Genomic DNA, 205,991 nt, shown 5'->3' with positions numbered 1-205,991 from the left:
GTCGAATTTAGCGCAACGCACTATAGAAATTGCGAAGAAAATTAATGAAAACTATGCGAGTCGACTAAATATTCTACTAATTAATTTGGTCGTTAAGTTGTTTACCGATTTGAAAAATAGACTCAGTTGTTAATATTTATTTTGTCTCAAAAAATTGGATATTGTTGAGAACTAGAAATGTTAGTGATATTTAGTAGTCGCATATAATACATATATGTCGTTAAAGTTTGTCTAGGTTAAAACAAACAATTACTTGAAACAAATTTATTGTCCTCAAAACTATAAGTTTGATCACTGTTTCTAATAAGATGTGATAAACTCAATTGTGTTAGCCAGACAGTTCTGGTTATTTTTACATTCAAATATGTTTTTAAATTATTTGATATTAACATAATGCATCGTTATACTTATTTTACATTTTCATGACCTCTTGGCCTGCTTTTTATTAAGCTCTTCAATTGTACGCAAATTTTGTTTCAAAGTGCGATTCTTTACAAGAGCGTGAAAGGTTCTACCAATTCGTGATAGTCAGCCCGTGATATTGCGTGAGCAACGCATACATACATACGAGGTTTTGTTATCGCGAACCGCAGATTTTTTTGGGTTGAAAGGGGATAGTAGTGTGCACAGGATGGGCTTTGTCATATAATTAGTTCGCATACCAGAATCGGACAATTCCTAGTTTAATTTAGGAAGGTGAAGAATCCTGTATGTTTATGTCAGGCTCAGAGTTGATCGCCAATCTATAAGTTTACCTACAGAATACAATTTTGCATACTTTCGCTATATTTTGGTAACGCCCTTATGACAACCTTGCTTGTCACAGCACAGTGATACAAGTTCTTTGTATGCCCTGTTAATGCAGGTCATTTGCATGCGTGTTTGTTGTGGCGGAATACAAATACCGGCTACTGATACCTTTATTACAATAAGCACAATATCAAGGGGTTGTAGTAGGTGACAGAGGCAATCTACAGTACAAAACATATGATTTAGAAATACAACCTATGAATTGTCACGAGTAAAGGTGCTGTATTAGTTGCAGTGGTTCTGAAGCCGAAGACAGATGCTTAGACAAATGAGAGAAGATAATTATATAAATTGAACGTAGCTGAACTTTGTAATTTATTTAATTTAATTTAAAACACTAATTTTTTGGTGTGTATATGAATCGTGAACTAAATAGATCGAAAACTCATTTTGGTATTGTTTGACTCTTTCCCTGATAGCAATGTAACAAGGCGAGGTAATTACCAAACACCGTTTATATCGCTGATACAACTGTTGTGCAAATATGAGATAATCGGAAAGATATTTACGCACCGTGCTCCAAAAGCTCTCGTGAAAAATATTAATTAATTATTATTTTTAGTAACCGCATTACCAAATTCATAAAGAAAGCATCTATTACCGAAATGACGCTAATTAAAAATTTAATTAGCGTCGCGGTGATGTGGGCCTGTTTGGCGGTCACCTCGATCAATTTTACTGTTTTGGAAATAAAAAAAACCGTAAGTTAGAGAGAAATTTTTGAGCGTTTTGTTTACTGGAGTTGTTTTTACTGTGTTGTCATGTTTTACCCGAACTGGTTAATTAATGACCTGACCAAATCTAAAGCTCGAATGCAGTTAGATTTCTATCGATATTTTTCAGTACCTAGTACCTAGTTAATAGGAAATTGAGCTATAAATTGTCAAAAAATGCCAATGAAGCTGACATATTAAAGTTACACTTTGGGCATGTTCGTTAATTTGTAGGTATTTTAAAGTAGGGAGTAAAAAAACTCTTTATAATTTAAACCCAATAGTACAACTAACAATAAGTTAGCTTAGAAAATTTTGGATTATGCCATACTCATCAAACTGATATAATAATAAGTTTTTCGACGCCCTACTAAAAAATATAAAGTGTTACTTTAAGACGTTAACTTAAATAACCACGCTCGCCGACCACTTCGGGCGTATCCAGTACTTCAGGCACGGGTTTGGGAGCCATAGATATAAAAGAGTACACATAACTCGTTTTAACGAGGTCTGACCATATTTTGAGGAAGTACTGTCTGTCTGTTGTTGTTTTCAACATTTTTTTCATCGCTACTTTAAAAGTCCCTGTATTATCAGTATGGGCACCGCTTTTACATATAGCTTTATGAGTAAATCATGTTACTATTAAGATAGGCAATGTAATAAATATTATTTAGGCTTTTTATGTGTAAGAATTGATTTATTTGGTTCCGTGGCATTCAATTCATGAGAGAAACGTTTTTGGCTCTTGCCTGGGGGAATAATGCACAGCAACTGACGGTCAATAATAATAATAGTTTTTGTTCTCCTCTGATTCGAATTCATCGCTGACATGATGCAGTTTATCAGAATTCTGTGCAACCATTATTATGTTAAATAATAAATCATATTTCTATTCGTAAATCCTAAAATACCATAATACATTTTATCATCAACATGAAATCTGTTATAGCTGCCTATCGTTGAAATGGTAAGCAAAGTGAAACAAGCATTGGAGTGTATTAAAGCAGAAGGTTTGATTCACGTATAAAACTAATCCCTTCCAGGGTTCTGTTAAACCCAAGTATTTACCTTTATTTGTGTACTTCTTTCTTTCACAAAAATATTTATTATGATGTAATTTGAGTCTTCGATATTATTGTTATAGTTGGATTGAATGGTTTAGTTTCCATATTTTTTCGCGAGAGAAAGATTTACCTTTTAGATAATCATGTTGTAATTCACCAAAGATGGATAATTTAGTCAAACAGGGATAAGAACCAAACCGTAATAATTTTCATGGAAGGCAGTATGATCCCATACCATTTATCGAAAACCATTTTAGATTGTATCGATGGTGTAGCTTGTAGCTATTTTAGTCTGTTATGGCGATTTCGCTTCAGAGAAGGAAGAGATAGCATAAGAAATATGCTCCAAATTAATAACTTTGTGCTAAAAAGAAAAAAGAAATGCAACTCCCATATTATCAGGATAGACGAAAGAACACTAGTCAGAGATAACTCACGTCCACGAAAAAGGTGACCTAAAATAAAGAGAAGAAGAAATCCCAAAATTCCTATTAACAATGATAAAAATATAGAGATATTTTTAAAATATTCAAAATTTTTGATATTTTAACATTAAGGAATGTAAATGCCGCATCAACACGTAGCCATAACTAATAATAATTTTTATTCACGTATTGATATACAATGAAAAGGACACGGTTCGGATGAACAAAATAAGATATTTTGTGAGTCCGTTTTTAAACCTATCCTAAGATGAGGGTAGCAGCGCTAGGCAGGAAAAATACACATATAAAAAATAAATAAATAAATGCCTAGTACGATCTGTGCAAATAGAGGCACTTAAACTTTGGAAATAGTATACAGTAGAGACTGATCCAATGCAGTATATGTTTTGGGAATGTTATATATAAAGGATCTTTTAAAAATTCCAGAGGTGTGACGTGGAGGGGTGAGCAGGCGTTTAAATCCTAAATTTAAATTGTGAACGTCAGCGCGAAAGCTGATTTTTTTGAAAAGATAGCGTGGAGACTTCAATCTTATAATTTTGTGATAAAGATTACATTTATGGAGATATCGTCGATTTTTCATATTAAGCCATCGAAATTCAGTTTATGACTAATAGGCCTACCGCGTTTAATCCCAAAAATGAATCTTAGGCGGTATATACTTTTACAGTATATAAGACTTTGGTTAACACCAAAACGTCTAAAAAAAAAATCATTTTCATTTTTTTAACCAACCCATTTACGTTTAGGACTATGTGAGAAGCATCAGAAAAAGATTTATTACTTCTTATCATTTCCGAATAGAGCCTGATTTGAAAACGTTGGAAATAAAATTTCCATACACAACACGATGACTACACCACTGACTCTTCTAATGTCTTTACACACAGAGACCAGTTATAATTAAATAAAAACATAATCGCCCGATAATTCGCGATATATTTTGTATAAGTTGGGATTATCTGATATCGATTCAACGAGGGTGTATCTATCGTACTCTGTTAGTGGTCGGGTTTCAAGCAAAATAATGCGAGCTGTAGAATTTATATTTTGCGTCACAGCTCTGTTTATTCTATTCGTTTGTTGCGACGTCGATTGTCAAGGATGTTTCCAAGCAATATGCGATAAACCGGATGTCTTACGGACCCGGTCTTCGCTAGCGGTTAAATTGACTAGAAGGGATGGGAGAAGCCGAAAAAGTACCACTTCTTATTACCAGCCATCTTCAATATCCTCAACTTCGGCTACTGTAGCGACTTCACAATCTACATTGAACCTGGAACTCAGCAGCAGTACAGCAATCGCTGAATATAATCCTCTTATACAGAATACGTCGCCTGAGCAAGGAGTAAGTTTAAGTGTTTTTGAACTCAAGAGTTAGTACAAAAGGATGAAGAAGCTGTACCCTGAGAACGCGAAAGGAACGGTTTAACTTTTTGCGAAATGACAATCAACAATTTTGTACTGAATTGTTCGTCTGTTTTCTTATACATGGAATATCTATTTTCGGTATCTAACGACCACGTTATCAAAACATTGTTGTCATAGAAAAGCATGAGTTTAAAATGTTACACCCACTCCGCAAATTACAGAAGCATAAAAAATTGTGATTTTCTAAGAAAAGCATAATTTTCAATATTTTATTCAGTTACCAATAATACCAAAAATGACCAAAAATTAATTTTAAATAAATTAATATTCCCGGAACTACTTTTTGGAGAGAATTTTTTTAACTTTCTTATATACATCGTGTCTGGTAAAAATTGTGTAGGTCAAAGCAATTCGATACAATCCTACAATATTTTAGCACAACAGTATAAAAGATACAGTCCAAGTTCAACAACATTCTAGAAAGTATTTTGGGGATTGGTATGATCATTTTCTTCTAAAATAACTTTTTTTTTTAATTTGACAGCGTTGTTTCTATTAATAAGGATTTGGCTCTAGTGCCATTAAGGGGGCTGGGTAACTTCATTATAGACAAAAAATTGTGCGCCACTGACTTAATTTAATTTTGATATTTCTTTGCATTAAAACAATTTTTTTGCTGCCTCTTGAACTCTCGTTTCTTCGTTTACGAGAAAGAAAAAATTTTGTTGCACTTGCATTTATCATAAAATTCAAATAAAAAAAAACGATAAGAGAGAGTATTTCAATTATATTTTAAAAAAACTTTTTTATGGAAAGTTTTTTCATAAAATGACTTGCGATATCTTTTTTAAACACCTTGTATAATATTTATGTTTCTATAAATTATCCGTTCTGCTGCTTTTATCGCTAGTAATTGGCAAGAAATTCAAGGCGGTTGTGTCAATGCTTATCATAAAATACGAATGATTTAAACTATTGCGGTGTGTCACAATTTGCTATATTTGTAAAGGAAAATGGTATCTTCCATTACGATGCGAAGAAGTAATTTATTCTCCAATAGTGAAATTAGTGCCCATGAAAATGAAAACAGGCAATTTTAATTTTTGACACACTTATTTTTTTAACAAATTAAAGTATGACATGTTATTTACCAGGCACCCTGTACAGGACCGAGGTTCTGATCTCAAATTAAAAATACATAATGTGGGAATTTTTTATCTCTATCACATTTTTTTTCGTAGATATGCGACGAGGAAAATGTTAATGGTGTCCTGTGGCATCAAGTCGTCATCAATTCCGTCGCCACCTCCACTCCATTGTGCATTAACGATGATATGGAGATTGTCAGTAGGCCTTGCACTGAAGAAGGTAATCAAAAATTCGAATCGCGCATATTACATGGTTTTTCTTGGCGAATAACAACATACACATTTCATAAGAAAGTTACTAATGTTAAAGAACTTGGTTGCTATATTAAGTACTTTCCTGACATTTTTCTTCGACTCAAAAGAAAACATCTTTTCAATTCAATTAATTTCTAAAAGGAAATAGATTAATTAAACATTTACAAGAACCAATATGTATCGTGAAGAATTTTCTAAATTTTTTGGAGCTAAAATTGTTTCGAACCAGATACTTTAATTGAATTTTTAATTACAATTATCGAGAAAGTTACTTTCTTTCACTAAATGCACAAACGGAAGTCGGAACTGTTGCATATTTTTTTATTATCAAACCTACTAGAGATCTTTATCATTCCTATTTTTAAAAGAACAGAAATAGAAAAACAATTGAATGTCACGTTTTCGAAAGTGTACGTACCTTTTTCAATTGGACAGGTTGTATAGTTATCACTCGATCGAATAAGAGGCTTTTCACTTTGGTGTAGTATTTATTGTTCAATTTATTGTTAAGATTTCCATTAAATGGTCAAAGATTATCTTATTCGATGCCATATAAATGATTTTTATATTTTCTTCAAAAATCCCCAACAAAAAAAATGCATTCTCTCCTAGTTACTTTAAATTTCATAGAAAATTCGAAATAAAGAACACTGGAATTGATTATTTATTTATTGATTATTATAAATACTTAATTTGTATTCATTGGTCCAAGGGGAGGAGGAAATAAATACAGTCGACGTTGTGGTGGTTATGGCGTGAAACTATGAGATTTTGGTTGGTAAATTTTTCTTTATATTTTCTCCTTTTCACGGCCACATCAAGTCATTAAATTGTCAGGTTGGGGTCCCGCACCAGCGTGCTCTGCACTTCAGGATATCATAACGAACCCGTGTCCAATCGAATGGGACTGGGTGAACAACATGTGTGTTACGATAATTAAGAATACTACGTTTCCTCCAAAATGTCCGTACGAAGAGCAGGTCGATTTCGAAGATTATGTTAATCTAAATCTAACAGAAGATTCTATTTGGATGCCTCTACGGAGATACGACGAGTCCGGAGGGATAGGTCTAGAAATTAGTCGGAAACAAAATTGATAATACTGAATTCGATTTTATATTGCAGGATTGATAAGGTGGTCGGAGCTAAACTCGAATTATAAAACATCGTACACGATTTGCACTACGACGTGCCGAAAATATTTCTTTACTGGATCGCTTCTAGACAAAAACTGTCTACTGTATCACAACGTCACCCACACAGAAGCGGTACGATGCGATTCTCAGCATACAGCCGTTTGCGCTTATCACTCTCTGGATAAGAAGACAAACAGTTACTGTTCGCAATCTTTCAAGAAAAACGTGTGCGTGCAAAGTGATTATTCTACAAGATCCCGTTGTTTTTGTCGCAGTAAGTGTTTTCGATTTTCATTTTTTATCTCGTGGAGAGTTTTATAAACGTTTAAAGAGACCATACGTCAAGCACTTCCAAAAAAGTTGGGTTCTATGCTCAAGTGCGGACAAAAATTGATCGAAATAGTTTTAAAAATACCATGAAATTCCCCTCTAAGTATCGTATTCGGGTATTTCTTGAAGAGAGTAAATCACAAACGCATAACAATTTATTATAAAATACACATTATTATTAAATAATAGTAGATAACACTCTATAATTGCAAGATGTAATTTAAAACATTTTTTGACTAGTCAATTAAGAAGAGGTCAATTGGCCGTGGTCAATTGACCAGTCCCAACATTAGCAATACATGACACTTTTGATATCAAAATGTTATCATTTACCACATTGCAAAGACAAAAACTTCTTATACAGTTTACTACAGTACACTACAGTGACTTAGTTAGAACTAGGAGCAGTCAATTTTGAGATATATACATATGGTACCTTTAACGGGACACAATGTACATTATTCTTTCGCTTGATTGGAAAACAAAACTTAGATTTTGGGATTTTCAATATTTTGGTTCTGTCAGTCATGTTCTATGATTGAAAATTTGAACGATTTCTGTTTATCCCGTGCGATGTCACCATAGGTGTGGCTTGCTCATGAAAACTGAACTTAACATCAAGGTAACTGGTTATTGCACACACTAAACAGCTCAATAGTATATTATGCAACAAGTGCGGTAAAGGGCATTTGACTTATCTGGCACGAGCGGAGCGAGTGCTTAAACGAGTGAGATAAAGAGTTTACAGAACGTGGTGCACTTTTTCTATGACCATTAGTTTTTGGGTACATTTTCGCAAAACAACACAAATACATTCACTGACATGACCGTTAGAATTGACAAACGTCAAAATTCAAAGCGTGGGAAATATCTCCGAAAACATCCGATCGCTCCCAAATCCGTGCGGTATAATCCCGGAAATGTCCGAAATGGCTCGGATTCGTGGGAAACGAAACTAACGTGGTAAAGTGACGCTTCCCGCACGCTAGATGGGTGGGTAATCAGGTATTTTACAGACGGAAGTAGAAAAAAACTGTTTTATTAATATTTCAAATCGCAAAATCACCAACAGTCAATAACCGAATTCGGCTTCCTATTTTAAAATATTAAAAATTCCAAAGCACTTGGCGTCTCCTAGTCAAAACACGCATATTTGATAAAATTTCCAAATGCTTGTGATGTACATTCAGCGAACTCCAACAGATAACGAGAATACCAGCATTCACACTTCTTGAAAAATTTTGGCTGCGCGGTCATTTCATATATCGTTTGTAAGTAATAATTTCTAATAGCATTCAACAATCGTTGACAGTTCCTCCATTCAGAAGTTTTCAATTTTGACGTATTTTTTGCATTTTTACACTATTTTCTCAAAATATGACCGGGTTCCGTTAAACGTTCAGGAGAGAATGACGCAAGTCAATGAGGGGCTCATTAATTTTTACCCTCCTTAGGGCCACTATATTATCTGACAGCTATATGGTTCGAAAATATCACGTATGGGCCTTTTGTATTTATTGATCCTGCAATCAGTACACTTACATTTTTCTGTTATTTCCTTAATATAGTGTCTTTCTCGCTAATGTTCACAATACACATATATTGTAAGATTGAAGACTTGACTTTAACACTCATAGATTTAAGATATCGGATCATATTTAACAAGTAAGTGTGTGTTATGGTGTTATGGAAACGATGATACAATCGAGCATGTTAAATATAATATTGAATACTCTCTTGGCCAAGTTTGCTATCGCCACGTTCTCCATAATTTGACTAAGGACAGAAACTAAAACTTCTAAACTCAATGTTTAAAAAACTAAAAAGTACAAATTTCCTCTTACTTAAATTTTAGATTCGTAGAATACAATCGTTATTAAAATGTTATCTTTCCAGGCGGTAAAAATTCACCCTCCGGAAGTACCGGGGCCAAACTTTTTCAACCTTACCAGAACCTACTTTCTGTAATTTCGAGCGAAACGTGTAACTTTGGTCTAGAGAAGGTAGACAATCATTTTGCCTGGTCGGCAAACACGCCCATCAATTATACCAACTGGAACGGTGAAGATAAAATTGATTTTTCATATACGTACGGCGTCATAAATGAAGCTGGGTGGAATTTGGCCGCGACATCATCTGAACATCAGTGCGAAGTATACGAAATTGACGTTCCCTATAAAATCGCGAGCCTGAGCCTGACTTATCACACTGACATAAAACTCTTTCAACTGGGGATCACTAATCTTTCTAGCTGGTACCTCGGCCCTGATGGCACGCCACTAATTTTCTGCTTCACTAACGCCGATGCCACTAGTATAAGCTATAGAATCGCTGACTTCAACAAAAGCATCGACAAAGAGCTTGAAGAGTACGCCGTTTACACTTTCCCGTCTTTGGATATATCCGAGTCCGGGCCAGGAATGTATTGGTGCGAAGGATTTCTGTATCCCGATTTGGAAGTTACGGCTACAGAAAAATATCTTCTGAAGAATAAATCCTTCAGTGGAGAGTACGTGGCACTGTTACAGTTGGAGAACTACGCAGACACCTTGGGAGTGAATCCGTTGACCGAGAGCAATTTGGTACTTCTGCAGACCTTGCTGAAGAATGAACTCCTTCAAAGTACCTATTTTTATCCGAGGATATTCAAAATTGTAGATATAGATGAAGATCAAGGACGGATCACGGTAAACTTTCACTTATCTTCTTCGGAATCTTTAAATAGCCGAGACGAATACAACGAATTAAAGTCGATAGTTCGATCTCAGAAGGCTTTTCAGTTTGGAGAGTTCTTCAGCACCGATTATTGTTATGAGCACTGGGTCGTCGTAGGTGAGATGAACCTGACTTGGCCAACTACTCCACTAGGAGAAAGCAATCATCCGAAAAATGCTTATTGCGTAAAAGCCGAAGGGATTCTCAGCAAAAGGAGTTGCTTCGGCGGTTTCGTGGACGGCGCAATGTGGTCCAAACTTGATCCCGAATGTGTATTTTACCCGGCTAGTAATATGACGAACGCGCTTGTGAACATATCAAACCAACAGCAGGATTTTTCTCAATATTTACAACAGGTGATGATAATTACCGAAGATTACTTACATTTATCTTCGCTAGACGTTTTGCTAGTTGCTGAGTATTTGGGAAAATTTGGCAAAATCGAGCCAGATCTCGAGATGTTCGCTAAAATTGTAAGCAACTTGTTAAAAGTGCCGCGAGAAGTTTTGGCGAGCGCCCAATTTAGATTTAAAGCTACCGACAAAGTACTGCAGCATATAGATAATATTTTGACGAGTTATGAAGCAACGAACTGGTTCATATCATACGAAAACTTCGCTATTAAATCGGTAAGCCTGAAAGACGTCGACTTCTTTGGGGTTCTGGTGCACGACTGCGACGGCTCTTCGGATTGTAGTGTTAAGGACCTGACCGAAGCTTCCAGTGATTTTAATAACACCGTATATGCATCCGTTACTATGTCTGATGAACTACTGGCGCAATTAACTGATCGAGATGACTCGAAGGTAACCCATTGTTTTACTTTACACTGCTTTTTTGAATGTTTATCTTTCGTTCAATGTGATAGGCCATTTTTTCGGCGATTGCAACACAAAATATCCACAACATTCATTATACAAATATAAACCATGTATTTGTCTAAACTTACATAAACAGGCAACGGGTCACTTTTACTAGAATCTTTGATATCATTGAACCAAAGTTTACCGAACAAGCTGCCTCATTCTTCGTAAAAACACCGCCTCCTTTTATATAGCCTCAGACGTTTTTAGTAAAGGTGCGGGGGAAACATACTCAGCAGTAGTTCTTTCATATTTAAATTATAAGGATAAATAATGTAAGTGTTCTAATAGAGCAATTGAGTTCCGCATTTCTTTGCTTTGCGAGGTTTTATATTTTGAACGAGCCACTATATCGTTTTGTAACACATCTATCAGCGCCGCAATAAAGCGATGGCATGAAGACACTTTAATTTATTCACTTTTGCATACATTCATCGCCCCGACCGATAGACAAGAAATAAAATCCACCGCACGGATTCCGCTTCTCAACAGCATCAAAATCGGTGCGGCAAGGAGGTAGGTGCGCGCCGGCGTGGCCTTGAGTGAGGCAACTTACATATTATTCTGTAGACTTTGGCTTGATGATTTAATATTAATTTTAGTTTTCTAACAGGGACTTTATTGAATTTTGCATTTTGTTGGGCGATATAATTGTTGCTATAAAGCTCTGCATGATGCATGTTAATAATTTTTCAAATAATTTAAATTATCAAAATTATGCATTCAAGCATGTTTCACAATATAAATTAAGTCAACGTTTATATATGATACAAGAAAAAACTTATTTAAGATAGAAATTGTTTGTTTGCGAATTCATATATTCTATTGACTCAATTGGTAACAATAAGGTTCATCGAAAATTAAATTACACGTACTTGGATAGCAATTTCGGAGACAGTACTGTGAGCTATTAAAAAAGTTCCAATTATATCGAACTTCTAATCATCATCGTGTGAAAATCACTAAAAATAATTATCTGAAAAATTTTTGATAATTAAAAGATCAAAATTTGGCAAGACATACATGGCGTTTCATTAAAGAAAGCACACTTAAAATTTTGTGGGAGACATCAATCTTAATATTCTTTTAATAGTTAAGAGGTTTTAATTGCTATTTAATTTTCGTTTTGGATAATTTAGTAATTTAAAAACCAACAAAAAACGAGCTAAACGAGAAACGATTGGTTGTCATTTTGTTTGAATATTTAAAATGTTTGTTACAGATAGTGATGGCATTTTATTACACTTCGGCGTTTTTCAACGAGCCGATAAACATTAAAAATTCGAGTGTTATATTTGGAATACTTCTTCCTGGGTTTTCAGACCCTTTCGACGGCCCACTGACCATCAATTTTAACGTCGATCGATCCACAAATCAACACAACTGTTCTTACTGGAAATTTGGCTTCTCCAACTTCAGCGGATGGGAGTTGGACAATACCCTTTCCGAAAACGGCATCACTTCGTGCCACTTTTGGCATCTTACTAACTTGGCCGTTATAACAGGCGCAAGTATGAATAAATTGTCATCAACCCCCTCTTGGGCAGAAAATCAGGATTTAGTTCCGTTCTTGTCGATCGTTGAGAAAGTGTTGCAAGTGCCCAATGCTTCGATGGTTGAATTCCGAAGCAACAACAGCTTCGATGGTTTATTAGGAAACAAATACTTTCTTTTTAACCACGACAGTGAACCGATAGGACAGTTTGAGTACATAATTTTTCAAGGCACGATGCCCACGCTTTTGTTAAATCAGGACTCGTTATTTTACTTCCCTAGTGACAATAAAGACGATAACATGCTGATTATAAAGTACGACGATGATTTGCTCACCGGAGTGCTTAAAAACTCCTCCCATTATAACTCAACCTCGTGTCGAAAACGTGAAGAATTCGTGAAGTCTATTTCTTGTCTTTACAACCAAATCACCGGGTATCATCCGCAACAATTGCGCACTTCTTACACGGAAGTAAAGGAAATTAATGCCACTCAGCTCTTCCCTGCTATGACTGCAACTACATCAATTACTTCCCAATTGGAAGGCATCCTCAGCACCGATAACAACGACCTCAAACTGCAACAACTCGATACCCTCATGGCGACTTACGTTACTATTATCCAGCCATATGACGTGGAAGTGATCGCCAAAATATTTCAAACTTTAAGCATCGAGGATGGTCCTAGCTTAGAGAAGATGGCTCACATCTTGAACAAGCTCATGTACTTGCCCGTGGAACCATTTGCAGAAGCACAGCGCGTAAACCGATCAACAGATAAAATACTTAAAAGTATCGCGGACACTTTAAAGGGTTTCAATGGAACCATCAACATTGAACAGGAGAATTTTGGTCTTATAATATCGTCACTCAAAGAGAACGCGAACTTTCATGGTGTCTGCGTAAAAAATTTCGACGGCCGGAATATGGCGATGTCCTTGGATAACGCTGAAAATTATTGCTCGGACGAAGAGCATTTCGTTCTGAGCATTGTCTTAAGTGACGAACTCCTAGAAGACATCGGAACCTATAATATTGTAGTCATGGTTTACTACGACAATCACTTTTTCCAGACGGCAGATACCGAGATGGTAGCAAAAGAAATCGTGGAAGTATTGCTTCCCAGTTTAGACCATGATTTCAAAGGGAATTTTTCGCTTATATTTAACCACCCGGGTAGTGCCAGCTGTTCCTCTTGGAACTACTCGACTGAACTTAGTTTGCCTGGGTATTGGAACAGAGAATTTTCTTCCGTGATAGATGGCAATGTCACCGCATGCACTTTTAACCACACGACGCATTTTGCGTTGGTTAAAATGATCACTAACATCACCACCAATCTGGAGAACATTCTGAATTCGGACATGTGGGCGGAGCAAAAGCTTCAACTGGTCTATAATATGAGCAAAGTCAAATTTAATGATTTCGTTCCGGTGGATATTTATTTGATATCGAAGATATTGCTGGACGCTCTGTATAACAACTACGTTAACTCGGATTTGATGTCGGGGATTATCAGTAGCATTTCTGATACTCCGAGGTAAGCAGTCTTTATCACAGCATGAGATTTTCAATAATTACACAGGTCTACAAAGTTAAATCTTTTGACAAATGTTTCTAATTTGAAGACATTTATTTATATCATGTAAGGTTTTTTAGAAAATATTAAAGGAAAAGGAAACGATATTTCTAAAATAATTTATTTGTTTATTGAGTAAAAAAGTGGAATCTTAGTTAAAAAAAGTAAAAAAAAAAACTAAAATATTCGTATTTTTGCATGAAAGCTGCGTTGTACGGATATTCAGAGCATATCCCGTTTTAAGATCCAGCAGTAGTCCGCCATCATCGCAATGCTCCATCTGCCTGGTGAAACCTCTCTCTCTCTCTGTTCTTTGCTACCTGTTCCGAGATTTCAGGAAAATGTGCGAAAACAGAAAATGTACTTTCAAACTCATATTACAACCTAGAGAATGAAAGTGTTACAATATTTTCAACAATACTTTCGTAGTTTTCGTCCTTAGAGTTCCCAAGAAACTTATCAATTACTTCTTTAAATTAAACCCACACGTTTTTCGCGACATTGGTCATTATGTTTTGAAAATCCTTGTCTTTGCATAATGCTGCCCAACAAAAATATCTTCTTTTAATTCGACTAAAAATGTCTCGCACAAATATTTGAAACACTGTCAATTTTTGTCTAGGGTCTTAACAAACTGCTTCATCAAGCCAGTAAAACTTTTTTGGGGCCAACTAACCTATCTCTTAATACATTTTTGCTACCAGGTGTAAGGCTTGTTCTAGATGCTATTCTATATATATATATATATATATATATATATATATATATATATATATATATATATATATATATATATATATATATATATATATATATATATATATATATATATATATATATATATATATATATATAGTTTATTTTCTTCAAAAGAAGTCCCAAATTTTCGTTTACGTTTCTTTTAAATGTACCGAATGTGCAACGGGAACCGAGACCAGTTCGTTACTATTGTGCAATAACTACGCATTCTTGAGTCAATAAACAGGCGCCATTCTTCTTTTATATACGACACTAGCGGTCCTTCCTGCGCAAAATATTGACAAAACTCTTTTTCGCGATCCAGCTATCGGTAACATCTGGTCCATGGCGAACTGGTCGAATAGCAGAGTCAAGACTAGGATACACAATTTGATTACACCAAAATAAGGGTGGAATACAAATTCTCACCTAATTTTGAGACAAAAATTTTCTATATATTGGAAATGAAAAAAAAATTGATTCGTCTTTTTTTATTGTTAATTAGTGTTAAATAATATTTGAGTGATATTCGTGTCCTGTATCCATGTTAAACTTTTCAATTATCTCACTGACGGAGATCTGAATCATTGATCTGATCTGAAGCATTGAATATGTTTTATTATTTAACGCAAAAAAATATATTAAGCAAATCTCTCTTGCCTTGTACTCGTATTTTTCGTATACCTACTAGATATATATAGCACCGCCGCCTATATTTGAAGAAAAAAATGTTTAATCAATCAGACCTGTTATTTAAAATCTCGCTTTCAACCAATAAGACCTCGAGACGATAACTATTTCGAGTTTTCGAAATAGAAAAGATACATATAACATTCATATGCATATATATCAAAAAATATAATATAACATCAAAAAAGCCCCCAGTGTCAAAAATGCGATGTGTTTTCAAATTTCATAGCCAACAAAAAGTATCAAGAATTTTTTTAGCAGATTTGGCCCATGAAATTAAAACCTGTTTTCCGAGAAGCAATCCGTTTAAGTAGAAAAAAGAAAAATAAATAAATTTTGAAAATGTAGTCACTCCTAATATCTCTAATTCACGTATGTCCCATTGCCAATAAAATATCCTGTTTAGAACTGTGTTGGAGAACTCGCAAAACGAATTCAATGCTACGGACCTGCTCCTGCATGCCATAGAAGAGATCGCCAAGCAACTCGATGAAACCTGGGTCACCGACGAAGATAACTTCGCCATAATCGTCACCGATCTGAACCGATCCGATTTAACAGGAATCTACCTCGAAGACTGCGAAACGTCAATATGCACAGTCAAACCGATAACTCAGCAAAACGACTTAAACTACACCGCAAATGATTCCGTCGCAGCTGCGGTCATATTCGGTGCGCCTCTGATCGAGCAAATTCGACTGATGGAGAATAACAAAGTGATCATTTCGATTTTCTACAGCGACGCTTTATTCAATGAGATCGACTCCAGCAGGACAACGAAGAGCATATTCGGAATCCAATTGCCCGGAGTAAACGACTCGCTTCAAGACTCGATTTCGATCATGTTTAATGTAGGTTTAGACGCCGACGACGCTGACAACTGCGCTTATTGGAACTACAACGTCGCAACATCCGAACAAGGTCGCTGGACCCAGGACGGATTACGGGAACGTCTCCATATGATGACCATATGCAAATTCTCCCACGTCACTCACTTTGCGCTGCTCTTGGCCGAGTATGAAACCGCACCTGACCACGACTCCACCCTAAGTATGATAACCAACATCAACTGCACCCTGTCCCTGCTGGGTATCATAGGGATCCTATTGACGGGTCTGTTTTTTAAAAAGTGGCGTCAAAATACCGGCAACAAAATCCTCGTCAACTTTTCGTTCGCCACGGCCTTGAAAATTTTGATGCTTTACATAAGTGACGCAGTTTACGATTCCAACCCTTCCGGGACACCGTGTACTATCACGGGGATGGTTTTACACTACGCGCTTTTATCCGAATGTTGCTGGATGATGACGATCGCTATATTGCAGTTTAAGAGATTCGTCGAAGTGCTGGGTGGTCCCCCGAAGTATGTCCTGCTTAAGGCTTTGATTTGTGGCTGGGTGTTCCCCTGCATACCCATTCTCTGCGTGTTCCTTATAGATCCGAATAATTACGAAGACGGAGGCGCGGGTCTGTGTTACCCGTCAAAGTTGGGACTTTATTTGGGCGTGTGGTTACCGGTTTCAATAATCCTCGCCCTAAACAGTATCATTTTCGTGTTTATAATGTATAACGTATTCCACAAGAAGTCCGAATACGTGGAAACGTCCAACAACGATATACTGTTTCAGTTGCGTTTGGCTCTGCTCCTGTTTTTCATTTTGGGATTAACCTGGATATTCGGGTTCGTTTCCCAAATTAAGGGCGACATTGTGTTCGTCTATCTGTTCTGTTTCACCGCGACTCTGCAAGGGTTTATCATGTTTGTGTTTTTCATCGTGTTCAATAAGACGACGCGGTTTATGTATTCGCAAGCAGTCAGGCAATGGTTCTACGACAAAGGCATATTTAAAGTTAAGCACAAGCGTTCCAAGCACTGATACGTAGATATGCCTTATTCTAATAAATAGTGCACTCTGATATATTTTTTTTTTACCTCAACGTTTATCGGCAAGGAATACTTAGCTGTAATCGTATATTTCCTAACAAGTGCGAAAAGTGAACTTAAAGGAAAGGAAAGGAAATTTAAAGATCATAATGAACTCGTAAGATGAACTATAAATTTTGGGAACTTTCGGTTACGTCTTTTTCTTTCTAGAAATTGATAGTTTTCAAAATAAACCGGAAAATGCATTAAGAAATATAGAGCGATTCACAATTTAAAGCATATTAAAAGTTTATTTATAGAAAACGAAACAGTATATGATCGTTCTGAAAACTACATAAACCTCTGGTTATTTCTGTGTCATATTTTCTTAATATTATTTTCAGTGATTTTATAGGAATTAGTAATTTTCAAAATTTGTTTTCAAAACACCCTTACAATAAAATGCAAAGGTTGAGCTACATCATGCCGGCGCTGTTGCCACTGCCAACGCAAACTGCCTTTACATCATAGGGTAGTGCTCAAAATGAAGAGGAACATGATTTTAAATCCGGGATCATCTACACCATTAAAGTGGGTTCCCAGTTTCAGGACTATTAAAGCTGGTAGCAATCTCAACAGGTCACTGAAAACACTCAGAGGACAACTCCAGAAGAAGTGGGAGCGAAGTTTTGCCTGGTATTGTGGATAAGAATGTCTGAATGCAGCACCCTCTCAACCAAGGCCAGGGATACTGCTAATAGAATAAGAATAGAAATAGTTTGGTTAGTTTTGCCACCATCGTCCTTAAATATAAATTGTATAGACATAGACATAGATATGTATTAAAGTAAAGGAGTTGTGGCTCCGGTTCTCGTGCATTTTTTTATTGAAGAGGCCGTTCCGCCATAACCTTTGCCACTATTGAGCAATAACCTTTGCGACTATTGAGCAGTGCATCAGTGATGTTTTGACGGATAAGTGACAGACGCCAGTGTCATAATATCATAACCATAAAGTGATGTGAGTACAAGTTCTCTTGTTGGCTATATTTATTTACTAAAATTGGCTACTGTAAATTTATATTGTCTTTCAGTTTTGTGTATTAAATATTCTTAATTAAAATTTAGTACCGAAGCGATATACAATGGACCAAGGAGACGGCCCGTCTGAATCTATTAAGTCGGAACAGCCCCAACATCCACCACAAGCAGATAAAAAAATGGAAGAAGACGGAAGCCGACTCAACAATCTGCAGAAAATAAAACAAAAGAAACAAATTTTATTACAGTTACCCCTCAATAGGAAGTTACAAAAACTCTCTGTTTATTCCAAGTGCCAGGTAGCAAAAACACCTTGATTGTTTTTCAAGTTAAGTTAACATTTAATGTAGCAAGCAGGATGTGAATGTACCGGTTGGAAAAGGCCTGAGAAAACGGATCTGCCGATGCCCAGTCCAACTTTCGAAGATCCTTGTAAATGTGAACACAGTCTTGGTAAGATTCTCTACATTGCTTCTTATTCAGTAAAAAACTGATTCACTTCTGCTTTGTTTTTCCTATAATTTGTAAAAATTAAATTTATGACAATATATTTTTACCAAACACAGAGCTTCATATTTCACATTTGAGACACCAACCAGATGAAATAATAAACAAATTGTTGAGAATGGTAATTGATGTGGATAATATGTATACAGCAATGACTAGAGAAGAAAACCCTAAGACTAAGAAAGTGTACCTTTATTTATTTAAGGTAAATATATATTAATATTATTTTATGTCTCTAATAAACTCTGTGTTTATATAGTAGAATCAAATATGTTATTTGCTTTTGCTTATGGTATTATTTTATTAGCTTTTAAGAAATAGTGTATTAACTTTGGAAACTCCAGTGGTGGAGGGTCCTTTGGGTCAACCACCTTTTGAAAGACCAAGTATTGAAAAAGCTGTCTCAAATCTTCTGGTCTATAAGTACTCACATATTGGTCAAGAGTTGAAGACAATGTATGAACTGGCAAGAATACTCTTTAATAGCTTGAATACCTGGGAACTACCCAGACCAAGCAGTCAGCAGCATATAATCAGTCAGGAGGAAGCAACTATATATTGGATAGAGTATACAAGGTTTGTAAAGAATTTAATAATTTTCTGTTTGAAAGGATGCTAGGGATGCTTAGTATTCTATTACTACTACCATGTCTTCATTCTTTCGTTTATTACTAACAATTTTGCAATATTTATTTTAATTTAATTCAAATTTTTTGGATGCAGGTGGTTAGTATTTTGTTACATCCCTACTTTTTGTGATTCACTGCAACATTATGACACCACACAAGTTTTTGGTCGGACATTACTAAGAGCTGTGTTTAAATACTTTAAGAAACAGATTATGGATCAGTTCCACAAGGACCGGGATACAATACCCTCTGAGCAGAAAGTAATGCTTCTTAATAATTTTCCCCCCTTTTTAAATCAACTAGATGAGGAAATATATGCGCAGAATTCTCCAATTTGGGATGTTGAGTTCAAAGCTCACTCTATACCATATTTGCTGGTGGACCCAAGCAAAGGAAAAGGTGAGTAGTTGTTTTTGATTTATTATATTTCTATATTTATATTTATTATATTTCATTTTTATTTTGTCTTATTGATCTGTTTAAGCATGGTGTTATTTTATTTTTTGGAAGTTTGTCAGAATCCAGATATTTAAATTTTTAGTATGTTTTGCCATTAATCTAAAAAATTTCAAAATAATTTTTAAGAACATTTATTTATTAAGTTTATATTTTTAAGGCACTTCAAAACAAAGTGAATTTGAAAAGTTTACAGGAGGAGCTGAAGAAAAAGACATAACTGGTGTTTCAGGTAAGTTGAAAAATGGTTTCTATGAATTTGTTGTTTTTTGTTTTGTTGATAGGCAAAGCCATTAGATCAAGTATTGAACAACCCAGAGAAGCTAAACGGAGAAAAATGACTAGTGAAGAAGCTTTTGAAGATCTACCACAAGAAACTGTTGGTCAAGTGATTGCTACCATTGATAGTTTAAATTATCTCACAGGCCCAGATGTAAGTTGATACTGCTGTTGTTTTTGATATTTTCTTTAAAGTTAAGTTTCTTATAATTTCTCTATTATTTTAATTATTTTATCAACTTGGTCCCCAAGATTGATTTATTCCAAAGCAGAGTGGTTTTACTGACATGAAAATACCTGTTTCTCTCATTGGTTGTCCTAAGAAAATGGAAGTTAGAATCTTGAAAATAGTTTTTGTTGTTCCCTGTTTTAGTTGGTGTTCTCAGATTACACACCTCCAACAGACGCAGGGCCAAAAATGGAAGAGAAAAACGGTATAATACAAATGCATTTGATCGCTAACAGTCTGACAGAACCTGTCTCGAAACAAGTCATGCTCTGGCTGATTGGACTCAAGAATGTCTTTTCTCAGCAACTGCCCAGCATGCCAGTGGAATACATTACTCTGCTGCTTTTTGATCCGTGAGTAGAACTCCTTTTCATCAGTAATCTACTCATTTCATAAGAAAATTTATTTTTAGGAAGCATCGGACCATAGCATTAATTAAGGATAACAAACCAATGGGGGGTATTTGTTTTCGGCCATTCTTCACTCAGGGTTTTACAGAAATCGTTTTTTGTGTGGTGACTGATAGGGAGCAGATCAAAGGTTATGGCACTCATTTGATGAACCATCTGAAAGATTACCATATTTCTAAAGGTATCCTGCATTGTCTGACATTTGCTGACGAAAATGCCATTGGTAAGTTAGTTGACCAGACATAAAATGACTAAAATCCAGCGTATCTTTCCTTGGACATTTCTGTAGGTGGCGAATAAAAGTTGGACCAACAAATGTATTTGTGTATAATAAATAAATATAATTTTGCTAGAAAGTATGATGATAACAAAATTTAGGCTAGTGAATAACCAGTTAGTGCGTCTTGAATTAGGTAACTAATGCAGAGTTGTAGGTTATTTTGAGCGGCAAGGGTTTTCGAAGGATATTAGGCTAAGCAAAGTGGTATATCAAGGCTATATAAAAGATTATGAAGGCGCAACTTTGATGCACTGCGAGCTGAATCCCAAGATCGTCTATACGGAATTCACGAATATTGTTAGGAGGCAGCAGAAGTTTATTAAGCAGCTGATTTATCAGCAGCAGCGAAGTGTCTCCAAAGTGCATCCAGGAATTACATTTTTTAAGGATGGTAAAAAATTTTGTTGCTTAAATCTTTTTACTTGTTGCTGTATAACACTTCACACTTTTGTTTTGTACAATTGTGGCATCTGTATAATATAAAACAATTGAGAATTTTTTAAGATTAAACAATTATTCCTAGGAGAAATTAATAGAGCTTATAAATATTTGTAGGAGTTAAAAGTATACCTGTGGAATCCATTCCGGGACTGGAGGAAACAGGTTACAAACCTTCTACGAGAACCACTAGGGGCCAACAACTCGAAGAGTCTCAGGACATTGACACCTTGGCTGGAATGTTTAAGACTGTTTTAAATGCGGTAAGTGTTAAGAAAATCATAGAAAGGGTTGGGTCATTTGGTGTTTTAGGTGAAGAACCACGCCTCTTCGTGGCCTTTTAGGGAACCAGTCAACAAAGATATTGTTAAAGATTATTATGAACACATTAAATATCCCATGGGTGAGGATTTTGAAAGTTTATTTAGGGTTTTCAAAACTAGTAAATGCATAGGTTTAATTTGTTTCTCTGGTTAATTTAAAGTTATTTTTGGGTATATTTCTTTTCTCTGTTCAATCGCCTATTCAAATTAGGTTTCAACACCATTTTGTATCTCAAAGAGGAATGTGTGTTTTAGATTTGAAAACAATGACAGAGAGGCTTAAGGCAAGATATTATGTATCAAGAAGATTGTTCATCGCTGACATGATGAGAATATTTACCAATTGCAAAGTATACAATTTACCAGAAACTGAGTATTACCAGTGTGCTGTCAATCTACAGCAATACTTCCAAACGAAAATGAAGGAGATTGGCCTCTGGGATAAGTAATAAATAAACGAGTTCCAGTTGGTGTAAATATATTTTTCTACTCTCTGAGTTGGCCCCTTTTCATGGTTTTTTTTCAATGTGGTTACTGAAACTGAAAATTTTGAAAATAAAATCAATAAAACGCTCTTAAAAGAAAACTGCAATATAATAATAAACTTTAATACAGAGTTATGTAATAAAGTAAGACAGTAAAAATGACTAGTAAATTTTATATTCTAATTTAATAGTAATAGTTAAAAATAAATGTGTAAATTATGTTAAATAAACTATACTATACAATTCCAACAATTAGCTCGTGTGATGTTAAAATCACGGAAGGTATACATAACAGTAGTACTAAGTAAATTCGATATAATAGTATTACAATTAGGACAAACTCACATAAAAAGCACACCGTTTCTTCAATAAATAACGAAAAAAAATTAACGGTAACAAAATATTTATCTTTCAAACCTTATTTTAATTTTATGAGTATAATAATAAAAAGCTTGACATTTGTTCAACTATGGTTTTGCTTTGATAGGTGGAAATTTGTTCCAGAAAAAATTGAAGTCAGGTACAATCAAGCAAAACTGAAACATACAATATATTCGTCAGATATGCCACTAGTATTTGAGTCAAACGTAATCTAGAAAAACAAGATAATTAAGACAGGAGAAAATATGCTAAAACAAAAAAGTCAACAACACACACATTTATCTATCAAACTTAGGAGACTAGATCTATGAATAATTCTTACTACATACTATGCAAAAGGACACGTTTCCGCTATACTTTATCTAAATAATATCTAAATATTTCATGAATCACAATTCTTGCTTTGTGCTTGGGATTTGTAAAAACTGTTTTGTCATTTGTCATACCCATTTGTTGACGTGCTCGAGGGCAGATCCGTCTCCCGCAAAAAGTGGTTGTTTATTAAATTTATTTCATAAAATCTCTTATTTTGATTTTATAGTTTAAACTACAACAAATGGATATCCCACCTGACTATATAAAGGGTGTTTCGAAAGAACTGTTTCAATCGTTGGATGGTTTTGCATGTGGTTTAGGTGGCCTTTTCGTGCTTTATAAAATTCAACTGTACTTTGGAATATATCCCTTATATCCCATATGTTCATATGGACATAATCTTAAAAATCCTTCTTTACAACCTAGTTTTAATTGCCAAAATCGGCCCATTCATGAAGTATCACTATAAAAGCATATAATGGGCTAAGGTTACTGTGATGTTGATGTATGCTGATGTTGAAATGTACTGTAATATTATTCCGCTATAGAAATTAAAAAAGGAATGGATTGGTTATCTGATTAAACAGAAAATTTTCAAATTGATTCATTTCCATTCGATCTATGGAAACACCCTCTATACAAGAGTATCAGTTACATACTAACATCAAGGGTCTGTAAGCTGCACTTGCTGAGTTTTGCTACGTAGAGTGTCGTGAAAAACTATATTTGTCCTTTAATGTATTCTAACAATACAAAAAGTTCACATTCGTACGCCAAAATATATCGATTTTGCCCTGGTTACGTTAAACATTTGAAACTCATCGAAACGTTCAAATATCCTTATACTAAATACTGCAGTCGCTCTCATCTTCCGACAGCTCAAGAGCGTCATCGACATGTTGCGACAACAAGTCTTCATTTCCCTCATCGGACGAGCTACAAATATTGATAAATATTCGAAAACACATTCTCAATTATAAAGTTCTTAAATCGCTGTTCCTCAAAACATCATAGCATTGGAGTTGTTAAAATTCCAAACAAACATTTCGTTATGCAATCAAATTTAAATGTTGGCAATAATTTTGAAACCATAAGAATTTTGACAAAAAGTGTACAAATTTATCTTAGATTAGTTAATTTGAAGCTTATATTCGAAAAGGTACTAAGTACTTAAGTCATTTACATGAAGAACGAATTAAAGTTGAGTTGCGTGCAGAGTCTAAGTTATAAATAAAGGAGTTTGTACCAAAGTGATTAATGCTAATAAACCGGCAAACCAGGTGATTCATTAAGTCAGTGACAATATATCCAAAAGGGACGACCTGACAGTTATCAAAAACACAAAGTTTTTTTTGTGGGTTGAGTGTGTAAGGAACTGTTTTTTGCGCTACAATAAACTGAAACAATCATCGTAACGGTGAAAATATAACGGAATTGGTTAGAACCACTTTATCCTTGAACATGTAAAACAGATTTCAATGCCACTGCGCCACTCACCCGCCATACATTATTTTTTCTTTATTTAGGCTGACCATTTCTAAACTTTCTATCAAAGAATTATCGGACCCCTTTTGGCAAATAATGTCAATGGATGGTTGCAGTTAGTTTCAGGGCAAAGATGTTAGTCAACTCGATTTCAATTCAATGTTAGAATATTAGTAAATTGAAAACATGCCACAGTATGTTTAGCTTACCCTATCATAGCCACATTCGTACTCCCTTAAACACAACCGACAATATAAATTAGTCAAAAAGTTATCCCTACTCTAAAAGGTTTACCCGCATACCTTAAGGATCACAGTTATCCCACCAGTTTAAAACATTTTAATTGTGAATCATTTAACCCAAGTCAAAAATAAATAAATGGTTTTCATGGAGTTCAAGAGATAAAAAAAATGAAAATTTTCAAATCACACTTACAGGCTCTCCTGCACGTCATTCCCACCCTCTTCAGCAACGAGAAGTTCATATTCCTCTGCGGCATATCGATCCCAATCGGACATCTGAAAATGCAATTGTTTAAAAAATTCATTTAATTTCTTTGGAAATAGATGTTAACTGCTTAGCGGCCCATACCTCTAACCCGTCTATATCGTGATCCCTCTGGGAAGCAAATGGATCTCTCTGCTCGTGATCCAAATACTTTTCCAGATTGAAGAATGTGTCGAAGAAAATAGGGGTCATTTTGCACTTCTTCAAATCGCTGAGGGCCACTTTGCCAGCCATCTTGGGCTTGACCATGTCCAGCATTTGACAAAGACAGTCCTGAAAAAGAAAAATCAAATTAGTAAGGCGTCATGGCTCGACGAAAACGTACTTGAAAGGGTAGAGTTTCGATTCCGATACTCTCCATCCTCTGCATTTGTTCTTCATAAAAATACTCGAGCTCGTACATTGAAAGGTAGCCGTCGCCATCGAGATCCATGCAGCGGAACCAGTATTCGATCGCTGTGGGGTGCAGTTTGTCCTCTTCGCTAAGCAGAAACCAAACGAAATCGGTGTAGGACATACGTTCTTCGTGGTGTTTTTTGTTGCCACGAGTCACGCAGCCGCTGAATATGCGGTCGATAATGCGAGAAGATAGAGCTGAAATAATAAATTATAACAACTTTTAAGTAGCAAAAATTTCTAAATGTATTTTACTAAAGTCGACCATCCCGGATATTTTTAAGATATAAAAAATAATTGAACCTGAACGTCTTGCGGAATTGAAGGCAAAGAAGCAACGATCCTTGTACAAAAACGATCGAACGCACTGGCGAATAATCCTGGAGGGCTGAAACTTTGCTTTATCATGTTTCAGTTGATTACGTAATTTTAAATTTCTGCCCTCCATATCTCTTTGAAAAAATGATTTACCGAACCTATGTCCGCACTTTCACTCTTCGATATAGGGGTCTTATTTCTCCTGTCCCGCATCGTAAAGCATTGTTTGAAAGATCGTTTTCTTACTGTGCCTACAAATGGTTTAATGCTGTTCCCATTCCCCACTTCCTTTAGAAAAAACCTTTTATAATCATTTTGCATTTGAAATTCGAATTATTTTGTTTTTGTGTGCATACAAAACCGATGACTTCATCGTCATTTTTGAAAATTTTGATAAATAAAAAATTTGGCAGGCTAGGTGATATTCAAAGTCTCAAGTGGTAATAACCCGTCTGTGTATCATAAATTATTTGAATGTATTCAAGAAAAGTTATCGCCCTTTCTTTTAGATGAAACCAGAATAATCAAATCAAATTCCGGTTCTTTTAGTGATTAGTTATTTGGCGTTGTAGCCGAGGACAGTATTTATTGAATGCAACTACCAAAACGTCATTTAAATCTCGGCATTTCCGGACTTACTTTTGACGCATGTTTTTTAAAACGCCCTGTATGCACAAAATGATAGGTATTTTTACTGTTCTTAACATAGTGTAATTACATAGTGGGTAATTGATTGACTGATATCACACCTATGATAAAAAAAATGAACAAAAATATCACCAATAACAAAAATATAATGTTAATGAAGCTACAGCATATTCGAGACACCCTGTATACATAAAACTATTATATTTTTATCTAAATCTAGATTTTGAGATAATATATGGAACATGGAACACAAGGTGTAAATTTATAAAAAATTCATAATAAAAAGCATTGCAATGACAGGGAGCAGAGATAAATTGGAAATTTTTAGTTAAGATAGTCTAGAATGAAAAAAATAAAATCTACTTAATTTTTTCACGGTTTATTATTGATCCCAAAACAAAAAACTTTTGTGTTAAAATCTTTTTAAACAAAAGTAGAGTGGATATTATTCGGATTCCCCGACTTATTATAAAAAATATATAATTAAATAATGATAGATAACACTCTACAATTGCAAAAAGTGGTCAATTCACCAGCTCCAACACTAACAAAAACTGACTGCAGTTAAATTTCGGTTTGGTGACTTTGGTAAAATAAAATATGTATAGTACCCTACCGTGATCGTTGTGCCTGGTGAGATCTTGTTTATCAATAAACAAGTCATGATCTCTGTCAAGTTCCCAAAACTTGCAGTAAATAACGTAAAAGTGCTCGTAACTGAAGTATTGTGTAATCTGATTAATATCCTCTTCTTCCTCGAGTAATTGAATCACATTTAGCAAATTCGATCTTCTCAGCTCCGGTATGGTTATTTTGGCTGACCACGAACGATTCACGCAATAATAAATTCTGGAAAACCACATCCGCTGAAGGAATTTTCATTTTAAATGGTACCCTGGGCACCCTTATACCTGGCGATAACTGTGTGTACGTATCGCGAGTGAAATTCGGTTGCCTCCTTCAGGAACGTCAGCCCCGGATGGGTTTCGACCACATCCTGGACCATGGGAATGAAATCCTCGGGAACCAAGTAGTTACGTTTGCCCCTGGTCAAAATATATACGAAACGAGAAGGCGCATCGTTGCAATTCGAGGCCATCCTGAAAAAGTAATATTGAAATTTTTGATACAACCTGCATGTTCTAAATTTTCTTTTTTTATATTTTATTGGAGAGGAAGTAATTACTTACCCTTGCCAAAAAGTTATAAACTGATCAAAAGTGCAACTGCCCTTATCAGCGCATGCAGCCAGATACAACGGGGTCTTCCAATACAGAGGCAGTTGGCACGCCTGAGTGACAGCTGCAAAGTGTTCCCTGCAAGAAATATATTTACACAATTAGCGGAGAATTGCATAAAAATATTTCTTTGAAACAGTTGTTTTTATGCTTTGCTAATTTCCCCCTTGTGTTCCCATTTTTTGAACACTGAATCGTATATTATTATAATTTTTTGGTTTTTAACTAACAATCTTATTGTGATTGACATATTCGGCAACGGCATAAAAAAGGAATTAATTAAATATATCATGAATCCATTCTATTAAAATTTGAGTTTACATTTCTTTCTGGACGACGCTGATAGAAAAAAAAAGTCAAATACCTGGAAGCTCTTTCGCCGACACCGGCGAATGCGGCTTTGACTTTGGCCCGGACGACTTCCAAGTGACCGGGCGGCCCCGGTTTACCCGTGGGGTAGTGAAACCTGGGGATGTTGACGTTCCGATTAGCTCGGACGTGTCTCTGAAGGGTGGTGTGTTGCAGGACCGGCTGCCTCGGTAACGGCTTAAAAAGTTTTCATACATTTCATTTTAGGTGGTATCCGTAAATTAATTTACACATTAAAGACGAAGAAGGAGGCTCGCAAGATCAGACAATGTGCGAGATGGTGGAGAGGTAATCATGAAATTCGTGTGACGTAATTTATCGATGACCCCTTGCTATGTTGACGGTTTAAACATTAAAGTAGATGAATATTAATATTACAGCTACGAATTTCTCGCGGTGTGGTCGCTAATTATAAAGCCCAATAAATACGTAGGCAGTTATATTAAAACATGATCGACAACGATCAATTGCATAACAAAGTGTAGGCCTGCGACTCCTTCGCGATATACACGCCTTCGTAGGTGTCAGAATTCACATAAATAAACACTATGCAGGTAGTACCGAGTCAAGGTTAACCGCTGCTGTCCGACGGCTGCTTTGGGACTTTATTGGTCAAATAATTTATATCCTACTGCAAGTATTAACTAATTCATAACTATCCTGACACATCGGCAGGTTATAATGTTCTCATGGGAGTTCTACAAAGCAGTGCTTTAAATAAATTTTCTATTTCTATATGCTATTTTTTTATAGATATTCTATTTTACACATTATTTACCTATTAGTTAACACTTAGCTATAGCGAATTTAAAAACACACATACCGTCAGTTTTCGAAAATAGGTATCATTATATTGTCTATAGAAGTCAAATTACAATAGAACACCTAGGATATGAATTATATCAGGATAAACATTACATTAGCTTTTCAAGAAAAACCAAACTAAAAAAAATTAAACAAAACAGAGATAGCTAATTGAACTATAATTATTTGAACTCAACAGTGGGAAATTGTTTTAAAGTTCTTACAATATACTGATCTAAATAAGTGTTAATTATTGGTAAATAACTTTGATTTGAATAGAGATACAAATTCGGTTAAATTAGCACACTAGTAGAATTTTTTCCACTGATTCAGACGGTGAAAACAGAAAAACAACTGAATGTAAGGTTTAGGAAGGAATTAGGAAAATGTCCTCTTTTTAAATGAAACACCCTGTATATTTTTCATTCTAACGTTCGTAAATCGCTAACAGAACAAATGTATATGCAATATTAGCCTAAAATTGAAAATAACCGAAATTATTTTATATTTTATTTTTCTTGTTTTATTTCAACTTAAGAAACATGGAAATAAGAAAATAGAAAACCTAATTAATTTATGATTAATTATTGATGTTATATTAAGAGGTGTTCGAAAACAGCACCTCATAATTCAATACACTTTTGAGCACGTTTTGAGCGAATAGCCTTTAGTATGGTTCTACCATCTATCTAGTTTATTTTCTCACAATCATTCTCGAGCGGTTAGTGTTGTCTAAAAGGAACAGACGGTAATCACAACTTGAATTATTTATTGCAACTTCAATATTGGGTTTTGAGTTTTGTTATTTGGTATGCGTTATTTCTGGACATAAACGAATGTATTTAAGAAATAAAAAAAATGTTCAAGTTCCCTATTCCGACAAAAATAAATTGTTTTAATTAAAAGTCCAATAGGTTACAGAGAAAATTACTAATTAAGAAAAATGTACTCCCTTAATCATTTCAAACCAAATCAATCATCAAATCATTTCATAGCATAATAATTTTGACAAATAGGTTCAGGTTGATATTTTTAAAATTTTAATGGGTCAAGTAATCTGGGATCATAATGAGAAGTGACTTACTTGGGTTTTGACAACTTGAGACACAGGCGCTCGCGCCCTTTTATCCAACAACAGATCGCTGGGGCACCTTTCGAAAATTAGTACTCTCTCGGCCACGGAGCCCCTCGTTAAGAAGGGCCGAACGGGGTTGGAGGCGGTCTGTCTTAAGTGCAGTCTTTGGCTCGAAGTCAATTCCGGGTGAGGAACCTGGAAGACGCATTTGTTGCACTGAATCTGCGTATATCACGCCAAATTTTCTTTTTATTTCAAGCCCGAACCATACAAAGATATAATACGGCTTCGTTGAATTTTTTTTTCAAAACACTATAAAACACAAGTCATTATATATATATATATATATATATATATATATATATATATATATATATATATATATATATATATATATATATATATATATATATATATATATATATATATATATATATATATATATATATATATATATATATATATATATATATATATATATATATATATATATATATATATGATGACACTATACTCCGGGATATCATCCGTTCGCTCGTTGAACTCCGACTGGAATCCTGCATCCGACTGGAATCCTGCAAATCCTGCATCCGACTGGAATCCTGCAGACGTTTCGCCAAAATCTCACTTGGCATCTTCAATGCTCGCGCTCCGAAAACACTTCGAACATATATATATATATATATATATATATATATATATATATATATATATATATATATATATATATATATATATATATATATATATATATATATATATATATATATATATATATATATATATATATATATATATATATATATATATATATTCTCTTAAATACTCCATTGCGAGGAAATAAATACGTCTTAAATTTTTTTCAAAGCTATCTTAATTACACTAACGATAACGTTGCGTGTCTTGACTGTGTAACTTTTTCAAGGTTAACATAAAAATAAACAATCTAAAGGAAGCGTCACTGAAATCGCAAAAATCGTTTTTTTTTCACATTTACAAATATATATGAATTTTTAATCACCAGTTGCTACTTAAAAAAGGCGCTGATGTCAAAGGACTGCTTCGTTTTTTTTTAATTTTATAAGAAAGTTACTTACCTGTTGCTCGGGTCTTTTGGGGGTTGTCCTCAAGGCCCATTTGGTTGTACCTTCTGTGGATTTTTCGGGTTCCCGCAGTATATGTTTGGTGGGCACCTTCGACACTGCAGCGTTGTGCGGAAACCCGTCCGTGACCAGATCGCCATTTTTCAAAGCATTTATCAGTCGCTTCTCTTCAAGGGCTACCTTTAAAAAACAAAACGGGAGATGCAGCAAAAAATACTGATTGACAATTAATTACAGACAATAAAAGACAGGATTTGACAAAATGAAGCTTTTAAACTGACTGATTCTGGACACCCTGTACAATTTCGAAAGGATGATTCTTGCGTTTCTCCGTTTATCATACCACCTGCAATATTGCAATTATGTATAGGAAAATCCAAGGAAACCCAGTATGAAATTTTTTAAGAAATCAACAAATGAAATAATATACCTGGCGTTCCATTTAAAATAAGGAAGTTATGTGCTACTCTGCATAACGGTAACTATTTTCATTGCATGCAGCATACAAACATCTTTTGGAGATATAAAAGAATAACGCAGTTATATAAGCAAAACTAAAAAAGTTATTTAGACAGTAACTTCTTTGTAAAGAGGCTGTTAGAAGTTTATTAAATTTTATACCTTTTGTTATAGAGAATTAGACATCCAGAAAAATAGTGATTTTCTAGAAAATAATAATAATATATATTTTTTTCAAAAACCTTAAAAAAACTTATTTAATTTTTTATAGTGCTTGAACTTGAAATAACATAGAACTTCTATATGAACATAATAATTTGGCTAGTGCTTGCTCATCATACAGTTTTGTGACTTCTCTCACACAATGTGTAATATGCTTCATTAAAAAATGTAAAAAGTTTAGTATAGATAGATACCTAATCCAATGTTAAGACAAATATGTAAATAATAATATTAATTATTTAGTTTTGGTTAGCAACGGAAATGAGTAAGAGTGCGTTTGGTTGCATATTATTGTAATGAATAATGCTGCAGTATTGTTTTGTATAAGAATGAAATGATATTCAAAAGTTGGAGATCCGTACCTGTACCATTTAACGAACTTACTAAAAAATCTCGTAATGTACGTAATATATTTTTTTAGGGCTACGAGTGTTTTCCAATTTTATGACGTCAGCAAAAATCTTTGTAACAATTATTTTCTGTTTTTGTTATAGATTTCTATAGGATGGGTTTTTCGTTTACACTTAGTAAAAGTACCACACCCATGAACTTTACTTTTGTGCAACTTAAATCGTTATAAAAAAAACCTGGGAATTTGAGATGCACTCTACAGGAAAACTACAATTTCTGAAGTAGATAGGCGAAAACTAATGCCGGTATCTAAGGTTCGAAGAAGAGGAGGCTCGAGTTCACTTCCATGATTATAAAATATATAAGGTTATATAAAAAAATCTGTAGATAAATATTAAATTAGATTTTAAAAAAGCGCTTTAGAAATATTTTCACCAAATTATCGACAGCAAAAAAAAATTAAGCGTTATTTTATTCGAAAAACATCCTATAACTCCGAAATGCTTCAGACACCGACTTCAGTTTTGGTCCAAGCATTTTACAAAGCGTTCTCTTCAGAAGTGTAAAATTACGACGACCTTGTACACCTGTTCAAAATATTTTTGGTTTAGAGAGATCGCAAACTACTCATAACTGAAAATGTTAATTTCCCCATAAAGAACACTGTCTCACCTCGTCGACGATTGTTTTCGACACTTTAACCGGTAAAGTATTGTAAGTTCGGGTGTTCTGTGGCGATTGTTGTTGATGGTGGGCCGATGGTCCGACTTGGGACGAATGTCGAATATCGTGGGGTTGCCGTTGGTGTATATCTGTCGGCGTGGTGATGCCCGACGTTTTTTTGACCGTTTCGGTCGAGATCACGCGATTCTTTAGGGGCCACGTTTGCAATCCGGAGACAGGATTGAGGTCGGGTGGCAATATCATCTCGATTGTCTCGCCCCCGAGTCGAGCGGGTTTTGGCGACACTTGGGGTTTTTGTCCGATTACCGGTTTGGCGGTGTGTGTCGTCTGAAATTAACGCAAGTGTGTTATTAGTGACTAAACAGTGTAAGCCGTTGGTATCTGAATGAATTAATCTTATTACTCGACCTATTGTGGGAAAATTGTAGTCAGCAAAAATTTGATATTAATATATGTAGCGGGCATCCAGGAAAATGTGGGAAGTCTTATTGAGATAGGAAAAACGAACATGACAAATTCCTATAATCTTTTCCCTACAGGTCCTCCTTACAAAGCTACGAGCCTTTACAGGAAGTCGGTGGACATTGTTTTTTATTTATTTTTTTTAATTAACCCATTTAAGCTCGCATCGATTATATAATTTAAAGGGTTCATCAAGCTAAACAATACTACTAAAATACTATTTTAGTGGGGCTCATATATCCATAAAAAGATTCTGCAGCAATCAAATTAGAAATTGGTACAGTATGACCCCTATAATGTCGGGCCGGTTTAACTTTGATATGTTCAAAAAAATTAAAAGTACATTTATACATGGACTGTTTGTAAACAAAATTACAAAAATGATCAGTGGAAAGGGAAAAACAATTTTTTTTTCAAGAATCACAGTACACCGTGTGGCCCCGGTACAACATATGAGATTTCTCTATATTAATTCCTTCATCAAATTACAATTGCCGTCGTTCGTTCGTTCGTCCAACGGTATGCAAGGTAAGTCATAAAATATAAAATTTGAACAAAAGTAAAGTACCTTTAGTAAAAAAAAATCGAAAAATGCTATTAGGAAAAGTAGTTGATAAAAATGATGCTTTTGGTCTTTTTTAGTTAGCAATTTGCAAATTTTGTAATTTAACCTAAACATGTTTATTAAATGAAATCAATGTAGCACATTTGCATATCTGAAAAGTTAATTTAGATTTTTAATATTTTACTCACGGAGCTTTTTGTGGTTGCGTTTGTTTGTTGCAACGCTATTGAGCACTACCATTTTTTATAAAATCTCAAAACTACTCTTCTTAATCAGACAAATATCAATAATAATAATAATAGTAATAGAATTTAAAAAAATGTTGCAAACTTAAGTGATCACACTGTATAAATTCATTTAACATATACCTAAATTCAGGCTCAATTATTTTATTAAACAAATCAAGAAGTCTTAGACTGACAAAGTGTTCGAGTGCGTCATTAAGGCTTTCTTAACAAGACAATAATAAAAATTCAACAACTACAATCATTTATTGACAATAAACTCTTTGTTATCCTGAAGCTTCTTAATTTGTAATAGTCGTTTAATAAAATATTTAAACATTTCAAGTGCGAACAACCAACTAAAAAAAATTTAAAAAAATCAGTTTTATTTTTTAATTTAATTTTCATTGGAATTTCTTGAGTATAATCTTTCGATGAAGTCAAAAATCTCTTGCTGCTTTTAATTTTTCTTAAACCATCATCAACTATTTGAAATTTTTTAACATTTTGTTTTCGTTCATATATTAATAGCATTTGGTCAATTCATAATGCAAAATATTTAGGATTCAACTGTGCAATCCAAGAAATAGTTAAAGCTCCTACAAACGTGTTGCAAACGTGACTCGAGACGGAATCGTCGCGCTATACAACCTTAGCGAAAGTGCCACGTGCACTTTGGGGGACAGGGTACCGTACGCAAACGCATTGGGTTTAATTACAGACAAACGCTTGATCACGTGTACGGAGTATCTAGGTGAAAAAATAAGACATTATCACTGCCGAGATTGTAGGTATTACCGAATAACTAATTGTTCTATCGACGTGGGTACATTATCTGCAAAATTAAAACAGACTCTCTATCGCCGACTTTTTGCAGAGGTTTTTTAAATTCAAATGATTTTAAAAATATCTTGACCTAGGCTGCAATTTTGAACTTTCAATACTTTTAATTTCTAATGGGATATCATTCAACAAGTTTGATAAACGCCACTATAGTCCCGAGTTTGATTTAGCACTATTGGACTGTAGAGGCGAGTGTTTCATAAAAGAGGAACTGAAAAATGTTCTGAACGTTTTTTTATTTCGACGACTATTTTTCGAAGGTATTTTTGAGTAGGAAGTAGAAAAACTTCATTTGGAGGACCGTCGTTTCACCACGTTTTGAATGAACATATATTATAGTTGAGCTAAAATTAGTTAAGTTTTGAAGAAATGTTAAATTAATACGCGCCAAGTGCAAAATTTTAGACAAAGACAACTTTGGCAATGTAGTTAACCTACGAAAAAAAATTTTTTTTGGAAAAGCGTAATTTAGTTAAAAATTATGAAATAACCCATGTTGAAATATACTTATTTTTAAGTATAACAGGTATTAACCATATATTTTTTTATCCCTTTCGTATCCAGCAGTATATCGAAAACTAAATTGGTTAAAGAAAACCAATTTCCAACTACTTCACTCGACTCGTATTTTTGAAAGGAAAAAGTGTACTTATATGCCCTTTTTATGTTTTCGACGACTGATTTCGCTCATTCAAAATATACCCAATAGATTTGGCAAAAAATCTTAAATAACGTCTAACAAAAATGCAAAACTTTGCAACTAAATAGAGAAAAATAATTAGCAAAGTAATGAACTAAATAAATTTTATACTAAACAGTTCTTTTTAACTTGGTAAATAACAAAGCCAATATTTTTACACTTGATCACGAGGACAATGAGATGAGGTCGACTCCAACAATCAAAAACGACCGTTCAAATTCTTACATGCACTATAAGTGGGACGCAATGCGAGAATCGTAAAATATAAAAATCCATTAATTTAAATTTGTCTCGGGTGAATTATTCGAATATAAATACAGAAACTGAATAGTTCTAAATAACTATAAGCTTTAACTAATCAAAACTAACAGTGTAATAATTAATTTTACTAATTATGACAAAACCAACTGGTTAAAATAACGTTTTATGAAACAATTACGATGAATAAAATCAGAGAAGATTGCTTTTCAGTCGGGCTGTTTTAAAAAAAGCTCAATGTTGAAACAGTCAGTCAGATTTGGAGTTATTTCATTGAATTTATAGTCACAATTCAGTTTACAAGATTAAAAATTAAAATCAAAATTTTCCAAATATGTTTAATTAAATGTAATCCAGGCCTATTAAGTTCTCCTATTTTTACAACAAAATCGAAAACTTTTAACTGGCTCCAATTTCGCAATGGATCAAAGAAATATTTAACTGATTAAATGGAAAATTGAACCATCGAACGAATCTATCTACGGGGAAGACAGAAATCACGCGAAACGCCGATTTTCGCGAAATCCGTAGCCACGATTCGTCCTTCATCGCATCAATAATGACCCAAAATTATATCCCGTGCCAGAATCGTTTGCGCAAAATATAATTACGTTAATTAATATTTAAAAAGACCGGGATTGTCATTTAAAAGCGGAATTTACGGATTGTCGATCACTATCAGCTAACATTGCGGACTAATAAGCGCAGTTACACTTATTTATTTATTTATATATAATGGTTGTGCACTTAGGACACACCTAAGGCATAAAGAAGTGAATATTCAAATTTGTTATTTCGACGTCACTAGTAAAATCGAGTTCAAGGAGAGAAAACTAATTATATTATATTATGCAACAAGTTTCGTAAACACTGTTTTAATTAAGAGTTTGATTGTCCATCACTATAACATTTTGTTTACTTTGACACCACAACATACGAAAAGCAAGCAGTCTGGTCATTCCACATTTCGTATACCCAAACAGAAAACTGCAATGTTTGAAAAAAGCTTCTTTCTAAAAATGTTCCCAATGAGGAAGCAAAATTTCATCTTTTGGTCAATTTATTATACTAAAATAAACATTTCAAGATGCACTTTTTTTACCAATAAAGAGGGTTTATCGCTGTTATTTGGCACAAGGGGAACACAGCGGATCGAGTTCTTAATAAATGAGTGACAGAAGAAGTTTATCAACGTGTTGCAGACTATACATAGTTTACGGCCATTAATTAATGTTTGGGTACAAAACGACCACATTTACTGAAGATTCTGTCGTGAGCATTGCACCTCCGGTCGCTTCCGACAGAATCCTTTGTAATTGTCTCAAAAAGTTTTGATATCGGTTTCAATTGTGAGGTTTATATTCCCCAAGTGTTTTTTGAAGTTTTTAAAGTGTTAAATCGTTGTCGGCTCCGCTGTTTTTGCCATCCACGCCGGTTAAAGGCCGGATGGTCCGTGGGGGAAGCGAGGGAGGTCGTTTTTTATTATCGATCAGTCCTTTTTTGAAGGCTGAGAAGAAATGTTGCTTATAGTTGTTTTACATGTCGGTCTGTGACCAAAAGAAAAATTCCTCGACGAATGCCGGTACTGGGAGAATAGCCATTATAGTCGTGCCTGTTTGTGAAAAGGATATCTCTCTCTCTACCACATTCACTGAGTGACGTGTGACGTGTCAACGGCACTGACAAACGTGAGAATACCATCCGTGGCTAAATTCTACCGAAAACATCCGGTCGCTTCCAAGGTACCGGAAATCTTCGAAGTGGCTCGCAACCGTAGGCAACGAACTGGTGTTTTTAAATGAAACTTAACGCACGTTGCATCAGTGCATTGTTGGGTATTTTAGAGAAAGGAGTAGAAAAAATAAATTTCAAAGTTAAATAAAGTGACGATTTTCAGGAAATTATTTATAGATTACGGTGAGGCTCAGATTACAGAAACAGGTCACCGGTTACAAAGAGACCAGTGATTTTGGTAGAAAAAGGGAAACCGAATCTCCACCAGTGATTTATTCCAATTTGCTAAAGACGTATTATTTTTATCTCTTCATTCATCAAAGTGCAACCATTTTAATTGGCCCATTTTCGGCGAGTGAAAAAAAATTGAGGCGGATTCATCAATTTGCACCGTGAATCAGATACGAGCGAGTGAAAGGAAATTGGGGCGCCATTATGCTAGAGCCTATTTTCAGACAATCAAACAACAAATTAGATTAAAGAAAAGCCGGATGACCGTTTGACCTTTAACGATATCAAATTTAAATTTATTGTTCCGTAATTAAGCATCCCGGCTTGGTCGATTAAAAGGAAAATGATGATGACCTCCCACTTTCTCAACATTCATATACATAACGCTTATCGAGGGCAATAAATAAAGGCAGTGCGACAAGAGCAGATCGAATGGTTCTACGATTCGAAGCTCTTACTTTCTTTATACAAAATTTCTAAAAAAAAATAGGTATATGACAATATCATTTTACCTTTCGGAACTCGGACGTCCAGTTTGTGCTGAGGAGATTTTATGAATTTATCCAATTTTAACAGCTTTATGATCGAATCACGTTTCGTTCGATTTGGTAATGGGCAATGTGTGACAAACATTCCAGGCTCAATTGTGTCAGACTTTCCGTTTTCATAATAGATTGGCGCTTATCAATTATTTTCAATGAACGGGTTTCCACTCCGAACCCGATAATTTTGTAAACAAACATATACATATAGTTTCAGTTAAGCTCTGAAGAAGCGACCAGGATGATTGGTGAAACGTTAGTAAGTTTCACTTAACAAAAACCGGCGCAGGAGGAATCCAAGAGTTTTGTGAAAAGTATTACAGTAGCCTGTGGAAGTTTCTTTGAAAATAAACTATACTCTGCACATATGTCACCTCGCACGTAATGTATACAGCTCTAGTTAAAGTCTAGCTTTAACGCAATAAATCATACTATTCTGGGAATACCATATTCTTGCAGTAATCGTGTAAAGTTCGCCGTACGATATACCGTCTTTATCGAATTCATCATTGGCTAAAGAAGACATTCAAAAATTTTTGATTGATAATGATATAATGATGAAACGCAAATTCGTCAGCTTTGTATGCACGAAGTACCTAAGTATGGTTTTGGAACGTCAAGCGAGGTAAGCCTGCAGTTTTGATTAGTTAAAAATTTACCAAAGTTAAATACCGGATTATGTCGTAAAAACGGTATATCGTTCGGGGAACTCTAAAAGGATTCTGCAGATTTCCCAAAACTCTGCATTGAGAGTTCGATATTTTTGACCCAATGTTGGCGGCACACACACACATCCATTATTATGGTTATTTTTGTCAGCATGCTCATAACTATTATTTCTAAAATGTTAACCACATCAAAAAACTACTGATATAATCGAATAAGTCCATTTAAAATGTTTTCCAATCTGGTATTGAAATAACATTATTTTATGCAGTTAATTCTTTTTTACCGTTAGTTGGGGAGTTAATTTTGGAGAAAAAAATAAGTAATATTAAAAGATCCACATTTCGGCATATGACGTTGTCTGTTGCAATTGAGGAAACGACAACTTACCTGATCTGCCGAAACACCGCCATATTTTTTAACCGCCGGCGTCACCGTGGTGCTTGGAGCGTGTTTCCTAATCCCAACCTGCGCGCCGAAGCCGTTCTCCAAGTCAACACCGGCACCCTTCTCGAACTTCTGCAACGCGTACTGTATACTAGAAGGCATTGGTTTGGGGTGAGTTTTCGCGGCGGCCTCCGCAGCCAGCCTCGCCTTGTCCTCGTGCACGAAATTTTTGACTAGTTTTTCGAGACGGTTATTGTCCATCGTCGGTGCTTGGGCCAGCAGGTCGATGGACGGTTTGACCGGCGTCGAAGGCTTCAACATTGACCTGCAAGAAAAGATCCAACTATTGGATCCAACGTTGAACATGGTTCTCTCTCTTTCTCTCTCACTCTTTCATTTTGAGATCTCATACCTGCACTACATTTCCGATTTTAGTCGCAACAGTTTATTCCGATAACATTTTTTTGAATTTTTTTTTTAATAAATTTCAAAGGTTTGGTCAGTATTCACAATATTCAAGTAAAATGTCACGGACTACGACCATATCCGAATACATTTTTCAGCACACGAAAGTCAAAAGGGGAGGTGCTTTATGCTTAAAATGACAATATGTTCGCGTTATCTCAGCAAATCGCTATTAAATTCACGAACGTGATTCTTAGTCAAGCTATGGTATCCAATCGTAATGCAGCCATAGAAATGGCGCAATCGAAGAGTGGATAAAGTTTATAACTGTCATCCATGAATGTACAGTTGGTCAAAAAAGTCTCTGTATACATAGTACTTTTTCAGTTTTCTTTTAGTTTCTTCTTTCACTTACATTTAATGAGAAATATAATTCAAGTAAATATCGGCAATCTCAATGAGAGTAATAAAAATAAAATAAAAATCATTTGAGACAATTTATTTGAACAATAAAAAATAAGGCAGTTTTACATAGAAACTATGTCAAATAAGTCTCCATATACTTTACTAAATCACTATACAGAACTGCAAGTAGAACCGATAATTATCAATATTTTATCATTTTTATCAATTTCGCTTAAACAAATGAGTTATACTTGTTTATTTTTGACGTCACGTTTAAGTCAGTGGTTTTGAAGTAAAAGCAAAATGCGCTTCGAAAAATCGTAGTAGATTTATGGAAAGAGAAAAAAATCCTTTAGAGATTTTGGTAAAAAAAATAAAAAATCACATTCAGCCGTACAGTAATAAATTAATACAAATCCACCGGATCTTATAAAGTGTGGCCGCGCTCTAGTCGTCCCAGAAAGTTAACTGCACGAGAAGTCTTCTGTTGTGAAAAAAATTAGAATTAATTCTAAAACAAGCGCTCCAAAACTTGCAGAGGAAATCAGGGAAGAGTTCTCAAAAAATGTTAACTCTCAAACGGCTTGCATCGTCCGCGTTGCCATTAATTTTGGAAAAAATGTTTGGAATTTGCCCAAGAACACATTAACAAAACCAGGGAGTTTCGCGAAAACGTTATCTTAAGTGACGAAACAAAAATTAATCCTTTTGGGTCAGACGGTCGGGCTAAAGTTTAGAGGAAAAAAAATACAGCTCTGAAAATCGAAAATGTCTGTCCTACGGTGAAGCATGGTGTAGGAAATGTTTTATTGTGGGGGGTGCATGTCAGCTAATGGGACAGGTAATTTAGCTTATAAAAGGAATTACGGTGTAAAGTCTGTTCATAGATATAAGACGGTGACTAACTGATACGAATTTAGGACAGACGCGGGCAAGCTGTAAGAATGAAATATGGCCGAACAGGTCCGTACTTTGCTTAGAATTTAATTATTTGGGGTTTTGTTAGGAAATATACTAAACAATATTTATTCATGTTTAAATCTAAAATAAAATTACAAATTATTTTTATTACCCACTTAAATTACTTAAAATTATTCACATAATATATCATTATCGCTATCATCGCCTGTTCTAATTATTATTTGTTCTATATTATTTGCAATATGGATATACGATTGTTCTGCCTTTTCTATATGTTTAACAGAATTTGCCCAACTTTGTGGAGGGATGTTAAAAACTTCGGTTTCTATAAGTTTGAGGACATTGGAGTTAACACGGGGAAAAATATTGTTACGACGAATGGCAGATTTCAGTTGGTGCCAAACATGTTCAATGGGATTAAATATACAGTGGTAAGGTGGAAGCCTTAAAACTGTATGCCCCAGATTTTTTGCATAATTATCACAGACGTATTCCTTTTGTAGGTTCAAGCTTTGTAGAACCTCATTTAATTGCTTTTTATTATAATCTTCGTGAAAATAAATGTCATTATTATTAGGGGTTTTAATCAACTGTCTACTGTGATAACTTGAATTGTCCACTACAATTGCGCTATTAGGAGGAATCTTTGGAACTAATTTGTTTTTAAAATAAATCAGCGGGGGTGTCTTCATGGTAATCCAGAAAAGAATCTGAATGTTTTTCACAGACAGAGAAAGTCCATTTGGAATCCAACGATCTTTGGAGCCAGCATGCAAAATAGTTCTTCTTTTACCTCTTTGTGATGGCGCGTTTGTTTTACACGTATCAGTTGAGTCAACCCAACCCTTTTCCGGGGTATCATAAGTGTCGAACCAGGTTTCATCCAAGTAAATAACTGGCCTTTGTTGTTCTCTGTAAATCTTAATTTTTTCTAGATGTTCCAGTCGCCATTTCCGAATTCTAAAAGATTCCATTAAAACTTGCCTTTTGTCAATTTTTTACATCTAAAACCATGTGTTGAATACACTTCCATAAGGTAGTTCTGCCTAATTTAACACCGGTTTCAACTTTTTCAAGCCTCCTAATTAAGATATCTAATGTAGGCACACTTTGTTCCTCGTATAACTGGTAAATTTTACGCCGTATTATATCTTGATCACTTTCATCTACACTCGAGAAAATATCAGCATCGCTTCTTGTTTTCCTCGCTAAAATGGGATTATTCACAATTTTCCATACAGTTGATGTACGAATTTTCGTCAATGTGGCCGTTTCTTCTAAATATGCTTGCTTGCTGGCACCACGTTCAATGAAAATCAAGTAAACATTGTTTATAGCTTCCTTAGTCTCAATAGAATAGTGTTTTCTACATTTGGGCGGGAGCATCTCCTGAGATACACTAGACTCGCACATATTTTGCATAATTCGCACACGATTCAACACACCAACAACATTCAACAAACCAAAGAATATTAAACACAGGTAGGTATAAAATTATTTTCTATTACGGACCACAATTATACCTGAATTTCAATTCCTAAACTATAGGTAATAATCTTGTTGCATTGTATGTTAATGACCACCCTTAGATAATCCCATTCAAAAGCGATTGGTCACTTTCTTATATCTATAAACAGACCATACAATCTTGCAACGAATTACTTTCTTTCGATTTAGTAGTTTAAAATATATCACCGACAACAAAAGACCATTCTTATAGACAATGAACTGTCCAATTTAATAACCGACACTGATAACAGTAGTTCAAATTCGATGTTTCTAAATGAATCTATCATTAAATTAAGTTCAACGTCGTTGGGTGCACCTTTTAGGTAAATATTTCAGAGTACTTTTCGGTATATGCTTGAAAATTTGATTCAAAAGTATATAATGTCAATAATTAAAGAGGCGATTTTTTAAAAATACACCAGTAGCAGACGTACGGAATTTCACTTGTTTAATATTGGTGGCACGCCATTGATTTCTCTTAAAATTAAAATTACTTTAGAAATGATTGCAGATGTTAAGAGTAATTTTTATGTTAATCAATGTCGGCTAAAATAGAGAGGGGAATTATGTGCGCCCGCCACTGGTGCATTAAAAAAATGTGGTGTACTAAATAATGGCTCTTGATACATAACATATGTGTGCCAAATTTCATTCAAATATCTAAGGTGGTCTTACAGATATTAAAACATATATTTTATTTTTGAAAGCTTTACCCTCCCGTATCTTAAAGGTAAGACGGACCCAAATATCGAATTCTTAATTATTGACCTTCAATTAGAAAACATCCTGTATATGGAATATGTATAATTTTTGTTTTAGAACGGTAGTTTCGAGTCGATTAATTTATTTCTCAATTTTTTTAAGTGCTTGGTGGTCGGTTTCGTGCATCAAAAAATGTTTGGGCAACTGGCTGCAATTATAATTCATAATAATTTGATTTTCGGATGAATGAAAATTTTCCACCTCTCATAAATGTCAAATTAAACTTAACTGCACAGATTTTAACGGTCATGCTTTAAAGTTTCCTATTTGTCAAATATGTGATTCCTAAAAGCACATTTTTTGATGCATTTCACTACGATGCGCTGATCATTCTTGTAAGCATATAGGCACTTCGTTTTGTTTACACGTATTTAATTAATCGGAATGATGAGTTTACTTTCCCACGGATGCAGTAAGTGTCTGTAATTTTTAACACCTACACCGAGTTACGCCTAAACATAACAGGACCAGTTTTAATATCAGTGGTCCATTCACAAAATTACTTTCGTCTTAGAATAGAAGATATATCTACATAATCCCTATCATCACTCTACTATTAACTGTTTCTATTTAACCACACATTAAGAGTGATTCCAAACAGTTCTCCGCACCGTTACACGAAAAAACTCTACGCCACTACCGCAATTTTATGATAATCGTCCATACCCAGATCTATTATAAAATATCAACATTCAACGCGAATTTACAACATAATTGTTACAAAATTCGTATGCCGCGCACGTGATAAAACCGCTTTATTTACATTTGCAAAGCCATTTGTAAATACCTTACAAATTGAGAGTCATTATAAATTCGCAATGAACAGGTGGCAGATTGCTGAATATAATATTAGACGATTTTATTTATTTACATTGTATGCGAGAAAGATTTCTGTACCGTAAAATATTTATTCATCCCCGACTTTTGGATAATTTAAGACCGCTTTCCATTTTATTTTTAGACCGATCTTTACATTCCCCATCTTTTAGGTTTTCCAGGTTAGTAGGAATTATACACAGGCTAATATACATATAAAAGATAACATTATCATTATCAAATCCTCAAATTACCATTACGGAACCTTGAAATGAGACCCCAAAACAATGGCAACATGCATTGGTAGAGTCTCCAAACGATCTACCGTTTTCACGACATAATCCGGTATTTAACTTTGGTAAATTTTTATGAAGGTTTAACCGCAGGCCTACCTCGCTTGGGTATCTCCTTGTAACCCTCAATTAATAGATTCGCAATTCCACAATGACGTTCCAGAACCGCACTTCGGTACTTCGTGCATACAAATGCTGCTGATTTGTGTAGAGTTTCATCGGTGAGAGTAAATTGGTTTGTGTTTTTAATATACGAGATGCACTAATGGGCAAATTCAACTTGAAATCGAGCTACCTTAAGGAAGATGTATAAAAAGCACACTAATATATCGGCTAACTCATGCTGAAGTCAAAATCATAAAAGGTTGTAGAAACGGTATATCGTTTGGAGAACTCTATCAGGCTAATAAATTACTGAAAATTTTCTTCATTTCATTAAGTTGCTTTTATTATATCTGATAAACATTGTTTTAATTGCGGATTATTTGGTACATTTATGTGGTTTTATAACAAAGTGTAAGCGTAAGTGTATATGTATTACGGACATTTGTTTTACCAACGTTATTTGCAAAATTGCTTCATATTGGTCTAGGCTGTAGAAAGCGTTCGAAGACGGAACATGATTGAAGGATTATTTAAATTTCTTTCAAATTACACGCGCGGACTCAGGGTTCAGAGGAGATTTTTTTTAATGAATCATTAAGTGTCAATTAAATTCATACTAATACCGCGCTTGATGTCCTCTCATAAAGGGTTGTTAATTTTTCAAAGAAACTTCCACTGTAATACTTTTTACAAAGCTTCTGGATTCCTCCTGCGTCGGTTTTTGCTGAGTCGAACTTGCTGACGTTTCGTCAATCATCCTGTTGACTTCTTCAGAGCTTGACTGAAACTGCCTCGCATTTTACTCTGTACCTGTTTATATATTGTTTGAGGGGAGCGGAGCTAAATGACGGCCCTCGTGGTCAAGAAACCCTAGTAGATTTTCTTAGACATTTAAATTCTATGCACCCTAACATACGTTTTACCATTGACTAATAATAACCTTCCATTCTTAGATATTCTTATCAATAGATCGATACCTTAATGCATGGTCACATCACCATCCGGCCCAAAAATCATCGGTTATCAACTCTCTTATTTACAGAGCCGTAAAACTATCTCAGCCCGAGCCAGTGAATCCAGAATTAAAACACCTTTCCTCTGCTCTTCTCTTTAATAATTTCCCCATTAAAGATATTAAGCGTTCCATCACAAAATACACTTCACCACAACCTTCCAATAGCAATGAGACCGAAAGCAATCACACTTTCCACTGTGATCCTTCTTTACATTCAAAAGATCACTGACCACATATCAATAGTTCTAAAGAAGTATAATGCCAAAACCAGATTTACCACTTGTCCAAAAATCTCTCAACATCTTCGGTCCGTCAAAGATAAAATTCCATTTGAGTTTGCAGCATTCCATGCATATGCGGCAAAAAATACATTGGGGAGACCGGACGAAAAATATCAACTAGGCTCAAAAACACAACTAAGACAAATAAACTCATCAGCTGTTGCCGAACACAATCACGAAACTGGACATAATATTTTATTCGATAAAACTAAAATTCTCGCATTCTTCTACCAACGAAAAATCAGAGAGTCTATAGAAATCTATAAACAACCTAACAATCTTAATTGCGATTCAGGTCTCTACCTGTCACCAATATGGGAATCAGTCATCCGAGACGGTGTTTATGCCGCTCATTTAGCTCCGCCTCCCTCAAACAATATATATGCAGGTACAGAGTAAAATACAGGTCAGTTTCAGTCAAGCTCTGAAGAAGCCAACAGGATGATCGGCGAAACGTCCGCAAGTTCGACTCAACAAAAACCGACGCAGGAGGAATCCAGAAGTTTTGTGAAAAGTATACTAATACCGCATTTGAATTGTGTAAAAATTACTGCATAATTTCTCGAAAAATCATCTGCAATTATTTTAATGACTAACACATTTTTATAACAAATCAGTTTATTTTGATTTATAGTATGACATATTGCCTTATGGGACACCGGGTATAGGATGTCACTTATAAACAAATATGAAATTCACCAAATAAATACTATTTTACACTGTGACTTTGCTTCAATTTTTTTTCCTGACTGTTACAATTTACTATTTAGCTTAGTGACCAAAATTGGAACTAATAAGAAAAAAAAGTTGAGAAACCATTCTTAATATTACTTGGTAATTTTACTGCTGCGGTTTGGGAAAAACGTTAAGCCTATTAAGAGAACTTTCGAGAACTACTCATTTCCACAATTGCTTTTAAAATTTCTAGCAAATAAAGTTACTTTTCTTTATTCTTCAACGGGCTGCATTATTTTCCGTTTTTCTATAGTTAATATATTAATTATGTAAAAAACATTATAAAAAAAAACATGAGCTTTTCAATCAGCACAGATCAGTTATCAGCGTGCGTAAATTTGGCAACACTCGCCGCATATTTTATATGCGGAGATTCCCGACGTTTTGGATCGACGCCAACGCAATAACACTGTATATGTTGCTTGCGAAAATATATCCATTATTATTTGTTTAAATCGAATAAAGAACACGCTGAAGGCCGCTTAGCGTTGCGAATCTCATATATTTTACAATATTTTCGGCAACGATTGAAATTGAACGCCGAAAGAAAAATAAACGGGACGGTGAAGATCGGTGATTAAATTTAAAGTTAATTAAGTTTACTGTCTGGATTTCCTAAACTGAAGCGACGCTTTAACGAACAAAAAAAAAACATGTATGCATCGCAACTAAGATCGCAAGAAACTGCATAGGTCCAAGATATTCAAATAAATATGTTATTTTATGCAATTCATCTTCCAAAAGGCAGGCAATACAATGCTTCTGAGAAACCTCACCCGGTTGTATGCGTATGGTGATATGGTGGTGTTCTGGTTTTAAAGCATACCCATTCGCAAAGCTATAAAAGCGCACGTCATTTTTTACATGTATAAATTCTCTCTCTTGCTCAGAATCATTCGTAAATATAATCCTCTCATCATACTTTCTAGCATTGTCTGTGAGTAACCCTATAGTAAATGTTAACGATTTTTAGAATTAGAACTTGCTCGAATCTACCCTTCGAGCCAAATTATTATCAACGCAACATGAGTCTTTCATATGACCGAAACTAATCGAAAACAAAATCCCAAACTGAGCCAGTAAATACCGGAATTCAACTGAGTAACCAACTTTGTGTAAATTGTTGCAAAAATTAACCTGTCATCAAGCTTTATGGCAGCCTCGACGGCGGACTAAGGAACTGTAACTTCATTTACGTTATGGACACTAATGGCCTTTATTTTTGTCATTAATAGCAATTAAAACGTGACACTATCTTCCTGCTGTGGTACATAGCGTTTGGAGTCAACAACTTAACGGTTACAGTTTTAATGAAAGATGGGGAATTAGTAATAATAAATAAAAAGTTATGCAGTTCAATGCCGTTCGGTTTAATTTCTATGCTAGACGCAAAGACTAAAGGGAACAAAGAAAAGCTCTACAAATAGATGAAATCATTTTTAAAAACTCACAAATGTATTCTATTTGGCATTTAATGTGAAACTACACAGACAATTGTACATATTGCGGGCACTACTTTTTGTTTCACCTTCTAGGTAATAGTTATTGGGACATATTAACACATAAAGTTATCTTTTTTTATGTAGCACTATTGAATGAACATAATGTGGTTTCAACCACAAAATTTTGTGTATGTAGTCTTGAGCAAAAGTAAGTCCGCTAGTTTTGGCAATTACATATCAAGATACTGCTGTTTCTTTATATTTTTCACATCTACTAACTGTTTTGACACTATTCAGGAGTATTAGGGTATCACCTGCGAACAAAATTGTTTGACCAATAATCTATATTATGACTAATGAAATCGAAAGCTTTGGCCGTCGCAAAAAGAAGGCTGGAAGAACAATTGTATCGCAAAAAAATTAACTAAACCTTCAAATCTCAAACTCTGCAGAGCCCTCATCTCCTTGCATACTGCAATCAGCGTATCGATAAACGGATTGTGTCCGAAAATTGAAAACGGATCGACATTTCCCTCTCACCTCCGTCTCCATCCTCATTCGGTTTTATTTTTATACGCGGTCCTTAACGCACGCGTTCAGTTTATTTTTAGCACTTTTGCGGTACACGCGTTTCACAAATTCTTACACGAAACACTATTATAACGGCTTCCCTGTACGCGATTTTAACGGCCAGGAATCTCTATTTTTCAAATAGCCAAACAAACGCGAAATGGCCGAGTGATTATCGAGAAGAAGAGGAAGGTTCGCGGATAAAGATCACGCGTGATGTCGGCAACCCAAAGACTAGACTCTGGATATAGAACGCGGTGGTGCCGTGTCTTAAAATAAACTCACGTCCAGGATGTTGTCCGACAGGAGTTTATGCGGTTGATGTTTCGATTAATCAAATCGCAGATTTAGATAGGCGACTACATTTGGATAGGCCAGAAATCGAGCCATTAAAACGTGAAAATATGAAGAAAAATGTTCGGATATTTCGGTAAAACCATTAGAAAAAAAGCGGAAGTAATCGCTGGGCAAAGGTACAATTACTCTGAGCGTGCAATGCAAGTTTTCCAAATAAACCAGTGACCCAAATATCAAGTTAATATTTTCCTGTGTTGTTTGAAATTGAAACGTTTTAAAATCACTGATATAGGTTTTCAAAAACATCATTCTTCTACTTTAATATGAATTTTCGATATTGCAAGAACATTGGTGGACATATCTTTTCTACCGACTTCTTTTTTTCTTTACGCAGATTCAAATATGCTTGCCATTCTTAATGCTCGTGTGTCTGCGTTTTATGGTGTTCATTCTTAGTGCTCGTGCGTGTACAAGTGTACAGGCAATAGTGCGATCTTAATTTGGTATACCCGGTATATATAGCCACTGTTTATAAACATCTTACATTAATTATTTTTCAATAATCATCAATTCAAGTACACAAAGTAAAAGAAATATACACCAATGAAAAGCATGGATTTCAGATAACAGACCCTCGAGATGTTTCCTGAGGTCGACTAAAAAATATCATCACGTCATCGACCCGAACATAAAAGTCTTACGGTGCGGGACGCAATGCTAGCTAGCAATCTGCAAACTAGTATACTGGCCTCACAAAATATATTAGCAAATAATAATAGTAAGGTAAATAAAAAAGTAAGGACTGGACTGGTCATACTTTCTCTTAAATAAGAATTTACGGAAACGTACCCCAACTTGGACGTGTCACCAGCACCGTGGCACGTGATCAAATCGGCAGGTGCCAAATTCCTTGACTTCCAGTTCTGGTAGATCACCTCCGCGGTGTCGGAAATTTGTTTTGCGATCGCAGCGATGTCGTCTTCAGCGGAATCGTTAGCTCCCGCGTGGCGACGCACCGTCGCCGCCATCTTGGCGGGTTGACGTTCAGAAGTGGAAGTCGAAATTCGGTAAATGGACACGACCGCCTTTGCAGTACCAGAACGTCATACTTCGTTGGCGATCGCTGTTTGCCACAGTTTTCACATCTGAAAAATCAAATTTTTAAAATTTTACTTCCATAGATTTGTTTTTAATAAATCAAAGATCGTGATGCTTCTCCTAGGTAATGTATAGATATCTCCATAGAAGGAGGGTTGACTGTTAGCATAGATATTTATCAGACCCATGCAAAATGTCATTTTCTAATAAACCAAGAAATAGCTAGAACGCAGAACATACAGACAATGATTTACCTACATATGGTGAGCTGATATGTCCCGAGAATGACAATAAAAACAACGTTGTTATTTAATTTTTGCTTTAGTTTTCAACATCGCCCCAAAAAAGAGTAATACATCTTTTCATATCGGTGGTCTTATACCTTCTCCGTTGATCTTAAGTCTTTCACCAAACCAATTTTTGAGCTTAGGGAAAAGAGCGTAGTTGCTGGAGACAAGTAAGGTGGACGAGGACGCAATTCCAACTTTAATTCGTGAATTTGAGCTGATGCAACGATTGACGAATGTGCTGGTCCACTGCCATGGTCGCCAAATGTCGTTTATTCTTTATTTGTTGGCTCAATGGATAAAACGAATATGCATAGTACTCGCCATTGACGGTTAGACGCTTAAGGTAATCAGTAAGAATTATTGCAGCTGGTTCACCGGTTACTCTCCACTGTTTTTGATTTTTAGCAGTGTTAATTAACGACCTATTTTTAGCCACTGAATATAATGGCAAGGAGTCTTTCAGTGTGTTATCTTTCTCCTCTTTTATTTGAGAAGCCATTAAACCCGTTAAATGAAAGTATTTTATAACTGCGCGTTTTTCAAGATCTTCCAGTTATCAGTCCACCTTCATAGTCACAAATATGCAAATTGTTCTGAATTACGTAGGGTATTATTCTGAGAACTAAATGGAGCGGATATTTTTATTGGGATTCCCTAAATTGCTAACTATCGTATTCGGGTAGATGATAGATAACACTCTACAATTGTTATTTAAAACATTTTGATTAAATTTAACTAGTCAAATAAGAAGTGGACAATTGACCAGCCCCAACACTAGAATTTGCGGGGTGGTACAGCCTGTTTGCCTTTTTTTATTTTCTACCTTTTTCCAAAATGCTACGTTATTGAAGTTCTTCCGGCAGTCAGCATTATTTTTTCGCCACGGATGATGTAGTCCGTATATCTCGCGTGGGCGTTGCAAATATAAACATCGAAACAAACTGTTTTCATAATCGGCGATTCAGCCTCGGAATGAGGCAACTTAGTTATAATGGTATGCGTTGCGACAAATTGAAAGCATTGTAACGTGAAAAACATAATGATGCACGCGTTCTACCTCGCCTTGATTTCGGAAGGGAGATTATTGCCCAGAGTGGCGATGACATCACGCTATGTTTTAACTTTAATTTTGTCTGTAGCAGGGAATCGATAGATGTAAACGGCATTAAAATCTCAACGATACCTCCTTCCATTCAACTAGTGGTTCGTAGCAATCGAAGTTATACACGGTAGCTCATTAATGCGGTATTCTGTTATATGTCCATATAAGAATGCAATGAAAATAGTTAACATTATACATGGTATCTCCTAAATCTCGCAACCTAACTTCCTAATTAAATGGAACGCTAAAGAGAAATTTTTATGGTGGGTTCCATTGTGTTTCCCTACACTTAATGTCAATCTTGGATATTTTGATTATTGTAAAAATGTTAAACACTGCCAAACAATTTTTACTCATGTCTGAGGTGTGTGGTAAGCGAAATACACTTCTTTCCTTTTGCTTTCGAAATTAGTAACGAATTGCATCATTTCTGAACTTCGTTTCTTTCAAATACTGTGTATTATTGTATGGTGCTACGCATAATTTAATTCTACATCGATTGGTCATGCCTTTACTATACTAACGGTTTTCTTTTTTCAATATTTTGTATTTTGTGCGTAAGCAAAAAAAATGAACTGCTTTTCAATTTAAACGTTTTATTTGCGCACTTGTACAAATGCGAACAAATTATTTGTCTTAATTCGGGAGGTTTTTTGAAAGCCGGCTGTCTTCTTTCTGGGGGGATTGAAAAGCTGTCTGCTTTTGTCCGAGCCAATTTTGAATCGCGACTTACTTCACTTTGACGCAAAGAGTGACGAACTTGTTGCGTGGCGATGTTTAATTGCATTTGCAAATACTACCGACACAATTAGCGAATGAACTGAATGGATTATCCATTAACCAGCTCGAAGGAGCAAAAATGAAATATCCGGCTCGAAGAACCAAAAAATGTCCGTTCGGGGACGCAATTGGTGGAGTCCTTTGATAAAAATGTACTGCTTTTCAATTTAAACGTTTTAGTTGCGCACTTTTTGAAAGAGCTTTTGCACGATATGATAACATGACAGCGAAGGATAGCGTTAGAGTTAGCGTCAATCGCGAATTTTTTTAAACTTAAACATATTTTTGTGATTTTTGTCAGATACTGAAACATATGTTTGTTCTTAACAATAAACATAGCAAGCGGTAAAAATTCACACTAATTAGAAAATGATATCAAAACAGGGAAATTCTGTAAACGAAAACATATAAAACTTGGATCACAAGAAACCAAAAACTCAAATTGGAAGTTACCGAAATCATTACAATAATGCTTCCACATAGTGTTGGGGCTGGTCTTCTTCATTGACTAGTAAAATTCGATCAAAATGTGTTAAATAACATCTTGCAATTGTAGAGTTTTATCTATCATTATTTAATATTAATATGTATTTTACAATAAATTATTATGCGTTTGTGACATCAAATTTACCTATAACCCTCTTCAAGGAATACCCGAATACGATACTTAGGAGATTCCGGGAATCCCAATAAAAATATCCATTCCATTTAGTTCTCAGAACGACGCGACGGCGACCTAACGCACAATATAAATAAGTATTAATAAATAAATATAAATTTCGTTGTATTTTTTTAATTATTTCAATCAATTGACTGGTCAATTGACACAAAAAAAATTGACACTTGACAACATTTTGTTTCAAATCAAGGTTTAAACACTAAATAAACTCTCTGGTAGAGGCAACGTCAACCCTTCGGTCAACAAAATTCAACAATTCATCTCTATATTGTATTGAATTGCAACACAGTTGTATGAAAGTGCGTTGTAAAATTTGTAGCACACCCACATAGGCACAACTACCCTTTGCATTTAGTCACATTTAGCGATAAAGAAAAGCTCGACAGTTTTTTTGCACTTTTCTACTGAGTGTATAGCCGCTGTTGAATTCAAAGTGACGGAATTTAAATTTTTCCAGCCCTTTTTATAGGTGCTGTTCAGATTTCAATATACTCGATGTGGAAAATAGCTTTTCTTGGGCAATAAAGTTTCACGAATTAATAGAAAACTGAGATGGATCTGCAATTCTTTTTCTTATTTTAGCCGTAGAATCGCTCCTGAAAATATGTAGTCTCAATTTTAGCACATCCTGAATAGAGCCACTATAATAATAATTATTTTCTGTTCCGACTAGTGCATGTTTGAATTATAGGAAGTTTACTATTATTTCTAAACAACTGAAAAAACTGAGTGGCGTCCAAAAGAAAAAAAATTGGAGTTGGATGGACGGGAAATGATGGAAGGTTTCCAGGATCGTTAGGTAGTATCAATGACTGGCCTATTTCGACGATTTAACAAGTGCGCGATCGTCCAACGTTGTCTTGTTGCGCATTTAAACATAAATCGCTGCACATTTTGTATCTATTTATAAGTTTCTACAATTAGACGTATGAACGAGGAAGTTGTGTGTCGCCTTACAACGAAACAGGTCCACATAAAATTTTACCCAGTCGCCTCCGTTTTTGACCCCAATTGTCACATTTTCGTAGTTCACTAAAAACATGAGCTTCATCAAGGTTAATGACCGGTAGTAAATTCTGCAAAACATGATGTATCTTAACACATCTTATCAGTGCATCAATTTTCGTCGTATTTTGAAGTAAACCTTCGATTTAGGTACAGCTGTATATTTGTATTTTTTAAAACAAAGCAATAACCATCAGCAGCACCTCAACTGTAGAATGTTCGTATTAAGGGCTTTGTGACTGGAATTGCTTTCATTGACTTAATTCACTCAATAAAAAAACAAAGAAAGTACTGGCTGGTGGTCTTGAGGGAGAAATTTCACAGGCCCAAGTTTTGCAGGCTTTGCATGCGAAAGGTCTTTCTGAATTTTACTTATTTACTATTTATTAAAAAGTTATACCGTAGACCCGAAAAGCTTACGACATTTACATGAACTGTTTTATTTTCAAAACTGCTCACCCTTGAAACTTGGCTTTTTTGAAATACGCTTTTTCGCATGTACAAGGCTGGCTATATATTTTTTTACGCTACAGACCAAGCTGTCAGATTACCACAAAATAAATTTCCCCAACGAGACATACTAGAGATCACAGGCAGGCGGTTCGGGCCCTGGACAGATCAGTTTCAAATCATAACTGGCATTAGAATGTCACAGGGTACTCGGCGAGGCTTCAGTCGACAACGTCGTTATTCTTAGTTGGATCCAGACGAAACAACGTCGCAGCGACTACGATCGAGGAATTGGGGTGCATTATAAACCGTTGTTTGGTCAGGAAACTACTAGGCTACTTTATTTATTATATCCATATATTTATTATATCTACCAACAACGGAACAAGCTAGGCGTAGTCACAACTATTCCTTACCAGTATTGCTTTACAAATACCAATTCACATGGGTTTAAAGTGTGCGCGCAGGAATGTGTGATAAATTAAAATAACTTTTCACAAATATAGATATATGGATAATTATGGATATGCGGGTATCAATTCTAAAGATTTAAGTATGACAAGTCAAGCTTTTATTCTCTGAGCCATCTGATGATTCGTGGGCGTTATTATACAACTCTCATCATTATTTAAAAACGTTTTGTGCTAACCTAACCCAACCTAACCTATACATACATTGCCTTGGTTGAGAGCCATTTTCTTCAAACTTATACAGGGTGCTATGCATATCTGAGTTACGAGTTATGAATCCAAAGAAATAAATAAACTTCATCCGACTGAACATTTACACTGTTACACGGCATAACTTCTATTATTAAAGAACGCCAGCGAGTCCGCCAGGATAATGACCAACAATAATTAAAAAGCTAAAAATATACTGATGGAGTATTGAAGAGCAGTCAAGCAAAGGTGGCCATTTGGCTTTTCGATATTATAATGGAAATACTCTTGACGAGTGATTTTGAGTTTGTTTCTTCTACAGTAAATATCCAATTAAAATCTCTATATATTTCGAAACGACAGTTGCAACATGCGTAAGTACAAGAAATGTGACGTGCTTGCATAATTTCATGCAAAAGACAGTTTCAGCATATAAAACAGCTTTAAAATAAATTAATTAATTAATCTCCCTTACTTGAGTGTGGGGAAATGATATCGATATCGCGCAGATATTCTATGGCGTGAATAGAAGGTGTTTTGTTTAATTTCTTGCATCATTAAAGAAAATTTGGGTATCCCAATTTACAAAAGATCAAAGGTGGTGGGGTTGTTCAAGACATGATAAAATACATCACTGGAAGGACTATTGTTTGACATTAAAACCCAATATAAATATATATTTGTGGAAGCTTTGTTTCTGGGAGTAGGCTTTCAAAATTTTAAGATTTTTGGTGTATTGTGATTCCATCTAAAATTTGGTGCACCTACTGCACTTTAATATCTGTTCGTAATAAAAATTTTATAGAAGCTATATTTTGATCAGAAAAATGAAGAAAATAATTACTTTCTCGAAAACCGCTGAATATAAGTATAGGAGCGTTTTATTCAAAAACAATCATAAGGCATTAGCGGATCAGGAAATGCAATAACGTAAATATCCCATTGCAGATTTCAATGTTGATGCTACTTTTTCGAAGAAGCGGCAACGCCACTTATGGAACTAACCAAATTTTCGGAACAAATAAATGTACCATTCGCCGTAAACGGTACCATCAACCGTGTAACACACCGTATATAACAAAAGTCCTTACGCTTACGGATTTATATTTAAAACCAACTTATTTTTTCAAATTGAATTTTTTATTATTAAGTTAAATTATCGGTTATAACTTTTGCTGCAAGTAGGTGAGAGCAGTAGTACTCTAAAGGCAGTTGGAAGACAATATATCATAACTGTGCATTTTGCTTTCAATGGATAGAAAAATTAAACTCACCTGATTTCTTAGCGGAGTATTCATACAGAATTATGTGTTGCAAATCATTGAAGATTCACTAACCAACCAAAAAATTATGTGTGGGATCGAATAACTCAAAACTAAAGAGATTCAGCTCTCCATTTGGTAACATTTTTTCGTTCAGAAAAAAAAGGATTATTTAATTTAAAAAATCCGTCAGTTTTTTCAATGAACTAACTTCGAACACACTGTATAATATGTGGGTAAAGTGAGAAGATCATTATGACCAAATTATATGGTACCTCAAACTAGGAAGGAAGGGCGGAAGTAGCAAAATGGAACATCAGAATAACAATAATACGCGTGCATTTTATGGTAGGTAAGCGTATTGGGGGGGCAGTGAAAAGTATATACTTAAAGTTCTTTGAAAGCACCTTTTCACCCCACTGAAATTGGAAATCGTAGCTCTTTGTATACCCAATAATACTTATAATAGCGTTTTCTTTAAAAAATACTCCTTTCGATAAAATTGATGATGGAGATAATGATGTTGATTTACTTTTCCCTATTCTTCAGAAAGTGACATAAATAATCGAAAATACCGCACCGGACCAAAGTGCGCACTGCTGCTTTATTTTCGGTCTGTTCAATGCCGCGTTTTGGTGCCAAAAATGCTGTGAGAAAAGGGTAACGACATACGCGACTTTGAATGTAATTAATTGGACGTGTTTTCCCACTCTAAGTTCAAGCTACACGAATATAACTGTTTCGGTAATATGTTTCGACATTTGCTTTGGGACAAGGCACAGCACCAAGGCGTGCGACGACGAGCTGACGATTAATTTGTACTAGATAGCTCCGACATATTCTGTAGTAAAAAATCCACCAAACACGTTTCGATTTACATCTTAATTACAATTCAACATTCCTAAAAAATATTTTATTAACTTCTTTACAAAAATGCAACTTATAGTGAAAAGCGGATAATTATTATTATAACCGATTGGCCTGATAGTATAAATCTCGATACAAATTGTCCTAAAGCAATTGATCAAAATAAATAAATTAGTTAGTTATAACCAGAGCTTGACGATAAATGAATTCGAAAGTAAAATGCATTTTAAGGTGTGAAGAAGAATAAGACTGCTTTTATTTTTTTATTTACCCGAGGCACATTAAAATTTTGCAAAAACAAAACAAAATCCTCCGAAGGAAAATAACATGAATGTATATTATGAAACAAGTGCGGTAAACGGCATTTGACTCACGAGTTTATTTGGCACGAGCGCGACGCATACTATACTTTTTCCACGAGCGTCACGAAAAAATCACAATTTAGCAAATTAAAAATAACAACAGATTATCGGATTGCTAAATTTCGTACTATCCAAATAAAATATTTGCGAGTTGCCATTAAACCTATTCGTTTATTCTTCCGACCGGTTCTGCTGTTGTTGTCTCTTTTTAACTGTGTGTGTTAGACAGAGAGAGATGTAATATTGGATATCTCTTATAAACAACGGAATAAACACAATTTTAAGACGTTATGTTGTCTATTTAAATGTTAAAATTGATCAATGAGTAGCTTATTTAAAGCAAAAGACTGTAATTTGAAGAAAAATCATCCTTAATAAGAGGGGGGGGAAATGACGGCCAAGCAATTCTTCACCGGCTGGCAATTTGGGGTCGACTTAAAGTTATTGCAATGATATTCACAAAACATTTCGACGTTGATCCCATGTGTAACGAAAAGGGTACTCCATTTTTACAAGCTGCAAAAACAGTCGCAGTATGGCAGTTCCTGAAGTCTAAAACAAAAAGCATTTAAGAGGATTACATTTTTAAGGTCATATAAGCAAGAAAAAGCAGGAGCCAACCTTTAATTTTATTTTGTTTGTACTGTTGAGACATAGATATTTGATCGTCTTGGCAAGATATTAATATAAAAACTGTAAAAACCACTAAAGTTCATGAGAACGGTATGTAAAGTTTCCGTGGGAAACTTAAATTATAAATGTCACTTTACTCACCGACTAGTCCACTAGATTTTCAATTTAGCTTATAGCACGTAGTATTTAAATTGTCTGATATATTGCACAACATTTTTCTGTGTATTAGTTTTTAGATACATTTTTGCAAAAAAATACGAATATATTCACTGACATGACCGAACGTGTTGGACACTATACCTTTTTCTACTACCGTTAGTTTTTTGGTACATTTTCGAAAAAACAACACAAATAAATTCATTGGCATGACCGTCAGAATTGACGAACATCAAAATTCAAAGCGTGGGAAATATCTCCGAAAACATCCGATTGCTCCCAAATGTACGAAGTGGCTTGGATTCATTGGAAACGAAACTGACGTGGTAAAGTGACGCTTCCCGCACACCAGACTGGTGGGTAATTAGGTATTTTACAGACGGGAGTAGAAAAATATTTTTAAAATGATAGAAGCCATCGTCAAACAAGAGCCTTTTTGCTATGCTGCTTTCGATGAGACGCCCGGTATATATATATATATATATATATATATATATATATATATATATATATATATATATATATATATATATATATATATATATATATATATATATATATATATATATATATATATATATATATATATATACCTTCGATTAATTACAACAACGGAACAAGTTTTCTATCTCGTGAACATTGGACAACTTTATAATGACATTCGGAATTATTTTAATAAACGTGCCGCGTATTAGTTTCATTTAGTTTACTCCTGGTTTAATAAATTTTAGAGTCATTTCAAGGTTTGGTTAGATTTGTTAATTTTTAAACCTTGTGGCGCCCTAACGGGAAGCAGACATTGCTTATCGACTTCCTTACCGTCAAATACATTTACTTAATTTTAAAAAATTACAAAAAAAGAAACATGCCGCCATGCAAACAGTTAACGTAAATTTTTCAGCTTCGATTTTAATACTAATCAATTTTTAAATTTTTCAGCTTCGATTTTAATACTAATATGTTGTAGAACTCCAGGTAGTCTAAAACAGGTCATCATTTTGTATATAGCATTCGTTCAAAGTGACCTTCATTTCGGTTTGGTACTTTTCATGGGACTTTTACAGTTTACTGCTCGGGAGCAGGTTTAAATTAATTTCTGACAATAATCCTTTAAAAATGGTCTTCCACTTCACATCATTATAGGAAGCGTAGGATGCCCGAAATTACGTTGGGCAATAGTTCTAAAAAATATCAGCACATTAAGCAGATGACACCCGTTGAATGCGCTCAGTGGTAATTATCTCATAATTGGCACTCGAGACTTTCGTAATGGGCGTAAATGTTGCTAAGTAAAAGCGCTTAAAAAATAAGCGTGATTATGTAGAGCCGAATATTACACCCACGCCCATTTAAATTATGCAATTTTTTGTATGCACGTGGTCTTAAAATGAAATTAACTATATCAATGGGTTATACGTGGGGAAAATAATTCAAAATAGTTATTAAATAGTAGTAATACTAGTAGTATCATATCTAGCGGTAATTATTTTTGCGGAATTGGTTTTTAGGATGTCTGCGCACAGATCTGACCAGAAGAAACTGCTAAGCGAGGTGTATTACTACTGCTGATTAGAATTGCACCTATGATTTGAAAAAAAAAACAGTAATCACTAAGCACTTTCGGATTTCATGTTCTAAAACGAGCTACTGTTTTGACCAATAACTTTCTGTTTATTATTCGTCTTCTAGATGTAGCATAATGATGCAATATGACAATTCCATTAATGATTCTACCTTCTGAAAGTAAAATAGTTGATGACTTGGTTCTGCACCCATGTCGACAAACTACAAAGTGTCGTCATTGTAATTAGTTACTGACTGATTGGAAACCACCATATGTTCATTCAATATGCGCACGCGTCAGTTTTAAAATTTCGTTTTCAACCAATGACCTTGCGGCAGTCAACAAACAACATGGCAGCTGACAGATCGTCAACCTAATAACTATATAGTAAGCACACTCCACAAACGAAGTTAATCACTAATGAACAGGTCTGTTAGTTCGCCGTCACAGATGCGGAACCAAATCAACAAATGGCGTGTTATCTTTAGCAGGCAACTAGAAGGAAAACTAACCTTAACATAGAAAATATTTCGTTTTCGAATTAAGTATTTAACCTGTAATTTAACTGTACTAACACATAGGAAAAACTGTCAATTTCTCTTAGTTTTTCTGATACAGTTTTTACGTTTTTAGTTTCTATGAAATACGTTTATTTAAATCATATTTCGAATCGAATGTCAAGATCAAATGGTTAAATTGTGTCAAAATAAAGTGTAAAATTGTGTATTGTCGTGATTGTTATACATTTCTGAATCTGTCTTGCAAGACCTTATAAAGTGGGGGAAAAATATAGTTAACAATTACTCAACCTTTTACAGAAAGAAACCGATTCTAAAGACATATTATATTCATGAACATGTATCAACAATCGGACAAAAACTCTTAAGCGCTGTAACTACAAGAATTCTTCTAATAAGGGTTAAATCTAAATTTGATTAGGTAATATTTTGTGGATTATATAGAAACTGAAACGTGAAACATACTGTCCCAATTATTACCGATCCAAATTAAATCGGTGGCTCGAAATGCCGTTTCACTTCTTTTAAGGCACGTTTGCAAGCTTAGTTGTTCTATAAACACTTAAAATAATCAGAACGACTATTAGTATTTCTAGCGGAATTTGTGGCGTCATACCCTTTGCATACGAATCAATTTAGTATTCCTTATTCAGACGTCGTAATTTTGTACTTGAACTCGGATGGTCTTAATAATTCACAAAGCGTGTACATACAGGACGAAAGCAAAGTTCCTACAGTCATAATTTAAAGAATAAAAAACCGTAATTCAATGTAAGGACAGGTTACAGGTTACCAGTGTTCTAAATTATTTTCTTTTGTTGTTCCTATTTAAGTACCTTTTCTGTTTTGTAGATCCTTTTATTCACTCAAACTCAACATTGGATTGCATTTAGTAAAAACCAAATTTAATTCGATACTCTATTAACTATTTGGCCGAAATCAGGAATTTAAAGCGGAATTTTTCTGGTCTGCCACGATACAAGAAATTCTTGGATTAACTTAATTTGTTTTATTTAATAAGAATACAAACGGTACTATTAGAATCGATCAGAATATTAGATAGATTTTTAATTTATTGAGAGTTTATCCTGGATCAGACTTGTTTGGGAAATAACTAACCCTTTGGCTCGGAATTTAATCAATTTGAGTACTATTCTGATCTCATACTTAAGCATTACTTTTAGGTAAAGTTGCTTTGCCATAATACGAACAATACACACTTTGAAGGTTGATTGACTGATTAAAATTCATTTTTTTATTGTCGACTTTATAATATATCAAAAAGTATGCAAGGCAACACAAACTTTGTGAGTTGAAAACATCGCATTTTTAAATGGTGATGGTAATGATAATTATTGATTCGTATCTTTAGTTTATATATGTTTGAGGAACCATAAACATAGGTATTGTGCACTAACACTGTTCTGTTATTTCAAATTGTTTAAAAACTTTTGATTTCTACGATTTGAATTTCACTAAAACAATTTTAGATATGACGGGGCAACATGGATTTCTAATACTGATTTGATTTAACTGTAGTCTCTGGACGGTTTTCTATTTCCTTATAAGGTACTGGGTAATTTCAAAACCTTTGATTCGAATTAGATTAAAATAACCCACAGAAAGATTTTAAATTTCTGACTGATCGTCCTGATCGAAGTGATTAAGAATTTTGACCCCTATCACTGAAATTGTTGTTTGAAAGTAGTAAAAGAATTTTCATATATTCTTGTTAGTACTGACAAATTTTTGCATCAAACTTATATTAGAAATTGGCGCGACATCAGCACTTAGAACCACAAATTTAAATGGATCCGCCACCAAATAGAACTACCGAGAAAATTACATTTCCAACACAACATACAACTTACGTTTTCCCAAGATGAAATTCCCATAATAGTGTCCTATTTAACTATAATAAAACACAACCGAATCACAGGTGTAGGAACGCTTTAAAGATTGCTACCGACCGTATCATAGCGAAAATAGTAATGTGGACGTCCCTTGAATAAATGTCAGATTTTTCAAAAATTTGAGATTTCGATTTTCACCGACAATCCCAGCCGTGCACTGTCGCACTGCGAGAAAAACAAATGCTGTTGGGCCAACGAAACGAAGGCGTGACACTGTTGCCAGACGTCTCATTCAAAAGCTGCCGTTCTGTAATAAACGCCAAAGAAAATAATACAAACCTCAGAAAAAAAACCTTTTGATATTATTTGCAAGTGCAAAAATATATTTTATAAAATCAAACAACGATTAAATTTTATTCAATTTTTTGATATGGAGCCTGATTTTGGAGCCGGGTTTTGCTCTACGTAATGACGGCGCCATCTCTGATAAAATGCTTGATTCAAAGTTAGTTTTCTGGACTGCGTTTGTGGAGCTTTCTTTGGGCTGAAAATCGAAGGCCAGTTGAAAACCTGTAATTCGGTGTGAAAGAATTTTTCAGGTTGGATAGTACACTAGCAGATGTCGCTATGTTAGAACATTAAAAATGTGGACTAATGTTGGGTTTAAATCATAAATTTTTTCGATTGTCGGTAGTCCCAGTTCATATAATAACATTCCTATATCAACCACTGAAAAAGAAAGGGGTATATCATTCAGGTAACGATATTTCAGAGCTGCCGCAGAATTAAGTGACTGTTTTTTACAGGCACATATGGGCTTCTATCTGTCACATTACTTTTTTAAAAAAATTGATAACAAATAAAAGAAAAACGTTCGGGATATTGACATTATGTAAATACCTAACACAGTAATCCAACAAGAATAATTAGATTTGATGATCCGTGAAATGATCATGTTATTTTCGAGTCTTCATGGGAAGGCAGTTTCCGCATGTTTGCTAAGCGCGACATCAGTGTTTCGTAACATTGCAGATAAATAGTTATGTTACGTCAGTCGCTTGTGACTGGTGTTCGAAGCACCATTCTGCAAATCTTTTGTAAACTTACATGAACAATATACACTGTGGGCAAAATTCATTTTGCACAAAAGAAGCGGATGAAGTTATGTTTTTGCTCAACCTATAGTAATAGTGATACACAGTGATACGCTTAAAAGATAAGAGGCATAAAAGTAGATATTCGCAAGAGGTTTTCCGAACTGTCTGTTATGTTTTTTTTTATAATTTTTAGCATGTTGGTGAACCCAGTAATTGCATTTTCTTTCACAAATTTTGTAAAAATATTGTCAATAGTGTACGGAGGCGGTTTAGATATAAAACTATGAAAGAAATATGCGTAACCTAATGAGACGCCAGTGTTACTTTAGTATACGATATTCTCACGTTAACGCCGAACCGATAACGTTGTAAGCAATACGATGAAAGATATGCTTAAGTATGTTTATGTAAGAAAGGAAGGGTCCGTGGAGAATAATAAGTGGAGGACAGTCAGCATTTTTGATTAAAAAAACAACCTACGCTTTATCAGTGAGATATTTACTTAACATGACTCTATAATAGTCAGGGAGTGAAATTGTTCCAAAGAATTAAAAGAAAGTTAAATCTGATTTTTAGGTTACGCGCATCGTGTATATTATTTGACAATCGATATTTTACATCAATTAAAAAATATCCTCCTGATGAGATTATTGGCAATTAAAATAGAGAGTGACATTGTTTGATAAACTAGTACAAATATCAGATCCAATCGACTGGGTTTGTTTAAACTTTAGTTAGAAGATTGTCGTTAAGAATTCAGTTTAAAGCCAATTTTTCAACAATGTAATATCTGACTAAGGTTACGCGCACCCTGTATTTGTGCAATGAATATTTTACACTAATTAAAAAATGTCCTCTTGATGTGGTTATTTTCAATTAAAATAGAAAGTTACATTTTTGGATAAACAAGTGAAAATCAAAATAAATAAGAACTAAAAGTTTAGATTTTCACGAAATTATATATTTTTACATCACAATTGTTTCGAAAACACCGTGTCTTTATCAAATGTGATTTGATTTGATAAAGAGACGGTGTTGTCGAAACAATTGTCATCTAAAAATATATAATTTAGTGAAAATCTGAACTTTTAGTTTTTATTTATTTTGATAAATGGATTTTCATCAAGTAATCAGTTCAACCAGTGAAAATGTCAAATCGACTGAATTTGTTTTTAAATTAGTCAGAAGATTATTGTTGAAATAATCAGTTTAAAGCCAATTTTTCTTTTACAGGAATGCTGGGAAGTGTGGAGATTATTTGAGGGCCGCACTAGAAATGCAAAATTTTTTATTGGGTGTTTTAAATACGAATTAGTATCACTCATTTTATAAAATCAAAATAGACGCACACAGTTTGTTGTTTTGTTACTTTTACACCAGACAAAAATACCCCAGCCTGCGGATTCGATTCATTCGGAGAAGACCCATTTTGAATAGATAAATAATTTTAGATTTGTACATCTCGAAAATGCCCGGCATATCAAATCGGCATTACGAGAACAATTGTTTTTCTAAATATAACTTGGCCTTGTAAATTTAAATATTTCGTCGCTATCATTTTTTAAATTTGTATGTATAGAGAGCGTTCCAAATTTAACTTTCGCCATTAGGATCTCCGAAACAGCAAGAGAAACACCGTTAATAATAATATTGTTAATGTTAACATTAAAGAATTGAACATCATCCATCGGTGGGCAGCCATATAAATAACAGCGTGTAATATTCAATACGTGCATAGAATTTGCACAATTAGCACAATTTTTTTACTGACGTACTGAGGCTATCAAAAAACTATAAATAATAACACTACACACTGACACACTATCTGAATTAAACTACACTATGATGAATTAAATATATATAAAATTTATATAAAAAGTGCAACATTAACAATTTCGGAAGATAATATCAACTACGACTGAAGCTTTTGTTTATTAAACACACGGGCACGACGCTCGGAATGACGTAAGCTAACAGTGATTAAAATAAGATAAATTCCGATCTATTATTTAACATGGCTTCTAGAGTAATAAACTGCACGTGCCAACAAAAATCCGATATACTAAAAATAAGTTTAGTACAGAACAGAACTAACAAAATTGTTTGACAATACAAAAATATAGGAATAAAACTGGCTTAAAAGCAACCAATCCAAATATATAGCGGTACACGAAAAAAGCCCATCCCTGCAACGTAGTGCAACGTAATAGATATGAATAAAATCTTGTTATCACGTCGCCTATGAAACTCAACGAAGTGATATTTTCGAAATATTTATGTTAGGCGTACCACACGGAGTCCATATTACAAAGTCCCTCAGCCATGTCTGTGCACACAATTTTGTTACAGGATTTCTAGTAAAATAAGTATAATGAACTCGAAGACCAGAAAGCTAAACAAAATTCAATCAATGATCATAAATATTAGTTTTTCTACTCCCTGCTTCAAAATACAAAATGCACCGATGAAGTGTGAGCGGGTTTGGAAGAGATTGGATGTTTTTGGGTAGTTTTTAACCACTGGTATTATTTAGGCTTTTGTCCGGGAATACCCACGTCTTCATGACACGCACTACGTTTGGCAAACTTTTTAAGTCACTCGTTTATTAAACATTTGCTCCGCCGTTTATCACACTTGTTGCATAATAATACTATGTAATGACTCGTTTATTAAATATTCGCTCCGCTCATTCGAAATCAAACTCTTGTCTAAGATTAGCGTGTGAATGTTGCATAATATTCTATTATACCGGATATCCGAATTCTTTCAAATCGCACTCTCGCGAAAACAAACATATACTTATAAATCAAATACTTTGTAACTTTGGAAATTAAAATTAAATCTTTAAATAGTTAAAATTACTTGGATGTGAAATTTTATGAGCATCACCGTGAATTGTTTATAAATGACGCCGTATTTTATTGTATGCGACTAAGGTGATATTCAATATCTTCGGTTATCTATTGTCGCTCGCTCTTTTGGTTAATGGGCTGTAAACTTATTTGTAACACCCTTAGCAGAAGGTTTGGGCTAATTACTGCAGTCTGGCTGGATTTCCGATAGCCGTTCTCTTTTCGGATTTATTTGGAGAATGATCGATGATAATCCGTTTTATAGGAAAACGTGTAACTACCAGTCCATATTAACGAGGACGTCTATCTGTTAAAAAATTCCTTATTTAACGTAATATGCAGAGGTATTTTAGTAGAGTTTAATACAATTTCGTTATAAAATTATAAAAAGCCGCTGTATGCTTCGGAGTTTGTACCTTGGGGGTAGCAAAATTATATACATAATTTTTAAAATAAAAAAATCAATATGAATATGTACAGGGTATACCAAATTAAACATTTTAAAAGTTTAACTTCGCTTTTTAAATATTACGCCACAGGTACAAAGATGCTTTGGTTAGTTTAAGTTAGTTATATTTTCATTTTAATACAAAATTTTACATGGCATAAAGCGATTTTGAAATCGCGAAAGACATCCTATGACTCTTACATGGTTACAGAGCCATGAGCGATTTTTTTACTAGCCAATTTCTTCGTTTTTACTGCTCTTCTGCAAAATGCGATTTCTGATAAAAATATAAAGGTAGTGTTGCCTGGAACATGCTCTTGGCAATCCCGATAAAGAAAAGCAGACGATTGCGCTGTCGATCAATTTCTACCGTAATCTTTTTATAGCTATATTATGGTTATGGCCTTTATGATATCACATATCGCTTATTTATTTTCTTTCCTCAAATGCAGATGGGATACGTGGTTATTTCGCACCGCAAAATATGGTTTCTAAAAATAATTACGACTAAGGAAATAAACCCGAAAGCAAGTCGTACTTCGCTCACTCGCTGCCACTTACTACTTCTTTTAATAGGCGTCCGATCGTAAACTACAATCCGCAAAGGCTATTTACCCCTACTGAAGGAAAAGAACTTCGGAAAACCGCAGCCGACTGCGTTTCGACGAGACCTATCCGTACGCCGACGCAATCAACGGAATAATAAATCCAAACGACCGTGTAAACAAACATAATTGCCAATCGACCGGCTGTTTGTTTATGCGGAATCGCGAGTGCGTCTGTCCTCCGGAAAAATATTTGTCTTTTGTCCATTTTTTTTTCGCTTTGACTCGAACTCGATGAACTGCTGAGAAGCACCCTATTATATATGGCGCCCGCAATTAATACACGCGGCAGCGTTCCTTAACTTAAAATAAAAAACGATTTCTCAAATGGCTTTTTCGTATAATTTGGCACACCAGAAAAATAAAAGATTATTGGAAACTGGAAAAAATATAAAAAAATATTATTTTTTAAATGAAGCAGGGTGTTCAAAATATATGCCACACCGCTCCGCTGGTGATTCGCCATCATATATATTATAATATGATGGGATGATAGGTCCGGAAATGCTTACGGATTATACGCAATATATGGGGTGATCAATGTTTAAAAAAAGTTGTTAATTAATTATTTTTTTGTTTATTAATTAATTATTTCTTTAGAACATACAATAAACTGTGATCAAAGCGTACAAAACAAAAGTTAATAAAAATATGTTTTGTCAATTTTCATTTTTATTTTTTTCCACGAAAACGAGGCGAGGTACGAAAAAACTCAAGAAGCAATAAAGTTCTATTTTGAGTGGTTTATTCAAAATAAAAATAGACAACAAGATTTACAAAAAAGTAAGTGGCGTACATCTCTTTGACAATACTATTCGTTGAAATACCTTCCGGGAGAGCACCAGACTTTACATTTTTTATCTAGATGAAGCAAAATTAGCCCTCTATTATTATAAATGACATTGCCAAATTTCAACAAAAAAAAAGTTAAGTTATAAAAAAAAACGCTTAAAATAAGAAAAGAATTACATATAAACATGGCTCCCAACACGATGTGTAAACAGAGATAAAACGTTTCCACAAAAATTTTACATTTTTATCTGAAAATTTGCAGTATTCTGAGCCACAATCAAGACTATCAGAAAATGAAAAAAAAAACGGCAAAATTATTATTTAATTTGAATAGTACACATATATTATTAAATTTTATGTTAAAGTTTGAGCTATTTTCTTTCGTCTAGTTGGCAGTAACGTATAGGGGGATCTATTTAAGAAAATAATATTTGCTACCGATAATTAATTTTTCCAATTTTATGTTTTTTTTGTTAATCTCAAAGGAGTTACTATTTCCAGCGACTTTGAAATCTCAGTTCCCAATTCATATCCTGAGCAAACAGTTGTACTCAGAAAATTTCAAGATGTAATAAAAATTTTATCTTTTCATTTACTCCGGTTGCTTGGGGTAAAGGGATACAAAAAATCAAAATAAGATGATAATAATAATAATCAAATTTGTGAGCGCTTGTTGCATATGTTGTTATTTCCGTTGGGGATTGATGGACCCATTTTAATTTACTTTTTTAATGTTTCCGAATTCATTCAACAAAAAGCCATCAGATTTAATGACCGCTCCGAATATATCATATTATATTCCAATTTCGTATGCAGATCAAAGGTGATACACACCCATCAGAGCGGATTTAAGATAACATGCCGACCGAATGCCTACGCATGCATTTCTAATTATTATGGGCACGTAGATTTGACGCGTATGGATATTATACACGTGTTGCGATATAGCCGATTACCAGATGCCAGAGTAAATTTGAGGTGCATGAGCAAATCAATACAAGAGATGCGTGGCACATGTTTCAAATCGGTGATGAGTACAGCATTCACAGTAGGATGTTCTACATATATTAAATTCACGGAAAACGTTCATACGATTTTTAAACAGTTAATTATTTATTAATTTTGAACGGAAATTCCATACAGCAATATAATCAGAAATGTATTAAATATCAATCAATTAAATAATCGTTACTAAACACACAAAAATACAGAGGGTTGAAAATCGTAAAAAAATTGTTTTTCAACTTTTTCAAGTGACTGATAAAAAAAATGCTGTTCTAAATATAAAAAGTGGAGACTCATCCATTTTGTAAAAATTTTAATTACTTACTTTTTTTTTAAACAATTTTGCAAAACATTATAGTGACGGGGGGTGGGGGGGAAACAAGTACCAAACAGTCAAAAGACTATCAGAAGATGAAAAAGACCGTCAAAATTATGATTTTAAGTTTGTTCATTTTATTAGTTAATTATTTTTTTAAATAAACTGTGGTCAAGGGGTAAAAATAAAAGTTCTGTTCTAAATATAAAAAGTGGAAACTCATCCATTTTGTAAAAATTTTAATTACTTCAATTTTTTTAAAAAATTTTTGCAAAATATTGGCGGGAGGGGTGGGGGTTAACAAGTACCAAACACTTGTTAAAAAAAGGTATAAACTGATTAATTTATTATATGATATTATTTTCATTGCAACGTTAACACAAATCTTAGAGAAATCTAAAAGATAATTGCAAATCTGCCTATGGGTCTGCTTGATATTTTAACATTTGCCTGCTATCAGTTAAATAATGTTCCTAGTAAAAAACAAAAGAATACGTGATGCTATATAAAGTGTCTACAATAATTTATTCTGTCGTTGGGTACAGTTTGATATGCCATTCAGCACTATTACTTATTAATTGCCGAAAAGTATGCACAGTATGAGTCTTCTCACGTACGGCATATGCAAATTGTTTCTTGGGATGGAGCTGTTACGTCAGTAATTTCAGATAAACTGATTCATTGTTTACGAATTTTCCGACGAAACAACAATATTATACACATACTAAAATGAACCTATTTCCCCGTTACCATCAGTGTGTGGATCAGAATCTCGGTGGAGATTAATAACCAACAAATACAATAAAAATTAGATTACAGTTTATCCTAAAGAAACAAGCTTATTTGTGAATGTATGTTTGTAAATATGTAAATATAGAATTATATGAAATAGAAAAATTCTCAATTCTGATATGAAGGAAAGATTTCAATCTCAAGATTGATGAGTATGAGCAAAGCATATCATTAATTAACGTGATATTAAATTTTCACCATTCATTTAATTCTTTGGTTTGGTTAAATTAAATGCCATTGCCAAAATTATAGTAAGTCGAACGAAATAGGTTATGATATACATTTTTTTATGAGGAATCGAAAAGCAATTATATAGGCAATTAAATTCAATCTTCAAAAATTTGGTCTCCACCTATGTAAAATTGGGGACCTTGTATATTAAATAAAATAAAATTAAAATATGTCGGACACCCTACATAATACAAATGATTAATAATTAATAAACTAAATATTAGCAGTGGCTTAGTTTCAATTATCCGGTTGCCTGGTGCGCGCGTTTTTTCTAATTTGTAGCCGGGTTGATGTCTTAATTATTTTGATATTCAAGATAATTACAAAATTGGAAATATATTAAAATAAAATCGTTAGTAGCAATTTTTTTAAATCTCTAATTTAGTTGTTAACATTCTTTCAAAGAAGCTTGACAATATATTTGCAGTATTTTTTTAGGCATCTTTGCGTGTCTTAAAGACCAAATAGATTAAAAAGATTCATCAAATTTCAAAGAGTGTGAGATAAAAATTTAGTTCGCTGGTAAGATCAGTGTTTTATTATAAATATTTCTTATTGCATTATTATGTACCGTGCGTTCAATTGATCAAGGCAACATTTTAATTTGCTGTAAATTTTTTGTTTTTAGAGATATCAAAGTAAACAAAAAAACAAAATGGTTAGTAGCCAAGTTTTTTTAAAAGTGACGTATAAAACAAAAGACTATCAATTTTCTGATATATAAGCATACATAATTTTTTTTTAATGGATCACTCTGTATATCATAAATGTGTTTTATAGAATATTTTATTCAGATTACAATGATGTGACACAGTTTATATTTTAGTCCACTAGTTTTTGACAAATCTGCAGAAATAGGAAATTTTTATATCATTTCAAAGAGTGCCGTGACTGACTGCAACAACAATAATTATTTACAAATTAAAGTAGAACAAAAACACTAAAAATGACATGACACACTAAGATAAAACTAAAATTCTTTAACTATTCTAAATATGTAATGTAATAAGTATGTGACCATCATTTTCCTGAACACATTTCTCATACACTTTAATCGTATGATGTCTTGCATTTAGTAACGTTTCCGGATTGTCTCTTAACTGATTTTTTGCTTCTGAAATCCTTTGCCGAAGTTCCACGACAAAGAGTTCTATACACGTAATTTTTTATGTGTCCCCACAAGAAGCAATCCATGAAAGTTAAGTCGGGGTTATTGGCTGGCCAATCCCTATCCAACCCCTGGGATATTACGTGTTAAGAAAATTTTTAACATGCACATCATTGTGAGTAGGGGCACCTTCTTGCTGTCCTATATTCAGCACTAATATATTTAAGGGTAAATCGTCTATATATTGTTCTATTTGGTCCTCTAAGAGTTAGTTAGTTAGTTAAGGATCTTTAGTTAACTTTTGATCTAAAAATATCGGTCCCAAAATAAGTCCATCTATGACTCCACACCATACATTAATTGATTTGTTGGGTTGGATTGGGTTTTTATTTAGTGTATTTGTCTAGGATTGTTTAAAGCGCAATATCGCATATTTCCTTTATTATTACTATTATTATTATTATTTTATTAGTTTTATTATTATTGTTCTCATTATGTCTATTTAAAAAATCCAAACAAAACTGCACCCTCCTTTGACATTGTTCTGCACTTAGTTTTTGAGTTTTGCAAAATTTAAATGCGTTCTATTTATATTCTTTTAAAATGGAGTGAATTGATCCTCGATAAATACCTATCTCTTTATACACTCTAGTAATAGAGAAAACTGGATGTGCTGCATAGAATCCTAATATGTTTGCTTTATTTTCTTCATTTAAAACATTATGATTTCGGCATTTCTTTTTAGCATTTAATACGTTACTGTTTTCTGCGAATTTCGTTGCGAGCTTTGGAAATATCTGTTTTGAAGGAGCACGGCGCTCTGGATAAAATCTAATATACTGACGACGAGCTGCGGTTGCATTTTTATTATCCACAAACTATACTTGAAGCATATCACTCCTTTCACTGACACTAAATTCGCGAAAAACCATTTTAACAATAATGCCTTCGACGATAATTTAACCACGTTGTTTACTAATATGTCAAACATATCCATATTTTTATTTCTGCGACAGGGCACTCCTTAAAAGTATATAAAAATATCCTATTTTTGCTGATTTGTTAAAAACGAGTGGACTAAAATATAAAGTGTGTTACAAGATATTCTATTAAGCATGTACATATAATACAGGGTGTTATATTAAAAAAAAGTGATATAGGTTTACATGTCAGAAAATTGTTTACCTTGATATCTCTAAAAATAAAACAGTTACAATCAATTAAAATGTTATCAAGATAAATTGAACGCACGGCACAAATTTTTATATTTAAACTCTATACTTTATCATAATTTTCTTCTGTTTATAATAAATGCCTCTATGGAGCCTTAATGAAAAGTTACCAACTACTTCAATAAATTTTTTTTAAAATCTTAAAAAAACGATGTGACCTTGACAAATTTAATTAATTTGCATAGTATGTATATCGCAATATCTGCATAATAATTCTATATTATAGAGAGCTCATTCAATTGGCATAAAATGATAAAGTTTTTAAATTCACAACATCAGATCATGCATTCTATGATGTATTTGAAGTGTATTTGATTATAGACGGCTCATACCTTTGGGTATAATCTTACGATCGTTATATATTCTTGAAGTGCCAAGGTATTGTTGATTAAAATTATGTTTAATCCATGTTTCTTTGATAAAGGTTTAGGATTTGGACACATTTCAGTTTGTGACCATGCTTGTGGTGTGGCCTAAATACGAGCAAACATGTTTTTCTACTCCCGTCTGTAAAATGCCTAATTACCCACCGATCTAGCGTGCGGGAAGCGTCACTTTACTACGTCAGTTTCGTTTCCCATGAATCCCAGCCCCTTCGGACATTTCCGGGATTTTACCTCGCAGATTTGAATTTTGACGTTTGTCAATTCCGACAGTGAATGTATTCGTGTTGTTTTGCGAAAATGTACCCAAAAACTAACGGTCGTAGAAAAAGTATAGTATGCAACACGTTCGGTAATAGTATATTATGCAATAAGTGCTGTAAACGGCATTTGACTCACGAGTTTATTTGACACGAGCGGAGCGAGTGTTTAATAAACGAGTGACTTAAAAAGTTTACCGAACGTGTTGCATACTATACTTTCTACGACCGCTAGTTTTTACGTACATTTTCGCCAAACACGAATACATTCACTGCCATGACTGTCAGAATTGACAAACGTCAAAATTCAAAGCATGGGAAATATCTCCGAAAACATCCGATTGCTCCCAAACCTGTGCGCTAAAATCCCGAAAATGTCCGAAGTGGCTCGGATTCGTGGGAAACGAAACTGACGTGGTAAAGCGACGCTTCCCGCACGCTAGATCGGTGAGTAATTAGGTATTTTACAGACGGGAGTAGAAAACCTTTTTAACTCACTCATTTATTAAAAACTCGCTCTGCTCGTGTCAGATAAACTCGTGAGTCAAATGCCGTTTACCGCACTTGTTGCATAATATATTAGTATATTAGTACTAACTGTTTTGAAAACTGCTTTTGTATTTCAAAATCCCAAAAAGCACCAAAAACGCCACCCATTGATGGGGTAAATCCAAAATTAAACCTACGCAAAATTCTAGTTTCCTTGTATCTTCCCTAGTCGGAAAAACGAGTCGGTGAGGGAAACAAATTTCGCACGACTATAATTCCATAACCTTTGCATTCTGTGAACATAATTCGGGACGCGACTTCATGAAGTATTTAACTACCGCGACACAATAAAATTATAGCGCACATCGACTATGTTGATACAGTTGACAAATCAAAAAATTAATTAAAATAAAATATAGCGAGTCATCATCGAGCTTTATCTTATCGTTCATATTCGCGGATCCAGAGGATATTTAATACTGTTTTTTGCGGCGACGGTGACAGTTCAATTTGAAACCGCCAAGCGCGAGACCGTACAGATTTTTGAGTGTCGGATGTGGATCAAAGCCGCCGTAGGTGGGTTGTGAATATCGCCTTTCGCGCTGTTTTGTTTATTTTATTCATGTGCACGTGTTTACGTATTTTTAAGCAACGGCGACAGATCTTTTCGTTAGGATGCATTAAATCTAGAAAATATTATAAATACGGTGCTTAGGTTTATAAACGATGTGTCGCGGGTACTTGGTTAGCACACTTGTCTATTGTTAGCGTTGCAATAAAGTTTTCAATTTACAATTGAATCTATTTTGAGAGTTACCACTAATAAAATCTAAAATTTGTTAACAAATCTTTTTGTAACGGTGCTTTTAGGTAAATATGGTTAAATGTTTGCATATTCGATTTTCAAATCTAGAGAACACTTAAAAAATTTCATATCTGTGAATCTTTTGCCGAATATTGATTTTTTATGAATATTTTGCGTTCTGAGGTTCACAAATCTCCGTTTTGTAGTGAGAGAACCCCAACTAATGTACCACACATCTCTACTTTGCAAAAACTTGCCGTATAGTTTATATATATTTTCTGTAATTCCATTATTGTCTTTTCATTTTAGAAGCATTTTAAGTTCGCATTTAACGAACTTAACGAACTGGCTAGTAAACTTCTGATGAACGGTTTGTTTAAATAATTCCGTAAAATCTTTTATTGTATATAGTATAATATTTACAAAGTAGTACCATCTAGACTACTCCATTTTTCTCCTAGTTCCTCAAATAAGTAAATAAATAAATGAATAAAAAATAAAAAACGGCGAAAAAAATAAGCAAAACAAGAATTTTTCAAGTCCAGAGTTCCTGCTACAAGAAAATTAATTATGTTCGTTGACTTGGTGATGTTTAGTTTTTGCTCCTTTAATGCTAACGGAAAAAACAATTTGCCTTAATAGAGATTTCAGAAAAAACGTGGTCTATATTTCGACTGCCCTCTACATGATATACTTTCTTAATACGAATACCACACATTAATATCCGATTTTTTGCTGACATTCGTCATGGCTGCCATCAAAAACAAGTGATGAAGATCTTGCACAATGTGAGATAGTTCAAGATGATGCAGTTAGCAGAAAAATATTTTTTACGGGAGTTTTTAGGATAACCCAGAAAGAGTCAAAAAACGACATTCAAAAAATCTGACTTTTTCGGTTAAAGTTTTTCGTAAATAAATTTTAGCTTTTTTTCTTTCTTGGTACATATTTATATTAACGTAATATATTCTTTGATGATACATTTTTTTAATTAATGAATTTTAATTTGTCAAACTCGATCCGTCCAGACTACCCAAGTTATACTCAAATTACAAATCTAATTAATCAATTGAGATAGCAAGCCATGGCTGATTTTTGATCGGTTGGGTAATATTACATCATTTTTTTTTCAATATTGTAGATAGCTTGCTTGAACCATAAATGGTAGGCATCTATGGTATGGCGAATTTGAATTCTCTGCATTTTCCTACCTGCTATTATTTTTCTAGTGAATCCACCATTAACATATTTTTTGAAGAATTTGAAAAGCTCAAATTAATTTTGAAATAACTATAACATAATAATAGTTGCAAGATGTTATTCAGTTAATAATTTGATAAGATATCGAGTTTAATATTTTGTTCATTCCGTTGTCGGATTAATCCGATTCTATTACATATTCGGAAGTTGAGAGAAAATATTTTTTATATATATTAATATAAAATAATAAAACTGTTCTTTAGCCCGCGACGATGCGTTTAACTTAAGTCAAATGTTCTTAAGTATCTTAGATGTGGCAACGCCGCTTCATACCGCGTGTTCGAAACAACGTGACTGTCCGATCCGGGCTCGCCAGTTTCAAAGCTGAAGGTGGTATGCTCAGTCGTACCACTTTTTTACAAAATTATCCAAGTGGTTCCGGAATTTACGCGCCATACGAGTTTTTATCACGACACTTCAATGCTTATTCGTGAGTTTTTTTTTAAGTTACCGATTTTAACACCAAAAACCTTTATTTACTATTAATTCAATTGTAGCTTGTAGTAATTTTGTATAAATTGTAAGGTAAAATTGGTAGGTATTCCACATTTTATTTGATGAAGTATTTCTTATCATTCGCTTGTACAGATGAATTACGCAGATGTGTTTAATGTATCAAGGTTAACAGCAATGACTTTGCATAAATATTTTCGGTTTGTTTTACGAACGATCATATTTTTCAGATCAAGGTTTATCCAAATTTCATAAGTTGTACCTGCCACCAAGGGGCATTTAAATTAACCTTGACGAGAAGATATAATTAGAAGAACCTAAATATTGGTTTAATTATTTACCGACTGCATGTTTTGCTTGTTTGGTTGAGAAACTGTTTAATTCCACAACGTTATCTAAATAGTCATTGTTTGCTTTAATGCTCCGTGCGTTCCTGTATCAAATTTTAGTGTTTATGTATTATTATTTAACTAGGAACCTTGACATCCTGTACTGCATTGACTCAACTCTTCCTCGATAGATGTAAATATTTTATGCTAGTTATAAATTTCAAATATTTTGAAAACTGCTTATGTTACAACGTGTAATTTTAAGGATTTTTCAAATGTTAAGTATAAACCATTGTTTGAAATAAACTGTCTCTATATATTTTTAAGACCAGTTTCTGATGGGATTAAAAACATGATTATTACGTTGCATTAATGAGTTAAACGTGTAAGTGCTGGACGTTCCAATATATCCGGTAAATCCCAAACTATGCCGTCACCTCCGAAGTATCAGCCCATCTTCACCCATCTGTCTCGGTGCCAAAGGCACCATACATAATAAAGTAGATCAAAAAGAGCCATATTTTTTTGGAGATATTAATAGTAGGGAAAGCTCTTAAAAGTATTTTGTTTTTTTAAAACGTCATACAGAGTTCCATTAAAAGCAAAATATGCTTAGACCCGGTGTACGTTTATTAATTGACTGTTGTCGTAATAGTTCATTAAATAAATTGTTTTGCGTGAATCGAGTCGATGGCAATTTAAGTAGCGGAACCATTTTAGATGACAAGCAATAATTCCCTTCATTCAGAAGTAAACTAGACGTTTTTTAATACAGAATGATTGGTATTTTTCTAGCTACAAGTACGGTTCCACGTTCGCGTAATTATTGGCGAGTTTTTGACATTTGTGTACCTTAAACTTTAACGACGTACCGGGCTAGCTACAACCAATTTTATTGCTCACGTAATGCTTTTGAATCACCTTCTTTTTTCTTTAAAAACTTAAAAAGCGATAAGGCTTCCATTTTTTAATCTCAATTGATGCTGATGGCACAAAGTGAGAAACGAATTACCCAATTATATTAGACACGCGTCAGTAGAAAATTTTTGTCAAACGCCAATTCTACTAAATAAACATTCTGAAAATCTTATATTTTTCTAAAGTTTTTTCTATTTCCTAAAGTGTCGTGAAAAGGGAGTCATTATTACCTAAGAAATTCGAAAAAAAATCGAAAAAACCAACCATTAATACTCTCTCTATATACGATAATCTTATAATTTTTCCATTAAACTTTTCTACATTTGGTTACATCAAGAAAAAAATGTGTAATTTTCTGAATGAATTATTATTATCATTATAAAGAGAGTTAAAAAATCTTTATCGTTGAGTGAAAAACAGATGTGAGTATCGGGTGCCAAGGGGTGAAATATCTTAAATCTTTAGAAACATAAAAAACTTTTTCTCAAAGTCGCTTAATTAAATATTGCGGTTTAGATCGTAGTGATAAAAGCAAACTGCGATTTTTGACTGACAAAGTGAATTGTTAATTGTAAATTGCCCCCTTATACAAAAAATATAACTAAATGAATATATAAGATTAACTAAAAATAATTAATACTACATTAATCAGTAGGTACTTGGTAAGTTAAATCAAGGAAGTAAATACGGTTTATCTAAAAAAATGTCTCTTTTGAATTAAATAAACAGTTAAATATTTCAAAAAGACATTTGGAACTCGAAAGAAAAACAAATGTGATGATTTTGAATAACACCTTGAAAATTTCATATGGTCACCTTGTGGTTAAACACTGGTAATATAAATGTGCTTTTTTTTACATACCCTTTGAATTTGAACTTTAATATGAACGTGAAATCCTTGTAGTTTTGATTTTGACTGGAACCTGTTCGAAGTGGATAAGAAAAACTACTATCAATTCAAGAAAGTGGGTTTTTAAGTAGCTATCTGCAGTTTTAATGTCAATATCGTTCAAATACTAGTCAAAATCGGCATCTTTAACCTTTATTGTAACAAAAACGTTAACAAATCGACGGATATCGTTGCCGATTTCGATTAGATTCCAGTCAGAATCTGCATTTTCGCCTCTTATTTTACCGAAATGTAGATATGAACTTAAAACCCCTATTTCTGGGAAAAATAATTGGTTTCCCTCTTGATTTCAAGTAGATCATAGTCAAAAACAGCATTTTCATAAATTATCGGACTGAAATCTACGCTAAAGCTGCAGATAACTACTTAAAACCCCACTTTCTTGGATTGATAGTACTTTTTTATTATTCATTTCAAACAGAATCCAGTCAAATTCGGCTCTTCAGGCACATATCGTATCTAAAACAGCATCAAAACCGCAGAGATCAGCTTAAGCTATCATTTTTTGATCCAGTTACCTTTTCATGTGAATATCGTTCAAATACTAGTCAAAATCGGCTTCAATCTTCAACCTTTATTGTAAAGAAAACGTTAAGAAACCAGCAGATATCGACGTAAAGCCGCCTTTTCTTGGTCAAATAGTTGCCGATTTGCAGTCAGTATTTGCTTTTTAGCCTTGTAGCGAAATCTACCTTAAAAATGCAGATATTAATTTAAAACCGCTTTTTCTCGGACCAATAATTGGTTTTCCCTCTTGAACATAATCAAAAACATCATATTCATAACTCACTCATTTTGTGTTAACCAATTTTTTGTGAAATTGTAGTAGTAGGATTCTTTTTATATTATATATAAAGTATAGATCTTATCCAGATAAAATTGAAGGCACACCACTGGAATGAATGTAGGTTGTCTTTAGGCTGATTGAACATAGTTGTCGTCTCCAAGGCTCGATTTAATTGTTAATAATTAAGCGGCTGTATAAATAATTACAATAGTACTATACATGTAGGATATGAAAAAGAGCGTGCCGCCGATCAATTGTCAAGGACATTAACTCAGGCCGTTATTAATCTTTTTGTTGTTTTAATTTTTTAGCTTGGTCGCTGTACTGATCGAAGTAATTTTTTACAGGGAAAACCCAGCAAAGTTTGTCGAATAGCGAACAACCTTTAACGGAAGTGACACCAAAAGACTGATGTGCAATAGCGTCTTCACTTTACTCAAAGTTTCTGTGATCTCTTAAGCAGTATTCGTAGGATTATTAAAATTAAAAGCAAGAAGGCGTTCTCCGAGATCCGTCAGTGCCGTCATGGATTTTACCAAAGAAAATGTGAACCCTAATCCTAGGGACAAAACAAATCCGTTGGGTGTTATATTCTTCACGTAAGTTCTCATACAGCTTTACTTAATAATATTACGTTTATCGTTGGCACAATTTCAGAAAGCATAGTGAGCATTTTTAACAGTAAAACAATATAGAGTGATGCAAAAGTTAACGTAAATCTCTATTGAATTCAGGAAATAAATAAAATTTTCGAAACTTTTCCGATATACTATCAAATTTTGTATAAAATTATAACTTTACCATTATGTCGCTATGATATCCGTGATAATCTTTACTTCGGATATAAGTCTAAGACATATGTTGCTAACTTGATGCGAAACATGGTAGTGGGGTATTTTTCCGCGACAATTGAATATGTTTTGTTCAAAATCGCTTTCTCTCTACGGCTTCAGATAGTCGCCGTGAACTTCGGGGAAATATGGTTCTTGTTTTATTACTCCACCATCTGTTTTTATAATAATAAATTACTAATTATTTGTAAAATTAATGAGAAAAGGTTAAAACTTGATTTTTTTTTAAATCCAACTAAAAGTTTTGAGAGAAAAGAATTTCAAAGAATCAGATCAAAGAATTTATACCTTCTTTTGAAAATTTTGTAATCAAAATGTTATAAAAGTCTATTTTCAACCTGTTGTGATAATATTGACGTTTTATTCGTCTTTCACACCAGAGATCGTTAAAAATTTAAATATTTGCTACCGAATTGAATTAAAAAATTCTCCTGCAAATTTAAAAAAACTTGGAAAAAAATTAATTAAAATTAAAACAACTCACCAAATTTATACAAATTATTTCCAAACTTTAATTGGGAAGCCCAGTTATTAAAAATGAATTTTGAAATCACAATTTGGGCGTTTTATTCTATAAAATGTTTAGCTCAGTTTAATTTTTAATTGGGTTCGCAGTACAACCAGAATTCACAGTTACTTCTGTTTTTTTGCGTTGTATTAGTCGACCAGTGAAGTATTTTTGTTAGAACATTGACTATTGGGAGGGACCGGAGGATGTTGTGTGTTTAAAGATAAAAAAATCAAACATGCATTTCGGTTTTAATGATTTAGACAGGCTCTATCCAACTTAAAAACGAACCAGCACAGTAGGCAAGGTTCACGGCCTTATATCTTCTAGCATGTTGATATAGCGTTGAAAAAGAAAGGAAAAAAGAGGCATCTCCTAAGAAGGACGCCGCCAGTGCGATGGGGTTATCCTGTACCACGCGAGATTTTTTCTTTGTGCGCTTTTCGAAATCAAGAACGGGAAGTGGGGGAGATAAAATTTAAGAGGCGGTAAAATGAATCCCGTTCTAAAATTATACTGATTTATGGACCGATGTGGTTTATTTTTGTCTTTCTCACTGGTTACTCTATTCTCAAGATGAACACGGAATGATTTATATGGTGCGGGTTAATTAATATTTAGTATTGTGAAATGAAATCTTAATGTCATTTAGATATGAAAATTATTTTTAATAATTGTATTATCGTAACCAACAACTTAATGAAACGCTTATCAAAAATTTAACTATATATTTCAAAAATCAAGGCTTCCTTTTAGTTTGTCGATATTATTCATTTGAGATTGGTAAATCCATTTAAGGGTCACTCAAATAGTCAATTATATTATACAGGGTGGTCATGATTGTAGTGTTTTAAAATTAAAAAAATTCTTCTATACCCGATGGAGATATATAGCGTTTTTCAATTAGGATCAACAACAACATTTTAGTGTAATGTCCAAAACAAGCAAAATCATAATTTTAATTAAGCAAACAATTAGGCTTTGTTTGTCCCTATCGCGCTATACTATTTAGTTATTAAATGCGAAATCGAGACTATAATGATCCTCAACAAAATGTTCTATTCTATAGAATAGGTTAAATAGAAAAATATTTAAAGTTCCGATCCTCTGACAGCCAAAATGATGAGATGTGAACATGCCAAAATGACTTCGTTTTCTAGCGAATCGGCTTAATTTACTAAAACTAAAATTTTGAAAAACTAAAAAGTTACGAACACAACACTTTTTAGTATCGCATCTCTATTTAATAGGATGTTCTAATTTTATCAGAAAACCGGATTTGTAGGAGCAACCTGTTTTCGGACATCCTCTTCGACTTGATATATTACTCCGCTTTTTAACTGCAATGTTGCTATATGTCTGATGAATACAACTTAGTGTTTCAACTTTTTGGTACAACGTCAAAACGTGAAAGTTTTTCATCGGGTTGAAACTAATCGGAAATAATAGATAATGACGTTACAAATACAGTACAATGGAAGAAGTGTGTGAATTACACTTAGTTTTACACTAACAACACCATTCGAGAAAAACAGCTCTGCATGATTTGTAAATCTTGTAAAAATAAAAAATATGATCTTGGGTGAACAGTTAAATACGTTCCAATTGCAACGGAGAACAAGGTACTTATTGCAAATACACATTGATATTAGATTTCACTTCTTGAAGGAAAGCAAAGTTTTAACGCATTAATGCAGTTGAAACTAAAAGAAAAACTAACCAAAACTAACCAATGTCCCCGTTAAAGAATTTTTAAACATTGTCGATGCTTGAGGTAAGATAATATATATAATATAATTGTTTGAAACTCATGACATAAATATTGGAAATGTCAAACCAAATCTGGCTTATATATGTTAGCGTCACTTTCATAACCTGCATTGAAATCGACAGATAGCTAGACTCCTTTCTTAATCATCTCAGTTCACGTAATTACTTACCATTTACCATTGCGTAATATCGTAATATAGCGTAATATCCCAGTTATCTGTCTAATCATTTTGGAGCAATAAAAATTGGAATAGTCGAAATATTTTATTGATTATGTTGATGCTGCATTGAATAATATTTGCTCCACCATGGTTATACTCAGAAATTTGTTAATGGAATTATAAACATTTGTATAATACACTCAGTAGTAGTAGACCTGACGAAGACACGCTCATCGCACTCCCGTGTTTAAAAGTTATATTAGAAAAGATTTCAAGTTGACTTTAAAAGTGCACTGCCGAAAAACTATAACCGAAACATCGAATCAAGGGACAGAGTAGTTGTATCAATGCATATATTGAAGAGACAAAACGTACTCTTAATATACGATTCGAAGAATTCAGAAACCACCAAGAAAACGCGATAATATTAAGCAACACAATGTAAAGTAGTCAGAGTCCCATGTAGTCCACAGGAGACCTTACTAAAAAAAGCGCGATATTAAAGAAGCAAAATTGTATTAAATATTAATCTACAGAGCGCACTGTCTTAGACAGCCATTGCGACAACAAGAAAGGTGACAGTAATATTTTTATTCAATTTAAAACAGGGTGTGGTCTGGCTAAAACAAAACGTCATTTGATGTTATTGCCTTTCGGTTTTTACCACGTGACAACTTGTAATTTTACTGTCATCCGTCCACTCAAATATCGTCTTTCGTTGACGACAACAACCCCAGAAAGGAATTTAAATTAGTTTTTGAAGTGCCCACCCGTGAGGGTCTAAACAACAGATATTTCCTCTGGTATTATTTACGATAGCTTTGGCACTTAAGCGTTAGGCTGTTTTTTTTGCAACATGTGTACCGCACCCCGGACAATAACAAAGCCCCGGGCGTGATCGGCATGACAATTTGCTGCGGTACAGCCATTAAAGTCGTACAACAATAAATCACAAAAATTGTTGGCTTTTGTGACCCTATTCTAATTTTTAAAATGATTGCATTATCATTGTTGTTAACTTTGTGGCTGCAAAATGGGTGGAGGGGAGGGGGGCGAACAAGGCACCAGTATTCACTTTATCTCTGTTCTACGGACTGTCCAAAAAATTTTTGATTTATTGCTGATCTGACAGATTTTTGAACGATTCCAAATGGAACTGGACATACTGAGTCTAATTGAGTCATAGTTGTTCTAAACAATTATTATTACTAGTTTACGAAATTCAGGACGCTCAATTAAGCAAAAAATGGGATTTCAAACCTCAAAAGAATCAATCTAAAAATATTCCAAATGTATATCACAATTTCCTTAAAAGAACGCAAAGGCATGTTGGTCATAAAAAATTTTATTTTATTGGTAATTAAATGCCAAAAAAATTGAAGAAAGTGTAAAAGTTATTACAATAGATCAGGTTTTGTTGGCATAAGGATAAGTTTTGAAAAATTTTACTCACACCAAAGCCACAAGCGAAATGTAGTAGAGGAAAGATCGCCTGTGTTTCGTAATTTAAATATCAGAATTGTAATAAAGAAAAAGGCCTACATAATATAACTTTAGTATAAATTTGAATTTTTTGATTGTTTGGGTGACGCTTAAGTGGTACTATGACGACCGTAAACTTCTTGACACAAACTCGTGACTAAAGTATGGCTTATCAAACATGTTTGTGTCTATATCTCCAAAAGTTTTCCAAAGTGTTTCAATTTACTATTTTATTTAATTTTCTTTTATATACTTTTAAGTATCGAAAATAGAATAATAAACGAAAATGTTACTTTGTGTTGCTATTTGGTACATTGCTATATTGTGTTATATTAAATTAACAACAATTCAAAAAAAATTGGCGAATTTTTGGGAAAATAATGAAAAATGTATTTGCTTAGCAGGAAATTGTTGTTGCAGGTACACTATAGGTATGTTCAAAAAAGGCTACAGCAAAAGACTGGACGTTGAAGATTTATATAACCCCACCGATAGCGATAGAAGTCAATTGCTGGGCGATCGAATGGAAAGGTACGTCTCTTTTACTCGAAACGTTTCGAGGCAAATTGGTTATTGCCGAGATAAGAAATTTTCGTCGACCCTCAATACTTGAGCTTGATTGCTTAGTTCGAATTCCCCTTTGTTAAAATCTCTAATCGATATGAAGGACAAATTGAATGATCCATTTTTAAACGTATTATGCACAAACCTTAAGCTAATTGCTTTACGCTTATTTGTACAGTGTAACCCATTTGAATTTGAAATACTCTGAGTTGGGTATTTTTCAGCTGATTTCGAAATAGGATTTTTGTTACATAAACATCAAAAAATGTACTCTGTAAAATTATTATTCCACTTTTGAATTGAAAATTATTTCATTGAGAAATATACAAAATTTCATAAGTAAATATTTATTAACATCGAAGTTGCGACGTATCAAAGGATCACTGAGTGAGCGAAATATTCAAAATAGCATAATATATTTAATGGGAAATAACGGATATTAATATAATCTTTCCGTCCAATTTACAATTATAAAGCTGAATAATTTAACGTCTTAATTATTGAATATTTGAATTTCCCAACTTAACTTTAATATAGAATCTACTTGACTAATCCTCATTCTGATTGAATGCATTTTTCCATAGCTATGAGGATGTTTCGGTGATAGAAGATAGATGTTAGTGAATTTTGCACCTATCTTTAACGATTGCGGATTGACTGATGATGTACGAAAATTGTTGGAAAAAGAATTCCTAATCCATTTTTTGTGGCTTGATAATTATAATTTTTTTCAAATTTAAATGTGTTATAATGTAGAAGAACACAATTTTGGTAATTATAATATCATTGTTATTTGTGATACTTCACTTTCAAATTTTTACTAACAAAACCCAAGCAAACAGAAAGGAGATGCAAGAAAATCTAAATTCACCATTTCATTTGTAGTCGAAAATAATTTTTAACAAAATATATAAATACAAATTAATTATAAAGATTTAAAGTTAAAGAATAAATCACGAGAGAAACGCAGCATATAATGATGACAAATAAATACAACTATAAGCTATTACCCCTTTTTGATTTTGATAAATGCTTTAATGGGTTTTCTATTTTATTCCTTTATTCGTTTTTCATATTATATTCGCCAAATAGTGAGAATCATATTGTAGCTATACATATGTGCAATATTTAGTCATGCGCAAGCAAAGGAACGACTGCTGCGGTAAAATGAATAGTACCAAATAAAACATTTTCAGGGAGTGGACCAGATCATATGAAAAGGCGAAACGCAAAAACAAAAAGGCCAGTTTATTGAAAGTCATTCTGAAGACATTTTGGCCCGAATACACCATCCTAGGTATTATTTTAGTGCTTATGCAGGCGTTCACATTAGTCCAGCCTATGATGCTGGGCAATCTGCTTAAATATTTCAGGTCAGTTTTCTTTTTAAAGGCCGCCAAACTAGTTGCTATGTTTTAACTTATTACAAATTTACAGACCTGTGCCGTTAATAGAAAAGAACGAAGCTTTAATTTATGCCGGCGCCATCGCATTGATTACATTGTTAAATGCCATACTAATGAACCAATATGTAATGTGCGCTTTTCATTATGGAATGAGGATTAGGGCTTCGTCGTGTGCCCTGATCTACAGAAAGGTTAGCCACTATTATCTCTGTAAGGCCTTATTGCTATTATCAAGTTCTTGCAGGCATTGAGACTCAGCAAGACAGCTTTGGGAGACACGGCTTCCGGAAAACTGGTGAATCTTCTTTCGAATGATGTCAGCAGATTCGATATGGTAACCATATTCATTCATCACATGTGGGTGGCACCCCTGCTTACCCTTATTATCCTCTACTTCATGTATATAGAAGCCGGTTATGCTGGCGTGATCGGGATCGCAGCAGTGTTCATAATCGTGCCTCTTCAAGGTGAGTTGGCATCGAACCATCATGCAGAAAAACAAAATTATGTATTCCAGGTTATACGGGGAAATTGTCCGCCGTTTATAGGAAAGCTACAGCGTTGAAAACCGACGAAAGAGTGCGTCTTATGGATGAAATAATATCTGGTATTCAGGTGATCAAGATGTACGCCTGGGAAAAACCGTTCGCTAAGTTAATTAGGCTCGCCAGGAAGGCTGAAATAAAAGTGATTACCAAAAGCTCCTACGTCAGGGGAATATACATGACTTTCAATTTGTTTACAACCAGGTTGTCGCTGTTTTGTACGCTATTAACATTAGCGTTGACTGATAAACCTATCACAGCTTCCACGGTAAGTTTTTTCTAGGATGGGAATTTGGGCAAGTTATTTGAGTGCCATCAATGTTTTGCGCATAGACAGCGTAAACTTTATTACCTTTTGCAGTTATAGTTGCAGAAAATGTAATTTCTGCTATTTCACGCTCTCTAATGAGCCTTTTATTAATAATAGTTACCTTTTCATTCATTGCCATCAATTATTGGAGTATGCTGTAGCTTTCTAAATTTGGACCCTGTTCGCAAAAAAGGTTAAGGTATTTCAAATCTGAGCCTTCTTCGCGCCGATTTGTGTAGTCCAAATCTAGGATTGAAGCAATAATTATCTGAGCTGTTGCAATTACAGAACTGTTCTACCAAAATGTATGTAAAAATTTGAAAAAACATTATGGATTTTCAAGGTTAGAGTTGCAGCTTAATCATTCAAGTAAAATCATTTTTGCACCTCGACCAATTGGTACCAACAACTTTTAGATACTATGATCCCTTTTTCTTGATATACAGGCTAGTTTAAATATTTTAGAACTATCGAACGGATAATTTTAATGAAGGGTATTCTCGGTGCCACCAGCTTTAATTCTAATTTGCTTTCAATTCTGATGGAATATTTAGCACCTCTAGTCACGTAAATATTTCTATGGTTCCAGGTATTCGTCGTTATGTCGTACTTGAACGTAGTTTCGCAAACCATGTCGCAAATGTTTGTCAGAGGGATATCCGAAATAGCCGAGCTCATAGTAGCGGTAAAACGACTAGAAGGCATAATGTTATCCGAAGAGTACTGCTCGCTGACAGATTCCCAGTCGAATAATAACGGAAACGTCTATCGTGCCATACAAGAAAAATACCATTTGAGTATCCAAGACTTAACGGTAAAGTGGAGCGCCAATTCTTCAGAAAACGCGTTGGAAAATATCAACATAAACGTTCCTAGGGGAGAGTTGCTGGGAGTTATCGGGCCTGTGGGAAGCGGCAAGAGTTCACTTCTACAAACCATTCTCGGTATTTTTTTCATTTAAAAAGCTTGATCGGGGTCTAAAAGGGAGAATTGTAGGTGAATTAGAGTTAGTATCAGGCAAAATCGACGTAAACGGAACCATATCTTACGCATCTCAAGAGGCATGGGTATTTGCGGCCACTGTCCGTCAGAATATACTCTTTGGTTCGGAATACGACAAAACGAGATATAACGATGTAGTAAAAGTATGCGCACTGGAAAAAGACTTCGAGCAATTCCCTCACGGAGATCTAACGTTGGTAGGGGACAGAGGTAAAATTTGACATCCGTGGTGTTAAATATTTCGCAAATCTCGTTGTTTTATGCAATTTTTAGGTGCATCGTTGAGCGGCGGTCAGAAAGCTAGGATCAATCTAGCTCGCGCTATTTACAGACAGGCGGATATTTATTTGCTGGACGACCCTCTGTCTGCAGTCGATATTCACGTTTCAAAGCACCTGTACGACCTCTGTATCAACGGATATCTTAGTAACAAAACCAGGATACTTGTTACCCATCAGGTCCATCATCTAAAAGATGCCGACAACATCATCATATTGAATAATGTGAGTGTACCTTTCCTGAAAGGCTGTAAATGGCGTTAATCATCATTAAAAATAAAGAAATATAGCACATTATCTCAAATTTTGGGTCAGAATATATACCACGTTTTAAGGCAAGATCATTGGGGTTCATATTTTTTCTTTTTGTATACTTTTACTTCACTCTGAATGTTAAACGATTTTGAGGTGGAAGGATTCCAGTTTCTTGGTGAAACTCATTTCCCGTAGGTATTTTTTAGAATTTGCTTTCCAGGGGCGGATCGAAAACGAAGGAAACTTCCAGAAACTGTCCCAGAGCGACAACCTCTATGCCAAACTTCTAACTGCTGAGCAAGAACAGCAAACGGACGAGGAAAAACAAAAGCAACAACTGACGGACAGTGGGAAACAGCGCAGCAGGAAAATGTCTGCGAGAAGCATAAAATCCTTAGCTAGCGCGATGAGTGAACTCAGCATTCCAGAAGCAGTTTTGGCCGAAGGTGAGGATGAAACCGACGACGAAGCGGAGCAGAACCAAGCAAACGCCAGGGAGATGCAAGAAGAGTCGTCAAAGGGTAAAGTCAAAGGAAACCTCCTGCTTAAGTACATGTTTGCGGGCAGCAACGGGTTCTTCATCTTGATCGTCCTTTTGCTTTACCTTCTGGCCCAGGCCGCCGCTAGCGGTGTGGACTACTTCGTCACCTTTTGGACTAAAATAGAAGAAGAAAAATTGGTTAATGTCACAGTGGAACCTTTGACAAATCCATTTAATGCTTACTACTGGGATCGCGAGTTGTTTTTAATGATCTACGGTGGTTTGATCATTTCTGTTTTCATCATTGCATTACTGAGATCACTATTGTTTTACAAGCTGTCGATGATGAGCTCTCAGAAGTTGCACGACTCTATATTTGAGAGTATGATCAGCGCGACAATGAGATTTTTCGATACGAACCCAGGAGGCAGGATTTTGAACAGGTTTTCTAAGGATATCGGGTCAGTGGACGAGTTGCTCCCCAAAGCCGTTTTAGATGCTGCGCAGGTGAGCACATGGTTAGATGTATCAATAATCACGTCTAAGTCATTTTTGGCGTAGAAACTAAAGTCTTACAGTTTAGAAGTGCTAATTTCTAAGTGTCTGTTTTTATCTATCTAAAAAAATATGATAAGATCTGACAAATTTCTGTCCTGGCACTGCGCAATAAATCTGGAGGAAGTACTGAAAGCTGCTCAAGAGGTCGTATAAGATATCAAACATGGACACCCTATTCAACTGGCTAATTTTAATAAAAGTGTAGCCACCTTTTTAGAACTTTTTTCGAATTGTAATTTCTTATTTATTTCCTAAATATTTTGTTTCATTCAGCAAAAAAAAGTTCTGCGTGAAGCCAATCTCCTGAGATATATATTACCTTTTCCAGATTATTCTCATGGGTGCTGGGTCAATCGTCTTAATCACCGTGGTCAATCCAATGTTCTTAGTAGTAGTTTTAGTGGTCGGAATCATATCCCTCGGATGGAGGCACATTTTCCTGAAGAGTTCAAAGAACATTAAACGTCTTGAAGGAATCAGTAAGTATTTCAATAAATAATTTAGCATAGAACTGTTTGTTTTCCTAGAAGTGAAACCTGTAGCGGTGGATGCGCATTTCCTTAAACCAAGCTTAAACTTAAGCCGTTGCAACAGCAGCAGTTTACATAATCACTGCCGATGAAGCTCTCTTAAATAAGAACTTTTTTTTCTAAAGCTACAGGCTTACAGTGTAGAGACAGTTTCAGAACGAGTACCGATCTTACCCTTACAAGATCTATTATTAATCATTAAATAAAATGTAGATGTTAAGGTGAGGTGTGGTTTTCAGTGCGAAGTCCGGCATTCACTCACTTGAATGCCACACTCCAGGGTCTAACTACCATCCGCGCATTCGGCGCCCAAGATATCCTTCGCGACGAATTCGACAAGCACCAGGATGGACATACCAGTGCTTGGTTCATGTACATCGCTGCCAGCTCGGCTTTCGGCTTTTACATGGACGCTCTCTGTTTCTGTTTCGTCACTATCATCACGTTTAGTTTCCTCACTTTCGGAGAAGGTATGCATTTATTATGTAATATTTTCAATGAACAATGTTAAAATTCGGGTGAGAACAAAATTTTCAACAGGGCCTGCAATTATTGGAGATAATTGGTATTTCTAAGGTATATGCATAAAAAAAACGGACCTCCTAAATTTTTACATGGATGGGGGTAATCTAACTTTTTTCTTGAAAATTGGAAGATTTTTTTTGCAGAATTTTCATTTTTTAAGAAATGCATTGCAACAATTGAATTTAACAAAAACCGTTAATCCTCAATTTTTTGTTTTGATAACTTGTACTTTGTTCATAATTAGTGAAAAACGATAATTTCTTAAAATTAACCCGCATAGGTTATATTTTTGGTTTATTTGTTATTCATATTAGGTATGGGCTTAAGTGGCGGTGAAGTCGGACTGGCCATCACCCAATCAATGGCTCTGACAGGTATGTTGCAATGGGGTCTGAGGCAATCAGCCGAAGTAGCCAATCAGCTCATGTCAGTGGAGAGGGTGCTGGAATACAAACAATTGCCTCGTGAAAAACAGCCGGAAGTGCCAAAAATACCACCGAAATCATGGCCTGACCGGGGCCAAATTGAGTTTGCGAGTATGGGACTTAAGTACGACGAGAATGGTCCTTTGGTGATCAAGATGCTGAATTTGGATATTGCTGCTAGGGAAAAGGTTCGTATTCGGCGTTTTATTCAACGACTTCGATATATATGCAGACAATGATTTACCACATATATGAATTAATTAAATAAGAATCAGAACAATAAATATTTTAAAATTTCTTTGTTAAATTCTTAATAATTTGACCTACAGCTCAAAATTAACCGAGGCTTAACTTGGTCATTGTAGAAATTATGAATTGAAATCCACTCTCTTCGCGATAAAATTACTTTCAGACAACGCGTTTTTTTTTAATTCTTGTTCTGGTATTTTAGAAAACTACCTATTTGATTACTTTCTGTTTGATACACACAAAAATTGTTTTAGACCTCTCAGTTTGCGAAATAATTGATGCACTTTACATTATAGGGATTCTATCATTTAATTTTTTGGTCTGTTTTGGATATATCTTCGGATTGTTTGGTCGTAGACGGCGATTAACGCGAGTTAAAATTTTCTAGGTCGGCATTGTAGGCAGAACGGGTGCTGGCAAATCGTCCCTAATATCCGCACTCTTTCGGTTAGCGAACATCGAAGGTCAAATTAAAATTGACGGCATCGATACCAAAGAATTGGGTTTGGAAGCGCTGCGTTCGAAAATCTCAATCATTCCTCAAGATCCGGTGCTGTTTTCGGGAACCTTGAGATACAACTTGGATCCGTTCGAAGAGTACACGGATGAGGCATTGTACAGAGCTATAGAAGAGGTGGAGTTGAAAGATCCCTCAAATATCATTAATAGATTGGAGAACAGGGTCATGGATAAGGGTACAAATTACAGCGTGGGCCAGAGACAGTTGATCTGTTTGGCACGCGCCATCCTCAGGAACAACAAAATTTTGGTGCTGGATGAGGCGACGGCGAATGTTGATCCTCAGTAAGTATAATTTAGATTTTGGTTGGTCATTATAACTTAGTTTTATACATATTTTCGTAGAGTCACATAGACACAATAATTTACTGGTTTTCGTTTGAAAGAGACAAGAGTCATTTACGTATGCTTTTATTTTTTTGATTTATACATTTTTTAATTGACATCTTGAATGTTTAATGTTTTTTTTGGGACGCCTGAAATACGACGTTACAGAGCAACAAGATTTAGCTTATCAAGGGGGTAATAACTCTAAATATAAAAATGTTTTCAATGTTTCATTTCAGCAATAAAAATCAAAATACTCTTGTCGAGTTTATTGGTATCAAATATAAGGATTAATCTAATCTCATGTTTTTTTTTACATATGTAAATATAAATGCTGTGTTTGTACAGAACGGATGCCCTAATCCAGAAAACTATACGCAAGAAATTCGCCGACTGCACAGTTATGACTGTAGCGCACAGACTGAACACCATCATGGATTCAGACAAAGTTCTGGTTATGGATGCTGGAACGCTGGCGGAATTCGACCACCCCCATGTGCTTCTCCAAAATCCAGAGAGTATATTCTCCAATATGGTGAACGGTACCGGCAAAACGCTATCTGAACAACTTCGCAAGATCGCCAAAGATAGTTTCCAGAGGCAGAACTCACTTCCCGAGTAAAATACACTTCCAAATTGGCGCGTGCTGGCTACTTACACAGGCCGAGTCAGACTTTTCGACAGGTCTGAGCAATAGTTACAGAAACATACTCCTTTATGTTGTTGTTTTATTAATTTTATTTATTGTTTTTTTTTATTCCACCAACCAGTGTTTATTTTGTCGTTTTATATTCATCCATATTTGTGTTTGTTGTCGTATTAGGCATTTGGAGCAATCCAACGTCTTTAAGCATTTCTTTACAATCAATAGAATATATCATCATAGACCTTTCACATCAATCTTAATTGAACATCTGGAAAATTATTTTAAGTACTACAAAAATGTTTTATTAAGGGCACCTAATTTTACCACCTTGTGATGTGATTATGTAATGTTTGCTTAAATAATTATTAGTAACAAATAATTTTTGGAAGGTGCTAATTAGATATTTTATATGCGTCTTGTATATATTATATTTGTATTTTTTTATAATAAATAGGAATTTACAAAAACCGTTTTTTTTTACTCAATTAGTCCTCGCACATTGGTAAATTGGACTTATTGAAGTTAAATTTCAGAATGGACAATGACTCTTTATAGCGGAAATATTTTCCACGCAGAGGTACTCCTGCCGATAAGCTTGATGCATTTTTCTGTCGCTAACTCACAGACATCTCATAAACGAGGAGATTTGCTTTAACTCTCGTTAAAATGCAAGAAGTAATGTAAAAGTAATGCAAGAAAATGTAAAAGGAAAAACTTAGCTTGTTATTTTACTGACATTCTATAATCTAATTAGTGAATACAGATCTCGCCGGATCGATATTTTGTTCGGTTGAAATCGGATAAAAAGTGCCTATCCGGCCCAACAGGATCACTGTGACCTCAATCGGACATCTCTTTGTCAGATTGATAATCGCGTTGGCTGTGAAATGTCCCATCATTTGACAACGGTCGATTACGTTGTCAAATGATCGGAACATTAATTAAATTGGCTATTTATTTGGTACGTGGTTGTGATACAAAACTAACGAAAATTGACGTCTATGTGTTATGTTGTTGGGTTTTTTTGAAAACTGTAGTTTCAGTTATTTGGTAACAAGAAATAAAAATCTTTGATGGACGATAAACAAATTAGCCTTTATAGTTCTAAGTATGACTACTCATCAAATGTAATTTTATTTCAGTAACAATATGGGACACACCAAACTACAAGAATAAAAAATAGTAAACAAACCCTTTTATGGACATGGACACACACTAGATCTAATTACATAGCTCTCGGAACAGTCATGACTTTTGGTTAGGTTAACTCTGTCTAACAAATAAAAGTAAACAATCTTGGATTACAAATATAAAATTAAAACTAACACTCTTTGTTAAGGGCGAGTGAAGATGTACAATTTATTTTTATGATTTCTGAAACGATACTCGCCGCGCCACTTATTTTCTAAAGAGCGAAACACCGTCATATGAGAGCATTGCAATAACCCTATGAACATGCCGAGATTGAGACTATAGTTATTTTGTGGGAGTAAAAGTTTTGGAGAAGAATTTTTTCTTTCGACGAAATAAACAATTTTTTTGTAAATCATAGTTTATTTTGAATTATCACCGACACTGTACTACTGCTTTTTTCGAAATTTCATACAATGTAATGTGAGTGCAGTCAATGTAAAATCATAAACTGGAAGTTTTTGTAGCTGGTTTGGTAAAGACAATTACTACTTAAGGTTAAACTGGAGATGCTGTTCGCTACTACTGCCGAATGAATAAAAAATAAAACTGTGATTTATTGAAAAACGCGTGTAGATTATGAACATAGAAAATGATGAACTTTCGAACAAGTTAGCCATTTTGTTTTGCGTTGCTTGAAGAAGTAGGTTGCACTGGTGAGTTACCTTGTTTTGTAATTTGGATTAATTAAACTATTGGTGATCAATTGGCGTTGAAATTAACAGTGTTTGTTCCAAAAATTAATCAGGAGGCTTTTGTCGTTTTAGCAGACAAATAATACTTCACATTTCATATCTGGAGGTATTAAACTAAATTTTCACAATACTAATACTGAATTAAATAATTGTTGAGGTTCCAATTCTTTGTAGTGTTAATAGATAAAATAACGAATCCATTGAAACAGTTTTTTTTCTTATTTTAATTTAATAAATGCGAGGTTGCAAGATTTGGGCAACCGGCACCATGGGAAATCTTATTTTCTTCAAGGTTTTTGGATCAATCTTTCTAGAATATTAGGCTGGGACCATTATAATGGGTATTTTTGCCATTTGTTGCCGACCTTGAGATTAATTCATTATTACTAACAGTAACAGAGTACCAAAATCGAAATAGATGAGTAGAAAGTCTAGGACAAAGGCGCGAGGAATTCCTGAAAAATCAATAGGCTAAATTTGCAGCCGGAGTGTAGTAGATTCCGAAATACGGATCACACTAGAAGTTAAGTTTAAGTTCAATTACTACGTTCAATTGATATTGTGCGAGTCCACATTTATTTACAGATCCTGAAGGATCTTTTATAGACTAACTATAACAATAATATCAAAATAAATTACAGCTTAGCTAATTCACCATTTCATCACATATAATCAGCAATTCATTCTATTTTGTTTATTTGAACTGTCGACGTGGTATTCTCGGGTAACGTAATCACCGAGTTGTTTTCAGCGTCGTCTGCTTCTTTTTCCTCCTCGTCTTCATCGAATATGCTGATGTCCCTAACGGAAGGTCGATGCGACCTCCTCCATAGATCGGGTTCGACAGCGAATTTCGTTTTTCTCAGCAGTTTAGTTCCCAAAAGAGACACCAGGGTGGCCCCGGTGGTTGTTGTGAACATGATGGACAAGATACAAATCACGATAATCTTCTTGGCCCACTTATATTCCTCCGAGGTCGTGTCCGTGATCTCGGAGAGTACAATCGGTGCGAGAGCTGCCTAAAATCACATGTCAACTACACTACCCATATTTATTAAAAATTCATATGATTCAGTACACCACATCATTAGCAATATATTCACGAAGCACATGCTGGTCTCTTCTTTTAATTTATAAAGATCTCTATGTTTTGTTACATTGGCGAAAAGAAATGGCACTGTTTCTCAGTCTCCTTTAAAACAAGCATTCTTTTTGGATATTCAACTTTAATTTGATAAATTATTGCTAATACATTGATCCAATCTAATTGATGTATGAAATTAAAAAAGGTTTTAGCAATGACCTTCAATAAAAAATTATTTTATGAGACAATTAAAATGACATATCCAAAGAAGACCCACGACTTTAACTAACTAAAAGTAAATCAGCTATCGAAAATGAAAATGTTCCAGTATACTTTTGCACCCTACCTACAGGGTACTCGTAAGTGATAATATATAACGTATGAACGTTATATATTTTGTTTTAAGTTTATAGATCTTTTATGGTTTTTCCTATTGGTTTGGTTGATATTTTCTCCAACTAATCTATACAGAGTGGTTTCAAAGTTAGAAGTCATTATTTTAAGTACTTAATCTTCTTTCTAAGGGAGCGATCAAATTTCTTCGTTTTTAACATACGGTGTGAATACAATGGTCATAAATTTGAAAAATCCGATAACTAAGTAATAAAACAAATTCGATAGGTAAAGTTGCTTTTATCAAACGATACGATACAGGGTGTGAAAAGTGAATATGGCTCAAATTTTGGTACAATTTTTAATGAACTAAAACTTATTGTATCATTTTCATGGATGGTGCAGTGTAGGCTTGGGAAAATTTCGTCTCAAACGGAGCGTAGCAGTGTAGCCTGGGATGCAAATTTAGCATATGGATTTTTAAGGAATTCCGATGCCTTTGACCTAGACTTTCTGCCCATCCATTTCCATTTTAGTACCCTGTTAGTAATAATGAATTAATCTCAAGGGCGGCTGTTTCAATGGATTTGTTGTTTTATCTCATAACGCTATAAAGAACTGGAGCCCCAACAATTATTTATTTCAGCGTTAGTGTTATGAAAATATAGTTTAATACCTCCACATAAGAAATATTAGTTTTTGCAAAATATCACGAACACATTTCCTGAGGGACGCGCGATATGATCATAACAACGGATAATCGTTAAAATACCATCATCGGAAACGTAGTTAGTGAAACTGTTTAACAAAGCTTATACTTTGAACAGGTCTGATCGGTGCTTAATTGGGTATATTGGGTGGGGACTAGAAAAATAATATTATTAATGGCATGTACACATAAACCATATGGAAAATTTGATATAATTTTCGAAAATGTTAACAGAAATGCGTTAACCGGGCGGTATTATTGGCCACCAAAAAAATCAACTTGATGTGATTAGTTCTTGTGCTAAGTTAAGAACTTTAACCTCTAATTTAGAACATGAAATTCGTAGTTAAAATATTGATGTCTAAAAAAACATTGACCAGTCAAAATTCACTAACTTTGTGACTTTGTGACTCTTTTCTATGACTTACGGCTTACTGTGGAGGTGGAGTGCGAAAACTTGTAGAAAAACCCTTTACCTCAAATGTTTGAAAAAATATTGTAAAGTTACCTGGACAGTAGCTTTGGGCATCCAAGCTAGAGCGCAAAATATCTTCTCCTTCAAGTTGAGATTGCAGCCAATTCCAATAATCATCGTGCCCACAATCCGTACCGCTACACCCAAGACCACTATTCCGAAACCGATCATAACCACAGACCCCTTCAGTTCATTAAGTCTCATTTGCGCGCCAGTGATCCCAAATAGAACAGGTTCGACTATCATCCAGAATATCTCGAAGGCCGTAGAGACTGGATTCTCCTCGATACTCCAACCTTGTACAGTCCAGAATTTCAAAGCGACGAATGCTGCCACCACGGCCCCCAGAGGACCTGCGCCGCCATATCCCAAATGGTCGCTGAAATAGATCGCGGCCATGCCGGCTGCTAAGAGCATTATTACTCTAAACGGCACCTAAAAATTTTTGCAATACGGCGGCGACGTTGTGTGGCAAAATTATGGTTAATTTAAAATTTTGTTTAATTTCTACTCTGTTTTCCGTTCAGAGCAAACTTCATGCTTTTGGTTGATTAGTCAAGTGGCTATTACAGTTGAACTATGATTTTATACATTTCTGTATGTATATACATATACATATAACAAAATAATAAGATTTGTCCAATAAATGTATATCGTACATATCGACCGTTGCAAATATTCAATGTGTTGAAAACGAATTAAATATTTTGATTCATAGTTTCACCTGCTGCTATATGGGACACTTTAATTTAAGTTAACTATGAAAATGCCTTACTTTTTCAAATCAAAGTGATAGTTGACCACTTGACAATGGTTAACAAGGTTGTAATGAGAAATGATACTTCGTTTGAAAGGTATTTCGACTCTCTATTGCTAAGTGTTGTTTTGTTTTATGAAAGTCAGCTGCGGATATTTATAAACCGCTGAAAACCTCTAAAGGGTATGAATAAATTGTGAACTGTTGTAGAAGTAAGTACATATTCCTACAACTAGGAAAAAACAATTGAGCTATGAAGAAATTGCAGCATTTATCATTACTAAAACAGAAGTTTTCATATATCGTGTTTGATTGTTATTTATTAATAAATTAATGATTTGCGTAGAAATGTTTGTCGTAGAGGATATTATTATGATAGTTAGTTATATATAGAAGTATAAATTAGAAACAGTTCTATGATGTACTGTTGAATTCTTTGCCATATCGAAACTACATAATGAAATACAAAAAATATATCTATAAACAAAATTCGATAACATAAAAAATAATCAGTTATATGATAGGATACCAAAGGATAACAAATATAGGGACAGTACCTAATGGATTGTTGTCAAGCGTCTTCATGTCTAGCAAAAAATTAAACTCAAGAGCATTTAGCAGATCAAATCATTTTTACAAGCAATGTATAAGATCATATTTTGAAAACTACATTTTATTAAAAAATATACTCTTATTCAAATTTTACTTTCTTTACTTTATTTTTTAAGCTAAAAGAGATACAATTGTAACACATGATTAGTCTCCATTTGCTTTTGGCAGTTTCAAGCTTCATTGCATTTTATTTTTTGATTATATCCGTCTTAACTGAGAAAATTAACAAAAATTTCTTTTTAGGAAAAATTGATAGTTAACTTACTTAAATTTAAAATATTTCAAAAGTCGTTAGATGTATGCAGTAATGCATAAGTACGATTTATAATAGAATTAAAAATAAATTTAGATTTTTATAAAACACTCTATATATTTGAATATTTTGAAAAAAATATGCACTTTTATAGCCATTAATTTTTATTAATCCTTTTCGGATATTCAGCGGAACCAGGCATTTGCCGTTTTCCTTTTTAATCAATAGACGATATTTCTATCAATGTCTAGCCATTTAATTACATACTGTTCAAACTTACCAAAAATTTATCGTTCCTTTCTGGTACATATTTCAATAACAAACCGAAAGCAATACCAAAACAAAATCCGCCTAAAATAGACACGGGTCCTTGGAGGACCAAAGAAGTAAGAGAACTGTTTGAAAAGGTTACGCTTTTGATTATACCGAAGCCAGCGACCGATAACGCATCGTCTATACCAGCGACTGCTATGATTAGCGTGGGTATTCCTTTAGTCACACCATAACCTTTACTTCTTAATCTGAAAAGCGACGATTGGCTTAACCATATCGATATCAATTCGATAGGAGGGTAATACCTAAAAAGGCAAGGTACGACCACTGCAGGAGCTACAGCGGCTATGATAGTACCAAGCAGAATGGTGTATCTCCACGCCATTCCCAGGAGGTATCTCGTGGCCAAGGCACATACCACAGCTTCAATCAGCCAAGGAATTAGACTCAGTCTTACTACTATGAACTTTAAACGCCAAAGGGCCTTCGGGTCTAAATCTAGCCCCGCACGTATCAGAATAATAACTAAAGCGCCGTGGCTAAGTAAAGATTAGAAAATATTAGTTGAATTAATGTTTTGTGGTGAGCTGCTTACCGAATTCGATTAGCCACTTCGAAAAAAGACTCGTCCAGATTGACGATGCCGACGTTCTGCAAAAACAGACCCGTAAATAGCATCCCTATGAGTGCAGGAAGGGTCGTCAGACTGAGAACCCATCCCACCAAATAGGACGATATACTAATCAGTATCAGCTGAAATAGTTTTCCGTTTGGCGGGGTCGCCGTGTCTCCGACCAAAGAATAAATCACGCACCAGGATAAAAATCCTATTATAATTAATGATATAACTCTGGAGAATTGTCTGTAGGTCGGACAAAACGGATAAGGGCAAAATTTTCGCCAACACATCGGTTGCCACGAAGGATGAGACTCTCGCGAGCGGCATTTTATGCAAAATACGTACCACCATGACCTAAAAAATAAAGCAATGCAACGTAAGAGGCGCTAACAGTACTTAGGATTGGCCGTTTGTAGACCGTGATCCTCTATCATTTTAACCTCCATCTTAACCTTACATGTTAACAAAATATTATTTATTTATTCATTAGGAATTTATCAACTAAATACTTAATGCTTGATTCCATATTAAATTGTTATAAATTCAATAATTTTTCTTAAACTTATACGAACCTGTCTTGACAGTCCTCGTTATTTACATGGCGCTTCCCGATGACACTCGATTTATTGGATATCATATCGGGTTCGTTTCTTATACCTGAAACATGATTAATTAATTAAATTAATTCCATGTAGAGCATAACAAAGTTTAATTAAATATTTAAATGGTTAATTAAATGATGGTGGTAGTGAAGTTTACATAAAATACTTGTTTTGTGTCAGAATCAAATATTCTTGGTGCTTTCTTAAAGTTGTATTGTTATTCCCAACATTTTAGATTAATTTTTGCTTTTCTATAATTATGTAGTGATTCTGCTTGTTTTCTTTTAATGGGAATTTAAAATGCAATTACCATATAGATTTTCTTACTCTTCGTCTGTTTCATGATGTTATTTTGTTTGAAACATTAGTTTAAATGAGAATTGATGAGAGTCGAACATACAAATACATATCTGTAATTAGTAGGTATATTAAAAGATAATTACATATTAAGGAAACAACTGAGTTCAGGGGCTACCTCCCCAATCTGCAATTTTAGATTCAGAAAAAGGTGAAAAGATGAAGCTGATAATAGAGTAACAGAGAGTGTGTACCTGCGTATCTTATGTTATAATAACAATAAAACATCCAAATAATGCATGAATAAGATAAAAAGCAACGATTTAAAGAATAAAGCGTCAAGGTTTCACAATGTATATAGTTCTGTAGGGCCAATTGTGTTGTTGTTAGATGACGCATTATTTTGAGAAAAACACAGGACCTAATTCTAGCCTATTACAGCATCTGGTACAAAATGTTTAACAAACTGTTGAGGTTAAGGGAGGGGGACGAGAACGCTGTGGACAAAATTTATTGAAAATTATATGTTTTCTTAAATGTAAGAATTGAAGAATCGAATAATAGCGTTTTAGTTCTAATTATTTTATAAATAAAGCTTAATAAATGCTCCTCTTGAATTTGTTTAGGCATTGCAGCCAGTGAGGTCAAAAAGCAATAATTTTTTCTATATTAAAAAAAATCAAAAATGGGTCATATATTTGGTTGCAATAATTAAAATATGAAAAGATCAGAAAACATTTTAGTCTGAATATTGAATTAATGTTTAAGTGGGTAAAGGGATTTTAAAATACAATAAGCAGTTTTCAAAACAGTAATATGTTAGTAAAATTCAATTTTGTATGCAAATTTTTGTGCGGAATGTTGGAAGTTTCCAAGGTGTCATAGTGACAGATAGTACAAAATAGCATCCTTTCCGATTTAGAAGGATTAATTCTCAAAAGGTGTTTGTGGAATAGCTAAAATCTCCAAGTGTCAATCTATAAGGGGTTCTGGGTAATTGTTCAATTTTTAATTTCAAATAACCTGGTACATATTGAATTCATTTCTACAGTTGAAGGTGTGTTTGTGTAAAATAACAAAAAATCGCCCAAAATACGCCTTACCGTTCTGATTCTCGTATGCCATTTTCCTTTTGTCCATATTATCGGATGTGGCGAATACGTTTTCAAAATTGTCGGTCCTATCTTCTAACATCAATATACTCATCCTTCTATAAGGTGGGGGCTTTTGAGGGCCGCATCTCTGAATCTTGTCGCCGGCTTTCGGTTCAGCAGCGGCATCTGTATCGAAAATGATTTCCTAAATTGCGAATTAAAAAAGCTTGACCCCGAATTGACGACTTCATTAAAATTTCAAGGTAGAGATCACACAATTGAGCAATTGTGTTGGGGGAAACAGTTTTTTTTAATGAACTCTATTACGGCGCGGCGCGGCTGTTTATTTATATCACAAAATGATTTCCTGTAACAACGAACTAAACAGAGTGTCCCATAAAAAAATGCCCTTTTACACTCTTTTCATTGGCACAAAATGTAAAACGTCTTTGGCAAAGTATGCATGGCACGTAAATTCCTTTTTATTATTACTTTATTACCAATAAATTTATCAATATTTTTTTTAAATGCTTCATATGTTGAGCAGTTGGAAAAAAATTATTTTTGATGCATTTTTTTAATCAATGTTTCTGGTGATATTTTTATTTATACGATTTATTGAATTCAGAAATATCATTAGCATCTTAAAGACTACTAAAAAGAACTAAATTTACAACAAGCACAAGCACAAAACTTATGCAACAGATGGCCTTTATGAAGTTAGTGGGCTATTCGGTGTAAGGCAGCTATACTCCTTTGACATCTTAAAATGTCAGGCATACTTAAATAGAAACAGAAAATTGCGACAATATCTTCAAAAACGTTTGGCCAAAAGTCATTCACTTGAAAAATAAAGAAATTTAAACAATTTATACATAAAAATCAACCTTTGATATTAGAAAGAGATAGGCAAGTTTTTAGTAACCTAAATGAGTTAGATGTCCCATGCAGTTCTCCATTGCACCTGTAAACCAATATTGGAACTTCTTAAATTGTCGCTATTTAACGAAAAAAAGGTATGATTTTGTGAACATGGCAACGCGTTTTTTTTTTCAATGCTTACTTGCTAATGACATTTGATATAAAGCGAAATGTTTTAAATAAATGTTATTATTAGACCGGGATGGAACATAGGAAATCCATATACATTTTTAGGTGCCCAAATGTTGGTCCACTGTACATTTTATAGCAAAGATGTAATATAACTTTTTGAAGGGTTCGGTATGATTAACTCATGTACCGAGTTTGAATAAATTTTAATAAGCCAATCTTCAGTTATTGAATTAAATATGATGGGAAAATTGCAAAAGGTCAATACAATAAACACCAGCGAGTATTTTTCATGACGCTATTTCCAAAACTTGATGACAATGACATAATCAAATTAAGGTTGGTTTCAAATAAAGACATGCACATTTGGATTCATTTAAATTTGAATTTGAATTTCATTTAAAGAACGATTTAAGAAACAAAGAAGCTTCAAGGAACGACTATAAATCTCAATCCTCAAGTTTTTTTATTAAAAATAATTAATAATTATAATATAAATGTTCAAACAACCCTCAATTAACAGTTAAATAAACGATCATAAAATTCATTTCTAACATTGCTTAGTTGCTTAGCTATTGTGAAATTCTGCCACATTATAAGGAAATATGTAAATGGTTAAGACTTTCAAATTTAACATTTTTATAGATAACACTTTTCAAGTGACTCCACAGAAAGAAGTCGTTTGGCGCGAGGTCAGGTGACCTGGGTGACCAAAAGATTCGACACCTTGGGCAAATAATATTACGGTTAAAAATATTTCGCAAGTACTCCCTAACTATCCGGTACCAGAACTCCTGATCTTCTCGAACAATATCTTCTTCTTTTTAAAAATACCTTTCGATACTTGCGTTTTCCATAATTTCAAAACAAAATGCTACTCTGCTTTCTTCATCGCCTTCCCGGAACTCTTGATGCTTTTCGTATTTATAGGAAAAATGTTTGTGTTTTTTAATGTGCGCAATACTGTGTTGTGATGTTTATATACAACTTGTCCAAGAATCCTCGTATTAATAATTTTGTTTTCTTCAACATGCAATAAAATGTTCAAATTTCTATTGGCTCCTTCTTCTGCTATATTATCGAGATTTTCAGCAGAACATTTGCAGTTATTTATTACGGAGCCTTTAGACTCCAATTGGATAATTAAAATATTTCAGACACTGCTCTAATACTGGTTACTGCATAATACCACTTAATTATGCTTACTTTTTCTTCAATTAAATAAAGCATATTATTTATAGCGCGTTTAATAACGTATAACAATCACAAATAAAAATATTGTTACTGTCACGAATTTTCGTGTTGTCATTATCAAACTGTGGTGTTTGATTTATTACCTAAACTATAACAATGTTTTAATTTTGCCACCATATTTAATTCAATAACTGGCTTATTAAAATTTATTCAAACTCGGCACATAAGTTAATCATACTGACTCCTTCAAAATGTTATATTACATATTTGCTATAAAATGTACAGGAGAACCAATATTTAGCCACTTAAAAATTTCTATTGGATTTCCTATGTTCCGTTCGGCAATGCATCACCCGGTATAAAATAATAATCGTCCGTATGACCTTTGAAAGGAGACGCAATCATAGAGAAATAAAAATATGTATAGATATATCTATTTTCAATTAATTTATTTTTATACTAAAACAGATTGAGAAAAATGCCACTTTTTATGTTCGTCAAAATTGGTAGAAAATTATTTAAGTTACCATTTTTATCTTTACAGCATTAGCTGCTAATTAGGAAAGTATACCTACTCAAAACAATTAGAGTATAGAATGATATAGAAAAACGGTTTTAATGAGAGAACACTTTAGATAAATTTGTTACTTTTCACTTGATGCAATTAAACTTTTTATTTATTAAAAAAATTGAAATGAGTTTTGCTCAAGTCTAAATCTTAGGAAACATAACAAGTCATTCGAGTATGGGTTTAAACCAAGACAAATATCTAATGACTCACGCAACTGCAACTGGTTCAAACTAATAATTAGTAATTCACTAATTTTGAACATGTGGTGCTTATTTTTTTTTATTTTCTTTGTTTTACGGAGAAAGCATAACAAAGCAACAATTAACTACAGATATTTTCCAACTATCCTAAAATTTATGTGGAATTTAATAAATAAATCATACATATATCCACAGCAAATAACTTTGAATGTCTTACCTTCTTGAAATGTTTGCTTGTGGATCATTTTAAAATGTCCAATATTTCTTGTAACAAAGGTAACATTCGAACTTCACTTACTTCTTTTTACTGAATGTGATAGCCTACGTATAACTGAATATTATTTATTTGGTTTTGCTGCCTTCTTTAGAATTGCCTTACGATGTTGGAATACATAATGCTCGTCATTTTATAAGGACGAGGACAAAATTTTACTGTGATGTAGCAATAGGCTCTTGAAAATGTCATACTTTTTCATAAAGACAACGTCGCAGGTTTAAAAAGTTTTTTAATAATTTTTATTGGTGTTTTTCTTATTTACCTTTTTTGGGGTGCGGCAACTAGTTGACAATATTTATTTACCGAAGAAATAATGTTGTAATGATTAAATTTGTTTAAGTCAGTGCGGAATTGTAATGGTAGTAATGGAATTTGAAAAGCTAAAACAACAAATAACCTAATAAAGATTAGAGAGTTTGCACTTGTAGTCAGTTTAATATAAATTCAAAAACCCAAAAATAAATAATGTATACAAAATTTTTGATATATTGCAGACAGAACTTTTTTTAAGTGTCTTTTCAACTGACTTCTGAATTTATAATTCCTTAAGTATAATTAAATAAAATATTATCTTTTCACTGTATTTTATCAGATTAACCCGTATACTAAACAAAACGCCTTTTGAGTGAGCTTTTTAGCTTGGTAACTAAAACTTTCCGCAACTGTAGCTAATTTCAAATGACATTAGGCATTTGTGAGGTCAGCTATAGAGTATGCTCTAAAAACCATCAATCCGCTTAGCTTACAGATTTTTGCTAATAACCGACACCCTAATATATCATTCACAGCAATAAAAAAAATTCCTAGGCTCACTTTCCGTTGCAAGAAGTTGTTAGTTGTGAGTAACTTTAATATATAAACTAACAAAAAGTTTAAAAAAGAGAAAGCCTTTTTCTTATCGAATCTTAAAACTTTAGATTTGATGATAACCTTCAGACGTCCATAGGGTGATCAAATCACTTGCTCTTAAGCCGGTTGCGTTGTCATTGATTTTATTTTCAATTGATATTTGTAAATCTTGACCTAATAATCAGAAGCGGGGATTACCGTTAATTTTGCAGAGAACATCGCGCGTACACTGTAAATCAAAGGAAAATCAAAGTCATAAACATTAATGACATGTTACCGCCGCGACAATAGTCATAATTTTTGAAAATTGTTTATCGGTGGGGGTTATATGGTTTGCATTCTTAAAGAATTCTTTAAAATTCAGTTCTTTAAAATGACGTAAACAAAACATTTATTTTATACGCTGTATACCCATATATTGCAATCAACATACATTGTACGTGCTTATCTAAATATAGTAAGCAATATTGACCTACTTGCCATTTTATCAACCACTTTGAATCGGCAAATATTGCTAACTATACTGGTAGACAGTGGAAAGAGAATATTGAGGATTGCAAATGATGGGCAATAGCTGCATTTCTGCAGAGGTTTTTAAACTGTATTATTTGGTGGTAAATCATTTTTTGCAATTTCCATCTGTTTAAAACCTATTTTTGCTAAAGATTATGTATTAGGTATTAAATTGACATTTTCAGGGAATTTAATTACAGATTAATTTACAGTCAGACTTTTGTGAAAAGTAGGTTTGAATCTCATTCTCATTAGAAACAACAAACTGCAATGGAAGTTAATACCCTAATGTTCATATACGCTGCTTTGTTTCTTCAATGTATGAGTTAATGCAGATGGGACGTCGCTGGCTAACGCGCTATTTCGAGAGAAGGGAGGATATCAAATTGAAATTTGAAGTTTCAGTTACTCATAGACTTTATTTACATCACTTAAATTTTATTTAACGTGTAACTGTCATTAACTCAATTTCTTGAAACACTTTCAGAATAGTTGATATAAAAAAACTTTTTTGAAATAAAATTTTCACCGAACGCGGTATATTATTGGCCGTGCGAACACTTTACCGTCAAATGGTGGGTGAAATTATAAGTTTCCAGTAAAAAGTGTGTTAAATTGAGACTTACCCATGTCCGACCAATCTGGTAGAATTTTAATTTGAGGCACTGGTTGTTCCATGATGGATACCGACGAAAAAACGCGACAGCGCTCGGAGGGTCAATCGAATTGAGCGGTGCCGCATTGGCATTAGAAACGCCGCGTTCTAAATGGAAGACGCCAATTTGAGATCGCGAATTGCCCAACGCTGTTTGAACATCGTCCTACACCCTATATTATTCTACAACAGCAAAATTACCTATTAAAATGCCCGTTTATAATACGATTATACTAGACGGGAAATTTATATTAATGCAATTTAAATGCCAATAGAGGAAATGGCGTACATGTTCCAGATTTTTCTGATTATTCGTCTGTCTTTTTATTTACAAGGAAACATTAAAGGAAAATGGATCATTATTATATTTCGCTATTATTTAAACCTAATTTTTGTTTTAGGTCGATTTAGATTATAATCTTGCAGGCTATATATCAGGTAATTATTAGGATATGGGTATTATTTTTTTACAAGTTGAAAAGAACTTGACTTGAGTGACCTTAAGGAACTCAAAAATCATCAGCATGTTTCAGGCATTTATCTCTATTTCGGACATTGATACTGACTTCAGTGGGTATAAGAGATCTGGATATTTCTCCATTTTTGAAGAAAACCTGCTCTTTTGTTCTCGTCAGATCAATCATAACTCTTTAAATGCGAACTTTTCGTCATTAGTGTTTTTAACAAAATTATCGAAAATCTTTTGAACAGTACCAGCATTCATCTCCAAAGTGTTTGAAATAATTCATCAAAGCATCTTATTGAACAAACTGGGTTGCTTCGGATTCACTTTTTGACAAATTGATTAGAAATTGAACATGTAATAAAATAGCAATTATTTTTGTTATATATATTCTCCTCAAGTTTTTGGTTAATTAGTTTACCTGTATTAATCGACAATTCATGCAGTCGAAGCCTAGTATGCTATCAGTCAACGAAAGGTACGATTACTAAGAAAAGAACCGGTGATAAGTGATCAAGTCATAGTCATAGCGTCATTTCATATATAATTTTTGATTGCGTACCTAATAAATTATAATTTTTCTACTCCCTACCCCAAAATACCCAATATATGGTAAAGTGTCTCTTTAAGACATCAGCTTCATTAAATGCTGCTACGAGCGTTACTTTAGTCACGAGTTTAAGAGCGATGGATGTTTTCTGTAGATTTTTAACACTGATGGCACTTTGACATTTGTCAATTCGGATAGTCACGTCACACAGCATTTAATTTCTATACGTACTGTTTTGCAAAAATATACCACAAAACTGGGAAAAGTATAACATGCAACACTTTGAAGAGCTTCTTCATACACTTTCTTACAGAAATATAGTATTAATATCCAGATCTTGCATTTATATTAAATTGTCACATTTCACACTCAGTTATTTGAATTCTAAATAGAAGAGGCTATTCAAAGCGGAAAAATTGAATGTTTAAGTAGGAGAATATAGGTAAAACTTTTTAACAAAAATCGCAACTTGCCACCAAGTTCAATTACATATTTTTATTTTTTTAACATTAATTTCTTCGTCTCCTATTTGGCAATACATTTCGTTATATTTCAAATCAAAGAAAATTTTAATTAAAAAAGGCGTCTCTAGGAACCAGTGTAAACAAATTCTATTAAAATGCAATAACACGTTGTTTATCGAGTTTCATTAAAGTCCGGGCTTTATCGTATTTAGTTAGATTCATTAGTAACTCATGGTTATATTTAACAGTGTAATAAGGACGGTGCCAGTCGGTCTTGGAACGAAAATCATGTGACCGGCGCTTTAAATTGCCGTAAAGATCATGTGCTGCCTATAACGTTAATTGTTTGATAAACACTCACCACAAATGTCAATTAAATAAATTAATATTGTGAATGGGTCGGTGAAATGTCGAATGGTTTCAAACAAAACAAATTTGGAGATTTTACGTGGTTGGTTAGAAAACTTGGGGAATAGAAACACATCATGCAATCAAAATTTTAATGATTACTCGATTAAGAACGTGCACTAGTAACTGATGAGCGAAGCGAGAGACATGAATAAAATTTTATAAAATAAAGCTGATGGTGATCACAAAATGTAGGATTACAAAGATAAGACAGTGATCTAGGTTAATGTCTTATACTAAAGTTATTATTATCAATACTAGTATCTAAAGTATGTACGAAAATTGATAAATTGTTTCTACCTAAAACCCATTTCATAAAACAATAATTGTACCTTACTGATTTCAACACAAAAAAATAATGTTTTATAATTTTAATAACGTTATTGGAAATTCTGGAAAATTCCAGCTGGTTTCAGACTTTTTTTATTGTCAAAAATTGGTTGCTTTCCTGGCCAAGTGGTAAATCATTGCGTTGTATTTGTCATTCTCTCTCTCACTCACCAAAATAAATTACTACTGAGGCAATATTAACTAACCAAAAAGTAAATCTATATTACCATGAAACTCTGTCATCCAAATCTAAATAGCTAGTTTATGAAACTGCTCTTGATGTTGAACATTTAATACAAATATCGAGAACTTTTCATTTTACAAAATGACATACATATTGAATAAAAAAGTCTTTTTCTGACGCCTGTTCATTGTTTTCTTAAGAACACTCATTCATTTCAAACAGTCTTTATTTATTTACAGTCTACTACATCGTCAAAGCCATATTTACATCATATACAATAAACATATACAACATAATATCGTAAATAAACTATAGATTGTCGTCAACGACGCTGGCGTGACACCCGCGTCGTCCGGCCGTGTTCGGGCGAGTGTTGGGGCCCTTTGGTCCGGCTTGAAGTCTTTTGGTTGACAGCGCCCTCCGGGTCCATGGCGCGTTTTGGTTACTTGTATCGAAATTCCAATTAATGCTACGACATAATATCAACGATAGTAATGCGAGGGGGGTGGGGGGTCTAGGGAAACTAGTCTTAGTAAAAACCTTTTTTAGAAGAATTGATAGTTTTATTACATTCCAAAAATCGTCGAAGGTGTTTGCGTATGTACTTAAGTAAGTTGGTGGGGATGGTATAGCGCGAAACATGCATTTTCGTTTTGGGCGTGCCGAAGGCTTAAGAACACTGCTGTTCCTATTGTTTTGTTAAGGATTGCGCTTTTAAATATTTAAACGAATATTATCTTTTATACGATTTGGACTAGTCCTAGGTTTAAAAAAATGCAGGGAGATGTAAGTCAAAGCCAATTGTTAAGAAACCCCTAGGACAAAGCTGAAAAACAATGAATATGTTTTCAGATTAAAGCGTTAAAAAAGATTATTTGATAATAACTCTGAAATGGATGAAGATATCTAATTACATCTTCCGATTATGATGTCAAAATTATACCGTAAAAAAAAAGTATTTGAATACACTTAGATTTTTCTTTTAAGCAGTCCAGAGTTTGCAGAAATCGGATAAGTGGTTTAGATGATCGGGACCTTGCCTCACCTTTTTATTTGAGAATTTTAATCTTGAATTTTCAATCAATCATCATATCAATTGAGCGCTCTTCGGTGAAATGAGAAGTTAAATAATAGTTTTCAGATTTTTCTCGTGCCCATTTTAGTACTGTTTTTCATGAGCTCTAGGTGCAGTTGTTTTTGTAGTATGCCCCGTGGTCAGTTTTAATGAAACTATGGTATGCTATGGATTAAAACGAACCCATAGTTATAGCAACTATTCAAACAAGTTGTTTGAATGAAGTTTAAAAATAATGACAACCTGTAAATGAAGTGATTTTATCCTCGTTAATTATTTTGTGTTTTATGCGTGTTATATTAGTTTTGTTATAGGTTATGGGTTTCATTATTGGTGTCGTCATAAAAGCTATCAGTCCGCCATTGCTCAAAAATGGCAGCAAAATTGGACGTGCCTACTTCTAGGTTATTTACATTTATTTTTTATTTATTTACATTTACTTATAACTGATATCAAGCGTCGATATGGGAAACCTAAATTGATCATGTAACTATGGTTTTGTTGTCTCCACTCAATAAAACAAATATACATTTATCAGTTTACTCCATTAAAGTGGTATTATAAAATATGGCTAGCGATACCGAGTGTGATATTTTCTTTTGCTCTTGGCAGTTGAGCGGTCGCGAATTTTTGTATTAGATCAAAATTAAATTTTCAATTACCAATGCCCCAATTTTAAATAAAGAGTATAATTGTGAAAATAATAATATTTATGCGACAGAATACAGAATTATGTAACTAGTGATTAAAGACTGGTTCAATGTAATGTTATAATAAGTGCACACTGCATAAATATTACTAATTTGATACACACTCAAATATACACTACAATCCCCACTAGAAAATGGAATGTGTGTTATCCCTCTCATATAATTTTTGTGAGAAAGAAACCTACATTTGTGTGGTCAATTTAAAGTTATAAAAGAATTGTATGTTAGTTTGTAGTCATAGATACTACTATAAAATACTCAATTATGTTTTGATTAGATGTGCCCTTCCGGTTCTTGCGTGATGGATTTGATAGTGATCGACTGTTTTCAGTGCATTTTAGCCATTCATTTCTGATGGTCGCGTGACCTGTCACTCAGTGAATGTATTCCTGCTGTTTTGCAAAAATGTACCCAAAAACTAATAGTCATAGAAACATATTTCAATGACGTATTTGATTTATATTTCATTTTTTTAAAGTTTGGAGTGAATATTATTATTACGCGATAATATTTGAAGAATACGTTAAGGCATTTTTTTTTAAATACGGTTGTTCGTGGTTATAGGTATGGCGCGTTTGTTTTATTTCTTCAATATTCCTATTCCATTTTGAAAAAAAATAAGCAGGGTCCAATAACTTTTTGATCTTAAAAGATTATATTTGGTTAGTTTTGGTTAGTTATACCTGTAGATGTTTAAAATAGAGAACAGTCCGATAGAAGGGTAAACGCTAGTAAGTTGTAACACCCGGTATTTAAATTCTGATTTGATTAAACGAGATTCGTTAACTTTAATTTATTATTGCGGGAACGCGTCGAAAACTTCTCGTTAGCATTGTGGAGACTTGTGCCGCAATTTAGTATTGTCTTTGTTAGTCTGTGCTTCAACAGATTCAATTTGTAGGTAAGAGCTAGTGTTATTTCCAAGCGTAATGGTGGTCCGATTTGACCCCTAATTTGCCTGGTGTAAAGTTTTGCGTTTGTGCTATATCATATATCATGGTTGAAAGTATTGAATAATTTTTGAAGGAAGGGCATTGAAATGTTTTTCGCAAGCAACTCCATTTCATCCTGTATGCGAATTAAGTGTTTCTCCAGATTGCACGACTTTTTTAGGAGCGAAACTTTTATCGTATTTCTAACCAGATATCGGAAGGACAATTTTAGGGTTCAAGATAATCTAGAACGGTGAAGTTGAAAATTGTAAGAATAATATAATTTATTTGATTTCATTTATTATTATTAATATTGTAAACCCTTATACTTATTTTGTGTTAATAGACGCTTTTTGTTTGAATATATCTAGTTTTCATACGCCTCTGTCAAAGTCATACGAACTTGTTTACCTGATATATCCGCTAATGAATTAAAATCTATGAAGCGCTTATACTATAAATTAAGTTAACACAACCTTTTATGTTATTTTTCACGTGTTTTTTCTTATTGAATGTTAATTAAATCGACTACACAAAAAGTGTTAGTCGCGGAGCTAAGCTGGGGTCTCGATCGTTTAAGTTTAAGCCCAAAAATAATACCGGTACTATACAGCCCCCGTGGCTTCAATATATGTAATACATTTTATTTTTAGTTTTAGTGGATACATCGGTTGATCAACATGACCAAATACGACTTAAAAGATGGCGATTGCAATCCTGAAATTATGAAGAACAATAGGAATGGATTAAGTGGACTTGATAATCCGGCCCTGGGTAAGCAATGAATCTATTTTGGAAATAAAACATATTTAGTTTTACTTTCACAAAAAAAAAGAAACTTGAGCATTAGGAAAAAGCAATCTAATATTAAATGCGTGAAATTAATAATATTGAGCAGAATATATCTTTGTAAAAAATCGTGATTGGCATTCATTTAGGGCAATAAAGTTTTTTTTAGACATATTGGTATGAAAACTTGCTTCGGGAATTTTTGGGGATGGAGAATACTGAGGCAGTAATTGAACACACAGTAAAATAAAATAAAATATATCTGTGAGTGGTAGCAAATGATTTTTAAAATTATAGTTATTTTTCATTATATTAATTTTTAATATTTTGCCAAACCCTTTGGATAAATTATTTATAGTGCGTTGATTTTCTGTTTTTAATTTGTCGATCCTGTTGATTTAATTGATTGATTTATTTAACTTTTTATTACCTCCCAGTACCCATATTAATAAATTTTAGTTCATGTTATTCACAAGTTACCCTTTTATTGCTTGCTTAGGGATATTTACGGTATTTAGCAACTTCTTAGTCGCTCACAGTTCATTTCAGTTTATATTTCCCAATATTAAATAAATACATTTTCTTTTGTCGGTATCCTAACTTTGTTGATAGTAAGCATAACAAATATGAGCATGAGAATTCGTCGCACATGACTATTTTTCCGTTATCCCTTTTAAACTCTCGTTGATGTTCCCTAAATGCCGCGATGGCAACGTTGCTTCGACGTATTCATCTAACGGTATGCCCCTAAGTAATATCCAGGGGGGGTCCGACCTGGCCATGATTCGTTAAAGAAATCTACCTGTTGATGCCCATTTTACAAGCAACCGTAGTAAAATTAAAAGGCAATGTTATAGTAAAATAGCACTGCACGAAAGTAGGACGAAATATTATTGTCCTTCCATTTGTTTGTGTTTTTGTCGATATGGTGTCTTCACCAATAATTGGATTCCGTTCTCCGGCGATAGCTAAGGGTAGGCCTTTTTTTAGTTTTAGAACCGTACCGTCTTGTGTTACTATTTAAAAATTATTTAAGTCACCAAACTTTATATTCAGTAGGTCTCCGTTAGTCTAAAATACTGTGAACATTTTCCAGAGTCACTAACTCAATTCAGCCGTTACTGGCTTCCATGCAGTGCTTCAAATATAAAAAAAATTAAACGGAAAAAAAAGTAACAGTCAATATATTTGTGTAGCGTCTTCAGCAATAATTTGTGATAAAAATAAAACTAAGTAGCAGCGGTTTTGTGATAGTATGTTCCCACGCCTTCATCTGATTGCGGTTAATTTCAGTTTTAGACCGAGAAATCCATGAACCAAGGACTAGAAAATTATCGAGCCAATCGACAGCATCTCGTTTTTCCAAAACACGATTTTCGGATAACGGGGATGACAATCCTAGGTAAATAGCGCGATATGCACATTTAAAGCTATTAGTGATCCTCAAATAGGCTCAAATGCTAATAAGATTGGACCGAGAAAGCTTTAGTTTTAATATGCATGGTATTTTTTTAATTACATTCAACTTTTTAACCACTTACTCTCCTCCCTTAAATAGAAATAAATGTTTCTATTAACAAAGGACATAACCTATTTCTTTTTGAGATTCTTTTTTTAAATATTTTTGAAAGATATTTGACTAAAACATACATTTGCTAAACTTTTTGAGCTCTGTTGAATAAAATAAGTTAGTATTGAATTATCTTCATGGGCAGGTAATGGTTGTCCCCAATGTTCTAGTCGTTTTGATTTGACTAAAGAATTTGAAAATATCACGTTTTGTACACAGATAAGGTACTCCTACTGGTATCTCGTTAGGACATCAAATTTTCACATTTTATACTCAAAATTACTAAAAACCATCAACTACAAATGTAAAAACTGCCCACCCACGAATATAATCTTATAATAAGAACCTGTTTGTTGAACAGGCTTAGCATATGTTGCAAATTTTGTCAAAATATCGTGGATCCTAGCTATTGGGTCTTTTATTTATATTTTAGGGCGAATTACAGCAGTATTTTTATCCTATAAAACGGTGTCTGGACGTCAAATATAAATGATTTTAAAAAATCATCTTTATTTTGTTAGCTAGGTTTTTCTAAAATTTTTGTGGACGTTGAAATTCCTCTCTTAACCAAATTCTAGTGACAGTTTTGTTCCGTGTTCATGGTATTTTCTGCTATATTTCCAATGAGTCACATGGTGTTCTAATTTTTGAATTACTTTAAAAAGCGCCGACACAAAAAAAATAGAGTCGCAAAATAACAATTTCTTATTCACAGCCTCTTAATAGGGGTGCAAATTAAAATGTTCACAAATAGATAATTTACAAATCTCTTCAGATTCAATTAAATAGTCAATAATTGCACATAAATTCCATTGACCTCTAGTAGCTTACACTTTGACTGCCATGGTAATTTTTAGGAATCTGGCGAAAAATGACACTTAGATTTTAGCATATTGTCTTATTAAAAACTAAGTCCAGTCCATAGGTATCATCAAGAATCATAAAAAATTCCCACAGATGGCGTCTTTTTGAATCGTTTTTAAGAAATTTTTTGTCCAAAGCCAACATTGATTTTTTGTTCTTTTATTGTAGTAACATTAAATCTAGGACTAGTTATTTCTCAGTTGGCAGTCAACATACTAAATTATTTCCGAAATCCCTAGAATTTACCCCATTTTGATTGTATTGATAAATTTTCAAAATTACTTTTTTATACAAAAAATTGAATGTTGTTTTTTACTACAATAAATTCATGTTCAATACCAACTCCCCTTTTCAAGAATTAACCTAATTAATCTGTTAGTATTCTAAGAGGTAAAAATAAATTTAACACCTTCCTGAACAATGTTAAAAATTGGAAAACTATTAATTTAGCATCCATTAAGCGGTTGTGCTATCTTTCCCTAGGTCTTGGTGGTATGCATTTTGCCTAAAATGTCGATCGAAAGAGTCAACATCTTCATGGGAACCACCATACTGGTCCTACTTATGCCCGTATCCCTTCTGTCCGACCTTTCGGCGATTTTCGAGAGTTGTCACCCTGATAATCCTCGGAATCGTGAGCTGGTACGTCTTTTACACCATCGTGGGGGACCCTGTGGCACCCCAGGGACCCATATTTCAGCTGATCATTCTCGTGATCATATCCAAATTGGGAGGATGGGTGATAAGCCTTGCTAATCTACCTGGATTAATTGGTATGCTGTTCACGGGACTACTGCTGCAAAATGTCGGTGTGGTGAACTTGGATTCGTCGCTATCCACGTTAACCAAAAATTTGAGGTAGGTAGTTTAATATATCAATTAAAAAATATATATCTTATCTAATTCTCCATCTAATTCAATATCATCAAGTTGAAGGTGAAGTTGAGGAAACCAGAAAATTACCTTGCAATGTAAAAAATTACTTTATTTAAACTCGTTTCTACAATGAAAATCAATCAAAATTGTAATTTTCCTTTAAAATGTGTTAACGAATATCGAAAATATTATGAAAGATTTTATATGTTGACAATTAACGGATAAATAAAAAAGCACAAGCTTTATTCACACCGCCAGAGTGTTTAAAATTTGGAGACAAAATTTACTTCTAAGCATTTTAATAGCCTTTATACGTCTTCCAGATATTTAATATTTTATGCCAAAAATGGCTAGGATAATAATGAATCAGTGATGATACTTTTAAGAGGTGATTCCATAAAATTTGGTGCTCTAAGGCTTGAAAAAATATGTCAATTGTTTTTTTTTTCCGTAATTTTGTCTCCAAAATTTGAGAATTTTAGTTTTATTTTTTCACATTTAGCGTACTCTTAGCGTATCTTGGCAGAGTGCGTGAGAAAAGTGCTTTTGATTTGAATGATTTATTTCAAATTTTCAAAATATATAAAAATCGTCATTAAATCGCGTTTGTACACCCGCATCTGTATCGTAAAATTGCTGGATCGTAGTTTATGTATAGATTGCATAGAAAACATCGTACTAGGAGGTCGAAAATTTAAGTTTTTTCAATGTTAAATTTTTGTAATTTTAAACTATTCAGGAGACAAGACGGTTTAAATTGAGAAACTTATGTTAATACCAATAATTATGTATTGTTTTTGCTGCAGGAGTACAGCCCTGGTGATAATTCTTATAAGAGCAGGGTTGGACTTGGATCCGACAGCAATTCGCAGACTGAAGTTTAGTATTTTATTGGTGGGTTTGCTGCCCTGGCTGGTCGAAGCAGGTGTCATATGCGCAGCTACTCATTTATTCCTTCATCTTCCGTGGGATTATGGGTTTGCTTTGGGGTCCGTTGTGGCGGCAGTATCACCTGCTGTGACTGTACCTTGTTTGTTAAGGTAAATGTTGGTAACAATAATTTATATATATATAATATATATATATATATATATATATATATATATATATATATATATATATATATATATATATATATATATATATATATATATATATATATATATATATATATATATATATATATATATATATATATATATTGAAACAACACAATTGTAACATGCATTTGTGGAATTTTCTGTATTATAAGGTGACAAAAAAAACGTGTAAACAAAAATTTTACGAAATCTAAATTTAGAAAATGGTTTTTGCTGTTTGCATAGGTTTATGCATAAAACCTGGAAGTTTTGATATATTGCGATTCTGTATATTTTGAGCTGCTTCTGTTTTCTATTTCTTTCCATTTCGTGTCTTTGTTGCTGAAGTAATGTATTGCGGAAAATCGGGTACTCCGGATAGATCTGCATGCTTAAGGCATGCTAAAAGTGAGAACAATTTTCTGCATCAATGATATTTCACAGCTTTGAGTAGGAATATCTTCAACTAAATATATACATTGGGCTTTCTGACATAGTCACAGAAAAAGAGCGTCAAATTAGTATGGCGTTTAACTGCCCCTTATTAATTTAATTAATTTAATTTATTTAATTCGTTTTATCTGTTTAGAATTTAATTTTACTGTGTAACTTATTTTGACACACATTCACAGTTTGATAATCACAATCAATGGCAAATTCTTTATTCCCAAATCTTTATTTACAATTGCTATCTGAACTTTTAGATATTCTTATATTAATGTTGTAAATTTAAAGTGAACTATTAATTCTACTTGCAGACTGAGATCAAAAGGCTATGGTGTTTCCAAAGGAATACCTACCCTGATCATCGCGATCGCGGGCATAGATGACGCGGCGTCTGTGGCTGTATTTCGAATAATGCAAAGTGTTATGTTTTCGGCGAGTTCCCTAACTAACATTATCGTACAGGGTCCTGTGTCGGTAATTGGCGGGATTGGATTCGGCATCTTTTGGGGAATACTCGCTTATTTCTTCCCCGAAAAAGGCGATCCTTACGTGGCAAGTACACGTTGAAGTAGTTAGTTCAGTGGACTCGATATAAACTTGAGTGGCACTGGCTGCGCAATAGAAAAGTGAGGCAAATTTTACAGTAGGCTAGTAATCGGGATTGTTGTCTTCATCCTGCCTCGTACCTTCTGTTCTCTTTTTTTTTACTTTATTTGTCGATGTATTTTTGCTAAAATTATTTCTCATTATTATTTAATGAATTTTTTTAATTTTAATTTAATTTCTTGAAAAAGGGAAAATTTTAATTTTTCTTATCAGCAATTGACCTTTAAAACGTCTAAATCGAGAGGTAAAGAATACCGAAATACCAAATATATTAATTTCACAGATGTGATAAAATCAATTTTACAATTTCCATATTTGTTACCAGTCTTACAAAATTGGCTGCATTACCAGAGTCCTTTCAGTCCGATATATGGAGTTCATTGATTTAGTTCGTGATTTCTTTCCTAGGAATGGACAACAAGTCTGTATAATCCTTTTAGGTTCCTATGAGGGTATTTTTGCTGTTTGCGGGGTGCATGTTGTCCGTTTTCGGCAGCACAGCGGTAGGTTACGGTGGGGCAGGGCCATTGGCGTGCGTCGTCGCTGCATTCACATCAATCATAGGATGGATGAAACAGGGTTGGAACAATGAGGAGAATCCTGTGGCCGTCAGTTTTGAAATTATTTGGATGTTTTTCGAACCTATCCTTTTTGGCATTACGGGTGCTCAAATTAGACTGAACGAGTTAGATGGTCAGATTGTACTTATAGGTAAGTAGGGTATCAAGTATCATTGAAGATAATTTAATTCTGTAGACGCACATACATCTAGAATCAGAGAAGTTTCTTTTGCCGCCTTGCACAGGTGCATTTAACACGACTGCTGTTTTTAAAAACGCTTTCTGGTGCATCATTTTGGTTTTTATCTTTTGAAGGTGTAATATAATAATTCATCCAGCCCACTTTCAGGGCAGTGAATTAAAACATATGAAGAATGCACATACCACTGTAGGCAGAGCAACATTCATGAAACTAAGATGCACAGAAACAATTACAATGAAGTAAAGTATATGCTAGACGACTCGGTAGAAGCACAAAATTACTTACCTCGTCGTTTTCAAAAACAGATACCCGATGTTAGCGCACAATTTAAAATGTTTACCATTACCTCTTAGGGTCGTAATTCAAGTAGTTGGTTAAATCCAATAAATCCTTCAGCCCTCTTCCCCCCATTTTATAATAATATATACTAGAGGTGTCGAGTACATAAGAACGCCTCAAGGAATGATTATAAATACAACCCTTAGCTATGATTAAGTCGTGCCTGAGAATGTAAATTTTCTTTCAGGGGTGGGAATCTTAATAGCCTCCAGTATTATTAGAATTTTGAGTACAGTATTATTCGGAATTAAGAGCGGACTAAACTTAAAGGAGAAGCTGTTTTCCGCCATAGCGCTGATGTCCAAGGCAACCGTCCAAGTAAGATGTCACTACGTTTAACATATTTTGTTGGTTTACTCAGTTTATAAAAATGGGTACAAACCAGGCTAAAAAAAAGATAAAAATGGATTCGAATTACTATTAAAAATACCCTAGAAATGTTGTTTATTCTTTAACTGTAACTTCAGTATAAAATAATTTTTGGTGACAGTAGAAAGCTTTTATCTAAGAGTTTACTACACGCCCTGTATATGTTTTAGGCGGCGTTAGCTCCAGCGTTACTCAGTCTGGTACCGGAAAAATCCGAAGAACACAGTTACGCAGAAAAGTTCTTGATGATTAGCATTTTGGCAATTATACTAACTGCCCCAACGTCTGCCATATTAATGACATTTTTGGGACCAAAAATGTTGACGAGAACGAAACCGATAAATGCAGAAGAACTGCGTAGATCATCCAGACGCTCTCTCAGGGACATAACTATTGAAGAGGATGAACAAAACCAAGACTCAATAGTCACTATTGATGCCAATACCAAAGTGTGATTATTTTAATAGAATTTTTTTTATGCGTCGATGTGAATATGATACATTTCGATGAATAATGAAAAGCTCTTATTAGAAAGAGTCAATATACTATCATTAGATAAGCAAATCCCACATCAATATAATCCTAATTCCGGCGAAATTATAAAAAAGAAAATTGAATCGTTAGATTTACAGTGCAAAACACTTCTGAAGATACAAAGTTTGTGATATTGTTCCTATTTGCGATACAACTTATTTATACGACAACGGATCCAGTAACACCGTATTAACGACTGTATTGCGAACAGTTTAAGGGTGAGATGCTACAGGCTATTAGAAAAAATATTCTAATATTATTGTATAAGTAAGCCAGAATATAATATAGATATTCTTTGGCGTATAAAATTAAGATATAATATTTAGTTTATTTTAAGCAATACGACTACGAATTTCTGCAGAGAATTTTAAACCAATGAATTGGAAACAATGTTTAAATCGATGTTTGCGTCTTAACTATTTTTCGTGAATACTATTTAGTGAAGTAAAAATGTACCTTCGTGGTATCAGTGTTTGCAAATGGTTCGTATAAAAGTTTCCTCGGCTCCACATCAAAGAGCAAACCCCCATCAACTTCATTAATATTATAGAAAAAAAAGTTTATATAATTTTTCTCTGAAATTTTGGCAGTCTCGAGATATTATTATGAAAGGGCTTTGACACGTTTTACAGTTGTTTGGAATAGGAAACTTAAGCGGCATACAAGCTTGAGTACACAAACGTGAAAGTAAGCGTCATGCCAACAGATATTTTAATGATTTTGGGAGTCTATGGAGAACGTAGATAATACCGACAACGGAATAGAGTATTTATTGCATATATAAGGTGATCCGCCACAGTATATATATTGACAATTAAAAAAAAAGAAAGCAAATTATTTCTGATTTATACTTTAAATTTACTTAAGAGCTTGCTTAAATTAAGAAATAAAAAAAAAAACAAAATAACGGTATAGAGAAAAGCTAGTGTTTCTTTTTATAACGACTAATAATATTGTTTCAAAAAATTATATGTTTTTATTCGAAATTTTTGAGACTTGCCTGTGTTTGGTTTGTTTGTTGTGGTTGTGGTCCTATAAATCAAGTGAATTTTAAAAAAATCTATAAGCGTTTCAAAGTATATTAAAACTGTCATCTTCGACTTTAAAATGCGCACATCTTAAATTTACGTATTTCTCAGTCTCATAAAATTATGAAGGAAATATATTGTAGTTGTAGATATGTTCATATGTTCTGATGGAATAAAAAACATTTCATGAAAATATTAAAAAAATTTATTAGCTCATATCGCTTCCACGATTTTTTTTGTTTATTTGCTCCATCTAGTACCAGATCTTATTCTTTTTGATTGATGACACAGAAACGATATTTCAAATATGTATTTTTAAATGTATAGGCAAAACTGTTACCACTACAAGTTTTCGGTACATTATGTAAATTCGAAAAAGAGGACTAGAGAGGCTCCCGTCTCGCTATTCAAAAATGTTGAATTTGTTCTCTGTTTATTAGATAATTTGATTCAGGACAATTTTTTAAACGATAACTTATAATATTTCTATTTTCCCCTATATCGCATATATTTTTCTGTTCGATATCGATTGCAATGAATATTTACAAGAATCATGTATAATAATTAGTGTTCCAAGTATACTAGAATTTATTATTATAAATGTTTCGTGAAAGATTTATTTTTTTACATAATAGTTAAATATTATTAAAAAAATAATAAATTATTAAAATAATAATAATCAATCGTTCCATTAAATGTAATATTTCAAACATTTTTTTGAGATTTCGCGAAATATTTATAATACGTCCTAGAGATTTTTGGAAAAAATTAATTTTGAAATCCATCCTTGGTTTCATTACTTGTTACTGAACTGACCTTGAAGATTCGTCCAAGTTTTGATTTTTTGCAATGTAATTTCGTGTTTTGTTGTTGTTTCTATGCATCGTTTTAGCTGCATTTTGATTATATTGCCATCCTTGGTCTTCTTTAATTAATTTGTGACTCAACTCGAAGCTTCTCATGAAATTCAAATAAGCTTTCATTAACATTGGGTCTGTTCTTTCAAGATTTATTGGTTTCGTTAATATAAAAATCCTGTCGCTAATAAGCTGTGCATGTGATAAGTTTACTTTGTGGAAGAAAAATACTATAAGGTGGATTTTGTTTTCAGTCGGCTAAAATATTATTCTCCCCACTCCTTTGATGATAGTAGATGGTACGATGATAGAGATGGATCCAGATTTTATTCTCCAAACTAAACTGTTCTTGTGGTTTTAAAAATGTCTGTTTAATCAACTCAATCACAATTCGTTTTTCCGGGATTGATTGTGAATCGTGAAACCAACAAGTCAGTTTCAAAACATAACGTTAAAATATCAAAATACGTTCTGAGAATGTTAAATGTGTTGAATTTTGGTACATTAGAACCTCTCAATCCCGACTGCTAAGTAAATCATTGTCCATAGCAAACGTGGATGTGGTTATGATTATTTATGATTATTCTTCGAACATTAAAACATATTTCGTTACTAAAAACTATATATTCTGAAAATAACCGATTTCGGTTTTGTTAAATGCGAATACTTTAATAGTGGTCACGGTTTTGCGAACAAAACGGAACAATAAAGTCAAATTACATACGATAATCATTAATCACCCTTAGACATTATTTACACATTTATCTAAAATAATTTTGATTTATTTATTTTGTAATAATATCTACTGGCTTAAAGTCGGTCAGTCAGATATGATTTAGTATTATTTATATATATTTATTTAAAACATTTCTTATAAAATACAAAACATATAACGTAATAGTACGAACTTTGACGCTCATCATACGGAAATCTCTTGAATTTGGACGCGTTTTTTCATCGTTCCGGGAGTGTTCGGCAGCCCGTGGTTCCTTAGTATCCCGGTCTGGTTGAAGGAGAGGGGCGGTTGACCCTTTGGGGGCGGGGGCGGTTCTGGAATCGACGGACTCACTTGTTCTTCCTTCTGGTGACAGGCGGTGGTCGCTGTTACATCTGGAGGAAATGGAGACGCATTACCTGTAAACATAATGTTACAATTTGCGTAAAGAAAGAAATTTAAGAGAACAGCTGTTGTATACACATACCTGCTCTACCTTCTGGACGCTTGATGGGTGACGGTGAAGAGCTGAAATCTTGCAGGGACAATTCGGTGAGCTGGATGTCACTCATGGAGCTTTTTCTCATGACGCAGTCTCCCGGATAAGACTGGAAGGCATTTTTGTCCAAATCGGCAGAAACATCGTGGTAAGAGCCTTTCTTGCAGTTGTACTGCATCTGTCTCTGTTCCATCGCCTTCTCGTACGCCTCGGCCGACGAACTACTGCAACTTCCTGTTACCATACAATATTTTATTGTATTTATTTATAAGTTGCCCCATAGAAAAAGGTTGGTGGCGCTTATTTGGAAAATATTTTATCTAACCCAACTAGATTCAAACTTTACTTGAAATGCAATTCCCTATTTAACAAATTTTGAAACTTTTTATTGAATAAATAATGCAATGTAATTTGTAATTACTAATTGGTTATTGTACAAACATTATAAAATTGTAGATTAAAGCTAAGACTGTATTCTAGTTTTAAATTAGTAATGTTCAGCTGTGTTTCTAGAAGGGTTTAGAGTTGCGGTAATTCAGGATGATCCATTTGAGGTAGAAATACCACTGCAAAATTTTCAACCTGATTTTATAACTTTTTTGACAATTTAATTATTTTCAAAGCACTCGCTAATTTATTTTTTATTACTTACCTGCTTCGGTGGAATCTTCTTTAAGTTTCTGTTTACTCTTCCCCTGATCTCTCTGATGGTAAATACCCACGAAAATCAGTATATTTAGCAGAAGCAGAAAACAGCCCACTGCTATTGTGACCGTTAAGGCAGTGGTGTATGATTGATAGTGACTGGAAGCCAGTTTTCTGAGTAAATTATTGGAGTTCTTGTTTTGGAAGAGTATTGTCGTGTTGGGGGGACACTCGGTGGTGGTCGCTTGGAGAGCCGTGTCGGATTTGGGGGGAGATGGTGTTGGTGCTGCGGTGGCCATCGAGGAGCGTGCGACGACCACCGAGGGTGATGGAAACGGACTGAAGTGGAACAACGGTGGTCTCTCTTTGGTCTGAGGTCTAACGAAACCTAGAAATAACAATTATAAATATCATTTATAACATATACTTAAAGTCAAACTTTCACTGTTCATGTTTGTATATACTAAAACATAAACAAAAATTTGCTAATTGCTGCTATATAAATTATATAATGCGCCCGGGTTTAATTTGAGAGAGCCATTTTGAAAACTTAAAGTCAATTTGTGCACACTATTGAAAAGGTAATATTTGCATAGTACCAACTCAAAGGATAGTTATAAGGTTAAAATGTACCATTTTTTAAAAATCGCTTTAACTTTTTTTGCTATAGATAATTTTGTGTTTTCCAGAAAATATTTTCTAATCTTCTCTTCTTTTTATTTTTATGGTGTAATAATAATAATTCTAAGGCTTATAGTTTTCATAGTTATTAATAAAAGTTTTATTGTTTGAACACGTAGGCTTTGGACTCTGCAACCCTAGTATCGAAAACAAACACATACCTACTGCTGGTTGTTAAATTACGCTTTAGCTGTTTAGAAGGTAGGTTTTAGATAAACCTTCCAATTAAAATTAACGGGAAATGGCATATTCGGTTACATTTTGAGAGGAACCACTGTGTTCGTGTTCTGTAAGTATTAAATTTATTTACTTTATTTAATTAAGTATTTAATTTATTTACCTTTTATTCTTAATTAGTTGTGTCGCAATCTTCCGAAAATATCTTGAAGTTATATTGATTGTGGTATACATTGCCTCTGAATTCTTTCAGGCTTTTATAAAATAAAATATCTAATTCAATGTATTTCACGGGTCAGTCTATAACTGAACGCATGAAGAGCCAAAATCTATATTATTATTCTTTATAATGACGACGCCGTCGAAAGTCTACTTATTAAATTATTCACTATTTAGGATAGGACTCGAGAAAAATATCAGTATCATATTATTGGAACGGTAATGTTAGTTCTTTTCAAGGATTCAAAAATATTCAGGGGATCACATATTTAAAAAAACATATAGCTAATAAACTATTAGCTTTAAAAATATTACCTTAAAATTCTAGGCAAAATTTAATGATTTTTTTTTATAAAATAAGAAAAAAAATCATATTCACTTTCAACACTCTGTCTCTTTGACATTTGATATCACATTTAATAAACAAATGTTTGCGAAATGTTTTTATGGAAATAGTATATAATGCAACAAGTGTGGTAAACGGCAGTTAACCTACAGTTTTTCTATGTCCGTTAGTTTTTGGGTACAGTATTGCAAACTAACACGAATACATTCTCTAACATTCCTATTAAAATTGACAAACGTCAAAATTCAACCTGTGAGGTAATATTTTCCATTTCCAAGATAACTAACGTTACATCTAAAACACTCTGTATATTTACCGTCATAATATTGGTCGTCTTCTTCTTGAAAATGGTGGTGTCTCATGGACACTTCATCTGCGTCGCCCGGCTGATGAAGCTGTGGTATTAAGTTCAGCCACAGTGACATCTTATGACCACGATAGTGATTTTTCATCTCCGGGCGATTACCTGAAAATTTGTCATTGAGTTTTCGAGATCACTTATGTGGATGTGCGCCCCTACCCAATTCCAAATAAAATTGGTTGATGGTATCGTACGCATCCCAATAAGGTGGATGGTCATCCACATTATTGCTGTCACCATTAACGAGTTGTGAGTTGTGCGATTTCGACGCTGGCGCATTGGGGACGCCACCGTTGGGGTCCCTATGGCGATTTTACCAAAAGATTTTATTCATTATGTACAGCAGCTCACAAACTGATAACTATCAATATGAAGCAACACCATGAACTGAACTTGAATTTTCCACATAAGGTGTTTTAAAGTTCAATTCAGAGATTTTGATTAAGTATTTTTGAGATACCTTAAAAACAAGTTCTAAAATGCAACTTCTTCACGCTACCTTGAAAGTTGCGTAAAAAACACTGACTGAAGAAAAGAGAAAAACCATTATCTAATCTTAAAAAGTCTGAGATAAATTTTAGTTGACTCGGTAACTTAAACAGTATATTTTTATATCAAATCAAAGAGTAACACTAAAAAATACTGTTTAAAACAATACTTTCGAAGATTTCTGAACATTTTACCAAGATGAAATATCGGTTACAGAATATCTCCATCAAAATGTGGCAGTGTTTACCAGTTTAATAAAGGTAGTTTTATCAAATATCAAAAAATTTTCACAGAAAATTAGACAAAAATTGAAATTTAAAAAATATTTTTCTTTTATTGTACTATTGGTTTCTTAACGCGAGAGAGTAGTAAAATGTAACTTTGCAATGATAGGGAGTATTAAACAGGGTGGACAACTTACGCACGCAACGTACGATGTACTTATCGCAAAGTACAGTTGAATTGCAATGATAGTTTTCTGTATTTCACTTGTGAGGACCTACACACCTCGTTCCTAAATTAACGTGTTCCTAAGTAATGTGACGAGAGCGTTAGTACATGTAGTTTATTAAAACAATAAATATAATAATAATATTTATGGTAACGTCAGGTAATTAAAAACAGAATAAAAAAATAAAATGAAAATTGATCAATAGTAATAAATATTGTTATTATTTAAAAAAAATCTACTATATACAATACAAATTCATTTTTAAATTTTAGTCATCATGTTCCGGGCAGTCAGAAAAATAATAAGGGACTTTAGAGTGTTCTCCGACATGTTATCAGGTTCCACATTCTTTATTTCCATTCAACCACATTTCAACTATTTTTGCCATTTCGAATGTTGAGTTTTTTTGGCGAAGAGCATTAAACACATTAAGAGTATTTAGTTTTGTCATTTTTAGAAACCGCAATTTTACCAACAACTACCGGAAAGTAAATTTGCTCAGGTAAGTGCGTCTCGGAACCTTTAACATCATCATAGGTACAACGGAATACGGCTAAGACCACTAAGTTTTGCAGTTCAATAATATTTTTTAACTATCTCGCAATAAAAAAGAGATTATTTAATTGTGTGGAAAAAAGAAAACTGAATTGCCAAGCAAATTAATCTTACTCTGTTGAATTGGTCTTTAAAACCATGCAAAATTTTATTTCTCTCTTATTCCGTATGAGTTGGATCGATTAGTTATTCCAATACCTAATACTTCCAACAGATTCAAGTGTATTTTGAGAAATACATTTCATGTGCACTCCATACACTGTGTCACAAATAATCGAATCAGGGAATATACTTCGAGAACTAATGAACCTTAAAAAACTTAAAATATTAGAAAAAAAAATTGATATAAGAGCATACAATAACGGAAGTCATTGGCATATTTGAAAATGTGGTACTATAAAAATGCGAATTTTGAATTTTGGAAATTGCGAAAAGCTCATTATCTAAAGCATAGACTCGTTTGAGGGAGTAGACATTAAATTGAATTGACGTCCAATTTTCAAACAATAGTCTTAAATTATATTATTTATAGATATAGTCTCAAAACAAAAGTTGTTTATAATTTTAGGTTCGATCCGAATATGTAATATCATACAGGCGAATTTCAAAATGGTTTCGACTAGATTTGATAATCGTATTTGCCAAAATATTTGAGATAAATCAATAATAACGTATAATAGAATTCAAAATAAAGTAAATTCTATAAGAGCGATGGGACGATAGTAGAAATCTCCTTTGGTACTTTCTTGTAGCTGCGGCAGAGTTGATAAGTAATTGATCTTTCATATTGTGCCGTTCCATGTAAGTATGTTGATACTAATTCTGCATGCCTTAATCTAGATTACAGGAAAATGGCTAAATTTCATGGTTTATTGTAAGTAGTGTAGACGTTTGGTAGAAATATCGAGAATTCCCCTTGTTCTCTCTATTCGTAGCAGTGCCTGTATGAAGCGGCCTCGTTAAACGGCGCGAGATAGATTTGATGACGACAAAGTCTGGAAACTCGTACAATAAATTTCGCACCTGAAAAGCGAGAGTCGAATTTTCCCCGGGGCCAAAATTTATTCTCGATCCGGAAGCCTTAATTAAGCCCTGCCACAGCGTTCAGGGTCGGGCGGGTAACACCCTCCCGGACAATTTGCCGGTAATATATACTCCGCCGGTTTACCCCGCTTAATTGAATAACTAATTTGATCATTCGCGGTACCCGAATTTCGTGTAAGTTTAAGTGACTCTACGGAGCGTTCGCAAGAAACCTGCGGTGGAGCGTTTTACTTAAAAGGCCTGAGGTAAATATTGAAACGGAAAAGCGTTTACTGAAAATCGGGGGGCGAATACGATAACGAGACTGCTATAAGAAGCAAATAAACATAAATACTATGTATAAATAACGTCCGCAAAAAAGTATCGCATAATCTAATGGAAACGTACAAAACAATCATCTAAAGAGCCACTTCTCAGTTACAGTACAGAATAACGAAATACTTAAACCTCTGCTAATATAAGATTTCCAGATTGTACGGGAAGCTGATTGAATGAGCAAAAATCCCGATATTTAGTTCAATTGTTCTTACAAACTTATGTAGCGAAACTTCGTGGAGTCTTCTAGAACTCGAACATGATATACAAAATAATGAAATAAAACATAAATAAATTTTGTTTCCTGATTGGCTTTTTCCCTCTATAATTAATTGAAACTGTTAAAATGCGGACCGAGCGTGATAATATTTACAATAATGCTCAAAACATAATACTCGCTAACCATTACATTGCAAATTGGACTTATTCTTTGTAATAGAGTATGAAATGCTTTAGTTCAATGTGCAGAGTAAGATTAATAGTAGTCACGAGAGTAGTGTGGATCCAGCAAAAAGATATTCTGCAAGAGAGCGGTGGATAGATACCAAACGACGCTGATGATACCGCCATATTTTATTGCCGGAAAACATTAGAGCAAATATGTCATAGATATTTTTTCAGTTTCTTGTAAAGTGTTTCCTGATTTTCAAGAGTCGTCTTAACCTAATATAGAGCTTACAAGAAATTAATAAAGTTTATCATAAATCAAACCTTGTTATTCAGTTGCAACATTTTGAACCTTATAAATATAAATCGAGAGAAACGTACCATGCGTTCAATTTATCTTGATAACATTTTAATTGGTTGTAACTTTTTGTTTATAGAGATACCAAGGTAAACAATGAAACGAAATGTAGGATTAGTAGCCAATTTTTTTTCCAAGTGACGTATAAAACAAAACACCATCAATTTTTTGACATATAAGCCTACATCATATTTTTTCAAATGGAACACCCTGTATATTATACATGTATTTAATGGAATATCCTATTCCGATTATAATTTATTTAATAAATAAAGTAAATAATACATTTTTATATCAATTCAAAGAGTGCCGTGACTGACTGCAACAACAATAATCATTTGCAAATTAAAGAAGAAGAAAAACACTAAAAATAAAAAGACATACTAAAGTAAAAAATTCTTTAACTATTCTAAATACTGCTGCATGTGACCACCATTTTCATGAACACATTTCTCATACACTCTAATTGTATGATGTCTTGCATTTAGTAACGTTTCCGGATTGTCTCGTAACTGATTGATTGCCTTTGAAATTATTTGCCGAAGTTCCACGACGAGTTCTGTGCACGTGATTTTTTATGTGTCCTCAAAAGAAAAAATCCATTAACGTTAAGTCGGGGCTGTTGACTGGCCAATCCATAGTTCCGCCGTTCCCTATCCAACCCCTGGGATATTCTATGTTAAGAAAATTTTTAACTTGCACAACATTGTGAGGTGGGGCACCGTCTTGCTGCCATATAATCAGCGCTGATATATTTAGGGGTAAATCTCCTATGTATTGTTCTATTTGGTATTCTAAGAGTTGCAAATAAAGATCTCCTGAACTCCAGTTAACTTTTGATCCATAAGTATCGGACCCAAAATATGCCCATCTATGACACCACACCATACTTTAGTCGATTGGTACCCCTGGGTTTTTATTTCGTGTATTTGTCTTGGATTACTTAAAGACCATTATCGCGTATTTTGTCTATTAAAACCCTTTCTTGTATTGAATGAACTTTCATCAGTCCATAAAATATTTTTCAGAAAATTATTATTTTCATTATGTCTATTTAAAAAATCCAAGCATTGTTCTTCACTTAGTTTTTGAGTTTTACGAAATTTTACAAAATTATATTAATATTCTTTCAAAACCTGAGTGGATTGATCCCCGAGAAATACCTGTTTCTTAATCTTAATATGTTTGCCTTATTTTGTTCATTTAAAACATTATGATTCCGGCATACCTTTTTAGCATTTAGTACGGTTCTTTGCCAGCCTTGAAAATATCTGGTTTCAAGGAGTTCCGCGCTCTGGATAATAATGTCTTATATGCTGATAACGAGCTGCGGTTGTACTTTTATTATTTAGAAATTATACTTGATGCATTAATGACTTGAACAATAATTCAACAATCAACGTTGTATAAAATGTGTTACATCATTGTAATCGGAATAAGATATTCTATTAAACACATATATCATATATCTGGTGTTCCATTTAAAACAATATGATGTAAGCTTATATGATTGATGGTGTTTTGTTTTATACGTCACTTGGAAAAAACTTGGCTATTAACCCTACATTTCGTTTTTCTGTTTAGCTTGACATCTTTAAAAACAAAAAAGTTACAGCGGATTAAAATGTTATCAAGATAAATTGCAAGGTACATCAGCCAATGAATAATTAAAAAGTAAGCAATATACTGTATCAGAATGCGTCTACTTGAATTTGTTACTCACCCACTTTTGATAAAATTGCTGATGTATTGTATAAGCGTTTTGGAGACTCCGACGTCGCCGTGGCTGTAATTGTGCGGAAAAAAAGGACCGCCGCCTATCAAAGGCAATCCCAGTATATAAGGCAAATCTTCTCCGCGCACGCTGCTAGCTCTCTATACAAATCGCACAATTAGCGAAAAAGCAACTTATATAAAGAATAAAAGATGTTTGTAATAACACGCTTGTACCGATCGAACACGTGAGAAAAAAGACTCGCGTCTGCTAAAGTTCATGTTCTCACAATTGTGGATTTCAACAATTTCGGGAAAGAGCAATCACATGCGCTGGAGTTTAACACGACGCGAATCTGTTAAAGGGATACGTCACCAACTGATGAATTTGGAGCGTTAAATATGCAGAGTGCTACGCTATAACACTTTTTTTAAAGATTATTGATTGACCATTTTTTTCTGCTCTAAAAAGCATCGAATCAGCGACACATATTAGCAATTTGGTACGCCTTCAAAATTTGTGTTTTTTTTATAGTCTTAAAAATTGGTTTCAATTGGAATTTCCATTTTAAGAATTGTGTAAAAAATGTTCTGAGTTATTCAGATAGGGTCATCATGTATCTTGTTTCTTAAATATGGCGTACAGAAGTTGCTGAGGATTTTGGTAAAAAACGTACTGTTTTGATTCCACCAGTTTTATCAGAGATTTAAGAACACGATGGTTATGAAACATGAGGTTAAAGAACACGATGTAAAACGACATGATTTGAAAACTTTTCATAAGCGCATTTTCGATACTGCTTGCAGTGTTTCCCAACTATTTTCTAAAATTTGTATGCCCCCAATACATCGTTTTTGACATTAAAAAAATAATTTGTTCACTTAAGAAATAAAAATGAAATTACTATCAAAAAACAGTAAATAATATTTTAAAACATATAATGATATAATGAAAAAGTGAAGGTCAAATTCAAAATAATTTTAATACATATTTTCTATACTAATTTAGTGCGATCCTTGCGCTGGATGCTTGCCGCATAGAGATTTAATATCAAGTTCCAATTTAGTTAGAAACTGTTCAAAGTTTTTGTTGTTAATATGTTTCTGATATAACTAACTCTATTGGCGCCGGCAAGTGTTTTATTTGTTCTTTAAAGTTGCTTATTTAATACATTTAGTTTTTTTTAAGATATCAGCTAAATAACTTACAAATGCTTTACCATTGATTGATAACAAGTATTTCATTTCAGGTTTGTCGCTTATAAAATCACTAAGAGTATCAAACAGTTCCATAAATCTTTTCAAGCAGTTTCCATCTTACTTCAGTGTAAAGTAAAAGTCTCATATGCCATTTTTCTTGCTCATCATATTAGGGGCGCCATCTGCAATATTGCTTCAGCAGAATCATCAATATATCTTATATAGCCTCGCTGTTTCTCAATGTTGATTCATCCATTTGCACTGAGAATTTTCTTGTTTTCAGCTTCTTCGCTCATTTCGTCTACTTTTTTAGTAACAGTATTGTTACTGAATGTTGTTGAACTTTTACATCTCTGTTATCTTTTTCCAAAACCGTTTTAAGAAATTCTCTCCTATAGTGTGATTTTTTCCAGTTTTAGCAATTAATAAAGAAATTTTATAATTAGCATCAGTAAGACAATTACTAGTTGAAGAACGAGCAGTAAATAGAAACTTTAATGTTGTTCTTTCTTAGAAATGTTTCTTTAAAGTTTTAGAGTAACTCAAATCTTCAAATGCGTTTAAAGACGACCTCGTTTCATTGATTCGTTGGTCAAGCATTGCTGGCAAAAAGGATAAAAAGGCATCCGCTCATAGTGAACAGCGGGTATGAAACCAAATTTAAAAAAAAATCTGGTAAAATATGTGTTATATCTATAAAACGTTAACTATATTTTTTCCAGTTGATACAATTTTCTGGAAATCCAAATGATCCTAAAATTAAAATAAATATAAATAAAATCAAATACTTACCAATTATATCTAAACAACATATATAAATATATTTATTAAATCAACGATTAACTGATGGACACTCATTCAAATTAACAACAACTGTGTGAAACACTACAGAAGTTGAGTTGGGTCGATCAGGTGCGGACAACAGCGTTGTTTAGCGAGTTTTCAAATATCTGGGGTTCCCCAGGGCAAGTCTTTAAGTATTATAGTAACGAAAACCTTTATAAACCATTAGATATCGGTGTAAAACCTCCCTTCTGAGTCAAATAGTTGCTGATTTCGATAAGATTCCAGTCAGAATCTGCTTTTTCGCCTCTTCTTGCGCCTAAATCTAACTTACAAATGCAGATATATACTTGAAATCCCTCTTTTTGTGACAAATAATTTGTTTTCACTCTTGTGCGGACTCTGCAGTGAATCCCCGAGGACTCTAATCCCCCAGTTAGCATGTTAGTCGCGTCAAACGAAATTATACCTAATAATTATTTGCAGTATTTTTTTATGATTTTGCTTTTTTGTTATCAGCGATATCTAGCATGCATCTAACATTTAAATAGCCCCCCTTAATTTTCAAATTGCCCCTTGTGGGGTTTGGGCCCCACGTTGGGAAACACCGGATTAAACAAAAAAAGCTAACGAATCGATTATCTTTTAATATTGAAAGCGCTGAAGTACCTTTGCGATCGTATTTTAACTGTTACAAGTCGAGGGGTACCGCAGAGGAATTATTGTGTACAGTATGAAGGTATTCCACAGGTATTACGCACTGGAAATACCCAACACTTACCATCGGTAGATCTCTCTCCCCCGAATGATGTTGGAAGTGGAGAAAAAAAGTTTTGCCTCCTCCCAACGCGTGCAAGTACCCTACTCGCATCAGGGGCGCGACAGTGTGACCGTCACTCAACACGTCCAGAGTCGCGTCACGCACACTCAAAGGGTTCTGACTCGGTTTCTCCCAGTCCGTGTATTCGTTTTTTAGCGTCGAAAAGATCTCGTTCAGATGAAAATAATACGAATTTCGCACGTACGTTCTCAAAACACGATCACGTTTCGATTCGTTGAAACCGAACTCTAAGTCCTGGGCGTTCAAGTCCAAATACGATTCCGTGCTCGTAAGGCCGAACATTAGGCCGCGTTCGGAAAAATCTGCCCACTCGTAACCTGGAGATGTTGCTATCGTCGCTGACGATCCACCCGGTGGGGCATAAGTGGGGTTCACGAGGATTGTGCCATCGACGAACGGTGCGAAACCTTTATCGGAAACAAGGAAAATGGTTAGATGAACAAGAGTACTAGCAATAGCTCGGTCGTTGGCAAGAGCATACGGATGAAATAAACTCATGTTCCAGCCAGTATCACTGATAAAAGTAAATATTTTACCCTCTAGGGAGATTTTTTGGATTTCTCTGGAAACCAAAAACCTCTATTTTTGAAATGGCGAAATAGAAATGGGAACAGTGATAAAGAGTTCTATGTTGACAAATTTCTCATCAGTATTTCCACCAACGAACGTCGGTAATATTATCACACCCTCCACAATATATTATGATTTTGTTACTCCTCCTCAAAATCAAAAGTTAACGTATTCTATTATTATTTCGATATTTGAACAAAATATTAATTCAGTTGTAAAAATACTGTGAATTTGACACAAAAGAAAAAAAACAAATTTCTAGGTTACAATCTTTCCTTTTTCTCCTAAATACTGCATTTAACTTTTTGGGAAACACACCATCTGTTGGCTTTTTGCTCAGAACATTCTTATTTCCTAAAATTCAAGAATAGCGACCAATACGATTCTTATAATAAATTAAAAAAAAGCTTTTAACGTTTTGTCAATTTAAAAATAAATTTGGAAATAAAGATTCGTTTTTTTATCTGAGCGAAACATTGCCCACTTCTATCCTCAGTTTGCTACATTCGTGGGTAAAAAACTGCGATTGAATTTTACGACCCACGCATCGTCTCCGTTTTAATTCACTGCTACGGTGAGAAAACAGTGTCTCGTCTATTCTTTGTTGATGTTCGTTATTTTGACATAATACTTTCATATCGCCTATATTGCTTGTTTTGATCACCTGATAAATTTTATTGATTTATATTTAATTAATTTTAAATTAAAATCTTGTCCGTTCAATCTAAGTTTATCTAAGTTTATTTTTTGAACTTTCTCTCTGGAATGGCAATCAACCCAATCTTGATGAACAGTATAACAAAATGTTTGTTACAAATAGTGTTCTCCGATAAAAAGAAGAAAAAAATGGACACAGTTGCTATGATACAAAATAAAAACTAAAACTGGGGATTTAAAGGACACTTTCATAAAAAATCAAGACAATCGGTATCACCTAAATATTATGCACATATACTTTTTTAAAAATATTTTAGAGTTTATACTATCGCAAAATCAAATGCAAATGTCATACCTGCTAGAAACCTGGGGGTGTCCACTTTAACGTTAAGCAAGTGATTGAGAGATTTCAGTCTTAGACAAGGGGCCATATCATCCTCATACAAATCGCCGTGGCAACCTGTATGCTTCGCGACGTTTCGTTTGATCCAAAGCGGGTCTTTCTGAATTGCCCACGGACTTAGAGCGGATCCACTAAACAATATCACCCGATGTAGGAGATCTGCAACAATAAAAGGATTGAGCAGAAACAGAGATACGTATAACTGGTCCAATTATAATAAATATTTATTAATAAGGTAAAAACAAAAATTGAAGACCACGACCAGTTTCATCCCAGTGATATAATTATTGGTTGAACATATTAGGGAAATATCTACCTGGCGATGTGATTTATAAAACACAGTCTTTAGCAAATTCACTAAATAAAGCTACCCATGAAATAATAACTGGCATAACCTACAGATGAGTCAAAAGCTCGACAGTGTGTATAATATGAAAATAATTCCCTATGGCAGAGAAGAGGTCATTGAGAAAAGGGGACAAAGATCGAGCTTATTTTGTAATTATTTGATTTCATGGACTTACCTTTTGCCACTGGAGAGACAGCAATGAAGTTGACTAAGGCAGCACCGGAACTATGTCCCATGAGAGTAATTCGCTCGGGGTCTCCCCCGAAGGCCGGTAAGTTTTCCCTGAGCCAATGCAACCCCGCGACGAGATCCATCAATCCGAAGTTTCCCTGCGCGCTACCCTTCGCCCCCGTTTTAAGGAAACCTAAATAGCAATATGACCTTAACACGTGGTTTTACTATGCGATGTTTTCAAACAAGCTGTGTAAAGTTCGTCAGAAAAATAGTGGCAATAAAATTATTCTAAAAGAGGTTAGTGGTAGAACCATATACATAGATATTGGCTACTTCTGTACAACTGTTTGCAGAATACTGCGGTGAAAATTACTTTCCCAGTGTTTATATTTTTTCGATTTCACTTTTTTTCATCGAACTATCAAGCTTAGAAAAATCGAACACAAGTAATTAAGATTTAAGCACAGTTAACCAACCAACGATTGAAATCCGGATGCTACTTAATACTTAGTGCACCCAGCTGCTCGAGAAAATAACCAAGTGACACAAAGACATCAAGAACACCAAGTTTATTCGAAAGAATGGCATAACGTGAAAGAAAAGAGTGAAAAGAGTGAAATTCATAATTCCTGATATGAAACGGCTTGTGAGAAATCTAGATCTAGGAGAAACACGAAGACCAACAAAGGGCCCAAAACTTGGATCAGCACTCAATTAAAAAGTAGATTAAGTCTAATACAAAAATCCTAGTATTGAGAATCCTTATTGCTACAAAATTTTTGCTTAAGGTTATGTGAATTTTCATCCTTTAGAGCTGATGATTATAAATCGCATATCTGGGAAATCATACAGAAAAAGCATCTTTCTAACTGAGATATACCCACAATTTTGCAATATACAATTTTAAGGGAACAAATCAGTCAAGTCAGTCAAGCTCTGAAGAAGCCAACAGGATGATTGGAGAAACGTCAGCAAGTTCGACTCAGCAAAAACCGATGCAGGAGGAATCCAGAAGTTTTGTAATAATCGAAATCATAATTTTTGCTCGGTGCCACGGAAACTGCGAAGAACTTTTATTTAATGAAAAATTTATATTTCTCTAAGTCATATGGCCACCGAATCAAAAAAGCGAAGATTAACATTGCTAAAAGTATTGAAGGGGGAAATAAAGGGTAATTCGGCAAAAAATGACATGCATTTAGGTATAATAAAACAATGTTTCTTATAATAGATTCACTATTAAACATTGAACCATAAATAGAACGGCGTAGCCACTTATTAGTTCTGTTTCGCCTTAATTTATAGAAAGCAACGATCATTTTTGAAATACTTCTTGATTGCAAGAGGTATTATAGTTTGCTTTCCAAATCCTAAATTTCATTCAGGATAATTAATCAATATTTTTAAAGCCAAGGGGCTGAACGATATTTCAGAATCATAAATAAAAATTATTGATGATACGTCAACTTGTGGATTAACTACGGAGGGCTAAGAAGAACGAGATACATCGATAATGTCGTGTGTCAAAATTTTTGTCCCTGCTTTCATAGTAGTTTCAGTTTACAATGTTCAGTGGAGTGGCAATCGGTTTTGGTGTTTTAAGTTTGACAAACTTAACCATTACGCTTAACGTGAATATAATGAAAATGAAATATAATGAAATTGTTGGAATTATACAATATACATTCTACCTCTAGCGGGATTTTTAAAAAGTTCCGAATCTGATAATTAAAATAAAATCATTTTTACAACTTACCTAAAACGCCTAATCTGAAATTAATAGTCACTACGATGACTTTCCCTGAGGATGCAAGCACTGTTCCATCGTAAGGATTGCCAGAATTCCATTCGAAACTCTCTCCATGCACGTAAACCACGCAAGGCAACAGGTTTGGTTCTTCGTCGCCACTTGCTGAAAATTAAACTTAAAATGGTTAAAATATCTTCGCTAAGTAAAAAGCTTAACCTATTGAAGATTCCAACTCATAAGATTATAATTACTTGTGTTTAATTCTAATTTTGATATTTTTTTGATATTGATTCATTAAGTATACAAATCTATAATTTTTTGAGAACTTTAGCACCCTTGTATTTTTTAAGCTAACTAACTAAAACTTTTGGTTCTCCGTATCGATACAGTTGAAAATTGTGATAGGTTAAAAAAAATTGCACCCAGTTTTCTTCAGAAGAGTCTTGTACTTAACACATATATGAACCCAAATTAGTAAAGATCTTAAAATGGAATGCGGTAATTTACAGCATATTCGTTTGACGTTTCCATGCATTTTAAAAATGCCTCAAAACTGGTTTACAGTTAAATACAATCAATTACAAGTATCAATTTTTAGAAGTGTGCTTAAATTATATCGGATTTGCTAGGAAAAAGCCCCAAAATTAAACCGCCCTCTATCTAAGCCACTGGCTTTTATTTACCACAATTCTAATATAATGAAATATTTAATACATTCAAACCTTTTATCATCATCAAGCGAGAAAGACATGCGCATTCTTGCTGATCTGCAAGCTTCCTACAAATAAATGGAACTCCAGAAACTTGTTTTCATATTTTTAGAAATCAGAGTACCCTAATTTTAGTGAACAATAATAAATAGCCTTTATTCAATTGAACACAATGTTCAAACAGAATTTTATTCAATGAGGGCACATCCAACATCGTTGCTCTTATCCAACTCATCCCAGATATATACTGGTGGTTGTAAATAGTAAATGAATTTAGTAGGTGTTCAAAAAACATATAAACGGAAAAATAAAACTCACTTAGATATAAAACAATATCATGAAAAAAGAATCTAAATAAAAGATGACAATTTTAGTTCAGTTTCTGTTGTGGAAAGCTTACAGATTGTGTTTAAAAGTTAATAATAAGCGGACTGATTTTTTGTTCCCAATGCCTACCAAATATCTTCCGAATACCAAAATAAATGTCAATCAGTAGTCAATCATATTCTGAAATAGCCGGTACAATGTATATATTTAATTAGTGAAACCTTCACTATAATTTAGCATTCCTGTACACATAACTTGTCCTTAGCAGAAATTTACAATGAACGATTAATATTTAACTCGAATAATGGCATAGCCATTGAGACGACTGAGAAACTCCATATTATGTATCGTAAACAACGAAGGCGATCCAATATTAGACGGGACACGTATCGAACAAAAAACCCTGGCATTTCTCTCCTACTCGCAGCGGTGGTTTTCGACGAGCGTTACCCTCATTCCCGCACTGCTTGCAGTTAAATTCTTTAAACACTGCAATGCACTACGGAATTGAAGGCACACACTCCGTCACTTAATCCTGCCTTGGGCATTCATTGATCTCACACATATAAGAGAGCTCCTCCCGCCTTGTTTGTATGAGCTGACTGCGACGACGATCGAGAGAAAACGAATTTATTTTCTCCGGTTCACACTTTGGATTTGCTTGAAAATCCTTGAAGGATTTAGTTTAATATATTACTCGAGGATGTCTACACATTTTATGCACGGCTACTTTTCGTCGGGAAATGATTGATTGAGAAAATGCTAATCCGCATTTCGTACATTGGAGGAACTTGTTATACTCACCGACAAATTAATTAATCTCACCAGCTCACCTATGCTTGTAGTTTTATGTCAATAATATAAATGTATTAAATTAATAATTTTTGCACTAAAATTTAAAACAGCGCCTTTTACATTTGTAGTAACATTCATTTTTCATTTATTTTGACATATTTATTTTTGTGGGATAAAACAACCATTGTAATTTCCATTGATTTTGATCGTACGACCATCAAATTAAGCTAGATATGAAATTGCTTGTTGAAAAACATGTATCACTTTTACCTTTGACAAGATGCGATAATGTTTATTTCCATTGACTTTCAACAAAAGTATGGGATAATGTCAGCAAGTAAAAAAAATACATTAGAACACTAAAATACAAACTTTAAAAACAGATACGTACAAACATACATCAACAAAAGAAAAAAAAACACAAAAAGTATATCACACTGAGAGATCGGCATTACGACAATCAAAGTATTCATCGATAGAATAAAAACATTCTTATTCAAAATGAGCTTTAATTTTTGCTTAAATAAATATACAGGCAATATCTGTTTGACGGACAAAGACAACTTATTACATAGTTTTATTGGTAAAATCACAGGGCTGTCAGCTACTTTGGCTAACTTATGACTTGTCACCTGCAAAATTAAGATTAAGATTAAAATTAATTTTGGTCATGCAATGCAATGCAATGAAACGTTAAAATATTTAATTTTGGGAGAAGGGGTGACCACGAGACTTCCCCAACATTGTTCGAACAATACGTTTTTGTTTGACAAAAACTTCACTAGCTCTGGAGGAGTTTTCCCAGCATATAATAGCGTAAGATAAGCAAGATTGAAATATGTAAAAGCTGAAGATCCACACTCGACCGCAGTCGCCAAATAACAAAAGTATGCATAGCCATTTTGTTTAATACGTAGTCAATTTGGCCTGTCCAGGACAAATTACTGTCCATGAACAAGACTTGACAATGTTAGTCTGATTAATAGATTTATCCTTTATTCTAACCAATAAGCTCAATACCGTTACCCTCACAATATCGGGTCGTACCACTTACTGCCCTAGTGGCCAAGGACGTGAGATTTTCCACAATCATAGATGACATTGCCACAGCAGTATCATCTGCATATAAGGAAACATAATTGTATGGGAAAGAATCAGATCTATCATTAATAAATATTTTAAATAATAAATGTGCCAGTATGCTTCCCTGTGGGACACCGCTGGTAAGTTCTTTAGATGAGCATCTAATCACAGAAGTATCACTTCTAAGCACAACTCTTTTGTCACGACCCTTCAAAAATGACTCAATCCAGGCGTAACTATTCCCCGTATACCACAATTATTTAGCCTATTCAACAACAAATTAATATCAAGTACATCAAAAGCTCGCTTGAAATAAAAGAGCATAATTTTTTATCATTCTGATCCAGAGTATTTGATTATATAAGGAAACTAAACAGTCTTGATAACATAATCCAGTGAAAAAACCGTTTGTCTATAATGTTTCTTTAAAGAATCAAGACTTATAAGTTGTACTACTTAAAACAAAAATAACTAAATTCGCATTTAAAAATATATTACATTACATACAATATTTACATTCAAAATATTGATTATTTTGAAGTTGTATCATTTTCTGGTAAAACTAGTGGGTAAACTTTTTTAGTTAATGCTTATCCCCACACCAAACTCGTAATTAAATTCCCGTGTTTCAAATTTGTTGCATAATATACTATTTGACAATTTTTGTGCGGCCAATGCTAACGTTAGTAGCTTTTTATCAGAAATAAATGAAACAAGTCCAAGTAAATGTACTATGCTGTTCTGTATGTCTGTAAAACATTTTTTTTTATTAAGGGGAATTAGTTATATTATGGGAGATGTTTAAAGAAATACAACTTTTGCTTATGTTAGGAAGTTATTTGTGAAAGTATATGTTTAAAAATGTCAATTTATTAATATAAATTTTTAAATAGAATACCCTGTATGTTATTTCATATAATATGTATACGTTATATGTTTCTAACATTTCATTTCTAAAATCGTTTTAAAACTTTTTTCTTTAACTTTAACGGATATTTTTTTTTTTAGAAATTTTACTTTTGTTTTGTAGCCTCCTTTAAACCTTATACTTTGCATTATACGTTTCTGCATCCACCATTGCTATCGTATTGGGCTACAGCTCTCTGCTTTTTAATGTTAACAACTCCGAAGCTGGGATTAATAAATTAATATTCGAACGACTTCGCATTTCAGCTTGTCTCTTAAACCCTGCTTTCGCGTGTTGCATTAAAATCCCCTAGCTGGGGATAAAACTAACGGTACCTTCGCTCCAATAGCGTCAGACTCTAATTTCAACGGATCATTTTAATTATGGAAACTCTAATAGGCGCACAACCGCCGCAACATCATATTTAATGGTTAGTGCTCGAATTAGAGCGGTACAATTTTCAGCTCCCCTAAAGAAAATTTACGCCGAAATGGTTTGTTGGAAAACCATAACAATTATCAAAGGTCTGATTAAACAGGAGTGCAAACTTAGGGTTTTAATTAAATGCGGCGATTATACTGACCGGTTCTTGGTACGTAGACATTAAGGTAGAGGCAATCTTCACTCTGGTTGACTAAAAAGGGCAGGAGTTTCTCCAGGTAGTAGAGACGACCTCGTGGAAATTCGAGCAAGGCTTCTGATCGATTACCTATATCCGGAGGTCGTTGAGGGCACACAGCTCCGAATCTATCGGCCAGTCTCGTGTTCTTCCATAAAGAGGGCGTTACCGGTGGCATGTACCTGTTAATCGAAAAATGTAATGTAATCGGTATGTAGAACGGCTTGATTAGACAGATACGAAGCAACTGGGATAAATGAAAAAACTAGACAATTAGACACCCAAGGCGGAAAAAGAAGGCTGACATTTTAAACAGGAATGTATAGATGCAGCAAAGTACAATCATTAATTTTCAATCGATAAGTAAAATGAGCATTGGCACAAATTTACAAAATTCAAATTTGATAATTTAATACAAATTTTTCGTAGGCGCTTAGTTTTGGTTAGCGCATCATACCTTATCAATGATTGTAAATATTATGTTTGAATCGTTATCTATCGATAGACGAATAATTTTATAATAAAGCAAAAAGCTCTGCTTACAATTAGCTATTTGTCCAGCTTTAGGGTGGACTACGTCTACCAGCAACTTAATTTTTCGTCAACTAAATTATTATATTTACTACTGTGCATTTTAAAATCTGTTAACTGCTGAACATGTACCATATATCCGTTCTATGAATGAGGGTGTGTGCGGGATCGACATTTCAAATTTTCCCCCAAAAAGGGGAATCTGACGAACCGTCAAGTGAAGTAAGTAACTTTTTGATAAGATGTCAGTTACACTGACCCATGTTACACCATGTGAAAAAAATGATATCATGCAGAATAAGCCAAAATTATTTAACATATTTTTCGTTTTTTCTAGACGTAACTTACAGAAATGTTTTTTTTTCTTTATCCTATCGTTCTTTCGTTTTTCGCCATTTATATTAAGTGATGTATGATATGTATGATATTCCCAACACGGCTGTAAGATCAGAAACGTAGTTAAGAAGGAATACTTATCTGTTTAAGTTCAAGCCAGACAACCGAATAATAGTCACAGCCTTAGTTATGGTTACTACGGCATATGTACTACAACCGCACGGTTCCAACTAAGGGTCATTAGCTATTATTTTATTTGTCAATGTGTCAGGGGAGCACATAATAAACGGTCTTTATCGGAATCCATTCGAACATTTGTATATAGTCAAATCGACAATTTTCGAATGACATTGGGGATAATGTGTGAGATTCATCACACTACTTTTGAGAAAATGGCAACTAGTAATTAGGGCGATTATTGTGCGAATGTCGCCTCCGCACTGCTTATATTTACTTGGAAAATTCGTAGTCGCAACTCATAAATCTCCCAATCTGCCGGCACTATTCGCAAATATAGGAAATTTGATTTGCAATTTGCGTATATGTATGCAGGGATGGAATGGACCGTATTTAGTGAGTTCCGTTTCTGTTTGTGGAATCATGATGAAGGTAGACTGTCGCTCCGGAGGCATATAAACAAGTTGTAAAATCTACGCTTTCTATACTAACTGGAGCTTTAATAACAAAATTGTGGCTGTACGAAGCGTCTGCTCTGTACTATGCACTTCATAGTCTACAAAGTGACTACGCAGCTTTGTGTTTTTTATTTTGTCTTATAGGAACGCATTGTTTTTCTATCGTTCTCCTGCTGACCACTTTCGCAAAATCGATGTAATTTTATTGTGGACACACCCTGCATAAAGAGTCCTTTTTCCAAATATCTCGCGCATCCTGTATGATAGACGAAACCTGAAATTCTCTCTCGACACAATTTACTTATACAGTTTGAACGAAATTGTCTCATGTTTTATAATTTTTCATTTACGCCTAATAATTTACCCAAGAAATCGGCAATTTTCAGGATCTTTATAAATAATTCAAAAAATGCCGTAGGTAAAAGCCCTGGATCTGCCTCGTTTCCTGGTATATGAATTTTTGCAATAGAGTAAATGGTTTTCGAGAAACTACTTGTTTTCTGAAACCATGAAATGACGTCATCGCGTCTATCAAATACGAGATACGGTGACTGTCATATGAACTTTTTAAAATATCTCGACAAGCGTGTACGTTAGGCAAAAACCGTAAATACAAAAATTGTAAGTCTCGATGCGACCTACATTAGTGTGAAACCTAAATAGCCATATTTTACACGAATTTTGATTTACGGCTAATAATTTAATGGCACAAAGAATAATATTCAGAGTCTATTAGATTTTTGTCTATAATTGAAAAACCCTGCCAATAATCGAAAAACTGGCTGAAATAAAAGTTATAGCTTCAGATCTTCCGTATCTCCTGGTTAAATAGTTGGCCAATCGGGTAAATAGTTTTCTAGAAAATGCTTTTTTTCTGGAAGCCAAAATAACTTAAAACAAATCTATTTAAAAAAAATATTAAGCCATATTTGATTGCGTTGAAGTTTTACAGTTTAGATGTGGGTGATAGTTTTACTATTTCTATGAATTTGAAGTCGATAACTGCACATTTGAGGTACCTATTATATTTTTTTAATATAGCACGAAATGTCCTGCACACTCTGTACAATATGTGAAAATATTAAATAGAAAAGCTTTAGCCATACGGGCTATATAGTCATATAAAAGAATAATTGAATCACAGCCTTTTAGTTATTGTCAATTATCTTTATAAAGGAAATGCGGATTTTAAATTTTAGCGAGCTAAGCTCTAAATTTGTGCCAAATTTAAACTCGACAGCTGCAAATTTCGGACACTTATTATATTAAGATGGTCGCAAATTTCTGATTGCGGCGGTTTCATATATGTGCCTCGTTTGGAAGTTATTCGCATTTTTATGGAGCATCGACAGAAAACAGAACGGAGAAACAGACAAAAAAAGTTTTTTTTTCGGCGGTGAATCGATCTGTACCATAGCACTAAAAGAATATATAATTTGTAAATATGTAATTTGTTTATGGAGCGGCACGTGACTAGCGAAAATGCTCGAAGTGGCTAGCTAAAATGATAAATCTGCTCGAAACTTTGCGTAAACAAAAAAAAAGTAAAGACAATTGAAGTTCTACAATCTGTTTAATGAAAAAAAACAGGTTTTAGTGATTAAATTTGATGTGATTAAATCTCTTATCTAAGAGGAGTTAAGTTGCTTGGTGGCCTTATATTATACTGATTCTCGTTTACTTTCTCTATTTTTTGAGTTATATATTTATCCATGATTTCTTATATTGAAGCATCGATATTTCCCTTACAGAATGTCATAGAGTGAGAAGAACTCAATTTTGGTATGACGAAAAATAGCTTGAGCAATTCATCAAGCATCTCTGCCTAAGAAGTTTGTATGCTTAGCCGGTCGAAGGGGAGGGTTCCTATTGGATTCGAAATTTATCGGGTCCCATTCATTGTTCAAAGAAATCGCGCGCGAATGGAATAGAATGCTTATCGGGCTTGCAGCTGTTTGAAAAAAACGCCGCCTGGAGTTCTCGTCGCGAGTTCCGGGTCTTTAATTAACTTGAGGTCGCGCCATCTATCTCCAAGCTCGGCAGCAATGAAACTTACAAAATCGATGGCATCCGCATTCGTTTGAATTCGGGACGAGACAAAAAGCTCGCGGCTTTACCCGCCTAGGTGGTATACGATATTAGGCGCCACGAACATTGTTGAGAATTAGGCATCCGACGGGATCGTTTGAGATGACTTCAGCTGGCGTTACAGTGAGGTTCTCCTTATTTAAACAAATCCGTGGTATTTTTTTAATTGGATGGATGAGATCACTAAAGGCGAATTGTGCAAAATACAAAGGTGCGTAGAACGTAAGACTAAACCATACAGTTAGGAGAGCGCAGTTAAACTAACTCTCAGTAAATCCAGAAAAAAAGCTGGACGCACATAAAAGTAATATACAAGGCTACACCTGCCAGATCTATTCAGGTTGTCTTGATATTTAGTATAAAGCAGTATCATTGTTCTGTTCGGTAAACGTTTACTTCGACCAAATTTTGGATCTGGAATTTTCCATTTAATGAAGAAAATTTGAAGAAACTGGTTTAGAGGCAGGTCGAACAGCGCATGTATGTCAGCGCAAAAATGAGATCCATTGGGAATATTGCTGGCATCCGAGAAAGTGTTAATGGAAACTTTGACAGTGGCGGATATGCCACCTGGTGATAGGGAAAGTGAACCAAATTTTAATTTGCAAAACATTGCTTATACAAGTAAGTTTAGACTATTAAAGAAACACAGGTTCAAGTTCTATGTAACAAATATAAGCAATTAAAAATTTTCAAATTTAAATCCTCTTTGAAGCGCGCTGTCATTAGCTGTGACCGGTTGTGACGTCAATTCGCCCTTTAGATTACGAGCCAGCCGGACGGCCGCATAGAGAAGCCATTAGAGAACGCGTTCGTCTTCGTGGATTTAATTTTAATTTTCGACTTGATCCTTTCGCTTGCTTTTATTATCTTGTGTTTACCACCAAAAAGAAAATTTTGAAAATGACCTAAGCCGATTTTTTAAAACTCAGTCTGATAATTTACCTTTAGTGAATATGTTTATGGTGACATCTTACATACAAAACACCGAAAGTTTTTTTTTTGCTGAGGTTCGCGGTGTTAAAGCGACCAAGCATCTTTAAAGCAAATTTAGCCACTAGCTTTAAACCAATGTAATATTGTAATGAGCTTAAAGTTTTCTAGTTTTTAAAATTCAAATGGTATATCAAATAAAAAGTAATTTATTCAACAAAAAAAAAGCAAAAAGGATTTTTTTAAGAACTAGTGGAAATCTAAACACTGATTTTAAAGTATATTGGTATTGATAACTTTTCTTTATTTTCTATAGATCAGGAAGCCATTCCTATGAAGACTGTACTAGGATGAGTGCAAGTTCGAAGAGTTAAAAATGTTTGCACACCTGAACATAATGTTAACAAAAAACGACGGCTTTTATTTTTTGGTAGATGAATAAAAAGTTTTTCTGGCGTTCTACGGGTTGTACTCAAACACGATGGTACGATTTGTGATATTGCTTTTGTGTTGCTGTCATTATTATCGTGTAAAGCACACTAATCACAAATACAAACTGGCGTAGATTAAATACAAACACACCTTTAGATGAGCCAAAAGTAAACGTAAATAATATTCTCGGCCTATAACCTGAGAATAACGCTATAACATCGAAAAGCAGCGGGATGACGTCACGATCATTCCTGCGCATTTAGTGCCGTTTAAAGGGAATAGCCGGGTGTCAAAACTTGAATTGTTTTTTACAACTTAAATATTGGGTTTTGAGTTTTGATATATGGCAATGGTAAAAAATGCATCATGAATTATCGCTTCATCCATATAAGGTACAATTGGCTCAGGAATTAAAGATGACCATAGACCGACCAGTGAATTTATAGCAAAACATCCCCGAAAATAATGGTACACGAAACGCCGTTGTCTATTAATTTTAAGTGGGATGGAAGATTAGAATAAATTATTATTGAAACTGCCATAAAAGCAATTCGAGGGTTTATTAACAATGTGAAGGGTGTTGGGTCTTCCGAACAGAAAGATACAAGTCATTGATAACAAAGGGTAAATATTGGAAAGGGTCGGCATCAGCACGAATAACCGTGAAGGAAAATAAACCCACCCTTAACCAATTCCGGACCGTATCGGTCGAACTAGGTCCCGGTTCACAAGTCCTTTTTCATTCAAGTTTGTTTTCAACTTCGACTGTTTGATTTATTCGAATCCAGTGAATTTATCAATCAATGCATTTGCTATTTCCGCAAAGTTTAAATTTTTACTCATCGTTCTAAAATAAAATGAACTGTTGGCAATGTGACGTTCTACCAACATCAAGAATTTTAAAAGGGGCGGATTATATTAAAACTTTTTCATTCATTCGTTGCCAAACATAGTATAAATGAGATTCGCGAATACTAGGTCAGGTTATGCAGCGGCTAGTGTCAAGTTTGTCTACGACCATTAATCACAAAATTCGACTGCACTCTCAAACTTTTCTTTCACATAATAACAAACAAACAAAGAACCTCTTCAATGTATCTAAGATTGAATAATGTTATTTGTTGATACTGAAGAGCCATTTTATTGTAGCCATGGATGGGGTAATATTGTAAATTATTGTATATAGTAAATTTTGGGATTGTTTGAGCTGTATAAAACTACATAATTTTGAAAATGTCTCATTTTGAATAAAATATATATAATTTCGTGACTATTAACTTCTCCTATGCCTATTGTTAAATAGGCACCAATTTTTGTGAAAAAGTTATTTAAGAAACAGTTTGACAACAATGGTTTTCTAATTTTCAAAGAACACCTTATATCTTTGGAGTTGGGAAAATGTAAGAAATGTTTAGACATGGGGTGCAAGCCAAAAAATATTTATTTGGAAAAGTTGATCGTAGTTTGAACGGGTGCAACAGAAAAACACGAATTCTGATTTTTGTCACTGTCATTATTTGCCAATTATTCATTTCCGTGAAGAATTTTTACCCTGAAACGAAAAATAATATTGAATTTCCTAAAAAAACACAAGGTGTAGGAATTACACCTGCTGCTAAGTTTCAGTGAAAATTTTCTCCAACAAAACTTCTGTTTTTCGCGTCCATGACACCACAAAAATGCATCATAACGGCGTAATGTTCAAATAATTCAGTGAAACACATAACTTTTGACATAGCGTCTTAATCAAGATTATTTCTGATAACTGTCCCCGCCTTCGCTTACCTTGCGTCTTCCATACTGTGCGCATCTATTATGGGCTAATCGAAACCTCCTCATAAGAGCAATTAGGTTTATTGTAGGTGCATAATCCGTGTGTCCGTCTATTGCTACAAATTGGTTTCGCTTAATTGTAATTAACACGCAATAAGTGATGGGTAATAGCTGTGATAAAAAAATATAACTAAAGTTTGACTAATAAATAATAAAAACGCGATTACGGCAATAGATTCTGATGTATTTTTGAGGAGACTTAATTTCTCCATTATTAAAATTTTGATATTTCCGACTGATACTAACTTGGTTAACGAAACAAACTCGAGATTCATATATGAAGGCAAAACAACAAAAGAACACTAGTGAAAAATTCCGTGTTCTCTATAAAGTAAAAATTTGAATTTACAATTGCAGGATGTTTCTTTTACCACCTCCTTGATCTTCAGAATACAACTTTAGGGATTGGACTTTAAACATAGTTCCGCTATAGGTTAGAATATTGTTGTCTACCTTTGCTACGAGTAATTCAATATCAGAATTATCTGATATTTCTAGAACTTGATTTAACAATCTTTCTTATCTAGCTATTTTAACACCCTCTTGTCAACGGAACTATGCACGGAATTGAATTATTAATCACTTTTTTGTGTCAGGTGAGATTTTTGTCGTAAAGTATGTTAAAAACATTGTCCGCGTCCGTTAGGGAGAGTGTTCGTTTAAGAGAGAATCGCGATAATGCGTTTCTTATGGAAAGCCGCTGGGAGTCGATAAGAGGGTTCATTCGAGCAACGTGTTCGCTTATGAGAGATTCCGGCGTATTCCATTTTTAATTTCCAACATTTTTTAAATCCAATAACGAAATGTCTCCCGACATGCGAAGAAATTAATGGGTCAAAAATCGCCATTTAAACGTGGCGAGTAATTCAACTTGAACGTCCAGAGTGAAACGGATCGCAATAACAACCCAATGCAAAACGTCAAATGCATTCATATAACCATGTAATGGAACGGTTCTCCATTAAGGGCCCCCGGTTATATGCCTCCGTCAAACTTTGTAATTACGTCAGAGTTAATATCATCTATTAATACAGGTCCAATAGTGAACTTTCGTGGTCGATTACCTGACAAATGTAATATACACCTGGAAAAGGCTGGTCTAAATAACGTTCACAGATATGAAATCTTATGTAAAACACAGCGATCTAGGGGAGGTGCAAACCATAGGTGAAAAGATCTATTTTCCTTATCATATTTGGTATATAAAATACCTACATAACGACTTTCTAAAATTAATTGAATTGCTCAAATTAGGTTGGTACACAAGCTTCGAGCTTCTGAAATTTCTCTAGAGCAAGTCGCAATCATCATTTTTTGGTGACGGAAATATTTCAAATTTTTGAAAACTCCGTTCTACAATTTTTCTTCCATTCTTAAAAAAGGCTTATATAAGGGTGTGAGTCGCTTGCCGGCAAATTCTCGGACATTCTCCTTAATTAAGTAACTTATCAACGTACTTGCTTGGATTATACCTTCGCGACATTGCGTACCCAGTAGTAAATGATTAGATATTAGGGACTAAATAAGCAACAAAATTCCACATTTAAGACGCTAGTAAGAAAATATTTGTAGTATGCAAAAAATTAAACATGGACATTCTTACAAAATTTATTAAATAGTGAAATAAAATGATAAATTGGTTAAGGCGTAGACTGTCTACGTCCAACATCGGAGATGGAAGGACCTCTGAAGAAGCTCGCCCCTCGTGCTAGCGAAACGTTAGGAAGTAATTCCAACCGACGATCAATAATAGTCAGTAAAATAAAATGTTTTATTTTATATACGTTTTAAAAATTATTAACATTTTATGTACCCCTTCTTCTCATATAAGCGTTCAACTAGAGAATTTTCGAAAAATTCAAAAAAATTAAAATAAGTGTGGTTTTTAAGGGATATTGTTTTCTTATACAAACTGTTCTTTATTGTACTGTCCTTATATATCAAATATGTCCTAAATATCAATCATCATTTATCGTTATCATTAATTTAAATATGAATCAACAAAAAGATTTTGCTGTTCACGACAATTTCAAAACAAATTCCAAAACTTATAGAATAATAGTAATGGCATCTGACTCGCGACACCGCAACTTCTTTGGAAACATTCGCAATAATGTTACTGCTATAGCAATATCGGCAATCCACTATAAATGCGATCGGTGTAGTCGCATTGCAATTACAATATTAGCGATCAACTGAAACAGCTATTGAAATTAGCACTAAACATCTGGCAGGATTTACCAAGCAACGCAGGTTTTGTAAATGTAAATTAAGAAAAATATCTTGGTCATTAAATGTAATAATTTCACTAGAAACGAATTAGAGAGTCTGAAGAAATATGAAATAATATCATAAAGACAAAAAATTCTAAGAAAGTTTGGAAAAAATAAGAAATGCAATGCATTATCTTCTGCCAATAACTGAAGTGATGATGTGTGGCAGTAAAGTGTTAGAAATGGCGAGATAATACTAGATCAGTTATAATTATAATTATTTATTTTCTTAAATTTAATCCAGAGGTCGCTTAGAATTTTTTTTTAGTTTCCTACACTATATATTCACTTTTATATATTGTTCAACAAATTTTGTATAACAGCAATTTTACAATTTATATATATATATATATATATATATATATATATATATATATATATATATATATATATATATATATATATATATATATATATATATATATATATATATATATATATATATATATATATATATATAATTAATATTTTTGACGTTATCGCTGTATTTTTACTTATTCTTAAATTAAAATTAATCATAAGGATTCCTCAATTTTCCAAAAAATCGTTATATGTGCTATGATATTGATCATTATCTATATATCCTTACCAGCATAAACCATTTTGATTTGATTTGATTTTTTTTAAACATGTAGTTTAAATAGCAGTTTTTAGTGGTAAGCTGCGGTTTAGGTAAAATCCTGTAATACTGGCACTTTTTAAGCCTCATGAAAAAATGCGCGGTCATTTCAAATCTCGTTTTCAACCTCTAAGACCTAGCTTCCTACAGGGTCGTTCACAGTTCCAACTAACCAATTCAGCATTCTGTATTTTTTTTGAATGAAGTAAAATAAAATTTCTATTATAAACGGAAAAGACATCAGTCTTACCGAAGGCTACCAATTGGGGGAGTGGCGTAAGGTACTCCTAAGAAAGCTTCAACGGGGGGATGAATGTGGATCATGACCCCCCTCAGCATGCCGTATTTGGTCTTGACCACCCTCGTGCTGTACTTGTGGACCAGAAGCGATCCAGCCCCGCTCTCCGTCACAAGGAAAGCGACCACCACGAGACAGCTAGCGTACAAGACGCGGACGCTGGTCGAATTTTTATTCAATGGTTTCACGTGAGGAGGAAACGTCGCGAGGCTTGGGATACGTGACGCTTTCATGACGTCACGGGATGGTGAATTTGCGACGGTGCCCGGGAGGCGACGCCATCGCGCACTGCCTTCGACTAATTTTCATTCAAATCCGCGCACTGGAAAAAAAGAAAATAATTGACAGATCAAAATACTCGATAATTGGATTTGTACCACAAATGAAATCAATTAATTTAACAAAGCGTCCACCATTTTGTGTGAACCTACGTTTAAAATGGGCTATTAAAGTAGCTCGAACACTTCTTAGACTTGTCGCAAGCAACGCTACTCACTGATAATGGGTGGATTGGCCATGAACGTGACAAGCTAAATTGAGAGAGACAATATTCTGCAACTGTCTACGCGGAATAATTTTATCAAACACTAAAGACCACAAATTCCAACCAATGTCGGAAAAATTTACAGGTCAAAGTCGTAGGAATTCGGGTTTATATTCAAATTAGAAACAAGAGGTTATCAATTGGAGAACAAATAATGGTAGAAATTCACTTAGTATACCTCAACCCACAACGGATATAATAATTTTTTCTTAGCCTACACTCTGGAGGCATTAAAAATACATATCATAAGTTGGGTTAATCTGACTTACTAATACATTGAACTAACCAAAACTATCTTTAGTGTACCTTGTACTTACTAAATAAAACGCCTATTGTATATAATAAAATAATACTCGATGTGAATATTCGCTGTTCCAGTGACTCTTCTTTGAATTTAATATGCAATTGCACATTCCCAATTTCTCCAATAACTATAAGATTTACTTTCTCTATCAGAGCAATGTGCAATTGGATAATGTATTGTCGACGCATACCCTAATTTAGATCCAATTATTAAATTCAATCAAATTGTGCAGATTGGAGAAAGTACGATATTTTTCGTAATAAAGCCAAAAATCCTAAGACCACAATTCACCATGTCACAAATGTTATAAAATCAATAGGATGTGATCCAGCAAAATTTGTTTTTTCGCAGTGCCCTGATCTAAATAGGGTGTCAGAACAGGATGCCCTAATATGGCCATTACGCTAATATAACAAAAGCGCTGACGAAATAGGCCGAGTAGGCTTCTCAAGGCACATATGTAATTGGACCGGGACCCTTTTTCTTCGGTCGGCGAATAGGAAATGGCAAGTAATTCCTCAAAACGTCAAATTTAAAATGACGGAAAGACTGTGAAAATTATAATAGTAGAACAACTGAAGGACCACTACCAAAATTATGGTGTGTAGTTGCAATTTATATAGAATGATCACACATCCAAATTTTGTGTTTTAAAATATTTTAATTTAAATCTCCTTTCCAAGCTCTCCCTTAAATAATAACACAAAAATCTTTATTTTAGCTACCTATTTACAAAAGAACATAGTAAGAAAATAATGTAAAGGTACGCCACCACTTATATCCAAATTGGACGCTTATGGTTCTATTTAACAGTTATTTTGAAACCATAATGAAAAAGTTTGAATACGTCAATTTGTAATTCACCGTTTGTATTTTTCATAGCAATAAAATAATTAATAACTTATTTGGCAATTACGGAATGCTTTCTGCTATAACTAGAACTTGAAAAAAGGAAAAATAACTACTGGAAGTTAGGGTGTCAAGCTTACTATATGGTCATGGTGTCAGCGATAAATCGGAGATCTTAAAGAACTGGAGCTGGTAATTAGCAGGCCAAGACGAAAATATATCAGTTGGTAAGAAACAGCTGTTAGTGATTTGGGTCCTGTTTTTGTTTTGCAATACTTGTCATCCTAATCGATTTAGTGTAAAACAAATTCCTAAAAGGGTTCCTACAATCGATAGTTAAACCTCACCTTAAACATTCTAAGTAATAGCACGTCAGCAATGTGGACGGGCTTATTCGAACATTCTGTCGATAAAATAATCTAATGGAAGACTGATAACCATCCGAAACGACAACGAACAAGAGCCGATATTAATCGATGCTCTTGTTTCCGTTGCACAAAACTCAAATCCATTTTGTTTTAATCATCGGCGATGTCGGACGCCAGGTTCAGATTTTGTCGCAATTTAAACCGGACGATGCAATCCGTCCCTCTCGGCTGGAAACTTGACCGGAAACTTCGTAACGGGAAAAATAAACATTTTTCATTCCACAGTTATTATTTCGTCTCCTGGATGCAACATCTGAAACAAGGAAAGACGAGTTAAGTAGAAAAATAGCAAGGTCGTTGGAACAGCGCCGTAGATTTTATCAAGTGTTGCTTCAAATGTACGCGAATGTTTTGTTTGTTCTTTTAGAAATTATTTTTTAATCAACGAAATACAATATAAATTACTGAAAAACAATTTTTGACATTAGGAGAAACAGGAAATAAAATAAATTAGCAAATTAAATAAAGAATATATTTTTTTAATAGCATAAAACATACCGAACTTAAATTTGCACGTGATAATTCAGGCTTGATTGGTTCAATTTATTTGGGGTAAAGTATTAATAATCAATAATTAAAATACATAATATACTTTAAGTAAATTGTTTTGGTTCGGTTTCCCAATAATATGCGTCAATAGTCTTCACCAAAACTAACATCATAGTGTCTGGCGTTATTCATCATTCGCGTAATTCCATTGTACTTAGCAGTTCTACTGACACTTAGAGGGTTAGTTCAAGTTCAGTTCAATTATATCTATTGGTTATTTTATTGAAGAACAATATCTTTTTTCTATGGCACATCTATTGAAAATAGAAATTCCGTTTTAATTTTGTAATTTTTTAATATTATTTCTTACGGCAAATTTTAAATTCTCCAAATATAATTGCAGTCTACTCGTTCACAAAAGCACACACATTATTTAGTTTCGCGTTTATATTTCGATTTGAGTAAAACAGACAACACTGTAGATTGCGACTTACTATTTTTAAATATGCACAGGATGATGGTAAAGTTAAAAAGTTGTTGTTGGAGCCAGTAACCTCAGCAACCAAAATTTCAAATAATTTCTGCATCTGGGTATTCCAAACTAATTTGCATCACCCTTGAGACATACTATACCGCTCAAGTATAGAAAAAGGGATCTTGAAATATATGCATCGTCTGCCAAAATTTGAAATTACACAAAATTTTTTGAGATTTGCTGACCATAATTTTTAAAAATATTTATACTTTTTTCCTAAACTTTGTGGGTAGCCCTGTAGGTAAGCTGCATAAAAGCGTACATATAACATATAACAATAAAGTGACGCTGTCAGGGGTACCAGGGCACGAAAGTCATAAAGGAAATGAAAGTGCCCACGAAGTAGCCCATGAAGATTCGTGAAGAATCGTGGTTGGACCAAAACACCTTTTTTGGGGTGGCTAAGCTTACTGCAAAATCAGCCAATAAAAAATGGATCGAAGAAAATCTTGAAAATGCTGGAGAGCACAGAGGTACATCGGTCAAATTTACAGCAGACTTGCTAAGCTGCAAAAGTAGTATGTAGATTCTGTCAAGAGCTGTTGTACCCTTGGATAAAATGTATACATTGTTAAATAAAATTCAAAAAACTATCTTAAGGACACAACTTGTAGAGTGCTCAAACTGTTGACCCTTTTCGGTTTAATTTTTACGTTGTTGAGATTTACCTACATTATACTAATGAAAAATTACATATTTTTTCAAGTGCTGTAATATGTCCATAGGTACAACTATGCAGTGTACCTCTTGAGAGTATGTCTGTACCTCTGGACAAAAATTAAACAGGGACTAAATGAAAAAGATACACTCTTTTAATTGGAAATTATACATTAAATAATTGAAACCAACTTTCAAAAAAATATTTATTTGCGAAACACGAACGTTCCAAAGTTCCAAAATCTAGGTTGAAACTATCAGTGACATCTGATGAGCTGTCATCCAATACTTTCCTTGTAACCTTAGTTATTTTTCATTTTCTCTGCTTCTATCAATTTTTTTTTTGTGTCCATATCAAAATGCGTGTTTTTCCCTGGTTCCGTTCTCCTATTCTTTTCCTTTTCTCTGACCAAAAACCGTTCTTTCTAATGGTTGTAATTTATGAGACGTGTGTGGTGGAAACGTCAATAATTCCACACCATTGTCTTTAGCTAAGTTTATGAGTACTATGCTTATATGGATTTCGTGGTTATCAAAAATGACCAAAACTGACTTTTCCTTAGATGCCTTGACCTCTTTCAAAAAATGTTTCACATAATCCAAAAAATTTTTTTTATTTGACCATCTAGCTGCACCGACTGTCCCAGTAGGGGCACCATTTAGCATAAAATCCTTAAATTGGACACGAGGAAATATCAACTTTATATCATCTTTTTTCTCCTGATGTCATACTGCCCAACTGCTTTATTCCTTTCGGTGCTAAGATCCTTGGTCAGTCAGGCAGTCTTATTAATATTGTATATCTGGCTTGATCCAAACTTGGAGTATCGGAAGATTTGTAAAAAACGCTTCAACATTGAAGTGTTGAAACTGGTGGATCTTGGCCAGGCTAGTTGATTCTGGTTTCCGCAAAGTTATTTAAGGCTGTCGTTTCAGAAAATTTCTAAGCCATTCTCTACCTGTACATTTTGATGATTCCCATTGGTCAGGAATGTTTTTATTATTGGATTTTGCATGAGAATATGCCAAAAACATTGTGAGTCCGTATTGCATCTTAGCTGCCTGTTTCAAATATATCTCCAATCGTCATTCCCTGAGTCTTTATGTTTCTTGACAAGTTTCTGCGAGTCTTATTTTCATGTTTTCTTTAGCGACCGCATTAACCGCTATTTTTAATTGTTTTCGATCCACGGGAGATCGTTTCTTGCCTACTTTGCTACGAGGCATTCTCCTAAAGAAGAGAGCTATTTAAAAAATCTTACAAGTTCAAAACTCGTGTACATGTACCTCTGGACATGCCTATATGCAATTTGTCGTCAAAGCAAGGCTTATTTTTTATATCAAAAAATATTTCAATTTTCTTTTTATCCACATGTAACAATAACCCTTCAAGTACCTACTCTGCGTAAAAACTACATCTCGAAAACTCACTGACACCAAAATTACACAAAAAAAAAACACGGACCACTTGAATTAACTTGGCGACCGACAAATCTAAAATGGGGAGCCTGATCAGACGTTCCAACGCCAATTGAATTACGTCGCTATCTAATAGATGGGCATGAAACTTTATTGAAATTTTGTTTTTCATTTTAGCACAAGGGTAATTAGATAACTGTAAACATACTTTGTCCAGAGATACATGCGTTCAGAGGTACAACACATGCTATGCTAATGAAAAAGCCTACCACCTGGCTGCATCTGTCAGCCATAACCAAACGAGCTACATCAAGGAACGACTATCGAAGCTGCTGGAGTCTAATCAAAGAAGCGAACCTAGATAAAGCTCCATAGCTATAGAGAGAGTTACAATATATCCTTTGGCTGGCCGTCAGAGGTACTCTTCCAAATTTAGAATCATAAAATTTCACTTGCTATTAAAACTATAACTGGTATCAAACAGTTGGAAAAGTTCAATTTATAGCAACAGCATGATATTAGACGTAAACATAAATTAATAAACGATGCATCTGTCGTTCGTTTATTTATTTATTTATTTTATTTATTTATTATTTATTTATTAATATGTCTGAAAAATCATTATCCCGTGTATTTTACACTTGCGAAGAACAAGAATGGCTGTTAGAATGCACCTCTTATATTTTTTGCAGATTCGAAAATGCAAACCTTTTAATCTCTTGTAATTTTTTGAGCTCTTCTAAATTTAATTAAAATTTTTAAAGCAACAATTGGAAAAAGGTGCTTTTTTCATGTTGAATTTTTGATTTCACTTAAAGTAGTCGTTTATTTTAAGGTTGGTTTAGGTGTTATCGTGTATTTGTTTAGTTAAGCATGTCTTTCTCGATACTGTATAGCTTTTGTTTGTTTCATTCTTGAATTGTATTTTTGTGAAACAAATATATTGATAATTAGAAACAAATCCTCAAATTTATGCTAAACTAAATAGCTTTAATAACTTAAAACTTATGATTACATAATCCATAATTTACGTATAAGCTATTAGCATAAATGGGGGGTTTACGAGACGAGACCGTCTCGTGTCTGGATAGCAGGGTCCATGTCGGTCATTCGGTTGAATAACAATAGCCTGTTCCTCCAACGCGACGTGGATATCCTCAAAGTCACGTCCAAGAATCGAGTGAGATACCGAGCACGTCATGCCGAAGTTTGTTGTTATGCAGCACGGCCGACCGTAACTAAATTCCTTTTGAATTATGATCGCGGTTTATAGCAAGACAAGTCGAAGCTTAAACGAGACGCGAACAATAAAGCGGTACCCCGATAGGGTGGGATTCGAAGAAATATGAATTTATCCTTTTAATATGGCGTGTGTGGAATGAAAATGCAGCTAAGTGCAGTTTTTCAGTCATTTTGGAAATATAGGTGACGTTTGCTGGTTTTTAGGTTATTTAGAGGATTGTTCAATAGACACATGGCTTATTTTAATGCCATAGGCAAGCTCTAGCTATAAAATCAATCATAAAGGTCGTATCTCAAGTAATCAGATTTAGTTTTAGTGCGTTCTCACCATATAAGTTTATGTGTGTTAAGTTTCTTCTATTAGTCAGTTAAGTTTTGTGGTATTATAAAAATCGGTTTTAAGTACCCTATTATTTATAATTTACATAAGCGATTTTAGTTAAGCTAGTGCTTTATATGTGTCCGAAAAAACTGCATTCAAGATTGATTGCACGTCACAGAGTTGAACCGAACAACAGCAATGGTTTTTTCGATGTATAGAACTTTAAGTTGCAATAAAACAACGATGGATTATTCGATTGACATGAATTTTATTTATCCGAAAGATAATCTTGTGGCATTACATTTTAATTATGATTTCTGGCATATGACCGCCACGGCTGGCTCGGATGTAGTCCAATCTGGACGTCCAATTTTCGATGACTTTTTCCAACATTTGTGGCCGTATATCGGCAATAACACGGCGAATGTTGTCTTCCAAATGGTCAAGCGTTTGTGGCTTATCCGCATAGACCAATGACTTTACATAGCCCCACAGAAAGTAATCTAGCGGTGTTAATTCACAAGATCTTGGAGGCCAATTCACAGGTCCAAAACGTGAAATTAGGCGGTCACCAAACGTGTCTTTCAATATATCGATTATGGCACGAGTTGTGTGACATGTTGCGCCGTCTTGTTGAAACCACATCTCCTGGACATCATGATTATTCAATTCAGGAATGAAAGAGTTAGTAATCATAGCTCTATACCGATCACCATTGACTGTAACGTTCTGGTCATCATCGTTTTTGAAGAAGTATGGACCAATGATTCCGCGAGCCCATAAAGCGCACCAAACAGTCAGTTTTTCTGGATGTAAATGCGGCAGTTTCATTTGTTGACGTAGCCATTCAACCAGAAGTGCGCTTCATCGCTAAACAAAATTCTTTTATGAAAATCGGGAAAAACGGCAATCTCGTTCTGGGTCCATTCGACGAATCTACGCCTTATTTGATTATCGGTTGGCTTCCTTTTTCTTGCGCGAATTGGATTTTGTAAGCACGTAAACCAAGACCCTTCCGCAAAATCGTCCATAAAGTGGATGGACACAGATCCAATTCCTGTGCTCGATGGCGGATGGACTCATTCGGAATTCGGGTCTTCCTCAATGCTACGCTCTACAGCAGCAATAGCTTCTTCTGTACGCACCGTACGGCGTCTCTGGGGATGCGAGTTCCATGGTTAATCGAATTAACTGCTCTGATAGACGATTTGGTCGACGATAAAATGGACGTAGTGCGCGATACGTATTCCGCACAGAACCATTATTTTCGAAATAAAATTGCACTACTTGCAAGCGTTGTTCAGGCGTGAGTCTATTCATGATGAATTGCCAAACCAAACTGAGAATAAATCACTTGACAGCTGTTAAATCGGTCGCCATCTTGAATAGTAATGCCAACTTAAAGTTCTATACATCGAAAAAAACACCCATTATAAAAAAAATAAGAAAAACTATGACCATTGTAATACAAAAGTAGACATGGTGGCAATTTGCTAGTACAGCAATTAAAACTAAAAAGATATAAACAATTTGTTGATTAAATAAAAATTGAAACATCTCTTAATATACCACATTTATAAAGGAAATGAGTAAATAAATTTCTTCTCACTGTTATTTTCATCTTTGCTTTATTATTTGCAAAAAAATGCGTAGATAACAATGATCTTGAACTTTGACGCTCCCAATCTGAAAAATCATCAGATCACAAAAGGAGAGAAAGGGTTTTATAAATTTGTCTGTTCACCCAAAACTAATTAGTTGGGCCAATGATTTTCCGGATTTTGCAATGTTTTACGGCTCATCCAGAATGTAGCGTCATGTTACTAAGTTCCTATGGCAGTAACAAAATCGTACACGCTGTAATACTGGTGTTTTTGGTCTATGGGGTTATCTAGTCTGTCTGTCTGGGTTTGGTCTATGTGGCTGTTGATTACAAGTTGCATGCAAATAGACTATATACGTGTTTAGCCTAAGAATGAAGATAAAAAAGGATAATATAGTTAAAGGAGATCTGGCAAACCCTTAATATTTATTGGCCAACATATACATCAATTTATAACATTCTCATTTCAATTACCGCATATAAAAAATCTACGCATATGTTTGATTTGAGAATTTGGTTTTTGATATCAATGAACTGGCCTTTTTGTTAAACTTTAAGTTTTTATCTTTACTACTGTTTTGCTGTTTTAACTCTTTATAATACATTTATATTATAAGCACAAAATTTCAAGTTTTTGAAAGCCATATAAATTGTTTCCTATTAAGAATGCTGTTTGCAAAATTTGGTCCCAAATGTTCTTTGTGTGTGATTGCACAATAGCAGTAATTTCACCCTTGATTTTTGCTATAAGGAGTCAATAGTTTGTGGTTTATGATGTCTACATTTAAGGGAACCAAGGAGAACAAAAACAGTGAACACAGAATCCCACGACCTGGTTGACTAGTTGGACGACGTCTCGAACTGAAAAGTCACTGTGGTATATAGAGTATGGTTTCACAGTGTCATAACACTATGCGATTTGTCCAAGGCCTTTGACGGCGTGCCTCATGATATTTTATTAAAAAAATTAGAACACTATGGAATAGCCTTTGAAATTTCTTGAAAGTTATCTGAACTGGTTTTCTTTACCAACGAACTTACAAACGCCCAGGAATTAAAATATGGGTCCGTTATTTTTTTATCGTATATGTGAATGATTTGAGTAATAATATGATTTCCATCAAATATTTCCACTTTGCGGATGACAAGACATTTGTTACCTTCAGCGGGAGTATTAAAACTTTGACACCTCAAATGCTGCGTTGGATCTAGTGAAACGATGGTTCGGTGTCAAAAATCTTCTCTTAAATAAAGATAAAACGCAAATTTTGAAAATACCGGCTGACACTCGAGAGGTAGGTAACAATATTAAGCTGATGGGTCTCATCAAATTGTTGTGGTCACATCATCCACAACCAAAAATCACTCTTATAATTTAAGGAATGATTTAATTACTATCCCACTGCATACGATGTCAAAGTATGTTTCTAATTCTTTGAATTACACACTGTACACTGTCGACATCTGTTAAAATCCTCTCTAACAAAAAATTTACTCATTGCTTCTATTCGATTCAGGAATACCTTGAGAGTAATTTTGTTCTCATCAAAAATAATTGCTAATATTTATTTTAATAATTCTGCATTCATATAGGTATGTGTTTCTATTTAATTGTTTTGCATTTATATTGTTTTGACAATGATAATTAATATTTATTGTGATGACAGAACCTTAACTCTATGTCTCTCATAGTTGGCCGTAAGTTCATGCTGTTACTTTTTCTGAATGTGAGGGTGTTTTGTAGCTTCAAATTCGACAAAGCCACCTTAACAGAAATAAGCCTCATCACCAAATTTTTTTTTGTTCCAGAACCGGGATCGTCATTCAACTGTTCTAGAGCAAAGCCTATCACCGATTAGGATTTGCTTCCTAAGTCAATTACATCTTATGTGATGCCAGGTTGACATTCGCAAAACTCCTAGTTCTTGAGCACGTGGACCCTCATTTATACGTTTCCAGATTGCATCAATCATACAGGACAAATTAGAAGCGCCAAACGCTTTCCGAACGAAGCATTCGTTTTGGTAATAAATTTTGATGATTTCGACACGTTATTGATTTGTTTACTGCTCCATAACAAATGTCAGGTCTAACTGAATACTCCTGCTAAAAATAACACTTGTGTGACTTCCGACCTATAATGCACTATTACCAAAAAGATCAAGGTTTCTCATTCGAAAACACTTAGCTGGATCTGAAAAATCCGGTTAATTATTAATATTATACCGGCACAATCCTGGAAAAACGTCTTAACTTCTCTAGACAACAGACTTCTTATATTAGATCTTCTTCGGGACGCGGGGTATTAAGTAGCCCCATGAGAACAAATCTCACAAGGGTGTACCCGCGCAATCTGGGTCTAGGCTACTAAATTCCAAAACTTAAAACCCCTGTAGCGCAAATAAATAAAATCCTCACAGGCCAAATTAAATGTTACGAATATTTATAGGAGATTCGAAAAGGACTTCGTACGCGAAAGAGAAGACAATGAAACCGGTTCTATTTTATGAGAGAGGTTGTGAACTTGGTGTGATTTTAATGATAACAATACTTTATGGCATGTGTATAAAAAAATTCGTCTTCGAAATGTGAGTCGACAGGAAATTCCACAATCCTATTACTCCTACTACACTTTTTTGAAACAATCCAAATCTGTCGATTTATTTGTACATTCAATAACGTAATAAACATTTGATTCAGGAATAACTGCAGTGCATATTTTTTAAAGTATTTTGCGGAAAATAAATATCGAACCGTATTTGCCAATGCCACCGCAAGCAAAAGCCCTAATTAATTTTCTGGCGTTAGGTAGCGTAAAAATTGAATAAAAATCTATCTTCAAATTATAGATAAAAGTAATAAAAATGCAGTGCTTGCTAATTCATCTCCCTTTATTTCAAATTTAATAAAGATACATAAAAAAATTAAAACAAAACAAATAGCGAATTAAATATATAAATGCCCTATGCTGCAATGAAGTGCGCATGTCGAATTTAGTCAGGTCTCATAATTTCAAAATTTTGTTTCTATTTATTATTGAGCTACGGCAACACCACTCTTTCAGTAAAAAGTACTGTAACGGTTAGAGATCGCCAAAACTGCCCAAGCTGAAACGATGAAATTCACAAACATATAAAAACAACCAATATAAAATAAAATGATGAAACGGACATTTTATTGCAAATTGAAAAAATATTAAAAATAAAAATATTTTAAAAAAGTAAATGTAGTTTGGCCATTTTTTTCGGCGTCAATCGCTAATTTCACTACCCATAGTGCCGTTTTCAGGTTTTTTTCAATCGCGAATGTGATTACTCATAGTGATTATGTCTTCTTTCTACCTACTATCCCAGCTGCCAGAAATAATGACAGAAAACGTGTACCATTAAGTTGTAGCTCAAATACATTATAAATTATACCCACGATTAACATTTTATTATTCCTTACACTCCTTACTGTTTTCCCAATGGTTAAAACATAAAATATTGCAAAAGTTAAAAAATTGAAATAAATAAAAGTGCTTTAAGTTCCGCTTAGTATAACTGAGTAATTTGCTGCTTTCAAATAAATTCCTGTTAATACCTGTTCATCGTAAATTACAAAATCTAAGAAAATAGAAGCGATAAAACATTAGAATTGGTTTCATTATTTTTTAATACATTTTTTTTTGTTTTTTGTTCAAATGTTTTTCTTACATTTTTGAGTTCTATAGATTACAAAAAAAATAATAAAAATAGAACCGAAAAATAAGGCCCTACTCAGATGACCTATTTCCGTTATGTTTTTATATCTATATTACGATTTCAAATTAATAGAATAGCGATTTTTTAATTCTTTCTGTAAATTCTCAATGTCCATCTCCATCAACGTTACAGAGACAGGCTGACGGTTTTCCTATATAAGCCATTTCACATTTCATGACGCTAGTCTTCGTAATAGGATTTTCATGGGATGATGTCGAGATTAAATATCCGGGATATTTGCTCGTAAAGTAAAACGTTTGCTACGAGTTCTAATTTATTTTTTCGCAAGTCGGCACTCTGGGTGAGTGATCTTTTTAATTTAAACAAAATACAGAAATGCTTATCCATAATGATGGTCGCCTCTATGAATAAAACTAGGCACATGCCAAAGCACTCGCGGAAAAATGGGAACCGATATTTTTATTGGGTACCAAAATATAACAATTTTGAAACCATTAAACTAAATACCACAAACTTTTAATAATTGTTTAATACTTACTTATGATCTATATTTTATTTTCGGTACGTAGCCTACCAAAAAATTACCGTTACCAAAAAATATTTTTAAGCGTTAAGGTGCTCATGTATAACTAGATGGTAACTATAACTACCATTACTGCAAAAAACCTGATTCTCGGCACACTCATCCAAATGTTGAAATGCTCGGTCACAATCTGTTTCATCCTTTTCGTGGATTTTTATATTTCCACATTTATTGAAATTGTTACCTAGAATTATCTAAAAAATTTAGCTAGATTTCTGACCAGTTATCACAAATATTTTATCTTGACCTTGTTCGTCAAATACGTTTTGTGTAATCAGTAATGAAGGGTTCGATTCTTAAACAGAATAACCCAAAAGTTATAATAATTAACAGTAAAGTTAAATATATTTATTTTAATCACCCCTACCATAAAAGGATGTTGTTTGAATAAATGAGAGGATAGAAACGAGAACAGAGCTGTCACCAATATTAAAATATACAGATCAAACAAACAAACAGAACGTAAATTTTTTTTTCGTTGACTTTTTCATGTTTTGGGGTTATAAAGGTCGTTAAATTATAAAATCCTGTTCATAATTTATGTTTGTTACCTTTTTATAGAGAAATTTTCACACATTTCCATAAGCTTGCTTTGGGTGACACGCTTACCTCTGTAAAAATATGCTGAATGTACCATCATAAAATTTATATAGAGTAACTTTTGCAGTTATGGTTAATACTAGTTCTAGATTAAATTGAAATTGGTTTCATAGATGGTTGGCAGGTTTTACTTATTTTCCTTTTCAATTGATTTTAGTTTTGGTTAGTTTCATGTCTGTAAAATCTGCCTATAAAGTATCGTTAGATTTTCTGCTTTTCCGCACTCTAGGAAGTTCTGCAAAGAAGAACAAATATACTCTCAGCTAGGACCGACTGGTTCATATAGGTACGGTCAAATGAAAGGCATCTTTTCTCCTAGTCTCAGAACCATTATCAATAATTTTAGTGTTTAGTGTCAGTTTCAAATATTTTTTACGAACAAACTAGTTACCACATTACTAATGACTTTGGCGACATATACCTACACAATATTGGAGCATCTTTTCAGGCAGGGCGATTTTATTTTGAGATCAAAACTTATTTGCGTCTAGCTGTTCTGTTCTGTGTGTTATTATTTGTGACCTGTGAAAATAATTGTTGTTGTTTTAACCTGCTCCAAAAGTGTTTAAAAAGTTCCACGTATCGCACCTATTCATTGATTTATATTCGCCATCCATAAAACCAAGTAAGTCAGTAAGTAAGTAAGTCGGTTTTGAAATAAAATCCTAAATAAAAAAATATTTTGTCACTAGCATGATCAAATATTTACAATGACAATGATGAGAATGGGTAAGAGTGGTTCAGTTCAGTCTGGTCGAGTTCGATATCATGGGTCCAAGCAGATCAGTTTAGTTGGGAACACTTATCGTATTAATCTAGCCTAGCCTTTACAAGCCTAATCCACTCTGATCTGATCTTATTCCACACAAAGGTTTTGGCCACCTAGCGCCTAGGCATGCATTAAACGTGCAGGTAAAGTTTACATTAGGAAATTATTCGAGAAGGTGTTCATTTCATCTAGGAACTTTATTTGCTAATCCGTTTTTCAGTAATGAATTTTAGCAAAACTCGTATCACATGGCTTCTCTCAGAGTTATTTGGTGAAGTTATGATCAGTTACAACTTAGTCAAAGGGTTTTTCATTCGATGTTATTGTTGTCAGTAGATGAACTCATGTACCTTTTAATCTAGCGAAAGTGAAAAACAAACAGCCAACTTTGCATTTTCCTGCAAAAGCAAACACCATGGCTTCAATAGTCTAGAGATTGAAAGAATTTTAGCAAAGCTATACGTTCAAAATTTGAAAATTAAAAATCACCCTGCTAAAGAGCGGTGACTCGTTTGGATGCCAAAACCCTAAAGCAAGAATGAGATCTTAATGCGCCGAATCTACCACAAAAGACATACTTCCACGGGAATAATTTATCTCACCGTGTCAATTTCTTGCGCACTTTTCGCGCTGCCGGAATACTTTCTAACCCATTGCGCTTTAATCGAATTTTTGGCATATGATCTCATCGCACCACCCATCAAGGACCATCATTTCTTCAGAAAATCGCTGCCGGTAGCAATATTTAAGAAATGGACCCTTCCAACATCCAAAGAGTGCATGTTTAGAAAGTTTTTCAACTTAACCTTATATCACTGGCGGCCGGACATCCCTGAGCAGCACGAAACTTTTAATCTAGAGTAACCTCCAAATTATTTCTACCGAATTTTCAACTTACCAGTTAATTTTTCGACCCAATCGTTTAACTCTGCCCAAAAACTGATTACTTAGCTGAGCCCCATAGAAAAGTGGAAGTTCAAATCAACACCGCTGTCCCCACTTCTGATTGGTAGCGGGAAAGAGGCACTTTTCGCGTTCCGGACGTCCAAACCGTGACTGCCGCATAGCCCGGGCTGGACCAGGACGCTGAGAACTCCAACATCCCTTATTCCCAACGCATGCGGTCTCTATCGATCGATATCGTCGCCGTAGCTCTCCGCGCGAACGACTTCTCCAATTCTGGACAGTGACGGACTAAAAGAGATGCAGCTGACGCCGTCTTCAAAAGGAACCCTTGCCTGGGAGCTTAAAGCTAGGTAGAATAGTCCACATGTTTTAGGCTGCGAGGTGGCCTAGATATTAAGTTTCCATAGCTCTCATATATTCCAATACTAAAAAAATTGATATTTTTTATAAATTTCACAGAAATGGTTTTGAAAATAAGAAGAAGGAATGACTTTTTAAATAAAAATCTAACTGTCTAGAGGATTAGAATAAAATAGTAATTCCTGGGAATTGTTCGGAATTCCTTGTTTTTTTAAAAACGCATTACGTTCAAGTTTCAATATTTAAACCAATTAATAATTATATTACACTAATGAGAAACAAGAAATACATAAATGTGCTGTAGTTCCATTTCTTGCCATTAAACATAAAACAGAAATGAACAAAATCAACTTTTGTTTATTTACCTACAATTAAAATGGGTTAGTACCAATGCAAACAATGATGTGTAAATAGTAAAATTCGTATACTTCTATACAGGGTGTCCACTATGATGTACATAGGGATATTCAAAACTGTAAGAGATACAACGTCTCTTAAATTAAAGAAAAATAGAGTATGCCAAAAAATAATCAAGCTTCTAACACTATCGCCATCCAGAAGTCTCTGGCAAGGCCGTTCACGATAAGGATGACCCTTTCAAATACTATTCGCTGTTAAACGAGCAACACCTGTTGCAAAGATGTCTCTCAACCACACTTTGCAAGAGCAAATTTTCTTTATTTTCATCTGGAGGTTGCTTCCTTTTTCCCTTAGCAAAATTCCCGTAGGTGACAAGGTTGTTTTTCAGACGCCTAAACATAGCTCTACCCGATTGACATCTTTCCGGATATTAACTTCACCTGGAATCTCCTGGGACACGCAGCAATATCAAGGCCTTAAATAATATTTTTGTTATTTTTCCGGATTTATCTTATCAAATAAAAATGTTTGAAAAGCATTTTTAAAGAGCATTTTGAAAATATGGAAGTTTAATATAGCGCCTATAAAAAAAAAGTTGACTCCGGTCGTACGCAACATAGTGGGCCTATTTTTTTACGCCTTTTTTAGCATCTCTTTACCCATATCCTGAAAATCTGAACATTAAGGAAATATGGTGGTTTTTCAAAAATTTACATTTTCCATTTTACAACAATAGAACAAAAGATCTCGTGTAGAATACTTCATTACGAAACCACATATAGATAAATTTAGTAAATAGTTTTATTTAGTTTTTGTAGTTTTAGAAATTCAACTATAAACAACTAACACCTCTCGATTATCTGAAATTCCGCCGAGATCACATTAAATTTTTAGCGAAAAAAAAAAGGTTAGTATGTGAAATTTAGTGAAGATTATTCTTTTTTATTTCTGATGTGTTTGCATTACCTAATATGAGTTGCCCTATAGCCTAAATTTGTCATATGCGAAGTTGCTTTGATAATAGGTAAAGAAGCGTTGCGCCCTACTCCATGTGACAGAGATGTTCATCAAATACCATATCGGAAATATTAATATTTTCACTAGCAAATGTATTGTCAGCGACAATACCTAATTATGAAATAAAAAGTTACTCTCTTTGAAAATCTTCTTTCACAAAGTGTCTTTCTTGTCGAAAATACGATGTGACACTCCAGGAATGTATGCTTTTCACCAAAAATAATCACTTTGAAACTTATATGCCGTTGGATCATCTGAAGTTCGTGTGACCCCGAAACAAACACGTGCAGGAAATAAGGTAAATATAGCCTGTGAAAAAACCCATTCGCTATAAGAAAAAGAGTCTGCAGGCTTTTATCTGTATAAAAGGGCTATAATTTTCTCCGTTAAAACCCCCATTAAAATTTCTTTTTAATATTTCTAATTGAGGCTCTACTGTGGTCTTTCACGTTTTTAATCAGCTGTAAATATTTATAGAAGGTTTTATATTTTCTTCGCCTGTTTTTTTTTACACAAGAGGATGAAAAAGGATTTTCAGAATAGAACGAAAGTGTATATATAATCTGCATTCAACATACTGAATACCGTCTTTGAAGATTTAGCTTGCATTTTGCAAGAGTTCTGTAATTTCAGTCCCTTTTGCCTGTGCGATTTTTGACGAAAATTTCGGTTTAATTTAACTAATTTAATTAATTTGTTACTAGATATGGAGAAATTTTCTGTCGTCAATACGAAACATCGTGTCATATCGATTAGTGCATAACGTTATAAAATACTGGAAAAGTCGGATGGCATAAAATTCGTATCCTTTATAGGAACTCTCAATGTGCAGTTGCTATATCCGAGATACTCCACAAAGTTTTCTCGCATTTCTTATTAAAAAAAATCGATTTACAAAAAAAAGTTAAGTACCTATAAAGTAAATTTTATAGTTCTTTTTCATGAATTTTCAAAAATTGAATCTATCTTTTAATTTTATGTTATATATATTATGTGTCTTTCCAATTGTTTACCTGAGCTACAAATTATAAATGTAATGTAAGAAATTAATGCGATTGGGCTATTTATTTCAACTGCTCCAAATTAAAGATTTTGAAACAAATCATATATAAAGAAGGGTTAAATTTCCCATAAAATTTCAACCATTTGTTATATGGTCGACAAAATTAAAATAAAATCGTAATTGCAATAAGAAATATATGCACTATAAAAATTTATCAAAATTCCGATTGTATTGTATTGTATTGTATTGTTTTTTTTTTACCAGTTACTATAGGTGATCAGGCGACAAATCTATGTGCAAAAAAACTCCTACGAAGAAAAGAAATTGCATTTATTTCTAAAATTTGTCTATAACGTGTCGTTCTTCTACTTTTCGATACCCTTCTCGCCCTTTCCGTTTGTCTCATATTGCAAACCGAAGGCTGCGAATGTAAGAAAACGACACATGTCAGGCATCGCCTGAAATATCTTTCTTCTTCCCCGAGGAAGTGCGTGTGCTTCTAAGTGATAAAGATATTTGTCCAAGTTTCTTCAATTTCAAGTTGCTTTTAATTTTCTGCCAAACGCTTCCCTTCCAAGCGAATATAAAAAATATGAAAATACCTGAAAACTGCCTTACAATAACAAACAACAGGATACATCGTTACGTACCCTGCATGCAATTGAAAATATCCCAAACCAATTCGACATACTTGGTAAAATTATTTTGGCTGAAATCATAAAACGAAGAAACCACTTCGAACAAATAGGACATTCCCATCACCACGGTCAGCTTTATAATTAAAGTAAACCTAAAAAACTTTACTGTAACTTCGATTGTCCAATATATTAAGTGAGTGTACTTTTGCTTATTCGCGAGAAACTTCTTTTTTTTCGAGCAGTGACTGTTGTTCATTTTGGCGATTTCTTTTTTAACGTCCATACAGCATTTAACTGTTTTTGCAAACAGCACCAAATTCACTAGGTTGATAAAGGTGATCGGTATCGTCCGAAACAATACTTCAGCATAGTTGCCTTCATCTGATTGGAAAACCAAACCTTTTCTTTTACCTCTTTTTTATTAACAAATATACTTACATCTTTCAATAAAGCATCTCGTTACACCCATTTTAATTTCAAGGCTGGAGGGCATTATTTTTAGGAAATAAAATACTAATGGTATAAGTGTCAGGAACAAGGACACCCCCCATCCATATAAGCAGTAACACATAAATCGCGTCGTGTCCTGTTTGGTTATGTTTTTATTTCTAATTTTTCCAGATCTGCAAATTAACACCTTGCAGTTCTAAGCAATGTAAGGGTTCCTATACCTCTTACCCAAATGTATAGTATATATCGAAACAGAGCAACTCTAACCATAGGAACGTACTGAATTCTCCGTATAGCAACAGAAATCCTGGAAATATATAGGCCCGAGTCACATTTCGTATCCAGTTTTTTACCGTAATTCGGTTTATTGCTTTTAGAGCGGCACAGGTCGTTAGAAGTCTTTCTTACATTTGATTTGATACAGAATAGATTACATTTTTTTTACATATTTATTTTGTTTGTTTGCTATAATGGGAGGCGTAATTCTCCATTAGTCGCAAGTCTTTTAAGAATTTCGCTTAATGACTTAAAAATTACCGCCAGGATAAAATTGTATACCTCATAAGGAACTTGCTCCATAAAACATTAGCTCAATATTGACAAAATAAAAAATATATTCTATTTAAAGTGACAGACAGTGGCAGAATTAAATAATTTATGTGTTCAATTCAAACCAATTTATTATTAAAACGACTTTTTCTTGTTCAAATTTATAATTACTTATTATTAATTGGATTATTTTTTTCTCAAAAATAGGTTATTTTATCAATATAAAACATTTTCTTCAATTACAGGCTCAAGCTACCCAAATATATTTGTTTAGGATCTTATCGTACAAGGTGTTAAAAAATTATGCTTTTTGTTAGTAATTTCGATATAATTCCTATAAATATGCGACGTTTATATTTGAAAAATATTTTAGCCAGTTTTTTAATATGACTTTAATTCTATTTTTGGATCAACTTGATTTAGTAGGACTTATTGACTTATTGACGTTACTAACAAAATTAGCTAAATTGGCTTTATAATTGAATAATAATTGAAATATTCTTGGCTTTGCAATTTCTCTGATTGACTATTATCATCAATCAACTTATCTTACCTGCTAATTGACAAAGTTGAAGTTCCGATTTGATTGCGTCCAATTGAAAAGTGCTCAAAATCAAAATACCCAAAGTACATCCAAGAGTTCCGCAAAAACTCACCAACGTCTTCCCGAACCTTTTTTTCGTTTGCTTTGTGATGAAATACAAAAAAATAGTCATCATTAGAAAAACGTCTGATACTATCATGACGTATCCGTTCACCACATACTTCGGTTCCAACATTTCGCACTTTTCCGGCAATATTCTATAAAAGAAAGGTCAGTAATAAAGTAGCTTTCTGCGGATAGTTTACAATTTTCTGCATACCTGAATAATTTGTACCCTAAATGGGACCCATGTTTCGTAGCATACTCTATACAGTAGGTTTCCTCGGTTGGGTAATAAACGGCATTGCCAAATTCTTCGTCATACAAAGTGAAAACTCCCTTGGTGTCCAGCTCGAATGACCAATCGGCTGGTTGTAGGTAGATGTTGCCACTGTATCCATGTACCACTATAAAGTCGCCTAAACATAATAAAACATAAAATTGCTGAATATTTTTTCACCTAAGTAATTAATATTAATGTTATACTTATGATATATATTATTATAATATTGCTTGCTCAAAAAATGTAAGTTATCATTCAATAAAGTCTTTAAAACACTCAATATGAATTAACTTTTTTTTTTAATGAAAATTGATTAACATGGATCACATCAAAAATGGCCACTCAAATTAAGAAAAACTGAATCTTTTAATTTCTGTGGTAAAAACAGAAGGGAGTAAAAAAACAATTTAGTGGTGGTATTTTATTTTATGTTTTACATGGATCTAGTGTGCGGGAAGCGTCACTTTACCACGTGAATTTCTTGTCTCAGTGATCCGAGCCACTTCGGACATTTCTGGGATATTATCCCACGGGTTGAATTTTGACGTTTGTCAATTCTGATAGGAATGTTAGAGAATGTATTCGTGTTGTTTTGCAAAAATGTACCCAAAAACTAACGGTCTTAGAAAAGGTATAGTCTCCAATAGGTTTTGTAAAGTTGTCACGGTCACGGGTTTATTGGCACGAGCGGAGCGAGTGTTTAATACGCGTGACCCGCTCTGGACAGAAAATTCCAATAACCTGCTATATCGTAAAGTTGAAAAAAGCAGTTATCACTTAATTCCTTACCGGTTGGCTCCTTAATAGAGTCGCTGAAGTTCAGATCGACGCCGTAAGTGTAAGTAAACGAACAATTTGAGCCGTTAACAAAGCTCTGATTGTCAGGGCAACATTTGTGGACACATCGTTTCGACTCGCACAATTTCAAGTCGTTCCAGCATATTCTTATCACCTTCTTGTTATTTAGAGTATCATCTATGCAGTAGTCTGTTGACAACACAAAATCGGCAGGAAAATCTTCTATTTTATAAGTGTAGTCAAGGATTACTAGGCATCTAAATAATCCTACCCGTAAAAACCTGCAAATTGCAAATTAAAACTCCCATATCCTTAATAGAATAACAATCAAATAATTCAACAAACCAAAATAGATGACTATTCGATAGTCGTCGAATTTAACGGGAAGATTCTAGCAATGATGACAGAATCCCATGGTAACGTTTATTTCTTATTATTGCAGATATTAGCTAATTTAATAACAATAAATTAGTATAAATTCTAATCAGGAAAATCAATTCCTGATAACATTTTTGTAACATACTATGACAGATTTCTAAATTTTAAAGCAAATATCTTACAATTGCAAATATCTACTAAATTTCATTAAATTACCTACGTACATTAATTTTTCAAAGAAACTTCCACAGGCTACTGCAATATTTTGGACAAAATTTCTGGATTCCTCCTGCGTCGGTTTTTGTTGAGTCAAACCTACTAACGTTTCCAATCATATCTTGCCTTCTGCGGAGCTAAACTGAAACTGACTCGCATTTTACTCGGTACCTGCTTATATATTGTTTGAGGGGGGCGAAGCTAAATGAAGAAGCCAACAAGATGATTGGCGAAACGTTAGTAAGTTTGACTCAACAAAGAGGAATCCGAAACTTTCATGAACAATGTTACCTTTGAACTTTGTTTCTTACAAACGAAAAAGTTGTTGGTCCAGGTTTATAAGAAACTCCATTTCTGACTTTAATACCTTCAGTAAAGTAGTACCTACAGTAAGTGTTGGAAGGAACCAACAAATTAAATGGAAGACAAATGAAAAACATTGTGACTGTTCCACACACAACTCCACAACACGGCACAACACAAGCGCCCATTCTCTCAATTTGATAAAGATGCTTTATAAATCGACCTCCCTATTTTTATACAAACGCTCGATACATTTCGATCATTATTGGTGGCATAACCGAACGTGGGTGGATCATACTGATCATACACGTGGCACTAAATGTGAAAATAGAATTTCCACATTTCCTCATTCCCCATATTCACACTCATTTTATATACATTTCATATCTTTTTTATGTTAGGCCTTTCAGTTACAGAATGTCGAAGATATTATTGACCATAAATGCAAAATAATTTGATTTGCAAAAGGCAGAAAACACTTTCAGGTTACATTTTTGTTCCATTTTCGTTTTGTATAGCTGGTACGGTAACTTTTACAATTCTTCTACATGTTTAATAACTTACAATCAAAGTAAAAAATATAAGTAAAAAACTATAATAACTTATATTACAGTTAGAGACATGAAGATGAAAGCTATGTAGACATATTTTATAAGCATATAATTACGGGATGATACGCAAATGAAAAAAAAAATACCCACTTACAACCATAGAATCAATTTTGCCTATTTATTTATTTATTGCCGTGAAAGTACATTTGAAATTTCATTAGAGAATGCAAATCTCTTTTATTCTGCATGTTCAACTTTTTCAATTCAAATTTCTTAGCTATTATCTGGACGTTGTAATTGTAAAAACCGTAATATTGGAAACTGAACTAATACTATACATTAATAGATTTCTAGCAAAGCAATAGAATAAAATGCGATGCCGTAGGTACCAATTAGACAAACAACTGTCTATTGCACAATTGCAGAATAGCCAACAGGAAAATGAGAAATAGTCGACAAAATTTGACCGAACGCTTTAGGTAATTCTTTATTATTGGTTAATAGTTATGTTTGGTTAGCCAATATAATTTAGTTTTGGTATTATCCAATTATAGAAAAAAATGAGTGACTATACTCATTGTTAGTACGTTCGAAATTTAGTGGAATTTGTAGCGGATAATGAAACTGATTTGTTTCTGACCAGGCAGCGAAAATTTTTGAGAAATAGTTTTTAGGTGGTTTTGATTTATAATATCCAAAATCCAACCTCCGGCCTCTGTGTATATGCAATATATCTTTATAGCGACTAGCAAAAATAAACGTTTGAAGAACGCGCGAATTTTTTTACATTAAGTAAGATTTTCGGAGGATTCATTGTTTGCTCAAGGTCAAATTTAGCTTACACCAATCAGTACTAAAAATACGACTATGAAATAGTAACCGGGTAAAGTGAATTAATTTATTTTAAGTATAGGAGTCTAGTTCGGAAGCAAATTTGTTTTCTATATGTTTTGAAATTATAATATATTTAAGAAAAAAACAATTTCACAAATTCCCACTTTGAAATGATACTAGTAGTACTATTAGTAATTGCCTTTAACAAACAAAAAGTTCCGATTTATCGTTTGAATTTTTTAGATTGATCTTTCATTTGTCTAAAAAAACATTTATTTCAGTTCGAATACCTGAAAGGGCGGCCATAATCGACAAACCAAAAAAATGAGAGAGCATCTGCCTTTTAGATTGGTCGAATCTTTGTTAAGTAAATATTTAACTTACATGTTGAATGTCCGCTATTGTATCTAAATTTGATACATCAAACAAAGTTCTATGGCCCCAATCGAAAGATTTGCAACTATATTATTGTATTGTATATTTAGTAAATTTCTGAAGATAACCATAACATTATAACAACGTATTTTACGCTATTTAATAGAAGGGGGCGATTGTTGAGTTCATTTTATAAAAAAAACTTACAGGGGTGGTAAAGTTTTTAAAAATAAAATATGTTTTTTTAATATCTGTAATATCACTATCGATATTTTAATGAAATTTGGCACACATGTACTATATATGATTTTTTTATTTTGATTCTTATTAAAAAAAAACTACCTACTATTAACATTTTTTAACAAAATTGTTAATAAATTAATAACAACCTTTTTGAAAAAAAGTAAGAAACTAAATAGGTTGTTGACCGATACACATTTTATAAAGATTTCACAAATACACCTCAGAGTTTATGTTCTTCGTATTCGTACTTCGATTTTTTGAAGTATATTAATAAAACAGATAGACAATTACTTAAATAAGAAATAATAATGACAATAATTCTCTGTGTGCTGTCATATTAACTATATTCTTATTACCATGCAGAGAAGATATTTAATTTTTTTTAAACGAAAGCCATTCAGCCGATTGAAAAAAAATAAGAAATTAAATTTCTGTAAAAATGATTGGAGATTGTAAGAACAATTTTAATTTTAAGAAAAAACAGTGGCGTACCATGAATGTCTGCCAAAATAGAGAGGTGAAATTCCCTACGCCCGCCTTTGGCTTATTTTTAAAAAATGTAAATGTAAATACATAGTACATGTGTGCCAAATTCCAATAAAATTGCTAAAATGGTATTGCAGATATTAAAATTATTTTTATTTTTGAAAACTTTACTACCCTGTATCTCAAAGGTTAAGAGGTTTAGGACATATGTTCATATGAAGTTTCCTTTTTAAAATGGACCCTCAAATAGCTCCCTTAATTATTGATATTCAATAAGAAAACACCCTGTATATTAGGGTCCGCCACTTTTTGGTTTTTGTAAGAGACAATGAATATACTGTTTTTGCTTTATTGAATGGGGAAGTAGTAACAAGGGACGGAAAATGGCAAAAATTTTCCTCCAAGATTAAGTCATTTTTCAAAAATTGTAGTCCAACTAATTAAAAATCCACAACCAAAAAGACGCAAATTTTTTCAACACGATAAAGTAGTCAGGTATAATGTAAAGTTGGGAAGACTTTAAAAAAACGCCTGCATGAAATAGTTACTTAACCACAGCAGTTAGGCAGGAAAGACAGTGAAGATCATAGGAATGCTTGATTTTTAAAATATTGGGGAAGTAAGTAAAAATATATAGGGCGTTGCAGTTAAAAAATGTTTTTATGTTACCACGCTATTATGAAACACCCTGTATAATTGACAATATTTTCAAAAACGTTTGCTCTTGGATTTTAAGCACTTAATAAGTAAAAATTATTATTTTTTCAGTAATTTTTTCAACTAAGGAGCACATGGCATTTTATATTAAGAGCTAAGAGTATAAGATATATGGAAAGGTCGCATATACTGTTACGAATGCCATCTAACATTTAGTTTTTAAAGTAATGCGTCACACTGAAAATACTACAGTAGCTTGTAATTTTGTATATTGTATATTTTAATAAAAAAAAATTAAAACCATTTCGATATAAATTATTTTTTTCAGATTTTAACTTTCAAACTTTAAATTGAATTGAACCGTACGTTCCGCGCGTTTTCCGTTTTCATGACACAATCACTAGAGGCGTTGAAACTCGCTTTTTAACATTCCCACTAATGAGAGCCTTCCCCTCTATCTTATACTCTTTGATTATGCCACCCTGTATCTTTTTGGGGTTTTACGTTCTTCATCATTTAGAGAATAAAATATGGAGTGTTGAAAAAGATTTGATTATGGTTTTTCTATAAATACGCAAATTAAAAAAACTGCTACCAGATGCTATAATATTTGTTCCAATTTTAGATTTTCAGTCATATTGACTAATTTGCATTATTGATGTTTTTTACATAAGCGTTACTTTTTCCCTTTTCGGCTTATTGGTTTTTTTAGTTCAATATGCAAGTCGAGGTGTAAATAATTAGTGTTAGGAATATAAAAAATAGCATTTTTTGAGTTGATTTTTTAATTTTTTGGTTAACTAAAAACTTACAAATAAAAAAATGGAGCATAATTTTCTCAAATAAGTACCTATACCAAATTTAAAGGGCTTTATAAATGTGGTTAAACTATTGACTATTAACTGAGCTGATTTTTTTATTTTTTGATAACAATGGCCAAAAATTAACAAATAAAGTGTACCAAATTTTATTCATTATCTTTCAGGGTTTTAAACGTCGTTAGATAAATGAAAAAAATATTAGTTAAGGGCCGAAGTAGCAAAATTCCAGGTTCACATTTTTGGAAAAAAAGCATACCTAAAATTTGTTGTCTGCTCCACTTGGGTGAGAACGCACGAGTGTAAATATTCATTATAGACGAACCCCACCGGACAGCACTTTGAATAAATTTCAGCATGAACTTGATCCACAATTTCAAAACGTTCATGTACTTTTTCGAATAGATACAATTCATTGCTCAATAGATCGATGCAAAAACTTGTTTTACTATGGTCGGTCCGTTGATTCACTACCACTAAATCGGATCTAGAATTACGGTCGCATGTGTATGACACGTTTGCAGATGTCATCGCACAAGTTTCGCAGCAACATTTCGGATAATCAGACGATTTCGCATTGACGCTGTTCAATATCATTAAAAACAACGAAACTAGACAAATAAACATTTTTTTGTTCGGCGATGTGACTTTGAGATCGGGAGACAAAGAAGTAACTATTTATATACGAAATCTTTTCTGGACGTTCTGGTTAACCGGGAGTCGATATCATAAAGGGGCGGAGTTTAGCGGTCGTTTTTAGTTTGTTATTGCCGGACACGATATTGTAAAATAATAGATCAAGCGAAATTTATAAGGTTCTAGGGACATTTAATATTAGAATGACATTTCTGCCATATTGTAATACATAGCGATAATTGAAGGGTATCATTTCGGTCCACACTTCAAACATAACAATTTAATATAAGCCACATAACTATTAGAGATATAGACGCCCTCCTATACAGAAACTTGTCAAACAACTATAAAAAAAAATTGAGAATTTTGAGATTTTTACCAGATAGTCAATAAGTTTGGATGCTGCATTCTTACGGCCCCATTTTCTAAAATTATGCCTTGATCTCGTTGTGAGAACACGATTTAAGTGTGTGTAAATCGCTATTTACATATCTTATCTATACCTATATAACATAAACATACCTCCTTGCTAGATATTGGTAGTACCAAATATAACATACCACAGCGTTAATAGTTTGGCCCTCACCTATTTATTGTGTATAATAAATTTTTACTGATTACGATGCCAATACTTTTTTAATTTTATCAGATCGCTCAGTAACTAGACCAGAAATATATGGAATGGTAGAATGCTCATAAAATGCTTTTAAACAAATAAGAGACTCCAACCCAATAATATCCATGGATTCTATATTGGCTGTAGTTTATACAATAAAACTTCTTATGATTGATGACAAACTTGTAGGTTACCAGACTCCTAAAATTTGTCAAGGGAGTTATTCAGGTTAATTTTTTAAATTCTCAAGTAAATAATTTTTTATAATTCCTTTATATTAAAATGGAGCTGTTTCGCTTTATTTCACTTAAAAGTATCTTAAGAGTTAATCGAGTTTGATGTCGAGCTTGTTCATTTTAGGTCACTATTTGTGCCACACAGAATAATACTATAAAAGGGAGTTTATCTTCTTTAACAAAACCATCATGATTTTAACACCAGATCAGACCGAGTAATTATATCATATACTTTCCAAATCAAAGGCTAATTCATTGAATTTAAATTTATAACACAAACTCCCAACCAGGGTATAGGAAGCAAAAATTAACAAATTTAAAAAATCGTTAAGCGTCATCCTGTTCTTAAAAATTGCTTTTTACAGTGTTGAAGAATTCTTCTATAACAACACAATGATGTAAATGCTCGTACTGTTTACTATACTGTTTACTGTTTACTATAATTTGCATTTATTGTGAGAAATAGTCATTACCGTTTTAAATAAATTAGCATGTTATCACAGTTAACCACAAAGATCCTGGCAATATTAATATAAAAAATATTTCCTTCTTTTTCCAATTTGAACTGGATTCATTGCTGTTATAGAACCATCAGAGTATTCAATATTAAAAGAAAAACTTATTAACCGCCATGGATATTTGTTTACGATTACCAGTGCCACCATCAGAGAATAAATTGTCTTTAACATGTATATTATGCAGAGCTCTCTGTCTGTAGTATAGCGCAACTACCATCGTAGCAGATAGCTTCTTAAAATTGAATTTGGTGTGATTATTGATTTACTTTCGTCACAGAATACAACATTGTAGCCTGTGCTTTCATCAGGAATATAGACAAATGTACAAATAGGGGTCATGTTAATGAAATTAACATTTAAAATATGGACATTTATCCATTGCGTTTTAGCCAGACACGAAATTTTTTGTTAAACAAAATAATCATTTGCCCAGTTTGAAAGTCCGGCGTTATTACTGCACATTTTGAATTATTTGATCCACTTCGCTTTAGCCAGAAATGAAAATTTTTATTAAACAAAATAATCATCTGCCTAGTTTGAAAGTCACACCAAAGCAAAATGACGTGAAATAATTTATTTGAATTCGAATGGTTTTGTGCGGATATTTATTGCTCTACGTTACATAAACTATTTTCTAAGATGACAAATTTGTTTCCCACAGAATGGCTTCCACAATGTTTATTTAATCTCAGACGAATATATACAAAGATGAAAGTTCAACTGGATTGAGATCCTGCACCTGCTTTTTTTTTTGTTTTCCGTAACTTTTCAGTTACTAGGAAATGAAAAAAATTATCCTTTTATTATGTGATTAACATTCTGAGAATGCAAGTAGATACAGATAAAAAATTTAAACTAAGTTGGCACAAAAATATATAAACATTCACGGTTTTTAGAACTTTACTTTAATAGGTCAGTTTATACAAATATTTTGTTTCATTTTTAACAACAATAATTTAAAAATGGTACTACTCGACTCATAGATACACGAAAATACTGACTCTATTTTGCATGTCTATTTAATTTTTTAATTGTTAATTTAATTCTATTTTTAAGTATACATAAAGAACCGAATAAGGAAACATTCGGTTCAAAATTAGACAGCTGTAAAACAACTAATTAAAGAAAAAATTATAAACTCAATAATTGAATTAAAACGCCAATGAATAAGAATAAGAATAATTCACAATACATTTTTAACTCTGATTCATTTAAAAACATTGTCTTCTTAAAACGTCAGGCAATAATAGAAAAATTTTTATAACGAATATTTAATTATACAAAATTCGCTTTTTACCTTCTAAGATATTTGAAAATTAAGGGCAGCGATGGCGGAGATCAAATTCCACTAGTAAGAGATTTGAGGATTTCTCAAAAATTCCGATAATTTAGGATCCGGGGCTAGGAAACAATCTGATGTTCCCTTTCAACTGAATATTTACAAGATTACTAACCAAAATGAAAACTTTTCCTTCAACATTAACGCTAACATAAACAAAATATTCATTGTAGAGATGACAGGTTAAGAACGTTCGATTAAATAACATAAACACGGAAAATAAAAGAACTTAAAGTGTAAGGGGCACATCCCGGCATTGTTGATCAAACTGAGAAATTGTATAAGCATTTTAAGTTGTGTTGAAGATCAAGGATAAACAAAATGTATAACGTTTTCCCCGCCTGTCAAAATTCCAAACGAAAAGCTCGTTAAATTGAATAAGCAATTTTAAATTCGACCGGCATTTCGCACATTTGAGTTTCATCGAATTTTGTTCTAGCCCTTTATATTTTTATATCGAGTTCAAATCCCTTGGTTATATTTTTTACAGATCCACATCAAGAATATTACTTAAAATTATCTTGCATTGACGGGCATATCATTGAAATTTTCTACTATATACGCCAAATGTAAAATTTGAATATCAGATCTCATATTATCATCGTAAAATGACAGTTTTATTTAAACAGTGGATGTAGGATTATGTATTATGAAAAATGAACAGAATGCAGATTGATTGATTGATTGATTAATGACGAAATATTCTGAACACGTTCATTATTTTAATTGTTTTGGAAAACATTAAAGACGAAATAATTATATACTTTATTCTGATCTATACAGATATTAAACTAATTAAAATTCGTGACAGTTACTTAAATCCAGTCTTTACAAAAAAATGCGGTAGTCAGCATTCCACTGCAACAAAAAAAATCAGCCTTTAATTCGTATAACTTGTTTCCAAACAATCGCAAAACCAGCAGAAAAAAGCTCATGTACTGTTTACGCTGCCTTTACCGACTACGTCCATCTGAACCCCATTTGGTGGCAAGTGACTTGTTAGAGAGGTGGAGTAAGACGTTCTTCTCTCGCTCAAGCCTAGCTTTAGTTTCACGTGATGCAGCGTTTTCTTCTTGAAGATGAATATCACAAATATGAAGACACCTGAAATTGCGTTAATGTAATAAGTTTATTGAAATTGTTCTTGCTTAAACTGAAAACAGTACTTTAAAAATCTTGTATTGTGCGTTCAATTTATCTTGATAACATGTTTATTGGCTGTTACCTTTTTGTTTTAGAGATATCAAGGTAAACAAAAAAGCAAAATGTAGGGTTAATAGCTAAGTTTTTTCCAACTGACGTGTGAGACAAAACATTATCTATTTTCTGACATATAAGCTCACATCATACTTCTTTAAATGGAACATCCTGTATATCATATATGTGTTTAATAATATATCTTATTTCGATTAAAATGATGTAACACTCTTTATATTTTAGTTCACTCGTTTTTGGCAAAAATAGGAAATAAAAATATGTTTATGTTTGACATATTAATAAACAACGTTGATGGTTGAACTATTGTCCAAGTCATTATTGTTAAAATGATTTTTCGCGAATTTAGCAACCTTGAAAGAAGTGATATGCTTCAAGTACCCTTTCTGAATAATAAAAGTGCAACCGCAACTTGTCGTCAGTATATTAGACTTTATCCAGAGCGCCGAGCTCCTTCAAAGCAGATATTTCCAAGGCTGGTGAAGAAATTTGCAGAAAACGATAACGAATTAAATTCTAATCCCAATGTTTTACATGAAGAAAATAAGGCATATTAGGATTGTATTACTAGAGGATTTGAAGAGACAGGTATTTTTCGGAAATCAATCCACTCAGTTTTGAAGGAATATGAAGATAAAGCATTTATATTTCGTAAAACTCAAAAACTAAGTGCAGAACAATGTCAAAGGAGGATACAGTTTTGTTTGGATTTTTTAAAAAGACATAATGAGAATAACAAATTTTTTCAAAAACATTTTATGGACTCATGAAAGTTTGTTCATTACAAGAAAGGGTTGTAATAGACACACGTGATATTTTAAATAATCCTAGAAAAATATACGAAATGAACACCCAAATTTTTGAAAGTTCTGGAGAGATTATAAGTGACAATTGATTAAAACCGTGCAAATTATTGTTCCACACAAATTGGATGTGATTTGTTTTGATTTCATTTAACAATGTTGTATAAGAACAATTATTCTCACGCTCAGACAGGCAATGTTTATATTTCTAGGCTATTAAATTGTGCTTCTTCACATCTGTTATTGTAATATGCCGCGTTTGGCTACCATGGCTGCGATAAAATAGTCCACCAAATTAATATCAAAATTTAATTTTTACACATCTTACCTTGCAAGCAGGTAATGGTATCCATTACAATTTCAAAATTCTTCGTGAAGCTACTGATTTTATTCATATCGAAAAATGCTGAAATAACTTCGAAGACAAAAATTACGCCCATGATCACGGCCAGTTTTATAATAAGGCTCAACCTGAAACAATCAATTTAGGGAATTAAAGAAGTAAAATTGTAAATTCCAATTTTTTATTAATTACTACATGTCTTAGAAAGTTTACTTGATATTTTAATATGTACGCTAGCCTAACATACCTGTCTTTATCAATTGCGAATTTGGTCTTCTCCTTTCTTCCTTTGGTGTCATTCATTTTGCTTATTTCATTTTTTACATTTATGCAATAAGTGATGGTTTTGATGAAAAGGATAGTGTTGATTATCTGAAGTATTAGTTGAGGTACCAAAAGAAACACTATATGTGCGTAATTACCTAAAACGGGTCAAAAATATTAAACCTAATTTCATTTTTTTAAGTGACTTAAGTTACATACGTTTCTCGAGGATGCAAAAAAATATCCCCACGTATGGTTGAATGGATTCTGGTAAAATTTTGAATGTCTCGAGAGTCAGGATCAAAAGAGTGTGAAAAATTGGCATTCCCCATCCATACAGGCAATACAAGAGTATCTTTTTTAAGTCCTTTTTCCGTTGATCCCTTCCAATACTCCTTTTCGGTGTTCTGAAAATTGACAATTAACTTAGAAGCGTATAGTACATGCGTGTAAATTCAAAGTAAACTAATAGAAATGGACGTTTATATTACATGAATTTAAGGCAAAAATAAATAAAGAAGAGTAAATTTTAATTTCAAAAGCGTAGGTATTAAATGAGGCAGTAGATAAGTGAAATGAAACGGATTTTTTGTGCAGTTTTTATTTTCAAATCAATTTTAATTTTTATTGATGGAAATCTTTGAGGTGTTAAGACAGCTGTCAATTAGAGTAATTGTGTTTTTTTCCTTTAGTTTCCGGCGATTAAAAAGAAAAGTCAAATTACTAGACCCTTCCGTTGCAGTATCATATAGACTGCCTCGGATGATGTATTGGCCCTATTAGACTTACGTCATTATGTTTGCGTGTCAATAAGTAAGTTAGCTATAAGCACACAATCAAGATTATTAGGGTATCGGCAAACGTACTTCGAGGCGATAGCGAAACTTATTAATAGAAGAATTATTGCTGTCTCGGTTACTTTGTCAACCAGTAAGGAACTAATTTATTGATAACCGTAAATATTATTTTTTTATATTTTTGTTAAAAAATAATTAATAGTTGTTTATTGTGCAATGAAAAGGCGGAAAACAATGTGGTCACATAAGTGCACAATATACGGGAAATTTTGTATTAACTGCTACACCCATACAATTATTACCGAAAATTAGTGCATGTTCGTCAACCATTTTAGATGCACTTAGAATAGTTCCAAGTCAAAGTTTATGCAGGGTAGGTCATTAAATATAAAAATTGCAAAAGAGTAGCGTACCGTATAATAAACATTTAAAATAAAGATTTTGCACTTTGAATTTTATTTTTTTAATTATGGCTGTTGTGTTACCTTGATAAGAAGATTTGTTTCGAAGTTTTAGAGTTGCGAAATTAAAAATCATTTAATTTTAATTTTTAAAATAAAAATGGCGAACTCACGCAAATGTGTTCCGGTTTGATTTGATTTTGATTAATTTCTAAACATGTCTGTTTGATTCTAAATATCTTTTCGGAATAGTATTTTGGTTGTCGAATATTCACCGGCTTTCAACAATAATTGGATTTTTGTGAAAAAAGAACAATTAAAAAATTTCCCAATGTGTTGCACGCTTAAATATGTGTTCTTACCGTTCATTGTTGTTTAATCATATAGGTATTTTTACCACACATGAAAAGTCGAATGATTAAAATTTTGTTAATTAAAACCGGACAGGGCATCCATGTGGTTGTTATTAGTTATTAGTCGATCTTGTTTATCAATATAAGTTACTGTTTTGATTCCTTTAAAAATCTAACACAACTAAAATAAGGTACGCTCAATTTTCCTCTTACCTTAAGTGTGTGAAGGCCTAAACAAATGAACCAAAAAGTGATTAATGTTTTCCAGAGCTTTTAATTTACATTTTGCTGGCGTAACTATCGTTGAAAGTGTACCTAGTATAATTATGTTTATCGAGCACTTAAACGCAGTATCAAAAACAAACACTTGTTTAAAGCGGCGCCATTGTATCTGCCATGTAGCACACATTAATAGCAGTAATTTGCCCATTCTTCTAAGTTAAATAAAAAATGACCATTATTTCACTGGCATTATTTTCAATTGCGCATAATATGCGGTTCACACAGCAAATTTCAATAGCGCGAGTTAAGTTGGCACGATATGAATATTTCTAGAATTTAAATGAACAAATGGAAAAAGAAAGTATGACTTCAAATTTTATGCTAATATACTTAGAGGCTGTTTTATTATGAATGCCTAATTTTTTAAGTTTTTGATTTATTGTAGTATAGTATTCAGGGGAATTTTTTATCTAATTTTATGTTGTGTAGACTTGTTACTCGCACCGGTAGTAATAGTAGTAGAAATAATTTTATGTATATTTAACCTTATATTTATAATATTTAGGAGCCTCCTCTCTCCACCCTTTTAAGTTCGTTAATGAACTACAAGAAAAATTTGCGAACTTATTCAGGCTTTCTTACAATGTTAATAGAATTATGACTTCATTTAAAATTTTCGAAAAAATCTTGAATTTTATGATTCACTCTATGCGCCGATGCCAATTTAAGACAACATTTTTTCTGAAACTCTAAGTCAAATAGATATGACCACCCTTAATGAAAAACTTACATCAATAAAAAAAAAATTCAAGCACTATTCTTCAAAAATGGAAATCACAAAAAAATACAGTAAGTTGTTTTATCACGTAGAAAATAATAAATGCTTTAAGATTTGTGTTTGTGATTCCTAATTAAGATTTATTCTATCCAATGTGGCACAATTTGCGGGCATCAATTATTAAAATTTTATTATATGTAACGTACTGGAAATTAATTACAATTTTGCTTATTATTAATTATATTATTTCTGCCCTTTTTCGACATCAAAGACAAGTTGTTTCTCTCTGTGCCTTTTAAATTATCATTCCATGTGTGCAGGCAACTTTGTGATAGGCTGGCCTGTAATTCTGATTAAGCAAGTCGAAATGAGACAAAATTACAAAGTTCATGGTAGCGTATGACAGAAAATTTGCATATTCACAACAAGAAAACCTAAATTTCATATGTTCGCCGCCGCCATTCGTTATCAAAATAGCGACTTACTTATATAATTGAAAGGAGACATGGTACATTAGAGGTTTTTATTACTTTAGTTGGTAATTGTTTAGAATATGCGCTGTTGGAATCCGTATCTTAACTCATCTCTCCCGTGCAACGCTAATGCGTGCAATAAACTACGTAAATAATTAATTACTTTTTTTATTTACCTTCGCGGTAATCGAATGTTTGAAAATTCTGTTAATAATGTAGAAAATGTTTTCTTACGAATCAATTGATCTCGCAGTAAAATCAGTCAGTATTTTAAAAACTGGTAATTAGTAAATTTATAAGTAGGATATATCTGGTCTGTTAAAATATCGTTTATTAAAAATTTAGATCATCAATATTGTCAATATTACTTGATGATGTTTCCAGAGAATGCTGTTTCTTAGTAAAAGGTCTGTTACTAATACTGTAAGGGTCCTGTTGAAAATGGAAGAAATGGAAACATAGAAATAAAATAAAATAAAACCAAAGAAACAGAATAAGCAGAAATGAAACATAATGCTGTCTAGGTCGTGACAATTACACCTTCTGTAGCCGTCCAAAAACAATAATTACTTAATCATTAAGCTTTACTTATTAGCATTTTGTGATATTTTTAGATATTATTAAAAATTACTCATACAAGCGCTTACCCAAATGTAAACCAGATATCCAAAGACATGATATTCAACCAAGCGAATAGCGCCGAGTTGAAGAGGATGATAGAATAACCTGAAATAAATCATATTCCTTGGTGCTTGCAAAAAAGTGTACCTTATCCAGACAAAAAAACTCAAAATGTACATTTAGTTAGTTATTACAATTACAATTATAACATTTATTCTATTATTAGAACTCGTTAAGTTTTTAGTTAAGATCCATATAGTTTGTTCTGATTTTTGCAAGTCGATTATACACCACACACTTAAAACTTAAAATTTATATATGTTGTTCATCTCACAAACAAATATTCATTTGCTAATATTTCGTGTGCTTTTCTTCTTTTGAATGTGCTATTTATATAAAAACTGTTATTATTATTATTATTATTATTATCATTATTATGATTATTATTTTATTATTAATATTTTAGCGGCAAAAAATTTTATCCCAAACATTTTTCAGATTTTTAAACTAAAGTTTCCCTATGATGTATGTCGTATATCAATAAAGATTCCAGACTTCTACACTATTTATATAAAATGTGAATGGGTTGGTTCCATTTAAATTGGCATGTAAATGTCCATAACTCAGTCAAATTCAGGCATATCCAATAGTTGTTCGTGTTTTTTCCTAAATTAATTGCTTAAATATAATTAGCTACCTACCTCTGATTTTACACTCGATTCTGGAAACGATAAGGTAGCGATGCGCAATGGTCAGTATCAACATCAGCAACATCATGGCTACGCAGTAATTTATGAGAATTTTACCGAATGTGTTTCTGGTCTCGCCCATGGCGATATAACACACGATGGTGATAACCAGAAATATCACCGATGCAATTTTCGCCCAGAGCGTGAACTCGAACTTTGCAATCACCTCAGTTTGGCTGTGACAGTTGAATATATGGTATCCGGCAATATTCTTTTCTTTTTTGACCGCATGTTCGATGCAGTACGATTGGGGATGGTCGTAGGTTTTTTCGATGAACGTGCCACTGTAGTTGTGGTAATATTTGAATACTCCATCCTTGTCGATAGTGTAGGATATGGTGTTGTTGGCAAGGAGAGTGACCCTGGGGCATCGCGTGTCATATATAACTTCGAAGTTATCTGAAATATCATTTTAATTATCTCTAATCAATATTTTTCAAATCGAGACGGAGTAGTTTTGCACATTTCCTTTCTATTTTCTTTCTCAAAATATTTTTGCCCCTTTTGTTTTTTATCGCTTAACATTATTAAATTAAATCGTGAAAATGGCTAAAACCATCTCATTTTTCTATTAACTAATACTCGTCGGCAATGTTCGCCCACATAGGTGTGTCTAGGTAATTAAAATATTAACTGTCGTAATTATGCTTTATTTTTCCTTTCATATGGAGAAAATACAAAACAAAAATAGGTAGTTTATTTAGTCCAATGTTAAAATATTATTTTAGTAGTGTAACGTCCAAAATCAGTTTGCAAGAGACGCAATTTTATAAATATATTTTTGTAACGGCTTGGTGCACTTAGATATATTTCAAGTTGAACATTATACGAGGTGGAAGAAAAAATGTAAAATCTAGTGAAAAGTAAAGTATCCCCAAAAAGAGTGAGAAGGAAAAAAAAGTTAAAAAACGGACTAACTCTCGTATAATTACGTACTTGGTCGTAGAAATTCGTGATAAAAGTGTCATTTATCAAAATTGTTTCATAATATAGTATTATCCATTCCCTATTCTAAAATAGATAATGGCCTGATCAAGCGTGCACCAGACCTCATCTCAAAACGTCTAAGTACTTCATTAAACACTGTCGCTAGCGTTTTCGGTACTTTAGTCACTGGTTGTGCATGTGCTAAACAAACTCGTGTCGCAAACTAATGCACTACACTGTATATCCCTAGTCATCTACATTATTAGAATTAACTGGAACAAATACCATTTTACTGATTAAACTGTTATTGGATTACATGCGGACTGAGTGCTTTGCGTTGGTCGCAAATTTATTTCTATTTGGTTATAATCGTGGGAGCAAATGATATTAAAGAATATTAAAATGCAAAATGTAGTTTTATAAAGCACCTCTACAAATCTTAACCAGTTCTAAGAGATGAATGAATGGTTTTGGGATTAACATTAGTTAGTTTTGGGTAACTCAGCAACTCACCGTGCTATTCTCTTTCGATCAATAAAGACGTAGACAAGTGCTACTATGTAGTGATTTATACCTTTAAATTTATTAAATAGCAATTTAAGAAAATAGTTTTACATTATTTCGCTGGAAACAGCGGCATATCCAGAATTATAATATTCCTGGGCATTTCTATGCATTACATCAATAGACTGCCGAATATTATATGGACATATTCCTATCCAAACCGTGCTTGTTAGGTAGCACGTGTGGTACATCTTGCCGTACCGATAGATTTTGCCAATAGAAGAACAAGCAATATTTACCCAATCCGTATAATTGTAGCAAATCTTTTTTTTTCGAGTTTTTCTCTAACACATTTTACATAAAACTAAATTAACACTCGATTTGAATTATTCACTTAAATTATATAAAACGACTTTTCCATTCTGTATTTGATAAAAATCGAGAAATTTATGGCCTGTTTGTGGCTGTCTCAAATTTTATAGACTCCAAACTGTGGCCTCAACATTGTTAAGTAATAAAAAATTCAGATAAAATTTAATATTCTGAAACGCTATTCTAATTTGGATTATATTACCAAAATTATAATCCCGCAATGTTTATCATATTAACAATACGTAACTTGCGTTGCTTAATGGAAATATGATGTATTTTAACATAAGTAAAATCCCATAATATTTAATCCAGACACTATTTACACAGACGCGCCGTGTTAGAATTAACGTCATAATTAACGAATAACCATTATCCAAAATATTTTTCTGAAATATGTATGTATTTGCGTATTGCTAGGTTTATTTTAAATCTATCTGTTTATTATTCTTTTCATGCCGTACTGTGAAAAGATGTTCATTTGTGCAAAAAATTAAGATTGAATGATATTTTTCATTTTCGTACAACTTGTACTAGTGTATAAGTAAATTGAATATATCAGTATGCTTTTAATATTTTAAATATTAAGAGCAATAAACATGTTTTGTTGAGTAGTTGCCGAATGAGTTGTAATGTTGGACAGTTTTTTTGATTTAAAGGAAACCATACGCGGGTAATATTTTTTTCAAAAGCTGCTCCATAGTTTTTACTGTTTGTCAATACCAGACGATTCAAATTCTCAAGCATATTGCGAATGGGGCAATACAAAGAAACAAAATAATATGCGAACATACATAAATATTGAAAACAATCTAAATTTCATTAATGTTTCACTTGGTTCTGTGGTTTCTAAATAAACCACTCAATTTTTAATTTAATACTTTGGATTTGTTCTGTCAAAAACTAGGAAAAAAAATTTGACTCTTTATCACAATTTATATAAAAATATAAATTTAGTCATTTAATTTTAATCACTTGCACTTTTGTTGTCTAATGGTTAATTGAAGTTTTAACCAAGAAGGGTATATATTAGTTAAAAGCTTGTTTGAAAAGACAAAAGTTAATTTACAACTATTCTAAACATTGGAAGTGTGGTTGCTTAAAAGAGGGAAAAATTTCTTATACGAAATTTTGAGAATCTAGTTCACATTTATTTCCAAATTCGTTTTCGTATGGACGGGAAAAAATAGTAATATTCTCTAAAGCTAAAGGTATCTCCGAAATGTAAGTTAAAAATTGTTTTTTCTTTTTTAGTTTAGGTCTTTGCGAGTATCTGCGTCCAGTATCCACCTTAACTATTATATTTCATATAATGAACAAGAACAAATATTATGTCAATTTAATATTCTAGTAAATCGCAAATATTAATTTAAAGTGGAATTTTTTGACGTCGTGTCGCATTAGTTCCATAAAAGAATTAGACAAGCAGGTAATTTTGCGCGAAGTAAAGAACAGAGAGTCTTTTTGTAAATTAAGCAAACAATTAAAGATTTAGTGTCACTTCAAAGTAGCCCTAAAATATTTTACCTTCAGGATCCTCTATGCCATCCGAAAAATGCTGGGAAGCAATCTGCACCCCGTAGACGTGCGTGTCCTTGCAATTCGCTCCCCCTACGTAACTTTGGCCGTCCGGACAGCATTTTCTGATACATCTCTTTCGCTGGCATATTGACAAGTTGTCCTGGCACTCTCGTACCACGAAACCACCCTTACTATTCTGGTCCAGGCAAAAAGACCCCTCGCTCACGACATCCAAATCCAAAATGGTTTCTATATGAACGACGCTCTTATAGAACTTGTCCAAAATAATTTTGCATGTAGGTAAACCAACGCTTAGGTAGTTTCCCTTGATGAAGTCGTGGGAAATGTTATTGTCGATAGCACAAGAACGGCGGTCGTGGTCGTATACGAACCCCAAAGGGCAGCATTTCGGAAATAATGTCTCGTTGATGACGGCGATGGCGTTCAGTTCTTCGTTCTTCACTTCGTAGAGGAGAAAATTGTCGCCGGTAACCTCTACGCATTCACCACTAACAGAACCGTTTAGAAAATTGTTTTCTTCGGTTAGTATTTGTAATCTGCGTCTGCTATCCGGCTGACAAGTAAATCCTGCTTTGACTTTCACCAAGTTATCTTCGGCAGAGCAGCACTTAGCCAGCTGATCCTCAGACGCCGTCACGCGATTAAGCAGCAATGCACATACGACTACAGGTGTAATAATCATTTTCAAGGTTTTATCTGGTCGTAAATTTAGTCATCGCGCCATAACAGTACACTTGCAACTGCGATGCGAGGAACAAGCGCTTTACTAGTAGCCAGCGGCTGAATTGTCGGTTTATTGTTGCGGGAGTCGAAGCTCTGGTCACAGGGGAGTCTTCGCGAAGTCGGGGCGCGCAGTTGCTGAGTGGGGGGATTTTGCAAACCACCCCAGCAACGAGTACAACATTTTGGTCGCTGGCGAATTTCAGTTATATTAAATTGTTTATTGATGTGTTGCTGGCGCCACATTCTTAAAGCGTCATAGTCATAAATAAACAAAATACTGTAAAACTCTTACAAAAAATTAAATTAAGTAATATCGTTCTAAAGAAAACATTCTAGCGTATCGATCATGTCCAATGGAAAAAATTGAATTTTAAAATCGCCCGGAAATAGTAATCAAATCAATACCTAATTCAAAAACATTTAGAAGCAAAATCTAACTTAAACATGGCTTTACTGTAAGGGGAAAGTTTTGCAAGTGAGGGTTTCGAAAGATCTTGATTAACTCTATCTTGTCATCTTCCAATGTTTTATGAAAACTAAGGGTTATGAAAAGCTCGTTACGTGCTCTGGATTCGCTTTTTAAGAGCACTTTAAGAATAATAAGAAACAGTTTTGGACTATGAGCCCTTTGCAATAAAAAATGAAAAATGTAATGTAAAAAACGTATTTGTACATAGTTAAAAATAGACACTCTATATATTTATATGTACAGGGTGTAACAGTAAGGGTGAAGAGGTGCTCTGATCAGTAATTGCATTCATCTAAATAGTATATAAAATCTACATAATACATAACGAACCAAATTAGGATACGAAAATTATTGGTTAGTTTGCACTTTCTACTCTCAAATATGAACTGATCAGGCGTGCATAAAGTGTCACTTTGAAAAGACAGCTTGTTTAAACAGTGTCACGTGTTGAAATGTGGGTGAAGTTAGAATCGGAAATGAAAACAAAATTAATGTTCAAATAAATAAATTTAGTTAAAATAAAGTTAGTAGTTGATAACTGAGTTTCGGGTCATTTCTGTTGGGTGAGATTTTATGCTTTAAAACATTATAAATATATGAAACAATTCGTGACAACCATTTAAATTGTTTAGGAATTGAATTTTTTTTATTGCTTCATGCTTATCAGGATGACAACCCAACTGTGGGTTAGTTGATCAGGAACAACTTAATTCACAAGAGGGAACAAATGACCAGAAACATGGAATGATGCTGATTTCAGTCAGTTAATGAACTGAAAAAGAGAGCTCAGCGGCAAAATCTGCGGTTATTATGCGCCTTAGTCATGGTAGGTCCTTCCCCCACCGGCAGGTGGTATGCAGGCTTCTACTGTCATACCTCCTCATAAGTTGTTTGGTTTTGTCATAAAAGGTTTTATTTGACTCCATTTTAAGCATCAACTTGGACCAAAAAAAGATGGAGGGCGGAAGCGAGACAGAGAAATGAGGGGCAAACTCCGTTCGCCTCAAACACGACGCAAAATTACATTATACATTAAAATCTTCTGGTTGTTTTTTTTATGGATCGTAACGAATTCACTGAACCAAGCGCTAAAGCGGTAACTGCGCCATCTTGCATTAAATCATGGAATTATTTAGTTAAAGCAAGCACCAATATACGGCGCGTATACCGCAATGATGACATCTCCTGCTGCGGGGCTGGAACTAATGCTGCAGTAGTACCATCTACCTTTGCTAACAAGTTGCACCACACGGCGATAGTGGTGCCATCTTTCGCTAAGTCAAGGAACTAATTAGTTGATGAAGCACTAATCGATGGAGCGCGCACTGCAAAGGTTCCTGGCTGCCGTTTGACGCTGCAACTAATTGGAGGAGGCAATCAAGCAAGGGATTGTCGCACAAACGCCAGTGGTGCCATCTCTCATTAGGCACTAAAACTAATAAATTGAGGCAGGCACCGATAGATGGCGCGCATACTGCGGTGTTGCCATCTCTAGCTAGGTGTTCGAATTCATTAATTAAAGCGACCAGCATTTTTGAGATTTGTCTTAAATACATCTAAATGAAGCAATAATTGTGCACATTTCAATGGCGGCATTCTTCGTGTTCGTGGTCGTTGCCTGTCGTAAAAGTTTATCTGGTACTCCTACGGAATAGCAACTTTCAGCTCCTGTGTGGTGTGGTTGTTGTATATTACCCTAGGAATGCTTTGCACTTCACCATGCAGGAGAATATGTGGTCCCACATTTTGGAAATGCGACTTTCATTTTTCTTACAATGCTACCCTAAGAATGCAAGAAAACCCCGCAGTATAGAGAAACCGAAAATTTCAAAAATGAAAAGTGAACTACTTTCCTTCAAAGGCGCATTTAAGAGCCTTTTTAGTTGGAGGCAACTAAAATTTAAAGATTAGTTTAGTAGGGTATGTTTTGGGTTCTGTGTTATCCTTTAATAAACAAATAAGTCGGAGTTTAAGTAGGTGAGGGTGAACGCAGCCAATGCAAAAAGCAAATAAAATCTCAAAACTCTAAAAACAAAGTTCTACAAACGCAGAAACTGATCAAAACTGCAAATTCACCACAATAGTATATCGCTATGGTAATTGTAAAACTTGCAGGTGGTTATAAAAACCCACAGCGATCTAAACAGCATTTTTTTTTTAATTAACCAGAGGTGATATTGTCTGAAAAATAAAGCAAAGTGGAGTGACAATATGCGGCACACACCATAGATGCGAATAAGTGGTGGTCTTACAATTAGGCTGACAATATAATCGAGAAATTTTGTACGTAAGTTCCAAGTTTGGTTTTGCAATACATAGAGTACAGACTGGATTACGAGCTAACGAAATGCGTAACTAAAACATATTTTGAAACGGGCTGCATTTCCGACTAGAAAATAAGCGCCTTCTCCTTCACTACTTACAAGATTGTTTTTTGAACTTCACTGTTCGCTTTTTCGGTCTTTGTTTTGGGTTTTTCTGCCTCCACTTTGATCCTTTCTTTGGCGACCATGGAGTGCCCCACGTTAACTGTAACGCCATGCAGAGGCGACAAGGTTCGCTTTAAAGATTTTTGATATTCCTATATCTTAAAAAAAAATCAAATAATTTAACAGCAAGATTTGGGTGAAAACAAAAAAATTCTCTCTATAAAATGAGACGTTACAGGAAAATTGTGTCGTATCCAAAGCCCACTTGTTTGACCTTGCCCATGGTCAACGCTTGCATGGTCCACAATAACATAATATTGGAACGAACTGGTTGATGCATAATATTGCAGCGCCTGGTGTCTCCACCATTCTTAGTGGAAGAAAAAACCAGAGCTAAAATTGATAAAAACCAGAGATTCACCTTCATAGCAGAATGATGGAGAAAATTAATCCCCTTCATCCATTTACTGAGAATAGAAAAAAAAAACAAGCTATAACTGACAACTGGTGCACCTTTGTTAGTGGTTACAGTCTAAGATATAGCAAATTGTGGACAGAAGCAACCCACTTTGTCGAAGAAAAAAAAAAGGGAACTGGAGAGGCGGAAATTAATCATTCTTGCAAAAAAATTATTGGTCGCATTGCACCTATGGCAAAACCGTAGCGGAAACGTCGGGTACTATATGCAAACTCAATATGTTGTGGAGTGAATGTCATTCCTGGAAGCGGTTTTATTTTGTGTTAGATAGTGTTAGTTTAGGATGGTATTGGGCTAAAGGATTTGCTGACCTTCTACAGGAGGGGCGGCATTCTGGACGCCCTCTAGAGCGGCCTGGGGGCACAACGGGCCCATCTGGTGGCCTAAGTGCTTGGACGCCCGCGAGGGCGCCCCCCTTTAATACCAATACCAATACCAATAGTGTTAGTTTCTTGAACAGCAAATTTGCTTTTGAAGATAATGAATTTAAATGATAAATAACCTATGTTTAAAAAAACTAAACATAGATGCTAAAACTTTATTAACACTCACAGATTAGATAAATAAAAACACATTTGAAAGAATCTGAATTACAAAATCAAAATACCTCTATACGTGTAAAAACGGAAACGACAAATGGCGCGTCAACGAAGAACATTCCCAACCCCAACCATTACCTATACCCAGCAATAGTGCTTTGCGCTACGTCCATTTAGTAAAAAAAAACTAACTTGGACAGGACAAAAAAATGGGTGGTTTCAGAAGGCGCTAGAAATTTATGAAGTGCACTTATGGCCTGCTACTTCTTCTGTAAACACTTTCGTTCCCAGAGCAAGACCAACAACACCAACACTATTACGTCGTTTTCCCAAGCTTTGCAGCTCTTTCATTTTTTCCAGTTTGAAAAAATTAAAAGTTGGAAAATTGTGTTGTGAATTTTTTTGAGGATTTCGTGGATTCTAAAAAATTTTTAAGGGTTATCTCAATATTTCTGGTCATATTTCCACTGAATAAAAAGTTCCCAAGTTTATAGCAAAAAAATGAAAAAATCTACATTTTATGCTTGTACGTTAAGTACACGCAGTCAGCTGTTGATAATATTATATTAAATCGATTTTTTACTTTTCACTTTATTCTTCCCTTTATTATTCTAAGACTAGTAAGCTTTCTCTAACAATCAGGATAAAATTCTATTTCACCCTCACCGTTATTTACCTACTAGGATTAGTTATTATAGTTTTTATTTTAACTTTAAATACTTTTATAGCACCTTATATTCTAAGTGATCCAGATAACTTTATCCCAGCAAACCATTTAATCTACCCAGTTCATATTCAGGCTGAATGACATTTTCTGTTTACTTATGGTATTCTTCCATGTTTAAAAAAAGGAAATTGGATTAACTTCGTCGTCGCTTTTCTCTAATGTTAACAGTTGTCGCATGTTAGTGCGGTTCTTGGGCTTATTTTATTTTTTCCGATAAAATTCCTTCAGTTTTGTGTCAGACTGCGAGAATTTTGTTACGTTGTACAAAGAGAAACACCAACAGAGTTTCAAATTTTCTAAAAGCACTGTTATTATATGTCAACCCGTAGCTGTTTTTTTATATACGCTTAATTGGGCTCATCTCATATTAGGATATTAACCCACCCATTTTCCGGCATCCGCGAACCAAAATTTACTGATAACAATTTTTGGACGCACATAACAAGGCTTCCCGAGGAGAATAGAACTCACAACCTCCGGCAGGTTAATAACGCCTTACCAACCGAGCCATCCTCGGTACCCCCACAGCTGTTCTTCTACTTCTTCTTTGCTTTTCACAAATAATTAGACTATGACCATTCGTCCATTACCGACGTCCGTGAGGAATTTTTCTTTTGATTACCAACACTTAAAAGAACTATATTTAACCAATATTTGTTGCAAGAAAGGACTTTGACCAATATCAAAAAGCTCCCCACCCCACTTCCACCACGTCTGGAAACATCTGGCCTTCAACCGACAATGGCAAAAACAGTGTGGCTGGCTTGAAACACTTTGAAACATTCATAAACGCCTAAGATAATCCGCTCAATGTACGGCATCTGCAGGTTTCTTCTTCGGTCTTCATCGGCGTACAAGACAATTTGTGAGTTGGGAATGAAACTAAACGTCATAGAGTTGCCTTAAGCCCAATTCAACTTATCTCTATTCACTAGTAACTTGCATTAATAAAAGGTAGGGTTTTATAACTTCAACTTTAATTTTTAATACAATTTCATGGTTAAATCACAGAGATATTACAGTTCTCAGCTGTGTTCATTTGGAGATCAGTTAGAAACTCCATTCCACTGAAAACCATATATATTGCGGCATTATCAATTTGGCTAACCATTGTGGAAAAAACTGGGAGCTGCTTGGGGAAAGACTTGGACAACAAAAAGTACGCAAAAAATAGAAATATTCTAATATGTATTCTGCGACCGTAGTCAAAAATAGTATTGTTTTGTTCTGTGCTGGATTCTGTGGTGGAGCATCGCACGCGGCGGTTTACCCTTCGCTCGCTCCATCCTTTCGTGCGACTGATTCGGAAGTGTTTGGTGATCGTTTTTAAGGGTTTTAAGTTCTGCCGGCCCCGCTGTGTTGACCGTTCACGCCGTTGTGGAGGCCGGATGGGCCCAGATTGCGGTAGCGGGGGGATGTCGGTTTTTTGGTTCGGTCAAAAGTGTTTTTTGTTAGCTGAGCAAATATTGGTTATATTCTTCTTTGTACGTATTGATCAATTACCAAAAGCGAAATTCCTCGACAGACGTTGGCAATGGGTGAATGGTCATAGTTGCTTGCCCAACTGTTTGTAAAGAGAAAGCGAAGAGAAGTTCTGTGCTTATTCTATGCACATTCTGTGGTGGTATCTTGTTTACGTTTTGAATTTTCCGGTGTTGGACTTGATTTCTGCCTATTTACCACAATATCAATAATTTATAATAGCGTTATGACCAATCTACAAAATGGCAGTAACCCAGGCCGCCCAAGTGAAGACGATCCTGATCCTAGGGATCTTATAAAAAGCAGGGAGTTTATGTACCGACTTATCATAAGGTCCTTTCAACATTTATGTCCTAGTTTCTTCATTATTTATTATTTATGTTATTCTAGCCAGTTATTTTACGATGGACATCAGGCTCTGGGACAAACACTGGCACAAGCTGTTCAAGCTGAACCAGCATGTGCACCCAGTGACAGACTGTTCCGCATTACTTTGGTAGGTCTTGAACATGAGCCTGATCGAAAGGAACGTCCTCCGAGTATCGGCATTGGCAACAATACAGTTGGACCGGGATTGGGTACTTAAAAAACTATAAAGAGAAAACGTATTAATTTGTTTTTCATTTATAGATTTGGAGTTTGAAACAGATTCTACCTTACCCGCACCAGAACCAGCTTTGTATGAAACAGCTTATGTTACATCCCACAAAGGGAATTGTAGAGCAGGTTGCTTTTCAGCAGATGGCCAGCTCATTGCTACTGGTAGTGTTGATGCCAGTATAAAAATTCTGGATGTAGACAGAATGCTGGCTAAGTCTGCTCCAGATGAATTAGATCCATCTAGGGGTGAACAGCAAGGACATCCTGTTATTAGAACATTGTATGATCATATGGAGGAAGTGACTTGTCTAGAGTTTCATCCGAAAGAGCCGATTTTGTGCTCAGGGTCGAAGGATCATAGTATAAAGCTTTTTGATATTTCTAAAGCTAGCGTTAAAAAGGCATTTAAAACAATTTCCGTAAGTACCAAAATAAATCTTTTATACCTAGATATTTTTTCTTGTTTTTAGAGGTTAAATCAGTTAACTTGTGGCTTAGTGATAGAATAAGATATTCTGTTATAGGAGGCTGAGCCAGTCAAATATTTTTCATTTCATCCTACTGGTGATCATTTGATAGTTGCCACAAGTCATCCCGTAATCCGCATGTATGACGTCAATACCCTGCAATGCAATGTGTGCCCTTTTCCCAATCAGCAGCATTCGCAAACGGTAACATGTTTGAAGTGGTCCTTGGATGCAAAACTCTTTGCCAGCTGTAGCAAAGATGGTTCAATTAAATTGTGGGATGGAGTATCGAATAGGTAACTTCTGAGTTTATATTTGAAAATTTCATATACCTTATCCAAAAAAAAAAAAAAATCGAATATGCAAATTAGAATAAATTGAAATACAAGCATTTCTCTCCTCCTTTCTTTGTTTCCCAAAGTCTCCACATTTTTTGTAAATATACATTCCTCTAGTGAGAACTACACTAACTATATACATTTTTGCATTTATTAAAGGTGTATAAATACCTTCACAAAGGCTCACGACGGATTTGAAGTATGCTCTGTTATGTTCTCGAGGAACGGAAAGTATATTTTATCAGCCGGCAAGAATTCTATATGCAAACTATGGGAACTGACTGCTAGCAGATGCCTTATTGCCTACACAGGTGCCGGCACCACCGGCAAACAGGAATATGAGGCTCAGGCGGTATTTAATCATACGGAGGACTACGTGTTGTTCCCAGATGAGGCTACCACATCTTTGTGCGCATGGAACTCCAGAAATGCGTCCCGAAAACAGTTGATGTCTTTAGGCCACAATGGGGCGGTACGTTTGATTGCCCATAGTCCCACGCAAGCAGCTTTTTTGACATGTTCCGACGATTTCCGGGCGAGGTTTTGGTATAGGCGAACTCCAACTTTGTAATTTTAGTTTTGAATATGTTTAATTAAGAGGTTTGTAAGTTTCCGATTAAAGTTGTGTCCACTTTTTTGCGTTTGAACTCTAGTAAAGCACTTAGAATTTCTCTTTCATAACAGAGGTGCATTATAAAATTAAAAGATTATTAAACACTAGCCTAGCGTAGGAAGTCCACTAATTGACATATCGACATTAAGATGGCGCTGTTGCAGGAAACAATTCAGGAAGCAACTGGAAATAATATTATTTCATGGTTGTTCATTTTTAGTTACAATATTTGTGTAAACAGACTAATATTTACCCTCTGGACGAAAACTTGAATTTTTTTTCTAGAAGACGCTCTCTAGAAATTAAAATAAGGAAGTAGTCGCCAACACCAAAATAATATTTTTAATAAATATCTTAAAAATAAGTCCTTGAAGTTTGGGAAAATATTTTTAAGATGCAGGAGTAATTTCTGGGTATTGAAAGTGAAGTGAAAGTTAAAAAGCATTGTATAATATGTTTATTCAAGAGTTTTGTTTATGTAAATTCGCTTGTACTTTTTATTTAAAACAGTTTATAATGAATGAGAAATACTTTTATTAGAGAGCAACAGTGCAATGTAATGAATAAATAATAAAAAATACGTAATTTTAACCAAAAGCTGGAAAGTATTAGTAAACTTGTCATATAAATGAAAGTTTATTTTGCAATAACTTGACAAGGAGTTAAATTTTCTTGGATTCTTCTTCAAATTTAACGATTATTACCGTCTTCGGATAATACATAATATGCAAAACTGAATATTAGGTGGTGCTTAATGTTAATATTTTTACCGTTGCGAACTAACAATAATATAATAATAATCAATATCTATGCCACACAATTTGTTTACTAGGTATATTCTTTTGTTGCCGTGATTTTTTCTAAAATCTACGCCAGCGCTACTACGTTTGTGTTGGAGCTTGAATGATATGTGCAATGTTGTTTTGGTTTGGTTTATAATCAACATTATTCCGTTTCAACCATTCTTCCTTGCTTAATGATACGAGATCTGACCAACATATTTTATGTTTTTCTAATGACTGAAAAAATTAAATCTTTGAGGGGACATCTTTTTCTTAAAGAACGTGTTTCATGGGTTAAGATTGCTGTGAACACTAATAAGCAGGACATGCCGTATACAGGACGATTGATGGTAATAGGAAGAGCAGGCGTTCATGGAGAAGGAAAACAGGATCAGTCTGAAATAACATTCATTTACTTAACGGATGTGGCTCTGTCTACCTACAATATTTTTGGAGATGACAGCAAGACCGGCATGAATGACTATTTAAAAAAGATAAATTATTATAAATGCCGTAAAATTGATTTGCCTTAGGGTTTTCACGCTAACCTATATTTCGCACCATTCTTTTCTAAACAGGGATCTCAGATACATAACTCGTTTTCCTTCTGAAAATTTAATGGGATCTGGATAAAAATACTACAACAAAAATGGCACGACCAGACTAAAAAAAGGCGAATAGATAAAATATCAGCGGCCATATTGATTGTTGAACCTGGCAACATATTGAATGAATATTCTCAACATTTTTTATATTAAGATGAGCATCTACCTACCGATTTGTTGTGATTTATCTTTTTTATTGCTTTGTTTTTAAATTTATATATACAACAAAAAAATTATATATACAAAATCTAAATGGATGTCAAGCACAAACAATTTTATTGATAGAAAACGTATTACCTATTCTCGAAACGGAGTACCTACTTCTAATTTGACAGCTGTTATGCTGGTCCGTTTAAAAATAAACGGCGGCGTCGGCACGACGACGCGACGTTCAAGTTTTTGACTTCTTATATCGTAATACGATATTTACTTTTTTCTCAAACGGAAAATTCGGTGGCTGGGTATATATCGCACTCTCGATGAAAGAACCAGATTTTCGTCGTATGATGATTATTTATTGAAAAGGTACTCTAGATGGTTCCTTGTTTTTACTTAATTAGATTGATAACCACCCATTTTAAAACCCCTGTCTCTCAAAGCAGGCTTAAGTTTCTGTTGGCCAGTCAGGTAGATAAGATTTGCATCTGTGGGTGACATTTTTGGAACTATTATCAAAAAAATTTAGTGCTTATTAATTTTGTTAAAAAACAAAAAAAAACAAAATACTAAACGTAATTTAAATATGCACTAAAAGGAATATTTAGAAAAATGACAAACTAAAGTTTCCGTAAGCTATCTTTAGCTTTTTCTGTCATTTTCATTATAAAAGAAATGGGTAAACAGGATTTGTAAAAAAAACATATTCAAACTGGAAAAACAAATGGATAAACAATATCAAAATTTTTCCTCCTTTCTCAATTACATTAGTAAGTGAGGTCTATAAATTAATTGGACCGACATGTTATGTTATGAAACTGGTATAAGAACACTTAACGTTGAAAAATAAACATCCTACAAAATAAGCTTTTGGCACCGTTAAAACAGAAAACCACAATTTCAAGGTTGAAAAAAATTTTAAGCCACTACATATTCAGATCAAGGGTAAGAAAATGAACAATCCAGAAAAACATAGAGTAAACCATCTGTCTCAATTACAAATCCTCATCGACTTATTTTAAAGCTGAATAATTAGTACACTTGTTGAGGAGGATTTTCTATAATTTTTAAGATGTCGAATTAGTATCCAAAACACTAATTTTTAATGTAAATTTTGTTTTTCTTGTTTTGCTTGCCATTTTTATTTTATTCCGTCTTTGACGCGACTTTCCCTTTTATTTATTAATTTTTGGATTTTTCCATAAAAAATAGAAACGTGATAATTTGGGGTTTTAGGTAGCTTTGATTTTTACATTTTTTTATACTTTGTCCGAAAATTGTTTGATTTGGTTAGTTCTTCTAAATAGTGTTTTACAAATATTGCAATTCTGTTTGATATTTAAATTGTTTAATTTAATTTTTACTATCGTTTTAATTTCCTTCTAATTAGGCTGAAACGCGTATGACCCAATATGAACATGGAAATATATAATTTCACATTGTATCAAGTTAATTCTTGGAAAGAGAGTTTGCTTAATTTTTTATATAATTCGCACTAAAACGCGGCAAATGAAGAAATTATTTCCAGGAATAAAAATGTATGCTTTTAGCTGGAAAATGCGAAAATCAGATCAAAATTTAAAAAAGTAATTGTTTTACTTTTTTTGTCTTTAAAAAACCTCCAGAGACATCAAGATCTTTTCTGAGTTTGATGCCTTGTTGTACCCCAAAGCAAGAAATCAATGTCGGTTTCTAATCAATGAGAGAACTATTTCATATGAATGGTTAGGAATATAGGTATATCACAATTGTCACCATGAGGGATAGGTGCTCCATCAAAACTAGCAAACAAATTATCAAAAAATCTGAGCAAATTTCTATTTAAAAAAATGCGGCGCAATAATCTCGCCTTTTTAAATTGTTAGCTTTTAAGGAGTCGCGTCTCTTGCTCTTTATTATCGAAATCTAATATCTTAAGAAATGCCTTAGTGCCTGCACAAAATATATATTTTTTGTCTCGTTATTCCCGGTTTCAACTAAGTGTACAGAGAAATTGTGACTTTATGATTTCTTACTACTTTTATCAAACCTTTACACCTACGAAAACTCTTTCAGACTTGAATGGGGATTATTATTAAAATTTTCAAGCGTTATTTGGTCTAGGCCTTCGAATTGTAATGCTAAGCCCGTTAACATTTAAAAACAATTACGTGAGTAATATTGATTTCTGTTGGTTAAGTACTTGCTTCGTTGCCAACTAATATTATTGACAGCTTTTCTTGCAAAGAATAAAACATTATTAGGAGATTTTTTGACTTCCTTTAAACATTCCTTCCAAATATTGAAAACTATTTTTTCTACTCCTGTCTGTAAAATACCTAATTACACACCGATCTAGCGTGCGAGAAGCGTCACTTTACCACGTCAGTGTCGTTTCCCACGGATCTGAGCCACTTCGGACATTTCCGGGATTTTATCGAGCGGGATTGGAAGCAATCGGATGTTTTCGGAGATATTTCCCACGCCTTGAATTTTGACGTTTGTCAATTCTAACGGTCATGTCAGTGAATGTATTCGTGTTGTTTTGCGAAAATATAACCAAAAAGTAACGGTCGTAGAAAAAGTATAGTAAGTCACTCGTTTATTAAACACAAAATTTGAATGATTTCAGTCAAAATTAAATATTTCCCGCTCGTCGAATACGCAATTTGAATACCTAGCAGATGTGTATATCATAGCCGAGCTTGTTAATTTATACAGGGTGCTACCTAATTTCTCTGACAAAAGGAATGAGGAGATTTCTGACATAAGGTTACGTTTATTCTTATGGATTCTTCCATTAATTGTAAACATATTTTTGGAGTATATGCTATATTATTGGAATTTAAAATTTAAAATATCTAGACAAAACAGGCAATTTCGGGACAAAATCTGAAATACATAAACAAATTGATAAATATACATATATTTAGAAATAAAAATAAATTTATAAATTTTTTTATAATTATAATTTTTCTAAATATCGAGTGAAATCACGCAATTTCAATGTAAAATTTTGAATTGGAACACAAAATTTTAAAATTTTTGAATACAAATACGATAAATACGATAAAATATGAAATTTTAGAAGTTAGAGATAAAGCGCAGAATTTTAGCCTAAAGTTTCGAGTTAGAATGAGACCATTTTACCTTAAGATTTTTTGTTTTATCTCAACTATGTATTCAAACTACGAACACGAAATTTTAAAATATCGTGATAAAATAAGAAATCTTAAGGTCAAATTTCGAAACATAAAATTTTTAAATTTTGAATTAAAAGATTAAACAATTTTGGGATTAATCACGAAATTTTTAAAATTTAGAGATGAAGCACGAAATTTCTTAATATTTACAGATGAAGCACGAAATTCCTTAATATTTAGAGAAAACACGAGAGGTAAAGTTTCGAGTTAAAATGCGAAACTTAAAATTTTGTAAATAAAAAATCTAAAAATCTAAAAATCTAAAATTTAGAGATAAAACACGAAATTTTTAAATTTAGGAATCAAGCAGGAAATTTTACCATAAAATTTAGAGTCAGAACACGATTTTTAAAATATAAAGAGAGAACACGAAATCTTATGCTAAAATTCTGAGTTAGGACAAGAAACTCTAAAATTTTTAAATAAAAGACGAAAATTTATTATGAAATTTCTCGACAAAACACTAAATTTTAAAATTTAGACATAAAAAACGAAATTTTTAAATTAACAAAGAAAGCAGGAAATTTTACCATAAACTTTAGAGTCAAAAATATAGAGATAAAACATTAAATCTTAAGGT

General features: G+C 33.7%; 9 protein-coding genes across 20 annotated transcripts; 5 read left to right on the top strand and 4 right to left on the bottom strand.

Annotated features, from left to right (window-relative positions):
- Positions 1-6,460: 6,460 nt before the first annotated feature.
- On the top strand, positions 6,461-17,469 carry LOC132697218 (uncharacterized). The gene is made up of 6 exons (XM_060662541.1): positions 6,461-6,588; positions 6,648-6,878; positions 6,936-7,220; positions 9,173-10,797; positions 12,077-13,887; positions 15,761-17,469. Exons 2-6 carry the CDS (start codon positions 6,731-6,733, stop codon positions 17,229-17,231), a joined length of 5,340 nt encoding a protein of 1,779 aa, XP_060518524.1. The 5' UTR covers positions 6,461-6,588; positions 6,648-6,730; the 3' UTR covers positions 17,232-17,469.
- Positions 17,470-18,159: 690 nt separating this feature from the next.
- On the top strand, positions 18,160-22,539 carry LOC132696151 (histone acetyltransferase KAT2B). Of its 2 annotated transcripts, none has more exons than XM_060660803.1 (14): positions 18,160-18,238; positions 18,346-18,557; positions 18,609-18,711; positions 18,825-18,970; positions 19,073-19,341; positions 19,489-19,793; positions 20,011-20,082; positions 20,135-20,283; positions 20,503-20,711; positions 20,771-20,991; positions 21,203-21,439; positions 21,604-21,749; positions 21,799-21,889; positions 22,065-22,539. In XM_060660803.1, exons 2-14 carry the CDS (start codon positions 18,363-18,365, stop codon positions 22,256-22,258), a joined length of 2,337 nt encoding a protein of 778 aa, XP_060516786.1. In that variant the 5' UTR covers positions 18,160-18,238; positions 18,346-18,362; the 3' UTR covers positions 22,259-22,539. The 2 variants fall into 2 exon arrangements, with proteins under 2 accessions (XP_060516786.1, XP_060516787.1); XM_060660804.1 differs by having other exon boundaries at positions 18,187-18,238; positions 18,312-18,557.
- On the bottom strand, positions 22,385-62,338 carry LOC132696150 (serine/threonine-protein phosphatase 2A regulatory subunit B'' subunit alpha). Of its 2 annotated transcripts, XM_060660802.1 has the most exons (15): positions 62,114-62,338; positions 49,667-49,962; positions 39,265-39,586; positions 32,638-32,976; positions 30,928-31,113; positions 29,840-30,025; positions 27,947-28,128; positions 27,535-27,660; positions 27,256-27,444; positions 26,961-27,193; positions 25,308-25,576; positions 25,067-25,255; positions 24,911-24,993; positions 24,685-24,709; positions 22,385-23,926 (listed from the first exon to the last, which is right to left on the bottom strand). In XM_060660802.1, exons 2-15 carry the CDS (start codon positions 49,843-49,845, stop codon positions 23,915-23,917), a joined length of 2,520 nt encoding a protein of 839 aa, XP_060516785.1. In that variant the 5' UTR covers positions 49,846-49,962; positions 62,114-62,338; the 3' UTR covers positions 22,385-23,914. The 2 variants fall into 2 exon arrangements, with proteins under 2 accessions (XP_060516785.1, XP_060516783.1); XM_060660800.1 differs by lacking the exon at positions 24,685-24,709.
- An 11,845-nt stretch (positions 62,339-74,183) lies between these two features.
- Positions 74,184-93,015, top strand: LOC132696657 (ATP-binding cassette sub-family C member 4-like). 2 transcript variants are annotated; one of them, XM_060661612.1, is made up of 16 exons: positions 74,184-74,281; positions 79,515-79,766; positions 84,360-84,470; positions 85,700-85,876; positions 85,941-86,100; positions 86,154-86,376; positions 86,427-86,722; positions 87,354-87,708; positions 87,761-87,976; positions 88,040-88,269; positions 88,520-89,287; positions 89,667-89,817; positions 90,108-90,338; positions 90,708-91,006; positions 91,456-91,871; positions 92,262-93,015. In XM_060661612.1, the coding sequence occupies exons 2-16, from the start codon at positions 79,693-79,695 to the stop codon at positions 92,533-92,535; spliced, it is 3,981 nt and encodes a 1,326-aa protein (XP_060517595.1). In that variant the 5' UTR covers positions 74,184-74,281; positions 79,515-79,692; the 3' UTR covers positions 92,536-93,015. The 2 variants fall into 2 exon arrangements, with proteins under 2 accessions (XP_060517595.1, XP_060517594.1); XM_060661611.1 differs by lacking the exon at positions 74,184-74,281 and adding an exon at positions 76,084-76,200.
- A 410-nt stretch (positions 93,016-93,425) lies between these two features.
- LOC132697098 (sodium/hydrogen exchanger 9B2-like) lies at positions 93,426-106,986 on the bottom strand. Of its 3 annotated transcripts, none has more exons than XM_060662384.1 (8): positions 104,786-104,881; positions 101,563-101,739; positions 100,133-100,217; positions 99,537-99,914; positions 99,247-99,480; positions 98,949-99,189; positions 97,080-97,481; positions 93,426-95,464 (listed from the first exon to the last, which is right to left on the bottom strand). In XM_060662384.1, the coding sequence occupies exons 1-8, from the start codon at positions 104,811-104,813 to the stop codon at positions 95,126-95,128; spliced, it is 1,884 nt and encodes a 627-aa protein (XP_060518367.1). In that variant the 5' UTR covers positions 104,814-104,881; the 3' UTR covers positions 93,426-95,125. The 3 variants fall into 3 exon arrangements, with proteins under 3 accessions (XP_060518367.1, XP_060518365.1, XP_060518368.1); XM_060662382.1 differs by lacking the exon at positions 104,786-104,881 and adding an exon at positions 106,834-106,986 and having other exon boundaries at positions 93,427-95,464; XM_060662385.1 differs by lacking the exons at positions 93,426-95,464; positions 104,786-104,881 and adding exons at positions 95,969-96,402; positions 106,834-106,986.
- A 3,718-nt stretch (positions 106,987-110,704) lies between these two features.
- On the top strand, positions 110,705-121,287 carry LOC132696677 (sodium/hydrogen exchanger 9B1-like). 4 transcript variants are annotated; one of them, XM_060661650.1, is made up of 9 exons: positions 110,705-110,740; positions 112,632-112,752; positions 114,061-114,169; positions 115,685-116,059; positions 116,884-117,117; positions 117,915-118,155; positions 118,650-118,920; positions 119,498-119,628; positions 119,850-121,287. In XM_060661650.1, the coding sequence occupies exons 2-9, from the start codon at positions 112,659-112,661 to the stop codon at positions 120,132-120,134; spliced, it is 1,740 nt and encodes a 579-aa protein (XP_060517633.1). In that variant the 5' UTR covers positions 110,705-110,740; positions 112,632-112,658; the 3' UTR covers positions 120,135-121,287. The 4 variants fall into 4 exon arrangements, with proteins under 4 accessions (XP_060517633.1, XP_060517632.1, XP_060517635.1 ...); XM_060661649.1 differs by lacking the exon at positions 110,705-110,740 and adding an exon at positions 111,890-111,947; XM_060661652.1 differs by lacking the exon at positions 110,705-110,740 and adding an exon at positions 112,117-112,246.
- A 136-nt stretch (positions 121,288-121,423) lies between these two features.
- On the bottom strand, positions 121,424-167,285 carry LOC132696676 (neuroligin-1-like). 4 transcript variants are annotated; one of them, XM_060661645.1, is made up of 14 exons: positions 167,146-167,285; positions 154,244-154,577; positions 152,152-152,521; positions 142,186-142,403; positions 137,787-137,942; positions 136,032-136,220; positions 135,460-135,666; positions 133,818-134,284; positions 131,064-131,215; positions 125,901-126,043; positions 125,697-125,846; positions 123,965-124,345; positions 123,301-123,546; positions 121,424-123,232 (listed from the first exon to the last, which is right to left on the bottom strand). In XM_060661645.1, exons 3-14 carry the CDS (start codon positions 152,430-152,432, stop codon positions 123,018-123,020), a joined length of 2,805 nt encoding a protein of 934 aa, XP_060517628.1. In that variant the 5' UTR covers positions 152,433-152,521; positions 154,244-154,577; positions 167,146-167,285; the 3' UTR covers positions 121,424-123,017. The 4 variants fall into 4 exon arrangements, with proteins under 4 accessions (XP_060517628.1, XP_060517629.1, XP_060517630.1 ...); XM_060661646.1 differs by lacking the exons at positions 154,244-154,577; positions 167,146-167,285 and adding an exon at positions 154,037-154,102; XM_060661647.1 differs by lacking the exons at positions 152,152-152,521; positions 154,244-154,577; positions 167,146-167,285 and adding an exon at positions 142,885-142,952.
- Positions 167,286-170,255: 2,970 nt separating this feature from the next.
- On the bottom strand, positions 170,256-193,506 carry LOC132697132 (uncharacterized). Its single transcript, XM_060662425.1, has 14 exons — positions 191,807-193,506; positions 188,432-188,878; positions 187,757-187,835; positions 184,305-184,492; positions 184,069-184,243; positions 183,807-183,949; positions 182,397-182,564; positions 173,246-173,443; positions 172,394-172,592; positions 172,296-172,331; positions 170,970-171,154; positions 170,735-170,912; positions 170,544-170,683; positions 170,256-170,495 (listed from the first exon to the last, which is right to left on the bottom strand). Exons 1-14 carry the CDS (start codon positions 192,501-192,503, stop codon positions 170,341-170,343), a joined length of 2,988 nt encoding a protein of 995 aa, XP_060518408.1. The 5' UTR covers positions 192,504-193,506; the 3' UTR covers positions 170,256-170,340.
- Positions 193,507-198,538: 5,032 nt separating this feature from the next.
- LOC132696626 (cleavage stimulation factor subunit 1-like) lies at positions 198,539-200,699 on the top strand. The gene is made up of 5 exons (XM_060661564.1): positions 198,539-199,001; positions 199,059-199,246; positions 199,299-199,687; positions 199,793-200,031; positions 200,233-200,699. Exons 1-5 carry the CDS (start codon positions 198,895-198,897, stop codon positions 200,642-200,644), a joined length of 1,335 nt encoding a protein of 444 aa, XP_060517547.1. The 5' UTR covers positions 198,539-198,894; the 3' UTR covers positions 200,645-200,699.
- Positions 200,700-205,991: the final 5,292 nt, after the last annotated feature.

The sequence above is a fragment of the Cylas formicarius genome, unplaced genomic scaffold, assembly GCF_029955315.1.
Source record: "Cylas formicarius isolate icCylForm1 unplaced genomic scaffold, icCylForm1.1 PGA_scaffold_1__22_contigs__length_36826433, whole genome shotgun sequence".
NCBI lineage: Eukaryota > Metazoa > Arthropoda > Insecta > Coleoptera > Brentidae > Cylas > Cylas formicarius.
Note: the sequence above shows the minus strand (reverse complement) of the source record. Positions and strands in the feature narration are given on the sequence as shown.

Bases quoted from the DNA above. Each gene is read 5' to 3' on its own strand.
- LOC132697218 (XM_060662541.1), top strand. From the start codon at position 6,731: ATGTGTGTTACGATAATTAAGAATACTACGTTTCCTCCAAAATGTCCG. The intron at 7,221-9,172 runs GTAAGTGTTTTC...TTATCTTTCCAG, and splicing joins ATCCCGTTGTTTTTGTCGCA to GCGGTAAAAATTCACCCTCC. The intron at 10,798-12,076 runs GTAACCCATTGT...TGTTTGTTACAG, and splicing joins CTGATCGAGATGACTCGAAG to ATAGTGATGGCATTTTATTA.
- LOC132696151 (XM_060660803.1), top strand. From the start codon at position 18,363: ATGGACCAAGGAGACGGCCCGTCTGAATCTATTAAGTCGGAACAGCCC. The intron at 21,750-21,798 runs GTAAGTGTTAAG...TTGGTGTTTTAG, and splicing joins TTAAGACTGTTTTAAATGCG to GTGAAGAACCACGCCTCTTC. The intron at 21,890-22,064 runs GTGAGGATTTTG...TGTGTGTTTTAG, and splicing joins ACACATTAAATATCCCATGG to ATTTGAAAACAATGACAGAG.
- LOC132696150 (XM_060660800.1), bottom strand. From the start codon at position 49,845: ATGGCGGCGACGGTGCGTCGCCACGCGGGAGCTAACGATTCCGCTGAA. The intron at 25,577-26,960 runs GTAGGGTACTAT...TTATTATTTCAG, and splicing joins CACCAGGCACAACGATCACG to CTCTATCTTCTCGCATTATC. The intron at 25,256-25,307 runs GTACGTTTTCGT...TTTCTTTTTCAG, and splicing joins TCGAAACTCTACCCTTTCAA to GACTGTCTTTGTCAAATGCT.
- LOC132696657 (XM_060661612.1), top strand. From the start codon at position 79,693: ATGGATTTTACCAAAGAAAATGTGAACCCTAATCCTAGGGACAAAACA. The intron at 89,288-89,666 runs GTGAGCACATGG...TACCTTTTCCAG, and splicing joins CCGTTTTAGATGCTGCGCAG to ATTATTCTCATGGGTGCTGG. The intron at 90,339-90,707 runs GTATGCATTTAT...TATTCATATTAG, and splicing joins TTTCCTCACTTTCGGAGAAG to GTATGGGCTTAAGTGGCGGT.
- LOC132697098 (XM_060662382.1), bottom strand. From the start codon at position 106,885: ATGGAACAACCAGTGCCTCAAATTAAAATTCTACCAGATTGGTCGGAC. The intron at 99,915-100,132 runs GTTCGTATAAGT...TTTATTTTTTAG, and splicing joins AACGAGGACTGTCAAGACAG to GTCATGGTGGTACGTATTTT. The intron at 99,481-99,536 runs GTAAGCAGCTCA...ATCTTTACTTAG, and splicing joins GAAGTGGCTAATCGAATTCG to CCACGGCGCTTTAGTTATTA.
- LOC132696677 (XM_060661650.1), top strand. From the start codon at position 112,659: ATGACCAAATACGACTTAAAAGATGGCGATTGCAATCCTGAAATTATG. The intron at 112,753-114,060 runs GTAAGCAATGAA...GGTTAATTTCAG, and splicing joins ACTTGATAATCCGGCCCTGG to TTTTAGACCGAGAAATCCAT. The intron at 119,629-119,849 runs GTAAGATGTCAC...TATATGTTTTAG, and splicing joins TGTCCAAGGCAACCGTCCAA to GCGGCGTTAGCTCCAGCGTT.
- LOC132696676 (XM_060661645.1), bottom strand. From the start codon at position 152,432: ATGAAAGCGTCACGTATCCCAAGCCTCGCGACGTTTCCTCCTCACGTG. The intron at 135,667-136,031 runs GTAAGTCCATGA...TTATTGTTGCAG, and splicing joins TGTCTCTCCAGTGGCAAAAG to ATCTCCTACATCGGGTGATA. The intron at 126,044-131,063 runs GTGAGTAACAAA...AAATCGCCATAG, and splicing joins AGCAATTTTATCAAAAGTGG to GGACCCCAACGGTGGCGTCC.
- LOC132697132 (XM_060662425.1), bottom strand. From the start codon at position 192,503: ATGATTATTACACCTGTAGTCGTATGTGCATTGCTGCTTAATCGCGTG. The intron at 188,879-191,806 runs GTAAAATATTTT...ATGATATTTCAG, and splicing joins TGGCATAGAGGATCCTGAAG to ATAACTTCGAAGTTATATAT. The intron at 171,155-172,295 runs GTATGTGGTGAA...GTTAATTTGCAG, and splicing joins TGCGAAATGTTGGAACCGAA to ATCTGGAAAAATTAGAAATA.
- LOC132696626 (XM_060661564.1), top strand. From the start codon at position 198,895: ATGACCAATCTACAAAATGGCAGTAACCCAGGCCGCCCAAGTGAAGAC. The intron at 199,002-199,058 runs GTCCTTTCAACA...ATGTTATTCTAG, and splicing joins ATGTACCGACTTATCATAAG to CCAGTTATTTTACGATGGAC. The intron at 199,247-199,298 runs GTACTTAAAAAA...TTTCATTTATAG, and splicing joins TACAGTTGGACCGGGATTGG to ATTTGGAGTTTGAAACAGAT.